Source organism: Gobio gobio (genome assembly GCF_949357685.1).
Source record: "Gobio gobio genome assembly, chromosome: 1".
Lineage (NCBI taxonomy): Eukaryota > Metazoa > Chordata > Actinopteri > Cypriniformes > Gobionidae > Gobio > Gobio gobio.
In genome coordinates this window covers 85,300,833-85,570,079 of record NC_137097.1, presented here as the reverse complement: position 1 = coordinate 85,570,079, position 269,247 = coordinate 85,300,833, and the positions used below count along the sequence as shown (strand labels likewise).

General features: G+C 40.6%; 4 protein-coding genes and 1 pseudogene across 7 annotated transcripts; 2 read left to right on the top strand and 3 right to left on the bottom strand.

The window, feature by feature from the left end:
• Positions 1–24,996: 24,996 nt before the first annotated feature.
• LOC307132110 (uncharacterized protein) lies at positions 24,997–57,598 on the bottom strand. 2 transcript variants are annotated; one of them, XM_079826260.1, is made up of 4 exons: positions 57,497–57,556; positions 51,602–51,744; positions 47,934–48,171; positions 25,000–28,339 (listed from the first exon to the last, which is right to left on the bottom strand). In XM_079826260.1, the coding sequence occupies exons 3-4, from the start codon at positions 47,965–47,967 to the stop codon at positions 26,370–26,372; spliced, it is 2,004 nt and encodes a 667-aa protein (XP_079682386.1). In that variant the 5' UTR covers positions 47,968–48,171; positions 51,602–51,744; positions 57,497–57,556; the 3' UTR covers positions 25,000–26,369. The 2 variants fall into 2 exon arrangements, with proteins under 2 accessions (XP_079682385.1, XP_079682386.1); XM_079826259.1 differs by lacking the exon at positions 51,602–51,744 and having other exon boundaries at positions 24,997–28,339; positions 57,497–57,598.
• A 3,134-nt stretch (positions 57,599–60,732) lies between these two features.
• LOC307123596 (uncharacterized protein) lies at positions 60,733–118,337 on the top strand (the record flags this gene model as incomplete). Its single annotated transcript, XM_079812171.1, has 7 exons — positions 60,733–60,822; positions 101,367–102,494; positions 113,800–114,195; positions 117,464–117,584; positions 117,688–117,782; positions 117,872–117,970; positions 118,054–118,337. Exons 3-7 carry the CDS (start codon positions 114,189–114,191, stop codon positions 118,335–118,337), a joined length of 606 nt encoding a protein of 201 aa, XP_079668297.1. The 5' UTR covers positions 60,733–60,822; positions 101,367–102,494; positions 113,800–114,188.
• A 6,684-nt stretch (positions 118,338–125,021) lies between these two features.
• LOC307132280 (uncharacterized protein) lies at positions 125,022–151,756 on the bottom strand. Of its 2 annotated transcripts, XM_079826483.1 has the most exons (3): positions 151,655–151,752; positions 129,170–129,293; positions 125,022–126,463 (listed from the first exon to the last, which is right to left on the bottom strand). In XM_079826483.1, exon 3 carries the CDS (start codon positions 126,267–126,269, stop codon positions 125,250–125,252), a length of 1,020 nt encoding a protein of 339 aa, XP_079682609.1. In that variant the 5' UTR covers positions 126,270–126,463; positions 129,170–129,293; positions 151,655–151,752; the 3' UTR covers positions 125,022–125,249. The 2 variants fall into 2 exon arrangements, with proteins under 2 accessions (XP_079682609.1, XP_079682608.1); XM_079826482.1 differs by lacking the exon at positions 129,170–129,293 and having other exon boundaries at positions 151,655–151,756.
• On the top strand, positions 131,211–168,624 carry LOC307123591 (tryptase-like; annotated as a pseudogene). The gene is made up of 4 exons: positions 131,211–131,288; positions 165,429–165,696; positions 167,996–168,144; positions 168,421–168,624. The product of its transcript is annotated as a tryptase-like (transcript).
• A 29,197-nt stretch (positions 168,625–197,821) lies between these two features.
• Positions 197,822–210,148, bottom strand: LOC307132269 (uncharacterized protein). Its single transcript, XM_079826456.1, has 3 exons — positions 209,726–210,148; positions 205,106–205,622; positions 197,822–199,539 (listed from the first exon to the last, which is right to left on the bottom strand). The coding sequence occupies exons 2-3, from the start codon at positions 205,137–205,139 to the stop codon at positions 198,305–198,307; spliced, it is 1,269 nt and encodes a 422-aa protein (XP_079682582.1). The 5' UTR covers positions 205,140–205,622; positions 209,726–210,148; the 3' UTR covers positions 197,822–198,304.
• Positions 210,149–269,247: the final 59,099 nt, after the last annotated feature.

Sequence of the window (269,247 nt, the reverse complement as noted above, 5' to 3'; positions counted from 1 at the left end):
CTGCTGCCTCCACCCAGCCGCCGGCACAGTCGCCTCAGTCTGCTCCACGCCGAGGACGCCCTCCTAAGGCTCCCGCCCCTCCCACCCGGTCCAAGCAGCAGCCTTCACTCGGGCCGGGTCGCGGAGGAAGCCGTAGGAAGGCGTCCAAGTCCCCTCAGGCCGCCCCGCGCCCCGCTAAACGCCAGGCCAAGCGGCGCTCCTGAGACGGACAGCTCAGGGATGGGAAATTCTTTCGAGGAGATGGTAACAGGACCACTCCTTCCCCCGGTGGAGGGCCGGGGGAGAATCCTTTGTTCAGCTGCTGGCCCCCGGGTCAGCAGCACCCTATGTTGGTCAAAGAAAGAATTATCACTCCCATCCCTGAGCCCCCAGAGTCCGGTGATGACGGTGCGCGCCACACACGGGTCCCGCCACTCGCATCCCACTCTGTCGCCAGCCTCCTGGCAGAGCAGACCCCAGTGGAACGTGCGTCCTTCCCTGGTCTCCTCTGTCAGGACGCAGCTGTCAACCGTGCCCCCGCACCGGGACGCCCCACAGCCTCCCATGTCCGGGCCGGTGACGCTGCATCGCTGCAAGCCCACACCGGGTACGTCTGTACACCGTATGACCCCGCTGGTGCAGTTTCTGGATGTCTGGCTTCAGCTTCCAGGGCTGTCCCGCTGGGTCGAGCGGACCGTCAGGCGCGGCTACGCGATTCAGTTCGCGCAGGTTCCTCCCTGCTTCCGGGGAGTCCGTTCCACTATGATCGGGGCCAACGCCCCCGTCATGCGAGCGGAGATTGCCACCCTACTGGCGAAGGGTGCGATCGAACCTGTCCCTCCAGCCGAGATGAATTACGGGTTTTACAGCCCGTACTTCATTGTACCCAAAAAGACCGGTGGGCTACGGCCAATCCTGGACCTGCGCGTCTTGAACCGTTACCTTCACCGGTTTCCGTTCAAGATGTTGACAGCGAAACGCCTTTTCGAATGCGTTCGTCCACACGATTGGTTTGCAGCGATCGACCTGAAGGACGCCTACTTCCATGTCTCCATTTTGCCTCGACACAGACCGTTCCTACGGTTTGCTTTCGAGGGGCGGGCATATCAGTACGCGGTTCTACCATTCGGGCTATCTCTGTCCTCTCGCGTCTTTACGAAGATTGCCGAGGCAGCCCTTGCGCCCCTTCGGCAGCACGGGGTCCGCATCCTGAACTACCTCGACGACTGGCTCATACTAGGTCCCTCTCGAGAGCAGGTTTGCGGACACAGAGATCTAGTGCTCCATCACCTAGCCCGTCTGGGCCTTCGGGTCAACTGGGCGAAGAGCAAACTTTGCCCCGCGCAGAGGATCTCTTTTCTCGGTATGGATATCGACTCGGTCGCCATGTGCGCGCAGCTTTCGAGCGAGAGCGCGCAGTCTCTGCTGACTTCCCTTCGATACTCGAGGGCAAGAGTGCGGTTCCACTGAAATGGTTTCAGAGGCTCCTGGGGCATATGGCATCTGCAGCCGCGGTAACGCCGCTCGGATTGCTTCATATGAGACCGCTTCAGCACTGGCTACGCGATCGAGTCCCGAGATGGGCATGGCGGTCTGGCACGCTCCGGGTCCCAGTGACCCGGGCCTGCTTACAGACACTCACCCCGTGATCGAACCTCAGTTTTCTACGGACCGGAGTGTCCTTAGAACGAGCTTCCCGGCATGTTGTTGTGACAACAGATGCATCATCCACGGGCTGGGGTGCCATATGCAATGGACAAGCAGCCGCGGGCTCCTGGACAGGACCCCAGCGCCTTCTGCATGTCAATTGCCTCGAGTTACTGGCTGTACGGTTCGCCCTGCACCGCTTCCGAGCGTTGCTGAAGGGTCAATATGTGCTAGTCAGGACAGACAACACGGCCGTAGTAGCGTACATCAACCACCAGGGCGGTCTACGCTCCCACCGTATGTCTCAACTCGCCCGCCATCTCGTTTTGTGGAGTCAGAAGCGCCTGAGGTCCCTTCGTGCTGTCCACATCCCTGGAGACCTGAACTGTGCAGCCGACGAGCTCTCACGGTTTCAGCCTCTCCCCGGAGAGTGGAGACTCCACCCCCAGACGATCCAGCTGATATGGGAACGGTTCGGCGACGCACAGGTAGATCTGTTTGCCTCCCAGGACTCTTCCCATTGCTCCCTGTATTATTCCCTGTCCGAGGGCACCCTCGGCACGGATGCACTGGCGCACAGCTGGCCGTCAGGGCTACGCAAGTATGCGTTTCCCCCAGTGAGCCTTCTTGCACGGGTACTGTGCAAGATCAGGGAGGACAAAGAGCAGGTCGTGTTGGTCGCCCCGCTTTGGCACGGCCAGACCTGGTTCCCAGAACTCTTACTCCTTGCGACAGCCCCTCCCTGGCCTATTCCTCTGAGACCGGACCTCCTTACTCAGAGACGGGGCACCTTTTGGCACCCGCGTCCAGCGTTCTGGAAGCTCCACGTGTGGCTTCTGGACGGGACACGGTAGGTTTGAGTAGCCTTCCACCTGCGGTGGTCGCTACCATCACTTCCGCTAGAGCTGAGTCTACACGACGTCTCTATGCGTTGAAGTGGAACCTCTTCGTCACATGGTGCTCTTCCCGCCAAGAAGACCCCTGGAAATGCCCGATCGGGTCCGTGCTATCGTTTCTCCAGGAGGGGGTGGAGCGAAGGCTGTCTCCCTCCACCCTTAAAGTGTACGTGGCCGCAATATCTGCCTACCACGATCTCCTGGGAGACAAAAAGGTAAGTCAGCACGACCTGATCATCAGGTTCCTGAGGGGGGCGAGGAGACTGAATCCTCCTCGCTCTCCTCTCGTTCCCTCTTGGGACCTCTCAGTAGTCTTAAGTGCTCTGCAGAGGCCTCCCTTTGAGCCTTTGCGGTCGGCCGAGATTAAGTTCTTGTCTATGAAGACGGCTCTGCTGACCGCATTGGCCTCGCTTAAGAGGGTCGGGGACCTGCAAGCATTTTCGGTTGACGAAGCGTGCCTTGAGTTCGGGTCGGCTAACTCTCACGTGATCCTGAGACCCCGGCCCGGATATGTGCCCAAGGTTCCTACCACTCCGTTCCGAGATCAGGTGGTGAACCTGCAAGCGCTGCCTTTGGAGGAGGCAGACCCAGCTTTGGCATTGCTCTGTCCAGTACGCGCTCTCCGCGCCTACGTAGACATGACGCAGTGTTTCAGGACCTCAGACCAGCTCTTTGTCTGTTATGGTGGAGAGCGGAAGGGAAGCGCTCTCTCAAAGCAGAGGTTGTCTCACTGGATAGTGGACACCATTGTTTTGGCATACCAGCAGCAAGGCAGACCATGTCCCCTTGGTGTGAGGGCACACTCCACCCGGAGTGTGGCCTCCTCTTGGGCTCTAGCGCATGGCGCCTCGCTAACAGACATCTGCAGAGCTGCAGGCTGGGCGACACCCAACACATTCGCCAGATTCTACAATCTCCGAGTGGAGCCAGTGTCCGACTTTGTACTCGCCCCTACGGGTGGCCGGTAATGGGCCAGGCTCAGGTGTCTTCGCTTGCTCGCCATTCCACTCCCAGGACTGGATACGTGCGATATTTTCCTCAGGTGAGCTCCCCGAGAGCCCTGAGCTCCTCCAGCACTGCTTATGCCGACATCAGTTCAGTCTGCCCTTTCGAGCCCAGACCCTCATGTCCGGCCAGGTGCTCCGTGTGCATGGTTCCCCTCCGGCGACCCCCACACGAGTATTCCCACCGTAAGCCTCCGCAGTGAGCAGGTGTCTTTCCCTTGGCAAGTCCCTGCCACCCCTAGGGTTAAAAATCCACCTTCGGCTGGTACTCTAGTGATCTTCCATATGCAGCCCTCAGCGGGTCATATGTGTATTCTCTAAGTCCTCCCTACGGTAGGCATTTTGGCATTCCCTCACTGGGATATGCTTCCCAGTGTACCTTGGTATTCCTGTGATAAGTGGGAGTCCTACGGCCTTTACTGGCGGGTCTCACACTTACGCAGGGCACTTATCCCCCATTCGTTAGTCACTAACGTACGTCGTAGTGACTGAACGAAAGGGAACGTCTCGGTTACGTATGTAACCCTCGTTCCCTGAGGAGGGAACGGAGACGTACGTTTCCTTGGCCACGTCAGCTGTGCTGCCTGGAACGCAGAGTTCAGTCTTGGCTCCTGCAGCAGTAACATAATGCGATGTTGCCAGCGTACTTCCTGATATACCCACGAGGTGGGGCGGAGTTACGCATGCAAATTCCGCATGCCCATGGCATTGGCACTGCCATTGGGCGCTGTTGAATACGAAGAAGATGATTGGCTTCTAAGCGAAACCCCCATTCGTTAGTCACTAACGTACGTCTCCGTTCCCTCCTCAGGGAACGAGGGTTACATACGTAACCGAGACGTTGAGAATACGGACGACACCAGTGCGAGAAGCCGGCATTTTCTCAGCGTCCTCGGATGGAGTGAAAGACGGTTAAAGGTAAGTAAAGACAAAAAAATTCAATTGTTTTTGTATAAGAGTATTTTGAGATTTATTTGAAGGCGGAAAAAGTCCGAAAAGAGCTTTAAATGGAAGTATTTGCGGTTTTCGCCTCTTTTATTTAACTTAAGAGATACTTTTAATATAGGCCTAGTGGGTTTTTATGTCTTATTTATATGTTTTTTGAAGTCTGTTAATAGAGGGCTATCAACAGATTCACATTTTAATTCATTATCTATCTTTGCGATCAACTCGAATGTAAAGAATACTTTCACTTAAGGAAATGAAACGGCAATATGTAATAAGGTTGAATTATGTTGGTTCTGTTGAAGCGATAATTGTTAAAATGAATGTTTTGTATGTAATATTTCAGACTTGATGAGCTTTGCGTGTTCATCTTGCCCGCGCCGAGAGTTCACTGGCAACTGCTGCGCGAGGAGGCGCGCAGTCACGCACGCGATCAGAGGGAAATACGGTTTACGGTAAGTAGCCTAAAGTTTAAAAATTTTGCGTCGTTATCAGTTGTTTTTGAAACCATGTTTGCTTTTTTGTAGATGTGACGTTACCAAGTCAGAGACCTTTGAGTGCTTCATTCTTTTGAGTTTTGGAGTTTAGTTTTTAGAAAATAAATGTTTCTGTTACATTTACATTTACATTTATGCATTTAGCAGACGCTTTTATCCAAAGCGACTTACAACTTGGGGGAACATGAAGCGATTGGTCATGAAGAGTCGAGAAGCGCAATAAGAGCCTGAAATCCTGAGAGCGTGTACATTGCTCAGTGTAGCACAGGCTAGAGTAGGGAGGGAAGAAGGAAGAGAAAGAGGAAAGGAAAGTTTTTTTTATTTTTTATTTTTATGAGGTTAAGTGCTCGCGGAAGAGCTGAGTTTTAAGTTGATTTTTGAATGATGTCAATGATTCTGCGTTTCGGATGGTGTTGGGAAGATCGTTCCACCAGCTGAGAACGTTGAATGAGAATGTTCTGGAAAGGGATTTTTTCCCCCTCTGTGATGGTATGTTCTGTTGTCTCATCCCAGTTTACTTCAAATTTGTATGCAACAACAGTATGACTTCTTGTTCACATTTTATTTAAATCATTGCAGAACTCAAACCAACTATGGAGAAGTGGTCATCCTTCTTGGTCTTCCTTTCTTAAAGGGATAGTTCACACAAATAAAATTGTTGTCATTCACTCACCCTCATGTCTTTCCAAACCCAAAGATTTGTCCATGTTGGGAACAAAAATTGAATCAGGACTGATGGCAGGAATGTTTGGGGTGTGTCCTTATTTCCTATACAACATTTGCATTGTATTGTTCAGAGTGTCTCCTCCCCTGCTGTATAATCTTTCCCCCTGAAATATAGATAAATTACAGTGTTCTGTACTGTTAAGCCAGACTTGATGACCTCAGCCGATGAACAGCACGGTTCTCAATAAACGAGTAACGTCTGCTTTAAACCTATCCAAGTCTCCTGGTCTCTACTTCAAGGAACAAAAGAAGTTCACAACACCAACTGGGGACTGGAATAATGTGTTTGTAATAGGCTTGCTACAATAGTCGGTGTTGCTGGTGTTACCGGTGTTCAGACTCAACACTGGTTACATCACTTGCCCACCGTGGCACCGTCCCACCGTCGTTTTGATTTTTTTATAGCAATAAAACAATTTAGTTCAGTTAGAGAACAGACAATACAAATAAAAACTGAACGTGTCTGCTTAATAAAGCATGATCTGACCGTGAGTCTCAGCAGGAGTCATTTATCAGATGATCGCGGAAGATTTGGTTTCAAAGTGAAACGTAAGGGAGTTTGTCATTTGTTTTGCTATTGTGTTTTTCATTAAAAATAATAGGCCAATAAACCCATTATTAGGCTAATAAAGCCATTATCATAACCCATAATTTTTGCCGCGCGCACCCTCACGCTCGTGCGGACGCGTCGAGTATAAACAAGGGTTTACGGACTATACGAACTATAATTCATTCATGGCGTGCGTCTCAAACATAGACCATCAGTGCCCTGACTACTGAACTAGGGAGTTGATTGAGACGCACCCACGGCCTCACAGAGCGCTCATTTACAGACGAGATGTCATTCACGGTGTGTGCGCACTGGAACATTTTCAGTTGCCCGAGCGGTCGTGTGCATGTTACTTTCGGTTAGATAGAATTAGTGATTTAAAAGCCCCCGCCGGTGATACCGGTATTACCGGTGTTGTCATGCGTCGATTGGCTCTTACATGTGTCTACTGAATTTCATACAAAGTTTTCGAGCATGTTTAGGCCCTCAAAAATGTGATTCATTTCAGGGAAGAATTATAATGGGCAGAGAAAATACAATCGAGTCTTCACACCATCTGTGCTCGGGCCCTAATAATAAAATGCATCAAGAATAATACGCCACAGCAAACAAGTGTGTCTTCAGTGGTATTTTAAAAACATACACAGAGTCAGCGTCCCTAACATGTGAAGGCAAGCTATCACAAAGTCTTGACGCTGCCACTGCTAATGCACAATCCCCTTTCTGGCTTAACTTGGTCCTTGGATTTTAGTTCATTTTTGAGTTTTTGCTCTCAATGTTCTTTCTGACTGATACTCCACTAGCAGATCCAATGAATAATAAAAAGGGATTTTTTTCTTTAAAGGGATAGTTCACCCAAAAAATGTAAGTACTCTCCTCATTTACTCAAGCGGTTGTTCCAAACCTGTGTGAATTTCTTTCTTCTGCTGAACACAAAGGATGATAATTTATGCATTTGGCAGACACTTTTATCCAAAGCGACAATCCCCCTGAAGCAACACGGAGTAAAGTGCCTTGCTCAAGGACACACTGGTGGTGACCGTTGGGATCAAACCAGCAACCTTCTGCATATCAGTTCAGTGGTTTAACCCACTGGACCACCATCTCACATATTTTGAAGAATATCTGCAGCTATTGATTACCATAGCATTTCTTCTGCACTATGGTTACAACTGTATTTATAGTACTAAACAATGTCTTAAGATTATTAGTGTTTCTTTTTCTACTTGGAGGCAAAGTCCTCATATTTTTTATATATATCAAATGTTAATTTATGTCCATTACACTTAATAAACATTGCATAAAAGAGACTAAATACAGTTCAATTTTGTATTTTTACACTATGTAATGTTATATTCATTAAAACCAAGTATGCATTTCATCAAGTTCATATTTTTACATTTATTACAAAATAATAATTAAAGGCAGTACCAATTTAAACAATATATTGTTGGGGAGAACATTTCAGGACCCAGGGACCAGATATGTTTGAAAGAAGACCAGGAGTCCAGATGTTCAATCAAATAGAGAGAATTTACTGAAGAATAGTTTGCAGTTTCATCGGTAGAGCCAGCGACAAAGTCTCTCGAGGAGGCCAGACTCGACCTTACATAACATTTGATTACATCATTGCCAACAGGTGGACTACTTCTGATTGGCTAAGAACACATAGGGGGTGCGTTCCATTCGACAGGGTCCCTACGCACTGTTCACTGCTCCCTACTCCCTGAGCAGTGTATATCAGTTAAAGTGGACTTCGCTGACAATAATCACTCATTTGGAACGCCTGCAACGTCATCAAAGAAAGGCAAAGACGGGGTCGCGCAGATTATGATAAAACATAAATTAATATTGTAATTTACTTTACTTTCAAATTCAAACCCATATAATAAGTTTATATTTACAAAACACAGTATGCATCTAAAAATATAATCAAAACATTAGTTTTATTAGTTTACAAATAAGTTGTATTGACTATGAACACATTTGAAGCTGCACCTGTCATTCAATATGAAAATACATTTTGATTTGGTTGACTATGTGTAAATGTATTCTTAATCAATGGTCTTTGTAGCAGAGGTGGACAAAGTACACAACTCCATTACTCGAGTGAAAGTAAAAGTACTACTGGTCAAATAATACTCAGTTACAAGTGAAAGTTGTTAAAAACAATTTTTACTTAAGTAAAAGTACAGAATTACTTGCTTTTAAAAGTACTTAAGTATCAAAAGTAAAATTCCTTTTTTATGTCAATGCATTATTTTATTATTGTTGTATAAATGGACGCTATGCCATGGTGGTTTAAGCCAGTGATGCTCCATCCGACATGCTAGCATACGACTACCTTGAACTAATTTAAATACTTAAAAGTTACAAAGTTTTTTACAAAGCTGCTGTCACTTTAAGGCAGAATTCACAAATCCTACACACTGATACACATCCGATATTCCCCCAACTGTTTACGTTCACTTAAGACATAATCAACTTTGTTTACGTGAATACTTTCCAAAATGAAAATTGACATTTTGTGTGTATTGGTCTGTTTAAGAGCGAAAAAACACAAAAGAAAGCTCTATTCAGTACTCGTGCTCTGGCATCTCAGAGGCACAAAAAAACAGACTGAACTGAGCTCTTTCATCATGCTTTTTCAGATTCATCCATATGTCTGCGCTTCTCTTTCTCCCAGACATTTACATTTTGCAAAAATAAATAAATAAATTTAAATAAGAAAAAAAATCATCCACTGACTTGCAAAGCTGCTACAGAAACGATTTTTGACTTTGAGGATCTTGATAGAAATGTAGTGGAGTAAAAAGTACGATATTTGTCTTTCAAATGTAGTGAAGTTAAAGTGAAAGTTTCCCTAAAAAATAATACTTCAGTAAAGTACAGATACTCAAAAGTGTACTTAAGTACAGTACTCAAGTAAATGTCCTTCGTTACTATCCACCTCTGCTTTGTATTTGTCTCATCTTGTGCACTTTCTTTCTCAAGTGCAGCTACATAGTAAACATTCCTGAGGTAAATAAAGTAAAATATATATTTTTAAAAAATGACAGCCTTCAGCTGCTTCTCAACACTTTTAATTTGTTTACATATTCATAAAATATAATATGTGAATGTAACAGTTATTGCCATAACCATTCATAAATACTCGAGTTTGTATCCGTTGTTAAGTCTGACGTCATGCGGCAGCTTCCGGGTCCAAACGCTCTCTCACACGACAAGAAAAACAACAAATGGTGCTAATATACACACACAATGTGGTGTAATACTACAAAGAAAATTATAATCATAACCTTTATCTCCATACCAAAATTCCAGATGGCCAGACAGTGATTCATCTTTTATGAATCGTTAAAATATTAATGTCTGCGACGCTGTGAGCACAGAGACTGTTGTGTAGACTGCAATGTTAACTTTTTAAAATGTTTGATGTTTAATATGTATAAATAGCGCTCATAAACGGCCGTTGATGGCATTCTCAAGTGAAACGAGTTGAGGCTTGGACCCAGAAATGGCGTTCCTTACATCACGACTTAACAAGCGGATAATAACTATGAATATTCAAATAAACTCCTCCATTGCAGAGCTGTTTAAAAACTCTTTCAATGGCTCTGCTCCATCGTTAGTTCAGACAGGTGATGCGACGCCAACGCACAATGACAGTAGGGTGTTTTTCACTCTCCACTTCCTGTGAAGTGATGTATCGATGTTCCCTTCTTCCATGGGCGTCGGAAGCAAAAAAAATGTGGGTGGGTCCTCAGAAATTTTTTACTGGAGTAGATGCCAATTACATTAAGTACAAATATACCGCTTTACTTGGTAAACGTATAGATCGGAAAGACAAAATTACGTAAATCGCCATATCATTGAGAGTGACAGTAGTGTAGGGGTAAGATGCACGGCATCTAGTTTTGACACAAATCGACCCGCGGTTCGAGTCCGGCTTTCGAAATCAATCTTCTCCGTTTTCCCATCACATATCAAATCGGAAAGGCATTTATTTTCAATACAAATTAAGAAAATATTAGAAAAGTGGAAATAAAGCGTCTAATATGTGTTTAATAATAAGTCTTTATCGATTAGGGGTAGGTAAACAGACGTGCTGAATGTTAGAGACGATAAAAGTGAGTGGGTCCAATATGATCGTAAAAAGTGGGTGGGTCTTGTCCCACCCACATACAATGGTTCCGACGCCCATGCCTTCTTCCATGCGCCCTTCGAACTGAACATGTTCGCTCCCTTTGGATTGGAATCTCACTTGAGATAGCGGAATACCCAATGGGAATACCCTGTGAAGTCCACTTCGCAGTCCACTTATGGTCGAATCGAACGCACCCATAGTCTAAGCAATTTCCCACACATGAATAGATAGGAGAGCATGTCACCATTAGTCAAAACAGTCTTCGCACAATTCCTAGATTTAGACCGGTGTGACCTCGGGGGTTGTGGAAAGGCGTCTTCGGGTCTGAACTGTCCCATAACTCCAATACCAGACCGGCACAGAATTGCAGCTTCTTCAAGGTTTAAGAGCAATAATTATCAAGAGGACAGACTACCAAAACATGCTGATAATACATGTCCTCCCCGGGAAGGAGTACAAATAATATTCACTTTATGCCCTAGAGCAGGGGTCTCCAATCTTGGTCCTGGAGGGACCAGCACTGTCCTGCTGAGTTTAGCTCCAAGCCCAAATAAACACACCTGACCCAGCTAAACAGTGTCTTACAAGGCATTACCTGTTCATAATAAAACACACCTGACCCAGCTAAACAGTGTCTTACAAGGCATTACCTGTTCAAATAAAACACACCTGACCAAGCTAAACAGTGTCTTACAAGGCATTACCTGTTCAAATAAACACACCTGACCCATCTAAACAGTGTCTTTTCAAGGCATTACCTGTTCAAATAAAACACACCTGACCCAGCTAAACAGTGTCTTACAAGGCATTACCTGTTCAAATGAACACACCTGACCAAGCTAAACAGTGTCTTACAAGGCATTACCTGTTCAAATAAACACACCTGACCCAGCTAAACAGTGTCTTACAAGGCATTACCTGTTCAAATGAACACACCTGACCAAGCTAAACAGTGTCTTACAAGGCATTACCTGTTCAAATAAACACACCTGACCCAGCTAAACAGTGTCTTACAAGGCATTACCTGCTCAAATAAACACACCTGACCCAGCTAAACAGTGTCTTACAAGGCATTACCTGCTCAAATAAACACACCTGACCCAGCTAAACAGTGTCTTACAAGGCATTACCTGTTCAAATAAACACACCTGACCCAGCTAAACAGTGTCTTACAAGGCATTACCTGTTCAAATAAACACACCTGACCCAGCTAAACAGTGTCTTACAAGGCATTACCTGCTCAAATAAACACACCTGACCCAGCTAAACAGTGTCTTACAAGGCATTACCTGCTCAAATAAACACACCTGACCCAGCTAAACAGTGTCTTACAAGGCATTACCTGCTCAAATAAACACACCTGACCCAGCTAAACAGTGTCTTACAAGGCATTACCTGTTCAAATAAACACACCTGACCCATCTAAACTGTTGCTGCGTTCGAAACCGCATACGTCCCTACTATATAGTATGTAAAAAGCAGTAGGCGAGCAAATAGTATGTCCAAATACTCAGTATTCATAAAAGAGTAGGCGAGAATTACCGGGCGGATGAACTAATTCTCGCGAGATTCGGACGTGCGTGTACTTAAATTGCGTCCGAATATGCCTACATACCTAATATATAGTAGGAGAAAACAGTACGAGAATGGAGTAGTATGTCCGAAACCTCAGTATTTATAAAACAGTGTAGGCAAGAAATCCCCGGATGGCCTACTGCGTCCGCCCAGATTCTGAAGTGTGCATCCGATGGACACTTTAATATCCCATGAGGCCATGGGGAATCATCATTTACGAACATGTCGGAGGACGGAGACGCAGCTGTTTTCAAGTGTAAGTACAACAAACTGAACCGCTGTTAATTGTATTTAAATTTCACATATTTAACAACCGATGAGGAAACTGTTGGTTTTAAGACATTAATATATATTAAATATTGATATATTAAAGATATTAAATAGCTGTAAAACATTTAATTTTCATATAGTTAACGCACCAGTCGTGCTTCATTAAGCACACATACTTCTGAAGATTTGTTAATCATCGTTTTCTTGAAAGCATTACTTTAACTGTGTACAAGAACCTGATAAACGTTTGTTTAAAGAAAAGGTGTGAATGCACTCTTAACCATATGCAATATAGACGTTTCCTAAATGTGCGTTTAACATTTGACAGGGGACATTTTCAATAAGTATTGCAGATGACATCACAGCATGAAATAGACATCTGATCAGAGTGATGTGTGTGTGTGTGTGTGTGTGTGTGTGTGTGTGTGTGTGTGTGTGTGTGTGTGTGTGTGTTTGTGCTATAATGTAGAGTTCCCTGTTGTCATCACTGCTTACTTTACATGAACGTCAGTAATGTTAATAAATCTACATAAAGTAACTAAACATAAGTTATCTTTTTTATTTGTCCATTAGTACTGTTGATGAATTGAGGAACATTAACACATCAGCAACTACCTCAACATTTAAATGTAGTATTGAGCACATAAACTTTTATGCTTTTATCAAGGTGTTGTTTAAGATCCAGGTAAGATGAATGTTGTCTGATGTACAGGGCCAGAAGAGCACGTGTGTGTTTATCTGGTGGAGACTGGAGAGAGGGTGATGAAGGAAGGCTGTCATCAAAGGCTTTAAGTATACTACAGAAATGAATAAAACATCAATTTAAATCTTAAGTTGTATTTTATTTTAATTTCAAACAGAGTTATTTCAGCACTTTTCTGATTCTTGATGTCTGTGCATTTGCTACAGAGCTTCTGTGGTTGAGCCTTGCTCAAGGAAACCTTCTGCTTATCAGTTAATCGTTTAGCCCACTACACCACAAAAGTCATAAAGCTACAATACAAATAGCATATAATTGTAAAAATATTACATTAAATATGGCAAGAAATGGGATGCTGACAACATGAATTGTAAAGCGTTTTCAGTAGTCATGCTGATGGAGAGCAGACACACGGATGTTTGGAGCAGACATCAGCAGTCAGATTGTCCCACACATGTTCTCCACTCTTGCTTCAAGGTTGTGGGGTTCAGAAGGGACAGGAGGGACATGATGGATGGCTGGACAGGCGAAGGTGTTCACGGTGGTCAACTGCTTCATCAATATAAAGCCACAGAACTGGCACAGCTGTGTTGAGATGGCAGCAGATGTGGGGTTCACCGCCTGTAAATGTGTGATGGTTTGTTAGAACAATACGTTTGAATAAAGCTTTGTTTCATGGTGACTTATTCATTTGTGATGTTTACTTTTATTAATTATTTTACTCATTAATTCATGTTTCCTCTTGTTGTCAGTAAATTAAATATTGTATTAACTCATGCATTTATTCATTGCTTGACTGAAAATTGGTATTCACATCGGGTGCATTTGTCTAGTGTATATTCATGCATCGCTATGTCATATGACAACAAGTTGCATTTTGCTTGTTTTACTAAAACTATAATTTTCAGTAAAAAGTATTAAGAAAAAGTAATATAATTAAGTATTGGTCAGCATTTGTCATTATTATTGTAAGTGTTTTAGTGGGCTAGCAATGCATTTCATTCTGGGGTAATCTTAATTTTTAATAGTGATACTTATATTTTTGGAGTATAAAATCATCAGTTTTCTCCAAAGGTGAGATCTTCGAGCAGCTGAAAGAGGTCCTCGTTGCAGACTCTGAGGGAAACCACACAGGTCGGGCTGTGGAGTTATTGATGCTATGAGCTCTCACTGCACCTGTCACTCATATCTTTTATTTTATAATTACATGGTCGTATCTTTAACAATCATAATGATAAAACAAATATCATGGGTTTGCATACATTATATACAAAGAACAAAACAATAACAAGGTTAGATATCTTTGAATAATTCATCTTAATGCAATAAAATTTTTATTTCATAAGCTTGAGGGATGAAACAGGAGTTAAATTTAACAAGAAAAAGGAAAATATAAAGGAGATTTAGGCCAATTTTGCTTGTGGATGAAATTTTTTTGCATATAAAATAAAGAAATTAACAACATATTCAAGAGATCACGATTTTGGGTTTTGGTAAGGATAAAACTGGGTCAGATTAGAAGGGTTAATATCACAAAATAAATGGGCAGCTGTTTATTCAACAAGACCACAAAATTAGCAAGTTTAATCAATATTAAGATATTTATAGATCGATTAATTAAACCTGTCACTCGTCTTTCAAGTCGTTGCGCTTGATATAACGTTGTAGGTCACATGATAACGTCAACATGGCGCATAGAGTGCGGATCGCATTCATACTTAACGAGATCAGGCAATATAGTACCTACTCTTTTAGAGCTTGTTAAGTAAGTACTTATTGAAAATGAGTACCTACTCAAGAGAGTATGCGGTTTTGAACGCAGCCAGTGTCTTTTCAAGGCATTACCTGTTCAAATAAAACACACCTGACCCAGCTAAACAGTGTCTTACAAGGCATTATCGTGCATCCCTAGTCACTTTTATTATTATTTGCTTTGTTTTATTTTTTTTGTAATAGTGATTATTTTGTCATCTTTTTTAAAAAAATTTTTAACTTTTTTTGCCTCCTCGGAGGAAACACCCCGGATCACTCGTGTGGCTTCTCTCTGCTGTGGATCCTCTCGTGTGTTTTCAGACTTCCTGACTGACTGAATCTCTTGTCACAGTGTGAACACTTGTAAGGTTTTTCTCCAGTGTGAATCCTCTGGTGTATTTTTAAATGGCTCGCTGTAATAAAAGTCTTCTCACACTCAAAGCACATGGACTCTCTCACACCAGTGTGTATTTTCTCATGTCTATGTAAATATTGCAGCAATGAAAGACTCTTTCCACACACAGAACATGAATGTGGCTTCTCCTTCGAATGAACTCTCAGGTGTGTCTTCAGGGTTGATGGACAAAGAAACGTTTTTTCACACTGATCACACTTGAATGGCTTCTCTCCAGTGTGAACTCTCATATGGACATCAAGATGTTGTTTGGTTGAGAAACTCTTTCCACACTGAGTGCAGGTTGTAGATTTATTGGCTCTTGTTTTCTTTATAAATGTCTTTTTAGTCTTTGAGTGACTCAAAAGGTTTTTCTCCAGGTTTGACATGTTCCTCCTCCACTTCACTCAGTTCTTCACTCTCCTCGCTCTCTTCCATCACGTCTGAAATGAGAGAAATAATTCATTTAATTTTTAGTACATCAAAATTTACATTTTTGTGAAAGGACATACAGTGAAAGACAAAATTATTAGCCCCCTATGAAATGTTTCATTATGTTTCATATAGTGCTTTTTAACGGAGAAATGTTTTCTTTCAACACAGCATTTCTAAACATAATAGTTTATTTAGGACACTTAAAGGGTTAGCTACCCAAAAATGAAAATTCTGTCATTAACTACACATCATGTCGTTTGACACCCGTAGGACCTCCGTTCATCTTCAGAACACAAATAAAGATATTTTTGTTGAAATCCGAAGGCTCAGTGAGACCTCCATTGGCACAATGTAATTTGCACTCACAAGACCCTTAAAAGGTACTAAAGGCGTCGTTACAAAGTCCATCCAAAGTCCATAAATACACTCTTTATCTTCCTGTTGCCAGGCAGACGTTTCCTCTTTTACAGTTTCGCTGTGCTAGGCGTTTTCCTGTTATTCAGTTTCAGCGAAACTAAGCAGAACTTAATGTTCTCTGAAGCTTACTAAATAAGGCATTGGTTAAACTCCATATTTGCTAAAGCATGCATTAAAATTTCCATCACTTTGTTAATTTTTAAACAACCAAAGATACTTAAATATTAGTTATAAGCAGCATATTAAATAGCATGTTAAAGAAATAGATATAACCCTGAATATATGAATACCAACTCAATCAATGTTTATGCTCTCGCACTGCAGCGATTATTGCACGTGGTGTTAACTGCGCATGCGTCTCACTTGTGTGACTAACATTCCCTGAGACACAGTTTCAAATCTACACAATATAATATAAGTGCACATCAAATACTTCACCGATAAAGAACACAGGAAGATTATATGGCATTAAGACACACTCAACGTCATTCATTAATTTCTTATTCAATCTTACCATTTGTCTGATAACCTTTATCATCTGTTTTCCTCTCCAGATCAATCATCCACTGTGAGGATAACTGTACACAAACCTGTATTTTACCGAAGACATGCACCAATATAATATTTTTTATTTTTATTAGTCACCCAGGTTTTGGCAATGCATGTAAAAATAAATCAGTAGGCCTATAATGATATGACATTGAGGTACCCAAAATAATTCGATATATTGAGGCATTCACTGCTGTGTCAGGCCTTAAAATGAATTGAGATAAATCTGTATTGTTTCCCCTTAAAGACTGCTCCTCAGAAATAGAAAACATGTTAAACACAAATTAACATATCTAGGTGTAATATTTTCTAAAAATGAAAAACAGAGGAGTCAATTAAACTTTGAACCAATTATTGAGAAAACAAAAAGAAATGTAATTTGTAGTTAATGAGGGATATATCAATAATTGGGAGGGTATTACTGTCAAAGGCGGAAGGTAGGGTAAACGTACCTATTAAGCTCACCAAAATCTACATTGAGACATTTTAGTGCACAGGGTATTGGTTTGAGTACAAGAAGTTATGTTAAAATAAAAGATGAATCTCTCACACAATAATATTTAATTTTATTTTAAATGACAAAAGGATTCAAATTAAGATATACATCATTAAATGCAAAAAGTCGGGCTGTGCTTAAAGGATTAGTTCACTTTTAAATAAACTTTTGCTGAAAATTTACTCACCCCCATGTCATCCAAGATGTCCATGTCTTTCTTTCTGCAGTCGAAAAGAAATTAAGATTTTTGATGAAAACATTCCAGGGTTTTTCTCCATATAATGGACTTCAATGTGCTCCAAACGGTTCAAGGTCCAAATGACAGTTTCAGTGCAGCTTCAAAGGGCTTTAACCAATACCAAACGATACCAGACGATAAATAAGGTCTTATCTAGCGAAACGATCAGTTTCTGCGAGAAACCGAGCAGTATTAATGCTATTATTTTAGCTCTTATCAGACGAACGTGATCATCTCTGAGCTCCGCCATAACTTCCACTATGTGAGGTCAAAATACGAGCGTGGTCATAGACATAACGATCGTAGATGCCTCATTCTACTGATCCGTGCAGGCGCTAATGAGGCATCTAAGTATACATCTATGACCACGCTCGTATTTTGACCTCACTCAGCAGAAATTATGGTGGAGCTCAGAGACGATCACGTTTGTCTGATAAGAGGTAACATAATAGCATAAATACTGCTGGGTTTCTCACAGAAGCTGATGGTTTGGCTAGATAAGACCCTTATTCATCGTCTGCTGTCGTTTAAAGCTGCACTGAAACTGTCATTTGGACCTTGAACCGTTTGGAGCCCATTGAAGTCCATTATATGGAGAAATATCCTGGAATGTTTTCATCCAAAACCTTCATTTCTTTTCGACTGTAGAAAGAAAGACATGGACATCTTGGATGACATGGGGGCGAGTAAACTATCAGCAAAAGTTTATTTAAAAGTGAACTAATCCTTTAATGGGTACATGTTTGTACCCTTCACACCCCTGTTCCCATTAAGCTCACAACATGTTTTTTGGGGAAAAGTCTTGTTTATTTTAAACAACATTTTTCAAGAATAATTTTACAAAGATTAACTTGAAGTGACAGCCATCAGTTAATATTTAAAGGGGTCATAAATCGAGAAATCAACTTTCCCTTGAGCTTTTGATATAAGCTCATGGTAATATAAGAATATCCTGTAAGTTTTAGATCTCAAAACTTCCTTGTTAGTAAAAAAAAAAAAAAAAAGCTTTTATAGACAGCAGACGCTCAATCTCAGAATATGCCACACCGTGACGTCATCGTGTGGCGAAACACCACCTCAACAGAAGAATATCTTCATCACTGCCTTTTTATCTCTGCCCGCCAATTTGTGCATGTAACATAGGCCTAGTGTTAAACCATCATGCTACAAAGCAATAAACATGCCATTGAGGATTACAATTATTGTGCAGTGCCTGGACTCAACAGTAATGCAACATGTAATTAATTGTGTTAAAATGCCTGATCTGAAATGTAATGATTCATGAGGTCAGATTTTCTTTGTCTTTAGCCCCGTATCCACCGGAATTACCTGGAACAATTTGTACCAGGAACTTTTTTTACAGGAACTTTTTTCCACCCAGACCTGCTACTGTCTGCGTTTCCACTGCACTCGTAAAGCTAGATTTAAAATAAGACAACGTATGTTATTATCAGCTATTACAGACATTGACCGTGAGATGGCTGAGACAACGCGTACCATCGGACAGAAAGAGCAAGACTGATATTTACTGAACGCAGAACGAACCTCGCAAGACTTTTAAAAATAATCTGTTATTTAACAGTGATTAAATTCTATGAGGCCAAAATCAGGGTATAGGAAAAATGCCTTTTATTTATGAATTATGACAATTGTAAAATGTAAAAAGCATTCTAACATTATAAGTGCACCCCAGGAAACATAAAACAATAATAAAAAAAAAAATTTGACCCCTTTAAAGGTGCCCTAGAATGAAAAATTTAATTAACCTTGCCATAGTTAAATAACAGGAGTTCAGTGCATGTAAATCACATACAGTGAGTCTCAAACACCATTGCCTCCTCCTTCATATGTAAATCTTGTTTGTGAAAAACACCACGGAAAAATAGGCAAATCTCAACATAACACCAACAGTGATGCAATCGTCGGGATCATTAATATGTACGCCCCCCAACATTTGCATATGCCAGCATATGTTCACAGTCAGGCGAAACTGCGCAGCCGAATCATCTCAAAATCAAATCAAATCAAATCAAATCAAATCAAATCAAATCAAATCACTTTATTTGTCACTCTACCATATGCACAAGTGCAACAGCAGGTGAAATTCTTGGTGCAGTTCCGAGCAACATAGCAGTCATGACATGACATGTACAACATTTAAAGCAGCATCAGATTACACATCTGATGCGCACACAATTACTCACATAACAGTATACACTACAATAAACAATAAATAATTTACACAATGTGAGTGTAGTTCTCACAGCTTTAACAATATACACATACTTACAATATACATATACTTTAAACAATATACACTAAAACATACATTAAACAGTATACATTAAGCTATAGTAATAATAATATACAATGTACAGTGTGTATATTATTCACAGTAGAGATCCAATGTACAATAGGTGCTATATGATAGATAAATGTGTATATAATGTGTGTGTATCTACAGTGGGTTGTGCTGAGTGATATTTTGTCCAGTGTGTGTTATGATCCTGATGGGTCAAGAGTTAAGGAGTCTAATTGCTTGTGGGAAGAAGCTGTTCTGGAGTCGGCTGGTGCGTGTTCTGATGCTGCGGTACCGCCTGTTTGATGGCAGCAGTGAGAGCAGCCCATGGCTCGGGTGGCTAGAGTCTCTGATGATCCTCTGAGCTCTCTTCACACACCGCCTGGCATAAATGTCCTGGAGGGAGGGAAGCTCACCTCCGATGATGCAGCTGGCCGTGCGCACTACCCTTTGCAGGGCTTTGCGGCTGCGGGCGGTACTGTTGCCGTACCAGGTGGTGATGCAGCCAGTCAGCAGGCTTTCTATGGTGCTGGTGTAGAAGCGTGTGAGGATGTGGCGGCTCATTCCAAACCTCCTCAGTCGTCGCAGGAAGAAAAGGCGCTGATGAGCCTTCTTCACAACGGCCTCGGTGTGGACGGACCATGACAGTTCCTCTGTGATGTGGACACCGAGGAACTTGAAGCTGCTGACTCTCTCCACCAGAGCTCCATTGATGGTGATGGGGCGGTGTTCGCTCTCATTCCTCCTGAAGTCGACCACCAGCTCCTTGGTCTTGCTGACGTTGAGGGAGAGGTTGTGCTCCTGACACCATCGTGTCAGAGTGTGCACCTCCTCTCTGTAGGCCGTTTCATCATTGTCAGTGATGAGACCTACCACCGTCGTATCGTCAGCAAACTTGATGATGGTGTTGGAGCTGTGGGTTGCCACACAGTCATGTGTACAAGGAGTACAGGAGTGGGCTGAGAACACAGCCCTGAGGGGCTCCAGTGTTGAGAGTCAGTGATGAGGAGATGTTATTGCCCATTCTGACCACCTGGCGTCTGTTTGACAGGAAGTCCAGGATCCAGCTGCATAACAGGCTGTTTAAGCCTAGAGCCCGGAGTTTCATGTCAAGTATGGAGGGCACAATGGTGTTGAATGCTGAGCTGTAGTCTACAAACAGCATTCTCACATATGTGTTCCTCTTTTCCAGGTGGGAGAGAGCAGTGTGTATGGTGGATGAAATGGCATCATCAGTGGAGCGTTTTTTGCGGTATGCAAACTGCAGTGGGTCCAGTGAGGGGGGGGGGGAGAACAGAGCAGATGTGGTTTCTGATTATTCTCTCAAAGCATTTGCTGATGATGGGGGTCAGAGCAACAGGACGCCAGTCGTTTAAGCAGAGTGTCTTTGATTGCTTCGGTACAGGAACAATGGTGGACGTTTTGAAGCATGTGGGGACCACAGACAGGGAGAGGGACAGGTTAAAAATGTCCGTAAAAACTCCAGCCAGTTGGTGCGCACACGCTCTGATGACGCGGCCCGGAATGCCGTCTGGACCCGCGGCTTTACGGACGTTCACCCACCGGAAGGATCGGGTTACATCCGCTACAGTTACAGAGAGTGCACCAACCTCTGCATCTTCAGCCACAAGCTCTCTCTCCGCGAGGGCGGTGTTAGTTCCCTCGAAGCGAGCATAGAAGGTGTTCAGCTCGTCCGGGAGAGAGGCAGCGGTGTTCATGGTGGAGTTTGTGTTCCCTTTATAGTCTGTGATGGTGTTAATTCCCCGCCACATGCTTCTGAAGTCGGTGGTGTTGAACTGTCCTTCAATCTCAGTGTTTGTAAGCAGCGTGTCGTCGTTGAAGAATTTAAAGTCCGCTTTTCGGTGTGCGATTGCCGAACCAATGTCCAAAAGTGTCTGTCTGTCGTACGTAGTAAGGCAGACAACATCCAAGACAAAAAAAACAAAAACTGTAAACAGAACAAACATATAACTACAATGATTCATCGGAGCTCGCAACGTAGCAGCCATCCTCGGCGCCATCTTGAGCAGATATGCGGTACTTCCACTTCTGTATTTGTACCCGCAACGCGGGGCAGTGCGTGGAATGCGTGAAGTAGATTGGTCTCTGAAACAGATCCCAATTCGTCGGTCAGTTCCGATGTACGTCGAACGTGACCGACTGAAAGGGAACAGTTAGTTCATGCGTTCATGACCTCAAGGCTAGATTATTGTAATGCTCTGCTCTACTTGCCCTGCTCGCTTAATAAACAAACTCCAGCTGGTCCAAAACACAGCTGCTCCAGTTCTTACTAGAACCAGGAAGTATGACCATTTTAGCCCAGTTCTGTCAGCACTGCACTGGCTGCCTATTAAACATTGCATACATTTTAAAATCTTGCTTATTACTTACAAAGCACTAAATGGTTTATCTCCAATACTTGAGCGAGCTCTTAACACATTATACTCCATCACGTCTACTGCGCTCTCTAAACTCTGGCCAGTTGTTAATACCCAGAATATCAAAATCAACTGCAGGCGGTCGATCCTTTTCCTATTTAGCATCTAAACTCTGAAACAGTCTTCCTAACATTGTTCGGGAAGCAGACACACTCTGTCAGTTTAAATCTAGACGAAAAACACGTCTTTATGGCATACACATTTTTCAATGAAATGATTGTTAGGCTGCATTAACTAGGTCAGCCGGAACCGAGAACATTTCCCATAACACCTGATGTACTCGTTACATCATCAGAAGAATGGCATCTACGCTAATGATAGTCTCTCTGTTTATCCCAAGGTTTACTGCAGTCAGCCGGATCTGGGCCGTAGAATTTAATAATTCTTAAATCGATATTTCATCCTCAATAAACCCGTCTCCGGCGTGTTGCCTCTGATCTTTTGAATAGTCTGATCTATTATGACCTCTGACCTGTAAAGTTGCCAGAATAATAATCATACGCTGCTTGTTGATTGGCCAGAGGAGAACTGGCACCTCGACTGAGCCTGGTTTCTCCCAAGGTTTATTTTTCTCCATTAGGTCACCTGATGGGGTTTTGGTTTCCTTGCCACTGTTGCCTCTGGCTTGGCGTGCTCAGTTGGGGACACTAACTTTTTCAAAAATTTTCAACTAAATATCCAAATAAATCTAATTATTAAACTAAATTAACCATATAAACAAAATTACTGATCTAATTACTGATCTAAAGCCCACACTGTCACTGTATCATAATTGAAAAGAATGGATGACATCCCCGTTTTCTCCGGAATGGCTATACAGCTTAATAAAATTATGTTGCATTTTTTTCCTGTTTAACACTGTAAAGCTGCTTTGAAACAATCTGCGTTGTTAAAAGCGCAATATAAATAAAGTTGACTTGACTTGGCATGAGCTTAATACAGTCCCTCCAGAAAAACGCGATTATGCGATCGCGTGATTTAACGCATAATCAGCCAAAGTCCGCATATTCATGCAGGGGCCGCATTTTTTCAAATATGCCGCACTTTCGCCGCATAAATTGCCTATTTCCGCGTGCAAAATATGCGGGGCTATCATGATTTCATAATCCCCGCATTTTCGTTGCAAAAAAAGTCATATATATTAGCAGAAAGTTGAAAAAATTTCATTTACTTCACACAAGAGCCGCCATTTCCGCCTATTGCCATGGGAACGTTTTGAAGTGACGTGATTACCCGACGCGAACGTCATCGAAAAGCTTCAAACCCCGTGGAGAAACCATGGATACCGGTGAAACCATGATGAAGCACAAACTCCCATTGGCCAACAAAAATAACAGCAAAAGAGCAAAGCAGTTTCCCTGTGTGCTGACTGATTTCAAAACACAGCATCATGAAGCTTTGAAGCGTTATGAATCAATGAGTCGATTCAGCGGTTTGAAGCGTTATGAATCAATGAGTTGATTCAGCGGTTTGAAGCGTTATGAATCAATGAGTCGATTCAGCGGGTTGGATCGCCAAAGTCACGTATTTCAGCAGTTTGACACGCGATCCGAATCATGAATCGACTCGATGATTCATAGCATCATGATGCTGTGTTTTGAAATCAGTCATCACTATATAAGTCGTTATTTAGTTTTTTTTGCACACAATAACTATTATCGTCGCTTCATAAAGTTATTGTAGAACCACTGTAGTGAGATGGACTTTGTAACGACGTCTTTACGTAGTAGGCTACCTTTTATGGGTCTTGAGAGTGTACATTGTGCCAATGGAGGCCTTTCTGAGCCATCGGAATTCAACTAAAATATCTTAATTTGTGTCCAACAACATAAAGGGACGTTATTAATGACAGAATTTTCATTTTTAGGTGAACTAACCCTTTAAGAGATTTTTCAGAAGTTGTAGCATATTCCTTTTGTAAAGCTACAGAACTTGATTGACTAAATGTTTTGTAAATTTGAGCCATTATTAAGGTCTTCAATAAAACAAGATGAGAACTTAAATATTCCAGCACTTTCTGTGATGTAGTGCTTTTTTTCTCTTTCTCATCAAACCGCAGTTTTTGCAAGTTCCCGCAATTTTATCGCATAAAATTGCATAAATATCCCGCATTTTTCATCGCATTTTTTAAGAAAACGTGCCGCATAATCAAGGATTTTTGCCCGCAACAATCACAAAAAAAAGCCGAATTTTTCTGGAAGGACTGTTAATAGGTACGGTTACCCTATATCTAGATCTGTATATACATCTTTATCATTAGATGTGCCTCCTAAGGTGATTAAGGAGTTGGATAAGATACTTTATGACTTTTTATGGAGAAAAAAAGCCACATTATTTAAAAAAAAGAGGTAATATATAATACGTATGTGTAATGCGTTACTCTTCAGAGAGCTATCAATATAAACGCCCAAGTTTTTAACACATTCTTTAAAGGGATAGTTCATCCAAAAAATGAAAATGCTATCCTCATTCACTCAAGCAGTTGTCCCAAACCTGTATGAATTTCTTTGTTCTGCTGAACACAAAGGATGATATTTGGAAGAATATCTGTAACCAAGCAGATTTCTGCAGCCATTGATTACCATAGTATTTCTCCTTTCTTTGTTCACGTCCATCAGGTCTAAAAGAAACATTAAATCATGAGAGATTTCAAATGAGAGACATCTCAAAGTCAAGATCACTAAAAGGACTGTTGAACTCATCAATCCCATCAAATCTGCTCAATTATGATCTACTTTAATGTCATGAAGATGATTTGTGTTATAAATCACTAGTTTGGTAAATCTGGTGAGCATCAGCATGTTCTTCAGTCTCATGATGTTTCATTCTGCAGGTTCTGGATCACTGGCGTTCTCTCTGTCCTCTCCTTCCAGATGCTTTCTGATAGTTCTGCCCAAAACAAACAGACGTGATGTGAGATCATCCAACAAAACGTCCGGTGCTCATCATGGCTGTTAAGACACTAATGAATGAATGAATGATGCGTTTATATAGTGTTGTGGAAATAATTCTATTCGAAAAATGAGGAGGGAGGAGACAAATGCAAACCTTTGAAAAGTCAAAGTATCAAAATGTTTTTATTTCTTGCAAGAAATTGTCAGTTCACATACAGAGAATGTCTGTCATGAGAAGAGCCAGGTTAGTTCCCCTTGGCATCATTATATACCCCTAACACATCCTGGGTCGGCTGCATCCAGTCTTGTTTACCTTAAAAGGAAACATCTTTGTTCAAGACCCCTTGTCTAACATAAATTCTAACTAGACAGCACAATACCCATGTCTGCAAAAGTTCCTGTTTTTAAGCTCCTTCATTTTCACACATTCTGCCTATCGCTAATTTGATCGAAGCTGCGCACATACTTTTCACACTTGAAGTACAATAGGTCACTTTGACATTTTGTTGTACACAGTTTCTTTGCTACTGAGTTTTCTATCACCCAGAACTTTTTGTTCCCGCAAGCTTGTCCTAACTTATGCATTTCTAAAAGCTTGGTTACATATCTTTAATAATGATTATATTTCTTTAAATGCTTCATGAGTACAAATACATGTTCAATGTTAACAAGTGATACACATCTAGGAGTAAAAGATTCACATCTATAAGTAAAAACACATCTAAGTAAAATGAACACTTCTAATAGTAAAAACACATCTAAGAGTCAAAAACAAATGTAAAATTTCCTTCACAATAGCGCTTTACTATGTTCTACTGTACACCCCGAGGTCTGTCCTCACCCACCACTGATGACACCAGCCACAGTGATACAGCACCAGTGCGCTTCATCAAGTTTGTATTTTTACATTTATTCCAAAAATTTTACATTTATTCCCGGAGTCAAGATGTTCAATCAAATGGAGAGAATTTACTGAGGAATAGTTTGCAGTTTCATCGGTAGAGCCAGCGACAGAGTCTCTCGAGGAGGCCAGACTCGACCTTACACAACATTTGATTACATCATTGCCAACAGGTGGACTACTTCTGATTGGCTAAGAACACGTATAGTCTAATCCATTTCCCACACATGAATAGATAGGAGGGCATGTCGCCGATGTCGCTAAACAGTGTCTTACAAGGCATTACCTGTTCAAATAAACACACCTGACCCAGCTAAACAGTGTCTTACAAAGCATAACCTGTTCAAATAAACACATCATATCCAGTCATAAGCGATTATATCCAATCATAACTGATCATATTTAATCATAAGCTAAGCAATCGTATCCAATCAAAAGCAATCATATCCAATCCCAAGCGATCATATCCAATCATAGCGTGATGGAGGCACTGCCTCCTCTCACAGGACTTCACGCATTAGGGAATCTGCTTTAAGTCAATGGTGAGAGAGGAGGCGCATCTCCTTCTGTAACTTCACCTGCCGGTGTTGCCTCCCTTGCCTCAGAGGAAACGTCCCGGATCACTCGTGCGGCTTCTCTCTGGTGTGGATCCTCTCGTGTGTTTTCAGACTTTCTGACTGACTGAATCTCTTGTCACAATGTGAACACTTGTAAGGTTTTTCTCCAGTGTGGATCCTCTCATGTGTTTTCAGATGTCCTGACCGATTGAATCTCTTGTCACAGTGTGAACACTTGTAAGGTTTTTCTCCGGTGTGAATCCTCTCATGTGATTTCAGATCTGTTAACTGATTGAATCTCTTGGCACAATGTGAACACTTGTAAGGTTTCTCTCCAGTGTGGATCCTCTCGTGTGTTTTCAGATGTCCTGACCGATTGAATCTCTTGTCACAGTGTGAACACTTGTAAGGTTTCTCTCCAGTGTGGATCCTCTCGTGTAATTTTAGAGTTGTTGACACACTGAATCTCTTGTCACAGTGTGAACACATGTAAGGTTTTTCTCCAGTGTGGATCCTCTGGTGTAGTTTTAAATTGCCTGCTGTAGTAAAAGTCTTCTCACACTCAAAGCACACAAAGTACTCTCTCACACCAGTGTGTATTTTCTGATGTCTATGTAAATATTGCAGCAGTGAAAAACTCTTTCCACACACAGAACATGAATGTGGCTTCTCCTTCGTATGAAGGGTCAGGTGTGTATTCAGGTTTGATGACAAAAGAAATGTTTTTCCACACTGATCACACTTGAACGGCTTTTCTCCTGTGTGGCTCCTCATGTGTTTCTTAAGGTTTGATGATACCGTGAAACTCTTCCCGCACTGATCACATGAGAATGGCTTCTCTCCCGTGTGAATTTTCATGTGTTGTGTAAGATGTGTTTTCCGGATGAAGCTCTTCCCACACTGTTCACATGAGAACGGCTTCTCTCCGGTGTGGATACTCATGTGATGCTCAAAACTTTTTTTGTTCGAGAATCTCTTTTTACATTGATCACACATGAATGGCTTCTCTCCAGTGTGGATTCTCATGTGTTCTTTAAGGCTTGCTGATCGCAAGAAACTCTTCCCACACTGATCACATGCGTACGGCTTCTCTCCAGTGTGGATTCTCATGTGTTCTTTAAGGCTTGCTGATCGCAAGAAACTCTTTCCACAGTGATCACATGTGTGTGGTTTCTCTCCAGTGTGGATCCTCATGTGCCACCTAAGATGTGATTTGAGTGTGAAAATCTTTCTGCACTGATCACATGTGAACATATCTCCCGTGTGGATTCTCATGTTTGAGAATCTCTTTTCATATTGATCACATGTAAACATCTCTCCGGTGTGGATTCTCATGTGTTCTTTAAGGTTTGATGATCGTGTGAAACTCTTCCCACACTGATCACATGAGAACGGCTTCTCTCCAGTGTGGATCCTCATGTGTTCTTTAAGGCTTGATGATTGTGTGAAACTCTTTCTGCACTGATCACACGAGTACGGCTTCTCTCCAGTGTGGATTCTCATGTGTTCTTTAAGGCTTGATGAAACCGTGAAACTCTTCCAACATTGATCGCATGCATACGGTTTCTCTCCTGTGTGGATCCTCATGTGTTCTTTAAGGATTGATGATTGTGTGAAACTCTTTCCGCACTGATCACATGAGTACGGCTTCTCTCCTGTATGAACTCTCATGTGAATCTGAAGACTTGTCTTTTGTGGGAAACTCTTTCCACACTGATCACACGAGTACGGCTTCTCTCCTGTATGAACTCTCATGTGACGCTCAAGACCACCTTTCCTTGAGAAACTCTTCCCGCACTGATCACAAGAGTACGGCTTCTCTCCGGTGTGAATTCTCATGTGGCGCTCAAGATGTTGTTTGATTGAGAAACTCTTTCCACACTGAGTGCAGGTGAAAGATTTCTTGGCTCTTGTTTTCTTTATAAATGTCTCTTTAGTCTTTGAGCGACTCAAAGGTTTTTCTCCAGGTTTGACATGATGTTCCTCCTCCACTTCACTCAGTTCTTCACTCTCCTCGCTCTCTTCCATCACGTCTGAAATTAGATAATTAATTTAACTTTTAGTACATCAAAATTGAAATTTTTGTGAAAGGACATACAGTGAAAGACAAAATTATTAGTTTCATTATTTTAAAAATAATTCCCAACAATAGTTCTCCACAAGTTTTAGGCATGTCTCCTGAATCGCAGCCCATTCCCCCTTAGCAATTCTCTCAAGCGCCTCCAGATTTGTTGATATCCTGGCAAGTATTCACTTTGCTTGTTTGGAGGTAGTTTTTCACTAGAAGTGAGGTTATCATGCTGGAAGACAAAACATTGACCCAAACCAAATTTTGTTGCACATTGCCTGAGGTTGTCTTTCAAAATCTTCTCGGGGTCTTCCTTTTTCATGATTCCTTCAACCCTGATCAGATTCCCACTGAAACATCCCCACATCATTATGCTTCCACCACGAACAGTGTTTGGTTTGAGTCAAGTCACCTTTATTTATATAGCGCTTTTTACAATGCCGATTGTTCCAACGCAGTGTACAGCCGCTCTAGAGAAAAGGGTGATGTCATCAGCTTATTTAAATTATCATGTAGTGACAATGTGGGCAGATCAGTAATTTAGTTGAAAATGTAGTGTCCCCAACTGAGCAAGCCAAAGGAGACAGTGGCAAGGAACCAAAACTCCATCAGGGGCATAATGGAGAAAAATAAACCTTGGGAGAAACCAGGCTCAGTCGGGGTGCCAGTTCTCCTCTGGCCAATAACATTACAGGTCAGTAGTCATATTAGATCGGAATATTCAAAGATTGGAGTCATCACGCCGGAGACGGGTTTATTGAGGATGCCATGTTGATGAGGCAATTATTAGATAGAAATATTCAAAAGATCGGAATCATCACGCCGAGGACGGGTTTATTGAGGATGCCGTATCAATGAGGCAATTATTAGATAGGAATATTCGAAAGATCGGAGATCGGATGTCTCTTTGAGACATCAATCCCAAACATGACTAAATCTTTCACTAGTGTCTTGGCAGTTGTTCTCGGGTCCTTTGAAACCTTTCCCATTCGTTTTCTTTCCAAAGTTTTTTAAATCTTCCTGTCTCTGTCATGATTTGATAAACATGTACATCCTTCTCCTCCTTTGTGAGCATTAACAATTCTTTTTCTGAAGTCTAACCTAATTTCTTTTGTCTTTGCCACAATGACAGTACATATTATTATACTAGTTGTTTTTGCAAGATACTAATCCTCAAATTTACAGGTTGGTCATTCCTCTGATTATTTTCCGGAAACAAGATCTCACCTAAATGATTTAAGTATAACAAGAAAAGTGACAGATAAAACTGAAATGTTTATGGACGATCTTTTAGTTCACCAGGCACCTCCGGAAAGCAGAGAAGAAAGAGAAAAAAAGTAAGAACGCAGCACGCAAAGCATTACCCTACGAGTGGAGGACTGATCCGGAGGGGAAAACAGATTATTCCGGTCATCAGACAAATGGAAAAGAGGAGCAAGAAATGAATGCATGATGTTAGAAATGTTATGTTAGTCAATTTGGAAGGTTCATCTTACAAGAGAAGTTTACGTTTCTTGAAATATAGTATAATTCAAACTTGGCTTGCAACAAAGTTTATATTTTAAGATGTGAGTGTAAGAATGGATTTCACCTGAGAATGAACTCAAGTGATCTAAGGTGCAATAAGACAATAAAACTTCACTCATCTGAATAGGAGATCGACAAGAGAAAACAAGACCCCACCCGGCCCAATGTTATCTCCCCTCCCTGCTGAGTCCTGACCCCTTTCACCCTCTCTTTTCTAAGGGCCCATACAATCATGCAAATCTTACAGATACTACAAGCTGTTTCTTAGTGGTCAAAATAAATATGTTTGGTGCGATTGGTAGAGAGGTTTCATTCCCACATCAGTAGAACAGGTCCGACACAACAACAACAAACAATGCTTGTTCTCCTGGGGCCCGTTCTTCGTACCTCGCGTTCTTGTGTTCCCTGAAGAGGGCAGATGCATCGATACTCGAAACCATGATCAGCAATGTATGGAGAGAGAATTGTGTCTTTATTACATGCGATAAAATAAATGATCCGAGAGAAAAAAAACAGTTTGAGGGAAAAAGTTATCACAATGATAGCAAAAAAGCATTTAATGAGAGAAAAAAAAATATTTGAGAGAAAAGGTTTTCATACCAATAGCAAAAAATAATAATATTTGAGACAAAAAAAAAAGTTTTGAGAGAAAGTATTTTCTCATAGAACATAAAAAAATATACATTTGAAATTTAAAAAATTATTTCTGAGAAAAACAATCTCTCAAAATACTTTGAAAAAAACTCTCAAATATATATATTTTTTGCTATCAGTGTGAAAACATTTTCTCAAAAAAAAAAAAGTGTTTCTCTCGAAACGCCTTTCTTTGCTCTCGATGCAATTTCTTGCTCTCGTGTCAGATTTTGCTTTCACTGTGAGAATTGTGTCATGGGCGGGGCCACGTTCCTATTGGCCAGTCGGGTGAGCATCGTCTTGTCTTGGGAGTGGAACTGAATCATTACACCATTGTTCGGTTCACCTCAGTGTTGCCAAGTCCGCGGTTTTCCCGCGGAATTGGGCTACTTCAACACTATTGCCGCGGGCTGTTTTTCATGTCCGCGGGTTGAAGCGACTCCAATTATATGATATTTAGCCCCGGGAATGCCAATTTTAGCAGGCAACCATGCCACATATTTAACCCCCCAAATGCGATTTTTACTGGAGATGCCCCCCTGAAACGAGATTGGGCTTGTTTTGGGCTAGTTTTGAGTAGCAATTGGGCGGGTTTTGTTGTGAAAACCTGGCAACCCTGGTTCACCTGCATGATACCGCCTCTGCCTTATGGCTAGTTTAGTTGAGCACGGACACTCCAATGTTTGGATCAGATGAACAAGTTCAGCATCACTGAAGATTAAACATTAAAAAATGGCACTCATATTCAGGAATGAGTGTGTATTATATTATTTGCTTGCTAATCGCTAGTAAAGCTAACCAGCCATCATGCTAGGTAAACTTGCAAACTCACCTGGTTTATATACTATTTTTAAATCAAATGCCAAATGAATGTTTTGATTTAGATAGTTTCACGCCTTATTTAGTGAGTAGTGAGCTGGTTTCTACCTTTGCACTTGCTAGCCTCAAAGCACCTGAAGAGTAACTGTTTGTTCATCATATACAACCTCCGGTACAACTATCAACTAACGTTAGTATGCATGGAAGGTGGCAACCCTATAGCTATCATCATCTATAGCAAATGCATCATTCTGGTGCACTCTGAGAGTAACATTAAGAGGTTAAATTTATGCTGCTATATTTATAGCATATATTTCACATATGCATAGCCTTCATGTCAACTTATCTGTATTTCCTCCATTTAAATTGCATAGTCTAAGGCAAAGATTTTAGAGCGTAAGTTATATTGCTCTATACTAAAATATTTATTATATTTTGCCAATATCTCGTTTTAGACAATATCCTCATTACTGTACGTACAGTACACTAACTCACAGTAACTCACCAAAAAATACAGTAACTCACCAAAAGGGTTTTTTCGTGTTCCAAAGGTTGTAGTACATTCCTACTGACCAGACTGACTTACTACAGGTGACATTATGCCAATATCGCCCTTACTGTACGTACAGTACACTAATATTTATAGAAAAACAAATACAGTAACTCACCAAAAGGGTTTTTCGTGTTCCAAAGGTTGTAGTACATTCCTACTGGCCAGACTGACTTACTACAGGTGACATTATGCCAATATCGCCCTTACTGTACATATAGTACACTAATATTTATAGAAAAACAATTACAGTAACTCACTAAAAAAATGTTTTCGTGTTCCAAAGGTTGTAGTACATTCCTACTGGCCAGAATTACTTACTACAGGTGACATTATGCCAATATGGCCCTTACTGTACGTACAGTACACTAATATTTATAGAAAAACAATTACAGTAACTCACTAAAAAAATGTTTTCGTGTTCCAAAGGTTGTAGTACATTCCTACTGGCCAGACTGACTTACTACAGGTGACATGATGCCAATATCGCCCTTACTGTACTTACAGTACACTAATATTTATAGAAAAAAATACAGTAACTCACCAAAAGTGTTTTTTCGTGTTCCAAAGGTTGTAGTACATTCCTACTGGCCAGACTGACTTACTACAGGTGACAAGATGCTAATATCGCCCTTACTGTACGTACAGTACACTAATATTTATAGAAAAAAATACAGTAACTCACCAAAAGTGTTTTTTCGTGTTCCAAAGGTTGTAGTACATTCCTACTGACCAGACTGACTTACTACAGGTGACATTATGCCAATATCGCCCTTACTGTACGTACAGTACACTAATATTTATAGAAAAACAAATACAGTAACTCACCAAAAGGGTTTTTCGTGTTCCAAAGGTTGTAGTACATTCCTACTGGCCAGACTGACTTACTACAGGTGACATTATGCCAATATCACCCTTACTGTACGTACAGTACACTAATATTTATAGAAAAACATGACTGTAATTCACCAAAAGGGTTTTTTCGTGTTCCAAAGGTTGTAGTACATTCCTACTGGCCAGACTGACTTACTACAGGTGAAATTATGCCAATATCACCCTTACTGTACGTACAGTACACTAATATTTATAGAAAAACAATTACAGTAACTCACTAAAAAAATGTTTTCGTGTTCCAAAGGTTGTAGTACATTCCTACTGGCCAGACTGAATTACTACAGGTGACATGATGCTAATATCGCCCTTACTGTACGTACAGTACACTAATATTTATAGAAAAAAATACAGTAACTCACCAAAAGTGTTTTTTCGTGTTCCAAAGGTTGTAGTACATTCCTACTGGCCAGACTGACTTACTACAGGTGACATTATGCCAATATCACCCTTACTGTACTTACAGTACACTAATATTTATAGAAAAACAATTACAGTAATTCACCAAAAGGGTTTTTTCGTGTTCCAAAGGTTGTAGTACATTCCTACTGGCCAGACTGACTTACTACAGGTGAAATGATGCCAATATCACCCTTACTGTACGTACAGTACACTAATATTTATAGAAAAAAAATTACAGTAACTCACTAAAAAAATGTTTTCGTGTTCCAAAGGTTGTAGTACATTCCTACTGGCCAGACTGACTTACTACAGGTGACATGATGCCAATATCGCCCTTACTGTACGTACAGTACACTAATATTTATAGAAAAACAATTACAGTAACTCACTAAAAAAATGTTTTCGTGTTCCAAAGGTTGTAGTACATTCCTACTGGCCAGACTGACTTACTACAGGTGACATGATGCCAATATCGCCCTTACTGTACGTACAGTACACTAATATTTATAGAAAAAAATACAGTAACTCACCAAAAGTGTTTTTTCGTGTTCCAAAGGTTGTAGTACATTCCTACTGGCCAGACTGACTTACTACAGGTGACATTATGCCAATATCACCCTTACTGTACTTACAGTACACTAATATTTATAGAAAAACAATTACAGTAACTCACTAAAAAAATGTTTTCGTGTTCCAAAGGTTGTAGTACATTCCTACTGGCCAGACTGACTTACTACAGGTGAAATTATGCCAATATCGCCCTTACTGTACGTACAGTACACTAATATTTATAGAAAACAAATACAGTAACTCACCAAAAGGGTTTTTTCGTGTTCCAAAGGTTGTAGTACATTCCTACTGGCCAGACTGACTTACTACAGGTGACATTATGCCAATATCACCCTTACTGTACGTACAGTACACTAATATTTATAGAAAAACAAATACAGTAACTCACCAAAAGGGTTTTTTCGTGTTCCAAAGGTTGTAGTACATTCCTACTGGCCAGACTGACTTACTACAGGTGACATTATGCCAATATCACTCTTACTGTACGTACAGTACACTAATATTTACACTAATTGTCTCAAGATGGCGCCGAGGATGGCTGCTACGTCGCGAGCTCCGCTGAAACATTGTAGTTTTTTGTTTGTTCTGTTTATAGTTCTTATGTTTTTCGTCTTGGATGTTGTCTGCCTTACTAAGTACGACAGACAGACACTTTTGGACATTGGTTCGGCAATCGCACACCGAAAACCGGACTTTAAATTCTTCAGTGACGACACGCTGCTTACAAACACAGCAGCGGAACCCTTTGTCTGGACGGCCCGACCACGCAAACGCGGCCGGAGAAGGGGATGTAGAGCCGGCGTACTTATCAGAGTAAGACGCCGCGCAAACCGACCCCCGCTTCCCAGTATTTTACTGGCTAATGTTCAGTCTCTGGACAATAAACTCTGCGAGCTGAGAGCACGGATCTCTTTCCAGCGAGACACGAGGGACTGCTGCATTATCTGCCTTACAGAAACCTGGATGTCCGCTGAGATTCCAGATTCGGCCATCGAAACCACGGGGTTCTCCGTGCACCGTATGGACAGAGAAAAAGATCTCTCAGGGAAAAGCAAAGGCGGGGGTGTATGTTTTATGATCAACCGATCCTGGTGTGATCAGAGGAACGTACATTCTATCAAGTCTTTCTGTTCTCCTGATCTGGAATTTCTCATGCTTCTGTGCCGACCATTCTGGCTACCGAGGGAATTCACCGCGGTCATCTTCACAGCTGTGTATATTCCCCCGCAAGCCGACACAGACCGGGCACTAAAGGAACTGTATAGGACAGTGAGTGAGCAGGAAACCGCGCATCCTGAGGCTGCGTTTATTGTGACCGGAGACTTTAACAAAGCCAACTTCAAGCGCATCGCACCCAAATACCACCAACATGTTAGCTTCAACACGCGAGGGAACCGTGTTTTAGACCACTGTTACTTCCCCTTCAAGGATGGATACAAATCACTCCCACGCCCACCATTCGGCAAATCAGATCACGCGTCCATCCTCCTTTTGCCCGCATATAGGCAAAGACTCAAACAGGAAGCACCCGCCCTCAGAACCATCCAGTGCTGGTCGGACCAATCAGATTCTATGCTACAAGATTGTTTTGATCACGCGGACTGGGAGATGTTCCGGTCGGCCTCTGATGACGACATCGAGGTTTACGCTGATAGCGTAACGTGTTTCATCAGGAAGTGCGTAGATGACGTTGTTCCGACCAAAACAATTTGGCTGTACCCAAACCAGAAGCCGTGGCTAAATGGGGATGTTCGCGCGGCACTCAATGCGCGGACCTTTACTTTTAACTCCGGTAATGCGGAGGAGCATAAACAAGCAAGTTATGCCCTCCGGAAAACCATCAGAGCAGCAAAACGGCAGTACAGGGACAAGATTGAAGGACAGTTCAACACCACCGACTCCAGAAGCATGTGGAGGGGAATTAACACCATCACGGACTATAAAGGGAACACAAACTCCACCGTGAACACCGCTGCCTCTCTCCCGGACGAGCTCAACACCTTCTATGCTCGCTTTGAGGGAACTAACACCGCCCTCGCGGAGAGAGAGCTCGTGGCTGAAGATGCAGAGGTTAGTGCACTCTCCGTATCTGTCGCGGATGTAACCCGATCCTTCCGGCGGGTGAACGTCCGTAAAGCTGCGGGTCCAGACGGCATTCCCGGCCGTGTGATCAGAGCGTGCGCGCACCAACTGGCTGGAGTTTTCACGGACATTTTTAACCTGTCCCTCTCCCTGTCTGTGGTCCCCACATGCTTCAAAACGTCCACTATTGTGCCTGTACCTAAGCAGTCAAAAACCACCTGCTTAAACGACTGGCGTCCTGTTGCTCTGACCCCCATCATCAGTAAATGCTTTGAGAGACTAGTCAGAAACCACATCTGCTCTGTTCTCCCCCCCTCACTGGACCCACTGCAGTTTGCATACCGCACAAACCGCTCCACTGATGATGCCATTTCATCTACAATACACACTGCTCTCTCCCACCTGGAAAAGAGGAACACATATGTGAGAATGCTGTTTGTGGACTACAGCTCAGCATTCAACACCATTGTGCCCTCCATACTTGACATGAAACTCCGGGCTCTAGGCTTAAACAGCCTGTTATGCAGCTGGATCCTGGACTTCCTGTCAAACAGACATCAGGTGGTCAGAATGGGCAGTAACATCTCCTCATCACTGACCCTCAACACTGGAGCCCCTCAGGGTTGTGTTCTCAGCCCACTCCTGTACTCCTTGTACACACATGACTGTGTGGCAACCCACAGCTCCAACACCATCATCAAGTTTGCTGACGATACGACGGTGGTAGGTCTTATCACCGACAATGATGAAACGGCCTACAGAGAGGAGGTGCACACTCTGACACGGTGGTGTCAGGAGCACAACCTCTCCCTCAACGTCAGCAAGACCAAGGAGCTGGTGGTCGACTTCAGGAGGAACGAGAGAGAACACCGCCCCATCACCATCGATGGAGCACCGGTGGAGAGAGTCAGCAGCTTCAAGTTCCTCGGTGTCCACATCACAGAGGAACTCTCATGGTCCGTCCACTCCGAGGCCGTTGTGAAGAAGGCTCATCAGCGCCTTTTCTTCCTGCGACGGCTGAGGAGGTTTGGAATGAACTGCCACATCCTCACACGCTTCTACACCTGCACCATCGAGAGCCTGCTGACTGGCTGCATCACCACCTGGTACGGCAACAGTACCGCCCGCAGCCGCAAAGCCCTGCAAAGGGTAGTGCGCACGGCCAGCTGCATCATCGGAGGTGAGCTTCCCTCCCTCCAGGACATTTACGCCAGGCGGTGTGTGAAGAGAGCTCAGAGGATCATCAGAGACTCTAGCCACCCGAACCATGGGCTGCTCTCACTGCTGCCATCAGGCAGACGGTACCGCAGCATCAGAACACGCACCAGCCGACTCCAGAACAGCTTCTTCCCACAAGCAATCAGACTACTTAACTCCTGATCCATCAGGATCATAACACACACTGGACAGAATATCACTCCGCACAACCCACTGTAGATACACACACATTATATACACATTTATGTATCATTTATTATTTATCATTTATCATATAGCACCTATTGTACATAATTGGATCTCTACTGTGAATAATAATGTATACTGTACATTGTATATTATTATTATTATTATAGCGTAATGTATACTGTTTAATGTATGTTTAGTGTATATTGTTTAAAGTATATGTATATTGTAAGTATGTGTATATTGGTTAAAGCTGTGAGAACTACACTCACATTGTGTAAATTATTTATTGTTTATTGTAGTGTATACTGTGCTGTGAGTAATTGTGGGCGCATCAGATGTGCAATCTGATGCTGCTTTAAATGTTGTACATGTCATGTCATGACTACTATGTTGCTCGGAACTGCACCAAGAATTTCACCTGCTGTTGCACTTGTGCATATGGCTGTGTGACAATAAAGTGATTTGATTTTGATTTGATTTGATTTGATATTTATAGAGAAAAAATCCCACGAAAATAACATTCCTACTAGCCAGACTACAAGTGCAAGTTGATTGTCCCTACATAACAAACCAAAATAATTGTTGTAATTGTAACATAAAATGTTTTTGGATTTGAACACTGCTGTTTTATTATCTGTTCAATTGTTCATGGAATACCACTTGGATTAGATATAACAGTTGTATTTCAGGGATTATTCCTTGTTAATAGACTTAAATCGCAATATCACCTCTTCATTATTTTCTTGTTGTGGAACCTCCCTGATGAAAACTGAGTTGAATTTAAGATGTCGTTATCATCATCAACCCCTTTTACTTATTGCATTGTCTTTTAATGTATTTATTTATTTTATTGATGTGACTAAAGAAATGTTCCAATAAAGTAAATTTCTCTGTATGTGTTGACCTTTTGATAAACAAAAAAACACCATTCTGTATGAATTACACAACTGTTTTCTCATGGACAAGAAGAAACACAAACTGGTATTTTCATCTTTGAGGTAACATTTGGTAGGTGTAACAATGTGTTTTGGTTTTGTTTTCTGTAAATCACTGTTGGTGAGTTCTCAAGTCTATTTATTGTCAAGTCTGTTACAAGTCAAGTCATCAAATGTCAAGTCATTTGTTTTGTATCAGTTAATGTTCTGTTCACTTTGGATTTGTAAATAAACCTGCACTTGGGTTAATCACATCAAGCTAGTCATTAGTGGATCTCCGTTACAGTAGGGGTTAAAGGACCACACACACAAACTGTAAAAAAAAAAAATCCAAATTTTAGATTAATACAAAGAAAGAGGTTTAATCAACACAAACAGAAAATATTGTTTGATTACATTTGATAACATCTAAACAATATTAATTATATACTTTGGTTTCTCATAAGAACAATGTTGTAGTAACATCATGAAAATGTTGGTATCTAAATTTAAAAGAATGTTCTGCAGAACAAATGATAAAAGTTCATAAAAACGTTATATTGAAACTTATACCATTACCAACTATATATGAGTAATGTAAAGGTTTTATGTAAAAGTAGTCTTTGTAATTACAGTTTTATTTTGTCTTTGGAATAAAAATATTTGTTTACTTGGGTATTTCCTTTCTTTTTTCTTTTTTTGGGGTCGGATTTATTTTTGATGGCTTTTAATTTGAACTAAACAGTGCGTCCGCGTTGCTTTCGCGATCGTCTCATTTGAGTATATATATAATTTTTCCAGCAATGCTTATTTTTGACATTCTGCATTCTTCTGTCTTATCTTCAGCGAACTGGTGAGTAAAACAACAATTGCTAATCGTGACAGTCGACTGTCAACAGCATTATGCATAAACTAGTGAATCTAGAATTTAGCAAAATAGAATTTATGGGGCCACTCCTATAAATAGGCCTTTATGTCAGCGTCAGACTATATAATGATTAAATTAATAGAAATGTTGTCATCGGGGTCTGAGGATGATGCAAGCGAAGTTTAGTTAGGCTCTGCTGCCCAGGTAAAAAAAAAAAAAGACCATATGAAATAAATGCAGTACGGTTTCAGTACTTGGAACCCTCAATATAGTTAATTTTTGTTTAGATGAGTATGTATTTGTTGAAATTTAACATTAAGAATTATCGACTAAAAACAAGTATTTGGTATAAGCTGTTATAGATCCTAAATAATTGATTTATTAACTTAAGACTGTCACATACATATTGCATATAACAGCATTTGTGCATTTTAAACCTTCAACTTCAATATACGTTCATGTTTTTTACCGTTTTGTCATTTTTATTGTAATATTTGAACTGTCTATTCAATAACTTTGTAGAATATGACTCGTGGTAGGAAAAAAAGGCAACAAAGGACCTGTGGGAGTTAGCAGGTGGGTTCAGTGGTGTTGTGAAAGAGTTCTCAAGGGTGAATGTTGGACATACCATACCATATAATTCAGATATCTGGACCAATCTGTCGCTGTCCATTTTTGGAAACAACAACAAAGAAAACAGACATTGGTTGTGGGTTGTTTGGCATGACAACCGCAGGGGAATTAGAAACCAAGTGCTCCTAACAAGGAAGCTGAATAAAAGCCATCCTCCAGATCCTGGGTCTGATACTCAAGGGGAGCTCCTTGGTGAACCTTTGTGTAAATACTTAACACACAGTAATAGTGAAGATGATGTTGATGGTGCTTCATGGAAGAGTGCTGATGACATTGAAAACCCATCGGTACAAGAGAATCAAAGCAGTCAGCAAAGAGAGTGGCAATACTTCAATACAATTGACTGAAATGGTGACAGATTTTGCTGAAAGAACTGATAGTGAACATGAGTTGCTTACAGTTGAAGATTTTGATGATTTTGACTCGGTTTTGGAATCAGAAAATGTGGAAAAGGACAATCAATCCCAGAGAAAGCCAAAGAAGCTTCGAAAGGTTCAAGATTCAAGATTCAAGAGTTTTATTTGTCACATACACAGTTATATACACAATATACAACTGGCAGTGAAATGTAAACAGGTCCGCTCCATGGACAGTGCAAATAACAGTTACAAGAAATTAAAATAGAAATAGAATAAAATTAGAATAAAAAGTATTAACATAAGTAGAATTATAAATAAATCAAGTAAAAGATAAAAATAGGAAATAAGATAAAAATAAAAATATAAAAATATAAAAAATATAAAAAATATAAAAAATAAGTGGATATGATAAGTGAGATAAACTGTAGACTTAGAAATAAGTGGTTAACATAAATATATATATATGTATATATAAAGAAGTATAATGTGCAAGGTTTATTACAGGTTGTTACGCAGTAACAATAGGAAGTAAAGTGCAGTGCAATGGCAGTTCTTGTCTTGTCCAAAAACCTTTAATATTTCAATTGACAAAAAGAAATGGAGAGCAATAAAACCAAGAACAGGTGAACCCTAACTGTGTACTTGCCTTCAAGTATCAACATGTCCGATTGATGCACAGCAGAAAAAGGAATTGTGCCTTTGTAAATATTCGTGCAATTTGCACATTTCCAACGTGCAAAGCTCAGTACACCTTTCTAATGAAGAGAAGACCCACAATCATGCAGAGAACAGTTTTCATGACTGTTTATCGCCGTGGACAAATCTGCCATTTGAAAGAACAGACTCGAAAACGTCAGGCATCCAATGTCCGTAGAGGAAAAAAAAAAAAATCGCAAAAGTCATCCATAAAGGAGTGAGCCAAGTGTACTACAGTAAGCTCAGGAAGACCCCTGTGAAAGAAATTATAGCTGGAAATTTAACACGGTCTCTTAACAGAGACATCTTAAAAGTAATTTCCTCTGAAGAAAAAAAGCATCGCTACATGACAATGTCTTTTTAGAAATGCATCTTACGCAACGAATTATGAAGGAATGTGATACCAACTACCGACATTTGCCAGGTTACATTCAGAACTTCCAGGTGGATCCTTTCAGCTGTCACATGTACACTGGGAATTTCAATCCTAGCGACACATATGAGGAAAAAGTCACCAGTAACCCTATATTTGGATGCCACTGGAAGTGTAGTATCTAAAATACAAGAACAGAAAAAAAGAGTTCTGTACTATGCCCTCATTTTGGCTGGTCAAGGCCATGGCACACCACCTTTGCCCGTTGCTGAAATGCTGTCCAATGACCACACAGTGCCGTCTGTTTCTTACTGGCTGATGAAGTTTGTGCACGACCTGTCAAAGTTCACTACACTGACAATCAGGTATGTAGAAACAGACTATAGTTGGGCACTAATTCAAGCTATTCTACATTCAACAAAGACAGTGTTCTGTCATATCTTGACAGATGTTTTGATGTTTGCCAGGGGAAGGACAATGTGATGGACACCATAAGCTTCACTATCATACACCTTTGTTCAGCCCATGTGCTTAAAGGCCCGGGTATACTTCGGCCGTATAAGTATATATACTCACGGCCGCACACCCCGTCCGCGCGCAGCCCAAATTTCGAGACCGCGCGGATGGTCCGCGTGCAACAGCGCATGCGCCAGCAGTACAGTCTGGTAGAGCATAGGGAAAAAATGTACTGCGCATGCGTCGAACGCGATCATCCGCGCGCATCCGTTGTGTAGTATACTTTGAAAGACGCGCGGACAGGGCTGCGCGCGTGACGCGTCCGGGCGCGGTAAGTGAAGTATACCCGGGCCTTAAGGCTGTGGCCCAGGCCATTTGCAGGCATGTGACAGACAAGGGGCACAGGGAGTTTGTCATTTTTGTGTTCGCAAGATTGCAAAATAGCCAGAGTCTAGATGAAGCAATTGAGATATTTCGGGCTCTTTGCATTGTCCTTCATTCAAGAACAACCACTGCTTCTGTAAAAGAGTGTTAATGCACTTCAAGGACTCATTCAGTGCTTCATCCTGGACATGGACATGTCTGAAAACCGAGTACAGATGAACACTGTGGATGCTAAGGATGAGCAGTCCAGAACAATTGTGGGAAGGTCTCATTTCTCAGCTGTGTTCCGAAGAGCATTTGATGAGGCAACCACCCCAGTCACTGAAGAGGAAGAGTTTCCAGAAGAAAACCTGTACTACAGTCCAAGGATCATTCAAACACTTTTTAACACACACATGGCCATCTTTCCCATGTGGAGTGACCTAAAAAGACATCAGCGGAAGATGGAGGACAAAGACAAGAGAACAAGACACGAGAAACAAACTGCCATGTTGAAGGATGGTTTTCCATCGTCAAACAACACATTCTGATGAAGGCACGCAGACTGCGACCGGGCAACTTTGTCCGTAAAATGTACACTTCTCTGCAAGGAAGGTACATAATGCAACATGGCTTTCCTCAAAAACTACAAAAAAACCCTTGAATTTAAAGGACATTAGTTCCGCAGAGGAATCATGGGCCAAAAAAGAGGAACAGACTGGTTCTTCTAAGCTGGGACAGTCCAAGTTTTATTCTGTCCCACCACTGATACCAGGGCCAAAAAAAAACAGCCAAGGAAGGCCTTAAGTCATGGCACGACTGCAGTAGATCAAGCAAGTGAAAAGGAATTCAAAGTGTCAAGCACTGATATCTCCACCATTGCAGTCACAGAAACGGATACAAAAGAGAAACCTACAACTTCAAAGCTTGGAGAGGCTACATCTTCTCCTAATAAACAGCAGCCAGAGAAGCCTAAAAAGCATGACAATGGCAATTCACCAAATGGAAGTGGAACAAAATTCAAAACGCCCAGCATTGAGAAGGTAGATTCAGGGCCGGCCCGTGGCATAGGCAGAATAGGCAAATGCTAGGGGCGCCAGTCATCTATAGGGGCGCCAAAATTTATTACTGATACTATTTTATTCATATTAATTTGAAATATTACCAAATAAAGCGCAAAAAAACTTAACTAAGTCCCCGCATCTTCCCGGTCCGCCTCATCAATCTCCCCCGCTGAGCTACTTGAAGTGCGTCAGAAATATAACGCGCGATCAGTTTAACTTATGGAATTTGTTGTGTCGCGCCGCCTCTCGCCGCATCTGATACAGACAGGATTGCTTTCATTGTTTAGGGCGCTTGGCCGCTCGCGCCAGGTTTAGACACGGTTAAAGTTGCCTGATTATTTATGACGGATTGCCGAATTGTAGTGTCAAAAAAGACAGAAGCCCTCTGATGCAGGCAAGATAAGGGATACACTGCAAAAAATTATATTCTTACTTAGTGTGTTTGTCTTGTTTCTAGTCTAAATATCAAAAAATTCTTAAATCAAGATGCATTTACTAGATAAGTAAAATTATATTTTGTCTTAAAACAAGCTAAATTATCTGCCAATGGGGTGAGAAAAATAATTTTGTTTCTGATTTAAAGTTTTTTTTCTTGTTTCTATCCCAAACAGAAATAAGATAATTCTTCTCACCCCATTTGACAGATAATTTTGCTTGTTTTAAGCAAAAACTCACTTCATTTGGATTTTTCACCCCAGAAAACAAGGAAAAATATGTCATTTTACTAGTAAATATATCTTGATTTAAGAATTTTTTGATATTTGGACTGGAAACAAGAAAACAAAATACTAAATAAGAAGAGCATTTTTTGCAGTGTAAAGACAGAGGTAGGCTAATGAATGAACAGTTTATCTAAATGCATAGTAGTAAAATACTAATGTTCGCTAATTAATTCCAGTTTTATATATGCAAGCAGCCGTTCTGGGCTCTCCAGAGGCCACAGACAGTGTGGTTTTATAAAAATAAAAAAATTATGTAATATCACTTTTTTAGTAGCCTAATGTTTTTATTCTGCCATTGTGCAGTTTTAAGGGGACATATGGCAATTTTAAAATGTATTTGCCCAAATTAGTAATGATATTTATTTAAAATGGCAACATTTTATGTAAATTTCACATTAAATATCTAAATTTCTCAGTTTAATTCATGGTGAAAACATGAATGTGCTTAGTTTAGTGGAAGATTGCTGCCATCTACTGGAAAACAAACACTTTTGCTAGTTCTCAATAGTTTGTGCATGAATGCCAGATGCACTCTTGCTATTTTAGCTGTAATGTGGCGTAGGTGCTATTTTTGTATAGTTTAACTATCATCAGCCTTTAAATGTTTTTTAATAATAATAATGTCATGAACATAATGATGGGGTAGAATGGACTGGACATCATATAAAACAACAATAAAATAAATTTAAAAAACATCAATGCATTACAAAAATAAAACAGTACCAGTGTTTCCACAACTGAGACTGATAACATGTAGTGCTAAACCTTGATACAAGGGGCACCAAGTAAAATCTTGCCTAGGGCAGCAAATTGGTCAGGGCCAACCCTGGGTAGATTTGTCCACCCTGACCACCGTAAGAGCTACTGGACCTGATACTTACACTCATAAGGGCAAGGATGCTGCAGCTACTTTGGAGACAACACTACTACATGTACAAGAGGAAGTATGTAAAATTCACAATACATATATTTATAATATTAGTCTTAAATTGTACATTACAGTATTGTAAAAAATGTATATAAAATTGTCTTGACTTTGTAAATACAGCCAGAAGAACTATGGGAAAAGAGTGGCTGTGAAGTGGTTATTGCTGTCAAAAAAAATGCAAACAGATGTCTCTTAGACACAAAGACTTACTTACATTGAAGCCTCACAATCTTTTGAATGGAGAGGTTAGTACAACTTTTCCTGTTCTTAAACGATTAATGATTTATTTTCAAATTGACCGATTTTCAGTACTGAACCTAGAAAAATGAAACTGTTTAATGTTTTCCAGACAATAGAATACTATATTCATGCCTATATGAATAAAAGTGCAAGCACAAAAAGAATGTACATACTAAACCACTACACCGTAGGTGTAATAATGTTTGGAAAAATACCCCAAATTACACGACAAAGCTTGAGGAAAGTAAGTAAAGTTCCACAGCATAAAACATAACCAATGCAATTTTAATTACAATAGGTGATATTGAAGAATGGACTCACAGATCTGCCATAATACTACAACACATTTTGAAGTAATAATTAGAATGTATGTTGTCCAGTAGTGTGATTACAGTTAGTGTTATGTTTCTTTATGGTAAAGTATTTGTAGTAATGATAAGAGTATTCTGCACGTTATGTATGTTACTACAGCCAGTTAATCTGCAAATGTATAACACAGCATGTTTTATATTAAGTGTAATAGTTTCAATTTCTTAACTTCGAAAATTATGATGGTGCAGTGGGATTTGTCAATGTACATGAAAATCACTGGAAGCTTGTGGCAAGCAAAACTATTTATAAATTAAACATTTGACTCATTCCATAGATTTAGTATTGTTAATTAAATGCATTCATTATTGCTATGTGTAAAACTGTACAGGAGGTTGTATGATGAACTAGGGCTGGGCGATATATTGGAGGACATTGTTATTTTCATCTCGTCAGTAAAGCCGGTTCCTTGATTAGTAGTAAATCGCCATCACCTGCTTTCAGATGGAGCGGCATTTACTACCATAAGTTCACTGACAAGCTGAGCCATATCGCATTAATTAACGCAGGCGATACGTCTGTGATCATGAAGGGGAAATTGCCCCGGTTGTCAGTGAACTAACGTTACGAAACTAGTGAAAACTTCACTTCCAGTGAAACTATCTAAATCAAAACATTCATTTGGCATTTGATTTAAAAATAGTATATAAACCATGTGAGTTTGCAAGTTTACCTAGCATGATGGCTGGTTAGCTTTACTAGCGATTAGCAAGCAAATAATATAATACACACTCATTCCTGAATATGAGTGCCATTTTTTAACGTTTAATCTTCAGTGATGCTGAACTTGTTCATCTGACCCAAACATTGGAGTGTCCGTGCTCAACTAAACTAGCCATAAGGCGGAGGCGGTATCATGCAGGTGAACCGAACAATGGTGTAATGATTCAGTTCGACTCCCAAGACAAGACGATGCTCACCCGACTGGCCAATAGGAACGTGGCCCCGCCCATGACACAATTCTCACAGTGAAAGCAAAATCTGACACGAGAGCAAGAAATTGCATCGAGAGCAAAGAAAGGCGTTTCGAGAGAAACACTTTTTTTTTTAGAGAAAATGTTTTCACACTGATAGCAAAAAAATATATATTTGAGAGTTTTTTTCAAAGTATTTTGAGAGAGATTGTTTTTCTCAGAAATAATTTCTAAAATTTCAAATGTATATTTTTTTATGTTCTATGAGAAAATACTTTCTCTCAAAACTTTTTTTTAGTCTCAAATATTATTATTTTTTGCTATTGGTATGAAAACTTTTCCCTCAAACTTTTTTTCTTCTCTCGGATCATTTATTTTATCGCATGTAATAAAGACACAATTCTCTCTCCATACAATGCAGCGATTGGCTGGAGTCAAGACAGCAACGTAATGACATCATATAATTAAAAAAGCCACCTGGCAAAAACTTGGCAAATTACACACAAACCCCACGAATATCTGGACCTTTATAAGGAAACAGCCAAACGACCAAACCAACATACAAGTTATAATAGATCAATGATAAATGTTTTTTTTAACATGATTACCAATTATTTATATTCACGATTTTATACAGTATTTGTAACGTGACAGTATTAAAGTTTCTTAAGGGTCAAGATCAAATTCTCTGCATCAAGCCATCCCATAATATCCGTCATCACTTAAATTAATGCACGGCTCAGATTAACTGTACAACATGTGTGTAAACCTCCAATAAAATTATAAAGTAATTATTCCATCACAAATAAATCACTCAATCAAGCGGCTGTGGCTATAGTATTATACACAACATTATAATATTATATACATTCTCATATACATATACAATTTAAAATGTGTATATTATTATTATTTAAAGTGATTATTATTGCCCCTGGTTCAGGAATGAACTCTTGTAATAAAGTAGCAGTGGCTGGGACAGATTTTAAGTATCACCTCAAGATGCGATCTAATCCTGTTTACATGAAATAAGCCGCTCGAGCAGGTTTAAGCTCACGGACCTGTTGCTATGACAGCAAGTCCAGGATGAGCGTCGAAGAACCAAACAATCCAAGATCATGCCAAATCGTCAACAATCAAATCCAGCTAACTGAGTTACCGGGGTACGAAGAACGGGCCCCAGGTGGGGGAGATGCTCATAAAGATCTGTTGGTAAACATTTGCTGTCATCCCCCCAAAGATAGGCGTGACCATTTGGGCATGAGAAAAGTTAAACCAAAAGCTGCATAAATATTTGGGTCCTAAATGTGTATTGTTCTTCTGTTCTGGTTGAGTATTTAAATGGAATTGGAACACCACTCAAGGAAGCATCTGTAATCAGAACTTCCCACCCTGTTGCTGAGTGTCTCTATTGCCAACAATTTTTACCATTATACTACTTTATAAACCCTTAAACCATTATAATACTAGCATTATCTGTGTCCTACATGTTCCACTCAACCCTGTGACTTCTGACGCGAGTTTCATCCTTTAAAAAAAGAGCATTTCTTAAAACTTTGACACACAGGAAGTGACATCATCTGGACCCTTCCTACAGCATGATGGGAGGACAAGAAAATAATCTCAATCCATGGTCTCAGTTTTGAGACAAACTGTACAGTGTTGACCGCATTCATCAACCCTGTTACCAAAGTTACTGTGAGAAGAATAATCTCTAGAACTATGAGTAACTTCTATAAGAGAAACTTTATCATGAATGAATGAAGAATAAACACCAACCTCTTTGTTCTTCAGGATCTTCAGTGTGTTTCATTCTGCAGGTTCTGGATCACTCGTGTTCTCACTGTCCTCTTTAATAAACTGATTTCAGCTCTTCCTGATGATGCGCTGATGCTCGTCTTCTGATGGGAATATTCCAGCATTTATTGATGAACTGATATGGGAGGAGCTTCACTAGTGATGTCACTGCAGTGGGAGGAGCATCACTGATGATTTGACTGATGTGGGAGGAGCTTCACTGAAGAAAAAATGTGTCAGTTACTGAGTTTGTTATATACTAATTGAAACATCTAAGAATTTGTGTACTTTTTGTTTTGTAATTTGTTTTTATATACTTCTGTTATTGTTCTTGTCATGGCAAATTTTCTCTGAAAAAAGTATCTCTGAATAAGAGACATTTTTGTACATTTACTAAATGGTTTATTCTTTTGCAAAAGAAGAGTCAACAGTCACACAGCCATCATCAGTGTCTCCAGACTAAACTCTCAGTCCCTTCTTCTTCCCTCTCTAAGCTCAATGTCAGCATTCGGATTCTTCTGTAGTTTTCCACACATGGTCAACGTTTGAAGCTCATACACAAATAACACCATATATACAAAACACATACTCTCGCTCTTCCAATGAAATGAGCTTTAAGTGTGACTTTACAGGAGCTTTGAAGACATCATCATAATAAATGAGGAACTATTGAGATGAAATAAAGAGTCTTTTCAGCAGCTCTGTTAATATTGATGAGCCTCAGACTATCAACACTCATTCAACAAGACATTCAGGATCATCAGCAGATCATCTCACTTTATTCAGACTGTTTGCTCTTACAAACACATTATTCCACTCAGGATATATGACAGAAGGCTATTAAACTGCTCTACTGAGAGACAATGCTGTTATTTATGGCTAATACATCAGTAATGTAAAGAAGGCCACCCTCTCAAATGGACTCTTCCAAACTCCCCCACCTCTGCTGGTGATTTGGACTGCTCCAGAGAACCAGAGATCAGAGAGTGAGGATGCAGAGATGTGCTTGTTTTTTTTTTTTACATATTTTTATTATTATTTTATATTTTATACAAATTTTACATTTAGATGTGTTTTTACTATTAGAAGTGTTCATTTTACTTAGATGTGTTTTTACTTATAGATGTGAATTTTACTTAGATGTGAATCTTTTATAGATGTGAATCTTTTACTTCTAGAGGTGTTTACTTCTTCATGCTGTCCCGACAGCGCAAACCGGACCACATCGCACTCAAGTCCCCACGCGACAGCGCTCCGTGCACAGGTGCAGCCGTGGCGTTGACCATTCTAGCCTGCGCCTGTTGAAGCGCATCGGACCATCGGCTAACGACGAGCTAACCCTCCAGATGGCCTTGATACACGTGCGGTCCCTGGCAAGCAAAACTTTCATGCTCAACAACTTCTTTATCTCCCGGGAGCTTGACTTTATGTTTCTGTGTGAGACCTGGGTCTCCACCGGCGAAAATACGCCATTCTCTGAACTCCTTCCACCGGACTGTAGCTTTTTAAATCCCCCCCGAGCGACTGGGAGAGGCGGAGGCGTCGCCTCTGTTTACAAGTCGTGGTTTCACTATCGGCAGATTCAGCACGCTGGTTTTGCTAGCTTTGAGCTGCAACTGTTTGAAATTATTCAGCCTTGCACCGTTTTGTGTGCAGTGGTGTATCGCCCTCCTAAATTCAACAGAGAATTTATCCATGACTTTGCTGAATTTTTGTCTGGGCTTATGGTTAAATATGATCACATATTAATAAGTGGTGATTTTAATGTCCATGTTTGTCGTGAGTCACAGCCTCTGACTCTGGACTTTCTGAACCTCCTTGACTCATTCAGTCTTAAGCAATCTGTCGCTGGCCCAACGCACGAAAAGGGTCACACACTAGATCTCGTGTTATCCTATGGTGTTTCTGTCTCTGTGAATGAAATCTGTGCTATGTCTTTCTCCGATCACTCCCCTATTCTGTTCACTGTGTCAGTCCCATCCTCAGGTAGTACCCCCAGTGTCCCCAAGCGGGTCTCGCGCATGCTCACTTCCTCGACTGCTGGGCAATTTTCAGCCGCTTTCAATGTCTCCCCTTTGTGTAGGCTGTCACTGAGCTTTAGCAATGATTATACTGCTGATGAGCTTCTTTCTATGTTCTCATCAGCTTGCACTGGCATTCTGGATTCTGTTGCCCCTTTCAAGGCCAAACGTACAAAAGCACAATCAACACCATGGTTTAACGACACAACACGTGACCTCAGACGTGCCTGTAGGCGGGCGGAGCGCAAGTGGCAGAAGAACCGCCTCCACGTGTCCCTCCAAATCCTCCGAAGTTGCTTGGTGGAATACCACCGAGCGGTTAAAACCGCCAAATCACAGTATATTTCCACACTGGACTCCAGAAATAGTCACAAACCCCAGGTTCTCTTCAATACACAAAATTCTCTCATAAATCCCCGTAATGAATCACATGTTGTGCCCTCACCCGCCCTCTGTGAAAGCTTTCAAAAATTCTTTATTGTAAAGATTGCAGCGCTCAGGCCTTCTGATACCTCCACCACCCCACTCCCCATCCCTCACCCCCTCCCCCAGCCAGCTGTCCTCATGCAGTTTGAGCCCATTACCCTATCCTCCCTTTCTGATGCAGTCGGACATCTGCAGCCCTCCAACTGCCCCTCCGACTGTCTGCCCTCCCGTTTACTCAAGGATGCTATAGTTCTTGACACGGTTGCCCCTGCTCTTCTACGGCTTATTAACGCCATCCTGTCCTCTGGGTGCGTCCCGGATGCCTTCAAGCATGCCGTGGTGCAGCCACTACTAAAGAAGCCAAACCTTGACCCCTCTATCCTGTCTAATTTCAGGCCTATCTCCAAACTACCCTTTCTGTCTAAAATCCTTGAGCGAGAAGTTTACGTTCAGCTCCACTCGTTTTTATCTCATAACAACTTCTACGAGAAATTCCAGTCCGGCTTTGGAACAGCACACAGCACTGAGACAGCTCTCCTGAGAGTACTTAATGACCTGCTCCTAGCCATTGACGCAGGTAGCCCTGTGATCCTAGTGCTTTTAGATCTCACAGCAGCCTTTGACTCGGTGGATCACAGGATTCTGCTGTCTCGGCTTGAGCATCTCGTAGGCATCAAAGGCACAGCCCTGAAGTTTTTCCAGTCCTAACTGGCTGACAGGAGCTTCTCGGTCCAGTTGGGAGATTCCACATCTTCTGTTGCCCCCCTCATCTGTGGGGTCCCTCAAGGCTCTATACTAGGTCCCATCCTATTTTTGTTGTACATTTTACCCCTGGGGGAAATTATGGCCAAACACAGCATCTCCTTCCACTTATATGCCGACGACGTCCAGCTGTATCTCCCCATTAAGTCTGATGGACAGGCTGCACTCCATCCGTTGCTTGACTGTCTGTCTGACATCAAGGCATGGATGGGTGCAAACTTCCTCAACCTCAACGAGAGTAAGACCGAATTAATTATTTTCGGCAAAACTTCCCCGGCCTTCTCCACTGATGCCCTGGGTCCTCTTGCCTCTAACTTCAGGCCCTCTGTCAGAAATCTTGGGGTGATCTTTGACAGCGCCTTCAAGTTCGAGTAGCAGGTCAGTGCAGTAGTCAGGAAAAGCTTTTTCCTCCTGAGAACCATAGCTAAGACCAAAGCCTACCTGTCCCAGAGTGATCTAGAGAGAGTCATCCATGCATTCATAACCTCTCAACTGGACTATTGCAACGCTCTATACACTGGCATTGACCGTTCCCAGCTCCGCCGCCTGCAGTTGGTTCAGAACTCAGCCGCTCGGCTCCTCACCTGTACAAAAATTTTTTTTGGATTTTCTTGACCAAGATGGCGGCGCGAGTAGATCGCGAGGCTCTGGTTCTCTCCAGATTCTGCAATTTTGCGGTATTTTTCCTGTTCTTCTCGGGTCTGTTCGCACAGAACAGTTGTGCCTTTACATCGTACACCCGCGCTGAGCTTTTGGATATTGGTTTGCGAATTTCCGACAGTTTTATGGACAATCTACAACTCCTTCCTGAGATCGCTAAGACACCGGTGACTCTGCACTCTACCCGGCCGGGCGGAAGTGCACGCAGACGGCGGCGTGATCGTAAACAAAGGCGGGGGAGACGTGGAGGAACGCGTGCTAAGCTAACGCTTACTCCTCATCGGCTCTCTTTACCCAGCATTTTCCTTGCCAATGTACGGTCGCTAGTGAACAAAATGGAGGAGATTCGACTCAGCATCACACACAGTAAGAAACTTTTGAACTGTAACGTCCTAATATTCACGGAAACCTGGTTAAACAGCGGAATACCGGACACCGCTATCGAGCTAGCGGGACGCCACACACTCCGGGCGGATAGAACATTAGATGGCTCCGGGAAGAGCAGAGGGGGCGGATTGTGCATTTATATTAACAAAGCTTGGTGCACAAACTCTGCTATTGTTGGGAGTCATTGTTCAGCTAACCTGGAGTTTCTCATGGTTAAATGTAGACCGTTTTATCTACCCCGGGAGTTCACCTCCACCATTATCACAGCAGCCTATATTCCACCCGATGCTGATGCCAAGCTTGCCATGAAAGAACTTCACGCAGCCATCAGTAAACAACAGACTGATCACCCGGAAGCTGCGTTTATTGTTGCAGGTGACTTTAATCACTCAAACTTAAAGTCAGTGCTACCCAAGTTTCACCAGCATGTTTCCTGCCACACCAGAGGAAACAAAACCTTAGACCATGTCTACACAAACATGGCCGGAGCTTACGTTGCGACACCCCTCCCCCACCTGGGACAGTCAGACCACCTCTCTTTGTTTCTCAGACCCAAATATTCACCCCTCATCAACCGCGTGAAGCCATCAATAAAAACCATCAAGGTGTGGCCTTCGGGGGTTGATTCCACACTCCAGGAAAGGTTTCTAAACAGACTGGAGTATGTTTGCTTCTCAAGCCACCAGTGGCGCTCACACGGACATTGACTCCTACACCTCCTCAGTATTGGATCATATCAATACCACCATCGACAGTGTTACAACCCAGAAACAGATCACCACATACCCAAATCAGAAGCCTTGGATGAACAGGGAAGTACGACTCCTGTTGAAGTCACGCAACACTGCCTTCAGATCAGGAGATGCACAAGCCTACAGCGCATCCAGGGCAAACCTGAAGAGGGGCATCAAAAAGGCCAAGCACTGCTACAAGCTTAAGATTGAGGGTCACTTTTCCAACTCTGACCCTCGACGCATGTGGCAGGGCATCCAGGCCATCAGTGACTACAAACCCCCCCACTCCACCCCCGCAGCCACTGATGTCAACTTCCTGAATGAGCTAAATTACTTTTATGCTCGTTTTGAAAGAGACAACAGAGAAACTGCCACCAAGCTCAAACCCTCAGCTGACCACCCACCAATCACACTCTCCTCCACAGATGTCTGCAAGGCACTGAGCCGGATCAGCGCGCACAAGGCTGCTGGACCAGACAACATCCCTGGACGTGTGCTCAGGGCATGTGCGGAGCAGCTCGCTGGGGTTTTTACAGACATTTTCAACCTGTCTCTCGCCCAAGCAGCTGTACCATCATGCTTTAAACGCACTTCCATTGTGCCAGTGCCGAAACACTCCAGCCCGAGGTGCCCTAATGACTACCGCCCTGTAGCACTCACACCCATCGTCATGAAGTGCTTTGAGCGGCTGGTCCTGGAACACCTAAAAGACTCTATACCATCCACATTGGACTCACACCAGTTTGCCTACCGCAGCAATAGGAGCACAGAGGATGCCGTTTCCATGGCACTGCACTCTGTGCTCACCCATCTGGACAGTAAAAACACTTATGCACGCATGCTGTTTGTTGACTTCAGCTCAGCATTCAACACTGTCATCCCATCCAAGTTAATTGCCAAACTTGGAGACCTGGGCATCAACACTTCAATGTGTAACTGGATTTTGGACTTCCTAACTGACAGACCCCAGAATGTTCGATCAGGATCCACCTGCTCCACATCCATCACTCTTAACACTGGTGTACCACAGGGCTGTGTGCTAAGTCCGTTTCTCTACTCCCTCTTCACCTCCGACTGCAAGCCTGTGTATGGAACTAATTCCATCGTCAAGTTTGCGGACGACACTACGGTGATTGGTCTCATCAGCAACAACGATGAGACTGCCTACAGGGAGGAGATCCAGCACCTGGCCACATGGTGCGCTGATAATAACCTGCTCCTCAACACCACCAAAACGAAGGAGCTCATCGTGGACTTCAGGAAGGAGTCAAGAGGCACACACGACACCATCCACATCAATGGAATGGCTGTTGAGCGTGTCTCCAGTTTCAAGTTCCTGGGGACCCACATCTCGGCGGACATGTCGTGGACGACCAACACCTCCAGCCTGGTCAAGAAGGCTCACCAGCGCCTCTTCTTCCTGAGGACACTGAGGAAGAATCAGCTCTCCTCGGCTATCCTGGTGAACTTCTACCGCTGCGCAATAGAAAGCATCCTGACCAACTGTGTGGCAGTGTGGTATGGGAGCTGCTCTGTTGCGGAGCGCAAGGCACTGCAGCGGGTGGTGAAAACTGCCCAGCGCATCACAGGAACTCCACTGCCTGCCATCGAACACATCCAGAGGAAACGCTGTCTGCATCGAGCTCGCAGCATCCTCAAGGACTCCTCTCACCCAGCCCACAGACTGTTTTCTCTCCTGCCCTCCGGCAGGCGTTTCAGGATCCACCGGACCAGGACCAGCAGACTTAAGAACAGTTTTTTCCCCAGAGCTGTCTCTTTACTGAACTCAAACCCCCGTTGATCCACTTCCCTCATAAACTGCGAACTCTCCTACCTCACATCTGCCTTCACTTTGTTATTTGCACTACCGACTGTTTATTACAGTAACAACTGTTTACTTATGCATTCTGCACCACCATACCGTAACTGGATTATGCTCATCTGCACTGCCGACTGTATTTACAGTAACAATGTTTACATTTGCATTTTGCACCGTACTTCTAACTGGAATATGCAACCACTTTTCACTGCACTTTTACACTTTCTTTCGGATAGCTCTGTCCATAATTTATTGTACTAACTTAATCCACTGCTATATTCCTCATATTAGCCTAACATATTATTGTATACCTCTAACTGTAAAATTCTGTTCAAGTAATAACCGTCTGTATATTTATTCATAGTACATAGTCACCTGTAAATTCTGTTTATAGTAATAGCCATCTGTATATTATATTCATAGTACATATTCACCTGTAAATTCTGTTTATAGTAATAGCCATCTGTATATTATATTCATAGTACATATTCACCTGTAAATTCTGTTTATAGTAATAGCCATCTGTATATTATATTCTAGTACATATTCACCTGTAAATTCTGTTTATAGTAATAGCCATCTGTATATTTATTCACTGTATATATTCATCTGTAAATTCAGTTCTACTTATAGTAATAACCATCTCTCTACTTATACATATTTATATATATTCAGAACATTTTTATGTCCTGCACTTACGCAACCATTGTATATCCTGCACTTGCTGCTATTGCACTTCTGGTTAGACCTAAACTGCATTTCGTTGCCTTGTACTTGTGTAATGACAATAAAGTTGAATCTAATCTAATCTAATCTAAAAGCGAGAACATATCACCCCAGTCCTCGCTTCGCTCCACTGGCTCCCCATCCGATACCGCATTGATTTTAAACTGCTTCTGACTGTCTACAAATCCCTCCATGGTCTGGCCCCCACGTACCTATCTGATCTTCTCCACCACCACATTCCCTCTAGAGCACTACGGTCAGCTGACCAACTGCTGTTGGAAGTGCCCAAGTCCAGGCTAAAAACCAAGGTAGACAGAGCCTTTGCAGTAGCAGCCCCAGACTCTGGAACTGCCTCCCCCTCCACATCCGTGCAGCCCACTCTCTAAATATTTTTAAGTCTCTTTTAAAGACCCACCTTTTTTCTCTTGCCTTTGATTAGTGTCTCCTTTTTACGTGCCAGCGCATTGTGCACTCTGGCCACCCTTTCAAATGTTCTTTTGTACATTATTTTAATTCCTGCAGTTATTGTTTTGTTGCCCTTTTTGATTTATCTATTGTCTTTTTAGTTATTATTATTATTATTTCTCCTTTGACTTCCTTTGCCTATTGCACTTATCACTTTATTGTGAAGCACTTTGGTGTGGCTCAGCCGTCTGTAAATGTGCTATAGAAATAAAATTTGACTTGTCTTGACTTGTATCATTTGTTAACATTGAACATTTAACATTGAACATGTATTTGTACTCATGAAGCATTTAAAGAAATATAATCATATAATCATTGTTAAAGAATATGTAACCAAGCTTTTAGAAATGCATAAGTTAGAGCAAGCTTGCAGGAACAAATTGTTCTGAGTGATAGAAAACTCAGTAGCAAGGAAACTGTGTAGTGCAAAAGGTCAGAAATGACATATTGTACTTTAAGTGTGACAAGTATGTGCGCAGCTCCGATCAGAATAGCAATAGGCAGAATGTGTGAAAATGATGTAGCTTAAAAACAGGAACTTTTGCAGAAGTGGATATTGTGCTGTCTAGTGAGAATTTATGTTAGACAAGGGGGTCTTGAATAAAGATGTTTCCTTTAAAGGTAAACAAGACTGGATGCAGCCGACTCAGGATGTGTGAAGGGTATATAATGATGCCAAGGGGAACTAACTTTGCTCTTCTCATGACAGACATTCTCTGTATGTGAACTGCCAATTTCTTGCAAGAAATAAAACCATTTTTGATACTTTGACTTTTCAAAGGTTTGCATTTGTGTCCTCCCTCCTCATTTTTCGAATAGAATTATTTCCACAACATTTATCACTGTCATTATGTGCACTGTGGAGCTTCTGTCACTACAACAAATTCCTAGTATGCGTAAACATACCTGGCAATAAAGCTCATTCTGATTAATCACGACACATTCCTTTGCATAAATACACTCTGTATCTGCCTGTTGCCAGGCAGACGTTTCCTCTTTTACAGTTTCGCTGTGCTAGGCGTTTTCCTGTTATTCAGTTTCAGCGAAACTAAGCAGAACTTAATGTTCTCTGAAGCTTACTTAATAAGGCATTGGTTAAACTCCATATTTGCTAATGCATGCATTAAAATACAAATTTCCATCACTTTGTTAATTTTTAAACAACCAAAGATACTTAAATATTAGTTATAAGCAGCATATTAAATAGCATGTTAAAGAAATAGATATAACCCTGAATATATGAATATAAACTCAATCAATGTTTATGCTCTCGCACTGCAGCGATTATTGTGCGTGGGGTTAACTGCGCATGCGTCTCACTTGTGAGACTAACATTCCCTGAGACACAGTTTCAGATCTACACAATATAATATAAGTGCACATCAAATACTTCCCCGATAAAGAGCACAGGAAGATTATATGGCATTAAGACAATGTATTTAGGCGACAAGATATTGTGCAAACAGAGTTATTAATGTAAACATTCAGACGCTCCTTAATGTCTCTTAGCAATATAGTAATCACTAATGAAGAGAAGATACTTACACACAATCCACAAAGTCTGTCCCTTCTGACTACTTTAACTGTTAATAACTAAACACAAGCACATCTCTGCATCCTCACTCTCTGATCTCTGGTTCTCAGTCCAAATCACCAGCAGAGGTGGGGGAGTTTGGAAGAGTCCATTTGAGAGGGTGGCCTTCTTTACATTACTGATGTTTTAGCCATAAATAACAGCATTGTCACTCAGTAGAGCAGTTTAATAGCCTTCTGTCATATATCCTGAGTGGAATAATGTGTTTGTAAGAGCAAACAGTCAGAATAAAGTGAGATGATCTGCTGATGATCCTGATTGTCTTGTTGAATGAGTGTTGATAGTCTGAGGCTCATCAATATTAACAGAGCTGCTGAAAAGACTCTTTATTTCATCTCAATAGTTCCTGTTTTCACCTCATTTATTTACATTTACATTTAGTCATTTAGCAGACGCTTTTATCCAAAGCGACTTACAAATGAGAGCAATAGAAGCAGCTAGAACAGTCAAGGGCAGGGTTCCCCAAACTACTCTGAACCAGAGTCCTGCACGGGCGGGTACCCGACGGGTGATCTGCGAATATTGCTGAAACGGGTGAAAAAAACATCCTAACTGTGTCGGATACGGGTGCGGGTCAGACAAGGGACAAACACCGGTCTAAACACGGGTTTCGTGCAAACGAATATATTTATAAAAATATTTGCATGTATATTGTAGATGTGTTCCTAAAAAAAGTATGCATATTTTTAGGAACACATCTACAAAAATGTGCCTTGCCTGTATTTCAAGTTGATAAAATAATTTCAAATCCATATTAGTTTATTTGTGGCCGTGCGGCGCGCGCGTGCCCTCCTAGGAGATTCACAACCGCGCGCGATCTGCCTGCACTGCAGTCGTCGAGATGATCCTGAGGAGTTGAAAAAAAGATAGCCGCAAATGTGGAACTTCATCGCTGAGGAAGCACGCCGATAACTGTGGTAACAAACCAAGCACACGCAGTTCTAGCGAACAGTATTTTTCAATAGGGGACAGAACTGAAGGTGCTCGTAGAGATGATAAGGACACATAACCATGTTTGACAGCTCTGAAGTTGTCCTTGTGTTAATGGTCGTGTAATAACTTCTGTATGCTGGCAATAAACATTTTTGAAAGATTTTAAATCTATTCATCAAACTAAAAATCTAATGTTTAGCATAACATGACTCTGCTGCTGGAATTAAGTGTGAAGGAAATTTTACATTTGTTTTTGACTCTTAGATGTGTTTTTACTATTAGAAGTGTTCATTTTACTTAGATGTGTTTTTACTGTTTTACAACAAAATGTTCTGGGTGATAGAAAACTCAGTGGCAAAGAAACTGTGTACAACAAAATGTCAAAGTGACCTATTGTACTTCAAGTGTGAAAAGTATGTGCGCAGCTTCGATCAAATTAGCGATAGGCAGAATGTGTGAAAATGAAGTTGCTTAAAAACAGGAACTTCTGCAGACATGGGTATTGTGCTGTCTAGTTAGAATTTATGTTAGACAAGGGGTCTTGAACAAAGATGTTTCCTTTTAAGGCAAACAAGACTGGATGCAGCCGACCCAGGATGTGTGAAGGGTATATAATGATGCCAAGGGGAACTAACCTGGCTCTTCTCATGACAGACATTCTCTGTATGTGAACTGCCAATTTCTTGCAAGAAATAAAAACATTTTGATACTTTGACTTTTAAAAGGTTTGCATTTGTCTCCTCCCTCCTCATTTTTCGAATAGAATTATTTCCACAACAACCGTCTTGTTTAATCTTAAAGTTTTGGTGGTCAGACTCGGCTCACAGAGATGATAGCAAATAAATAATGCGGACGTCAGCGGCCACCGAACGAGCAATCGTTATTATAGTTCAAAAAGGCAAACAGTCAAAGTTATTATGCGAGTTAACTCAAGTCGAAATGCAAATCTGCAAAGACGCATTTGTCATCCGTCACGTGACATAAAGTGGACTTTTAAAGCTGAAATGATGAGTGAATTAAGCTTGCTTGGAATAACAAGAGAGGAATAACATGGTTGTAACGCATCACAATCAAGTAACGTTACAAGGAATGGAGACGACGGCTATGGTAAGACAAAAAGTTGTTTCGAACTTGTTTATTGACTTGTTAATATCAGTTTATTGAGGAATAGATAATCGGGTCCAGTCGGGTCTGTGTCTTCGCGCCGGGTTCGGGTCCAGCTTTTAAATAATAGACGGGTCCGGGTCGGTTCCGGGTACTACATTTTTGGCATTTCTCGGATCTGCACAGGTCCGGGTCCAGCTTTTGAAATAATAGACGGGTCCAGGTCGGTTCCGTTTAGCACATTACGGGTCTCTTCGGGTTCGGGTATGAATTTTTGGACCCGTGAAGACCTCTAATGTGGACCTGTTATTCCACCAGCTATGCAATCCCTGTATGTGTGTTTGAATCTTCCCTCAGTAAACTACGTTTGAGATACTCCTCTGCCTCTCCTTGTCTTCCTGCCTGAGCCAAACCGTAACAGTATTAAAGTTTTTCAGTCAAGAGCAGGGAGTGATTTTTCTCTTTGTCTTTTGTTGTTTTAGTAACATTAAAGGGATAGTTCACTACATCGATTACTCATGCTCAAGCTGTTTTAACCCTGAATAAAGTTCTTTCTTCTGTTGGATGTAAAATATATTTTGAAGAATGTTGGAAACCAAACAGTTGCTGGTCCCCATTGTAGGAAATAATATGGATATCAATGAACTGTCTGGTATTCAACCGTCTGTGTTCAACAGAAGAAATGAATACAGGTTTGGAATAACATTAGAGAGAGTAAGTAATTCAATTATTTTAGAGGTGAACAAAAATAAATATACAACTCAGTCTGTTGACAGCAATGAAATGAGCTTTAAGTGTGATTTTACAGGAGATGTGAAGACATCATCATAATAAATGAGGAACTATTGAGATGAAATAAAGAGTCTTTTCAGCAGCTCTGTTAATATTGATGAGCCTCAGACTATCAACACTCATTCAACAAGACATTCAGGATCATCAGCAGATCATCTCACTTTATTCTGACTGTTTGCTCTTACAAACACATTATTCCAGTCAGGATATATGACAAAAGACTATTAAACTGCTCTACTGAAAGACAATGCTGTTATTTATGGATAAAACATCAGTAATGTAAAGAAGGCCACCCTCACAAATGGACTCTTCCAAACTCCCCCACCTCTGCTGGTGATTTGGACTGCTCCAGAGAACCAGAGATCAGAGAGTGAGGATGCAGAGATGTGCTTGTGTTTAGTTATGAACAGTTAAAGTAGTCAGAAGGGACAGACTTTGTGGATTGTGTGTAAGTATCTTCTCTTCATTAGTGATTACTATATTGCTAAGAGACATTAAGGAGCGTCTGAATGTTTACATTAATAACTCGGTTTGCACATTATCTTGTTGCCTAAATACATTGTCTTAATGTCATATAATCCTCCTGTGTTCTTTATCGGTGAAGTATTTGATGTGCACTTATATTATATTGTGTAGATCTGAAACTGTGTCTCAGGGAATGTTAGTCACACAAGTGAGACGTTGATTGAGTTTGTATTCATATATTCAGGGTTATATCTATTTCTTTAACATGCTTGATAAGTTTTATAAGTTTTCCCTGCTGAAAAATTCAGCTTAAACCAGCCTAAGGCTTCTGGCTGGACTCCCCTCTTGTGCGATCCAAACACTTCGAATGATCCAGAATGCAGCGGCACGTCTTGTCTTCAACGAGCCCAAAAGGACCCACGTCACACCACTCTTCATCTCTCTGCACTGGCTACCACTCGCTGCTCGCATCAAGTTTAAGTCGCTGACGCTTGCCTACAGAGCCACCACACGCTCAGCTCCTGCATACTTTGACTCGATTCTACGTCGCCACACCCCCACCAGAAGCCTTCGTTCAGCTAAGGAGCGAAGGCTTGTGGTACCATCACAGAGAGGCAAAAAATCCCTCTCCAGAACATTTTCATTCAACGTTCCCAGCTGGTGGAACGATCTGCCCACCGCCATCCGAAATGCGGATTCATTGACAACATTCAAAAGTCAACTAAAAACTCATCTCTTCCGTGAGCACTTAACCTCCTAAAAAAAAAAAAAAAAAAAAAAAAAATCCTTTCCTCTTTTCCTCCTCTTTCCCTCCCTACTCTAACCTGTGCTACACTGAGAAATGTACACGGACCAAGTATTTCAGGCACTTGTTGCGCTCACTCGACTCTCCACGACCAATCGCTTATTGTTCCCCCAAGTTGTAAGTCGCTTTGGATAAAAGCGTCTGCTAAATGCATAAATGTAAATGTAAATGTAAGGTGGTCAGGCTGGTTTTGGCTGGTCTCCCAGCCTGGTCATAGCTGGTTTATCAGACTGGTTTTAGAGGGGGTTTGAATTTTTTTTAGCTGGTCAGGCTGGTCTTAGCTGGTCAAACTGGTCTTAGCTGGATATTGTTGGTCTTAGCTGGTCAGGCTGGTCTTAGCTGGTCAAACTGGTCTTAGCTGGTTTTAGCTGGTCTTAGCTGGTTTTAGCGGGTAATTGTTGGTCTTTGATGGTTTTAGCTGGTTTTAGCGGGTAATTGTTGGTCTTTGATGGTTTTAGCTGGTCTTCGCTGATTTTAGCTGGTCAGGCTGGTCTTAGCTGGTCAAACTGGTCTTAGCTGGATATTGTTGGTCTTAGCTGGTCAAACTGGTCTTAGCTGGATATTGTTGGTCTTAGCTGGTCAAACTGGTCTTAGCTGGATATTGTTGGTCTTAGCTGGTTTTAGTTGGTCAAACTGGTCTTAGCGGGTAATTGCTGGTTTTAGCTGGTCAGGCTGGTCTTAGCTGGTAATTGTTGGTCTTTGATGGTTTTAGCTGGTCTTCGCTGATTTTAGCTGGTCAGGTTGGTCTTAGCTGGTCAAACTGGTCTTAGCTGGATATTGTTGGTCTTAGCTGGTCAAACTGGTCTTAGCTGGATATTGTTGGTCTTAGCTGGTCAAACTGGTCTTATCGGGTAATTGCTGGTTTTAGCTGGTCAGGCTGGTCTTAGCTGGTAATTGTTGGTCTTTGATGGTTTTAGCTGGTCTTCGCTGATTTTAGCTGGTCAGGCTGGTCTCAGCTGGTCAGGCTGGTCTTAGCTGGTAATTGTTGGTCTTTGATGGTTTTAGCTGGTCTTCGCTGGTCTTAGCTGGTCAGGCTGGTCTTAGCTGGTCAGGCTGGTCTTAGCGGGTAATTGTTGTTCTTTGATGGTTTTAGCTGGTCTTCGCTGATTTTAGCTGGCCAGGCTGGTCTTAGCTGGTCAAACTGGTCTTAGCTGGATATTGTTGGTCTTAGCTGGTCAAACTGGTCTTAGCTGGATATTGTTGGTCCTTAGCTGGTCAAACTGGTCTTAGCTGGATATTGTTGGTCTTAGCTGGTCAAACTGGTCTTAGCTGGATATTGTTGGTCTTAGCTGGTTTTAGCTGGTCAAATTGGTCTTAGCGGGTAATTGCTGGTTTTAGCTGGTCAGGCTGGTCTTAGCTGGTAATTGTTGGTCTTTGATGGTTTTAGCTGGTCTTCGCTGATTTAAGCTGGTCAGGTTGGTCTTAGCTGGTCAAACTGGTCTTAGCTGGATATTGTTGGTCTTAGCTGGTCAAACTGGTCTTAGCTGGATATTGTTGGTCTTAGCAGGTCAAACTGGTCTTAGCGGGTAATTGCTGGTTTTAGCTGGTCAGGCTGGTCTTAGCTGGTAATTGTTGGTCTTTGATGGTTTTAGCTGGTCTTCGCTGATTTTAGCTGGTCAGGCTGGTCTCAGCTGGTCAGGCTGGTCTTAGCTGGTAATTGTTGGTCTTTGATGGTTTTAGCTGGTCTTCGCTGATTTTAGCTGGTCAGGCTGGTCTCAGCTGGTCAGGCTGGTCTTAGCTGGTAATTGTTGGTCTTTGATGGTTTTAGCTGGTCTTCGCTGGTCTTAGCTGGTCAGGCTGGTCTTAGCTGGTCAAACTGGTCTTAGCGTGTAATTGCTGGTTTTAGCTGGTCAGGCTGGTCTTAGCTGGTAATTGTTGGTCTTTGATGGTTTTAGCTGGTCTTCGCTGGTTTTAGCTGGTCAGGCTGGTCTCAGCTGGTCAAACTGGTCTTAGCGGGTAATTGCTGGTTTTAGCTGGTCAGGCTGGTCTTAGCTGGTAATTGTTGGTCTTTGATGGTTTTAGCTGGTCTTCGCTGATTTTAGCTGGTCAGGCTGGTCTCAGCTGGTCAGGCTGGTCTTAGCTGGTAATTGTTGGTCTTTGATGGTTTTAGCTGGTCTTCGCTGGTTTTAGCTGGTCAGGCTGGCTGACTGTCCCTATTTTTTCTGCCACTGGGTGTTTAGATAATGTATATCTGTATATGGACCATGTAATCTGATTAATTTGTAATTAGGTAAAATGTTCATCAGCTAAATTAGGCTGGGAGACCAGCTTAAACCAGCTAAGCCAGGCTGGAAGACCTGCTTGACCAGATAAGCCAGGGTGGGAGACCAGCTAAAAGCAGCTGGCCACCAACTTGTCCAGACTGGAAGACCAACTTAACCAGCTAAGTCAGGCTGGGAGACCAGTTTAGCCAGGCTGCTAAAATCAGCTACTTCCAGCTTAAACCAGCTAAGACCAGTCAACCAGCTTAGGCTGGTTTTAGCTGGATTTTTCAGCAGGGTTAAGAAGAGACTGATGATGCGTTCACGCGTCATGCACGACGCTTAATTCACGCAAATCGTGCCGCAGAATGTCTATTCGCGTCTCTGCATTGACTTAAATCAACTCAAAACAATGGCATTTTCGGAAATTAGGAAAGTTGATGCTGACAACCGATTTTTCCGAGATGAATGGGTGGAATTTTTTTTCCATTCATTCTTTCTGCATCCTGTACGAGCTGCGTCTCACATTTGCTCTGATTCCGTTGCGGTTGTCAAAAGTGGAAACATTAAATAAAATGTTTACGCTTTATTTTTGCCTTTATTTTTTAAACACTGTTTGTGTTTATGAATGATATTGCTAATGACATTTTACCAGTGCAATTTGAAGCACAGAAGAGAGCAGTGTTCAATATTAGATACATTCAGTTAAGTAGAGACATGTGAATAAACATAAAATGTGTTATGAGATTTCTGATTTTCTGATCCGGGGGGGTTTGCGTTCATTGACTGTTATTATTTATCTCAGTTCAGCAGGAAAGAGCACTTTAGTTGCTAGTAATGTTGAAATGAAGTTCAGATTTAGAGATGAAGGCATTTTTAGTTCATCATATTTTTGTCAGGCATGGTTACTGGTTGAATTGAGATATTTTGTACCAAAGCAACTTAAAGGACAGAACAACAACAAAAGGAGATCAGTTTTGTGAAGGATGATCTATGTTTGCTTTAACAATATGAACAGACATGTTTTGTCCATATGAGAACATATATTTTGTTCAATTAAGAACAAATGCTATCTACACTAATTTCTTTAGTCTGACAATAAACATAAATGATTGTTTTTAGGCATATAATTGTCCGGACCTCGGCTACGACGAGGGTTCATTTACTGGACCTCAAGCAATTTTAGTTGAAGACCCCTGTCCTACAGAATCCTTCAATGCAAAGAATAGGAACACAGAGACCCCACTCCCATTCTATCCTACACAACCTTCTTCCATATATAGCAGTGGTTTCTGTCGTGTTGGGTTCTTATTATTTTGAAATAAAGACGCAGCAGCATATGGTTACATGGCTTAACACTCCTTTATTGACTCGCGAACCCCCTGCTAGGAAGCTCCCTACTGCCCCCTAGCACCCAGGCATGTAACATTATTATAGATCACACCACATCTCCCTTTCTGAAAAGCAATAAACTGTGACCTACATCTTTTACCCGTTACATCAAACTCTTAATCTCACATTTATAACTGAAATATCAGGTCTATGACATTTCAATACAGAGCCTATTTAACTCTTTCCTTTCCCGCTAACTCACATAGAAACCAGCTTAAACTCCAGAATGAACTCTTCTAGGTCTCTTTAGGCTCGATATGAACACACCGCAGTCTCCATAAACCTTTAACACCCCACAGGATTTAACTTCCCATTAAGGGCAGGAACGCGGCGAGGCACTTTCAAAGACACAGGCTTGGCGTCTGGTCTGAGCTTAATTGTGTACTGCTGCTGTACTAAACCTAACCCGCCGCACAGTTTTGGATATTGTTGTTTTACAGAGTCTAAGTCGATGCTCTCTACTCTGGCTACCAGTCTGAGGCTAACTGAGGCGGGTCTACTCAGCAGAGCTGTGTTCAGGAGTTCCACAAAATAAATGTCCTCTGTGGTGCGTTTATCACCACATTTCAGAATTTCTCTGGCTACACCCACTACAGAGAGAGGAACACGGCCTGGCCCAAACAGCGCTTTGTTGCTTGGAGTGAGATTGCATGCGGTGCCACTGCATATCTGTCTATACACCTGCTCTGGTATGACCGAAACGTCCGCCCCTGTATCAATCTTGAATCTCACCTTAGCACGCCTCACTTGTAAATCTACAGTCCATGCATCATCTCCTGCATCAACAGTTCCCAGAAATATGTCATCGTCTTCAGTGACAGCACTCACACTTTTGGTAGACTTGCATACTTTGCCATAATGTCCTCTCTTACCGCAGTTGTGGCAGTCTGCATTCTTTGCTGGGCACTGGAATTTAGCATGTGACTTTCCACATTTAGGGCATGACCTATGCTCTGCTCCTGACTGTGCTTGGTGCTTGTCTTTGTACTGTTTTGCTGGTTGACTTTTATTTTTCCAGATTTGCTGTTTTGCTTTCCTAGTGTGCACTGCATCGACTGTAGTTTTAATAGCATGTGCAGCATCTCCTCTCAGATCAGTTTGTTGCCGTTTGATGTCCTCAGCTTGTCGGACCATATTAATGGCTTTTGCCAGATCCAGCCTGCTCTCCATCTGCATTTTCTGTGAAAGCCCAGTGTCTCTAATGTCAACTACGATCCTGTCTCTCAACAGTTCATCACGCAGTGCCCCATATTCGCAATCTTCCGCCAGTGCATATAACGCAGTTATGAACGAGTCTGCAGATTCGGACGGCCCCTGAGCTCGCTGGTTAAACTTAGCTCTTTGGTAGATCACATTTTTCTTCGGGACGAAAAAGTTTGTGAAGCCGTCTCTGACGGAGCTGTATATCAATTTCTCTTCCGCGGTTAATGTTAGCCCTTTTAACACATCTGCCTCGTCCCCCATGCAATATATCAGCGTGTTCACCTGATTAGCATCTGATGACTTATCCAGATCGCTAGCCACTCTGAAGCGCTCAAACCGTCTTATCCACTTTTCCCAGTCTTGTGGCTTTGAAAAGTCGAAGGATTCCGGTGGATTTATTGAGAACGTTGTAGATGCTTTAGCAGGAAGCTGTGGAGGATCGTTCGGTTCAACTTGCTGTCCTCGTTGTGCGTGCGACATGCTTGCTAAACTTTCATGAGCTTCTCCTCTTACTGTTTTTTTCCTTTTTTTTTAACTTCCGCCCTCTTCTCATATAATGTCCCCTATCCTTTCGCTCTGTGTAGCACCACTTCTGACACCATGTCGTGTTGGGTTCTTATTATTTTGAAATAAAGACGCAGCAGCATATGGTTACATGGCTTAACACTCCTTTATTGACTCGCGAACCCCCTGCTAGGAAGCTCCCTACTGCCCCCTAGCACCCAGGCATGTAACATTATTATAGATCACACCACAGTTTCCGGTTCCATATATAAAAACCATATGTGAGCCGAGAGTGTAACTTCAACTAGAGAGAGAGAGAGAAGGACCCTCTGCTCAATCCATTTTATGCTGAGATTTATATAAGAACTCATCAATGCTATTTAATATGCTGCTTATAACAAATATTTAAGTACTGCTTTATCATAAAAAACTCAGTCATTGAATTGTTTCTGATTGTTTATAGATGTGTGATTGTTTATAGATGTGTGATTGTTTATAGATGTGTGATTGTTTATAGATCTGTGATTTTATTAAAGATCTGTGATTGTTTATAGATCTGTGCTTGTTTATAGATGTGTGATTGTTTATAGATCTGTGATTGTTTATAGATGTGTGGTTGTTTATAGATCTGTGATTGTTTATAGATGTGTGATTGTTTATAGATCTGCGGTTGTTTATAGATGTGTGATTGTTTATAGATCTGTGGTTGTTTATAGATCTGTGGTTGTTTATAGATCTGTGGTTGTTTATAGATGTGTGATTGTTTATAGATGTGTGATTGTTTATAGATCTGTGATTGTTTATAGATCTGTGATTGTTTATAGATCTGTGATTGTTTATAGATGTGTGGTTGTTTATAGATCTGCGGTTGTTTATAGATCTGTGGTTGTTTATAGATCTGTGGTTGTTTATAGATGTGTGATTGTTTATAGATCTGTGGTTGTTTATAGATCTGTGGTTGTTTATAGATCTGTGGTTGTTTATAGATGTGTGATTGTTTATAGATGTGTGATTGTTTATAGATCTGTGGTTGTTTATAGATGTGTGATTGTTTATAGATGTGTGATTGTTTATAGATCTGTGATTGTTTATAGATGTGTGGTTGTTTATAGATCTGCGGTTGTTTATAGATCTGTGGTTGTTTATAGATGTGTGATTGTTTATAGATCTGTGATTGTTTATAGATGTGTGATTGTTTATAGATCTGTGATTGTTTATAGATGTGTGGTTGTTTATAGATGTGTGATTGTTTATAGATCTGTGCTTGTTTATAGATGTGTGATTGTTTATAGATCTGTGATTGTTTATAGATGTGTGGTTGTTTATAGATCTGTGATTGTTTATAGATCTGTGGTTGTTTATAGATGTGTGATTGTTTATAGATGTGTGATTGTTTATAGATCTGTGGTTGTTTATAGATCTGTGGTTGTTTATAGATGTGTGATTGTTTATAGATGTGTGATTGTTTATAGATCTGTGGTTGTTTATAGATGTGTGATTGTTTATAGATGTGTGATTGTTTATAGATCTGTGGTTGTTTATAGATCTGTGGTTGTTTATAGATGTGTGATTGTTTATAGATGTGTGATTGTTTATAGATCTGTGGTTGTTTATAGATCTGTGGTTGTTTATAGATCTGTGATTGTTTATAGATCTGTGGTTGTTTATAGATGTGTGATTGTTTATAGATCTGTGCTTGTTTATAGATGTGTGATTGTTTATAGATCTGTGATTGTTTATAGATGTGTGATTGTTTATAGATCTGTGATTGTTTATAGATCTGCGGTTGTTTATAGATCTGTGGTTGTTTATAGATCTGTGGTTGTTTATAGATGTGTGATTGTTTATAGATCTGTGCTTGTTTATAGATGTGTGATTGTTTATAGATCTGTGATTGTTTATAGATCTGTGGTTGTTTATAGATCTGTGTTTTTATTAAAGATCTGTGATTGTTTATAGATGTGTGGTTGTTTATAGATGTGTGATTGTTTATAGATCTGTGATTGTTTATAGATCTGTGGTTGTTTATAGATCTGTGTTTTTATTAAAGATCTGTGATTGTTTATAGATCTGTGATTGTTTATAGATGTGTGGTTGTTTATAGATGTGTGATTGTTTATAGATCTGCGGTTGTTTATAGATCTGTGCTTGTTTATAGATGTGTGATTGTTTATAGATCTGTGCTTGTTTATAGATGTGTGATTGTTTATAGATCTGTGATTGTTTATAGATGTGTGGTTGTTTATAGATCTGCGGTTGTTTATAGATCTGTGGTTGTTTATAGATCTGTGGTTGTTTATAGATGTGTGATTGTTTATAGATGTGTGATTGTTTATAGATCTGTGGTTGTTTATAGATCTGTGATTGTTTATAGATGTGTGATTGTTTATAGATCTGTGCTTGTTTATAGATGTGTGATTGTTTATAGATGTGTGATTGTTTATAGATGTGTGGTTGTTTATAGATCTGTGGTTGTTTATAGATCTGTGGTTGTTTATAGATCTGTGGTTGTTTATAGATGTGTGATTGTTTATAGATGTGTGATTGTTTATAGATGTGTGATTGTTTATGTGTGATTGTTTATAGATGTGTGATTGTTTATAGATCTGTGGTTGTTTATAGATCTGTGATTGTTTATAGATGTGTGATTGTTTATAGATCTGTGCTTGTTTATAGATGTGTGATTGTTTATAGATGTGTGATTGTTTATAGATCTGTGGTTGTTTATAGATGTGTGATTGTTTATAGATGTGTGGTTGTTTATAGATCTGCGGTTGTTTATAGATCTGTGATTGTTTATAGATCTGTGGTTGTTTATAGATGTGTGATTGTTTATAGATCTGTGCTTGTTTATAGATGTGTGATTGTTTATAGATCTGTGATTGTTTATAGATGTGTGATTGTTTATAGATGTGTGGTTGTTTATAGATCTGCGGTTGTTTATAGATCTGTGATTGTTTATAGATCTGTGGTTGTTTATAGATGTGTGATTGTTTATAGATCTGTGCTTGTTTATAGATGTGTGGTTGTTTATAGATCTGTGGTTGTTTATAGATGTGTGATTGTTTATAGATCTGTGCTTGTTTATAGATGTGTGATTGTTTATAGATCTGTGATTGTTTATAGATCTGTGATTGTTTATAGATCTGTGATTGTTTATAGATGTGTGATTGTTTATAGATCTGTGATTGTTTATAGATCTGTGATTGTTTATAGATGTGTGATTGCAACATCTAAACGACCAAACCAGCATAAAAGTTATAATAGATCAATGATAAATGTTTTTTTTTTTAACATGATTACCAATTATTCATATTCAAGATTTTATACAGTATTTGTACACCCTTTACATTTTTATTTAATTGTTGTAATTACATTTTTAATTCAATTTGAAGCAGATTTGTAACGTGACAGTATTAAAGTTTCTTAAGCTGGTGCATTAGTACAAACACATTTTGATTATGCAGCAGCTTTTTGGTATAGTGGCTCTACCAAACGAGTGAAAATTAAATTACAGACTGCTCAGAACAAAATGTGTAGAATTATTTTAGGCCTTCATCCACTAATGCATTTAAATATTAATCATTTTAAGGAAATAGGGTTGTTAAAAGAGGGTAATTTTTCTTAAGCTGATGATGGTGTATAAAATATTGCAGAGAAATGTTCCTAAGTATTTGTGTGATTACTATGTTTTCATAAGAGATGTTCATTGTTTTTCTACAAGGTCAAGGATTAACAATATATATGTGTGTCGGTATAGGGGTATAAATGGGAAAAATTCGTTTTTATATTCCAGTGCAGTTGCTTGGAATAAATTGCCTGATTGCTTAAAACAAATTCAAGAAGAAGGTCCTTTTAGAAGTGAAGTCAAAAAATGTCTTTTTAATGATGTTTGAGGTATTATATGTGTATGTGATTGTGTGTTGTGTTGATCTCATTCCCATTATGAACTGCTCGTCTATCTTGAACTCTGAGGACCACAATGGAAATAAGCCTATGGCTTTTTTGTGTATTTTATCCTCGACAATTTTGTTTTTTATATGTATGAAATGGTCTTTTGGGCCTGATTGTACTTATTTTAAAATGTAATTGTTAAATAAATCAAATCAAATCAAATCAAATCAAAAAGTCAAGATCAAATTCTCTGCATCTCCTGCGCTGCATCAAGCCATCCCATAATATCCGTCATCACTTAAATTAATGCATGGCTCAGATTAACTGTACAACATGTGTGCAAACCTCCAATAAAATTGGTGACTTTAATCACTCAAACTTAAAGTCAGTGCTACCCAAGTTTCCCCAGCATGTTTCCTGCCACACCAGAGGAAACAAAACCTTGGACCATTGTAGAACCGCATGAATTCGCTCCAAGGATCGGCAGCGAACCGCGGTGAAGGCCGCACGCGTTCAGTGTTTCAGCTGGAAGAATGGATTTGATTATAATATTCTTTATCTGACTCCATTTATCATAGTTGTCGCATTTAGAAGAGAATCCCAACCGGTTGTTTGGTCATCTGTATTTGATAGTCAATCATACATTTAATCGTTCCGTTTTAACCCTTTGTTACAATTATAACGTTCCACATTGGAGATAGTTAATAATTACAGATTAATTCAGAAAGGATCAAAATGTAACAATTTATTAACAATCAAGTAAATGTAAAATGTCAATTACATCATAGACATAAATCTCTTCTAAAAGGAAAACACAAATACTGGTTATGGTTACACTTAAAATAGTTTCAAATAAATGTAAAACATAAACCCTTAATTATGCTCTGTAGGCCTCTGCCTAGAATGTTACCTGTGAGAGAGATAGAGAAAGAGAGAGAGAGAGAGAGAGAGAGAGAGAGAGAGAGAGAGAGAAAGAAAGAGGGAGAGAGCTAAAGAACAGCTCTCTCCAGAGAAAGCAGAGAATCCAAAGAGAGAGCCCTCTCAAGAGAAGGCAGAGAATTAAAAGAGAGCGAGCTACAGAATGCAATCCTTCTTTTATCCTCTTCCTGATGTCACCAAATTCAAAACTTACTCTTGTAAAACTGACCAATCAGACCAACCCGTGAGACATTTGAAAATAACCAATCAGACAAAACTTCCCCCATTGTATCAAAGGTGCGAAAACCTGTTGGCCAGCCGGCCAATCATTCTTTTGTCTTTCTAACTCAACCTGGCCCTTCTGATGGCGTTAAGGGGGAAGGGGTTGAGTCAATTTCAATATCTTGATCACGACGATGGCAGTTAACAGCAAAGCAGAGGATTTTGTTCCATTTCAAATATCTTTGATTATTTTCCACCTTACAGTTCCCCGTTTGGCACCATTGGCCACAACCATTGAGTCCAAAGGTGGCATTGTCCACAAAGATATGCTTTCTGTTGTGTGTAGATGTTATTCTTCAGACTTCTCGTCCAGACTTGTTGCAAAAGCAGCTGATCAGTTTTCAGCCTTTGTTGTCCTTGTAGCCCTGCATGAGAACTTCATCATTGATATGCAAAAACGTCCATTGAAAACTTCACACCTCAAGAACAGTCGCTCTTTTGAGGCAGGACACAGGAGCGAACTTTTGCTGCAGGTATTCTGTGGTTAAAAGATAATTTAGCACAACAAAGAACAAAAGCATACATGGTATTTTTCAGTGGTCAGAAGTCTGATGTGGTCATATCAAAATGGTCTCCGGCAATAAGCCCTTAAATCGAAATACTTAATAAAGTGGTCAAGGTTTGAGAATAAAAGAAGATTCCACAAGCTCGTACATTGTTTCTCGGAACATTGAAATAAAATGCATTATAACAAAACAAATCATTGTTGATTTTAAGTCCCCCTTTTCATGAGGAGTATTAGCAAAATATTCAGTGTAACCAAGACTCGGAAATCAAACTCAAAGTTCATCTAACTTTCCACTATTTTGGTGGTAGTGGAATTTGAGCATTTTGGTCTGAATTTCTCGAAGGAAATGTAGCAAAAGTCAGTGCAATTGATACATTAAAAAAGATGGTACTCATCAATAAACCATAAAAGAAAAACAACAAATCAATCACATTTATGAAAGCATACATATATATATAATAACCACTGTGTTTGTTCAGGAATCTTCCAATGTAATTAATGTAGATCTAAATATGATTAGTCATACAATAATGGGTATTCCTGGTAAGTGTGTGTGTGTGTGTGTGTGTGTGTGTGTGTGTGTGTGTGTGTGTGTGTGTGTGTGTGTGTGTGATCTGTTAGTGTGAAAAGATGAACAATAGATCTTTAGTGAAGTAACACTTTTAGACTCTATGTCATCTTTGTCGTTTATGATGTGTAGTGCTCAGCCTGAATAGATTTGGTCTATTCCAGGTGATGTTGTCGTGAGTGTAGGGTGTGTTCTGTGTTAATGTTTTGGAGATGGGTGGAATCTAATCAATATCAATCTGTGTTGCATAATTTAATTCCAGTTTTTTCACTGGGAGGTCATGTAGACATATTGTGAGGTGTGATTGACCCCATCAAATATATATAAAGATATTCGCACCCATCTCTCACATCTCCAGTTTTGAGATGCAGGGGGGAGGAGGGCCTTTTGGCCGTCCGTCCTCCAAGGAATTGCAATTGTCATCCTGAGATAGAAACAAATTACAAATTTAAAGAGAAACAAATTTAGAGAGAAACACAGTTAATTGCTGCTGTTGTTTCTGTGTATTAACACTTAAGACTGTTCTGGCAGTCGAGCCTTCACAATCTGAGACTTCATTACAGTCATTTTGAGTGAAGGATGAATTGGTTATGAATTGGTTTTCTATTATCTGTGCCACATTTAACACATTTAACAGCACAATTCCCCTCCTTTTTGGCACTGGGAATTGAACCAATGAAAAGTATTATAACTTGCTCAAATTAGAAATAGCAAAGGTCAGAGTTATTGAGTCCTGTTGCGATGAAGACATTTTCATGGTTAATGCAATTGTAATTCACACTGTAGCCAGATGGCAATTCTATGTTCCTGTTTATGGTTTACTGCAGCTAAATGGGAAATAGCAGAGCTTGCATTATAGGAGACAAACAAATTCAACATTGACACATGCAACTTGAAATTGCTGTACAATTCCAGTATTAAAGTTATTCCAATTTACACAAGATACATGGCCTAGAATGCGCAGCATCTACGACCTTTATCCTAAGTGTTTCATCACTTACAGTAAAGCAATCATGTGTTTTAAAGAATAAACTTGACTAGTCTATGTGTATCTTGTAACACAAACAACTATTATGTGTAATCAATGCGCACAATGTGTTATACAATTACAAATTTGAAAATACAAACAGGATCATTGCAATCTGGATGTTTTATTATTAAACTCCTTGCTAAGAGGCTGCTAGCCCGCTGGCAAGTGAAGTTAATAGCTGAAGGCCTTGCATGAACACTGCAGTTAGCTCACTGAGAGTTTTACCTGCAAATGAGCGCTTTTCTTTGCCTTTAAAAAGTAATTTCCTATTTTTCTGAAAATACGGCGGAGGTCGCCCGTTACCCAGTGACCAGCATTTTCCATCGACATGTCCGATTTTCTGACAGGATCTGCAAAACCTGTTCTTTTTGCCATTGGGTTGTCTGCTACCTTCTCCTGGAGTTTCAGTATATTCATGACTCTCGGATGCTTGCAAATCATCCTGCATCCCCTTAAGAGCTAAAATAGACACACTTTCTTGTGCATTTTCTGAACTAAATGCTTCAGATTCATTAGAGCAAGTCACCTCATCTACGAAGTGAACATGTTTTTTAATCCCATTGCTGTTAAGCATTATGGGAGTCATGCACTTTTCAGCATTTAGCTTAGATTTCCATCTATTTTCTATTCTTGAGCCCCAGTCTACTATGGATTGGAATGTGTTTTTAACTGGATCGACGCCATTTGACAAAGCCCGTTGGATTGGGATGCCAGCATTATTTTTCACAAGTTGTAATAACGCGTCATGGTCTCGATCTGCATTTTCTAATCCTGAGTGTTCTCTGTAAGTTACCCATAACCGCTCGGCGTATGTCTCAAATGTTTCATCACTCGCCTGTTGGATTTCTAGTATTTTGCTCCAATCTGCGTGTGTCGGTCCCCTCATTTCTAATAATGCCTGTTTTAGTCGTTCATATATGGCTTCGTCTGTTTCGTTGCGGACTCGTTCGATTATGTTGCCAGATTTCATGCCTTCGGTTAGTTTTGGTCTGAGCTCTTCAGGGAGAGTGAGAAGTGCTATTTGCCACACGTCTCTAACTTCTAGCTTATACACCGTAGCCTGTAGCATCAATGTTTCCCAGTAGGGTTGAAACGGCCCTTTTCTTGGCATTACTCCAACGACTTGTTTGTGTCTAGAACATTCTTCGCAGGTTAACGGACGGCTGATCGTTGTGGTTTCGTCGTTCGCATTAGTCATAGTTTTAAGCACGGCGACCTTAACAGATTTCTTCGCTGTGTCGTTAGCTTTTGTGCGAGTCTTTATCAGGCTTCGTTGTTTTGGATGTTCAGGCATTAACACAGGAGCTCGGTTACGAGTTTCTCTCTGTGTCCTGTATCCTAACGCAGCATCATTATCATCATTATCATTTGGCTTTGCTGGTTCAGAAATTTCATCCAGTGCTGCTTGTTTTACTGCGGCCACTGGAAATCGTCTCGGGTTACGTATGTAACCATGGTTCCCTGAGAGGGAACGAGACGCTGCGTCAAGCGCTGCGGGAACGCCCCTGCGTTTGCGTCATGAAGCACTCGTAAAATCAGTCCAATGGCGTGACAGGACGTCATAGGCGGGTGACGTCAGCGACCAGGAAACTATAAAGCACCCCTGAACCAAACAATGTCAGCTTCTGAAAAAGTCGAACAAGTCGGTCACGGGCATGCCGGGAGTATGGCAAAGCGACGCAGCGTCTCGTTCCCTCTCAGGGAACCATGGTTACATACGTAACCCGAGACGTTCCCTTTCAAGGGAACTCGCGCTGCGTCAAGCGCTGCGGGAACTCAATACCCACGTCGCCATAATTCTCAAGTGCCCGTACATGTGAAGTCGTAGCGCACATTTAAGCTATAAGCACCCGAGAACCTGGAGTAGAAGCTACATCTAGGTTGTAAAACCTCACAAAAGTGTGCGGAGAGGACCACCCTGCCGCATCACAGACCTCCTGCAGGGAGACTCCTGACAGAAGAGCCAAAGAGGCAGCCATACTCCGAGTAGAATGGGCTCGGACCTTTAGTGGTGAAGGTTGGCCGGCCGACTCATATGCGAGTGAAATAGCCTCGACTATCCACTTGCTTAGCGTTTGCTTAGATGCGGGTTTCCCCTTATTTGGAGACCCGAAACAGACGAACAGTTGCTCAGATTTTCGCCACAGGGCAGCTCTGTGGACATAAGCATCTAGTGCCCTCACTGGGCAGAGCAGATTTAATTTCTCCTGGTCTGAATTCTGAAAGGGAGGCGGAGAGAAGGCCTGCAGCATGATAGGACCTGCCACGTTCGTGGGAACTTTGGGGACATATCCTTCTTTTGGAAACAAGAATACTTTCACCATCCCTGGCGCAAACTCAAGACAGGAAGGGGCAACAGACAATGCTTGCAAATCCCCTACTCTCTTTAGAGAAGAAATAGCCAAGAGAAATACAGTTTTTAGTGATAGAAATTTCTCTGGCACCTCCTCGATCGGCTCAAAGGGGGCCAATGCTAGACCTTCTAGCACCAAGGCCAGATCCCAGGTCGGCACCCTCGAGCGTGCCGCAGGCCTAAGCCTCAGAGTACCACGAAGGAAGCGAGTAACCCATGGGTGTCTCCCCACCGATGCACTATCCAGATGAACGTGATAGGCAGATATTGCCGACACATAAACCTTCAAGGTGGAAGGGGATAAACCCGAAGAGAACTTCTCTTGTAGGAAATCCAGCACTGAGTTGACTTGGCAGTTAACTGGATTTAGAGAATGGTTGGAACACCATGCAACAAAGACTCTCCATTTAAGGGCATACAGCCTCCTCGTAGAAGGAGCTCTGGAGTGCAACATGGTCTCCACTACCTCGGCAGAGAGACCTGAGTCTGTGAACTGATCCCCCTCAGGGGCCAGGCCCACAGTTTCCATAACTCCGGCCTCGGGTGCAGAATCGACCCCGACGCCTGGGAGAGAAGGTCCCTCCTGATGGGAATCTCCCACGGGGAACCCTCTAGAAGGGACACAATGCCCGAAAGCCATACTCGGCCCGGCCAGAACGGGGCTATTAGCAACAGACGAACCCCGTCCCGGCGTACTCTCTCCAGGACTCCTGGTAGCAACGCCAGAGGGGGAAAGGCGTACAGACGCAGCCTCGGCCACGTCTGCACCATGGCATCCAACCCCAGAGGGGCTGGATGTGTGAGGGAATAAAATAGGGGACAGTGCGTTGTCTCCTGAGACGCAAACAAATCCACCTGAGCCTGACCGAAGTGGTTCCATAGGAGCTCCACCACCTCTGGGTGGAGTCTCCAGTTCCCTGGCACCACTCCCTGCCTCGACAGGGAGTCTGCCGTCGTGTTCAGATACCCCGGAATGTACACTGCTCGTAACGATAACAGTTTGCCCTGGGTCCAAACTAAGACTCGATGAGCCAACTTCCACAGCCGGCGCGAGCGTAGCCCCCCCTGGCGATTTATATAGGAGACCACCGATGTGTTGTCCGAGCGAACCAACACATGATGGCCCCTCAGGTCTGGGAGAAAGTGCCTGAGCGCCAGGAACACGGCCATCAGCTCCAACTGGTTTATATGCCAGGAGAGCTGATGGTCGCTCCACAAACCTTGAGCTGGGCGGCCACTCATGGTCGCCCCCCAGCCGGTGAGAGATGCATCCGTCGTTAGCGTTAAGCGACGACAAGGAGCCCCCAGCACCGGACCCTGGGACAAGAACCAAGGATCTTTCCACATGACTAAGGCACGTAGGCATCGCCGCGTGACCTTGATCATGCGAAACGGATTTCCCCTCGGGGAGAATCCCTTGGTCTTGAGCCACCACTGTAAGGGTCTCATGTACAGCAGGCCAAAAGGTATTACGTTGGACGCTGCTGCCATCAAACCCAGCAGTCTCTGGAACTGCCTTACAGTGACTGACTGGCCTAGCTTCATCCTGGTTACTGAGTGTAGGATCGAATTCACCCTGGCGGGCGCCAGGCGCGCCCTCATGGTGCTCGTGTCCCAAACTACGCCGAGAAAAGTAGTACTCAGTTGTGGAGATAGCACACTTTTCTTTGCGTTTAACCTCAACCCCAACGCCTTCATATGAGCGAGCACAGCATCTCGATGCTGAGCCGCTAGCTGTTCCGACTCTGCTAAGATTAGCCAGTCGTCGATGTAGTTCAGCACGCGAATGCCCTGGAGTCTCAGCGGAGCCAAAGCTGCATCCACGCATTTTGTGAAGGTGCGGGGTGATAGTGCTAGGCCGAATGGAAGAACCCGATATTGGAATGCTTCGCCCCCGAAAGCAAACCTGAGGAACTTCCTGTGTTGAGGAAGGATGGAGACATGGAAGTACGCGTCTTTCAGGTCTATTGTGACACACCAGTCCCTGGACCTGAACTGACACACGATCTGTTTTAGCGTAAGCATCTTGAATCTTAGCTTCTTTACCGCCCGATTTAACTGGCGCAGATCCAGAATAGGACGCAGTCCTCCATCCTTCTTCGGAACTACGAAGTACCGGCTGTAAAACCCCGACTCTCTGCTGTGGGGAGGAACCCTTTCTATAGCCTCTTTCCGCAGAAGAGTCTGTACTTCTTGTTCCATTACCAGAGCCTGCTCGGAGTTTACTACCGTGGGTAGTACCCCGTTGAATTTGGGTGGGTGTGACCCGAATTGTATTCTGTACCCTTTTTCTATAGTACGCAGGACCCACTCTGAGATATTCGGCAGAAGTTTCCACGCTGCCAGAAAATCTACTAAGGGAACCAGCCCCTCGGGGCTGGCCTCTGGATTTTGTTGTGCGGGCAGTTTGGTGTCCTGAAACGGCGCGCCGGCAGGAAGCAACCAAACTGACCCACTTTGAGCCCTCCATGGAGGGAGCGAGCATCCCCGCGCCGCTACGTTTCCGGGCGGACGTGGAGATATGCGCTCGCCGAGAACCGCTGCGCCCTGAAGCACCAGAGGTGGCAGGGTTGGCAGAACGGCCCCCTGATGGCACCGAGAGGATACGGGTGCCTCGGCACACCGCTTCCCCTTGGAGGGGACTGCCATCAGAAGCCTGACACCCTTGGCGTCAGGACTTCTTCGCCGAGGCCTTCCTAGAGATAAGGACGGTCCTCAGATCCGCTCTACCTCGGGAAGACCTCGGCTGAGAGCGCTGCCCCGGCCCCCAGTCTCTCTGTGGGGGAGCGCGGGTAGCAACACTCTCTTTTTGTTGCGCTCTATATGAGGAGGACGTACTCGGCTGGGTCTGCTCCCGCCCAGCAGCCCCAGAGACATGAGACTTTCTAGGGAGAAACTTCTGAAACGCCGCCGCCTGCTTTTTTGATTCTTGGAACCTCTCGACGACCGCATTAACTGAGTCGCCGAAGAGGCCAGCAGGGGAGATAGGAGAATCTAACAGAAATTTTTTATCCTTCTCTGTGATATCAGATAAATTCAACCACAAATGTCTCTCCGTGGCCACCAGGGCTGCCATAGAACGGCCGATGGATTTGGCCGTCTCCTTGGTAGCCCGAAGAGACAAATCTGCAGCTCTCCTAATCTCTGCGATCGTTTCTCTCCCCACTTCTACACATTCGTCATCGATGTCTTTCAGCAGGTCAGCCTGGTATGCTTGAAGCACCGCCATAGTGTGTAAACAGGCGGCCGCCTGACCTGCTGCCGAGTATGCCCTACCCACTAAAGCCGACGTTGTTCTGACCGGCTTAGTGGGCAGCTGCGGGGCTTTTAGCGATGATGCAGACCCGGGAGAGAGATAGCTCGCGAGCGTCTCTTCTACCCGAGGCATCGCCGCATAACCGTGCTTTTTCAACCCCACAATGTTGGAATATGACGCAGTTGTAGGGTTAAATGGACGAAAAGATGCTGGTTTAATCCATGATCTCGACACCTCGGTGTGGAGATCAGGAAAAAACGGCAAGCCCCGCCTTGGAGGTTGCGATGTAGATGGCAGAAAGCGTTCGTCTAATTTACTCGGCTGACGAACCACCTGCGTCTCGGCTGGCCAGTCTATTTGCAGCCTGGCAACAGCGCGAGTCACAACCTCCAACAGCTCCTCATTAGCGTGTGAATGAGGCGGCGAAACCTCATCTAAATAATCCAGGCTCACCACATCCAACTCCTCAGAGCTGGAATGATGCTGAGCCTGCGCTTCAGCGCGAGCAGAAGAAACCGCAGCGCGTGCTTCTAACTCGGCAGCTGAAGCGTCAGATCTAGCGGGTAAAGGCAGAGATAGGGGATCACCCGTCTCTAACCCCTCCGCTAGATCCCTTTGCGATCCCCAGGACATAAGCCTTCGCTGTGCCTCAGCAACAGCGGGACCTGCACCCTGGGGAACGCGAGCCGAAGCGCCCTCCTCAAAGAGCGCTCGGCGGGATCGGAGAGTTCTCATGGGGAGCTTTTCACAGTGCTCACAGTCAGCTCTCTCGAGAGCTGACTGTGCATGCTCCGATCCCAGACATACAACACACAGCAGATGTGTATCCCCACCCGTGATGTAACGAGGGCAGGGAGAAGCACACTGTCTGAATTGTTGTAGATTCGCCATTATTTTTCTTTTAGAGAGACACACACACACTTTGATATATATATTGGACAAACGATTTCACATGGAGCGCTTGTGAAGACACAGAAGCTGACATTGTTTGGTTCAGGGGTGCTTTATAGTTTCCTGGTCGCTGACGTCACCCGCCTATGACGTCCTGTCACGCCATTGGACTGATTTTACGAGTGCTTCATGACGCAAACGCAGGGGCGTTCCCGCAGCGCTTGACGCAGCGCGAGTTCCCTTGAAAGGGAACCTGCATTATCACAACAATCTTCGAGAGCAGATATGTAATTATTGCCGGTTTGAAGTTTTCTTTGTAACTGATCAATTTTTGTTGCCATATTTTCACGCTGCCTAGCCCACTCAAGTTGCTCGTATGAGACTGATTCGACTTTTGATCTTAACTTTTGTAATTCGTCGGATCGCAATCTTTCAATTTCTTTGATATTTGCTATCGTTCGTTCGTTCTCGACCATTGTCTTGAGATCGTTACGACGAAGCAAATAAACAATTGCAGCGGGGATTTTCTTGTATTTTGATTCAGATTTGAGCTGTGCGCCCTTAGCAGAATACCAGGATATAATTTCGGTGTTACTCCATTTCAGGTTCAATCCTTTATCGCTTAATCGAACGAGGAGATCTTGTAATTGTACGCCTAAAATTGCCATAATTTCCTCATCTACACTGCTGCTGTTATTTCCCTGAAAAGTCATGTTTCACGTCTAATTCTTACACAATATCGGATTTCTACGGTTCCGATCTATAGTGGGCATACCGACCCGTTCTAGAAATGTGTCTATATGTGTGAGTTGCAAATAAAACTTTCCCTCAACAATTCTAAAAGGTAAAGAAGGTTTACTTACTCATTCTGGTCGGAGGGTCCGCTTTAATCCATTCACAAGATCAACAGAACAGCTGAAAAAAGAGAAGCTCAAATCTCTTGTTGATTTTAAATCCAATACTTCGCTGAAAACACGTTGCTCGTCTGAGTCGCAACATCACGTATTCGGGGTCACCAACTGTAAAACCGCACGAATTCGCTCCAAGGATCGGCAGCGAACCGCGGTGAAGGCCGCACGCGTTCAGTGTTTCAGCTGGAAGAATGGATTTGATTATAATATTCTTTATCTGACTCCATTTATCATAGTTGTCGCATTTAGAAGAGAATCCCAACCGGTTGTTTGGTCATCTGTATTTGATAGTCAATCATACATTTAATCGTTCCGTTTTAACCCTTTGTTACAATTATAACGTTCCACATTGGAGATAGTTAATAATTACAGATTAATTCAGAAAGGATCAAAATGTAACAATTTATTAACAATCAAGTAAATGTAAAATGTCAATTACATCATAGACATAAATCTCTTCTAAAAGGAAAACACAAATACTGGTTATGGTTACACTTAAAATAGTTTCAAATAAATGTAAAACATAAACCCTTAAAGGGGCTATATGCAACTTTTTCCCCAAAATAAACGTAACAATAGCCTTTTTATTTTACCATTTATGACTCAAACATCTCCTGATGAGCATACTGACACCTTGTCCGCTCACAGTGGGTGCACCTATAAGCCTGTATCCTATTTTTCCTATTTTCTGGCGGGTCGTCTTTTCCCGCGCTGTCTGCGGATGTGACGTCACCACCGCTGCGAGAGCGAGCAGAAAATGAGAGCAGTTCTATTTTTTGGCCACAGGTGTCAGTCGCGAGTTTAAATTTCAGAAAAACGCATATAGCCCCTTTAATTATGCTCTGTAGGCCTCTGCCTAGAATGTTACCTGTGAGAGAGATAGAGAAAGAGAGAGAGAGAGAGAGAGAGAGAGAGAGAGAGAGAGAGAGAGAGAGAGAGAGAAGAAAGAGGGAGAGAGCTAAAGAACAGCTCTCTCCAGAGAAAGCAGAGAATCCAAAGAGAGAGCCCTCTCAAGAGAAGGCAGAGAATTAAAAGAGAGCGAGCTACAGAATGCAATCCTTCTTTTATCCTCTTCCTGATGTCACCAAATTCAAAACTTACTCTTGTAAAACTGACCAATCAGACCAACCCGTGAGACATTTGAAAATAACCAATCAGACAAAACTTCCCCCATTGTATCAAAGGTGCGAAAACCTGTTGGCCAGCCGGCCAATCATTCTTTTGTCTTTCTAACTCAACCTGGCCCTTCTGATGGCGTTAAGGGGGAAGGGGTTGAGTCAATTTCAATATCTTGATCACGACGATGGCAGTTAACAGCAAAGCAGAGGATTTTGTTCCATTTCAAATATCTTTGATTATTTTCCACCTTACACCATGTTTACACAAACATGGCTGGAGCTTACGTTGCAACACCCCTCCCCCACATGGGACAGTCAGACCACCTCTCTTTGTTCCTCAGCCCCAAATATGCACCCCTCATCAACCGTGTGAAGCCATCAGTGAAGACCATCAAGGTGTGGCCTGCGGGGGCAGATTCCACACTCCAGGAAAGGTTTCTAAACACAGACTGGAGTATGTTTGCTTCTCAAGCCACCAGTGGCGCTCACACGGACATTGACTCATACACCTCCTCTGTATTGGACCATATCAATACCACCATTGACAGTGTTACAACCCAGAAACAGATCACCACATACCCAAATCAGAAGCGTTGGATGAACAGGGAAGTGCGACTCTTGCTGAAGTCACGCAATACTGCCTTCAGATCAGGAGATGCACAAGCCTACAGCACATCCAGAGCAAACCTGAAGAGGGGCATCAAAAAGGCCAAGCACTGCTACAAGCTAAAGATAGAAGGACACTTTTCCAACTTTGACCCTCGACGCATGTGGCAGGGCATTCAGGCCATCAGTGATTATAAACCCACCCACTCCACCCCCGCAGCCACTGATGTCAACTTCCTGAACGAGCTAAATTACTTTTATGCTCGTTTTGAAAGAGACAACAGAGAAACTGCCACCAAGCTCAAACCCTCAGCTGACCACCCACCAATCACACTCTCCTCCACAGATGTCTGCAAGGCACTGAGCCGGATCAGCGCACACAAGGCTGCTGGACCAGACAACATCCCTGGTCGTGAGTAGAATATCCTACACACAGTGTCAGAAAAGATGATTTATGGCTTTATTTATGACCATAGTTATGTCCAAGTGTCACTCAAACTGACAGTTCAGTGGCTGTCAATGGATGTATTTATTGGTGTATTTATGAGGGGTTGTCACCATGATTGGCAGGTCACGAGTGTCAATCAGATATAGGGTCGGTTGGATTTATAGTGAGATATATGGGTATATTTATGGCTGGGTATATATCTCCCCCCAGATTGGCGTTTTTACAACATTTTTGTTGAACCCTAGCTCTTTGGCTCCTTTCAGTCTGTTGGAAACTCTTTGTGATTGTGTTTCCCTTGATTGTTGGGGGGTGAAAGTCACACAAGCAAGTTTTTAACTTTATGTTGACATCTCAGCAGGATCAGCAGTGTTTGATAGGGTATATGTTAATTGTGTCAAGACATACAGGACTACCATTACCCCTATGCAGCACTGGCTATATCCATTAAAATAACATGTATGGGCATGATCTATATAGATCAACTGTGTGTGTATTGCCACCACATTAGTACCTGAACTATAGGTTAATGTTAGTGTTTAAGACAAAGAATCAGAAATAATCATCAAGCCAAAGAGTCCTCATTAGCGACATACCCATCCTATTTTCTTCTCAACAATGTTGAAAACTTTCTAAAACATCTGAATCTGTGTTTCCAGACACAATGATAGGATCTATGTTAAAAATACAAAAATAATTAAAAACATTTATTTAACTCAAAATGAAGGTGTTTGTGAGTCAATCTGGTGGGGGAAGAGATCATCCTTAATGTGTGAATGGATTTACGAGAGTTGCTTTGTCTAGATGTTTAACGAAGTTTAAAGACATTTTATCAAAACCTATCTGTTGATTCTGGGATCTTATTTGGATTTAGTGCACATAGTTTTGTCTTTATTTTTGTTATTTAAGAATTTTTGTTTTTAAAGAAATGTTTTAGCTTTTAATCCAACCATACGCTGTGTGTGCCACAAAAGCAAAGCATGTTGTTTATTTTCTTTTAATAAAACTTGACTTTGACTATTTTTATTCTTTAAATTCTTATAAAAAAGTCTGGTGACATGTATTTTTTCTTCAGGAGTGATAAGTAAAGACAAGTAAAAACTCTTTGGATGTGTTTTTGGCAAACACATCATTTTCACTTAGAAAGCGTTTTAATGTTTGGACTGAACCTTTTTCTTTTGACAAACCTATATTTCATATGCTTTACCTGAGGTGTTTAACAACCACAAGGGATACATGTTGATCTCTTTGTTTCAGGTAGTGCAAACATGTGATGTTCAAGAAAGCTAATCTTGGTTTAATCTTTGTGAGGCCAGAACACAAAATTTAGTGTTGGGTGATCCAGACAAAGGTTCACTAAAAGTTAATGAGTTTGTTTGCCCATATAATTTTAAGATATTGGGTTTAACCTATTTGGCTTGCTGACCACTGATGAGGGGGCTCGATGAAACAGTTTCAACTCGAGCTCTGATATACCCCCACAGTGACTAAATATAGGATGTGATTATGTAGGGCAAGGTACCTAAGATGTCTGTTGATTGGAAGATTAGATGGACTTGCTCTTCCCTAAATTACGTTTAGGAACTTTACAAAATATTCTGGAAGTCATTTTCACTCCGTGAGTATGCTTCAACATGTAAATATACAATATATTGCATATTATGGTTTCATGTTGCTTTAAAGTTTTTGTTTGTTTGTTTGTTTTTTACTAACATCCAGCAGAAAATGAAAGAGATGAGCTTAAGATGTTTCAACTATTACCATCCTCTTTGACCCCAAATAAACAGGTAATGGGATGTTTTATCAAAGCGACAAAATACACAGTTAGATGTTTTTTCTTGGTATGTGTGTGTGTGTGTGTGTGTGTGTGTGTGTGTGTGTGTGTGTGTGTGTGTGTGTGTGTGTGTGTGTGTGTGTGTGTGTGTTTAGAAGTAGTAGTAGTAGTAGTAGTAGTAGTAGTAGTAGTAGTAGTAGTAGTGGTGGTAAAAATCTTTGTGTGCATTTTTATATTTTATATTTTTTCAGGGGTTATGTCACACCGCTGTTATTCAAAGTTCCACACTCTTGGCTATGGATAACTTTCAAAATAATCTTTATACAGGAATCATGTGTCCAAAATACCTTTCATTTTAAATTCAAAAGACCAAGAATGACCTTACTAAGAAAAGACAACATGCATTGAAAAGTATAATTTATAATGAATACAAAAAATACATTTGTGAGAAATTGTGAAAGTTTGTAAATTGGTTTTGTAAGTTATGTTTTTATATCTTACATTGGAAAGTGTGTGTGATGAACACAGACCTTTGTGTGCAATTTGTAAGTTTGTTACAAGTTTGTAAATGTGTTTTTACATTTTACTTGTATTCTTCTATTACACTATTACTAGATTTAGTCATCTTGTTCAGATAGCACATTTTCATGTTTCTTCTTCTGTTCGGCTGTTTCGTTTTAGGTGAAGACGCCTCTTTGGATGTTGTCAACAAAACATGATCAAATCAGAGTAAGATCATAATTCTCACATTGGAAAGTGTGTGTGTGTGTGTGTGTGTGTGTGTGTGTGTGAACACAGACCTTTCATTTACGAAAAGTTTTTTTGTCTAAACATTCTCTTTTGACAAACCAACATTTCAAATGATTTTCCTAAGGTGTTTAACATTTGCAGAATCATTTCTTTCAACACCCCCCCGCTTGACATTAAATATTATAGTGTGTTTTCAGCTATTATCACCATCTTCTTTAAATCAAAAAAGCTACTACATGTGCTAAAATATTTGAACATGTGTTGCTCTTCTATTAGAACTATGCCACACTGTTGTAATGCAAACACATTAAGAAACTATAAAGATGTAAAGGCTGGATAAATTAATAACATCATCTTTATACCAGTATTCATTTTGCACAAAAGTAAATTCAAGAGGTCAATTTATTAGGAATGTGTGTAAGGCATATAGGAAAAGAGTCATTTAGCTATAAAGAATACAGAAATCCTTTCTTCTGATCTTTTGTAAAAGTTTATGGAGATTTTGTAAATAAATTTTTTCCACTAGTCGATGACGCTGTTTACATTTTTGTAACATTTGTGCAGTTTGTAAAGACTACTCTCATGAAAACATGAACAAATACAGCATAGAGAGAATAGGTGACAGTCCTTCTACATGACACTGTTTAAGACTAAACAAATTATTTTTATTTGAGGTCATCTTTCTGGGTAGTCTGAAACATCGACATGATAATGAGTCTTGCTGTTTTCTACCTCTACAACTATTACACTTTAAACTATTGCACTAAAATCTGTAAATTTCATGGCACAGTCACAGATAGTTATTTTGTGTATTTCTCTAAAAAAAAAAGTTAAGTAAATGTAATACAGTTAAGTAGTAATTTAAGTGAAAGGTGAGATGATTCTTGTTTTTTTTTTATTTGTTCACACCAATAGTTTGACAGCAGTGATTTCGGTGTCTGTCTTATAGATCTGATGCAGAAAACAGACGTTGTGTCTCAATATTTTGTTATACCAAATGTTTTAACATACTGTAAATATGTAGTAATAAATAGTTAGTTCAATAGTTCTGTTGCATTTGCTAGCTGAGATAATTTACAGTTATATGTGAAACAAAATCAGTCACTTCAGAGTTAGATTCTAATTTATATTGAACATTTGTTATTGTACCGCACGTTTAACAGTGTTAGTGCTCTTGGCCCTCATCAAGGTTTACATAAGTCACAAGGTCTTTCTTAGTGGTCATCTGACTCTGAAACAGCCAAAATATTAGCATGTAACCGTATGGAGACATTTTTTGTTTTTATGCGTTCTTTTATTTTGTTTGCATTTCTCCTGAAACACACTGTTTTGAAATTGTGTGTGTGTGTGTGTGTGTGTGTGTGTGTCTGTTTTCCTTACACTTTGCAAAACAACAACAGTGTTTCGTAGAATCTGCTGTAATGTAAGGAAACTTTGTTATTGTCTTCTCTTTGTTCATATACGACAGTGTTCCTGTGAATTTGTTTGCTTTAATAAAATTATGGTTTTAAACCATCCTCGTCACTGGAGACATGTACATTATATTATTATACTATCCTAGTTTTTGAATAGCGTTGAAATAGATTTGTGGGGTGGTATGTGGATATTAAAAGCAGCAAGGAACTAGGTAATATTTTATCAGCAACCCTCACAATCTATGGTGTAAAACAAAATACAGTGCACACCGATTTACCAACAAATTACTTTATCACTTTTGTTTAAAGAAAAGGGTTGCTTTTCTGAATTATCTCAACAACTGTGGTGTTTTATGACTAGCCTACTGAAGCTGTCACATTCTTGGGGCATCCCATTCTTGGATGTTTCGCACCTACTGGCCCTACCTCATGAATTTGGTATTTAAAAAAGGTTTAGGATACAGTAATTAAAACACAGAAGGCATTCTACAACACTAACGTTTAAAATTGCTACTCCCAATGGTAATGTATTGAGTTTTTGCTTCTGTTTTTGTGTTACTTGACACTATCCGTGTTCCTTGCTATATGTTTACAATTTTTTGTCATTTTTTCTTTACAGTGATTGGATCCAATTTCCCACATCTTTAAGAGTATGTATGTTACTGTCATAATAATAGTTTATTCAGATTGTTGAAAATTGTTTAAAAGTGTTTGTATATTTTTGAAAAAAAGAATAAAAAAACTAAAACAAAACAGTCCAATTATTATCGATGTGTTATACGCAATACATTGCGTTTTAATTTTACTTGAGACAATTTAATATGATGATGTCACTAATGGAACATCTTAAAATTTCCTTTGGTAAAAGTTAACTTAAAGGCTGCACAAAAAGAAATGCCATCCTATCTACTTTCTAAATGCATGTTATGATTCCGAACAATCCACCATGTGCATAGGATTTTTATTTGTTTTTGACCTCGTAATATTTAATCAAAATATCAAAACTGGTTAAAATGATAAACTTCTCTCTGGTGACATATGTAGGACTTTTACATGTGGCGATTTCTGTTAGATCGCGACTTAACAGTTGTTGTTTTTTTTTTTCAATTTCTAACAATTGCCTCAATGCCTTTTGTCCAAACTGTTGTCATATCTTCAAAACTCTAAACAATTACCACAACATCCATCTGTTGTGACCATACCATTAACACAATTCATGTTGTATTCACGCAATATGCAGTCAGTTAATACAATTTTAAAATGCTTACATTTTTCTTTTCATACAAGCTTACCCAATACCAAAATAAATAGATTTTTCTGGTCATATCTACTGGTAAATGCTTATTTATATATGGGTAAACATATATCTATTGGTAAAATGCTTGTTAGCAGTTATAAAAAAACAAAAATGTTTCATTTTACATAGTTATTTATGACTCCCTGACAACAATCGTAAACCCAAGGTAACCCCAACCCCCCCAACCCCTGTCCTGATAAACTCTACAAACAATGCTCTGTTATCACAAGCAATCTGGGTTTCCTAACTAAGCAAAGGGATCTAGCTCTACTAGCCAACCTGATTAGACGACTGCATCAGAACAGACGGCTGTACTGCAACATCTCATAGCTCAAAAGTTGAAGGAATATTGTTCCACGCTTCTTCGACTCGCACTTTTGGGGATCTGACTCAAACACCCAAACTTCACAGCGTTAACGCCTGGTCTGGACAATAGTGCTGCAAGAACTCACTCACAGGAGATTCCAGGGACTATTCGAATCTTTCAGCATCAAATAGGGGACACAGTTTATACCGTGCACGAAGTTGAGTTCTGAAGAGACGTCTTCAAGACTGTGGATTTCTTGAATGGCTACGCAGAAGCTGAGCGACTGCCCACTGGGTTCTGATGATGCTGTGCGAAAGCAGGTGTGCGAATGCACCATGGGCAATGAATGTTGTGTAAAAGCTGTGTTAGGCGGTATGTTTAAAGATCATTTTAGAGGCCAGATGGTTGACTTGATGCATAAGATCATCAATGCAGCATGTGATTCAAATAATGATTGTGCAGGGGATACCAAACGTGTAACAAATCTAAAAAAAGAAATGGATGTCGTAAGAGGCCTGACAAATTCATGGCCTGATGTTACAAGCTTGTTTACTAATAACAAAGAGCCTCTCTGTGTAATCCTCAGAAAAGTTATTGATGCGTTGGGTGATTGTAGCGACGAGTTAGGAGTTACTGAGATGCTTTGTATGTATACATTTGTGACAGATCTATGTGTGTCACTGGTGTCAGAAATGAGAAAACTGACACTGATGAAATGATTAGAACTCTGGTCAGCTATACCCTAGAACAAAACATGATAGTCTGCAGAGATTTTCTTTTCTGGCTAGACCACCTGTAATGTCCTTATTGTTGTTATAATGTGTGTATCTAATGCCATTTTTTATATTTTTCTTCACTACTTCAATGTATGAATGTATGTTCAACAATATATTGTTGACATAAAAGGCTGAATCACTTAACATGTTTTTTGTGATCATGTCTGAGCTCAAAAAAAAGTACAAATTGCACCTCTTAGACGTGAGGGAAATTGGATCCAATCACAGTTAAAAACAAATTTAAACGTATAGAAAGGAACACGGATAATGAAAGAAGCAAGAACTCAATACATTATCTTTTGGAGTACCCATTTTAACGCTAGAGTTGTAGAATGTCATTTTAATTACTGTATCATAAACCTTTCTAATCAGGTATTGGTTGGCCAGTAGAGCTAGATCCCTTTGCTTAGTTAGGAAACCCAGATTGCTTGTGATAACAGAGCACTGTTTGTAGAGTTTATCAGGACAGGGGTTGGGGGGGTTGGGGTTACCTTGGGTTTACGATTGTTGTCAGGGAGTCATAAATAACTATGTAAAATGAAACATTTTTGTTTTTTTATAACTGCTAACAAGCATTTTACCAATAGATATATGTTTACCCATATATAAATAAGCATTTACCAGTAGATATGACCAGAAAAATCTATTTATTTTGGTATTGGGTAAGCTTGTATGAAAAGAAAAATGTAAGCATTTTAAAATTGTATTAACTGACTGCATATTGCGTGAATACAACATGAATTGTGTTAATGGTATGGTCACAACAGATGGATGTTGTGGTAATTGTTTAGAGTTTTGAAGATATGACAACAGTTTGGACAAAAGGCATTGAGGCAAATGTTAGAAATTGAAAAAAAAAAAAACAACAACTGTTAAGTCGCGATCTAACAGAAATCGCCACATGTAAAAGTCCTACATATGTCACCAGAGAGAAGTTTATCATTTTAACCAGTTTTGATATTTTGATTAAATATTACGAGGTCAAAAACAAATAAAAATCCTATGCACATGGTGGATTGTTCGGAATCATAACATGCATTTAGAAAGTAGATAGGATGGCATTTCTTTTTGTGCAGCCTTTAAGTTAACTTTTACCAAAGGAAATTTTAAGATGTTCCATTAGTGACATCATCATATTAAATTGTCTCAAGTAAAATTAAAACGCAATGTATTGCGTATAACACATCGATAATAATTGGACTGTTTTGTTTTAGTTTTTTTATTCTTTTTTTCAAAAATATACAAACACTTTTAAACAATTTTCAACAATCTGAATAAACTATTATTATGACAGTAACATACATACTCTTAAAGATGTGGGAAATTGGATCCAATCACTGTAAAGAAAAAATGACAAAAAATTGTAAACATATAGCAAGGAACACGGATAGTGTCAAGTAACACAAAAACAGAAGCAAAAACTCAATACATTACCATTGGGAGTAGCAATTTTAAACGTTAGTGTTGTAGAATGCCTTCTGTGTTTTAATTACTGTATCCTAAACCTTTTTTAAATACCAAATTCATGAGGTAGGGCCAGTAGGTGCGAAACATCCAAGAATGGGATGCCCCAAGAATGTGACAGCTTCAGTAGGCTAGTCATAAAACACCACAGTTGTTGAGATAATTCAGAAAAGCAACCCTTTTCTTTAAACAAAAGTGATAAAGTAATTTGTTGGTAAATCGGTGTGCACTGTATTTTGTTTTACACCATAGATTGTGAGGGTTGCTGATAAAATATTACCTAGTTCCTTGCTGCTTTTAATATCCACATACCACCCCACAAATCTATTTCAACGCTATTCAAAAACTAGGATAGTATAATAATATAATGTACATGTCTCCAGTGACGAGGATGGTTTAAAACCATAATTTTATTAAAGCAAACAAATTCACAGGAACACTGTCGTATATGAACAAAGAGAAGACAATAACAAAGTTTCCTTACATTACAGCAGATTCTACGAAACACTGTTGTTGTTTTGCAAAGTGTAAGGAAAACAGACACACACACACACACACACACACACACACACACACACAATTTCAAAACAGTGTGTTTCAGGAGAAATGCAAACAAAATAAAAGAACGCATAAAAACAAAAAATGTCTCCATACGGTTACATGCTAATATTTTGGCTGTTTCAGAGTCAGATGACCACTAAGAAAGACCTTGTGACTTATGTAAACCTTGATGAGGGCCAAGAGCACTAACACTGTTAAACGTGCGGTACAATAACAAATGTTCAATATAAATTAGAATCTAACTCTGAAGTGACTGATTTTGTTTCACATATAACTGTAAATTATCTCAGCTAGCAAATGCAACAGAACTATTGAACTAACTATTTATTACTACATATTTACAGTATGTTAAAACATTTGGTATAACAAAATATTGAGACACAACGTCTGTTTTCTGCATCAGATCTATAAGACAGACACCGAAATCACTGCTGTCAAACTATTGGTGTGAACAAATAAAAAAAAAACAAGAATCATCTCACCTTTCACTTAAATTACTACTTAACTGTATTACATTTACTTAACTTTTTTTTTTAGAGAAATACACAAAATAACTATCTGTGACTGTGCCATGAAATTTACAGATTTTAGTGCAATAGTTTAAAGTGTAATAGTTGTAGAGGTAGAAAACAGCAAGACTCATTATCATGTCGATGTTTCAGACTACCCAGAAAGATGACCTCAAATAAAAATAATTTGTTTAGTCTTAAACAGTGTCATGTAGAAGGACTGTCACCTATTCTCTCTATGCTGTATTTGTTCATGTTTTCATGAGAGTAGTCTTTACAAACTGCACAAATGTTACAAAAATGTAAACAGCGTCATCGACTAGTGGAAAAAATTTATTTACAAAATCTCCATAAACTTTTACAAAAGATCAGAAGAAAGGATTTCTGTATTCTTTATAGCTAAATGACTCTTTTCCTATATGCCTTACACACATTCCTAATAAATTGACCTCTTGAATTTACTTTTGTGCAAAATGAATACTGGTATAAAGATGATGTTATTAATTTATCCAGCCTTTACATCTTTATAGTTTCTTAATGTGTTTGCATTACAACAGTGTGGCATAGTTCTAATAGAAGAGCAACACATGTTCAAATATTTTAGCACATGTAGTAGCTTTTTTGATTTAAAGAAGATGGTGATAATAGCTGAAAACACACTATAATATTTAATGTCAAGCGGGGGGGTGTTGAAAGAAATGATTCTGCAAATGTTAAACACCTTAGGAAAATCATTTGAAATGTTGGTTTGTCAAAAGAGAATGTTTAGACAAAAAAACTTTTCGTAAATGAAAGGTCTGTGTTCACACACACACACACACACACACACACACACACACACACACACACACACACACACACACACACACACACACACACACACACACACACACACACTTTCCAATGTGAGAATTATGATCTTACTCTGATTTGATCATGTTTTGTTGACAACATCCAAAGAGGCGTCTTCACCTAAAACGAAACAGCCGAACAGAAGAAGAAACATGAAAATGTGCTATCTGAACAAGATGACTAAATCTAGTAATAGTGTAATAGAAGAATACAAGTAAAATGTAAAAACACATTTACAAACTTGTAACAAACTTACAAATTGCACACAAAGGTCTGTGTTCATCACACACACTTTCCAATGTAAGATATAAAAACATAACTTACAAAACCAATTTACAAACTTTCACAATTTCTCACAAATGTATTTTTTGTATTCATTATAAATTATACTTTTCAATGCATGTTGTCTTTTCTTAGTAAGGTCATTCTTGGTCTTTTGAATTTAAAATGAAAGGTATTTTGGACACATGATTCCTGTATAAAGATTATTTTGAAAGTTATCCATAGCCAAGAGTGTGGAACTTTGAATAACAGCGGTGTGACATAACCCCTGAAAAAATATAAAATATAAAAATGCACACAAAGATTTTTACCACCACTACTACTACTACTACTACTACTACTACTACTACTACTACTACTTCTAAACACACACACACACACACACACACACACACACACACACACACACACACACACACACACACACACACACACACACACACACACACACACACACACACACATACCAAGAAAAAACATCTAACTGTGTATTTTGTCGCTTTGATAAAACATCCCATTACCTGTTTATTTGGGGTCAAAGAGGATGGTAATAGTTGAAACATCTTAAGCTCATCTCTTTCATTTTCTGCTGGATGTTAGTAAAAAACAAACAAACAAACAAAAACTTTAAAGCAACATGAAACCATAATATGCAATATATTGTATATTTACATGTTGAAGCATACTCACGGAGTGAAAATGACTTCCAGAATATTTTGTAAAGTTCCTAAACGTAATTTAGGGAAGAGCAAGTCCATCTAATCTTCCAATCAACAGACATCTTAGGTACCTTGCCCTACATAATCACATCCTATATTTAGTCACTGTGGGGGTATATCAGAGCTCGAGTTGAAACTGTTTCATCGAGCCCCCTCATCAGTGGTCAGCAAGCCAAATAGGTTAAACCCAATATCTTAAAATTATATGGGCAAACAAACTCATTAACTTTTAGTGAACCTTTGTCTGGATCACCCAACACTAAATTTTGTGTTCTGGCCTCACAAAGATTAAACCAAGATTAGCTTTCTTGAACATCACATGTTTGCACTACCTGAAACAAAGAGATCAACATGTATCCCTTGTGGTTGTTAAACACCTCAGGTAAAGCATATGAAATATAGGTTTGTCAAAAGAAAAAGGTTCAGTCCAAACATTAAAACGCTTTCTAAGTGAAAATGATGTGTTTGCCAAAAACACATCCAAAGAGTTTTTACTTGTCTTTACTTATCACTCCTGAAGAAAAAATACATGTCACCAGACTTTTTTATAAGAATTTAAAGAATAAAAATAGTCAAAGTCAAGTTTTATTAAAAGAAAATAAACAACATGCTTTGCTTTTGTGGCACACACAGCGTATGGTTGGATTAAAAGCTAAAACATTTCTTTAAAAACAAAAATTCTTAAATAACAAAAATAAAGACAAAACTATGTGCACTAAATCCAAATAAGATCCCAGAATCAACAGATAGGTTTTGATAAAATGTCTTTAAACTTCGTTAAACATCTAGACAAAGCAACTCTCGTAAATCCATTCACACATTAAGGATGATCTCTTCCCCCACCAGATTGACTCACAAACACCTTCATTTTGAGTTAAATAAATGTTTTTAATTATTTTTGTATTTTTAACATAGATCCTATCATTGTGTCTGGAAACACAGATTCAGATGTTTTAGAAAGTTTTCAACATTGTTGAGAAGAAAATAGGATGGGTATGTCGCTAATGAGGACTCTTTGGCTTGATGATTATTTCTGATTCTTTGTCTTAAACACTAACATTAACCTATAGTTCAGGTACTAATGTGGTGGCAATACACACACAGTTGATCTATATAGATCATGCCCATACATGTTATTTTAATGGATATAGCCAGTGCTGCATAGGGGTAATGGTAGTCCTGTATGTCTTGACACAATTAACATATACCCTATCAAACACTGCTGATCCTGCTGAGATGTCAACATAAAGTTAAAAACTTGCTTGTGTGACTTTCACCCCCCAACAATCAAAGGAAACACAATCACAAAGAGTTTCCAACAGACTGAAAGGAGCCAAAGAGCTAGGGTTCAACAAAAATGTTGTAAAAACGCCAATCTGGGGGGAGATATATACCCAGCCATAAATATACCCATATATCTCACTATAAATCCAACCGACCCTATATCTGATTGACACTCGTGACCTGCCAATCATGGTGACAACCCCTCATAAATACACCAATAAATACATCCATTGACAGCCACTGAACTGTCAGTTTGAGTGACACTTGGACATAACTATGGTCATAAATAAAGCCATAAATCATCTTTTCTGACACTGTGTGTAGGATATTCTACTGTCGTGTTCTCAGGGCATGTGCGGAGCAGCTCGCTGGGGTTTTTACAGACATTTTCAACCTGTCTCTTGCCCAAGCAGCTGTACCAACATGCTTTATACGCATTTCCATTGTGCCAGTGCCGAAACACTCCAGCCCGAGGTGCCCTAATGACTACCGCCCTGTAGCACTCACACCCATCGTCATGAAGTGCTTTGAGCGGCTGGTCCTGGAACACCTAAAAGACTCTCTACCATCCACATTGGACTCACACCAGTTTGCCAATCGTAGCAATAGGAGCACAGAGGATGCAGTTTCCATGGCACTGCACTCTGTGCTCACCCATCTGGACCATAAAAACACGTATGCACGCATGCTGTTTGTTGACTTCAGCTCAGCATTCAACACTGTCATCCCAACCAAGTTAATAGCCAAACTTGGAGACCTGGGCATCAACACCTCAATGTGTAACTGGATTTTGGACTTCCTAACTGACAGACCCCAGAATGTTCGATCAGGATCCACCTGCTCCACATCCATCACACTCAACACTGGTGTACCACAGGGCTGTGTGCTAAGCCCGTTTCTCTACTCCCTCTTCACCTCCAACTGCAAGCCTGTGTATGGATCTAATTCCATCGTCAAGTTTGCAGACGACACTACGGTGATTGGTCTCATCAGCAACAACGATGAGACTGTCTACAGGAAAGAGATCCAGCACCTGGCCACATGGTGCGCTGATAATAACCTGCTCCTCAACACCACCAAAACGAAGGAGCTCATCGTGGACTTCAGGAAAGAGTCAAGAGGCACACACGACAACATCCACATCAATGGAATGGCTGTTGAGCGTGTCTCCAGTTTCAAGTTCCTGTGGATCCACATCTCGGCGGACATGTCGTGGACGACCAACACCTCCAGCCTGGTCAAGAAGGCTCACCAGCGCCTCTTCATCCTGAGGACACTGAGGAAGAATCAGCTCTCCTCGGCTATCCTGGTGAACTTCTATCGCTGTGCAATAGAAAGCATCCTGACCAACTGTGTGGCAGTATGGTATGGGAGCTGCTCTGTTGCGGAGCGCAAGGCACTGCAGCGGATGGTGAAAACTGCCCAGCGCATCACAGGAACTCCACTACCAGCCATCGAGCACATCCAGAGGAAACGCTGTCTGCATCGAGCTCGCAGCATCCTCAAGGACTCCTCTCACCCAGCCCACAGACTGTTTTCTCTCCTGCCCTCCGGCAGGCGTTTCAGGATCCTCCGGACCAGAACCAGTAGACTTAAAAACAGTTTTTTCCCCAGAGCTGTCTCTTTACTGAACTCAAACCCCCGTTGATCCACTTCCCTCATAAACTGCTAACTCTCCTACCTCACATCTGCCTTCACTTTGTTATTTGCACTACCGACTGTTTATTACAGTAACAACTGTTTACTTATGCATTCTGCACCACCATATCTTAACTGGATTATGCTCATTTGCACTGCCGACTGTATTTATAGTACCAAATGTTTACATTTTCATTTTGCACCGTACTTCTAACTGCAATATGCAACCAATTTCCACTGCACATTCCACTTTTTTTTTCCGGATAGCTCTGTCCATAAATTATTGCACTACCTTAATCCACTGCTATTCCTCATCTTAGCCTAACATATTATTGTATACCTCTATCTGTAAAATTCTGTTTATAGTAATAGCCATCTGTATATTATTTTCATAGTACATATTCACCTGTAAATTCTGTTTATAGTAATAGCCATCTGTATATTTATTCACTGTACATATTCACCTGTAAATTCAGTTCTGTTTATAGTAATAACCATCTCTCTATTTATACATATTTATTTATATTCAGTACATATCCATGTCCTGCACTTACGCAACCACTGTATATATCCTGCACTTGCTGCTATTGCACTTCTGGTTAGACCTAAACTGCATTTCGTTGCCTTGTACTTGTACTTGTGTAATGACAATAAAGTTGAATCTAATCTAATCTAATCTAATCTAAACAGGAAAATAATGCAACAGAATTTGATTCGGCCGTACAGCCGCTCCGGAGAAAATGGTGATGTCATCAGCTCATTCCAATTATCATAGTGACAGATCAGTAATTTAGTTTATATAATTATTTTAGTTTACTAATTAGATTCATTTGGATATTTAGTTGAAAATTTAGATTGAAAATGTAGTGTCCCCAACTGAGCAAGCCAAGCCAGAGGCGACAGTGGCAAGGAAACCAAAACCCCATCAGGGGCATAATGGAGAAAAATAAACCTTGGGAGAAACCAGGCTCAGTCGGGGTGCCAGTTCTCCTCTGGCCAAAGCATGGCAAAGGCAGGAAGATTTCAAAAACTTTGGAAAGAAAATTGATTGGAGAGATTTCTAAAGACTTAAGAACAAATGCCAAGAGACTAGTGAAAGATTTAGCCAAGTTTGGGATTGATGTCTCAAGAAGACGGTCATTAGAGCTCTGCACAGGGATGGACAGCAAGGTTGCTGACCAAGAAAAACTCCACATCTGAAGAAACTGGAGAAAAATGATGCATACAGGAAACCTGTCCTTTGGTCAGATGAGACAAAACTAGAGCTCTTTGGCCATAGAGATGTTGCCTATGTTTAGAGAAAGAAGGGATTCATTGAAGCAGGAAGAGACAGCGGTGAGACAGAGACAGTGGAGACAGCGGTGTGAAATAAAGGTAAAATATAAGAAAAATATGGCGTTTAAAAAAAAAGAAGTATTAAGACATGTTATACTGCGCCCCATTAACACAACCAAGCCTAGAAAAAAACCATGGAACCACCCCTTTAAACAAACAATATAATCCTTATTCTCTGTGAATAAATATGACTTATTAAACAAAGTTATTGAAAAAAATGATTGCACAACCACCAAACAGGTGGCAATGTGCACTTAGTAGGTTATGTAAATCGCCTTTAAACAAAAGTAGAAGAGGAAGAGGAAGTAGATTGGCATACTATTTCTTATCATCTGTTTCAATGGTGAATCACCGATTCGTTGCTCTGTTGAGCACAAAGAGCACAAGATCACATACAGAAAGGCTGTAAGAACTGCTAGATCAGCTTATTTCTAAACTCTCTTAGTCGGTACTAGGCTATTAAAAGAGATGCTACCAGAGGTCATAGATCCTCTTCTTAATATAATTAATTCATCTTTGTCATTAGGATATGTACCGAAAACTTTTTAATTGGCTATTATTAAACCACTTATTAAAAAAACGCAACTTGATCCTACAGAATTCAATCATAGACCAATCTCAAATCTACCCTTTCTGTCAAAAATACTTGAAAAGGCAGTGTCCTCACAATTATGTTCCTTTTTAGAAAGAAATGGTATCTGTGAGGATTTCCAGTCAGGATTTAGAGCGTATCATAGTACTGAGACTGCTCTCATCAGAGTTACAAATGATTTACTCTTATCATCCGATCGTGGCTGTATCTCTCTATTAGTGTTACTCGATCTTAGCGCTGCATTTGATACCAACGACCACAACATTCTTTTGAATAGACTCGAAAATTATGTAGGTATTAGTGGAATTGCTTTATCATGGTTTAAATCATATCTATGTGACCGTTATCAGTTTGTAGCAGTAAATGAAGAGATGTCACACCGATAACAAGTTCAGTATGGAGTACCACAAGGCTCAGTGCTAGGACCGCTACTCTTCACCCTGTACATGCTACCACTGGGAGATATTATTAGGAAGCATGGCATTAGTTTTCATTGTTATGCTGACGATACTCAGCTCTATATTTCTTCACGCCCTGAAGAAACTTACCAATTCACAAGATTAACGGAATGCATAGCTGATATAAAACATTGGATGACCGGTAATTTCCTGCAACTCAATTCAGAAAAAAATGATTTTTTAATTATTGGACAAAAAAGCTCCACAAGTAGTAACCTAGAATACTGTCTAACACTTGATGGCTGCTCTGTCAAGTCTTCGTGGTCAGTGAGGAACCTGGGTGTGGCTCTTTGATACCAATCTTTCGTTTGAAAGCCATGTTTCTAGCATCTGTAAAACTGCATTCTACCATCTTAAAAATATATCTAAATTACGGCACATGGAACAGTCTTCCTAGCATTGTTCGGGAAGCAGACACACTCTGTCAGTTTAAATCTAGACTAAAAACACATCTCTTTTCTGTGGCATACACATAAAACACTTGCTCAATGAAATGATTGTTAGGCTGCATTAACTAGGTCAGCCGGAACTGGGAACACTTCCCATAACACCTGATGTACTCGTTACATCATCAGAAGAATGGCATCTACGCTAATGATAGTCTCTCTGTTTTATCCCGAGGTTTACTGCAGTCAGCCAGTATCCAGATCAGATGGTGGACCTGTGCCCAGAGAAGACCAACACAGGACCCTGAAGTGTCCGCAGAGACCGTGTCAATTAGCCTCCCCCTGCAACTTCCTCATCGACACGGCATCTCAATAAACCCGTCTCCAGCGTGTTGACTCCGATTGTTCGAATATTACAATTAAATAATACTTAAATCGATATGTCATCTGCAATAAACCCGTCTCCAGCGTGTTGCCTCCGATCATTCGAATATTGCACTTTAATAATTATTTAATAAACATCATCCTCAATAAACCCGTCTCCAGCGTGTTGCCTCCGGTCCTTCAAATATTCCAATCTATTATGACCTCTGACCGGTAAATCGGCCAGAATAATGATTATTATAATACGCTGTTTTTTTCTGTGCTCAGTTGGGGACACTATATTTTTCAAATAAACATTGAAATAAATCTAATTAATAAACTAAATTAACCATATAAACTAAATGACTGATCTAATTATTGATCTAAAGCCTGCACTGTCACCGTATGGAAATTGAAATGAACTGATGACATCAAATGGCTATACAGCTGAATAAAATTATGCTGCATTATTCTCCTGTTTAACACTGTAAAGCTGCTTTGAAACAATCTACATTGTTAAAAGCGCTATATAAATAAAGTAGACTTGACTTGACTTGAGGATGTCTTGTCTGTTCATGGTTAACATACTCTGAGTTGGCTGAACTTACTCTTGGACGCATTTTTGAAACCAGCATACCTCGAGTAAGCAAGGTTTGGGTTAATCAACCGAGAGTTTAAGGTATATATGTTGATATGTTAACCATGCTTTCTGGAATATGGAATGCTTTTTGCTCTGTTAAACAGCACTATATGAAACATAATGAAACCTTTCATAGGGGCTAATAATTTTGTCTTTCACTGTATATCCTTTCACAAAAAATAGAATTTTACTAAAAGTTTTTTGTATTAAAAGTTAAATAAATTATTTATCTCATTTCAGACGTGATGGAAGAGAGCAAGGAGAGTGAAGAACTGAGTGAAGTGGAGGAGGAACATCATGTCAAACCTGGAGAAAACCCTTTGAGTCGCTCAAACACTAAAAAGACATTTATTAAGAAAACAAGAGGCAAGAAATATTTCACCTGCACTCAGTGTGGAAAGAGTTTCTCAACCAAACAAAATCTTGAGCGCCACATGAGAGTTCACACTGGAGAGAAGCCGCTCACATGTGATCAGTGTGGGAAGAGATTTACAAAATCAAACCACCTTAATATTCACATGAGGATCCACACCGGAGAAAAACCTTTCAAGTGTGATCAGTGTGGAAAAATGTTTCATTGTCCATCAAACCTGAAGACACACCTGACCCTTCATACGAAGGAGAAGCCACATTCATGTTCTGTGTGTGGAAAGAGTTTCTCACTGATGCAATATTTACATAAACATGAGAAAATACACACTGGTGTGAGAGATTACATGTGCTTTGAGTGTGAGAAGACTTTTACTACAGCAGGAAGTTTAAAACTACACCAGAGCATCCACACTGGAGAAAAACCTTACAAGTGTTCACAATGTGACAAGAGATTCAGTCAGTCAGGAAATCTGAAAACACACGAGAGGATCCACACTGGAGAAAAACCTTACAAGTGTTCACACTGTGACAAGAGATTCAGTCAGTCAGGACACATGAAAACACACGAGAGGAACCACAGCAGAGAGAAGCCGCACGAGTGATCTGGGGAGTTTCCTCTGAGGAGGCAAGGGAGGCAGTACCTCCTCAAAACAAAACAAAAAACTGGATGACAAAATAATCAATATTACAGTAATAAAACAAAGCAAATATTCATGAATTTGACAATTAAAAGAGTAAAAGTCAGTTTTTTATAAAGTAATACTGTCCAACAGCGACACCCGCAGGTGAAGTTACAGAAGGAGATGCGCCTCCTCTCTCACCATTGACATAAAGCAGATTCCCTAATGCGTGAAGTCCTGTGATTTGTTGATATGATTCGATATGATCGTTATAATTGAATATGAAGTTTCGTGCAATTAATCCCGCTTCTTGTTTTCGTGTGGATTCACAGATTGGCCTGAAGATAATGATGGCGATAATGGGAAGACTAATTAAGTAAGTAAACAACTCTGCCACTTATAGACCGCTTTGTCACGTCAAAATCAAACTTGAAATGACCTGAAAGCCACCCGTGGGGTTTTTAGTGAGCACACAGCTTGGGGAATTGAAAGGTCGTGTCTGTGAACAGAGTAGCCTACATGTACAAGATTGACGATGACTGCTGAAAATAGATTAACTATTAAAAAAGAAATTAGTTCACAAATAATATAGTGAAGGGTTGGGTCAGAAACCCTTGTCTCTTCAACATATCTTCAGTGATAATCGTTTTAATATCATAATAATTTGTATATTCAATAAGTGACTCAAATATACTTTTAGTCATATGTTCCCTTTCGAAAGGGAACTCGCGCTGCGTCAGCTGACGCTACGGGGAACGCCTCCAGCGTGACAGGTGAGATCCTGGTCCCAGGCAGGCGGGAGGCGTTATGGTCCGAGGACCGGAGACGGGGCCCGAGGGCCAGCATCGCCTCTTGTGCACCCCCACAGTCGAGGGTGAGGCACAGAGAGGTGGATTCCCGGGAGAAGTAGGAGCTGTGTATCACAAAACGCAGTCAGCGTTCATATGGATCTCCTCCCTGAGGGCGAGCTGAGAATTACATTGACCCTCACTCTTCTGCTCCACCTTCTTTAGGGCTCGGGTTGAGCTGAACATCGCAACCTTCTGTATGCCGGTTTTGGTCGGATGCTCCCCTGAGGCCAGAGCATTGCCAATGGCTGACGCCCTCGCATGAATGGCAGGCCGCTGTATGAAAAAGTAAGGCGGCCGCCCCGAAGCAGGTGACGTAAGTTGTACTCCCCTCGTTTTAGAGGGTTTTAAAGCATTTGTTCGCTGAGTGCACTGCTATTGGCAATGTGATTAGGTTCATGTCTGTAGACACTGCCCGTGAGACTGCGCAGTGGCGGAGGCCCTCTGGAGCTCTGGGAGGGAGCCAGTCCCAGGTGTGTGTGTGGGGGGGGGGCTTTAACGTGGACGCTTGGTTAGCTCATTTACGTACTATCAGGTTGTAGGCCCCCACTAGGCCTTCCTGAGGAGGTTCCGGTTCCAGTCACTGTGTCAAGCTAGCTGGACCATTAACAGGTCTCACTACCAGGTGGTAGGCCTCGCCAGGCCTCCCTGGGCGAGCCCAGGAGTCGGGACGCTCGGACAGCTAGCATGGTCTGCTATCAGGTGGCAGGCTTCCCCAAGCCTCCCTGAAGGAACAAGTCCTGATGGCTATCAGGTGGTAGGCCTCACTAGGCCTCCCTGTCAGAGCGAGTCCCATCCTCCAGCTACCTCAAGGGCCAGCTCGACTGCTATTGGGTAGTAGGCTTCATTAGGCCTCCCTGAGGGCAAGGGCTGCTGTTTGGACGCGCGAGCAGTCAGCACAGGTTACCAGGTGGAGGCCCCTTCCGGCCTCCCTGGGGAACGAGTTCCCTAGGCGGGAACACACAACTGGCCTTACGCTGACAGCTAGTGGTCACCTGCTATCAGGCTCCGGTTTCTAGCCGGTTGCAAGACCTAAAGGTGGTGGTACCCTAGCATGACGAGACGACGCTGCTGCTATGCGGTCCCTGCAGGAAGGGACTTTCATAGATCGCCTACAGCATGGTTACCTACCAGGCAGCCCCTTTAAGCTCCCCTCTCTTAGAGGGTCGTCTGTGAGCCTAAGCTGCCTGGACCTGATTAGGTGGTTGTAGGCCCCAAGTGAGGCCTCCCAATGAGATCAGCTTGTAGGCCAGTCTGGCCTCCTGAGTGTTTCTATTTGATAATAGCTCAGTAGATCCTAGGATCGAGCAAATTACTCCCCTCGCTGGCAAGGGTTGAAAGCGCTATGCTGAGTATTACTCTCCAGGATGCCCGTCTCTGAGATTAGGTCTGAGGAGGACACTGCCAGTTTACAGTACCTTGGGTTGGATGCCTCTCCAGGAGGCGAGTGTCCAGAGGCTCTGTTCTCAAACAGACAAGGATGGCCCGGCCGAAGTGCCCTTCAGAAAGGCACCAAGCTAGGCCTCCCTGGTGGCGTTAGTAGCTGGCTGGGGTGCCTTAGGGTATATCGTTCCCCGTAGTGTCAGCTGACGCAGCGCAAGTTCCCTTTCGAAAGGGAACATCTCGGTAACGTATGTAACCTTTGTTCCCTGAGAACAGGGAACGAGACGCTGCGTCTCATTGCCATGCCTCGGGGCCTGCCTGCCAACAGTCCCTTCAGACGAAGAAGCGGTGTCATGTTGGCAAGGTGCCCTTATATACTTCCTGGTCGCACCTTGATGACATCATAGGCTGTCGCCGGTCAATAGGATTGTCGTGATTCGATAGTAGTTCAGACACCTGTCACGCTGGAGGCGTTCCCCGTAGCGTCAGCTGACGCAGCGTCTCGTTCCCTGTTCTCAGGGAACAAAGGTTACATACGTAACCGAGACGTTTTCTGTGAAGTGTTTAATCAACTTTTTCAGGCACATTCTGAATTTGGTATTTGGGTATTTTGAGTCCCTCAACATGTCACCCATAGATCTGTTCCTAGTTGACCTTAAGGTTACAGGGGTCAACCCGTCCGTGACGTCACCTGGTTTACAGAATTGCACCTCTTTCATGTGTGTTCCTCTAGAGCAGGGGTCTCCAATCTCGGTCCTGGAGGGCCACTGTCCTGCAGAGTTTAGCTCCAACCAGTGGCGTAGCGTCTGGGCATGCAGGGTGTAAATGGGCCCGGGCCAATAGGGGGCCCGCCTATGGGGAACTTTTAAATAAAATGAGGGAATACATTTTTAATTTGTGGCCACAATAAACATACATTTGTATTCATGTCATGTGTAGTAATTTCTTGTTTCTCCATGTCTAATTTCTCTGTCATTTCTTGTGTGCGTTTATTATTTTTTGCATCCTGCGACTGCAGTAGAACTACTCTGTCATTTTTATATATGAAGCTGCATCGCTGCGGCAAATAAAAAAGAAAAGAAAACGCAGTGTGATTTTCATTTTTTCAATCAGTTGCCGATTTGTTCAGAGTGGTGCAGCCACACATGCAACTGAGGAGAAGAAAGCAATATACGAAAGGGAACAGAGATTAGTGGAGAGATATAACAAAGACTTGTCTCCAGCCCTTCCACAACAATTGATCGCATTCCATGCAGCCTTTCAAAGACACATCTCTGGGATGAAAACAGTTCAAGATCTGGCCAGTTTTTTATTGTTGAGAACAACTCTATCACATGATCTATTCAGTGACATGCACCGTTTTTATTCTGTCTTACCATGCCTGTTACTGTTGCTTCAGCAGAGTTTTAAAGGTCCCATGGCATAAAATTTTCATTTTATGAGGTTTTTCAACATTAATATGAGTTCCCCGAGCCTGAATATTGTCCCCAAGTAGCTAGAAATTTCGATCGGTGTAAACTGAGTTCTGACTATTTTTCTCTGCCTTTGAGAAAATGACAGCTCAGACGAGCCGATCTGAAATCTCTCCATGTTATGACGTCATTACTATGAACGGTACCTCCCTTTCCTCTGCTTTGCCCGTCCAGAGAATTTGGCACGCCCATGTGAGTATGCCCTCGAGAGATCATGGCAGCTCAGTGTTGATGTAAATGAAAACAGAAGTCTTTTTCCAGTTCCTTCTGATCTGTGATCAGTGATTTCTGATGTGTAGCTAATTATTCAAGTTCACACAGAACGGTGCTGTGCAGACCGATCACTGTATGACAACGAGTCCGGCGAGAGCATATGACTCCTTGGGTCCGTTCTTCGTACCTCGTTTAATACATCTGAGATGATTTGACAGATCCCAGATCTTTTAATCGTGATAACTGATGTCTAACTGATGTCTGGCTAATGTGGTTCTTCAAACGAATTTGCGGATTGGATTTAAATATCTGGATTAAATGATCTAAGATCACTGCGCGTTCTTGTGTTCCCTGAAGAGGGCAGATGCATCGATACTCGAAACCATGATCAGCAATGCAGCGATTGGCTGACGTCAAGACAGCAACGTAATGACATCATATAATTAAAAAAGCCACCTGGCAAAAAACTTGGCAAATTACACAAAAAAACCCACGAATATCTGGACCTTTATAAGGAAACAGCTAAACGACCAAACCAACATAAAAGTTATAATAGATCAATGATAAATGTTTTTTTTTTTAACATGATTACCAATTATTTATATTCACGATTTTATACAGTATTTGTACACCCTTTACATTTTTATTTAATTGTTGTAATTACATTTTTAATTCAATTTGAAGCAGATTTGTAACGTGACAGTATTAAAGTTTCTTAAGGGTCAAGATCAAATTCTCTGCATCTCCTGCGCTGCATCAAGCCATCCCATAATATCCGTCATCACTTAAATTAATGCACGGTTCAGATTAACTGTAGAACATGTGTGCAAACCTCCAATAAAATGATAAAGTAATTATTCCATCACAAATAAATCGCTCAATCAAGTGGCTGTGGCTATAGTATTATACACAAATGTCAAGTTTTGTGTTTTCTGATTGACCACAGCTCTGCCCAAACTTGAAAACTGCTTTATCTCTGATGAACGCAAAGGACAACTCAAATCTGTTCACTTTATGATTTTTTATTTTCTTAAAGGTGATTTGATAGATTTGGGATGAAACAGAATAGGTTGATAACCTTTAAGATACACAAACAAAACATGAATTAGTTACAAATAAATCTCAATAACACTTTCTCAAAGTAACAATACAAAAATGGTACTGAATCCTCAAACCAAACAAAGTAATTTAGATCTCTAAACCTAGGATCTCTAATAGTTAATAATTAAACAATACACATGATCCCATAATTAAATGTATAATAATTAAAAAATACACATGCTAATGTTACTTCTGTTAAGTTCTACATTCACATAATAAAGTCTGCACTATTTAATTTAAATTACACGTTACAACCAAGTCATATACTATATACAAAAAGTCATATACTGTAGAAGCATGAACTCAACACATTCAAACACATTCAATCCTACCAGTTGCGTCTTTGGATGATCAGGAGCTGTGGTCACAGTATCTTTCTTCGGGAACAGGTGAGAGAGCCAACAGAGCTGTTACCAAACATTAATGCCATGCCCTCCCTGTGGGTGCGCAGGTAAATATGGTCCCAAGAGCACCTCCTAGAAGTTGGTTCCACCAACTCTGGTTGCATGGTTTCCCCCTGCAGTTTGGGAGTGCCCAGTACAACTTGTCCATGAATTGACACAACAACAACATTATAATATTATATTCATTCTCAAATACATATACAATTTAAAAATTTTATATTATTATTATTATTATTTAAAATGATTATTATTGCCCCTGGTTCAGTAATGAACTCTTGTAATAAAGTAGAAGTGGCTGAGACAGATTTTAAGTATCACCTCAAGATGCGATCTAATCCTGTTTACATGAAATAAGCCGCTCGAGCAGGTTTAAGCTTACGGACCTGTTGCTATGACAGCAAGTCAAGAATGAGCGTCGAAGAACCAAACAATCCAAGATCATGCCAAATCGTCAACAATCAAATCCAGCTAACTGAGTTAGCGAGGTACGAAGAACGGGCCCCTTATGCTTTTGATTCTCTCATGCGGTGTTTTGATGTGTGTGTTTCCCGCTCCCTCGCTAGCGTTGGCGTTGCTGAGAGATGAGACCTATACAGTGACACATGGCTCTGTGGCGGCTCGTTAGCCCGTGGAAAAGCAAACCGGTTCTTATAAGGCTTGTCAGTTGAACCAACTAAGAACTAGAACCCGGTTCATTCTAGTGGAAAAGGGGTATCAGTCCGTCTCTCTGGCAGACTCGTAGACCTTGCTAAACCACGCCCCCTCCGCCACAAGATCTAATTTCAAATGCAGAGATGTCAGCCAATCACAACAGTGGGCGTTTTACTGAAGTCTCACAGCAGACACGCCCCTTGAAACGGAGCATTCAGCCAGAGGGCAAACATCAGTATAGAAAAAATGCCTTTTATTTCTAAATTATGACATTTTATGATGTAAAAATCATACTAACAATATAAGTACACCTCAAGATGCATTATAAAATAAAATAAAAATCAATTCCATGGGACCTTTAATAACATCTTTTCTCGTAATAACGAGATGTTATTGATGATATTTTCTAATGGACATGTCATAGTGATACAAAATATGCCTTTATGTGCATATTTATTTAGAACGTTTAGTTAATTACCGTTCTCCTGGGGGGTTTTAGTCACTGCATAGGTATAGGGAGAGAAGTGCGTTTAACAGAATATATATATAATGAAGACAACGTTTTGAGTGGAGTGCATGCAAATGAATCCCTTCCGTCCACGGCCTTTGTTATTGTGAGTGTACACAAACAAAAGTAGACAGTTTATAATTATGTCTTGAACGTATCTGTATGGCTAAAATTTTGAGATCGGGCTGAACAATGAGCAAGATTTCCTGAGGCACTACAATAAGATACTAATTCATTAATATAATGAAATATTTTAAGTTAAATGCACAATGTAAGACAAGAGGCTAACAATGTCAAGATTAGTATTTGTGTAGTCTGCCTGACATGGTATTTTCACAGATTAACACATCACGTCTCTGACATAGGCTACAGTATTTAAAATAGCATATATGCTGTAGTTAATTATATTCTCAATTTAATTTGCAGAGTAATCCCTGCACAGTTTTTAGGTTAACTATAGAAGAGACTAGGATTAGTGTGTGACACTCACAAGACTCGCAACTGGTGGCTCTCCATTGTGATGACGGTCACCCAACAATATATTGTTCAAATTGGTACTGCCTTTAGTTATTATTTTGTAATAAATGTAAAAATATGAACTTGATGAAATGCATACTTGGTTTTAATGAATAGAACATTACATAGTGTAAAAATACAAAATAGAACTGTATTTGGTCTCTTTTATGTAATGTTTATTAAGTGTAACGGACATGAATTAAAGGTCCCGTTTTTCGTGTTTTTTTGAAGCTTTGATTGTGTTTACAGTGTGCAATATAACATGTGTTCATGTTTCGGGTGTAAAAAAACAGTATTTTTCACACAATTTACTCATCTGTATACCGCTGTTTTCACTGTCCTAAAAACAGCTGATGAGTTCCTGTTCTATGAAGTCCCTCCTTCAGAAATACGTAACGAGTTCTGATTGTGCCAGCGGTTCCTGTGTTGTGATTGGACAGCAGCTTAGCGCACGTTGTACGGTTCCTGTGTTGTGATTGGACAGCAGCTTAGCGCACGTTTCCCGGTTCCTGTGTTGTGATTTGACCGCAGCTTAGCGCACGTTGCACGGAAAGGTCACGCCTCTTAACGGGAGATGTATGCGCTCAATGATCTCTACAGCGTCCCTGGGAAAGCCAAACAAAGGTGATTTGACTCCGGGATGAAAATAACAGCGTCTCGATGACATGGCGACAAACACACTCAAATGCAACACTTCCTCTTCTCCACGCAACACTTCCTCTTCTCCACGCAACACTTCCTCTTCTCCACGTGGGAGAGCAACAAGACCACGCCCCCTTTTTTGCGTATTCTTGTGGGCGGAGGTTAGTCAACAAACTGTTCAACTGACGTCATTAAAGAAGGAAGTAGAGGGATGTAGTCCAATCCGGCCGTTCGCTGTAGGCTTTGAAAGGGAACTTCTGTTAAATAAAATATCTCCCTTGGCATTGAACTTTGAGCTTTATAATTTTACAGGTATTATTTATGCTCTAACAGCAACATTACACACTAACTAAAGTTGGAACAGTGGGATCACGAAGAACGGGACCTTTAACATCTGATGCATATAAAAAATGTGAGGACTTTGCCTCCTCATTTTAAAACACCACTGGTGTGATCGGTGTGGAAAAAGTTTTGCTATTAAAAGTCACCTGAAGAAACACATGAGGATCCATGCACAGTCTGAAATCACGATAAGTAGTTGATCTTTATGTGCTAAGCCGTTGGTCAGGGAAAGAAAACGGCTGCCGTTGGAAGAGGTGTTGGTGAAGGTGGATCAGGACTCACACAGACCACAGGGTGAGCAGCGCCCCCTGCTGGCTTCACTAACACCTCTTCCAGCAGGAGCCCAGTTCCCTTTCAAAAGGGAACTCGCGCTGTGTCAGCTGACGCTACGGGGAATGCCTCCAACGTGACAGGTGTCTGAACTAGAAAAGCAAATGCAACAAATGCATGATGGCGCCGATGTGTGTGGCCTGCCGTCTGCCTGTTGTGTCTGCCTGTTTGTTTCTTTTAATGTGTTTTATGTTAGTTGTTTTACAAAAATGTTTCATCACTTTTAACATATGATCGTCATACGCTGCTCGACATTAAACACATAACTGAAGAGCTACTCCATGATGTCAAGTGTGGTGCACAGTTTGCTTCTCCTTTGGTGACTGTACCTGACTGTCTGCGCCACCTGCCTTGTCCCTTGCTGGGTAGGAAGCGCCGCAAAAGACGGGGAAGGCGCAGAGGTTTTGCGGTCAAGTTGAGGCTTCTATTGCTGTCTAAATCGGACTTCCCGCTTCGCACTGGCCTTCGAGCGTATGCATCAGGTTGTGGCCGCTTCTTTGTGGGGCGTTTGCTGGAACCACTGCACGCTTGGAATACACCGATCGTAGGCAATCCGACGGATCAACTTCCAAAAATTCGCCCACCCCATCTGCGCCGAGGCGGTGTTTGCTTCAGTCATCTCCATTCATTATACCAATTACCACAGCGGGCTACGGAGTCATGGCAGATCAGGATGTCTTTAATTAACGCCAGGTCAGTTGTAAACAAGACTACTATTCTTAATGACTTTTTTACTTCTCGCAGTCTAGACTTTCTGTTCATCACGGAAACTTGGCTTACTCCAGGAGATTTGAGCCCGTTTTGTGAACTGGTACCACCTGACTGTACATTTTTAAACTCTGCTCGTACTGTGGGTCGAGGGGAGGACTGGCTTGTATTTTTAATCAGAACTATTGCTGTCGGATGGTAGTGACTGATGTTTATTCTAGTTTTGAATTTCTGTTATTTGTATTGGAATTGGATAATCCAGTGGCAATTTCAGTCATCTATCGACCACCTAAACCACACAAAGATTTTATTAATGAATTTTCTGACTTTTTAGGAGGAACAATCCCCAATTTTGATAGACTTTTAATCCTTGGGGATTTTAACATACATGTATGTTGTCCAGATAACGCTTTAGCCAAAGAATTTTTGAGCCTTATGGACTCATTTGATCTGGTACAGCATGTGAATGTTCCCACTCATAATCATGGTCATACTCTAACCAGTTCAATACTGTCTCCACTAATATTTTAAACTCTTTGGCTCCTTTAAAAGCCAAAAAACATAAATCAAAGGCTGAGCCCTGGCTCAATGATGACACTCGCACACTTCGTCAGGGCTGCAGGAGGGCCGAAAGAAGGTGGAAAAAGGATAAGCTGCAAGTCTCATATGAAATATTGAGGGTCAGTCTGAAACGATATCAGAAAGGGGTGAAAACAGCAAAGGACAAATATTTTTCAGACCTTATTGAAAAGAACTGTCAAAATCCAAGAGCACTTTTTGCCACTATAAATGCTGCCATTAACCCCTCTGCCGAACTTTTCCCCTGCGAGTCTCTGGAGATGTGTGACAAATTTCTTATTTTTTTTTGGACAAGATAAGAGGTATTAGGTCAAATATCCCCTCTTCTTCTTTTTCATTTTCTTCAAATGATTTTCTATACCATCATCTTCCACCAACACTCTGAGTCAATTTGAACCTGTAACGCTGCCTGATTTGCACAATATTTTAGACCAGCTCAAACCTTCTGGATCCCCCCTTGACACTCTTCCCCCACGTTTTTTTAAACACATTTTTGAGGTGATTGGACCTACTGTTCTAAAGATTATGAACGGCTGCCTTGAAACGGCTAAGGTACCAGATGACATGAAGCATGCAATTGTTCGTCCACTTCTCAAAAAAAACAAATTTAGATCCGACAGTTGTGTCAAATTTTAGGCCAGTCTCAAATCTCACTTTTATGTCGAAAATTTTAGAGAAAATAGTGTTTCACCAACTACAGAGATTTCTGAATGAACACCAGATTTTTGAGGTGTTCCAATCAGGTTTCAGGAAATACCACTCCACAGAAACCGCTCTGGTAAAAGTTTTAAATGATGTGTTACTGACTATTGACTCTGGCAAGTCCACGGTGTTAGTGCTGTTAGATTTTAGTGTGGCGTTTGACACGATTGACCACTCTGTTCTCATCTCACGTTTGGAGCACTGGGTGGGCATTCGGGGAAATGCCCTTAAATGGTTTCTTAAATCGTATTTGATTGGTAGAAGATTCTCTGTTAGGATTGGTGAATCTACTTCCAATGCGGCTCCTCTCATGTGTGGTGTCCCTCAAGGTTCTATTCTTGCTCCGGTTTTATTCTCTTTGTAAATGCTCCCCCTGGGGGCGATTTTTAGGAAATATGGCATCTCCTTTCATTGCTACGCAGACGATACCCAAATCTATCTGCCCCTGGGAACAAATAACGTTGGTTTGGATACCCTGTTGGCTTGTCTAGCAGAAGTAAAGGCCTGGATGTCCCTGAATTTTCTTCACCTCAACGAAGGCAAAACAGAGATTAGAGTTTTTAAATCCTCAGAAGCTGCTAGCTCCCCTAGTGCTAATTTTGGTTATTTGTCTTCATGTGTGAAACCAATAGAAAAAAGTCTGGGCGTGTTTTTTGATAGTGCTCTTAAATTTGACAAACAGGTTAATACCATTGTCAAAACCAGCTTTTTTCATCTTCGAGTACTTTATAAAGTAAAATCATTTATTTCGTTTAAGGATTTTGAACGGGTGATTCATGCTTTTTTTTCCACAAGGCTGGACTACTGTAATTCCCTCTATATGGGTATCAATCAAGCATCTTTGAACCGTCTGCAGATGGTACAAAATGCAGCTGCCCGGCTCCTTACCGATGTTCGTAAACGTGAGCACATTACTCCAGTTCTGAAATCCCTGCATTGGCTCCCCATTCATTATAGAATTTATTTTAAAGTTTTACCGCTGGTTTTTAAATCATTGAATGGATCAGCTCCGGTATATATGTCAGATTTACTATCCATTCAAAATTCTGGAAGGTCCCTTAGGTCAACCAACCAGAGACTGTTAAATGTTCCCCGGTCTAGGCTGAAACTGAGAGGAGACCGTGCCTTTGCCATTGCTGCACAAAAACTTTGGAATAGTTTTACCTGTCTCTATTTGGTCATCGGTACTTCCATCGTCCGACATGTCCACGCTACCTCAGGTAAAGGCAAGGTAATCACTCACTGCTTTCCTGGTGCTCGTGTTCTCGATGTCGCTGCGCAGGTTCCCGAGATCCTGAACGGTGACGAGCGCATCGGAGCTGTCGTGCTGCACGCGGGAACGAACGACACCAGGCTGCGGCAGACGGAGGTTCTGAAGAGGGACTACAGGAGCCTGATCGAGACGGTGCGCAGAACATCGCCTGAAGCAACGATCATCGTGTCTGGACCGCTTCCCACGTACCGACTAGGACATGAAAAGTTCAGTAGATCATTTGCTCTAAATGAATGGTTAATGTCATGGTGTAATGAACAGAAGCTGCTCTTTGTAAATAATTGGAATCTGTTTTGGGAGCGACCTAGGCTCTTCCGTCCTGATGGCCTTCACCCCAGCAGAATCGGAGCGGCTCTTCTGTCGGACAACATCTCCAGAGCGTTGCACACCGCCATCATATGACTAGTAAGTCAAAGTCCAAATCACAGTATTTGCTGTCCTAACTTAATTGACATAAGTACCAATGTAGAACATTATATAGAAACTGTGTCTGAACATAACTGTGTAGAACATTATATAGAAACTGTGTCTATTCCTCGTTTAGTGAGGTCAAACATTAAATCTACTGTAGGATCTAGGAAAAATCTAATTGTGATTAAACCAGAAAATCTCAATATTAGTGAACAAAAACAATTTCTAAAACTAGGTCTTCTAAACATTAGATCGCTCACACCTAAGGCGGTTATTGTAAATGAAATGGTCACAGATAATAGTTTCGATGTACTTTGCCTTACTGAAACCTGGCTTAAGCCAAATGATTATTTCGGTCTAAATGAGTCTACTCCGCCAGGATACTGTTATAAGCATGAGCCCCGTCTGATTGGTCGTGGCGGGGGTGTTGCAACAATCTATAGAGATATTCTTAATGTTACTCAGAAAACAGGTCACAGGTTTAATTCGTTTGAAGTACTAGTGCTAAATGTTACGCTCTTAAATGTAAGAAAGAAATCCGTATTATCTCTAGCCTTGGCTACTGTGTATAGACCTCCAGGGCCCTATGCTGATTTCTTAAAAGAGTTTGCAGACTTTCTCTCAGATCTATTGGTCAACGTCGATAAAGCATTAATTGTTGGAGATTTTAACATACACGTAGATAACACAAATGATGCATTAGGGGCTGCATTTACAGATCTATTAAACTCCTTTGGGGTTAAGCAAAACGTCACTGGTCCCACTCATCGTCTTAATCACACACTAGATTTAATTATATCACATGGAACCAACCCAACCGACATAGATATTATACCGCAAAGTGATGATGTCACTGACCATTACATGGTAACTTGCATACTGCGTACTGCTGAAATCTGTCATGTTGCGCCACGTTATCGTCCAGGCAGAACAATCCTTCCAACCACCATAGATAGATTCTCAAATAGCTTACCTGATCTGGCTCAGCTGCTCAGTGAACCCAAACAAACAGATGAACTAGAGGAAATGGCTAGCAGTATGAGCACGATTTTATCTAGCACATTAGAAATTGTTGCACCAATTAGATTAAAAAAGCACTGCATGAAAAGTGGGATTTTCGTCAGTATGTGACACTGTAGATTGCCGTGAAACTTTAGGTTTACGACTGTGCACAGCAATTTGCAGGCAACACCGAAAACTGCCGTAAATTGTCGGAAATTGTCGTGGGCCTTGCTTGGCAGTTGTCCCCCCATGACCCCCCCTCCCCTTAATTCTAGGGGAGGCTTTATCATGTAAATGAACATGCTGTGAGCTACACAAATGCAAATCAGAGTAGCAGCAGGGGGAGTTTTATCTAGGTTCTGAATTTTTTTGACTAAAACAAGTTTAAAGTTTAAGTTAAAATGTTAACTTAAATTTAAGTTAAATGTACTCGTTTTAGTACACATTACTAAATTTTTAGGGCAACCAGTTTGCTCCAATTTTTTAAGTAGATTCAACTTGTCCGGGCTCACAGTGTAGATGAATTACTCTGTATGTCATTAGCAATAACCAATGTTATGTAAAAAAAAATAAAAAAATACAGGACAGCAGTTTATGTCTTCAACCTTTAGAGAGGTTATGTGATGCAACAAGACAATGAACCAAAGCACACAAATAAATCAAGTAAAGCATACAGTTTACATACCAACATTAATTTTTCCACCCTGCACTGTGAATGATTTTTTAAATGGCTATTAATCATAAATGTGAAAAGTACAAGTTTGTTTGTTTATAGTTAAGTCAGATTGTGTTTTTCTGTAATTGTCATTTAAATTGAGCTCACACCACATTTTATGAATTATCAATGCAGATTTTCAAGAGGTGGTTTCCTGGACAGGGTTTAAATTATGCCAAAAGTAGGCCTTAATCTATTTAATCGTGAGTTAAAAAATTGTTGCCTGGAACAAAGATTAAGCACAGATTACTAACACCTGGACTATGAGTCCTGAACTAAAATAAACTGGATTCATTTAAAGTTTTATCTAATTGCTTACACACAATTTCTGAAAATATGGCTCCATTTCTTGTAACTCTACACACAAAACATCAGACATCTCTTGCAAAAGCAACACTTTGTGCAAAACTATTTTAACTATTTCCAAAAATGTTGTTTTTGCATATATCTAACTACACAATGCACAACTGAGGAATTTACAGTTGAACTGAAATCAACTGAACTGAATCAACACTGAAGTCACTTGAGCTGAATATTGACACTATATTGGCTTGTTAGAGCCGGTTTACAGCAGAATTTGTTTTGAACTTGTTACTGAAGCTGCTATGAAACAATATATTTTGTTGTATGCATATTCTTTCTTTCTCAAACCTTAGTTTTGATTTCTAAGTGATCAATTTATGTATAAGTGTTTTCACACATGATCATTGGCTGTATGGGTCCTCAGTAAATGAATGTGGCATTTAAATGGCAAAAGTTATTCTTGTCTCTATGACTTATGGCTTCCTAAAGACACGTTTATGGGTAAATAAAATATTAATAATATAAATAAAATGAATATCAAAACATATTTTAAATATAATGAAGTCATTTTATTATAGCACTCATCAGATGTTCCTGGAAACAAAACAGAGACAGAACAGTATAAACAAACTATACAACAAACTAAACACCAAATTACAAAAACATTATTATGTGAAAGTGAATAAAGTTGTGTGTTTTCAGTTATAAGTATGTGCTGTGTAAATTAGCCTATACTTTTAGAAATTATATATAGCCTAACTTTAAAAAACAAACAATAACCCATATAGATAAATTATAATAATTGTATAATATTAAGCATTTACTTAATATACATTGTAACATTAGGCTACTTTACTCTAGCACAGTAGTCAGTTAAGCAATTAATTAATATCTTATATTAATATGTATGTAGCCTAGGCTACATCTAAAGGTAAGTCTGCTTAAAAAAAAAAATATTACACTTCGACATGTACAGAATGTGCGCGTTAAGAAACACGTTCAAATGTTTTTCTTAACATGTTAAAACTGTGCGTGAAGCGGAAAACAGGGCGTGTTGAAGGTTGAAACGATCATAAGTCACGCGTTTCGTATAAAGAGATTTGGCCCCAGGCGCGTTCCATATCAGAGCCCTAGTCCAATGAGGTGCGAGGTCGAGGTCATGGCCATGACGCGTAGAAGACGAGCTTTAAACTTTTTTTAATGTTTTTTGCTGCTTTCCTTTTTCGTGATCAACAATGACAGGACACCGTCTTCAACTCAATCTCTGCATGGACGCGACGAACTTTTTGGACTCATTTTCAGGAGGCTGTCTTCGTCTTCATAACTCTGAGGCAAACTGCAGCCGCTATGAACCACAGCATGGGTATGTAACGTTACGATTTAAAGAATATGCTTTTATTCAGCTGTATAAGGAAATGGATGCGTTAATAGATCCGAGCTTAAAACTGCACATTTTGTTTTCACAGACTATCCTCGCCTCATAACGAAGCCGTGAGCTCTTATCTGCTTGGAGAGATTTCCGCGAGTCCAGATTTAACCGCTGATCATGACGAAATTGTGTGTAAGTAACTTCTAATGTGTTTCTCATTCCTTGTTTAATTTTACCGTGACTGTTTTTATTAATACCAGTCTCATGTAATTGTTTTCCAGCTGCCTGTAAGACGTATTATGAATCGACACGCCGGAGCTTCAGATACAAACAACCTGAAACTGCGAAGTTTAGCTCGGAGTCGATCAAGAAGAAAAAGGGTACGATTTATTATATTAGATCCGTTTTTTGTCAATGTGAGTATTTTTCAGGTTGCTTATTGTCTTTATGGATTGTATTACAGTTGCTGGAAGCAAGAGTGTGCTGGATGAGGTGGACGTTTGGAAGTGCGCGACCATTGAACTCATGTTTGACGAGGAAGACGGCTTTGTTGACGGGGTGTCTGGATGGATTGTGCGGCCACCGCGCTCTCGCAGCCTGGAGCACGCCGAACTTTACATTACGAGACATTACTGCTGCACTGTACATAGTTGTGTGTTTAACAATAAAGCTCTTTCTTTGAGTAAACCGCTGTGTTTTATAAATGAAGCCCTTTCTTTGAATGAACAGCTGTATGCTTATAAATGAAGCCCCTTGTTTGAATAAACGGCACGGTCCGTATAATTTTCCCATATATTCCTTGATGGTATGAATACTTCATAGCACAATAACATTAATATGAAACAAATTATTACAACATAAGTTATATATTTATTATTATTATTATTGGGGTTTACATTTATAATGAGCCAGGGGGACCAATAATGATTGGTTTGCAGTGATCTGCCAACCAATCACGAGGGATTTTTCTTTTTTAAATGTAGTGGCTTCAGCCAATAGTGAGTGAGTAAATTCAAGTCTGGCCGTTTACTCTCTGGTTTCGCTGCTATTCATATGCAAATTAGAGGCGTCGCACCTCCGCGCGGTCTCTCAGCGGGGGGGGGGGGCTCTCCACCTACGTCATGGTTCGTTTACGACAATTTGTGGCACAGACGAACGCGACGTTCGCTGCCTCTAAATTGTCGAAAACTGCCGAAAATTAGGGAGATTTCCAGGAGTATACAGGCGTTTATGGGGTCGAAAATCCCACTTTTCATGCAGTGAAGGTTAGAGAGAAAACAAAAGCACCATGGTACAACAGTGCTACACATGTTATCAAGAGAGAAACTCGTAACTTAGAGCGTAAATGGAAACAAACAAATTTAGAGGTCTTTAGAATCGCGTGGAAAGATAGTATGTCACGTTATAAAAAGGCCCTAAAAGCAGCCAGGGCTGAGCATCTCCGCAAAATAATAGAAAATAATCAAAATAACCCAAGGTTTTTATTTAACACCGTGGCTAGACTAACAAATAAACAAACATCGCCTGAACAAAATATTCCGTTACAGTTTAGTAGTAATGATTTTATGAATTTCTTCACTGAGAAAATAGAAAGCATCAGAAACAAAATTGTAAATGTACAATCTTTAATGATGTCTTATGATTCAACCGCAACTATCGCCCGTCAAGAACTACTACACCGCTTTACAACTATAGGACAGGAAGAGCTAAATAAACTTATCATTGCATCTAAACCAACAACATGTTTATTAGATCCAATACCCACTAAACTACTGAAAGAGTTGTTACCTGTAGTGGAAGAGCCTCTTCTCAATATTATTAACTCATCTTTATCTTTAGGTCATGTTCCAAGAATATTCAAGTTGGCAGTCATAAAACCTCTCATTAAGAAGCCACAATTAGATCATAACAACCTAGCAAATTACAGACCAATTTCAAATCTTCCATTTATGTCTAAAATACTAGAAAAGGTTGTGTCCGCTCAATTGTGCGCTTTCTTGCAAGAAAATGATATCTATGAAAAATTTCAATCAGGATTCAGGCCGCATCATAGCACAGAAACTGCACTCGTTAAAATCACAAATGATTTACTTCTAGCTTCTGACCAAGGCTGTATCTCAATACTAGTTCTACTCGATCTCAGTGCTGCGTTTGATACTATAGATCATAAAATACTATTAGATCGACTTCAAAATTATACTGGTGTTCAGGGACAGGCATTAAACTGGTTTAGATCGTACTTATCAGACCGCTACCATTTTGTCTGTCTAAATGGGGAAAAATCAAAGATGACGTCAGTAGACTATGGGGTGCCGCAAGGATCCGTGCTAGGCCCTTTGCTATTCTCTATATATATGCTGCCACTTGGTAATATTATAAGAAAACATGGAATTAATTTCCACTGTTATGCTGATGACACTCAATTATATATTTCATCACGACCGGATGAAAACGCTAAATTATCTAAACTGACAGCGTGTGTTGAAGATATTAAATACTGGATGACGTGTAATTTTCTGCTATTAAATTCAGATAAAACGGAGGTGTTACTTATTGGTCCAAAAAACTGCCCACAAAACCTCTCGCAATACAATTTTACCTTGGAAGGATGTCCTGTCACTTTATCCACTACAGTAAAAGACCTGGGTGTTATATTAGACCGTAACCTGACATTCGAAAATCATATTTCATATGTTACAAGAACGGCATTTTTCCATCTTAGAAACATTGCTAAGCTACGTAACATGCTATCTATTTCTGATGCAGAAAAGTTAGTTCATGCATTCATGACCTCGAGATTAGATTACTGTAATGCTTTATTAGCTGGTTGTCCTGCATCCTCAATAAACAAACTACAGTTAGTCCAAAACGCGGCTGCTAGAGTTCTTACTAGGTCAAGAAAATATGATCATATAACACCAATTTTATCATCTCTACACTGGTTACCTGTGAAGTTCCGTATCAATTACAAAGTATTGCTACTAACCTATAAAGCCCTAAATGGTTTAGCTCCAGTGTATCTAACGGATCTTCTATCGCCCTACAATCCATCGCGCTCTTTAAGATCACTAAACTCGAGGCTTCTGGTCATTCCTAGGATATCTAAGTCCACTAAAGGAGGGAGGGCTTTTTCACATTTAGCTCCTAAACTCTGGAATAGTCTTCCTGATATTGTTCGAGGTTCAAACTCGCTGTCCCAGTTTAAAACTAGATTAAAGACGCATCTCTTTAGCCAAGCATTCACATTATAAATATCTTTTTATACTACAGTTAAATCGGATCAAAAGCATTAATATAATATTCTGAACAGCAGCTACGCTAATCATTTCCCATCTGCTTTTCTGTTGTTATCTCGGGACACTAGTCCCGAGGTAAATAGTTCATCAGCTCCAGTTTGTATCCAGCCTCTCATGGAGACTTCAGATGCCCCGACACCTGTGATGAGACGACTCCACGCCTGTGAAGAGACGACTCAACGCCAGCGTTGTTATGGCCTAAATTAATACACGATTGATTAACTTTTTCGAACATTATTCTTTAACATTGTCTTTCTAACATTTTTACTGTACATCTATGAAATGCACTTTCTGTAAAGCTGCTTTGAAACAATGTGTATTGTGAAAAGCGCTATACAAATAAATTTGAATTGAATTGAATTGAATTGAATTGAATTTGAACTGCCTCTACATTGCACGAGTTTAAAGCAAAACTCAAAACTTATTTTTTTTCTCTGGCTTGTAATTGTAGATGATTTGTGCTGTGTCTGGTCTGTTTTGTGTCCTAATGTATGTTTTAGCCTACATGGTGCTATATTTTACTGATATTTGATATAATGTACAGCACCTTGGTCAACAATTGTTGTTTTTAATGGTGCTATATAAATAAAGCTGAGTTGAGTTGAGAGTTACTATTGAATCACGGCAATCCTATTGACCGGCGACAGCCTATGATGTCATCAAGATGCGACCAGGAAGTATATAAGGGCGCCTTGCCAACATGACACCGCTTCTTCGTCTTCAGGGACTGTTTTGTCTGAATGCTTCGAGTTCAGGTAATTCAGATTCATGTATTTCTGCTGGGGATCAAGAGCATTCAGCTCTTGTGGAGCTGTTTGTTTGTTTGTGTATGTGAGCGTTTGTCAATCCGAGATTGCTCCATTCTCGTCGGATTCTCTTCCTGAGGGAAGAGGGTTTGGCATCCGAGATTGATGAGGCGGTCCCGCTCAGGCTGAGGCTGAGCGCAGACGCGTGTCACGGGATTCTTGGATAGAGCTCGCTGAGGCAGCTCACGAGACTTATCTGCAAGTGCTCTGGGGATGGCAGTGAGAAGGGAGATTAATCTTCTCTGCCATCCCGACTGTGTATGCTGAGCCTTTGAATGTATATAAAACGCGCTGCAGGTGGGCTGCGGCTGCCATGTTGGTGCATTAGAGGAGAGATCGCTCGTGTTAGGTAAGCGATTGGTTTCTCCCCGTCCATAAATCATCGGCTCAGTTGGGATCTCAATCAGGGGATGTTTTTCTGATGTGGTGCACCAGCCGGATCGCTGAGGTGCATTCGGCAGCGTCTGAGGACCTGCATACCACTGAGATCCGGGTCCCTGGCAGACGGGAGGCGTCATAGTCCAAGGACCGAAGACGGGGCCCAAGGGCCAGCATCGCCTCTCGGGCGCCCCCTCAGTCGAGGGTGGGGCGCACAGAGGCGGACTCCCGGGGGAAGTAGGACACAATCGCAGTCGAAAAAAAATAAAATAAAGCGTTGATGATGGGTCTCCTTCTTGAAGTAAGAATTGCATTGACCCTCACTCCTCTACTTCATCTTCTCCCCAGGCGCTTCTTACATCCGGCCTGGGGTGGGCCCGTGATGATGATATTCTAGGCCCCGCCTGGCTGGTCTGTGAGAGCGCCCCCTCAGGATGGTGGTCGTATACTAGCTTGATGGCTGGTTGTTTCAGAATTGAAGCGCCGGAGGAGCGAGTGGTGAGTCCCCCTTGAGAAGGGTGAAACATTACTTACTATGTTTTTCAGGACCCTCTTCCGCTCTCCTGAGAGGGTTTGGGGGATTATGGAACATCGTTGGGCATCACAGGGCCTGCAGCTCCCCGTGAGTAAGCTAAGAACGATCGTTTTTGAAACATTACATGTTTGTGTTTGAAGGCCTCACTTTAGCTAGTGGAGAATAGCTGCCTCTCCGTGTTATCTCTCCCACTAATGTGGGTAGCTGAATTTGCGCTCTTGCCCGTGGGCTTGTTGTGTGCTGGGGCGAGCTGTGTTTTTCCTAGCTTAAAGTGTGAAGTAGCCGACGACCGGGTATGCAATTTTGCATGAGCTGTAGTGAGATCTGCGCCCAGCCTTGCGGGGCTGTGGGAATGGGTTTTTCGGGGCCTCGTTGTGTTTATTTAAGGGGTGATAATATTTCCTTCCCGAGCGCTGAGTAGATCTAGTGCAGGCTTAGCGCCGCACCTCTTGGCCTAGGCTTCGCTAAGGATGGGGGGGTGTTTCCTTTAAAGGCAGATATTGTCGCCCCGGTCCTGTCTTTTAAGTATAAGAACAGCAGAATGTTTCAGTGAAAACAAACCTTAACAAAGTTCTGTGTGAACTTGAATAATTAGCTACACATCAGAAATCACTGATCACAGATCAGAAGGAACTGAAAAAAGACTTCTGTTTTCATTTACATCAACACTGAGCTGCCATGATCTCTCGAGGGCATACTCACATGGGCGTGCCAAATTCTCTGGACGGGCAAAGCATAGGAAAGGGAGGTACCGTTCATGGTAATGACGTCATAACATGGAGAGATTTCAGATCGGCTCGTCTGAGCTGTCATTTTCTCAAAGGCAGAGAAAAATAGTCAGAACTCAGTTTACACCGATCTAAAGTTCTAGCCACTTGGGGACAATATTCAGGCTCGGGGAACTCATATTAATGTTGAAAAACCTCATAAAATTAAAATTTAATGCCATGGGACCTTTAAAACTCTGCTGAAGCAACAGTAACATGGTAAGACAGAATAAAAACGGTGCATGTCACTGAATAGATCATGTGATAGAGTTGTTCTCAACAATAAAAAAACTGGCCAGATCTTGAACTGTTTTCATCCCAGAGATGTGTCTTTGAAAGGCTGCATGGAATGCGATCAATTGTTGTGGAAGGGCTGGAGACAAGTCTTTGTTATATCTCTCCACTAATCTCTGTTCCCTTTCGTATATTGCTTTCTTCTCCTCAGTTGCATGTGTGGCTGCACCACTCTGAACAAATCGGCAACTGATTGAAAAAATGAAAATCACACTGCGTTTTCTTTTCTTTTTTATTTGCCGCAGCGATGTAGCTTGATATATAAAAATGACAGAGTAGTTCTACTGCAGTCGCAGGATGCAAAAAATAATAAACGCACACAAGAAATGACAGAGAAATTAGACACGGAGAAACAAGAAATTACTACACATGACATGACACATATATGTTTATTGTGGCCACAAATTAAAAATTAATTCCCTCGTTTTAATTAAAAGTTCCCCATAGGCATGCCCCCTATTGGCCCGGGCCCATTTACACCCTGCATGCCCAGACATTAAGCCACTGGTTGGAGCTAAACTCTGCAGGACAGTGGCCCTCCAGGACCGAGATTGGAGACCCCTGCTCTAGAGGAATACACATGAAAGTAATTCTGTAAACCAGGTGACGTCACGGACGGGTTGACCCCTGTAACCTTAAGGTCAACTAGGAACAGATATATGGGTGACATGTTGAGGAACTCAAAATACCCAAATACCAAATTCAGAATGTGCCTGAAAAAGTTGATTAAACACTTCACAGAAAACATATGACTAAAAGTATATTTTGAGTCACTTATTGAATATAGAAATTATTATGATATTAAAACGATTATCACTGAAGATATGTTGAAGAGACAAGGGTTTCTGACCCAACCCTTCACTATATTATTTGTGAACTAATTTCTTTTTTAATAGTTAATCTATTTTCAGCAGTCATCGTCAATCTTGTACATGTAGGCTACTCTGTTCAGAGACACGACGATGTACCTTTCATTTCCCCAAGCTGTGTGCTCACTAAAAACCCCACGGGTGGCTTTCAGGTCATTTCAAGTTTGATTTTGACGTGACAAAGCGGTCTATAAGTGGCAGAGTTGTTTACTTTAATTAGTCTTCCCATTATCACCATCATTATCTTCAGGCCAATCTGTGAACGCACACAAAGTCAATGGCGAGAGAGGAGGCACGTCTCCTTCTGTAACTTCACCTGCAGGTGTCGCTGTTGGGCAGTATTACTTTATAAAAAACAAGTGACTTTTACTCTTTTAATCGTCAAATTCATGAATATTTGCTTTGTTTTATTACTGTAATATTGATTATTTTGTCATCAAGTTTTTTGTTTTGTTTTGAGGAGGCACTGCCTCCCTTGCCTCCTCAGAGGAAACTCCCCAGATCACTCGTGCGGCTTCTCTCTGCTGTGGTTCCTCTCGTGTCTTTTCAGACTTCTTAACTGACTGAATCTCTTGTCACAGTGTGAACACTTGTAAGGTTTTTCTCCAGTGTGGATCCTCTCGTGTGTTTTCAGATTTCCTGACTGTCTGTATCTCTTGTCACAGTGTGAACACTTGTAAGGTTTTTCTCCAGTGTGGATCCTCTCGTGTGTTTTCAGATGTCCTGACCGACTGTATCTCTTGTCACAGTGTGAACACTTGTAAGGTTTTTAGAACATGAATGTGGCTTCTCCTTCGTATGAAGGGTCAGGTGTGTCTTCAGGTTTGATTGACAATTAAACGTTTTTCCACACTGATCACACTTGAAAGGTTTTTCTCCGGTGTGGATCCTCATGTGAATATTAAGGTGCTCTGATTTTGTAAATCTCTTCCCACACTGATCACATGCGAGCGGCTTCTCTCCAGTGTGGATCCTCATGTGAATCTCTAGACTATCTTTCCTTGAGAAACTCTTCCCACACTGATCACATGAGAACGGCTTCTCTCCGGAGTGGATCCTCATGTGTGCTTTAAGGGTTGCTGACTGTGTGTATCTCTTCTCACACTGATCACATGAGAACGGCTTCTCTCCGGAGTGGATCCTCATGTGTGCTTTAAGGCTTGATGAAACCGTGAAACTCTTCCCACACTGATCACATGAGAACGGCTTCTCTCCGGAGTGGATACTCATGTGTGCTTTAAGGCTTGATGAAACCGTGAAACTCTTCCAACATTGATCACATGCGTATGGCTTCTCTCCGGTGTGGATCCTCATGTGTTTTTTAAGGCTTGATGAAACCGTGAAACTCTTCCAACATTGGTCACATGCGTATGGCTTCTCTCCGGTGTGGATCTTCATGTGTTCTTTAAGGTGTGATGAAACAGTGAAACTCTTTCCGCACTGATCACATGAGTACGGTTTCTCTCCAGTGTGGATCCTCATGTGGCTTTTAAAGCTTGATGAAAGAGTGAATCTCTTCCCGCACTGATCACATGAGTACGGCTTCTCTCTGGTGTGAATCCTCATGTGTACTTTAAGGCTTGATGAAACAGTGAAACTCTTCCTGCACTGATCACATGAGTACGGCTTCTCTCCCGTGTGAATCCTCATGTGCCGCTCTAGATGGCCTTTCCTTGAGAAACTCTTTCCGCACTGATCACATGAGTACGGCTTCTCTCCAGTGTGAACTCTCATATGGACATCAAGATGTTGTTTGATTGAGAAACTCTTTCCACACTGAGTGCAGGTGAAATACTACTTGCCTCTTGTTTTCTTAATAAATGTGTTTTTAGTCTTTGAGCGACTCAGAGGTTTTTCTACAGGTTTGACATGATGTTCCTCCTCCACTTCACTCAGTTCTTCACTCTCCTTGCTCTCTTCCATCACGTCTGAAATTAGATATATAATTAATTTAACTTTTAATACAAAAAACTTTTAGTAAAATTCTAATTTTTGTGAAAGGACATACAGTGAAAGACAAAATTATTAGCCCCTATGAAAGGTTTCATTATGTTTCATATAGTGCTGTTTAACAGAGCAAAGATTTCTTTCAACACAGCATTTCTAAACATAATAGTTTATTTAGGAAACTTGGAGGTTTTGTAATACAAATGGAAACAAAATTATAACAAAGAATAAAAAGTCTACAGTGTATAATTATTGGCTAATAATTACTCTAATGCTAATATTCAATAGTGTTTCCCTTTTGCTTGATAACAGCTTTTAGTCATTTGTTGTAGTTCTCAACAAGTTTCAGGCATATCTCCTGAGTTGCAGCCCATTCCTCCTTAGCAATTCTCCCTAGCTCCTCCAGATTTGTTGATCTCCTGACATGGACTCTGGTCTTCAGTGTGCCCCACAGATTTTCTATTGGATTCAAGTCTGGGCTTCTTGCAGGCCAGTCAAGGACTCACTTTGCTTGTTTGGAGGCAGTTCTTCACAAGGGGGGGTTATTCCAGAAAGCATGGTTAACATATCACCATATATACCTTAAAGGTCCCATGGCATGGCATTTTTCTATTATTTTATAATGTTTCCTGAGGTGTACTTATATTGTTAGTATGACTTTTACATCATAAAATGTCATAATTTAGAAATAAAAGGCATTTTTTCAATACTGCTGTTTGCCCTGTGGCTGAATGCCCTGCTTCAAGAGGCGTGTCTGCTGTGAGACTTCAGTAAAAACACCCACTGTTGTGATTGGCTGACATCTAGAACGATTCAGTCCGATTTGGTGAACTGATTCGGTTCACTAAAAAGAACAGGTTCAAAAGAAAGATCGTTCGCGAACCGGACATCACTAACGTACCAGAGACGGAGCTCAGCGATCGCTAACAAAGTTATTTATAGTAACAACTGAGTTATGAGAGCGCTGTCAGTCAGCGCGAGTTAATTGTGTTTGTATCTGAGAGTTCTGAATAAACACGAGTCCCAGTCACACCGAGTCCGTCTTCATCATTATTACCAACTTTGTAACACATGCAAAGTACCATTACAGCTGTCGAGATGAACGAGTTAAAAGTAAGTGTTGATACTAGCATTATTTTTAAAATAAAATAAAAGCGTCAGTGACGCGCGTTGAGTACACAGCGCAAACAAAGACACAACAGCAGTAATCGAATGTAATCCAGTTTATTGTGGGGCTAGGCTGGCTCGCCCGAATATGCTCACGCTTAACTTACCCCCCTTCTGCTTAATCTCACGCCGCGTTTGGTGCCTCCGCTGTGGGCCAGATGCAGTACTGGGGGTCGGGGATGTTGAAGGCCAACGGCCAGTGCAGCCCGAGCTTCGGCGTGTGTGAGGCCGATGTTGAGCAGAAACTCATGACTGGATGCACATTTTAGAACCGGTAGACGCGACGAGGACGTACAAAAACACTGACTCACAAGATAGAAAACACGAAAACACCGTTCTGTCGGGAGAGAGAGAAGCCGCAGTGTGCACGAATAATAAATAATTAGCTACACATCAGAAATTACTGATCACAGATCAGAAGGAACTGAAAAAAGACTTCTGTTTTCATTTGTACATCCAAACACTGAGAAACTGCCAGCGTTCACTCGTTCACAAGGAATGATCTCTCGAGCGTTTGCATGGGCGTGCCAGATTCTCTGGGCGGAGGAAAGGCAGGTAACCGTTCCTGCTTGGACGTCAAAACAGGAGATTTCAGGATTGGCTCGTCTGGCCTGTCATTTTCTCAAAGGCAGTGAGAGACAGCCAGAACTCGGGTTTACACCGATCAACATTTCTATCCACTTGGGGACAATATTCAGGCTAGGGGAACTCATATTAATGTTGAAAAACCTCATAAAATGAACATTTCATGCCATGGGACCTTTAAACTCTCGGTTGATTAACCCAAACCTTGCTTACTCGAGGTATGCTGGTTTCAAAAATGCGTCCAAGAGTAAGTTCAGCCAACTCAGAGTATGTTAACCATGAACAGACAAGACATCCTCAACAGAGCAACGAATCGATGATTCACCATGGAAACAGACGCTAAGAAAAAGTATGCCAATCTACTTCCTCTTCTACTTAGTTCTGCAACAGCTCTCTCTCTTTCGTAATGACTGTGACGTGGCCTCGCCCACTTTGTTGCGTGTTAGCGGGGGCAGTGTTTATGCTAATAGCAAGGGTTTATGATGTCACCAACCCGGGAAGAAGCTTGTTGTAGTCCAAACCGGACTTTTTTTTATAGACAATAAACTGCCATAACTTTAAAAGACAATATCTCCGTTTGCATTGAACTTTTAGCGCTGTAACTTTGCAGATACTGTTTATGCTCAAGCAGCAACATTACACACTAACTAAAGTTAAAAAAGTGAAATCGCATGCAACCACCCCTTTAATACTAATTAATTTAATGCAGATCCATGTGTGAGATGACAATAAAATAAATAATAAATATTTGAAATGAATTAACATTTAAACATTATCTTGTTATAATATTGTATATTATAATTGTATTTAATATTGTATATTATAACTGTAACTATATAACACGTTTAGTTATATTAATTTAACTATATTAATTATAATACACACATCTGAATACCTCTTAAGCAAACTAACCCTGGAACATGAGGTCTACTAACCAGAAGTTTGGTTGTTCTATCCCCGGTTCCACCTGACCAAGTGTCGAGGTGTCCATGAGGAAGACACCTAACCCCAGCTGCTCCGGACGAGCTGGATGGAGCCTTGCATGTCTGACACCGCTGTCTGTTTTTGAATGAGAGAATGGGTGCATGTAAAGCGCTTTAGTGGCCATGGGGCTATTGAAAGTGCTTTATAAATGCAGTCGATTTACCTTTTATTTTCAGAGAGAGAGCTGCTATGGCTACTTGTATACCCTGAAAGTTACCTCTGTTTCTGAACCGAAAGCTGAGGTTATCCGCTTACTCTTAAACATACCCGGGTATACCACATAACCTGCTTTCTTGAATACCCCCCAGAAGTGAGGTTATCATGCTGGAAGACAATACATTGACTCAAACCAAGTTTTGTTGCACATTGCATGTTGCACACAGGTTGTCTTTTAAAAACTTCTCCTAGTCTTCCTTTTTCATGATTCCTTCGGCCCTGATGAGATTCCCACTGAAACATCCCCACATCATTATGCTTCCACCACAAACAGTGTTCTTAGGGTTGAGCGCCTCTCCCTTCTTTCTCTAAACATAGGCAACATCTCTATGGCCAAAGAGCTCTAGTTTTGTCTCATCTGACCAAAGGACAGGTTTCCTGTATGCATCATTTTTCTCCAGTTTCTTCAGATGTGGAGTTTTTCTTGGTCAGCAACCTTGCTGTCCATCCCTGTGCAGGGCTCTAGTGACCGTCTTCTTGAGACATCAATCCCAAACTTGGCTAAATCGTTCACTAGTCTCTTGGCATTTGTTCTTAAGTCTTTAGAAATCTCTCCCATTAGTTTTCTTTCCAAAGTTTTTGAAATCTTCCTGCCTTTGCCATGCTTTGGCCAGAGGAGAACTGCCCCCCCGACTGAGCCTGGTTTCTCCCAAGGTTTATTTTTCTCCATTATGCCCCTGATGGGGTTTTGGTTTCCTTGCCACTGTCGCCTCTGGCTTGGCTTGCTCAGTTGGGGACACTACATTTTCAATCTAAATTTTCAACTAAATATCCAAATGAATCTAATTAGTAAACTAAAATAATTATATAAACTAAATTACTGATCTGCCACATTGTCACTGTATGTTTATTGGAATGAGCTGATGACATAACCGTTTTCTCCAGAGCGGCTGTACGGCCGAATCAAATTCTGTTGCATTATTTTCCTGTTTAACACTGTGAAGCTGCTCTGAAACGATCTGCATTGTAAAAAGAGCTTTATAAATAAAGTTGACTTGACTTTGATAAACATGTACATCCTTCTCTTACTTTGTGAGCATTAAAAAATATTTTTTTGAAGTCTAAACTAATTTGTTTTGTCTTTGCCAAGATGACAGTACATAGTATTATACTAATTGTTCTGCAAGAGATCCCGAGATCCATAAAACGTCTGTTCGGTAACTGAGGAGCGGGTCCCCGGTGACGCGGATGACCCGCCCCTGACCACACCCAGTCCACGCCCACATCCCAAGGACCGGTTATTCGCCTGATTCGCCTGAAGACAGAGCCTAAAGAATTACCCTCTGAGTGGAGGACTGATCTGGAGAGGAAAACCGATCATTCCAGTCATCGGATAAATGGAAAAGTTCAAACAAGAAATGAATGCATGATGTTAGAAATGTTATGATGAAAAAAAGTCAATTAGAAATGTTCAACTTGCAAGAGAAGTTTAAATTTCTTGAAATATATATATAGCTTTAATAAGTATTACTAATTTACTAACTTACACATTTCTAATCGTGAAACTGTTAAAAAGGGGAAGTTCAAGCTGATTGTCGGCTGTGATAAGAGTTGTGGTTTTGTCCCTGCAAATCAAGATAAAAGAAATGTGTGTGTGTGCTTGCTGCAAAAGTTATAATAACCTTAGACATACATATTATGATAGCTGTAGTCCAAGGCAAATAGTTTGTAAGGCGTTATTATATTGTGATGACAGTCATAGCCTCTTAAAAAGGATAGAGATAACTTTATTTTGTTGCAGTTTAGATATTAATATTATCAACCTGCCCAGTGCACATGACCTCGAGGTTGAGCTGGTTTAAGGACACCGCTGACCCTAAAGCAACTCCTACTCATGACATCTTTAACCTTCAGGTGAGAAGCTGTGTATGATTATTATAGGCTATGGGGATCTGTAGGATGTTTTAGGATGTTACAGCGGTATAAAAATACAACACAAACCTTAAAACCGTTAAAACTACTTCAACCTTTCTGCTAGGCTTTGGTCTGGACAAACTTACAGTTTCTAGTTAGCATTTGTTATGTTCAATTTATGTTTTATAAAATAACATAAATGCACATAGTGTGACATCATATCCTGACCGTTGCAGTGTCCAGAGAAACTGCTGAGAGCAAAACATGCTGGACGTTGAGTGACCGTGGCTTTAACTACTGTAGTTTTAAATCATCCATTATAATACTAGCATTATCTGTGTCCTACATGTTCCACTCAACCCTGTGACTTCTGACATGAGTTTCCTCCTTTAAAAAAAGAGCATTTCTTAAAACTGTGACACACAGGAAGTGACATCATCTGGACCCTTCCTACAGCATGATACCCTTTCTCCATTGTCTTAGTTTTGACACAAACTGTACAGTGTTCGCATTCATCAACCCTGTTACCAAAGTTACTGAGAGAAGAATAATCTCTAGAACTATTGTTCTGAAGAACAATAAATAATGAAACTATAGATACATTTTGTTTCCCTCTATCAGAACAACTGAATACAACCTCCCTAAGTTTACATGTCTTTAATTCAATAAGTGTTAAAGACATCTTAATATATCAATTCATAGTTATTTAGCAGTAGTGGTTGATGATTAGTGTGTTTGTATTACTTGTAAAAACTGCTGTTCTCTTGTGTTTTCTGGTTGGGAGTAACTGAACGGCTACAGGATGTTCTATTAGAACATCACGTCTCACACCAGTCTGTACTCCAAGACTCAACCACACATCTATTAACAATCCCACATCTATAAACAACCACACATCTATTAACAATCCCACATCTATAAACAACCACACATCTATAAACAATCACACATCTATAAACAATCACACATCTATAAACAATCACACATCTATAAACAATCACAGATCTATAAACAATCACACATCTATAAACAATCACACATCTATAAACAATCACAGATCTATAAACAACCACAGATCTATAAACAATCAGAGATCTATAAACAATCACAGATCTATAAACAATCACACATCTATAAACAATCAGAGATCTATAAACAACCACAGATCTATAAACAATCACACATCTATAAACAACCACACATCTATAAACAATCACACATCTATAAACAATCACACATCTATAAACAATCACAGATCTATAAACAATCACACATCTATAAACAATCACACATCTATAAACAATCACACATCTATAAACAATCACACATCTATAAACAACCACAGATCTATAAACAATCAGAGATCTATAAACAATCACAGATCTATAAACAATCACACATCTATAAACAATCACAGATCTATAAACAACCACAGATCTATAAACAATCACACATCTATAAACAATCACAGATCTATAAACAATCACAGATCTATAAACAATCACACATCTATAAAAAATCACAGATCTATAAACAACCACAGATCTATAAACAATCACAGATCTATAAACAATCACAGATCTATAAACAATCACAGATCTATAAACAACCACAGATCTATAAACAATCACACATCTATAAACAATCACAGATCTATAAACAATCACAGATCTATAAACAATCACAGATCTATAAACAATCACAGATCTATAAACAATCACACATCTATAAACAATCACACATCTATAAACAATCACACATCTATAAACAATCACAGATCTATAAACAACCACAGATCTATAAACAATCAGAGATCTATAAACAATCACAGATCTATAAACAATCACACATCTATAAACAATCACAGATCTATAAACAATCACACATCTATAAACAATCACAGATCTATAAACAATCACAGATCTATAAACAATCACACATCTATAAACAATCACAGATCTATAAACAACCGCAGATCTATAAACAATCACAGATCTATAAACAATCACAGATCTATAAACAATCACACATCTATAAACAATCACAGATCTATAAACAACCACAGATCTATAAACAACCACAGATCTACAAACAATCACAGATCTATAAACAATCACAGATCTATAAACAATCACACATCTATAAACAATCACACATCTATAAACAATCACAGATCTATAAACAATCACACATCTATAAACAACCGCAGATCTATAAACAATCACAGATCTATAAACAATCACAGATCTATAAACAATCACACATCTATAAACAATCACAGATCTATAAACAACCACAGATCTATAAACAACCACAGATCTACAAAAAATCACACATCTATAAACAATCACACATCTATAAACAATCACACATCTATAAACAACCACAGATCTATAAACAATCACAGATCTATAAACAATCACACATCTATAAACAACCACAGATCTATAAACAATCACAGATCTATAAACAATCACACATCTATAAACAATCACACATCTATAAACAATCACACATCTATAAACAACCACAGATCTATAAACAATCACAGATCTATAAACAATCACACATCTATAAACAATCACACATCTATAAACAATCACAGATCTATAAACAATCACACATCTATAAACAATCACACATCTATAAACAATCACACATCTATAAACAACCACAGATCTATAAACAACCACACATCTATAAACAATCACACATCTATAAACAATCACACATCTATAAACAATCACACATCTATAAACAACCACAGATCTATAAACAACCACACATCTATTATTCACATTGAATAAACGAGCAGACACTGATTAGCTACTTGCTATAACTTTATTTATAACACACAGTAAACAAATCCTTAACAAAAAAAACCTTTGCAATGAACATGCTTTGTTTTAAATAAATCACACAGTAAAATAGTCCTTTAAAACAAGTAGGCTACTTAAATTCTAAATACAGGAAACAATTTTAACATTTTACATTCCTAATCTTTTTCCAAGTTTCGTGACAGGAACACCAACATGTTCACTTTACTAGGTTTCAGTGACGATCTGACAGGGGTAGCTATGTTTCCCGCAGTGCTGAAAACTCGCTCTGATGCTGTGCTTGTAGCACAAATACACATGTATTTCCGTGCCAATTTTGCCAAGAGCGGATAGCGCGTTTCATTGTCTCTCCACCATGCTAGTGGATTAGCCGTAGAGTCAATTTGTTGTTCTTGGAGATAGCGGGTTAACTCCGTGTCAGCGCGCGCTCTGATCGGCAAAGGGGCAGAGATTTGAGATCTCCGTTTATTGAGGAGATCTCCAAGATTTCTCTTCTTGGTGGGGGGTGGTGCACAGACCTCTCCCGAATCATCTGCAGCAGTAGCAGCCTCCGAAGCACCACTAACTCCGCCTCCGTTTCCCTCGTCAGCTGATACAATTTCCTCCCGGAGTGCATCTCTTGTCTCCTCCAATCCACCCCCCCATTGCCTCTGTATCTTGGGTCAAGGAAAGATGACTTTGCCAAAAGCTCCTGAATGGCTGGGGCACTGTATTTGTCCTCCAGTACGCTGGACATTTTGCGTTTTATATTTTGTGTCAGATCCGTTTCATTGGGGTTTGGTTTTAAAAGATCGCATGTCAACAGTTGCAGGACAGGCTTTACTGAAGAAACTGTTACATAACGTTCCCCAGAGAGAATGTCGGTGAATTCAGCGACAGGTTTTAGAGATTCTTGAAGCGATGTTAAAACATCTTTATCTTGCCATTTAAGAATCAGATGCTGGTGTTTTCTATCTGAGACCAGGACGCGTGCGATCGCTTGCTCTTGTTCCAAAATTCTCTCTACCATTTTCTGTTTTGTTCCCCACCGTGTCGGACAATCCTGTGAAATAAAATATAGTTGATTATTGGAAGAGGACGTAATAGAAACAAATAAAACGAGTACCATGCTATAGCCTATATGGCTGCCTTTATTAATTTAATAATAAAAAACTAATACTAAATTAAATTTAAAACTAATAGAATAAACTAAATTTAAAACTAATAGAATATTATAATGAAAATCTAATGAGTAAAAAGTCTAGTCTATATTATAACCTTATCTGCAAGACCCATATCAGCATTGCTTAAAATTACTGTTAAATTAGCATGCATATTAATAGAACAGTATAATATAGAGTTAACTATATCGGCTAAAACAATTCTTACCAGAATAAGGCTGTGCTGTGGGATTTGAAGTTCTGTTTGTGCCTTTATCAGCTCTTTCTTTTTCTTCCAGCTCTGAGAAAAAGCGCTCACTAGGGACCGACATAGACCTAGAGCTCGGCCGGTTCGGGCAGCTTCACTGTTTACACCGTTGGTAACAGCCAGATGCAAATTATGTCCAAAACAATTTAGCCACGGCCATCCTAATTGCCTTACTGCAGCAACAATGTTCGCTCCATTATCGGTAGTGATACACGACAGCTTCTTTTCATCCAGACCCCAGTCGTGCAACCCTAACTGCAGGCATTCGGACAAGTGTTCCGCTGTGTGGCTTTCAGGCGTGTAGCTTGTTTCCAAACACTTGGATTTCAGTGACCAGTCTTTTGCGAGGTAGTGAACGGTCAGGCTCATATATGGGGTCATATTCACGCTTGACCACATATCTGTCGTCAGCGCAAAATTACTGATTTCCTGGAGTTCTCTTTGCACGTCATCCTTTACCTTATTATACAAGGCCGGAACAGCTGTTTGTGAGAAGTACTTTCTCCCAGGCAACTCGTACTGTTTGTCGAAAGTATTCAACATTTCTTTAAATGAACTTTTTTCCACTGTCCGGAAGGTTACCATTCCTAATACCAAATATTGAGTCACATTATCTGTTAGTACTCTCCATTTGTCGCTGTCTTTTTTATATTTCGTCGCCTTGGAAAATGCCTCGGCCATATTCAACTGCCTCTGGCCAGATGTGGATGGTTGAGCGGCAGCAGAAGCAGTGCTTAATCCAAGGGCCGCGTAGGCCGCGGGGTGGTTAATCTTCAGATGGTTACGGAGATTGGTGCATTTGTAACAAATACAGTTTTTCCGCATATTTTGCACACAGGCTCATCAAGATTTTCTGGTTTTCCGTTGCCATCTGGTTTAAACCCGAAATGTGCCCATATAGGCGATGTAACATTTTGTTTCGCAACGAGATCCATCGGTTTTAGCTACCTTTCTTCACGAAGTTTTAATTTAAGCCGGAACATGTTCCGTCACCTCCGACGTTGGATCTGGAACCTTTTTATTGGATCCGTCACCTCCTGTCACTATGGTGAATTAATCCCTTAAATAATTTTTTTAAAATTAATATTTGTGTAGTGTTCAATGTTGTTATCGATAGAGATAGCCTACGCAGATGGGGTATTATTTCATCCGCAACCGCATAACAAAACTCATCCGCACCAACGTTTTTTGACCACATTTCAAAGCCGCACCCGCCTAGAAAGGATGTAGCAAAGATATTTAAAGATATTTATGAGGCATAGGCATAGTTTCATTCATTTACGATGAGATGCGCTCTAGTTCACAATGCAATGCAAGTGAACGCGGCGCGCCGGTTATTATATTGTCTGCTATATTTGATATTTGCTTTTTATTTATTAAATACATGCAATTGGTTGATGAAACATTTATTAAAATTAAGATAAAGTTTGTACAAAACGAAATTCGCTTTAAAAAATTCGTTTTCTACAAAGAAAAACTTAATGAAGTGGTAAAAATCATGTCTGACGATTTACAAAACAAAACTTCATTAAGTGGTAAAAACCATGTCTCCCTATATATTGCGCAACTTATGATCCTATCAAAAAATTTTTTTTTTTTTTTTGTAAAAAATATTTTAATAACACGGTTTTGGCGGTTATAGAGTTCTAATGACGGTGTTTAACTATAACCGTCGGTCTCACGGTTATATACTAACCGTCACACCCCTAGACAGGGCTGGTAGATATCAGATAGTGCAGGGAATTTATATGAGTAATATTATTAATCTGGTTAACATTTATGCCCCAAATGAGGATAATCCAGCATTTTTTGAAAATCTATTCTTATTGATTGCCTCGCTACCTGGAACAGTGACAGTAGCAGGTGATTTTAATTGCACTCTTGACCCGGTGCTTGACCGCTCTTCAGGACAGGACAGTTCTCACTCTCAAAGTAGAAAGAAGATCCAACAAGCTATGAAAGATCTTAATCTATGCGACCCTTGGAGAACATTAAATCCTTTAAAAAGGGAATATTCATGTTTCTCTTCTTTGTCTAAAACCTCTTCTCGTATAGATTATTTCTTAATTCCTATTTCTTTATTGCCAAGTATAGAAAGTTGTATGTACGACAGTGCGGTTCTGTCAGATCATTCCCCCATCTCATTATTTTATATAGACTCTCAAACAACTAAAAGTTCCCCTAGATGGCGCTTGCAGCCTAGATGGTTGCAGAATTCTGAATTTATTAAATTTGTTGGTGAACAAATAGACTTATATTTTACAATAAACACAGATCAAACTTCAGCAGCTATTAGATGGGAAGCCTTTAAGGCATTTATTAGAGGCCAAATGATTAGTTATACTAGTTCCAAATCTAATAAAGATAAACAAAAGCTGCTGGAGTTAGATGCTGAAATCAGAGATTTAGAGAAAATAATAAACATAGATAAGTCAGTACGAATTAAGCAAAAGTTACTATCTTTAAAAGCTCAATATGAGGAACTTTCCACACTAAAAGCTGAAAATAGTATATTAAGATTGAAGCAAACTTTTTATGATCAGGGTGAGAAACCCAGTAAACTGCTGGCCTGGCAACTTAAAAAATTAAAATCAGAAAGAGCTATTAATGAAATTAGGAACGGGAGGGGAGAAATTACGTCAGATCCGGTTGAGATTAACGGTACATTTGTATTGTTTTATAAAGCTCTTTATCAAACCGAATTTCCTATGAGTGTCTCTACTCAAACTACATTTTTAGATGGGTTGGATATTCCCTCTATTTCCGAACAGATGAAGCTAGAGCTAGATAGCGTATTGGAGTTGGAAGAGGTCTCTAATGCTATTCTTAAAATGAGGGGTGGTAAAGCGGCGGGTCCGGATGGGCTCCCGATTGACATTTATAAAGAATTTAAAGATAAATTAATAGGTCCGTTGCTGGATATGTATGTAGAGGCTTTTCAACGAGGATGTCTCCCTCCCTCTTTGAGAAGTGCTCTGATCACTCTTATTTTGAAGCCAGGAAAGTCACCGGTAGAATGCGGCTCATATAGGTCAATTTCACTTTTGAATACGGATGCAAAAATTATTGCGAAAGCCTTGGGAATGAGACTTGAGAAGGTCTTGCCTCAGCTGGTACATTCAGACCAGAATGGCTTTGTTAAGAATCGTCAAGGGTTCCATAATGTTAGGAGGGTACTTAATTTGATACATGCCGGGGATGGCGCCCCTGATACGGCCATCTTGTCGCTCGATGCCGAAAAGGCATTCGACAGACTGGGATGGCCGTATTTGATGGAGGTGCTTGCGCGGTTTGGCTTGGGGGATAACTTTCGTAGGTGGATGGAAATTCTATTAGTTGATTCTAATGCAGAGGTACTCACTAACAACTTTATCTCACAACCATTTAAATTAACTCGTGGTTCTAGACAAGGCTCACCACTTTCGCCTTTACTCTTTGTATTATCCATGGAACCACTAGCAATAGCAATTAGATCACACCCTGTAATTCGTGGTATTCATACAGATGTTTTAGAACACTGTATTGCCTTATATGCTGATGATACCATTGTATTTTTATCAGAGCTTGAAAAATCAATACCTTCCCTTCTAAAGCTTATGGGCCTGTTTGCTAATTTTTCTGGTTTTAGAGTTAATAAAGATAAATCCTCAATTATGTTTCTTAATGAACAAGAAAGAATGAATCCAAAAGTAGTACACCCCTTTGTTAATGCTGTTAATGGTTTTGATTACCTAGGAATTAAAATAACCCCCAAAATAAGTTCCCTTAGTTCAGCTCATTATGAACCTTTATTGATGAAGGTGTCTGAAGAGACGACTAGATGGATGACACTGCCCCTGTCTTTAATGGGAAGAATAAATGTGATTAAGATGAACATATTACCTAGATTTTTATATGTCTTTCAGTCGTTACCACTTGCCCCTCCTCCTGCCTTTTTTCCAAAAGTTAGTAAGCTTCTTTCTAATTTTGTCTGGAGTAACAGAAAGCCAAGACTTCGACTTACCCTTTTATACCTGCCTTATGACAGAGGAGGGCTACAATTACCAAATCTATTGTGGTACTATTGGGCTGCTCAAATGAGGGCCGCAATGTTTTGGTTCTCCAGAGACTCGAATATACCTTGGTTACAGGTTGAAACATTGGCCGCAAAAGGCTTGACACTTGACAGCTTTTTACATTCAGCACCCCTTAAAGAACTAAAAAAAAAAAACAGATAACCCATTTGTGAAAAATACCATAATGATCAGGTACGAAGTTCATAAATTTCTTGGTGAGGCCCCATTGCTGTCTTGCTTTTCTCCTATTTGGGGTAATGAATATTTCAGCCCAGCTAAAAATGATATGGGGTTTAAACTATGGTTAAATAAGGGTATTGTTAGAATAAAAGATCTATATGAAGACAATATTTTAATGGCACTTGACAATCTAGTGTCAAAGTTTCATATACCCCGGAAACATTTTTTTAAATATTTGCAGCTTAGAAGTTTTATTTTTTCAAAACTAAATAATTCCGTACAACTTCCTTCATTATCCACGTTGGAAACCTTTTCCACACAAGACTGTTTCAGTAAAGGGCAAATTACTCAATTATATAATATACTTGTACAGAACCATAAAGAAAGCTCTGAAAATAAAAGACAGGCATGGATGCAGGACTTAAATAAGGACATTCCTTTAGATGAGTGGGGTACAATATGTTTAAAAGCACAAACACAAACAATAAACACTCGGTTGAGACTTTTACAATATAATTGGATAATGAGGACCTATATTACACCTGTGAGATTAAATAAATTTAACCCTAGTATTCCTGATTTATGTTTTAAGTGTCATAAGCTCCAAGGTACATTTTTTCACTGTGTGTGGGAATGTGAGGAGATGCAAAAGTTTTGGAGTAAGATAACTCAGTATGTGTCTCAATTTTAGAGCCCGACCGATATATCGGCGGGCCGATATTATCGGCCGATATTAGGCTTTTTCCAAACTATCGGTATCGGCATTTATGATGGCCGATAAATGAATATTTTTAAAAAAAAATAAAAAAAACCGGACGAAACACCGCTCAAACCCTACACCGTGCCGGCTGGCAACACCACCAGCTGATCCAGCAGAGTCACGCTGAGCTTTAGCGCTGTGAGCGTTGCATTCACAACACAGATCATCCGCGAAGTGCATGTAAGTTGGCAACGAGCCATACATTGCTTGAATTGAATAAGAACATCCCCATCAGTTCTCTTAACTCAAATAACATGACAATTTGTAACTGCCAAGTCCAGTTTTGCTGTTACATGTAAGCCAAGAGAGCTGGTAATTACACTAGGTTACAGTTGACTGACTAAGTTTAACTCGGACAATGTGACTGAATAAGATGTATTTCTTTAATAGTCTGACAGTTTGACAGCATGAGACATATCATCTCTCCCCTGCCCGTTATTTTGAAAAAGTATACATATTTCTAAATTATAACTTATCATAGACGCTAACCACAAAGCTAGCTAATGCCATGGCTATCAGTGGGAGACCGCTAACATTAATGCGCCTTGGAAATCACAACAAACTTATTCTGCCTAAATAAAGTAATGATTACTGTATTTATAACTAGTATATTTGTAGTTCCAGTCCCTGCATTGTAAATCATAAGTTAGGCTCGTGAAGAGTGAACGAAAGTGCGTGACTTCGTTCAGACGCAGCATTAACAAGTCAAATAATGGATTTACTGCATCATCATAAGTAGTAGATTTTAGAAGGCAGGCAGCAAATGATGATTGAAAATGGTTTGTTGTAGCTTGATGGATAGAATTAAAAGAGTGCATGTAAAGGGATAAGCAAGTTGACATTGTAATTATAAGGTGGCTCATATTTATACTGTATATAGTTTATGTTTTGCTGTTGTTGTTATTTATCAGAACTTCTAGAACTTAACTGAATATTTTTTTCCAGTCTTGCTCAAAGTTATATTTATAAAGCTTACCACATCTATTAATACTGGTAACTTAGATTTTTTGTTTTTGTTATTGTGTTTTCGTCCAAACGACTTTAAGTTTCATATCTTAAGTTTGTATTTTTATACATTTTATTTATCAGAACTTTAATATATTTTTATGTTCCTCTGTTCTGTTGTGACAATAAAACAAGTTTATTTTTAAACTGCATTATCATGTTATTTTAGAGAGGCTGAGGGATCATGAATAACTACTTATAACTAATGTATAAGGGAAATCTGTTTAAGTGTTTTTTACGCGTTTCTGTTATTTTATTTATTTATTTTTAATATATATCGGCTGATATATCGGAATATCGGATTTTTAAGTGACCAAATATTTGTATCGGTATCGGCCTTAAAAATCCTTTATCGGTCGGGCTCTACTCAATTTACTACTACTTCTGTTCCTTTAAGCCCTGTAATATGTATATTGGGTATCTATGTGGACAATTGCTCTTTGCCCGTCAGAGAAAGAAAACTGGTGGACTTGTGCCTTTTACAAGCAAGACGTTCATTTGCGCTCTTTGTTGGAAGAATGCGAACTGTCCTTCCCTTGGACTTTGGTTGAAAAATTTGATATCCAGTTTGGCCCTTGAGAAGCTTACATACATAATAAAGGGGAAGTCTTCTGAATTTTATGATATCTGGGAGATGTTTATTGAATTTGTTAAAGAAGGAGATATTGAAGAGGCTATAGATGTGTGAACTTATTGTATATACATAAAGTGCTTAATAAGAATGTACGATATAAAGCGGTTTATATGTAAGGGAATTTTATATATGTATATCTTTGTTTTTTTTTGTTGTTTTTTTTGTTTTTTTTTGTTTTTTTTTGTTTTTTTTATATATATACCTGCCAGGACTTTGGGGAGGGGAAGGGATTTAAGTTAGGTTTGTTAGTACTTAAGTGTGTTTTGTCTGTTTGTGAAATGTGTAAAATTCAAATAAAAATATGTTAAACAAAAAATGTAATTACAACAATTAAATAAAAATGTAAAGGGTGTACAAATACTGTATAAAATTGTGAATATAAATAATTGGTAATCATGTTAAAAAAAAAAAACATTTATCATTGATCTATTATAACTTTTATGTTGGTTTGGTCGTTTAGGTGTTGCAATCACACATCTATAAACAATTACAGATCTATAAACAATCACAGATCTATAAACAACCACAGATCTATAAACAATCACACATCTATAAACAACCACACATCTATAAACAACCACACATCTATAAACAATCACAGATCTATAACAACCACACATCTATAAACAATCACACATCTATAAACAACCACAGATCTATAAACAACCACACATCTATAAACAACCACAGATCTATAACAACCACACATCTATAAACAATCAGAGATCTATAAACAACCACAGATCTATAAACAATCACACATCTATAAACAATCACACATCTATAAACAATCAAACATCTATAAACAACCACACATCTATAAACAACCACAGATCTATAACAACCACACATCTATAAACAATCACACATCTATAAACAATCACACATCTATAAACAATCATACATCTATAAACAATCAGAGATCTATAAACAACCACAGATCTATAAACAATCACACATCTATAAACAATCACACATCTATAAACAACCACACATCTACAAACAATCATACATCTATAAACAATCAGAGATCTATAAACAACCACAGATCTATAAACAATCACACATCTATAAACAACCACACATCTATAAACAATCACACATCTATAAACAATCACACATCTATAAACAACCACACATCTATAAACAACCACAGATCTATAACAACCACACATCTATAAACAATCAGAGATCTATAAACAACCACAGATCTATAAACAATCACACATCTATAAACAACCACACATCTATAAACAATCACACATCTATAAACAATCACACATCTATAAACAACCACAGATCTATAACAACCACACATCTATAAACAATCACACATCTATAAACAATCACACATCTATAAACAATCACACATCTATAAACAATAACAGATCTATAAACAACCACAGATCTATAAACAATCACAGATCTATAAACAACCACACATCTATAAACAATCACACATCTATAAACAATCACAGATCTATAAACAACCACAGATCTATAAACAATCACACATCTATAAACAACCACACATCTATAAACAATCACACATCTATAAACAATCACACATCTATAAACAACCACACATCTATAAACAACCACAGATCTATAACAACCACACATCTATAAACAATCAGAGATCTATAAACAACCACAGATCTATAAACAATCACACATCTATAAACAACCACACATCTATAAACAATCACACATCTATAAACAATCACACATCTATAAACAATCACACATCTATAAACAACCACAGATCTATAACAACCACACATCTATAAACAATCACACATCTATAAACAATCACACATCTATAAACAACCACACATCTATAAACAACCACACATCTATAACAACCACACATCTATAAACAACCACAGATCTATAAACAATCACACATCTATAAACAACCACACATCTATAAACAATCACACATCTATAAACAATCACACATCTATAAACAACCACAGATCTATAAACAACCACAGATCTATAAACAACCACACATCTATAAACAATCACACATCTATAAACAATCACACATCTATAAACAATCACAGATCTATAAACAATCAGAATATATTCAATGACTGAGTTTTTTATGATAAAGCAGTACTTAAATATTAGTTATAAGCAGCATTTTAAATAGCATTGATGAGTTCTTATATAAATCTCAGCATAAAATGGATTGAGCAGAGGGTCCTTTTCTCTCTCTCTCTCTCTCTCTCTCTCTCTCTCTCTCTCTCTCTCTCTCTTTCTCTCTCTATCTCTCTCTCTCTCTCTCTCTCTCTCTCTCTCTCTCTCTCTCTCTCTCTCTCTCTCTCTCTCTAGTTGAAGTTACACTCTCGGCTCACATATGGTTTTCATATATGGAACCGGAAACGATACTCGGTTACTTAACGTAACCTCGGTTCTCTCTAGAAGAGGGAACGAGTATTGCGTAAGTTCCTTACGCTACGGGAAAGTATTCTTTCTTCGAGATTTCTGAAAAACCCAAAATTATCCTTAATTTTGTAACATTGTCAACGCAGTGCGGCAGCCTGGCAGACCATAGCAGGCTATTCCAGCGTGCTATTGGCTGCTCTGCTGGCAACTGCAGCAGCCTATCGGTGAGCCCGCGTGACGTGGCGACCAATGAGGGCGCTTCGCGCCCACCTGGCTTCATTTGCCTACAGGTGGGGCGTGGCCACGTGTATATAAGCAGGGCTCACGGGCTGCATATTCGGTTTTCTTAGTTCTGAAGCGTAAAAGCCAGCGGGGCGCACGGCAAGGAACGCAATACTCGTTCCCTCTTCTAGAGAGAACCGAGGTTACGTTAAGTAACCGAGTATCGTTCTCTTACGAGAGGTTCTCTCGTATTGCGTAAGTTCCTTACGCTACGGGAACATATTGTCAACGCCGTGCGCGCCTCGCATACAGCATATGTATCCCAGGGAACCGGGGACCATAACACTGCTCGGGCAGGGTGGCCGGTAAAGAAAAAACGGGCCACCACATATACAGACACTTCATTCGAACTGACGGGTGGTTTACGACGGGTGGTTACAACACCCTGTCCCATGAATGAGGGAACGGCACCTGCCGGTCTCCTTCAAATTCACCACACCTTGTCTCATGAATGAGGGAGCGGCAACGCCGGTCGCCTTCAAATTCACAATATCTTGTTATATGAGTGAGGTAACGGCACCGCCGGTCACCTTCAAACTCACAACAGCTCGTCTCGTAAATGAGGGAACGGCACCGCCGGTCTCCTTCAAATTCACATGAGCCTAGTACCGAACTTACTACCAGTATGTGAGCTATGTCTGCGCAGAATCACTGGGCAGAACCAACGGCCCTATTGAACTGATAACACTTTCGCCTGTAAGGCAGGAACTTCCAGATTGTAAAATCTCACGAACGTAGACGGGGAGGCCCAGCCTGCCGCCATACAGATATCGTGGATGGAAATCCCTCTGGCCCAAGCCCACGAAGAGGCCATGCCTCTGGTGGAGTGTGCTCTGACACCTAGCGGGCACTGCAGGTGTTTGGAAGCGTATGCAGTTGCAATCGCGTCCACTATCCACCTGGACAGGGTCTGTTTCGAGGAGGCGAGACCTTTAGTGCGCCCACCAAACGAAACAAATAGCTGCTCAGAACGCCTGAAGGCGGCGGAGCGTGTGACATAAACCCTCAATGCCCTGACAGGGCAGAGGAAATTGCCACCGTCCCCCTCATCGGATGCTGGCAGAGCCGAGAGGGAGATAATCTGCGCCCTGAAGGGAGTGCCGATCGCTTTGGGGACATAACCATGCCTCGGTCTGAGAATGACCTTAGAGTCATTAGGACCGAACTCCATACACGTCGGGCTCACTGAGAGCGCGTGTAGATCCCCCACGCGTTTCACTGAAGCCAGAGCTATCAGAAACGTGGTTTTCAGCGAAAGGAACCTTGGTTCCACAGTCTCGAGCGGTTCAAAGGGATGAGCCTTCAGGGCCTCTAGGACCAAGGCCAGATCCCATATAGGAACCGACGGGGGCCGCGGGGGATTCATCCGTCTGGCTCCTCTGAGGAAACGGACGATGAGCTCGTTCCTTCCTAGCGTGCTACCTAGCGTCGTCTGAGCGAACGCTGCTATAGCCGCCACATACACTTTGAGCGTGGAAGGGGACCTGCCCAATTCCAAAAGCTCTTGGAGGAAGGAGAGCACCCGCTGGACCCCACATTGCTGTGGGTCCAATCCCTTGGAAACACACCACTCAGTGAACACCGACCACTTAGAACTATATAACCGCCTCGTCGAGGGGGCTCTAGAGTGTGAAATCGTGTTCATAACCCCTTCGGGCAGGTCAACGGGTATCCGTTGGTCACCCATACATGCAGAGACCATCGCTCTGGATGGGGATGCCAAACTGAGCCTCCTGCTTGAGAGAGAAGGTCTGCTCTCAGCGGAACTGGCCAGGGGGGTGAGTGCGACAGCTTCACCAGCTCTGGGTACCAAATCTGGTTCTCCCAGCGCGGTGCTATAAGGAGCACCGGACGGCGCGTTTCCCTGATTTTCGCTATGACCTGGGGCAATAGGGAGATCGGCGGGAAAGCATACAGCGGGAGGCTGGGCCAAGTTTGGGACAGCGCATCCTCGCTTTTGGACAGAAACGTCGGGCAGCGGGCGTTCTCTTTTGTTGCAAAGAGGTCGAGCTCCGCTCTGCCGAACAGGCGCCATACCAGCTGGACTGTCTGGGGGTGCAGGGACCATTCTCCTGGGAGAATGAGGCCCCTGGTCAGCTTGTCCGGGCCCACATTGAGGTGGCCCGGCACGTGCGCAGCTCTCAACGAGCGCAGCGAGCTGTGTGCCCACACGAGCAGGCGTTCTGTCAGATTGCCCAGACCTCTGGACCTGACACCGCCCTGCCGGTTCACGTAGGACACCACTGTGGTGTTGTCCGACCGGACTAACACATGGTGTCCTCGTATAAGCGGGAGAAACTGCTTGAGCGCGTTCTCTACCGCTATCATCTCCAAACAGTTTATGTGTAGGAGTTTTTCCTCGCTCGACCAAAGGCCCGAGGCTGATCTGCCCTCGAAAACGGCGCCCCAACCCGTGGTGGAGGCGTCCGTCGAGATGACCTTGCGGTGTGAGATGGCTCCCATCGTCACTCCCCTCTGGTACCAGTCGGCTACTAACCAGGGCTCTAGGGCTGACACGCAGCCCTGAGTCACTCTGATCCTGAAGCCACCGGACGCCCAGGCCCTGTGAGGCACTCGGGCGTTTAACCAGCATTGCAGCGGGCGCATGCGCATTAAGCCCAGCTGGAGCACAGCTGCAGCTGAGGCCATACGTCCCAGCATCCTCTGAAACAGCTTGAGAGGTGCGATTTTGCCTGGCCGAAAGTACGCAGCCATGCGCCGAACTTGGCGCGCGCGATGGGGTGACAGGCGGGCTGACATTGCCACAGTGTCCAGATTCAAACCCAGAAATGAGGTTGATTGCGTGGGCACTAATGAGCTCTTGGTCCAATTGACCGTGAGCCCTAGGCTGTCCAGATGGCTGAGCAGCATTGCCCTGTGGGCGAGGAGCTCGGCCTCCGACTGCGCCAGGATGAGCCAATCGTCCAGATAGTTCAATACTCGCATCCCTCGATTTCTCAGAGGAGCGAGGGCCGCGTCCATGCACTTCGTAAATGTACGGGGTGCTAGTGACAGGCCGAACGGAAGGACGGTGTATTGATAAGCCTGGCCGTCGAAGGCGAATCGTAAGAATGGCCTGTGACGCGGCGTTATCTTGATTTGAAAATATGCATCTTTCAAATCTAGGGAGATTAGCCAGTCTCTCGGGCGAATATGCGCGAGGATCTGCTTGGTCGTGAGCATCTTGAACGATCTTTTCATAAGAGCTTTGTTCAGACGCCTCAGATCCAGAATCGGTCTGAGCGACCCATCCCTTTTTGGCACGAGAAAATACCGGCTGTAAAAGCCTGACTCGCTCATAGAGTGGGGAACCGGTTCTATAGCCCCTTTGCACAGCAGCGTGGCTATTTCTGCTCGAAGTAGATGTGCTACTTCCTCGCTCACTCTCGTCTCTGTACGCGCACAGAAGCGCGGAGGGCGGCGAGCGAACTGCAGAGTGTAGCCGTGCTTCACTGTTTTCAGCACCCATTCTGATACACCTGGAATGGCTTCCCACGCTCTCGCGTGCGCCACACGGGATAGAACGGCCTCCGGGCTCGAAACGCCGCGCTTCGCGGGTTTGACGGCCCGTATAGGAGGGGCGGGCGCAGTGCGCGCGCTCTCTGTGCTGTGGGCCAGCCGATCGCTCGCGATGGCTGGCCGCCCTACACACTGCATCTCTGCCGCTTCGAGCGGGGAGTGGCTTGTGTGCGGCCCTACACTCATCGCTCCGGCCACCCTGGGCGGAAAATAAATGGTGTGTGGCGTGGCGCGTGGCGCCTGAGGCATAATGTTCGCGAAAATGTGTGAGCGCGTTTGAGCGGGCACAACTCTTACGCGTGGAACATGACCGGTTAAGAGTGGCTGTGTGACAGCGCGTGTGGTGGTTAGTCGTGGACGCAAACAAGCGGACACGTGATCTAACTCTAGCACTCGAGCGGCCGGTGGCCGCTTTATGTGAGTGGGGGACACAGGGTTTATAGTGCTTGTGTGCAGGGGTGAACACAGAAAAGTGGGCACATTTACTGCATTTGAAACACATACGGCGCGAGCCGTGCGACCAGAAATAATGCAACTTTTGTGATTTCTCTGGTTCGCCGTAAAAACGGCGGTTATTGACAGGCGAGAAGGCATTTTTGCCGGCTCGTTGGCTGCGTGAAATCCATCTGCAGCAGCCACAGTGGTGGGGGCTGACAGGAAAAAGAGTTTTGACGGTGGTCCGGCCGCGGCGGGACTTAACCGTCGTTTCTCGCCTCTTGCTAGGAGGACTTTGGAGGCTCGGGCTTCAGCGTGATCCTAGGCCGGGGGCCCCGAGGTGGAGGCGGCTTACCACGGCTGGAAGAGCGCGATCTGGGGCGGCCGCTCGGTCTTCTCTGAGACGAAGGGGGCCGCGCTGGGTGCTGCGCGGAGCTCGTTGCTGGCTGGTCACGAGGACGGCGAGCAGCGGAGCTATTGCTAGCGCCGGGGCGTCGAGGCAGGAAAAGGTTCATGGCCTGCGTCGTTTTCTGCACTTCGGAGAAACGGTCGACGATCCCCTTGACCGCTGGTCCGAAAAGCCCAGACGGAGAGAGCGGGGCGTTTAGGAAGGCCGCGCGCTCTGTTTCTCGCATGTCCGCGAGCGTGAGCCAGAGGTGGCGCTCAGCTACCGTGAGGGAGGCCATAGAGCGTCCGAGGGCCTGTGCTGCGGTCTTGGTGGCGCGAAGGGAGAGATCCGTCGCGCTTCGCAAATCCGTGATTAACTCAGCGTCACAGCATTTCTCGTCCATGTCGCGGAGGAGATTAGCTTGGAGGATTTGCAGCACGGCCATAGAGTGCAGAGCGGACGCAGCTTGACCGGAGGCAGCGAAAGCGCGGCCGATCAGCGATGACGTCACTCTGCAGGCCTTAGACGGGAGGGCAGCCTTTGAGCGCCAACCAGAAGGCGGGCAAAGGTGCGCTGCGACCGCCTCTTCCACCGGAGGGATAGCGTTGTAGCCTTTCTCGGCCGCGCCGTCAACTTGTGAGAGCGTCGAAGAAGCCTGAGACGAGACCCTCGCGGAGAATGGCGCATTCCAGGACTTTGCGAGCTCCTCGTGAAGCTCCGGCAAAAAGGGTGCAGTCCTGGAGGTGGGCGCACGGCGGCGACTGTTTAGGAAGCATCCGTCAAGTCGGTTCGGCGCTGCCACCTTGGGCGGGGCCCATTCGAGGCCTAGCTGCTCGACAGCCCGGGTGAGAAGGCGCAAGAGTTCGGCGTCCTCACCCGCTCGAGAGCGTCCGGAGCCCCGGACTGAAGAGGACGCGGAAGACCAGTCCTCGCTGTCGGAAGCCATGATGGAGCAGCTGTCGGCGCGTTCCGCGGCCGCATCCGCCTCATCCCCGGAGGCGGCAACAGAAATGGCGGCCTGGGGTGGGGGCGGGGAAGGCGAGAGTGAAGCGGGCGGGAAAGGTTCCGGCGAGCTTCTCTCTGCGAGCTCCGGAGTCCGCTGCGAGCGGCGCTTCTTCTTGCGCGGCGTGGCAGGGACTGGAGGGATATCATCTTCGAACAGGACGAGTCGAGCCCGCAGGGTCGACATCGTCAGTTCTTCGCACTCTTGGCATCCGCCAGCGTGGAGTGCGGCGGCGGCGTGATCACGGCCCAGGCAGAGAGCGCAGATCACATGGCGGTCCCCGGAGCTGAGCTGCGCGTGACACGAGCCGCAGGTGGAACGAGACATTTGTATCAACGCTCGGCTCTTTTTGTGAAAAGTGTGACGCAGCGGCGACAACACTTTGAGCGTAAAAGGATATGGGGCTGCCGGATAGCAGAGCAGGCACGGAAGGCTGAAGGTGGCGCGATGCTGCCGGCTTCCTCAGGCGCTGTCCTCTGCTTGCTTGTCTGCGCGGTCACGGCGGCGGGTTCCAGATCCAGCGATGCGAAGGGCTTCGCTGAAGAAAAGAAAATCGAATATGCAGCCCGTGAGCCCTGCTTATATACACGTGGCCACGCCCCACCTGTAGGCAAATGAAGCCAGGTGGGCGCGAAGCGCCCTCATTGGTCGCCACGTCACGCGGGCTCACCGATAGGCTGCTGCAGTTGCCAGCAGAGCAGCCAATAGCACGCTGGAATAGCCTGCTATGGTCTGCCAGGCTGCCGCACTGCGTTGACAATGTTACAAAATTAAGGATAATTTTGGGTTTTTCAGAAATCTCGAAGAAAGAATACTTTCCCGTAGCGTAAGGAACTTACGCAATACGAGAGAACCTCTCGTAAGAGAACCACTGCTATATATGGAAGAAGGTTGTGTAGGATAGAATGGGAGTGGGGTCTCTGTGTTCCTATTCTTTGCATTGAAGGATTCTGTAGGAGCTCAAGGCAAGTCTGGAGGATTGAACAGATGAAACCCAGATGTGGCCTTGTTTTCTATATGTATCACATGCCTAGACCATGAGCTATATGATGCAATCTTTCTCTCATTAGTTAAATGCATAATCCGCCTCTTTTACTCTGATTTTCTGCAATAAACAAAGATTTTATTATCCAAATACACTGGATTGGGAAGGGCACACAATGGGAAATAAAACTTATCAAGCATGTTAAAGAAATAGATATAACCCTGAATATATGAATACAAACTCAATCAACGTCTCACTTGTGAGACTAACATTCCCTGAGACACAGTTTCAAATCTACACAATATAATATAAGTGCACATCAAATACTTCCCCGATAAAGAACACAGGAAGATTATATGGCATTAAGACAATGCATTTATGCGACAAGATAATGTGCAAACCGAGTTATTAATGTAAACATTCAGACGCTCCTTAATGTCTCTTAGCAATATTGTAATCACTAATGAAGAGAAGATACTTACACACAATCCACAAAGTCTGTCCCTTCTGACTACTTTAACTGTTAATAACTAAACACAAGCACATCTCTGCATCCTCACTCTCTGATATCTGGTTCTCTGAGGGAAGTTTAGGAGCAGTCCAAATCACCAGCAGAGGTGGGGGAGTTTGGAAGAGTCCATTTGAGAGGGTGGCCTTCTTTACATTACTGATGTTTTATCCATAAATAACAGCATTGTCTCTCAGTAGAGCAGTTTAATAGTCTTTTGTCATATATCCTGAGTGGAATAATGTGTTTGTAAGAGCAAACAGTCAGAATAAAGTGAGATGATCTGCTGATGATCCTGAATGTCTTGTTGAATGAGTGTTGATAGTCTGAGACTCATCAATATTAACAGAGCTGCTGAAAAGACTCTTTATTTCATCTCAATAGTTCCCGTTTTCACCTCATTTATTATGATTATGTCTTTACATCTCCTGTAAATTCACACTTAAAGCTCATTTCATTGCTGTCAACAGACTGAGTTGTATATTTATTTTTGTTCACCTCTAAAATTATTGAATTACTTACTCTCTCTAATGTTATTCCAAACCTGTATTCATTTCTTCTCTTGAACACAGACGGTTGAATACCAGACAGTTCATTGATATCCATATTATTTCCTACAATGGGGACCAGCAACTGTTTGGTTTCCAACATTCTTCAAAATATATTTTACGTCCAACAGAAGAAAGAACTTTATTCAGTGTTAAAACAGCTTGAGCGTGAGTAATCTATGTTGTGAACTATCCCTTTAATGTTACTAAAACAACAAAAGACAAAGAGAAAAATCACTCCCTGCTCTTGACTGAAAAACTTTAATACTGTTACGGTTTGGCTCAGGCAGGAAGACAAGGAGAGGCAGAGGAGTATCTCAAACGTAGTTTACTGAGGGAAGATTCAAACACACATACAGGGATTGCATAGCTGGTGGAATAACAGGTCCACATTAGAGGTCTTCACGAGTCCAAAAATTCATACCCGAACCCGAAGAGACCCGTAATGTGCTAAACGGAACCGACCTGGACCCGTCTATTATTTCAAAAGCTGGACCCGGACCTGTGCAGATCCGAGAAATGCCAAAAATGTAGTACCTGGAACCGACCCGGACCCGTCTATTATTTAAAAGCTGGAACCGAACCCGGCGAGAAGACACAGACCCGATTGTCACATATTCCTCAATAAACTGATATTAACAAGTCAATAAACAAGTTGCGAAACAACTTTTTGTCTTACCATAGCCGTCGTCTCCATTCCTTGTAACGTTACTTGATTGCGATGCATTAATCCTTGCCCAAAAGTTAAATCCATGTTATTCCTCTCTTGTTATTCCAAGCAAGCTTAATTCACTCATCATTTCAGCTTTAAAAGTCCACTTTATGTCACGTGACGGATGACAAATGCGTCTTTGCAGATTTGCATTTCGACTTGAGTTAACTCGCATAATAACTTTGACTGTTTGCCTTTTTGAACTATAATAACGATTGCTCGTTCGGTGGCCGCTGACGTCCGCATTATTTATTTGCTATCATCTCTGTGAGCCGAGTCTGACCACCAAAACTTTAAGATTAAACAAGACGGTTCATTCATATTATTATTAATAATCAGTCACTGGAAGCTCGGGTTACCATAGAAACATGACACGCGCTTGAGACTGCACATGCGCATTGGCTGGAGAAACCTGAAATATGAGCTTTTTTACGCGATTTGAGCATCATAGAAAACATTTGTGACAGTTCACCTGAGATTGTGTTGCTGATTTGAAATATATTATTTAAATATAAGTTCAAATCAAACTTCAACAGTGTGTCACACGTAGGCTAATACACTTGACAGCACTTACTTTCTCATGTTTGTCCACAATATGCATGAAGGATGCCCAGACAGAAGAGCTGCCCGTGGGTTTAACTTCTTTATATTCTTTGTTTTTTAGCTTTTTTCGCACATCACTCATGAAGGTATCCATTATTATTACTGTGCGCTTGCAATGGCTGAGAGAGCGAGCGAGCGAGCGAGAGAGAGAGAGAGAGAGAGAGAGAGAGAGAGCGAGAGAGAGAGAGAGAGAGAGAGAGAGTGTGAGGCGAGAGAGAGAGAGAGATCACTCGGGTTTTTCTTCTTTCTTTTTTTTAAACCTTATTTCCCGCCTTACACTTTTCTTATCCTAATTTTATAAGTTGCAAGTTACAAAAAACACACAAGCAGTGCTGACTGACTCTGATCATGGGCAGGTGTTCTCCGAGTCTGGATCAACTCGGGTATTAGACACAAATGTTAAACAGACCCGGGACCCGAAGTAATAGATTAGGACCCGGCCCGGACCCGGCTGATCATTTAAAATATAGACCCAAACCTGTACGGCTCCCGGGTCCACGGGTCTCTGGGGCTCTGTGAAGACCTCTGGTCCACATAACGGGGGGGGTCCACATAACGGGGGGGGGGGGGGGGGGGGGGGGGGGTCCACATAACGGGGGGGGGGGGGTCCACATAACGGGGGGGTCCACATAACGAGGGGGTCCACATAACGGGGGGGGGGTCCACATAACGGGGGGGTCCACATAACGAGGGGGGTCCACATAAGGGGGGGCTCACATAACGGGGGGGTCCACATAAGGGGGGGCTCACATAACGGGGGGGTCCACATAACGGGGGGGTCCACATAACGGGGGGGTCCACATAACGGGGGGTCCACATAACGGGGGGGTCCACATAACGGGGGGGGGGGGGTCCACATAACGGGGGGGGGGGGGGGTCCACATAACGGGGGGGGGTCCACATAACGGTGACCGGACAAAGACAGAGTGAACAAGAGGAACTTATAAAAAAGCACAGATGACTGAAATAACGAGGGGCACAGGTGACACAGATGATAATGAACTACACACAGCTGAACAGAACTAGATTAACGAGGGTAACCAAGGAAACAGAGAAAGTGGCGGGAAAGAGAACAAAGGAACATGACAACGAAATAAAACACGACCAAAACAGACTGGACACGTGACAAATACAGCAGCTTTAGTAAGAATCAAAGTATATTTTATAGTGAAGTCTGTTTTAATTGTACATTTATTCATTCAATTTCATACTTAAATGCTCTGAGCTGCCAGTGTAGATTTACATATTATACTATACACTAGTGATGGGCAGACCGAGGCTTCGTGAAGCACTGAAGCAGTTGAAGCAAATGTGTCATATTGTTTCGAAGCTTCGAATCAATCCGACACCCGTCTCTACGGCGCCATCTAGTGGTCATTTCCATGTGTTGATCTGAAATACCTTGACAATGATCCATGTAAAAAAAATTGTTTTTAACATCTGTCTGACAAGTACATGATCTTGGTTTTGTAACCTGTAGCCTCGTCATTGTAAAGAACTATATATATATTTGTTTGTTATACAAAATGAACATTAATAAAATAAATAAAGCCACAATGTGTCACATTTGTCACAAAACATTTTTATTCAAAAATATGAATTGCTCTGCTGTTGAAGGACTCAGCTGACTTCTTTTTTTACATATAATTTCTCCAGCCTTTGAAAAAATCCTCTCACAAGGGACACTTGTTGCTGGCATGCACAAATATTTTTGGATGATGTAAATACATGGATGATGTATTGTTGCAGAAGGCTAGCTGCCTATCACAATACACACATCTCACTTTATTTGGTGCTTCCAAATGGAAATGCTCCCACACCACAGATGTACGGCATCTCTTGCGTGCAGCCTCCATTTTTATATATTCAATTAATATATCTATCTATATATCACCTGAATCTATATCTATATAATTCTATATATCTAACTTATGCTGTGCTATCTATCTGTCACTATCTAACTTAGCCTATATGAATGTGTCACTATATCTATACTATATGTCACTGTCTATACCTATCAGTCAATATATCTAATTTAAATCTAGCCTAAATATAACTAACCAAAGCGCACTATAAATCTCACTGCTATCACAAAATCACTCTCCTCTCACAAAAACCCACGAGGTGAAGATGGATTTACTTCACTTTTAAACTGTGGTGAATTAGGTTTATACCTGATGTGTGACTGTGTGGTTTGTTCCCGCCCCCTTTAATCAACGCAGTTTCGACAGGCGCCACCTGATGAAACACTTTGAAGCTTCATTTAGCCATAGTCACGTGACATGGGTGTTTCGAATCACAGTTCGGAGCAGTGTTTCGAAACATCTGCGCTTCGGGATCTCGGCAAAGCCCCGAAACGTCTGTTTCGCGTCTGCCATCCCTACTATACACTAGGAATGTGTTCAAGGGTTTTTGGTTTAAGTTTAAGTAAGGTTTTTTAAGTAAAATATTTATATATTTTTTTATTTTCTCCTTAAACTCTTTCTGTTCCTGTCGCCTAAGATTAGAATAGCAAAAAAAAAACGAATGTGACTAGCCATCAGAACCGAACCGAACACCGTGGTTAAAAAACTGAGGTATGTATTGAACCGGACTAACTGTATTGTTGCATCCCTAATATACTATATATTGTCCCATGTCTGTCCTGTCTCATTGAGCACATGTGGTGTTTTGTTATTTTGGGCTAATTGCTTGTGTGTTTGTCTGATCCCTCCCCTTGTTATCTGATTAGTGTTTGATTTCTCCCACCTGCCCTTTATAAGTTCCTTTTGTGTCTTTGTGAGATCGTTGTCTTGTCTACGCTCCCCTGGTTTCCTGTGATTGTCACCATTTGGTATGTTTAAGTTATATTGTTATTTGGTTTGTGTTTTGCCCCCATTGTGGGTTTTGTTTTGTGTTTGGTTTTTTTCGTAAATAAATCAGTTCCCTCTGCACATGAGTCCTCACCTCAGTCTTCTTTAAGTTTTGCGTGACATATATACACCACTTCCATCCCCCTTACTTTTGAAAAGATTGCTATGCCTCTGCACCCAGCACAACCAGTGGAAGAAGTCATCGCTATCTAGGGATGGAGAAATGAAGCAGTGAGGCTTTCCCCTGACTGTTCTGGGAAAAGATTCGAAGCTTCAAGATTGTTGAGAACAGCGCAATCTGGTGCTTATTTAAAATAAAGCAGGCAGAAGCCTGTGGAAGAAGCTCTGTCAGATGAAGCAATATGGAGTCAGAATAGACTCATTAATAATTCACGCAAAAAACACGATGCACACATGCATAGCTGATTTCACATGCATGAAACCAAATTCACGTGCACAAAAAACAATTCACGTGCGCAAAATAAAATTATATATTCATAAAATACATTTCACAAATGCAAAACACAATTCGTAGATTTACAACTGTGCACAAAAACTTTTGAATGTTTAAAATGTACACGTTCATCCTGTAATGCGAATGTGCAAATCGTCATTCACGTGTGTGAATTGCCTTGGATGTGTGTGTGTGTTTTTGAGACTTTCCTGGCAGCGCAATCCTCCCTACACAGAGGAGTCGTACTCTTTAGCCAATCAGATTTAAGCTCATCAATCGGCCAATCATAACCGTGTGAGGGCGGGCCCACCTGAATGTTACGTCATCAGCGTTCGACCACAGTTAGAGATCATGGCTAAGCAGCAGAGGTATGTATGTGCAGTTTGATCGGTTCATTTCTGTGTTTACTGAAACTAAGGACTTAGAGATCAGTTGAAGTGATAGTTTATTCAATATTAACAGATGTAAGCAATTGCTGTGGTGATCAGATGTCCCATATGAAGAGGAAATGATGCTTGTTTTGTTGTATTTTAGCTGCAGGTACAGAGACAGACATCTCTCTCAGTTACAATCACACAAATGATTGTAAAACAATAATCTGTGTGGCCAATAGCTCCCATTTAGTACTGGCCTCATCAAGATATTTTTTCACTAAGTACAATTTTTTTTATGAGCACTCATTGTTTAGTGATGAAGATATTTTGTCATTTGTGCAACAGTATACAGTGTTAAATTATTACACACTTATTGTTCCTTTGTATTTTTCAGGATTACACACCTTTGGCGTGACATCTGGATAGCAGTCACAAACATCTAAATTCATGTTTCCTTATTCTCTTTTATACTTTGTATTAATGTCTTAATCTATTCAGTACACATGTACTTTCATGTTCTGTGCTGTATTGTAATTTTTAATGTCACAGGACAATGTTGTGAAGCATTAATTTTACTTTGCCTGGCAAAAAAAGCAGTTTTTATGCTGATCAGACAAAGATGCAATTAACATCATACTACTAAGATTACTCAGTAAACTATATTAAATGATATTACCATCACTTCATCTCCTGCTTCCTGCTCTTCCTCTGTCTGTACCTCTTGCACTACGTGCTGACTGCTTTAAATATCAAACCAAAATCTGATGTGTTCTGGCAGAGAAAGGGCTAGTGGCGGCTAGATTGAACACATTTCATTTGTTAACTTTTTACCTGATGTATTGCACTTAAATGTATCATTTGGAGATAAACATTTATCTACTTTAAAAGAAAAGAAGACACTGACTGGAACACTACCAACATCCCTGACCAGCCATGCAATGACATTGTGCTTCCAGTGCCCTGTGACTGAAGAACTAGCCCAGCTTCAAACTGTTAATCAGCCAATCTCACAACTACAGAATATATTTAGATATGTTAATGTTATATATATATATTTTATTTCTCTGTACTACATGTTGTGCTTCTTCATCATTTACTCATCCTCAAGTTGTTCCAAACCTGTACTGAGTTTTGTTTGTTCTGCTGAACACAAAGGAAGTTATTTAGAAGAATGTAACAAAGCAAATCTCTGCAGCCATTGACTAACATAGTATTTTTCTCCCTACTATGTTAGTCAATGGCTGCAGAGATGTGCTTTGTTACAAACATTCTTACAAATATCTTCCTTTGTGTTCAGCAGAACAAACAAAACTCAACCTATATACTTCATATAGGTTTGGAGCAACTTGAGGGTGAGTAAATGAATAAAAAAAAAACTGTTTTGGGTGAACTCTCTTTAATCATGGCCAAGTCATTTCATATAGGTTTTATTCCCAAAGGATTCAGAAACTTTCAAACTAATAAACCGTATACATCAACTGTAGCAAATATCTTTGAATCTTTTAATTCTGTCATAAAACAAGAACATTTAATAATGCATAGCAGGGCTTTATTCCTTGAGTGTGTACATTAATACAGTAACAATGCATGACTTTCAGCCTCTTGTTGAAACAACAGTCAAAACGAAGGGATGCAACGACTGTTTTGAAAGAATTACAGTAGGAATGCTAAGGTCAAGGTACTGGTCTCTGCAACTTCATACATCATCTGTCTTGGAAATCTGAAACAATAAAACTGCATATATGTGCAGCTTAAAGTTAAAACAAAACATAGATTAAATATAAAAGGTCTCCAATGTATGCACTTCATTACATAAATTATTATCATCAGTTGAATGTGTGGTGGACATGACATGCAGGTACAAACACACTGTTGTGACTGCACTTTCCTAATTAAATAATAGTTAAATAAAAGACCACGTGAAAAATATCTATGTATCTAATTCGTCTATTTATATACACTATCTCTCATCATTCAAACCATTGTTATGCTTTCTATGGAGTTTATGAATCTAAAAATCCTACATTTGTATGGTGTGCATATGCGTAATTCTTTATGAAGTAAACATAAGAATCCATCAATACTACTAAATGTTTATTTTCACACAGAGATCAGTTGAAGTGATAGTTTCTTAACTGCTAAGTCCTTAGTTTCAGTAAACACAGAAATGAACCGATCAAACTGCACATACATACCTCTGCTGCTTAGCCATGATCTCTAACTGTGGTCGAACGCTGATGACGTAACATTCAGGTGGGCCCGCCCTCACGCGGTTATGATTGGCCGATTGATGAGCTTAAATCTGATTGGCTAAAGAGTACGACTCCTCTGTGTAGGGAGGATTGCGCTGCCAGGAAAGTCTCAAAAACACACACACACATCCAAGGCAATTCACACACGTGAATGACGATTTGCACATTCGCATTACAGGATGAACGTGTACATTTTAAACATTCAAAAGTTTTTGTGCACAGTTGTAAATCTACGAATTGTGTTTTGCATTTGTGAAATGTATTTTATGAATATATAATTTTATTTTGCGCACGTGAATTGTTTTTTGTGCACGTGAATTTGGTTTCATGCATGTGAAATCAGCTATGCATGTGTGCATCGTGTTTTTTGCGTGAATTATTAATGAGTCTATTCTGACTCCATAAAGCAACCACAACACACTCCCATCGTTTCAATGTTATGTGTACAAATAAAAGCCTTACACGTTTGTGTTTAATTTGTCCATTAAATAAATTAAGTTATCATTAAAGTGTGACAGTAAAATATAATGAGTTTATATGATTCAATAAGATCTAATATAGTATTAACTAATATCTCTCTCGCTGTGTAGGAATGACAGAAAAGCAATAAAGCTTTTAAGTATTTTTATCAAGGAAAAAAAACTGTTTCACAGTGTCGGAGTCTATTTCTCATCTTTTAGACAGCAGAAAAGCATACATACATTGGAAGCTTTAAACTCAAAATATGTCTTTTTTTTTGCCTGTTGCCATTGCTCCAAATACAAAGCATTCACCAAACACCAACCCTATCCCCTAATCCCACCCTAACCCCAAATACTAACACCAAATTACCTAGAAAACAAAACAACAAAAGTGCAAATATTTTACCAAAATAAAAAGACACAACAACAAAAAATAGTCCTCACAAAATGTAAATGTCCTCACAAACCCATCAACCAGACGGACTGAGCCAACAAGGACTCTGGGGTTTAAACCTTCTGACACGCAAAGCGAAACGCGCACATGATTGGACAGAAAGTGAGGCTTCATTTGTCATCGATCCCGTGACTCTGGGAAACCAATACACACCAGTGATGCTCGGGTCAATGTATAAACAACCCGTCTACTTTATCCAGTCTAATCGAAGTGTGCGTCTCTCCCCCGACTTTCCCAACAAAAATCCCGCCTCCTCTCAGAAAATACATAAAACTGACTTTACTGAGCTATATGCGTTTAAAAGTAGCTTATTAAAATGGTCCAATGGCATTGCTCAGTTCAACGTGTTGGGAAATCGGGCATTTTGTCCCGCGTCAGCATTTATTCAAAAGTTAATAACGCTCAACATTCAAACGGTAAATAAGGATTTATTGACGACCCGACCGACCGCGACCCGAATATCATTAAAAATATTTTTGGATGACTCGTAACCGCGGGTAACCGTGGGTGACCGCAGGCACCCGCTCATTTTGGATCAACCCGCGCATCACTGATACACACCACGATACGGAGCTTCACTAGAAATGGTCTTGCATGCGCGATATGTGCATCGAAGCTTCAGTGTCATACGTAACATCACTCCCGCCATCGGACTGCTTACTCAACCACATTGAACGTAAATATCACTTAACCAAACCTCTTTCCAGAAACCTTGGCATTGTTGTATATTATCAGTACATGGTTTTCTGATTTAAATTAGAGGTTGAAGGAATTGAAAATAATCAAAGATATTTGAAATCCAACAAAGAAATTTGCTTTACTGTTGTCACCCCCCCCCCCCCCCCCCCCAAGGGCCATCTGGAAGACAATAGAGAGGCCTGCAGGCCCCATGGGTGCAGACACACCTTTACAGTCTGATTGGTCATTTTGAAAGAATACATTTGGTTTCAGTCACATGGTCAAGGAATAGATAAAAGAAGATTGGAACTGTTGCTCTCTCTCTCTCTCTCTCTCTCTCTCTTTCTCTCTCTCTCTCTCTCTCTCTCTCTCTCTCTTTCTCTCTCTCTTTCTCTCTCCCTCAGGTAACATTTTATTCATGCCGTGTATGATTGATGCTATAAGTTTATCATCTCATACATCCTTTTTGAAGCTATTTTAAGTGTAACCATAACATGATTTTGTCATTAAATCCTTTCTATTACGAATACTGTGCTAACTAGTTTTGATTTGGTATTGACTTTGAAGTGCTCCCTATTGCAATACAATATAGTCACATTATAGCAACGCTCTCCCACATATTTTGCTATTGTAACTGCACTTATTTCTGTCGTTGGTATGAGTTGCAGTGGGTGGAAATAGAAGAGAAATGTACAGTTTTCTTCCATCTTTCTGATAACGTTTCTTTAGTCTTCTGGCAACCCTGCAGATTGAACCATCTACAGGAGTCCACTCTTACAAGGTAATTTAACTGATGCGATACGTTAATAACAAATTTCATTTATTTGTTTGATGCATAATAAGGTTCTTCACCTTAGTTTCAGAGAAATAACAGTTTATCTTTCCAGAAGATAACGCAACTCTTCCATAGCCACACTCAACTTAACCACATGTGCATCTTATGCACTCGATTTCTTTACCGTTCATTTAGTAGTGGTGTTAGTTATGCTTGTTTATCTTTTGTTAATAAAATCTATTTTATTACAATTGTGTCTTCCTTGTGCTGATAATACAGAAGAGGCTCTACAGATTACACATCTCCCCAATCTTTCAGATAAATCAGCTGACCAACTCTCCCCACTTTACATTCAATTTAAATGATTGAACGGCCTCCTGTTTGGAGTGTTCTCATACAGACACGGTAAAAGACCTTGACTAGTGTCCCAAACTAAGGGACAATCAATCAATCAATCAATCAATTTTTATTCATATAAGGGACAGAGGGGGAAGGTGGTCATCTGATGTACTCATAACCACACCTTTGATCCAAAAATCACAACATCAGCGGTGACACAAGTACCAATCACTCAGCGTCCTTGGATGGACGAAAGTAAAATTACTACAATGATTTACATATTATAATTAACTATTACATTGTTACAAGTTTTTGCTGTTCACTCACATACATATTTAGTTAAATATGCAATTGTGCTGATTTAGATTTTGAACATATGAACTTTGGCTTAGACTGCAAATGTACTAGTTTGAGTCTGGGTTACAAGTTTAAGAGTTTTAAAGGGTCATAATGAAGTCAATTTCAGTTTCACTTATAGCTCTGAATAAGGACATTTGGCTATGGAAATTTGCAATGGAAATTTGGCTATGGAAATTTGCTTGGAAGAGCCAGGATATTTTTTATGTAACTCTGATTGTGTTTGTCTGAAAGAACAATGTCATACACACCTAGGATGACTTGAGGGGGAGTAAATCATGAGCTAATTTTTATTTTTGGGTGAACCCTTTAAGCCGATGTTGCTATAATTTTTATTTTATTTTTTACACATTATTGCAATAAAGCAGTGAATACAAAAACACATGAACAGAGATAGGATAACATAAGGATCAACGGTGAGTTTGCAGAACCTAAGTGCAGTTTAATTTAAAACGTGAACCAAATAAGAAAACAGACATGGCTCGACTTAAGTATGACCAAAACTCACTGACAGTAGGTCACATACAACAATACCAGACACAGACGAACAAACATGAGGGCTTAAATAAACAGACTACTAATGAATAGACAAGACACGCCTGTGAACATGATGACTAAACTGTAAAATAAGACATGAAACAAAACTAAACATTACAGATAGCAGGAAAAAACATTGACCACTGTATTTGATTCATGTTTCATGATACGTGTGATTTCAACGAATGATGGTTTGGAGTTTTTTTCTGAGTTGTCATTGCTTTCTGCAGATATTTCTTCAAAGGTGGTGGGAACGAAATCGACTCTAGCCAAAAGTGGTTACACCCACATCGTCTAAAGAGTCCTATTGATCTCTGAATCTTTTCTGAAGAGGTGGGGCAGAAAACTCTTGATAAATGAGGTGCTTTACATTGCATTATACGGCTGTCAGTCGAGGAAACGGCAGTCAGATCACAGAGCAGAACAGAAGGATGAAGTTTAACACGGCTCTGAGTGTTGCCGGAACCATACTTCTCTACGCAGCAGGTGAGATCTTACACAAAGTCCATAACATGACCAAATTACACATTCATTTAATAATGTTTGTTTCAGCTGTTTAATAACTGACAAGCCGTTTAATTCCTGAGAACCTTTTAAAACACCCTTAAAATTACTTACTTAGCAATTTACATGGTATCTTATGATCTTTGGATCTGAAGACTTATGGTTAAATGCCTAAAATTCAGCATCTGTGTGAAATTCATGTGTTTTTATGGATGGATGCCAAGAATCAGGATGCAGTTCAAGTTTAGTTCAGAACAGGTGGTGACTTTGAAGAAGCTAAACGATAAATTGATTTGTTTAATTTAATTTAGTTACTACATAAATCTCATCCTATTATGTTACTTATGTAGATTTTATGACTTTAATCATTTTCTAAAATGTGGAAAATAATAATATATAATAATAAATAATTAATTTCTTTTAATGCTGTAACATACTTGTGCAAACTACTCAAACAATGTTTGTTATAATTATTAATTATTATTAAAATGTTATATTCAGTAACTCTCAATCAATAGACTTTTTGGGGTTTGGGTCATCCATCCATTCTCCAAATGCAAGCGTTTAAACGGAGAGCGGGGTGAGGGGGTGTTAATGATGTTACGCAGGTGGTGGAGTAATAACTGACTTTAATGAATTTGAGATTTAATTCATTGCTAGATATTTTGCTGTAAATTATGGACATTGTGTCTGAGGAGTAATTCTCTTTTTTTCTCCATTATTTTGCTTTATTTCCAGATTCAATCATAAGCTCGTTCTTACTAGGGCACATATGTACATGCGCACTGTTCAAAAAGGTGCTTTAAATCTCTTGACAAACTAAAAGACATACATTTCATTTATTCAAAATAAAATATATGTTTGTACTGAATGTCAGCTTTCTTATTTTGCTCAAGGTAAGGATTTATTAAGTCCAAATGTCATGCAAACAAGAAACTCTACTTCTAACCACAGGCCGACCCATATGAAAAAAACCTGTATGGTTCATATACAGCGACCATATATGTTCCTTACTTAAATCAGCCAGAATTATCTTATGTGTTTCATGTAAGTCCAATATATGTCATACACAAAATCAGACCGTGTATGGCTACTTTCATACTAAAAAGCACACATAAAACTTGTAGGGGATTTTTGCGTCATGTATGAATACTGTAAAAATCTTATACGAGTTTTACAAGTCAACAGTATGCAATAGTGTATGGTATTAGTAGAAAATACCTGATATTCATGTACAAATCATATAAAGTTCTTATACTGAATCATATGCTAGTCAAATTAAAATCATATAGGAATTATTTTACATTTTGTGTCATTTATTTATATGTATTTCATACAGATTTCAATAGGGATAATATACATATAAACTACATATAATTATCATATATGATTTCAGTCAATATTACAATATCTCTGCATATACTAACCATATATGATTTCAGTCAATGACACAAATTTGTGATGGAAACACTTTTATTTCAACACAAAATGAAACTCAAATTATACTCCACATAAGTAATTTACAATTCCAACTTGATAGCAAACTTAACTTTGCTTAGGAAAAAAACAACACAAAGAAACAACAACAAAATACATTGAGCACACTGTCATGGCCATCACTCAAAGAGAATTAAAGGATTAGTTCACCCCAAAATGAACATTTTCAGATTATTTAATCACCCCCATTTCATCCAAGATGTCCATGTCTGTCTTTCTTCAGTCAAAAAGAAAATACGTTTCTTGAAGAAATCATTCCAGGATTGTTCATCATATAATGGTTTTCAATTGCAACCAAAACGCTGAAAGTCCAGACTTGTTGTGAAGCCTTCTAACATGCTCTGCTTGTAGTCAGGGAAAGGCGTGGTAAAGGCTCCTTGTGGTAGTGATGTACTAGCAACAAACCCTTATGAGACATCCAGGTCAGCGAGTCAAATCATCACCCATCCGGACTTTAACTATAATAATGGTGCTGATAATGACATAGCACTGGTCCAGCTCTCCTCTTCCGTGTCTTTCTCTGAGTACATTACGCCGGTCTGTCTGGCGGCGGCTGGTAGTGAGTTTCCTGTGGGTACTCTGAGCTGGGTCACTGGATGGGGCAGGCTACAATCTGAAGGTGAGTGAACAGACAATACTGTAAACCTCAATGTTTCACCTAGAAATGGATTTTAACCCCTTACTAGACACCCGCAATTTTTTCATAAATGACATACCCAAGAATATAAAGGTTGCAGCTCATTAGTCATTCTGTATAGACACATAACCAACATATATTTAGAAAGCCAACACTTCAAAGTCTACAGTTCAAGACTGTTATTAATATGGAGATACTATATAAGCTCCAACATAAACAGTAAAACTATTAAGAGATGGTGGTCTTGTGCAGTGGTTCTCAACCTTTTTTCAGTGATGTACCCCCTGTGAAATATTTTTTCAGCCAAGTACCCCCTAACCAACGCAAAGCATTTTTGGTTCGAAAAAAAAAAAAGACTTAAAACAGAGCACTGTGCCATCAGTGTCTGATTTATTAAACTTTGGAACAGATAAACACATACAAAATTCAAACATTTGAAAAAAAATAAACTATTTAGAACATTTTAAATGATAATAATCCATGACTAAATTTATTGCAAATATTTCTCATCACTAAAATGTAGTGATTCAAACTAATGTAGTGAAAACAGTGACCATATTTCTGAAATGGAAACCGGGGACATTTCCTATTTGAGTGGTCAAAATATCACTCAAATCTCATTTGTTATTATATTTGAATTAAAAAACAGGGACAATACATTTTTGAATGTTTTTGTTGTTGTTGTTGTGGAGTCCTATTATATTAGTTTAAGTATTATGATTTAGTTTGATTATTAGGAATTTTGGTCTGGCTTAACAGTTAATGGTAAGCTAACCATTGTAAATAAGCAGTTCAAAACAATATTGTAACATGACTTAACAAAAACACATTACAAAAATAAAACATAAATATGATAAATAAAACTATTCAACAAATATTGTAACATTTTATAATTGTATTTAAGTTTATACTACATAAATTACTTTTTTTACTTCAAAAGTTTTACGTTTAGGCCTATGCTTGAAAATAATTCTTACTGTCCTTAATTGGTCTTGTTATTTAGCATTTTAGGATTATTTTAAGCAGAAAGTATTTGTATTCTGCACATGTATTGGTTGCAAGTGTAATTGTTTGTGGTTAGGGTTAGGGTTTTTATATTTAAGTTACAGTTCAGATGTGTGGTAATCACTGTGTTGTGACTGCGGAACTTTTGGGGACAAAACAATCCTGCACCTTGTTGAGGCTCTGTTATAAAGCACATACAATATTACTTTAAATTAAAAACCAACAGTTAGTATGTTACTACCTTGAAAGCGAAAACGAGCATTCTTTTGATATTTGACGATAATGGCGCTCTGTCTGCTCTCGACTCGGTACGTTCTTCATGAAGTAGGCTAGTAGCGGCACACGCAACCAAGTAGAGTCAGCGTAGCAGCTGTACGTTGGTTGGGCGCTTTTTTCCAATATATCTGCGGGTTGTTTGGAACAAGCTGTAAAACGGGGACATTTCCCGGGACAACTCCAGTCGGGGACAGAACATTAAAAACCAGGACTGTCCCCGGGAAACTGGGACGTCTGGTCACCCTATCGTTGATCCAAGTGATTGACAGATGATGCCAGGTGGCATATGACAGGTTGGTATGGGGGAGACTCTGGGTTTTTAGGATAATGAAATTGAATAGCCTACTGAATATAAGATTAATTTTGTGAACTAATACTTATATTTTCCTGAAATATTTATTAGATAATTATTTTTAAAGGATTTTTGCATGGATGCTACTTTTTAAATATATGTAGGCTATATTTTAAAATCTCACGTACCCCCTGGAGTGCCTTCACGTACCCCCAGGGGTACACATACCCCCATTTCAGAACCACTGGTCTAGTGGGTTAAACCACTGAACTAATACACCGTATGGGTTCGGTCCCAGCGGTCGCCACCAGTGTGTCCTTGAGCAAGGCTCTTTACTCCATATTGCTCCAGGGGGATTGTCCCTGCAAATAATTAATTTAATAAAACCATGTGTCATTATTAGCCTTTATTCTGGCATTATGGCTTGCCCATCAACACCACTTTCACCTTTAATTTGCCTGTTACCTGAAGTCTATCTAAAAGAAAAGGAAAAAAGGCATATTCTTAGACCCTTATGTGAATTCTTGTAACACAATAAGAAATGAATGCCACGGTAACCAAGTTTGGTCAAATATCTAAACTGGAGTATTTAATCTTTCTAACTATACTCAGTTTGTCCAGGTCAAGTAATAGTGTGCAGTGAATGTTGAAAAACAGTGGGCGATCTATGAACATAAAGGGGTTAAAGCCATCAAATGTGTCTCACAGGCCAGCTTCCTGATGTACTGCAGGAGGTGATGATACAGATTGTGAGTGACAGTGACTGTGATAATGCTTATAAATGGGTCAACAAAAGCATCACAAGCAATATGATTTGTGCTGGATTGTTAAATCAGGGAGGAAACGGTACATGTAAGGTAAGAGACCAGTTGTTCATTTTAACCCCTTCTAACCCAAAAACTTGGTTGGTCACCTGAGAACTTTACACTGCCAACCTAGTTGCTCAGTTAAGCCCAGTTTTTGCAGCACTGATCATGAACACTAGTCCAGGACTGCTCTTTCATACTACACCTGTGTCTGGCCGCTTAGAATAGCCTTAAAAGTTAGTCATCTAATATTTTTCTGCAAGAAAATTGTTCTATTGTTCACTGTATATTGTCAAAGGTATAAATGCTGAATGTTTGTCAATTCAGGGAGACTCTGGAGGTCCAATGGTCATTAGGAAAGGCTCCCTGTGAATTCAATCTGGCATTGTGAGTTTTGGTGAAGGATGTGCTAAAGCCGCATATCCTACCGTGTTCACACGAGTTTCTCAGTACCAGGACTGGATCAAGTCTTACAGCGGTGTATATTCCCCCCCAAGCCGACACAGACCGGGCACTAAAGGAACTGTATAGGTCAGTGAGTGAGCAGGAAACCGCGCATCCTGAGGCTGCGTTTATTGTGATCGGAGACTTTAACAAAGCCAACTTCAAGCGCATCGCACCCAAATACCACCAACATGTTAGCATCAACACGCGAGGGAACCGTGTTTTAGACCACTGCTACTCCCCCTTCAAGGAGGGTTACAAGTCCCTCCCTCGCCCACCATTCGGCAAATCAGATCACGCGTCCATTCTACTTTTGCCCGCTTACAGGCAGAGACTAAAACAGGAAGCACCCGCCCTCAGAACCATCCAGTGCTGGTCAGACCAATCAGATTCTATGCTACAAGACTGTTTTGATCACGCGGACTGGGAGATGTTCCGGTCGGCCTCTGATGACGACATCGAGGTCTACGCTGATAGCGTAACGTGTTTCATCAGGAAGTGCGTAGATGACGTTGTTCCGACCAAAACAATTCGGCTGTACCCAAACCAGAAGCCGTGGATAAATGGGGATGTTCGCGCGGCACTTAATGCGCGGTCCCTCACCTTTAACTCCGGTAATGCGGAGGAGCATAAACAAGCAAGTTATGCCCTCCGGAAAACCATCAGAGCAGCAAAACGCCAGTACAGGGACAAGATTGAAGGACAGTTCAACACCACCGACTCCAGAAGCATGTGGAGGGGAATTAACATCATCACAGACTATAAAGGGAACTCAAACTCCACCGCGAACACCGCTGCCTCTCTCCCGGACGAGCTCAACACCTTTTATGCTCGCTTTGAGGGAACTAACACCGCCCTCGCGGAGAGAGAGCTCGCGGCTGAAGATACAGAGGTTGGTGCAATCTCCGTAACTGTAGCGGATGTAACCCAATCCTTCCGGCGGGTGAACGTCCGTAAAGCTGCGGGTCCAGACGGGATTCCCGGCCGCGTCATCAGAGCGTGCGCGCACCAACTGGCTGGAGTTTTCACGGACATTTTTAACCTGTCCCTCTCCCTGTCTGTGGTCCCCACATGCTTTAAAACGTCCACTATTGTTCCTGTACCTAAGCAGTCAAAAACCACCTGCTTAAACGACTGGCGTCCTGTTGCTCTGACCCCCATCATCAGCAAATGCTTTGAGAAACTAGTCAGAAACCACATCTGCTCTGTTCTCCCCCCCTCACTGGACCCACTGCAGTTTGCATACCGCACAAACCGCTCCACTGATGATGCCATTTCATCAACAATTCACACTGCTCTCTCCCACCTGGAAAAGAGGAACACATATGTGAGAATGCTGTTTGTAGACTACAGCTCAGCATTCAACACCATTGTGCCCTCCATACTTGACATTAAACTCCGGGCTCTCGGCTTAAACAGCCTGTTATGCAGCTGGATCCTGGACTTCCTGTCAAACAGACGCCAGGTGGTCAGAATGGGCAGTAACATCTCCTCACCACTGACTCTCAACACTGGAGCCCCTCAGGGCTGTGTTCTCAGCCCACTCCTGTACTCCTTGTACACACATGACTGTGTGGCAACCCACAGCTCCAACACCATCATCAAGTTTGCTGACGATACGACGGTGGTAGGTCTCATCACTGACAATCATGAAACGGCCTACAGAGAGGAGGTGCACACTCTGACACGGTGGTGTCAGGAGCACAACCTCTCCCTCAACGTCAGCAAGACCAAGGAGCTGGTGGTCGACTTCAGGAGGAACGAGAGAGAACACCGCCCCATCACCATCGATGGAGCACCGGTGGAGAGAGTCAGCAGCTTCAAGTTCCTCGGTGTCCACATCACAGAGGAACTCTCATGGTCCGTCCACTCCGAGGCCGTTGTGAAGAAGGCTCATCAGCGCCTCTTCTTTCTGCGACGGCTGAGGAGGTTTGGAATGAGCCGCCACATCCTCACACGGTTCTACAGCAGCACCATCGAGAGCCTGCTGACTGGCTGCATCACCACCTGGTACGGCAACAGTACCGCCCGCAGCCGCAAAGCCCTGCAAAGGGTAGTGCGCACGGCCAGCTGCATCATCGGAGGTGAGCTTCCCTCCCTCCAGGACATTTACGCCAGGCGGTGTGTGAAGAGAGCTCAGAGGATCATCAGAGACTCTAGCCACCCGAGCCATGGGCTGCTCTCACTGCTGCCATCAGGCAGACGGTACCGCAGCATCAGAACACGCACCAGCCGACTCCAGAACAGCTTCTTCCCACAAACAATCAGACTCCTTAACTCCTGATCCATCAGGATCATAACACACACTGACAGAATATCACTCAGCACAACCCACTGTAGATACACACACATTATATACACATTTATTTATCATTTATTATTTATTATTTATCATATAGCACCTATTGTACATCGGATCTCTACTGTGAATAATAATGGATACTGTACATTGTATATTATTATTATTATAGCTTAATGTATACTGTTTAATGTATGTTTAGTGTATATTGTTTAAAGTATATGTATATTGTAAGTATGTGTATATTGGTTAAAGCTGTGAGAACTACACTCACATTGTGTAAATTATTTATTGTTTATTGTAGTGTTTACTGTTTACTGTGCTGTGAGTAATTGTGGGCGCATCAGATGTGTAATCTGATGCTGCTTTAAATGTTGTACATGTCATGTCATGACTGCTATGTTGCTCGGAACTGCACCAAGAATTTCACCTGCTGTTGCACTTGTGTACATGGCTGTGTGACAATAAAGTGATTTGATTGATTTGACATGGGCAGCAACCCACCAGTATTTGTTGCATTCAATGTAAGGATCGGTTTTGCTGATAAGACAAAAGCTGAGCTCTAACCCCCAGCAATAGAACAATAAAAGTCACTAATCTTGAAAGAAGATCTCACAGAAAGACTGTGGGACACCACCCTGCCCAAAACCTTCTCCCCCTCTCCCTGCTCCCTTCCCCGTGTTTCAAGTCACAGAATGCAGATATACTACAGATGATGTATTTTGTGAATCTATTGGTTTTTACCTTTTCATGTCTGATGTCTTTTTAAAGGTCTCAGTGCGATGGGTAAAATGGTCTCAGTTTCACTGCAGTGAAAATTAGAAAGATTGAGAACTAATGAGAATTCTGTTCTCTACCTTTTGTGTGGTCTCTTCAAAGATATCTGATCCTCTCCCCCAAAACCAGGTGTGTTTGTGTTGCAAATGATTACACCTCTTTTGTTCTGGCCGACAGTATATAAGAAAGGATAACAGAGCTGCCATTTGGGAAACATTCTGTAGTCAGAACCCCCATCATGTCTGACACAGTACACACAGTGTGTGTGAGTGTACTTACACACATTGTGTGTACTGTGTCAGACATGAAGACTCTTTGAAATTATTTGCGATTGTATTTATGTTTTCACGCTGATCAGTTGTGTAACATGGATTCTTGTTTAATTATTTTCTTGTCTGGCCAAAATAAATGTTAATCTTGATTTATCTTGTATTATTCTGAAATCATTATTCTAGTATGGATCAATGTGGACTCCTTTATTACCGCAAAATCTTGTGTTACGATAGATCACACCGAGGACGGCACGACTGAAGCATGTGCGCAGTGCGCAATATTTATGACTATCACTGTATTAGAAGTTGCAGCTTGTGTGGATATTACTAAAATTACACTTTTTGTTGAGTGAGCATAAGCAACCACTTAAAGATAAAATATTCACCCTGAAATCCTCTGACGAATATCAGAAGTAACCGATTTGTGTTTGTGAACGCGTGGTCGCGGCGCCTCTGTTTCTGTCTGATATCGGGTCCCTTGATGAACGAATATTTGAGAATAAGAGATACTAAGAAAAATCAACTATCTAAATTAAATCACAACTAATCTTAACCCTCAGCCCGACGGCATCGTCCGCGACGTCACTCGGCACCTCCGATAAATATTTATATTATTCAATGAAAGTTTTATCGATTTTCTTACCGTTTTTTCCAGGAGAAAGCTAACAAGCTAGCCATCACGGGGGTGTCTTTGGTATCTTTGTAGCCTTTACAGAAGGTTTTCTATCCAGCCTGGAACATGAGCATCTTTTTGGAGTTGTTCAGCAATAAATCAAAATGCTTACATCCAAGATTTATCCACTTGATGTCCATAATTTATACATTTTCCGTAATTTTTGCCGCTAGCTCGATGCTAGCTGCCATTTTGGATATCCCATGACGCTTTGCCCGAGGGTTTGACCAATGACAAGCTGATCCGTCTCCACGTTGGTGTGCGTCATTACGCATGAACCACAGCTCTGTTATTGTGGATAGAGAAAGATGCACGGCCAGCAGTGTTGAGGAGAGAGAGACGCGCGCGGCAGTTTTGAGTTTTGTGGAGAAAGTTTGAGGAAAAAGTTTGAGGATAAAGCTGATACCAGCAAGAAGGCCTCCTATGGTAGAAGGCAATGTGTGAACTGCAAACAGACAAGGCAGGTCAAACAGGCCACCCCCTGGAAATGCAAAGCCTGTGATGTGGCCCTCTGTGTGATTCCTGATAGGAACTGTTTTGAGGCTTGGCACCTGTAAATAATCAAAATCCAAAGACGCCTGGACTTTTTTTGGAAAAATGTATATAGCTTTGGTTCTGTACAAGTTCTCATGTTTATTCCTGAGTTCCAGGACTCCAAAGACTTGGACAAACTGTTTTCCAGAGAAAAATTGCTTGGCTTTTATTTATTTGTGTGTGTTTTCAATAAATATTTGAGTGATTCAATTTCCGTTTTATGTTTTCATTTGTCTTTATGGTCCCATAACTTATTTTACATTCAGGTGACATCAATGCAACACAAATATACTGACAGTGCAGCTTGTCTTGAAAAAAAAAGAGGTGTGTCAATTGTCTGTGCACAACAGGGTTGATGTTTTACAAGCTTTTTTAGTAAATAATACCAGGCGGAAAATTAATTGTAAAAATACCCTTAGGTCTCTGAGGGTTAAGATCAGCTGATAAACTCTAAACACACTTAATGGAGTTAGGGTTAGGGTTAAAATTGGAGTCAGATCAAATTATTCATGGAGTCAGATTTAAAATTAGATATCATAAATTAAGCAAATTTAACAGAAATGCTGAAAAAGCTTACACACAGAAGTCCTTCGACCAAGCCGTTAGATTCCGCTTTTTTTGGGCTAACGGATGGAGTTTACAAAGTGGTGACCCCGACGTGATCTCCCGGTGGCGAGTGTCTTTTCAGCGAAATTTTAGGATTGCCACAAGCAAGAGGTTTGATCTCTTCTCTTTCTTCATCTGTTATGGTAAGTACATTTTTATTTGCCTTTTTAGAAATGTTGGGAATATAAAATACTGAATACTGTATAAATCCGATGGGGCGTGAAAATTAGACAACCATATTGAAAGCAACAGCATAGAGTAGAAGTGATATCCCTTGCTTTAAGATTCTCCTTGTTTGCCTGCGCAGCAAGAGAGGACATTTTATTTCGGTACTCAAAAGAGGGTTGTAAATTAAAACCTCAATTCTGAGGAAAAATGTCAAGTTACATTTGTTTATTTGCTTTGCTGCAACAACGCAACAAAGGAAAAGAACAAATGGTCACATTAACTGGTGAATTAAATCTTGTGATTAGATTAGCTAAAACATATCAACGAAAATATCTCACTGCAATTCTTTGTGTGTAAAATGTGAAGGTGGACAAAACTGGTTCAGGACTGTCACAATTATAAATGTCTTATAAAATATAGCGTTTTACTATAGTCTTTAGACCTTGCAATCGCTGCTCTTTTGTGTTTATTAGTGTCTCAAAAGAGACTGACAAAACCAAAAGTAATCTTTTGGCTCTCCATCAGACCTGTGTTTGTCCAACCTTCCTTTTCATATGCAAATACATTCTCTGAAGAATGCAAATGATAACTTTTCAGCCCAAAACTAGAAAATTGTGCCCAATTCTATATTGTGTAGTCACAAAAAAATCTTTAAATTGAGCAATGATTTGAGCCGTGCTCTCAGTGTTCACAGTTTATTGAACGTCCACAGCAACTGGTTTCCAGTTTGGTCTTGTTGGTGTGCACACAATGCACATGCCAGCACAGCAGAAACTGCAGGGCCAATCTAAAATATCAGTGAGATGATAAATTATTCTGGACAAATGACTCAGCAGAGACCCTCTTGAGACCAGCAATTTTTTTTTTTTTTAATTCATACTATTTTAATATAATATGATTTATATTATGATTATAATGTAAATTATATTATAATGGCCAGGAATGGCTTTTAATCTCATCATGATTCAGCATTGTTTAGAAGATGTTGAAGAAGTATAAGAAGGATTAGAAGGTAGAAAGATGAGATGTGCAAGTAGGGACAAGACGGCAAGAGCCCTTCCAGTGTTGAAATTATGTGAAGGAGAATATAGATGGTTAAGGAAAGAACTGAGTGTTAAGAAAGAAAACTGAAATGAAAAACCTAAAGAGAAAGAATTTCTTTACCTTCTATTTTTGCAAGAATTTAAATGAGAGAAAATTACAATGCCCAGTTAAATGATTAACCTGATTACTGTAACTTGAATAGGCTGAATTCAGTCAGGGCCGTATAATTTACATTTAATTGATCTGCAACCCAGTGAGAAAGGGGAGGTGCAAGTTTTCCATTGTAATACAACCACAAACTAAGTGGCGCAAGTTTTAGCAAACTCCTATCTGGTAGCATCAGATTACATGGGACCTGATTGGGGAAGTGATTTTACTGGAAATGTAATGAAAGTTGTGTGTTATGGTAAGCTCAGGCATAACCTCCACAGGGTTTACAGCCACAGAGATCCAAATGGTAAAGTTTTTGAATGGCACCGTAAATACCAAATGATAACAAACAGCACAGCACCACACCGGTGACCTGATGCGCTAAACACAGTTCTGGCTTGTGTAAACAGCATCATTTAAAGAGATTCCCCCAGGGGAGCTGGGGGTGATAATGATCACAATACAGCAGATTGTGTAAACGCAACTGCAAGTAGAAGCTTAAGGTGCAACATGGCTGACTGCATTTACACACCAGCAGCCAGATCTGACCATTATAAATCAGCTAATTTGACCTTTTTCTTTACAGAAACATGATCATGATAATGATCCACGTCTTTGTAAACTAAAACAAATTTTCTCATAATGGCATAACACCTTAACAGGTCAAAAGCCATCTACAACCGCTGTTGGTAAGATAGCACCATCTATCTTAGTGACATTTGGGTAAAGGTTCAATATTAGACTGTATTTCTCTCTGTGGTTTGTTTTCCTTTCAGGCTAATGGCTGCCACCCTTCAGACCCAGATCCCACAAGGGACTAAATTGGAACTAAATTATACAACACAGATTATGGTAGGATAGACTCTACCCATCTCCTAAACACAACACACACACCCTTAATTCTACCATCGCACAACATATTTTCCTGGCATAGATCAGAGGAATATCCAGGCAAAAATTATTCACATAATGCAAATCTATCAAACATTATTCGTCTTCATACATACAGGACAAGTACAATTTTCTTCATAATTCCTTTTCAGTTATTTTGAAGAATTTTACGGCTTACAGCCATGTCGACTTCCTGTATGTAAACAATAGAAGATGCATAAAACATGTGCATGGCTTTGTCACACATTAATTGATCAGTGAATTGATGGACACAATGTTTATTATGTACAGTCCTTAGCATTGTTGCAAACTGGAAGGGCCCCTAGTTTCCAACATATGACTAATGACAATAAAAATATATCTAAAGAGTTAGATCTGGGATGCAAGCATTTCTATAAATTTATTAAACAATTCTCAGTCAGACCTGCATCATTGAGTTTGACTTGGCCTGTACATCAAATGCACAGAAGATGAGTGCAAAAGTGGTACTAGAGATTTTAAATCTCTCTTTCTGTAAATCTCATTCTCTAAGTAATCTGATTGAAACATCAGCATTCGGTAATGATTTGCATACAGACTATTTTATAATGGCAATTATTCAATTGTGTATTTCCTTGTTTAATTATGTGATATCATTTAATTATATATTTACCAGCAATATACACTTTTATATACTTATAATTATATTGACGTTTTGATACCCTTCCTTTAATTCATCCAGACCATGTTTAAATTCCACTTCCATATCACTAGTGGTATTGAAGAATCTGGCGATCAAATGAGACCTGCCCACTAAATATATGACACTGAGAAATGAGACCGTATTTACCACTCACACTTCTGACATGCACTGCATGAAAAGTGAGATTTTCAACCCCGTAAACGCCTGTATACTCCCGGAAATCTCCCTAATTTTCGGCAGTTTTCGACAATTTACAGGCAGCGAACTTCGCGTTCGTCTGTGCCACAAATTGTCGTAAACGAACCATGACGTAGGTGGAGAGCCCCCCGCTGAGAGACCGCGCGGAGGTGCGACGCCTCTAATTAGCATATGAATAGCAGCGAAACCAGAGAGTCAACGGCCAGACTTGAATTTACTCACTCACGATTGGCTGAAGCCACTACATTTAAAAAAGAAAAATCCAGGCAGATCACAGATCACTGCAAACCAATCATAATTGGTCCCCCTGGCTCATTATAAATGTAAACCCTAATAATATTAATAAATATATAATTTATGTTGTAATAATTTGTTTTATATTAATGTTATTGTGCTATGAAGTATTCATACCATCAAGGAATATATGGGAAAATTATACGGACCGTGCCATTTATTCAAAGAAAGAGCATTTATAAGCATACAGCTGTTCATTCAAAGAAAGGGCTTCATTTATAAAACACAGCTGTTTATTCAAAGAAAGAGCTTTATTGTTAAACACACAACTATGTACAGTGCAGCAGTAATGTAATGTAAAGTTCGGCGTGCTCCAGGCTGTGCAATCCATCCAGACACCCCGTCAACAATGCGTCTTCCTCGTCAAACATGGAGTTCAATGGTCGCGGACTTCCAAATGTCCACCTCATCCAGCACACTCTCGCTTCCAGCAACTGTAATACAATCCATAAAGACAATAAGCAACCTAAAAAATACTCACATTGACAAAAAACGGTTCTAATATAATAAATCTTACCCTTTTTCTTCCTGATAGACTCCGAGTTAAACTTCGCAGTTTCCGCCTGCTATGTAAGTTCAGATTGTTTGAATCTGAAGCTCCGGCGTGTCGATTCATAATACGTCTTACAGGCAGCTGGAAAACAATTACATGAGACTGGTATTAATAAAAACAGTCACGGTAAAATTAAACTAGGAATGAGAAACACATTAGAAGTTACTTACACACAATTTCGTCGTGATCAGCGGTTAAATCTGGACTCGCGGAAATCTCTCCAAGCAGATAAGAGCTCACGGCTTCGTTATGAGGCGAGGATAGTCTGTGTAAACAAAATGTGCAGTTTTAAGCTCGGATCTATTAACGCACCCATTTCCTTATACAGCTGAATAAAAGCATATTCTTTAAATCGTAACGTTACATTACCCATGCTCTGGTTCATAGCGCCTGCAGTTTGCCTCAGAGTTGTGAAGACGAAGACAGCCTCCTGAAAATTAGTCGAAAAAGTTGGTCGCGTCCAGGAGTTGAAGACGGCGTCCTGTCATTGTTGATCACGAAAAGGAAAGCAGCAAAAAAAAAAGGTTTAAAGCTCGTCTTCTACGCGTCATGGCCATGACCTCGACCTCACACGTCATTGGACAAGGGCTCTACTATGGAACGCGCCCGGGGCCAAATCTCTTTATACGAAACGCGTGACTTATGACTGTTTCAACACGCACTGTTTGTCCGCGTCAATGCAGCAATTTTTTACGTGTTTCTTTTGTATGTGTAGACACGCACATTCTGGTCGTGTAACAGGCATACACACACATTCGACGCACAGTTTTAACATGTTAAGAAGACACATTTGAACGTGTTTCTTAACGCGCACATTCTGTACATGTCGAAGTGTAATTTTTTTTTTTTTTTTAAAGCAGACTTACCTTTAGACGTAGCCTAGGCTACATACATATTAATATAAGATATTAATTAATTGCTTAACTGACTACTGTGCTAGAGTAAAGTAGCCTAATGTTACAATGTATATTAAGTAAATGCTTAATATTATACAAATTTATCTATATGGGTTATTGTTTGTTTTTTAAAGTTAGGCTATATATAATTTCTAAAAGTATATATAGGCTAATTTACACAGCACATATTTATAACTGAAAACACACACACACACAACTTTATTCACTTTCACATAATAATGTTTTTGTAATTTGGTGTTTAGTTTGTTTATACTGTTCTGTCTCTGTTTTGTTTCCAGGAACATCTGATGAGTGCTATAATAAAATGACTTGATTATATTTAAAATATGTTTTGATATACATTTTATTTATATTATTCATATTTTATTTACCCATAAACGTGTCTTTATGAAGCCATAAGTTATAGAGACAAGAATAACTTTTGCCATTTAAATGCCACATTAATTTACTGAGGACCCATACAGCCAATGATCATGTGTGAAAACACTTATACATAAATTGATCACTTAGAAATCAAAACTAAGGTTTGAGAAAGAAAGAATATGCATACAACAAAATATATTGTTTCATAGCAGCTTCAGTAACAAGTTCAAAACTAATTCTGCTGTAAACCGGCTCTAACAAGCCAATATAGTGTCAATATTCAGCTCAAGTGACTTCAGTGTTGATTCAGTTCAGCTGATTTCAGTTCAACTGATTTCAGTTCAACTGATTTCAGTTCAACTGTAAATTCCTCAGTTGTGCATATTTGTGTGTAGTTAGATATATGCAAAAACAACATTTTTGGAAGAGTTAAAATAGTTTTGCACAAAGTGTTGCTTTTGCAAGCGATGTCTGATGTTTAGCATGTTGTGTGTTTTGTGTGTAGAGTTACAAGAAATGGAGCCATATTTTCAGAAATTGTGTGTAAGCAATTAGAAAAAACTGTAAATAAATCCAGTTTATTTTAGTTCAGGACTCATAGTCCAGGTGTTAGTAATCTGTGCTTAATCTTTGTTCCAGGCAACAATTTTTTAACTCACGATTAACTAGATTAAGGCCTACTCTTGGCATAATTTAAACCCTGTCCAGGAAACCACCTCTTGAAAATCTGCATTGATAATTCATAAAATGTGGTGTGAGCTCAATTTAAATGACAATTACAGAAAAACACAATCTGACTTAACTATAAACACACAAACTTGTACTTTTCACATTTATGATTAATAGCCATTTAAAAAATCATTCACAGTGCAGGGTGGAAAAATTAATTTTGGTATGTAAACTGTATGCTTTACTTGATTTATTTGTGTGCTTTGGTTCATTGTCTTGTTGCATCACATAACCTCTCTAAAGGTTGAAGACATGAACTGCTGTCCTGTATATATTTTTTTTTACATAACATTGGTTATTGCTAATGACATACAGAGTAATTAATCTACACTGTGAGCCCGGACAAGTTGAATCTACTTAAAAAATTGGAGCAAACTGGTTGCCCTAAAAATTTAGTAATGTGAACTAAAACGAGTACATTTAACTTAAATTTAAGTTAACATTTTAACTTAAACTTTAAACTTGTTTTAGTTAAAAAAATTCAGAACCTAGATAAAACTCCCCCTGCTGCTACTCTGATTTGCATTTGTGTAGCTCAGAGCATGTTCATTTACATGATAAAGCCTCCCCTAGAATTAAGGGGAGGGGGGGTCATGGGGGGACAACTGCCAAGCAAGGCCCACGTCAATTTCCGACAATTTACGGCAGTTTTCGGAGTTGCCTGCAAATTGCCGTGCACAGTCGTAAACCTGAAGTTTCACGGCAATCTACAGTGCCACATACTGACGAAAATCCCAATTTTCATGCAGTGATGAGTTTATCATGTGTTGTTATTTTTATGATCTCAAATCAAATCGAATCAAATCACTTTATTGTCACTCTACCATATGCACAAGTGCAACAGTAGGTGAAATTCTTAGGTGCGGCTGGTGCGTGTTCTGATGCTGCGGTACCGTCTGCCTGATGGCAGCAGTGAGAGCAGCCCATGGTTCGGGTGGCTAGAGTCTCTGATGATCCTCTGAGCTCTCTTCACACACCGCCTGCCGTAAATGTCCTGGAGGGAAGGAAGCTCACCTCCGATGATGCAGCTGGCCGTGCGCACTACCCTTTGCAGGGCTTTGCGGTTGCGGGCGGTACTGTTGCCGTACCAGGTGGTGATGCAGCCAGTCAGCAGGCTCTCTATGGTGCTGCTGTAGAAGCGTGTGAGGATGTGGCGGTTCATTCCAAACCTCCTCAGCCGTCGCAGGAAGAAAAGGCGCTGATGAGCCTTCTTCACAACGGCCTCAGTATGGACGGACCATGAGAGTTCCTCTGTGATGTGGACACAGAGGAACTTGAAGCTGCTGACTCTCTCCACCGGTGCTCCATCGATGGTGATGGGGCGGTGTTCTCTCTCGTTCCTCCTGAAGTCGACCACCAGCTCCTTGGTCTTGCTGACGTTGAGGGAGAGGTTGTGCTCCTGACACCACCGTGTCAGAGTGTGCACCTCCTCTCTGTAGGCCGTTTCATGATTGTCAGTGATAAGACCTACCACCGTCGTATCGTCAGCAAACTTGATGATGGTGTTGGAGCTGTGGGTTGCCACACAGTCATGTGTGTACAAGGAGTACAGGAGTGTGCTGAGAACACAGCCCTGAGGGGCTCCAGTGTTGAGAGTCAGTGGTGAGGAGATGTTACTGCCCATTCTGACCACCTGGCGTCTGTTTGACAGGAAGTCCAGGATCCAGCTGCATAACAAGCTGTTTAAGCCTAGAGCCCGGAGTTTCCCGTCAAGTATGGAGGGCACAATGGGGTTGAATGCTGAGCTGTAGTCTACAAACAGCATTCTCACATATGTGATCCTCTTTTCCAGGTGGGAGAGAGCAGTGTGAATGGTGGATGAAATGGCATCATCAGTGGAGCGTTTTTTGCGGTATGCAAACTGCAGTTGGTCCAGTGAGGGGGGGAGAACAGAACAGATATGGTTTCTGACTAGTCTCTCAAAGCATTTACTGATGATGGGGGTCAGAGCAACAGGACGCCAGTCGTTTAAGCTGGTGGTTTTTGATTGCTTAGGTACAGGAACAATGGTGGACGTTTTGAAGCATGTGGGGACCACAGACAGGGAGAGGGACAGGTTAAAGGTGTCCGTGAAAACTCCAGCCAGTTGGTGCGTGCACGCTCTGATGACGCGGCCGGGAATCCCGTCTGGACCCGCGGCTTTACGGATGTTCACCCGCCGGAAGGATCGGGTTACATCCGCTAAAGATACTGAGAGTGAACTAACCTCTGTATCTTCAGCCACGAGCTCTCTCTCCGCGAGGGCGGTGTTAGTTCCCTAAAAGCGAGCATAGAAGGTGTTGAGCTCGTCCGGGAGAGAGGCAGCGGTGTTCACGGTGGAGTTTGTGTTTGTGATCTTGTGTTTATCCAACATCTCTCTTTTCCCATCTCACAATAAACACACATTCATCAGTGTTCAATTATTGCATGGTTAATCAGAAGTTGTTCAGGTGTCTCACACACAATTCAGCAAACCAAACCTTCTGCTTGAAGGTGACCAAGGATTTCTCAAAGGGTCAGCTACGTATAGATAAGCATCCTGGGGAGGACACAGATGTTTCCTCAAAGTGTAAAGACACTTTCCACTGACACTTTCTGCTTATGCTGACTAACATAAAAGACTTGGGACAGCAAGTCATTCTGCAGACTGAAAACCATCACAATCAAGGGCAGGTGGAAGCAAACCTGACTGTGGGACTGTGCCACTGAGGTGTATTTCTGCAGTGTTTTCATCTTCATGTCCAGTCTGTCTTAATGTTTTTTCAGGTGACTACTTGATTCCTGCACCCATTGACAAGTGCTGTTAACTCAAGGATCAGTCAAGTCAAGTCAACTTTATCTATGTAGCTCTTTTTACAATGCAGATTGTTTCAAAGCAGCTTCACAGTGTTAAACAGGAAAATAATGCAACAGAAGTTGATTTGGCCGTACAGCCGCTCCGGAGAAAACGGTGATGTCATCAGCTCATTCCAATTATCATACAGTGACAATGTGGCAGATTAGTAACTTAGTTTATATAGTTAATTTAGTTTACTAATTAGATTCATTTGGATATTTAGTTGAAAATGTACTGTCCTCAACTGAGCAAGCCATGAGCCAAAGGCAACAAGGGCAACAGTGGCAAGGAAACCAAAACCCCATCAGGAGCATAATGGAGAAAAATAAACCTTGGGAGAAACCAGACTCAGTCGGGGTGCCAGTTCAACTCTGGCCAATTAACAAACAGCGTATTATTATTATTATTATTATTATTATTATTATTTTGGTGACTTTACAGGTCGGAAGTCATATTAGATCGGAATATTCAAAAGATTGTGGCAACTCACCGAAGACTTTTTTTTGAGGATGACGTATCAATTTAACAATTATTAAAGTGCAATATTCAAACAATTGGAGTCATCACGCCGGAGACGGGTTTATTGAGTATGCAGTGTCGATGAGGCAATTTCAGGGGGAGTCTAATTGACACGTCTCTGCAGACACTTCAGAGTCATGCGTTGGTCATGTCTGGGCGCAGGTCCACCATCTGATCTGGATACGGCCCAGATCAGGCTTACTGCAGTAAACCTTGGGATAAAACAGAGAGACTATCATTAGCGTAGATGCCATTCTTCTGATGATGTAACGAGTACATCAGGTGTTATGGGAAGTGTTCCCGGTTCCGGCTGACCTAGTTAATGCAGAAGCTAGTAAGCTAGTAAGAACTCGAGCTGCTGCGTTTTGGACCAGCTGGAGTTTATTTATTAAGCGAGCAGGGCAACCACCCAGTAGAGCATTACAATAATCTAACCTTGAGGTCATGAACACGAGAACTAACTGTTCAGCATTTTGCATTGAGAGCATGTGCCGTAATTTAGATATATTTTTAAGATGGTAGAATGCAGTTTTACAGATGCTAGAAACGTGGCTTTCAAACGAAAGATTGGTATCAAAGAGCACACCCAGGTTCCTCACTGACGAGGACTTGACAGAGCAGCCATCAAGTTTTAGACAGTATTCTAGGACTACTTGTGGAGCTTTTGTGTCCGATAATTAAAAATGCATTGTACTTTATTAAGTAGTTTAAAAACAGTGTACTTTTACTTTTACTTGAGTACATTTTAAGTGCTGTATCGGTACTTTTACTGCGCTATTTTCCCTAAACCTGTCATCGCTACATTATGTAAATTTTTTCCTGTCAACGTGATTGGCTAAGACAAATAATCAGTCCAGTCTCCATGCGTCACGCGTGTGACTCTCGAGGCACACACGCTTTATGAAAGGGGGTTATTGCTGGTTACTGTATGATGACTGAAATCGTGAAATTGCCAACAATTGACGGCAGAATATTACATTTTCAACAAGGTGCTGAAAGCATTCTTTAGAAATGTTGACCCATAAGCATCTTGCAGTTGATGGAGATTTGTGGGATGCACATCCAGGGCATGGAGCTCCCGTTCCACCACATCCCAAAGATGCTCTATTGGGTTGAGATCTGGTGACTGTGGGGGCCATTTTAGTCCAGTGAACTCATTGTCATGTTCAAGAAACCAATTTGAAATGATTGGAGCTTTGTGACATGGGGCATTATCCTGCTGGAAGTAGCCATCAGAGGATGGGCACATGCTGGTCATAAAGGGATGGACATGGTCAGAAACAATGCTCAGGCAGGCCGTGGCATTTAAACATTTTACATTTATGGGATTTTATCCAAAGCGACTTACAACTTGCGGGTACACAAAGCGATTGGTCATGAAGAGTCGAAGCACAACAAGTGCCTGAAATACTGAGACCGTGTACATTGCTCAGTGTAGCACAGGCTAGAGTAGGGAGGGAAAAAGAAGGAGAAAGAGGAAAGGAATTACATTTTTTTTTTTAAAGGTTTAGTCAAGTCAAGTCAAGTCAAGTCAACTTTATTTATATAGTGCTTTTAACAATGTAGATTGTTTCACAGCAGCTTTACAGTGTTAAACAGGAAAATAATGCAGCATAATTTTATTAAGCTGTATAGCCATTTGATGTCATCAGTTCATTTCAATTTCCATACGGTGACAGTGTGGGCTTTAGATCAATAATTAGATCAGTAATTTAGTTTATATGGTTAATTTAGTTTATTAATTAGATTTATTTTGATGTTTAGTTGAAAAATATAGTTTAGGTGAAGTAGTCACGGAAGAGCTGAGTTTTTAGTTGACTTTTGAATGATGTCAATGATTCTGCGTTTCGGATGCCGTTGGGAAAATCGTTCCACCAGCTGGGAACGTTGAATGCAAATGTTCTGGAAAGGGATTTTTTCCCCCTCTGTGATGGTACCACAAGCCATCGTTCCTTTGCTGAGCAAAGGCTTCTGGTGGGGGTGTGGATTTGTAGAATGGAGTCAAAGTATGCAGGAGCTGAGCGCGTGGTGGCTCTATAGGCAAGCGTCAGCGCCTTAAAGTTGATGCAAGCAGCGAGTGGTAGCCAGTGCAGGGAGAAGAAGAGAGGCGTGACGTGGGTCCTTTTGGGCTCGTTGAAGACAAGACGTGCTGCTGCATTCTGGATCATTCGAAGTGTTTGGATTGCACAAGAGGGAAGTTCAGCCAGAAGCGCATTGCAGTAGTCAAGTCTAGAAATAACCAGGGCCTGAACAAGAAGCTGTGTTGCATGCTCTATTAGGAACGGTCTAATCTTCCTGATGTTGTGGAGCGCAAACCTGCATGAGCGAGAAATGTGTTCTCTGAAATACAACTGATCATCAAATGTTACTCCAAGATTTCTGACTGACTTTGATGGGGAAATCAAGGATGTAACTAACTGGATGGTGAAGTCATGTTGTATGGTGGGACTGGCGGGGAAGATGAGAAACTCAGTCTTTGCCGGGTTGAGCTGCAGGTGATGTTTTCTCATCCATGCAGAGATGTCAGCCAGACAGCTGGAGATTCGTGCAGCTACTGTGGGGTCGTCTGGGTGAAATGAAAGGTAGAGCTGAGTGTCATCAGCATAGCAGTGGTATGAGAAGCCATGTGCCTGAATGATGGGTCCCAATGAAGTAGTGTAGATATAGAAGAGGAGAGGACCAAGCACTGAGCCCTGGGGAACCCCAGTGGTCAGTTGATGTGCTTGGGATTCCTCTCCTCTCCAGGCAACCTTGAAAGACCTACCTGTGAGATAGGACTCAAACCAAAGGAGTGGAGTCCCTGTGATGCCCAGTGATGAGAGGGTGGACAGAAGAATCTGATGATTGACTGTGTCAAAGGCCGCAGATAGATCGAGCAGGACGAGGACTGATGATTTGGAGTCAGCTTTAGCTATCCGCAGGGCTTTAGTGACCGACAGTAGTGCAGTCTCCGTGGAGTGGCCCCTTTTGAAACCTGATTGGTTGATGTCCAGCTGATTATTCTGTGATAGGAAGGATGAAACCTGGTTGAAAACAACTCGTTCAAAAGTTTTTGCTATGAATGGTAGGAGAGAAACCATGTGAGATGGTGGTCCAGTGGGTTAAACCATGGAACTGATATGCAGAAGGTTGCTGGTTCGATCCCAGCGGTCACCACCAGTGTGTCCTTGAGCAAGGCACTTTACTCCATGTTGCTCCAGGGCATAATAAGGGCACTGTAAGTCGCTTTGGATAAAAGCGTCTGCCAAATGTAAAAAATGGAAAATGGAAAATGGAGAAACAGGTCTGTAGTTATCTATGAGTGATGAGTTTAATGTGGGTTTCTTAAGCAGTGGAGTTACCCGAGCTTGCTTGAATGTGGTAGGGAAGATGCCGGTGCAGAGAGATGTGTTGATGATGTGTGTGAGTGAAGGAGATGTGAGGGAATGGGATCAAGAGGACAGGTGGTAGGATGGCTGGAGAGGAGAAGTTTAGATACTTCTGTCTGTGAGTGTAGAAAATGAAGAGAGAGGATGTTTGGTTGTGGCTGAACTAAAATCCACAGTGCGCGGGGGTGAGAACTGACTGCTGATAGTTGTTGTTTTGTTTGTGAAGAATTGTGCAAAACCTCCGGAGATAGGGAGGTGGTGGGGGAGGGCAGAGGAGAGAGTTAAATGTTCTGAACAGTGTGCGTGTGTTCTGAACAAAGAGTTTGAGATGTTGTTGATCTTGTTTTGGAAATAAGAAGATTTAGCTGCATGTACTTCATCTGAGAAGGATGAGAGCAGGGACTGATACTTACCTAGATCAGATGGGTGGTTAGATTTAGGCCATTTTCTCTCTGCTGCCCTGAGTATCATCCGGTGTTCACAAATAACATCAGATAACCAGGGGTTAGAGGGAGTAGCTCGTGCTGGCCTAAACGAAAGAGGGCAAATACTGTCTAGACAAAAAGTTAAAGTGGAGCATAAAGTGTCAGTTGAGCATAAAGTGTCAGTTGCAGTGTTGACATCCATAGAGGAGAATTGTGTGGATGAGGGAAGGGAGGATGAGACAGCAGAGGAGAGATGAGAAGGAGAAAGTGAGCGCAGGTTTCGCCTGAAAGTAACTGGTGGAGGAACTGGTGGTGCGTGAGTAGTGAGTTGAAGATTGAATGTGATGAAGAAATGATCTGAGATGTGTAAAGGTTTGACCAAAATGTTGTCTGTAGAGCAGTTGCGTGTGTATATGAGGTCCAGATGGTTACCAGATTTGTGGGTATGTGAAGTGATGAGGCGTTTGAGATCGAATGATGCTAGGATGGAGTGGAAATCTGAAGCATAAGATTTGTCCAGCTGAATGTTGAAGTCGCCAAGGACTATGAGTGGGCTGCAATCCCTTGGAAATGAGGACAGCAGAACGTCTAGCTCATGAACAAAGGAGGTCAATGGACCGGGGGGGGGGGGGTAAATGACTACAATATGGAGTTTAACGGGAGTCGTAAGCGTAATAGCGTGGTATTCAAATGTGTTGTTATTGCAAAGAGATGTGTGAGTAGAATATTTCCAGTTGTTATGAATGAGAAGACCAGTGCCACCACCCCTCCCAGTCTGGCGTGGGGTGTGGGAGAAAGAGAAGTTATTAGAAAGAGCAGCGGGTGTTGCTGAGTCTTCTAGGCGGACCCAAGTCTCAGTCAAGGCCAAGATTTTGAGAGCGGATTACATTTACATTTACATTTAGTCATTTAGCAGACGCTTTTATCCAAAGCGACTTACAAATGAGAGCAATAGAAGCAACTAGAACGGTCAAGGGCTACAGTATGCAAGTGCTGTAACAAGTCTCAGTTAATCTAACACAGAACACACGACAATTTTTTTTTTTTTTTTTTTTTTAAATAAATTAGACAGACAGAAAATGAATCGAATGGAATGTTAAGTGCTATTCTTGATTGGTTAGGTGCTGCTGGAAAAGACGTGTCTTTAGCCGTTTTTTGAAAATGGCTACAGACTCGGCGGCTCGAATTGAGATAGGCAGGTCATTCCACCAGGTGGGGGCAGTCCAGGAAAAGGTCCGTGAGAGTGATTTCATGCCTCTTTGGTATGGCACTACAAGGCGTTGTTCACTGGCAGACCGTAAGCTCCTGGAGGGTGTGTAAGTCTGAACAAGCGAGATTAGGTATATTGGTGCAGAGCCAGTGGTTGCTTTGAAGGCGAGCACCAGTGACTTGAATTTGATGCGAGCAGCTATTGGCAGCCAGTGGAGACTGATGAAGAGAGGCGTGACGTGCGCTCTCTTCGGCTCGTTAAAGACCACCCTTGCCGCTGCATTCTGGATCAGTTGCAAGGGTTTGATAGTGCATGCCGGAAGGCCCGCTAGAAGAGCATTACAGTAGTCCAGTGGCAGTAGTCGGATTAAGTGGCAAAGGCTGGAATTAAGTCAGCTTTATTGACCGCTGACTGACTGTTCCATAGGCCCACAGAAAAAGAGGGAGGAGCATTAGCGGAGGAAGGAACAGGACGTAGATTAGCAATGTTACGGTGTCGTGTAGGCCTGTGTGTAATAGTGGGCCGTGGTTGAGAGATAATGGGAATGGACTGTACACACATGATTAGAGAGGAAAGGAAGGTGAAAGAGGACAAGAGATGGAGATAGCTCAGTGCCTTACCGGAGTCCTTGCCTCGGAGGAGTCGCGCAGAGGAAGAGTCGAATACAGATGTCTTTTCCCGCGTCGGTCTGATGCGGGCTGAACACTTCTGCTGACGCTTCCGCGCCAGCTATGGAACGCTCAATAAATAAATACTATTCACTGCTTGAGTGAGCTCAGCTGGGAGCTCGGCAGGCTCTGATAATTATAAATGCCCGTGAATGGCTTCAAATCAATACCAATCTCTGCCTGAATAGGGCAACTTACTTAAGTGCAAAAGGCTCGTTCAGTAATAACGAACTTGAATATTATTCAAATGCAATTTACTATGACAGGATAAATTACAGACAGACAGAATAAAATGCAATACCAATAGGAGAATCAACACTGTTCTAGCAAGTACTACTTTAAGCCGTGCAACAGAACTGCAGAATAAGTTCAAACACTTACATGCGCTCGCCAAACTGCTCCACACGCCGTTCGCTTCCCCGATACCCAATTGGCACTAAGGGGCCTAAAGTGTGCCAAGAAAACATCCCCCACACCATTACACCACCACCAGCAGCCTGCACAGTGGTAACAAGGCATGATGTATCCATGTTCTCATTCTGTTTACGCCAAATTCTGACTCTACCATCTGAATGTCTCAACAGAAATCCAGACTCATCAGACCAGGCAACATTTTTCCAGTCTTCAACTGTCCAATTTTGGTGAGCTGGTGCAAATTGTAGCCTCTTTTTCCTATTTGTAGTGGAGATGAGTGGTACCCGGTGGGGTCTTCTGCTGTTGTAGCCCATCCGCCTCAATATTGTGCGTGTTGTGGCTTCACAAATGCTTTGCTGCATACCTCGGTTGTAACGAGTGTTTATTTCAGTCAAAGTTGCTCTTCTATCAGCTTGAATCAGTCGGCCCATTCTCCTCTGACCTCTAGCATCAACAAGGCATTTTGGCCCACAGGACTGCCGCATACTGGATGTGTTTCCCTTTTCACACCATTCTTTGTAAACCCTAGAAATGGTTGTGCGTTCAGGAGATTGTCTTGACTAGCATTGTACAATTTGTACATATGTACAACGCTTTGCAACCTTTTTTAATTAACTGCAAGAAAACCTCTACAGAATGGTTGTCATAAATGTTACCAGATTATTGGTTGCTTTCTCAAATATTACATGGCTGTATTTTTAGTGCTAGCAGTCAAAAATAAAGCTTGGAGAAATATTGAAATACTGTTGATGATCTCTTGTTTTTTTGTTCTTACTGAGAATCATCCATAAAAGAGTAAGCTACATTTTTGATTTGCAGGGTATATAATGTGGAATAACATTCACAGCATAATACTCACTACTCACTACTCTTGAGTACTTTTAAAAGGGCTACTTTTTTTTTTTACTTTGAGTAGTATTAGGACAGGTACTTTTACTCTACTTGCACTACATTTTTTGACAAGTAACAGTATTTTTACTTGAGGATGCTTTTACAGTACTCATTCCACCACTGTTTTATAGTCTTTTGTCATATATCCTGAGTGGAATAATGTGTTTGTAAGAGCAAACAGTCAGAATAAAGTGAGATGATCTGCTGATGATCCTGAATGTCTTGTTGAATGAGTGTTGATAGTCTGAGGCTCATCAATATTAACAGAGCTGCTGAAAAGACTCTTTATTTCATCTCAATAGTTCCTGTTTTCACCTCATTTATTATGATGATGTCTTCACATCTCCTGTAAATTCACACTTAAAGCTCATTTCATTGCTGTCAACAGACCGAGGTTTTTTCATCTATATTGATTTTTTTGTCTAGTCTAGTCTAGTCTAGTCCTTACCATTATTTATACTTGGAAGACCTTACATTACATAATTTCATTTTCCAAATGAAGGTTTTTAGTTGTATTCTTCATTCATTCATGATAAAGTTTCTCTTATAGAAGTTACTCATAGTTCTAGAGATAATTCTTCTCTCAGTAACTTTGGTAACAGGGTTGATGAATGCGGTCAACACTGTACAGTTTGTGTCAAAACTGAGACAATGGTTTGAGATTATTTTCTTGTCCTCCCATCATGCTGTAGGAAGGGTCCAGATGATGTCATTTCCTGTGTGTCACAGTTTTAAGAAATGCTCTTTTTTATGAGAAGTCCTCCCCTTGATGGTGGTGGGTGCAGAAGGTCCCACTTCCTGTCCGGTGTCTGACAGTTGTCTTGGCATCTTATCTGATGTCACTGAACATTTGTTTATGTTCATTCACCAAGGGTCCAATGCCAGTGTGGCACATCTTCTTCCACACCGGTAGTTAGAGAGGGACCTTGCCATAAACTGGTCTCTGGAATGCCATCCTAACTGATGTTCTGCCAGCAGGTGGCGCTACGACTAACTGAATATTGGCATGTAGATGTCTTTAGATGACTGCTGTATTTTTTTAGGTAGGTCTAACAGTATTCAGGGAAGAAACTGAATAAAAAAGCAATCAATTTTAAAATAACATTGGATAATCTTCATTGTAAAAAACAATATATATACATATTAATCCATTAAAGTTACACAAGTTAAAGGGTTAGTTCACCCAAAATTGAAAATAAAGTCAGTAATTACTCACCCTCATGTTGTTCCAACCATGTAAGACTTTCGTTCATCTTTGGAACATAATTTAGTATATTTTTGATGAAATCTGAGAGCTGTCTCACTCCTCCATAGGCTTTCAGAGGGACTGAAACTTGATGGCCCAGAATAGTAAGTAAAAACGTAATTTAAGGAGTCCAAATGACTACAGTGGCTCTGTATTAAGTCTATCATGCGACGAAAATACTTTTTGAGCGGAAAAACAACAAAAATAACGACTTTATCCCACTATTATTGTTGTTCAATTTGAGCCTCTGACGCCACGACGCATGCGCGAAAACGGCGTTCTTCTTCTACTACTACTGATCTCAGTTTTCGCGCATGCGTCGTGGCGTCAGAGGCTCAAATTGAACAACAATTATAGTCGTTATTTTTGTTGTTTTTCCGCTCAAAAAGTATTTTCGTCGCATGATAGACTTAATACAGAGCCACTGTAGTCATTTGGACTCCTTAAATGACGTTTTTACTTACTATTCTGGGCCATCAAGTTTCAGTCCCTCTGAAAGCCTATGGAGGAGTGAGACAGCTCTCAGATTTCATCAAAAATATACTAAATTATGTTCCGAAGATGAACGAAGGTCTTACATGGTTGGAACAACATGAGGGTGAGTAATTACTGACTTTATTTTCGATTTTGGGTGAACTAACCCTTTAATGAGTCAAGAGCAGTAAGTGATCGTTTGTCTTCTTGTAGTTTGAATAATAAATAAATGCTGTCCCTTTAAGACCTGACACATGCGTGGAATCAAAACACTGTTCATGTTACTCATTCTTCTGAACTGTTTACTACTGTATTTACGTTAATAATCTCCCAGATGGGCATTGCGACATTTTTTGTGTTTTTGACCATTGATTCAAGATTCAAGATTCAAGATTCAAGATTCAAGATTCATTCAAGATTCAAGATTCAAGATTCAAGAGTTTTATTTGTCACATACACAGTTATATACACAATATACAACTGGCAGTGAAATGTAAACAGGTCCGCTCCATGGACAGTGCAAATAACAGTTACAAGAAATTAAAATAGAAATAGAATAAAATTAGAATAAAAAGTATTAACATAAGTAGAATTATAAATAAATCAAGTAAAAGATAAAAATAGGAAATAAGATAAAAATAAAAATATAAAAATAAAAATATAAAAATATAAAAAAAATAAGTGGATATGATAAGTGAGATAAACTGTAGACTTAGAAATAAGTGGTTAACATAAATATATATATATGTATATATAAAGAAGTATAATGTGCAAGGTTTATTACAGGTTGTTACGCAGTAACAATAGGAAAGTAAAGTGCAGTGCAATGGCAGTATGTGGATGTTAATGTTTAAACTGGATGTTTATGCGTGTGCGGGGTGAAGTGAAGTCACGTGACTTTGAGCTCATTGTTGCACTTGTATGTCAGAGGCAGCTTTATTAAGGTATGTATGTGTGCGCTTCAGATGTGAGTGCGAAATCTGCAGGAATGAGTAGAATTATGTGCAATCCTGTGTGAAATTCAGACCGGTCACACCAAGATCAACACTAACACGCTGTCATAAGGAAAAATCCAGGAGAACGCGGCGACGCGTTCGGCGTGTTCAGAGGGTTAACTGGACTGAATTTGCGGGTAGTTAATGTTACAGTTACAGTGCTGTAACCTTGGCTATGTTCACTGCATATTCCACAAATGAACGTGCCATAACGGACATGCTAACATTATCACATCAAGTACTCTCAGTCACTAATGCGAATTCCTAGCAAGCAGTTAATAACGTAACCAAATAGGCGCTAACATTAGGCTACTTCAGTTAGCTTGAAAAGTCTATGATTTACCTTTCATGTGACTTGAAAGAGCAGTCTCGCCCATTGTGAAAAGCTGCACATCTTTTGTCAGACTTTACAAGAAGCAACTCATGGGGTTTGTCCCCGGCCCGTTTAATCCAAAATGCGTATTTGCATCTTCCAGCCAACGCTCAGAAACGACAACATGGGGACGGAGTCACACATGGAAATAGACTGGCAGATCGCGAGCAGAGCAAGTTTCATTTTAGGCTCTCTAACATTTTATTTCTCCATTTAATAAACAAACTATTCAGTCAGATAGGTATTTGTTGTGAAAGAAACACAGTTACAATTTCAAGCATTTTCAAGCATTTTATCCAAAATTCAAGCACTTTCCAAACCTTGCACTGCATGAAAAGTGAGATTTTCGACCCCGTAAACGCCTGTATACTCCCGGAAATCTCCCTAATTTTCGGCAGTTTTCGACAATTTAGAGGCAGCGAACGTCGCGTTTGTCTGTGCCACAAATTGTCGTAAACGAACCATGACGTAGGTGGAGAGCCCCCCGCTGAGAGACCGCGCGGAGGTGCGACGCCTCTAATTAGCATATGAATAGCAGCGAAACCAGAGAGTCAACGGCCAGACTTGAATTTACTCCCTCACTATTGGCTGAAGCCACTACATTTAAAAAAGAAAAATCCCTCGTGATTGGTTGGCAGATCACTGCAAACCAATCATTATTGGTCCCCCTGGCTCATTATAAATGTAAACCCCAATAATATTAATAAATATATAATTTATGTTGTAATAATTTGTTTTATATTAATGTTATTGTGCTATGAAGTATTCATACCATCAAGGAATATATGGGAAAATTATACGGACCGAGCCGTTTATTCAAAGAAAGAGCATTTATAAGCATACAGCTGTTCATTCAAAGAAAGGGCTTCATTTATAAAACACAGCTGTTTATTCAAAGAAAGAGCTTTATTGTTAAACACACAACTATGTACAGTGCAGCAGTAAAGTAATGTAAAGTTCGGCGTGCTCCAGGCTGCGAGAGCGCGTGGCTGCACAATCCATCCAGACACCCCGTCAACAAAGCGTCTTCCTCGTCAAACATGAGTTCAATGGTCGCGGACTTCCAAATGTCCTCCTCATCCAGCACACTCTCACTTCCAGCAACTGTAATACAATCCATAAAGACAATAAGCAACCTGAAAAATACTCACATTGACAAAAAACGGATCTAATATAATAAATCTTACCCTTTTTCTTCTTGATCGACTCCGAGCTAAACTTCGCAGTTTCCGCCTGCTATGTAAATTCAGGTTGTTTGTTTCTGAAGCTGCGGCGTGTCGATTCATAATTCGTCTTACAGGCAGCTGGAAAACAATTACATGAGACTGGTATTAATAAAAACAGTCACGGTAAAATTAAACTAGGAATGAGAAACACATTAGAAGTTACTTACACACAATTTCGTCGTGATCAGCGCACTCTTGGAAATCGCTCCAAGCAGAATCGCTCTCACGGCTTCGTTATGAGGCGAGGATAGTCTGTGTAAACAATATGTGCAGTTTTAAGCTCGGATCTATTAACGCACCCATTTCCTTATACAGTTGAATAAAAGCATATTCTTTAAATCGTAACGTTACATTACCCATGCTCTGGTTCATAGCGCCTGCAGTTGTGAAGACGAAGACAGCCTCCTGAAAATTAGTCGAAAAAGTTGGTCGCGTCCAGGAGTTGAAGACGGCGTCCTGTCATTGTTGATCACGAAAAAGGAAAGCAGCAAAAAAAATAGGTTTAAAGCTCGTCTTCTACGCGTCATGGCCATGACCTCGACCTCACACGTCATTGGACAAGGGCTCTACTATGGAACGCGCCCGGGGCCAAATCTCTTTATACGAAACGCGTGACTTATGACTGGCACTGTTTGTCCGCGTCAACGCAGCAATTTTTTACGTGTTTCTTTGTATGTGTAGACACGCACATTCTGGTCGTGTAACAGGCATACACACACAGTCGACGCACAGTTTTAACATGTTAAGAAGACACATTTGAACGTGTTTCTTAACGCGCACATTCTGTACATGTCGAAGTGTAATATATATATATTTTTTAAAGCAGACTTACCTTTAGATGTAGCCTAGGCTACATACATATTAATATAAGATATTAATTAATTGCTTAACTGACTACTGTGCTAGAGTAAAGTAGCCTAATGTTACAATGTATATTAAGTAAATGCTTAATATTATACAATTATTATAATTTATCTATATGGGTTATTGTTTGTTTTTTAAAGTTAGGCTATATATAATTTCTAAAAGTATATATAGGCTAATTTACACAGCACATATTTATAACTGAAAACACACACACACACACACACAACTTTATTCACTTTCACATAATAATGTTTTTGTAATTTGGTGTTTAGTTTGTTTATACTGTTCTGTCTCTGTTTTGTTTCCAGGAACATCTGATGAGTGCTATAATAAAATGACTTCATTATATTTAAAATATGTTTTGATATACATTTTATTTATATTATTAATATTTTATTTACCCATAAACGTGTCTTTAGGAAGCCATAAGTTATAGAGACAAGAATAACTTTTGCCATTTAAATGCCACATTAATTTACTGAGGACCCATACAGCCAATGATCATGTGTGAAAACACTTATACATAAATTGATCACTTAGAAATCAAAACTAAGGTTTGAGAAAGAAAGAATATGCATTCAACAAAATATATTGTTTCATAGCAGCTTCAGTAACAAGTTCAAAACAAATTCTGCTGTAAACCGGCTCTAACAAGCCAATATAGTGTCAATATTCAGCTCAAGTGACTTCAGTGTTGATTCAGTTCAGCTGATTTCAGTTCAGCTGATTTCAGTTCAACTGTAAATTCCTCAGTTGTGCATATTTGTGTGTAGTTAGATATATGCAAAAACAACATTTTTGGAAGAGTTAAAATAGTTTTGCACAAAGTGTTGCTTTTGCAAGCGATGTCTGATGTTTAGCATGTTGTGTGTTTTGTGTGTAGAGTTACAAGAAATGGAGCCATATTTTCAGAAATTGTGTGTAAGCAATTAGAAAAAACTGTAAATGAATCCAGTTTATTTTAGTTCAGGACTCATAGTCCAGGTGTTAGTAATCTGTGCTTAATCTTTGTTCCAGGCAACAATTTTTTAACTCACGATTAAATAGATTAAGGCCTACTCTTGGCATAATTTAAACCCTGTCCAGGAAACCACCTCTTGAAAATCTGCATTGATAATTCATAAAATGTGGTGTGAGCTCAATTTAAATGACAATTACAGAAAAACACAATCTGACTTAACTATAAACACACAAACTTGTACTTTTCACATTTATGATTAATAGCCATTTAAAAAATCATTCACAGTGCAGGGTGGAAAAATTAATTTTGGTATGTAAACTGTATGCTTTACTTGATTTATTTGTGTGCTTTGGTTCATTGTCTTGTTGCATCACATAACCTCTCTAAAGGTTGAAGACATGAACTGCTGTCCTGTATATATATTTTTTTACATAACATTGGTTATTGCTAATGACATACAGAGTAATTAATCTACACTGTGAGCCCGGACAAGTTGAATCTACTTAAAAAATTGGAGCAAACTGGTTGCCCTAAAAATGTAGTAATGTGAACTAAAACGAGTACATTTAACTTAAATTTAAGTTAACATTTTAACTTAAACTTTAAACTTGTTTTAGTTAAAAAAATTCAGAACCTAGATAAAACTCCCCCTGCTGCTACTCTGATTTGCATTTGTGTAGCTCACAGCATCTTCATTTACATGATAAAGCCTCCCCTAGAATTAAGGGGAGGGGGGGTCATGGGGGGACAACTGCCAAGCAAGGCCCACGTCAATTTCCGACAATTTACGGCAGTTTTCGGTGTTGCCTGCAAATTGCTGTGCATAGTCGTAAACCTGAAGTTCCACGGCAATCTACAGTGCCACATACTGACGAAAATCCCACTTTTCATGCAGTGTTGAAAACACAACATCAAAATTCAAGCACTTTCAAGGATTTCAAGAACCCGTACGAACCCTGATTTGATTACATCATTGCTAACAGGTGGACTACTTCTGATTGGCTAAGAACACATATAGTCTAAGCAATTTCCCACACATGAATAGATAGGAGATCATGTCACCCTTAGTCAAAACAGTCGTGGCATAATTCCTAGATTTAGACCGGTGGTGACCTCGGGGGTCGTGGAAAGGCGTCTTCGGTTTTGAACTGTCCCATAATTCCAATACCAGACCAGCACAGAACATCCTCCACACACACAAAATCACTAGGGAATCACAGCAATAACTATCAACAGGACAGACTACCAAAACATGCTGATAATACATTCCCTCCTCTGGAAGGAGTACAAATAATATTCACTTTATTCCCTAGAGCAGGGGTCTCCAATCTCGGTCCTGGAGTTTAGCTCCAACCCCAAATAAACACACCTGACCCAGCTAAACAGTGTCTTACAAGGCATTAGCAGTTCAATTGGGGTGTTTAATTGGGGTTGGAGCTAAACTCTGCAGGACAGTGGCCCTCCAGGACCGAGATTGGAGACCCCTGCTCTAGAGGAATACACATGAAAGAGGTGCAATTCTGTAAACCAGGTGAAGTCACGGACGGTTTGACCCCTGTAACCTTAAGGTCAACTAGGAACAGATATATGGGTGACATGTTGAGGGACTCAAAATACCCAAATACCAAATTCAGAATGTGCCTGAAAAAGTTGATTAAACACTTCACAGCAAACACATGACTAAAATTATATTTGAGTCATTTATTGAATATGGAAATGATTATATAAAAACGATTATCACTGATTATAAATTGAAGAGGTCTCTTACCCAACCCTTCGGTATATTATTTCTGAACTTGAATTATCACACAAAACAATCACATCCAATCATAACCGATCATATCCAAACATAACTGATCATACCCAAACATAACTGATCATATCCAATCATAGACGATCATATCCAATCATAGCGTGAGGGAGGCCCTGCCTCTGCTTTAAGTCAATGGCGAGAGAGGAGGCGCATCTCCTTCTGTAACTTCACCTGCGGGTGTCGCTGTTGGACAGTATTACTTTATAAAAACCAGCGACTTTTACTCTTGTAAACGTCAATTTTATTAATATTTGTTTTGTATTATTTTTGTAATATTGATTATTTGGTCATCCAGTTTTTTTGTTTTGAGGAGGTACTGCCTCCTTTGCCTCCTCAGAGGAAACGTCCCGGATCACTCGTGCGGCTTCTCTCTGCTGTGGTTCCTCTCGTGTCTTTTCAGATTTCCTGACTGACTGAATCTCTTGTCACAGTGTGAACACTTGTAAGGTTTTTCTCCAGTGTGGATCCTCTCGTGTCTTTTCAGATGTCCTGACCGACTGTATCTCTTGTCACAGTGTGAACACTTGTAAGGTTTTTCTCCAGTGTGGATGCTCTGGTGTAGTTTTAAACTTCCTGCTGTAGTAAAAGTCTTCTCACACTCAAAGCACAGGTAATCTCTCACACCAGTGTGCATTTTCTCATGTATATGTAAACTTTGCAGCAGTGAGAAACTCTTTCCACACACAGAACATGAATGTGGCTTCTCCTTCGTATGAACTGTCAGGTGTGTCTTCAGGTTTGATGGACAATTAAACGTTTTTTCACACTGATCACACTTGAACGGCTTCTCTCCAGTGTGGATCCTCATGTGTTCTTTAAGGCTTGATGATCGCGAGAAACTCTTCCAACACTGATCGCATGCGTACGGCTTCTCTCCAGTATGAACTCTCATGTGACGCTCAAGACCACATTTACTTGAGAAGCTCTTCCCACACTGATCACATGTGAACGGCTTCTCTCCGCTGTGAATCCTCATGTGAACATCAAGATGTTGTTTGGTTGAGAAGCTCTTCCCACACTGATCACATGTGAACGGCTTCTCTCCGCTGTGAATCCTCATGTGAACATCAAGATGGTATTTGGTTGTGAAACTCGTTCCACACTGATCACATAAGTATGGCTTCTCTCCAGTGTGAACTCTCATGTGAACATAAAGACGTTGTTTGGTTAAGAAACTCTTTCCACACTGATCACATTCGAACGGCTTCTCTCCAGTGTGAACTCTCATGTGGCGCTCAAGATGTTTGGTTGAGAAACTCTTTCCACACTGATCACATTCGAATGGCTTCTCTCCAGTGTGAACTCTCATGTGGCGCTCAAGACGTTGTTTGGTTGAGAAACTCTTTCCACACTGATCACATTCGAACGGCTTCTCTCCAGTGTGAACTCTCATGTGGCGCTCAAGATGTTGTTTGGTTGAGAAACTCTTTCCACACTGAGTGCAGGTTTTAGATTTCTTGGCTCTTGTTTTCTTTATAAATGTCTTTTTAGTCTTTGAGCGACTCAAAGGTTTTTCTCCAGGTTTAACATAATGTTCCTCCTCCACTTCACTCAGTTCTTCACTCTCCTTGCTCTCTTCCATCACGTCTGAAATGAGATAAATAATTAAATTGAACTTTTAGTACATCAAAATTAGTACAACATTTTTTGTGAAAGGACATACAGTGAAAGACTAAATTATTAGCCCCCTATGAAAGGTTTTCCCATAGATTTTCTATTGGATTCAAGTCTGGACTTTGTGGAGGCCAGTCAAGGACTCACTTTGCTTGTTTGGAGGTAGTTCTTCACCAGAAGTCAGGTTATCATGCTGGAAGACAAAACATTGACCCAAACCAAGAATATTTTATCGGAATATTTGAAAGATTGGAGTCATCACACCGGAGACGGGTTTATTGAGGATGCCGTGTTGATGAGGCAATTATTAGATATGAATATTCAAAGATTGGAGTCATCACACGGGAGACGGGTTTATTGAGGATGCCGTGTTGATGAGGCAATTAGATAGGAATATTCAAAGATTGGAGTCATCACGCCAGAGACGGGTTTATTGAGGATGCCGTGTTGATGAGGCAATTATTAGATATGAATATTCAAAGATTGGAGTCATCACACCGGAGACGGGTTTATTGAGGATGCCGTGTTGATGAGGCAATTATTAGATATGAATATTCAAAGATTGGAGTCATCACACGGGAGACGGGTTTATTGAGGATGCCGTGTTGATGAGGCAATTATTAGATATGAATATTCAAAGATTGGAGTCATCACACGGGAGACGGGTTTATTGAGGATGCCGTGTTGATGAGGCAATTATTAGATAGGAATATTCAAAGATTGGAGTCATCACACCGGAGACGGGTTTATTGAGGATGCCGTGTTGATGAGGCAATTATTAGATATGAATATTCAAAGATTGGAGTCATCACACGGGAGACGGGTTTATTGAGGATGCCGTGTTGATGAGGCAATTATTAGATAGGAATATTCAAAGATTGGAGTCATCACACCGGAGACGGGTTTATTGAGGATGCCGTGTTGATGAGGCAATTATTAGATATGAATATTCAAAGATTGGAGTCATCACACGGGAGACGGGTTTATTGAGGATGCCGTGTTGATGAGGCAATTATTAGATAGGAATATTCAAAGATTGGAGTCATCACGCCAGAGACGGGTTTATTGAGGATGCCGTGTTGATGAGGCAATTATTAGATAGGAATATTCGAAAGATTGGAGTCATCACGCCAGAGACGGGTTTATTGAGGATGACGTGTCGATGAGGCAACTATTAGATAGGAATATTCAAAAGATCACAGTTGGCTCTAGTGACCATCTTCTTGACCATGTTCAATCCCAAACTTGGCAAAATCATTCACTAGAATCTTGGTAATTGTTCTTGTGTCTTTAGAAATCTCTCACTGTCTCTTCCAAGATTTGATACCATGCACATCCTTTTCCTCCTTTGTGAGCATTAAGAATTCTTTTTCTGAAGTCTAAACTAATTTTTTTGTCTTTTCAATGATGACAGTACATATTAGTATACTAGTTGTTTTTGCAAGATACTAATCCTCAAATTTACATGTTGGCCATTCCTCCGATGATTTCCCGTAAAACAAGATCTCTCCTAAATGATTTATGTATAACAAGAAAAGTGACAGATAAAACTGAAATGTGTTTGGGAAGCAGGAAAAATGGACATTTAGGTTCTGTTTGGGAGGGGATGCATTTAATTACAGGTCAGGATAGTAGGAAAATAAATAATAGAATTAGCTTGAACGGTTTTAGTTCAGATGCAGCTTTATCACAGGATTTTAATCATTTTTATATGAGATTTGACACGCACGATTTTAAATTAGAAATTGAGAATTTAAAAAATAAGTGTAGGATAAACAGAGATAATGTGTGTGTCTCTTTTGATGTGGGAGATGTGATAACAGTTTTTAAACAATGTAAAATCAGGAAGGCATCGGGGACTGATAATATAGGGGGTCGTTTACTTAAGGAATGTGCGGAGCAGTTAGGACCAATATTTTATGATATTTTTGCCTGGTCCCTAAAAATACAAAAAGTATCTGCACGGTGGAAGCAGTTATGGCGAGCAGCGAGGCCGAGGGACCGTGAGAGCGGGACGAGGCGGCGCTCATCAGGGTGGATGGGTGCCAGCTGCGCGTCGCCATTTTATTTTGTGTTCATTTGTTTTTGTATGTCGGCCGTGAGGGGCTGCCGCCGCCATTTTATTTTGTGTTTGTATTAAACGTGTTGAATGTTCCCCGGTTCCCGCCTCCTTCTTCCCATACGAACAAACTTTATTACAGCAGTCTACTCTGATTCCGTTGCCAAAAAAGCAGAATGCACAGTTATTCGATGATTTTAGAACTGTGGCGCTTACATCCTTAGTGATGAAATGTTTAGAAAAATTGGTTAAGAGAGAAATTATGCACAAGACTGAGAGTTCTCTAGACCCTCTTCAATTTGCGTACAGAAACAAGCGAGGCGTAGAGGATGCTGTGGCAACTCACTTACATTTTTCATCTGCCTTCAATAGCATTCAGCCACATATTTTAATTGACAAACTCATTGAAGAATTTGGGTTGGATTTTTATTTGGTAGGTTGGATTTTAGAGTTCCTTGTGCAGAGAACACAGAGAGTCAAAGTAAATGACTGTTATTCTGAATGGCTGGTGTCATCGACTGGGTCACCTCAAGGGTGTGTCCGCTCTCCTTTATTATTTATTTTGTACATGAATGCGTGCAAGAGTAGTTTTGGTAACAGGCACATATTAAAATTTGCTGACGACTCTGTAATCGTTAGCTTATTGAGTGAGGAGGATTCTACGCATGGTCCGGTGGTTGAGGATTTTACGGTTTGGTGTCAGAATGCTTTTCTAAAACTTAACGTTCTGAAAACTAAAGAGAGGACTATTGATTATAGATTGAGGGGGAAATCAATTGATGATAAGTAAATAAGTATTAATGGAGCGGGGATCCAGAGTGTTGAACAGTACAAGTATTTGGGTACTGTATTAGATTGTAAATTGACGTTTTCCGCAAATACTGATGTTCTGTGTAAGAAGGGGCAGCAAAGATTGTATTGCTTACGGAAACTGATAACATTGATGTGCATGTTTTATAGATCCTATATTGAGTCGTTTTTATCCTTTTCATTGTTGTGCTGGTTCAACTCTCTGAATGCTAAAAATAAAAACCGTATTGAGAGGATGGTAAATCAGGGAAACAAAATAACAGGGAGGAAGCAGATGACTATGGCTCAGTTATACCATAGACAGGCTTTGGGTAAAGCCGAAAACATTTTGTTAGATGATTCTCACCCCTTGTATTCTGAGTTTCATCTTCTCCCGTCTGGTAGCCAGTATAGAACTCCGCTTAGTAAAACAAATCAGTTTAAAAATGTATTTGTCCCCTCAGCTGTAAAGTTTTTAAATTCTAGGTAAATGTATTTATTGGGTATCTTTTTTCTCCTATTTTCGTGTATGTGTGTGTGACACTGTTTTATGTGTATGCTTGTTTGCTGCAACCAAATTGCCTTTGGGAAATGAGTAAAGACTGAACTGAACTGAACAAGAATTAACCTCTGAGTGGAAAACAGATAATTCCAGTCATTAGACAAATGAAATGTTATTTTGGAAAGTCAATTAGAAATGTTCAACTTGCAAGAGAAGGTTGAATTTCTTGAAATATAGTATAATTCAAACTTGCCTTGCAACAAAGTTTATATTTTAAGATGTGAGTTTAATTGCTTATTTTCTTATCTAGCTTTAATAAGTATTACTGCTTGCACATTTCTAATCGTGAAACCGTTAAAAAGGGGAAGTTCAAGCTGATTGTCGGCTGTGATAAGAGTTGTGGTTTTGTCCCTGCAAATCAAGATAAAAGAAATGTGTGTGTGTGCTTGCTGCAAAAGTTATAATAACCTTGGACATACATATTATGATAGCTGTAGTCCAAGGCAAATAGTTTATAAGGAGTTATTATATTGTGAGGACAGTCATAGCCTCTTAAAGGGTAACGTCAGTGATTTAGCTTTAAGCTTTGTATTTAAACTGGGTCATTTATGTAGAAGAAATGTGAAATTATTTTTGAATTTGGTGCCTTCTAGACTGAGAAAAGACAGAAAATGTATTTTTGTCTCATGTGGATGAAAGACAACACCTCCCAGAATGCACTTGCTTCGCTGCCCTACGAGGCCACTCCGTACACCGTCGTTTTGATCTTCATAGTATTAGTAATACATTAATTTTGTTCAGTTAGAGAATAAACACTACAATTAAAAACTGAACGTGTCTTTTCAATAAAGTGTGAGTGAGCCGAACGAAAGTCATGGCAAAGATGCAGCAGTGTCAGATCTCATTCCTCACGAAGAGCTGAGCAGAGCTGAGGGAACGTTAAGCGCCAGTCTGGCACGTTTCTGATCGCATATTGAAGCTAAACTATCACAGGAATTAATTGAAAAGTTGAAACACTCACTTTACTCTGTACAGCTCCATCTAGTGGCTGTAGTCTTTAGCCTCTGGCCAAAAAATCCTCCGATGACGCAAAAGGACGATATTTGGGTCATCTGAGGATTTTTTCTAGAAATAAAATGCATAATTCTCTTGTCTTAGGGGTATATGAGGGGGGAAAGTACCATAATTCAAATATGCTATGGAGTTTCTACTGATACAAAGCCTAATGCTAAATCACTGAAGTTACCCTTTAAGGCCCCAGGATATGTCCAAGTATAAAAAGATTTGTACAGGGTTTTTCGGGGCAGCTCTTCGGATGAAGACTTACACATAGTTTTGTTATTTTTGTAAAATTTTCATATTATTCTGAAACGTATTGTTGGAGTAAAAGCCATTCTGTGGCGATTGGAGAACACTCAACAGTGATTTTTCCTAGAGATAACTTTATTTTGTTGCAGTTTAGATATTAATATTAGCATCCTGCCCAGTGCACATGACCTCGAGATTGAGCTGGTTTAAGGACACCGCTGACCCTAAAGCAACTCCTACTCATGACATCTTTAACCTTCAGGTGAGAAGCTGTGTATGATTATTATAGGCTATGGGGATGTGTAGGATGTTTTAGGATGTTACAGCGGTATAAAAATACAACACAAACCTTAAAACCGTTAAAACTACTTCAACCTTTCTGCTAGGCTTTGGTCTGGACAAACTTATTATCTAGTTAGCATTTGTTATGTTCAATTTATGTTTTATAAAATGTTTCATAAATGCACATAGTGTGACATCATATCCTGACCGTTGCAGTGTCCAGAGAAACTGCTGAGAGCAAAACATGCTGGACGTTGAGTGACCGTGGCTTTAACTACTGTAGTTTTAAATCATCCATTATAACACTAGCATTATCTGTGTCCTACATGTTCCACTCAACCCTGTGACTTCTGACATGAGTTTCATCCTTTAAAAAAAGAGCATTTCTTAAAACTGTCACACACAGGAAGTGACATCATCTGGACCCTTCCTACAGCATGATACCCTTTCTCCATTGTCTTAGTTTTGAGACAAACTGTACAGTGTTCGCATTCATCAACCCTGTTACCAAAGTTACTGAGAGAAGAATAATCTCTATAACTATGAGTAACTTCTATAAGAGAAACTTTATCATGAATGAATGAAGAATAAACACCAACCTCTTTGTTCTTCAGGATCTTCAGTGTGTTTCATTCTGCAGGTTCTGGATCACTCGTGTTCTCACTGTCCTCTTTAATAAACTGATTTCAGCTCTTCCTGATGCGCTGATGCTCGTCTTCTGATGGGAATATTCCAGCATTTATTGATTAACTTTTGTGGGAGGAGCTTCACTGATAATGTGCTTGATGTGGGAGGAGCTTCACTGATAATGTGCTTGATGTGGGAGGAGCTTCACTGATGATGTGATTGCTGTGGGAGGAGCTTCACTGATGATGTGATTGCTCTGGGAGGAGCTTCACTGATGATGTGATTAATGTGGGAGGAGCTTCACTGATGATGTGATTGCTGTGGGAGGAGCTTCACTGATGATGTGATTGATGTGGGAGGAGCTTCACTGATGATGTGATTGATGTGGGAGGAGCTTCACTGATGATGTGATTGATGTGGGAGGAGCTTCACTGATGATGTGATTGATGTGGGATGAGCTTCACTGATGATGTAATGATTCAGCTACCACTAAATAAGAGACATTTTTGTAGATTTACTAAATGGTTTATTCTTTTGCAAAAGAAGAGTCAACAGTCACACAGCCATCATCAATGTCTCCAGACTAAACTCTCAGTCCCTTCTTCTTCCCTCTCTAAGCTCAATGTCAGCATTCGGATTCTTCTGTAGTTTTCCACACATGTTGCCTGATCAATTATGACGGATGGCCGAATTGTAGTGTCAAAAAAGACAGAAGCCCTCTGATGCAGGCAAGATAAGGGAAACACTGCACAAATGCTCTTCTTATTTAGTATTTCTGTCTTGTTTCTAGTCTAAATATCAAAAAATTCTTAAACCAAGATGCATTTACTAGATAAGTAAATTATATTTTTTCTTAAGTGAGTTTATGCTTAAAACAAGCCAAATTATCTGCCAATGGGGTGAGAAAAATAATCTTGTTTCTGATTGAAATCTTGTTTCTTGTTTCTCACCCCATTTGACAGATAATTGTGCTAGTTTTAAGCTAAAACTCACTTCATTTAGATTTTTTTCCCCGGGAAACAAGGAAAAAATGATCTAATGTCATTTTACTAGTAAATACATCTTGATTTAGGAATTGTTTTGATGTTTGGACTGGACACAAGAAAAAATGACTTAATAAGAAGAGCATTTTCTGCAGTGTAAAGACAGAGGTAAAGTGGTGTAATGAATGAACAGTTGATTTAATTGCATAGTAGTAAAATACTAATGTACGCTAATTAATTCCAGTTTTACTTTAAACTATATGCCAGCAGCTGTTCTGGGTTCTCCAGTGGATTTTGTCAAAAAGAATCATATCTGTTTTTTTAAACGCATGTAATATCACTTTTTTAATAGCCTAATGTTTTTACTCTATAGTTGTGCAGTTTTAAGGGGACATATGGACATTTTAAAATGTATTTGCCGAAATTAGTAATGATATTTATATACAGGTTTATTTAAAATAGCAACATTTTATGTAAATTTCACATTAAATATCTATATTTCTCAGTTTAATTCATGGTGAAAACATGAATGTGCATATTAGTGGAAGTTTGCTGCATCTACTGGAAAACAAACACTTTTGCTAGTTCTCAATAGTTTGTGCATGAATGCAGATGCAATCACTTGTTATTTGTGTTTAGGCTGTAATGTGGCATAGGTGCTATTTTTGTATAGTTTAACTATCATCAGCCTTTTAAAAAAATTAAATAATATCATGAACATAATGACGGGGTAGAATGGACTGGACATCATATAAAACAATAAAAATTAAAAAACATCAATGCATTAAAAAAATAAAACAGTACCAGTGTTTCCGCAACTTAGACTGAAAACATGTAGTGCTAAATCTGATACAAGGGCCACCAAGTAAAATCTTGCCTAGGGCAGCAAATTGGTCAGGGCCGGCCCTGTGACTGGAATAATGTGTTTGTAAGAGCAAACAGTCAGAATAAAGTGAGATGATCTGCTGATGATCCTGAATGTCTTGTTGAATGAGTGTTGATAGTCTGAGGCTCATCAATATTAACAGAGCTGCTGAAAAGACTCTTTATTTCATCTCAATAGTTCCTGTTTTCACCTCATTTATTATGATGATGTCTTCACATCTCCTGTAAATTCACACTTAACACTCATTTCATTCACTCTAAAAACCGCAATTAATAAAATGTTGAAAAAAAACATATTCACCTAATTTTCTTGTGCTTAGTTAAGAAGACATATTATATTAAGTCAGCAGAAATATATTTGAAAAATATTGAGTTAATGGATATTTTCAAATCCAATTAACATTAGGATTGCAAATGTTGACTGGACTAAAAAACTCAAATCCAGTCAATATTTTATAAAATATTAAGGTCAACGCAATATTTTACACACAATATCTACGGTATGGATTTTGTTTGTGCTGTTGAACACATTGGCTGTTAGAAACATTTGATAATATATCAAAACAACATCTGTGAAATTAGATGTATTTTCAATGTTTTGTTTATGATGGTATCTGCATTATGATGAGAATATGGATCCTTCATCACTTTATACATATTACATATTTTATATAAATATATAGTTCGTTAACATATGTAGTTAATTGTTGAATTAAATCTGCCTAATTTTAATGAATAAATACGTAAAAGAGCTCATTTGATTTCGCGGAAGGATCTGTATTGATTGTTTGACTTTGCGGAAGGATTGTTACAGGTCGAAGGACTTTGCGCAGTTCGCGGGTTTCACCAGGAGAAGACAGCACAGAGCAGCAATTCTGAGGGTGCAAGTTCATGCGTCAGGTAAGTGGTAATAATTCAATAGCAGGCAAAATGTGTCGATAAAAGTGTACAACATTTTTCATGTTATTTGTGTGGATATTTAACGTTAGAAGCGTTTTGTAAGTTATATATCCAAGGGAAATGGGGATGGTCTACGTCAAGCTACGGAATAAATGCTCATATAAAACTAACGTTAACGTTAATTATTTTAGTTAAAAATGTACAAAGTTGAACATATTCGATGTTTTCGTATTTATCAGCATTTTAGAAGTTATGTCCAATGTCAATGAGAGCGAACGTTATTTACGTTACGTTAACGTGGTCTTTAACCGTGTAAGTAATGTTGTGAGATCTGGTATTTATCTCAGGTCCTGATTAACCCTAATGTGGCGTTCACACCGGACGCGATTCGCGCGAATAATTGAACATTTTGAGTTTACTCGCTTCATTCGCGCGTGAAATTCGATTGTGACAACTACACAACAGACGCGAATTCGCGTCATGGGAGGGGCTTCTGCCCTATATGAGCCTATATGAGTCTATATGAATCTATATGATCCTATATGAGTCTATATGAGCCTATATGAGCCTATATGAGTCTATATGAGCCTATATGAGCCTAAATGAGCCTATATGAGCCTATATGAGCCTATATGAGTCTATATGAGCCTATATGAGTCTATATGAGCCTATATGAGCCTATATTAGCCTATATGAGTCTATATGAGTCTATATGAGCCTATATGAGCCTATATGAGTCTATATGAGCCTATATGAGCCCTATATGACCCTATATGAGCCTAGATGAGCCTATATGAGTCTATATGAGTCTATATGAGCCTATATGAGCCTATATGAGCCTATATGAGTCTATATGAGCCTATATGAGCCCTATATGACCCTATATGAGCCTATATGAGCCTATATGAGTCTATGAGTCTATATGAGTCTATATGAGCCTATATGAGCCTATATGAGCCCTATATGACCCTATATGAGCCTATATGATATGAGTCTATATGAGCCTATATGAGCCTATATGAGCCAGCTCGTCTCGGTCACTTGACATCTTTTTTGTAAAAAATACTACTATTAATGTGTGACAAAACGTAGTTTAAAAACTTTTTCAGGCGATAATATAGTTGTTTAAAGCTCAAATCTGTGGTTAATTTATAAAAAGAGCCTATTTGAGCATTTTATCTGGCGTTTTCGGAGTTGTGAGATCCAGGCGATCAGTGGCATTCCGCGCTCGTTTACCCGGCGAGACCCGCCTTTCCTCGGCTAGTCCTCCTCACATTTGCCGCTGCTCTGGCTCTTTTTTTCTGCTCCAGTCTCGTTGTGAAATGGCTGACATAGATTTTGTTGAGAGGGTAACTCACTTTCTTCCAAGCAAGATCCTTTTTATTCCTGTTCCTGTTCCTGTTCATTTTTGTTGGGATTTCTGTCTCCGCTTGTAAATGCGTCACTACTAGAGCAAGCTCGTGATTGGTTAACGTAGCGCGAAATATCCGCCAAAGTTCCGATTTTTCAACTTGAGCGATTCAATTGCGCCGCCTCATGTGCGCGAATCGCGCCGCAGAATGCCATTTCGCGTGTCTGCATTGACTTAACATGTAAACATGTAAATCACTTGCGCAAATCACGTCCTGTGTGAACGCAGCATTAGAATACAATAATAATAACTGCAACTAAGTAGTCTTGTGCTGTCAGGTCAGAATTAGGTCTAAACCTTCACTGCCGTGTTTAATTTATACAAGTAATCTAGGTGTATGACCCCATTACCCTTTATTGAACAATACAAAATCAATAATCAGTCAATAACCACTTGAATGAATTCATGCTTACCCTCCAGCAGATTCTCTCATGGATGGTTGTTGGCCTTGTAAGATGTACTAGAATGCTCTTTCTATTCTTTTAGAACTGTCCTCATAAGCTGAAGTAAAAACTGAACAGTATTTTGTCTTTATAAAATAAAAATGTATTTAAACAAAAGATAAAAAAAATACTGGTTACACAATGATTAATATTTGTTACAGATTATAATACTTCAGTTTATCCAATCTCACCAGGGCCGTCCTGTATGAGTGGACCAATACACAGGCTAATACCTTGTATGCAGTTCAAAGCAATAGATGTAAAAAAATAACTTGTTCTCATCCGAGCAATTCAAGTTAAAATAATACAGCAGAGCAATTTGAGCAAATACTCGTAGAGAACTTATTTCTCCACAAGGATGCACTTATCAAACAAATCAAATGATGCACAACCAAGAAACAAAAGACGGGTATTTATACAGAATCGTTTACATTCGTCTCAATGCAGTTTCTTTGGGTTTTTCCAGAGGAACTGAAACTGCTGACCGGCTGTCAGTTGTCTTGTGTCACCCCGACAGAGGATGCTGGTTTCTTCATTCTTTGCCATATTTGGATTAGGGTCTTGTCTCATGTGTGTGCGTGTGTATGTATCTGGAAGTGTATTTGTAAGTTCACAATACCTTTCAATATTTATATAAGAATCCTCTCTTACAGTAATAAAACTTAATTTAGTGTTAAACTATAAAACAATAATGTGTTTTAGATTTAATCTCAGCATGTTTTTGTGTTACAGCCTTTCTCATTATAGGCCAAGGGCATTAGAGCTGCAAGCAGATTTACTGAAACATGTCAAATGCGCTCGTTTTCAAGCGGGATGAATTCTGAACAGCGTAAGAGAAAGAAAGCCATTTCGCATGGGGGTTCTCAAACAGGTCTTAGGTGATACTCAGAATTCTTTACTCTTTTCATTAAAGTGCCAGATGAAGGGTTGTGAGACACTTTTTATTTTAAGTAAATAACTGTGACCCCAAAAAACGATTGGACCCCGACCACAAAATTCCTAATTTCCCATTTCTTAGTAATTTTACACGCATATAAGGTACATTATTTTTAAACAATTATGTATATATATGTTACAATATATATATAGGGTAAAAATAATTGTTTCAAACTTTCAACTTTAGTCACACATGCAAGTAAATTATTAATATTGATAATATGTTTAAACATATTATACACTTCTAATATGTTTGGTAACACTAGCATTAGTTAACCAACAATGAATGAACAATACTTCTACAGGATTTACTCATGATAGTTCATGTTAATCTCAACATTTTCAGATCCAGAGTTGTGTGTGTTAGCATTAGGTAATGCACTGTGAATGGACTGTTAATAAACACAAACATTTTATTACTAACATTAACAAAGGTTATTGCTCTGTTTGTGTGTGTCTTCTATTGCCTAGCAAAATAATATAACTTGTTGATGAAAATAATATGAGAACAATAAAAGTGCTTGTTAATAATAACGCTTCTGTGTTTTTGAAAAAAAAGTTTAATATTACAGTAATAGTAAAATCTTTAATATAAGTCTGTTTCAAATAACGTTGCTGTTTGAGAGCGTGCACTGAAGCTGATCACCGGTACAATGAAGCGCTGTGGGTTATTAATGAATGAACAATTATAAAATGAAGAGCTTAGAAGGTTAATTAACAACCAAACGCATCATATATGAGAACTATCAGATATTTATACAAAATAAATACATTCAAACTTTTTTTTGCACAAATTCACGCACAGGTGAACTAAGTTACACAGTCAGAAGGCCTATAACTCCTGTCATCCCTGTTTGAGAGCACTCGCTGAAACTGAAGATGATCACCGGTACAATGAAGCGCTGCGGGTTAACTCAACCAAACGCATCCTATATGAGATTATACAGGTGCTGGTCATATAATTAGAATATCATCAAAAAGTTGATTTATTCACTAATTCCATTCAAAAAGTGAAACTTGTATATTATATTAATTCATTACGAAGGGAAGGAAAAGATGTGGTAGAAAAAAAGTGTACAAGCAATAGGGATAACCGCACTCTAGAGAGAATTGTGAAACAAAACCCATTCAAAAATGTGGGGGAGATTAACAAAGAGTGGACTGGAGCTAGAGTTAGTGCTTTAAGAACCACTGCGCACAAACGTATGCAAGACATGGGTTTCAGCTGTCACACTCTTGAACAACAGAAGCGTCAAAAGCGTCTCGTCTAGACAAAAAAGACTGGACTGCTGCTGAGTGCTCCAAAGTTATGTTCTCTGATGAAAGTAAATTTTGCATTTCCTTTGGAAATCAGGTCCCAGAGTCTGGAGGAAGAGAAGAGAGGCACACAATCCACGTTGCTAAAGGTCCAGTGTAAAGTTTCCACAGTCAGTGATGGTTTGGGGTGCCATGTCATCCGCTGGTGTTGGTCCGCTGTGTTTCTGAGGTCCAAGGTCAAAGCAGCCGTATACCAGGAAGTTTTAGAGCACTTCAAGCTTCCTGCTGCTGACCAACTTTATGGAGATGCAGATTTCATTTTCCAACAGAACTTGCACACAGTGCCAAAGCAACCAGTACCTGGTTTAAGGACCATGGTATCCCGGTTCTTAATTGGCCAGCAAACTCGGCTGACCTTAACTCCATAGAAAATCTTTGGGGTATTGTGAAGAGGAAGATGCGATACACCAGACCCAACAATGCAGAAGAGCTGAAGGCCACTATCAGAGTAACCTGGGCTCTCATAACACCTGAGCAGAGCCACAGACTGATGGACTCATGCCACACCGCATCGCTGCAGTAATTCAGGCAAAACCAGCCCCAACTAAGTATTGAGTGCTGGACATGCTCATACTTTTCAGTTGGCCAAGATTTCTAAAAATCCTTTCTTTGTATTGGTCTTTAGTAATATTCAAATTTTCTGAGATACTGAATTTTGGATTTTCCTTAGTTGTCTGTTATAATCATCAAAATTAAAAGAAATAAACATTTTAAATATATCAGTCTGTATGTAATATAATATACAAGTTTCACTTTTTCACTTTTTTTTGTTGTTGATGATATTCAAATTATTCTAGGTTATTCCGAGATAAAAGACAGAAAAACATTTTAACTATAATGTGAGTCTAATTTTAAACAGATTTAAATAATTAAATAATAATTAGGACATTATTGTCCTATTAAATTAAATATGCATTTATTCTTATTAAGACATTTGAAAAAAACTTTGATTACATTTAAGTGGAAAATAAAACGGGTGTTGTGGAAAAAGATGGGGAGAAATGAGGCTACAAAATCACAGGAATAAACACCACAAACCTTAAGAGACATCTCAGTGTTTTTATTGTGTGTGTGTGTGTGTGTGTGTGTGTCCTTCTAACATGTTTGGTTGGTAAAATAAATATGTTGTAACTTCAAATCAGAGTGTCTTACAAGTCTTGAATGGATGTATAATATAAGAAGATAACCTTGTTTGAAATGGGTTTGGCTAAAAGAAGATTTTGGTTTTATACTACTAAAGTACTTATACTCTATTGACTGGGTTAAATAGAATTGATTTATTAAAAAGAGACTAAAATACAATTTTCATTTACTAAAACTAACCTAAAATAGTCATGGATAATTCTGACTAAAATAAGACTAAAATGCTCAGACTTTTAGTCGACTAAAATTTGACTAGACTAAGAGTATGAACGTGACTAAAACTAATAAAAAATAAAATGACAGCTTGACACATAGACTAAAATTAAAATTAAAACAGGCCACCAAAAACAACACAAATTATATTCAATCATAGGCGATCATATCCAATCATAAGCGATCATATCAAATCATAAACAATCATATCCAATCATAAACAATCATATCCAATAATAAGTCTATCAATGGTGAGAGAGGAGGCGCATCTCCTTCTGTAACTTCACCTGCGGGTGTCGCTGTTGGACAGTATTCCTTTATAAAAAACAGTGACTTTTACTCTTTTAATCGTCAATTTTATTAATATCTGTTTTTTTTTTTTGGAGGAGGCACTGCCTCCCTTGCCTCCTCGGAGGAGGAAACGCCCCGGATCACTCCTGCGGCTTCTCTCTGCTGTGGATCCTCTCATGTGTTTTCAGATATGATGACCGACTGAATCTCTTGTCACAGTGTGAACACTTGTAAGGTTTCTCTCCAGTGTGGATCCACTCATGTGTTCTCAGATGTCCTGACCGACTGAATCTCTTGTCACAGTGTGAACACTTGTAAGGATTTTCTCCAGTGTGGATCCTCTCGTGTGTTTTCAGATGTCCTGACCTACCGAATCTCTTGTCACATTGTGAACACTTGTAAGGTTTTTCTCCAGTGTGGATCCTCTGGTGTCGTTTTAAACTGCCTACTGTAGTAAAAGTCTTCTCACACTCAAAGCACATGTAATCTCTCACACCAGTGTGTATTTTCCGATGTCTTGTTAAAGTTTGCATCAGTGTGAAACTCTTTCCACACACAGAACATAAATGTGGCTTCTCCTTCGAATGAACTGTCAGGTGTGTCTTCATGTTTGATAACCCAATAAATGTTTTTCCACACTGATCACATGAGTACGGCTTCTCTCCGGTGTGGATCCTCATGTGAACATTAAGCTTTGCTGACTGTGTGAAACCCTTCCCACACTGATCACACTTGAATGGCTTCTCTCCAGTGTGGATTTTCATGTGTAGTTTAAGGTGAGTTGATCGTGTAAAACTCTTCCCACACTGATCACATGAGTACGGCTTCTCTCCGGTGTGAATCGTCATGTGAACATTAAGATTTGTTGACTGTGTGAAACCCTTCCCACACTGATCACACTTGAATGGCTTCTCTCCGGTGTGGATCTTCATGTGTCCTTTAAGTCTTATTGATCGTGAGAAACTCTTCCCACACTGACCACATGCGTACGGCTTCTCTCCGGTGTGGCTCCTCATGTGTCCCTTAAGGCTTATTGATCGTGAGAAACTCTTCCCACACTGATCACACTTGAATGGCTTCTCTCCGGTGTGGATCTTCATGTGTTCTTTAAGACTTGATGATCGTGAGAAACGCTTCCTACATTGATCACATGAGTACGGCTTCTCTCCGGTGTGGATCCTCATGTGTCCTTTAAGGATTGATGATTGTGTGAAACTCTTTCCGCACTGATCACATGAGTACGGCTTCTCTCCAGTGTGGATCTTCATATGTTCTTTAAGGATTGATGATTGTGTGAAACTCTTTCCACACTGATCACATGAGTACGGCTTCTCTCCGGTGTGGATCCTCATGTGCCGCTTAAGATTACGTTTCCTTAAGAAACTCTTTCCACACTGAGTGCAGGTTGTAGACTTCTTGGCTCTTGTTTTCTTTATAAATGTCTTTTTAGTCTTTGAGCGACTCAAAGGTTTTTCTCCAGGTTTGAGATGTTCCTCCTCCACTTCATTCAGTTCTTCACTCTCCTCGCTCTCTTCCATCATGTCTGAAATGAGATAAATAATTCAACTTTTAATACAAAACTTGTAGTAAAATATTTGTGAAAGGACATACAGTGAAAAGACAAATTTATTATCCCCCTATGAAATGTTTCGTCATGATACTTACACGTGTTTTTAATGATAATGCAATTTTAAACGACATTACTAACCATCAGTACATTTTATCGTGGTTTATCGGGGAACCAGTAATTGTTCCATCCCTTTGAGATTCCCACTGAAACATCCCCACATCATTATGCTTCCACCACGAGCAGTGTCCTTTGGGTTGAGTCAAGTCAAGTCACTTTTATTTAGCGCTTTTTACTGAAAGATTCTGAATTCTACCGCCTGAATTCTGATATAATTATATATCATACTTAAATTCATAATCAAATCCTTAATCAATATTTATTCAATTCAATTCAAATTTATTTGTATAGCGCTTTTCACAATACACATTGTTTCAAAGCAGCTTTACAGAAAGTGCATTTCATAAATGAACAGTATAAAAAATGTTAGAAAGACAATGTTAAAGAATAATGTTCGAAAAAGTTAATCAGTCGTGTATTAATTTAGGCCATAACAACGCTGGCGTTGAGTCGTCTCTTCACAGGCGTGGAGTCGTCTCATCACAGGTGCTGGGGCATCCGAAGTCTTCATGAGAGGCTGGATACAAACTGGAGCTGACGAACTATTTACCTCGGGACTAGTGTCCCGAGATAACAACAGAAAAGCAGATGGGAAATAATTAGCGTAGCTGCTGTTCAGAATATTATATTAATGCTGTTGTTCCCATTTAACTGTAGTATAAAAGGTAATTATAATGGTAATGCTTGGCTAAAGAGATGTGTCTTTAATCTAGTTTTAAACTGGGACAGCGAGTCTGAACCTCGGACAATATCAGGAAGACTATTCCAGAGTTTAGGAGCCAAATGTGAAAAAGCCCTCCCTCCTTTAGTGGACTTGGATATCCTAGGAATGACCAGAAGCCTAGAGTTTAGTGCCCTTAAAGAGCGCGATGGGTTGTAGGGCGATAGAAGATCCGTTAGATACACTGGAGCTAAACCATTTAGGGCTTTATAGGTCAGTAGCAATACTTTGTAATTGATACGGAACTTAATAGGTAACCAGTGTAGAGATGATAAAATTGGTGTTATATGATCATATTTTCTTGACCTAGTAAGAACTCTAGCAGCTGCGTTTTGGACTAACTGTAGTTTGTTTATTGAGGATGCAGGACAACCAGCTAATAAAGCATTACAGTAATCTAATCTCGAGGTCATGAATGCATGAACTAACTTTTCTGCATCCGGAATAGATAGCATGTTACGTAGCTTAGCAATGTTTCTAAGGTGGAAAAATGCCGTTCTTGCAACATATGAAATATGATTTTCGAATGTCAGGTTGCGGTCTAGTATAACACCTAGGTCTTTTACTGTAGTGGATAAAGTGACAGGACATCCTTCCAAGGTAAAGTTGTATTGTGCGAGGTTTTGTGGGCAGTTTTTTGGACCAATAAGTAATATCTCCGTTTTATCGGAATGTAATAGCAGAAAATTACACGTCATCCAGTATTTAATATCTTCAACACACGCTGTCAGTTTAGATAATTTAGCGTTTTCGTCCGGTCGTGATGAAATATATAATTGAGTGTCATCAGCATAACAGTGGAAATTAATTCCATGTTTTCTTATAATATTACCAAGCGGTAGCATATATATTGAGAATAGCAGAGGGCCTAATACGGATCCTTGCGGCACCCCATAGTCTACTGACATCATCCTGGATTTTTCCCCATTTAGACAGACAAAATGGTAGCGGTCTGATAAGTACGATCTAAACCAGTTTAATGCCTGTCCCTGAACACCAGTATAATTTTGAAGTCGATCTATGAGTATTTTATGATCTATAGTATCGAACGCAGCACTAAGATCGAGTAGAACTAGTTTTGAGATACAGCCTTGGTCAGAAGCTAGAAGTAAATCATTTGTGATTTTAACGAGCGCAGTTTCTGTGCTATGATGCGGCCTGAATCCTGATTGAAATTTTTCATAGATATCATTTTCTTGCAAGAAAGAGCACAATTGAGCGGACACAACTTTTTCTAGTATTTTAGACATAAATGGAAGATTTGAAATTGGTCAGTAATTTGCTAGGTTATTATGATCTAATTGTGGCTTCTTAATGAGAGGTTTTATGACTGCCAGCTTGAATATTCTTGGAACATGACCTAAAGATAAAGACGAGTTAATAATATTGAGAAGAGGCTCTTCCAATACAGGTAACAATTCTTTGAGTAGTTTAGTGGGTATTGGATCTAATAAACATGTTGTTGGTTTAGATGCAATGATAAGTTTATTTAGCTCTTCCTGTCCTATAGTTGTAAAGCAGTGTAGTAGTTCTTGAGGGGCGATAGTAGCGGTTGAATCATAAGACATCATTAAAGATTGTACATTTACAATTTTATTTCTGATGTTTTCTATTTTCTCAGTGAAGAAATTCATAAAATCATTACTACTAAACTGTAACGGAATATTTTGCTCAGGCGATGCTTGTTTATTTGTTAGTCTAGCCACGGTGTTAAATAAAAACCTTGGGTTATTTTGATTATTTTCTATTAGTTTGCGGAGATGCTCAGCCCTGGCTGCTTTAAGGGCCTTTTTATAGCGTGACATACAATCTCTCCACGCGATTCTAAAGACCTCTAAATTAGTTTGTTTCCATTTACGCTCTAAGTTACGAGTTTCTCTCTTGATAACATGTATAGCACTGTTGTACCATGGTGCTTTAGTTTTCTCTCTAACCTTTTTTAATCTAATTGGTGCAGCAATTTCTAATGTGCTAGATAAAATGTTGCTCATACTGCTAGTCATTTCCTCTAGTTCATCTTTTTGTTTGGGTTCACTGAGCAGCTGAGACAGATCAGGTAAGCTATTTGAGAATCTATCTATAGTGGTTGGAATGATTGTTCTGCCTGGTCGATAACGTGGCGCAACATGACAGATTTCAGCAGTACGCAGTATGCAAGTTACCATGTAATGGTCAGTGACATCATCACTTTGCGGTATAATATCTATATCGGTTGGGTTGGTTCCATGTGATATAATTAAATCTAGTGTGTGATTAAGACGATGAGTGGGACCAGTGACGTTTTGCTTGATCCCAAAGGAGTTTAATAGATCTGTAAACGCAGCCCCTAATGCATCATTTGTGTTATCTACGTGTATGTTAAAATCTCCAACAATTAATGCTTTATCGACGTTGACCAATATATCTGAGAGAAAGTCTGCAAACTCTTTTAAGTAGGGCTGTAATCTCCCAGTCGATTAGTCGATTATTAGTCGATATGTTCTGGCTCGACCAAAATTCTGATTGGTCGATTTTTTGCCGCGTTCATTTCGTTAGTTTTACCGCGTTCATTTCATCAGTTTTGGCGCGCCGCGTTCATTTCATCAGTTTTGCCGCGCCGCGTTCATTTCATCAGGTGGAGAGCACTAATTGCTAATGGGGGTGTTTTCAGAGCACCCCTGTTTCACAGGTAACTGTCTGTCTTCAGAACACCCCCTTGTTTCCACTTCTTTTGGATTAGCCCAACCCGCTGGTGAAGAGAAGTCTCTCGCTGGTCCTTTGTTTTTCATTCCCCGCTGGCTCAAACGCACGCCCATAGCGGTAAACTTGAGGAACGCCCATCAACATACACATGAGGGGAAGCGTCACAACACCACGCTTCAGTTGTGCTGCAAAAGTGGATCTGTACTGTCGGTTTTTCCGCGTTCATTTCATCAGGTGGAAAGCACTAACTGCTAATGGGGGTGTTTTCAGAGCAGCCCTGTTTCACAGGTAACAGTCTGTCTTCAGTACACCCCCTTGTTTCCACTTGGATTAGCCCAACCCGCTAGAGAAGAGAGACAGATTGAAGAAGGCTATATATTATTTATTTAATTGGGAGAGCGTTTTTTCTGCTCTTGATCTGGCTTGTTTAATAAATATTAATTTTTTATTAAAGTGGACGTGCCTTTTGTGTTTAAGAGTAAAAGCTTTAAGTTAATAATAGTCTGTTCGTGTCTCAGCCGCGAAGCTGAGCTGATCCTATGTTCGAGCTGCACAGAGCGGCTGAAATGATAGTGTCTGTCAGTTAGTATAATACATATGACAAAAACAATTGTCTAAATTATGTTGCATATTCCTCAAAAGTTCTTGTGATGATATCACTAGTTGACAACGGAAATCAGAGGCTATGATGGTGCTCGTGATGCAACGCTATCAGAGCCGACAGACTCATTTCAGTGCAAAATAATCAGGTCAAAAACGATTTAATATACTGCAAATAGTCTACTAGTGTTTATGTTTATTTATAATTCATTTAGGCAGACAACATGGCTACCAAGTACTGTGCACAGTGTGCAGCTAATTAATTTACCGTTTTTTTTCCTAACGTCATTTTTAGTCGATTTTTAGTCGAAAATTTCAGGACCTCAGTCGACCAAGATTTTCTTTGGTTGATTACAGCCCTACTTTTAAGAAATCAGCATAGGGCCCTGGAGGTCTATACACAGTAGCCAAGGCTAGAGATAATACGGATTTCTTTCTTACATCTAAGAGCGTAACATTTAGCACTAGTACTTCAAACGAATTAAACCTGTGACCTGTTTTCTGAGTAACATTAAGAATATCTCTATAGATTGTTGCAACACCGCCGCCACGACCAATCAGACGGGGCTCATGCTTATAACAGTATCCTGGCGGAGTAGACTCATTTAGACCGAAATGATCATTTGGCTTAAGCCAGGTTTCAGTAAGGCAAAGGACATCGAAACTATTATCTTTGATTTATCTTTCTACATTATTATAATGATTTTAATGATTCTTTCAAGTTATGATTTTGATTAATCAATAGGACCGATTAATGTTTTTCAGTTCATGTTATATTTTATGTCATTTCCTATTTCCTTTCACTGAAACCTTGAAGCCATAATATTTTTTCTTTTATTACTTTTATGACTTGAATAGTCAGGGATGACCAATTTGTGTACCTCTTTCTATACTTTTTTAAAGAGATTAATTGAATTCTGTGTTGGCTATAGTGTTCATCTGATTTATGTGACCAAAAGGGCTTTGACGGGGAAAAGAGTTTACAGGAGGGTTGAAGGAAGCTCCTCAACAGGTGTTCGCCTTCTGCTGTTGTCTGACCCTTGGGGGTTCCCCCCAGTTCAAAGAATGGCACCTCTTTACCTGATATATTTTGTTAGAGAACAAAATCATGTGTGTGTGTACTTTTTTTTTCTCTCTCTCTCTCTCTCTCTCTCTCTCTCTCTCTCTCTCTCTCTCTCTGGGGAGAGATTGTTGTATCTATGTTTTGGTATAATGTGTTCTTTTGATAAAGTTCAGGCCCCAATGACATGGACGAAAAGCTGCGATGCTCTAGTGCTTGTGGGTGTGTGCGCTACATATTTTACCCAGGTCTGCAGGAGCTATCATCAATCATCCCGGCTAAACGACGCCACTCTCACGTATGTGTGACCAATGTTTAGGCCTTTATGTTTCTTTAGCCAGGAGTAGGGAGTAGCCCTTTTGTCTGTGAGAAATTGTATGTACGAGAGGCTGGTAGAGAGAGCGCGGTCTACAAACTCCTTGTGAGACTTGAAGCAGGCTTCTCTTTAATTAAATTTCTCTTTAATTAATTTAACTCCTGACTCTTGGTCTTCATTTTTCACTACTGGTCCTGGGTCTTAAACTGTTACCCCAACATTACAATGCCGATTGTATCAAAGCAGCTTCACAGTGTTAAACAGGAAAATACTGCAACAGAATTTGATTCGGCTGTACAGCCGCTCTGGAGAAAACGGTGATGTCATCAGCTCATTTCCATTATAATATTAAATAATTAATGTATAATAAATATAATGAATCCTTATTATAACTAAAGAGGTGATTTTCTCTGTCTTTTGTTGTTTGATTAATTATTAAGAGCACAAATGGAAGCAGGTTAATGGACTGCTGTCACTTTAAGACCGAATGCTGACCGAAAATGACAATAGATATTAGTCACCTTTCAGTCGGTCACGTTCGACGTACGTCGGAACTGACCGACGAATTGACATTCACATTCTGTGAGTGAGATCCCGCCCCTATGGGCGGGTTGATAACATGCGGGACTAGCTCCTTCTACTGGCTCTAGTCTATAGTATCAGGCCAAAAAATCCTCCGATGATGCAAATATCGTCAGGATTTTTTCCAGAAATAAAATGCATAATTCTCTCGTCTCAGGGGGATAAAGTACCATAATTGGAATATACTACTGGGTTTCTACTGATACAAAGCTCAATGCTAAATTGCTGAAATAACCCTTTAACCATGGGCGTCGGAACCATTGTATGTGTGCGGGACAAGACCCACCCACTTTTTACGATCAATGATATTGGACCCACTCACTTTTATCATCTCTAACATTCAGCACATGTCTGTTTCCCTACCCCTAATCGATAAACACTTATTATTAAACACGTTAGATGCTTTATTTCCACTTTTCTTCATTTTTATTGAAAATAAATGCCTTTCCGATCTAATGTGTGATGGGAAAAGAGAGAAGATTGAGGTCGGCGAAAGCCGGACTCGAACCGAGGTTGATTTATGTCAAAACTAGATGCCGTGCGTCTTACCCCTACACGACTGCCACTCTCAATTGTATGTCGATTTCCGTAATTTTGTCTTTCCAAACTATACATTTAGCAAGCAAAGCAGTTTGTACTTTATGAGGACCCACCCACATTTTTTTTTGCTTCCGACGCCCATGCCTTTAACCATAGGAACTGTAATAGTAAAACGCCCTAAAAGAGAGAGTAAGGGCCCGAACGCGTTTTTGTAGCGAGAGGCGCCTTTTTTGAATAGATTTCTGTTGCAGAGAGCGTTATGCGCACTGCTTATGCCCCGGCGCCTCGCGATTTAGAAGGAGCGCTCTGAGCGCATGAAGTTGAAAAAAAATCAACTCTGAGCGGTAAAGCGCTCAATGTCATCGCGTTTTTTTCTATTCTCAAATCGAATGAATGGAGAGGCGGGTCTTCCGTTGTGGCGACCGTTACTTTGATTAGACTGACAGGATGGCTGATTCGGGGGTTTCCTAGCAACACAAAAAAAAATTGGTGAATGAAATAAGGTCAACCAAATAAGTCAGTGCAGTGTGCCTCGCGTTTTCAAACCTGAAAAACGCGTTCTGTGTGATCGGGGCCTAATACTATTTCAAATGTAAAGACGTTATCCAATCACAGCAGTGGGAGTCTCACAGCAGACACGCCCCTTAAAAACAGAGCGTTCAGAGCAGAGGCTAAAATCATGGTAAAAAATGCCTTTATGACCATTTTTGATGTAAAAAGCATTCTAACATTATAAGTGCACCCCAGGAAACATCATAAAACAACGCAGTTCATGACCCCTTTAAAAGCAGCATTTCTTAAAACTGTGACACACAGGAAGTGACATTATCTGGACCCTTTCTACAGCATGATACCCTTTCTCCATTGTCTTAGTTTTGACACAAACTGTACAGTGTTCGCATTCATCAACCCTGTTACCAAAGTTACTGTGAGAAGAATAATCTCTAGAACTGTGAGTAACTTCTATAAGAGAAACTTTATCATGAATGAATGAAGAATAAACACCAACCTCTTTGTTCTTCAGGATCTTCAGTGTGTTTCATTCTGCAGGTTCTGGATCACTCATATTCTCACTGTCTCACTTTGCAGATTTCAGCTCTTCCTGATGATGCGACTGATGTGGGAGGAGCTTCACTGATGATGCGACTGATGTGGGAGGAGCTTCACTGATGATGCTGAGATTCACACAGAGATTGGTAGATCTATTAGTGAAATCTGTTGACTTTATCAATCTGTTTGTCATTATATGCCAACGGTGACCGTTCAATAAACAGCACAATAAACACAACCAGTTTTTGTCTCATGTCTGTATCTCCAGAAGTATTAAAGATATCTAAATATCCTTTTAGATTCTGATTCTTAAACTTTCCTTTTGGAAAGATTTTTCATTTTAAAGTCCCTTGATGGTTCAATCCCAGAGATATGGAGATTTTAATATTAGTAAATTGTATTTTTAGTGGTCAAAAACCAAATGTAAGTCATTCTGCATACAGCTTATACCTTTGTTCATTTAAAAGGGGAAATTAGTATCATGAATCGCTACATCCCTAATCAATGTAGTTATCATTAAAGCAAAACATATTTAAATTCATAGTTATTTAGCAGTAGTGGTTGATTCATAGTTATTTAGCAGTAGTGGTTGATGGTTAGTGTGTTTGTATTACTTGTAAAAACTGCTGTTCTCTTGTGTTTTCTGGTTGGGAGTAACTGAACGGCTACAGGATGTCCTATTAGAACATCACGTCTCACACCAGTCTGTACTCCAAGACTCAATAAACACACATGTACTCTTTTACGATGAAGTCATGCTGTTGTAACAGCTGCAGTATGTGGTTTTGCATTGTCCTTCTGAAATACACAAGGCCTTCCCTGAAATAGACGTCATCTGGAGGGGAGCATATGTTGCTCTAAAACCTTTATATACCTTTTAGCATTCACAGTGCCTTCCAAAACATGCAAGCTGCCCATACTGTATGCACTTATGCCCCCCCATACCATCAGAGATGCTGGCTTTTGAACTGAACGCTGATAACACGCTGGAAGGTCTCCCTCCTCTTTAGCCCGGAGGACATGGCGTCCATGATTTCCAACAAGTCAAATTTGGACTCGTCTGACCATAGAACACTTTTCCACTTTGAAACAGTCCATTTTAAATGAGCCTTAACCCACAGGACACTAGGGGTGTGAACCTACACTAGTCTCACGGTTCGGTTCGATTACGATTATCATGCCATCGATTCGGTTCAATTCGATATCACGATGCACTGCATCCTCATACAATTTTGTCAGTCAGTTATATGAACTGAACCTTTAATTTGACCTGCTCAAAGAAAACACACTTCTTGAATGCATCAAACAAAACTTAAGTCTGGGCACAGAAGACAACAGGAGCATTTAGAACAAATAGACAAATACTAAAAGCCACTTCAGGAGATGGTCTGGGCCGCATTACAGTCAAAACTAAAGTCTAAATACATCTGGTTGTTGAAACCACATATGTAAATTTTACTCCTCACAACAATGCTTTAAAAATTAACTTGCGAGCGTGTTGTGGGCTATATGACACAGCCAGATATGACGGCGCAACTGAAGCACGCATCCCGCAGACGAGCAGCTTCGCATCTCTTCATCAAGGAAATGCACACATTTACCGAAAGTAAAGTCATAGTTACTCAACATACAGTCATATTCATTAAAAGTAAAGAAACTGAATGATTTGACCAGTTCTGTTGCCGCGCGCTCCTATGCCGTCTTCAAAGACCGGCTCAATGATGACCAATATAAAATGCAGCTCATATCTGTTGTTTTCAGTGACGTGAACTCCAATAAATCTGCATATAGTGCGGGAATTAATGATTGGATTTATATCCGTTTTGCGGAGATACATTTATGTGCCCAAGTGTAAATGAAACTCACTTATGTGATCAAATGTAAATGAATTGGTTTTGATAAATCAGAGAGCTTTGATTTACACACAGCACGTGTGTTCTCCAGGTCGTGCTTACCAGATTGTTCATAAAAGCCGAAATGTGCCCAGATGTCTGCTTTTAAAGTAGTTGCAGCATCTTAATTACTCTCACTCGCGTCTCGCCTCCCTCTGTCTCTGTGTGCTACCGCGGCAACGCACGTGCATGACAAATGACTGCAGAAAAGAATCTGTTCATTAGAATCGGTTAGGGCTGTCCGGTCCCTGTATGACCGAAGCAGGAGTTTGGTCCGCATTGCCGGCAGTAAGTCAGACTTGTTCCCGGTGCATGTTGGACTCCGGCAGGGCTGCCCTTTGTCGCCGGTTCTGTTCATAATCTTTATGGACAGAATTTCTAGGCGCAGCCAAGGGCCGGAGGGTGTCAGGTTTGGGGACCACACGATTTCGTCTCTGCTCTTTGCGGATGACGTTGTCGTGTTGGCCACTTCTAACCAGGAGCTTCAGCATGCACTGGGACGGTTTGCAGCCGAGTGTGAAGCGGCTGGGATGAGAATCAGCACCTCCAAATCCGAGGCCATGGTCCTCAGTCGGAAAAGGGTGGCTTGCCCACTTCAGGTTGGTGGAGAGTTCCTGCCTCAAGTGGAGGAGTTCAAGTATCTAGGGGTCTTGTTCACGAGTGAGGGGAGGATGGAACGGGAGATTGACAGACGGATCGGTGCAGCTTCTGCAGTAATGCGGTCGATTTACCATCTGTCGTGGAGAAGAAAGAGCTAAGCCGTAAGGCGAAGCTCTCGATTTACCGGTCAATCTACGTTCCTACTCTCATCTATGGTCATGAGCTTTGGGTCATGACCGAAAGGACAAGATCCCGGATACAGGCGGCCGAAATGAGCTTTCTCCGCAGGGTGGCTGGGTGCTCCCTTAGAGATAGGGTGAGAAGCTCAGTCACTCGGGAGGAACTCGGAGTAGAGCCGCTGCTCCTCCACATCGAGAGGGGACAGCTGAGGTGGCTTGGGCATCTGTTCCGGATGCCTCCTGAACGCCTTCCCGGGAAGGTGTTTCGGGCATGCCCAACCGAGAGGAGGCCCCGGGGAAGACCAAGGTCCCGCTGGAGGGACTATGTTTCCCGGCTGGCCTGGGCACGCCTTGGTGTCCCCCCGGAAGAGCTAGAGGAAGTGTCTAGGGAGAGGGAAGTCTGGGCATCTCTGCTTAGACTGCTGCCCCCGCGACCCGGCCCCGGATAAAGCGGAAGAAGATGGATGGATGGATGGAGAATCGGTTATGGTCTATTACTGAACCGGTACCGAATCGTTCTCGTCTGCATCGCAATGCATCGATGAAACGATTAATTTCGGCACCCCTACAGGACACAACTGTGCTTCTGGACTATGTTTACATATGGCTTCCTTTTTGCATGATAGAGCTTTAGTTGGCATCTGCAGATGTTGCGGCAGAGTGTGTTTAAAGACAGTGGTTTCTGGAAGTATTCCTGGGCCCCTGTAATGTCATTGCCATCTTTACTTCTGAGAGACTCTATAAACAATCACAGATCTATAAACAATTCCAGATCTATAAACAACCACAGATCTATAAACAACCGCAGATCTATAAACAACCACAGATCTATAAACAACCACACATCTATAAACAATCACAGATCTATAAACAATTCCAGATCTATAAACAACCGCAGATCTATAAACAACCACACATCTATAAACAACCACAGATCTATAAACAACCACACATCTATAAACAATCACAGATCTATAAACAACCACACATCTACAAACAATCACAGATCTATAAACAATCACAGATCTATAAACAACCACAGATCTATAAACAACCACACATCTATAAACAATCACAGATCTATAAACAATCACAGATCTATAAACAACCACAAATCTATAAACAATCACACATCTATAAACAATCACAGATCTATAAACAACCACAGATCTATATACAATCACAGATCTATAAACAATCACAGATCTATAAACACCCACAGATCTATAAACAATCACACATCTATAAACAACCACAGATCTATATACAATCACAGATCTATAAACAATCACAGATCTATAAACACCCACAGATCTATAAACAATCACACATCTATAAACAATCACAGATCTATAAACAACCACAGATCTATATACAATCACACATCTATAAACAATCACAGATCTATAAACAACCACAGATCTATAAACAATCACACATCTATAAACAATCACAGATCTATAAACAACCACAGATCTATAAACAATCACACATCTATAAACAATCACAGATCTATAAACACCCACAGATCTATAAACAATCACACATCTATAAACAACCACAGATCTATATACAATCACAGATCTATAAACACCCACAGATCTATAAACAATCACACATCTATAAACAATCACAGATCTATAAACAACCACAGATCTATATACAATCACAGATCTATAAACAATCACAGATCTATAAACACCCACAGATCTATAAACAATCACACATCTATAAACAACCGCAGATCTATAAACAATCACACATCTATAAACAACCGCAGATCTATATACAATCACAGATCTATAAACCATGGGCGTAGATTACACGGGGGACGGGGGGGACGTGTCCCCCGCACCTTTAATAAAACGTAAATTCGTCCCCCGCACTTTACTGAGTCTCACCGGTCCAAGTCGACCCGCTCCGTGGGGGATTCGAACCGGCGTCTAGTCGTACCGCTCTTACTGGCCTACGTCTGTTACACGGGCAAGTTTGTTTACGTAGAAGCCAATGTGAATAAATCATGACCTGTCATTTTATTCGTATCCAAAAACAAGGCGCTCTGAACACCATGGAGTGCTAACACTCTCGTGCAACACTCCAATTCATACTCGAAGCCGGAGGGCGCCCTCTCACAGAAAGTCCAAAACGGATTCGTAGAAGTAATCACGTTCCAAAGGCATTCACAGCACTGAACCAGCAGCTAAATAAAGAGAATTATGACTGATGAAACGCGACGACAAACACATGATTTCGACATTATATGGTTCATGTGTGTTTTTCAAGCCATCTCAAGGTATTTATTGACAATAAAGTATATGAATAATGCAGTGCTAACTGACATCCTTTTTAATGTTTAGTATCTTCTGCTCACCAAGGCTGCATATATTATAAAAAACAGCTGTTTACTATGTAACTGAGCTAGTAAAAGTGTAATTTATTCCTGTGATCAAAGCTGAATTTTCAGCATCATTACACCAGTCTTCAGTGTCATATGATCCTTCAGAAATCATTCTAATATGAGGATTTGCTGCTCAAGAAACATTTATGATTATTATAAATGTTGAAAACAGTTGTGCTGCTTAAAAATGTTGTGGAAACCATGATGCATTTTATTTTTCAGGATTCTTTGATGAATAGAAAGTTAAATTAACTGCATTTATTTGCATTAAATAAAGCACTTATTAAATATAAATCTTTATTTATATTATAAATATCACTTGTGATCAATTTAATGGATTTTTAATTAATAAAAGTATGAATTTCTCTCTTTTTTAATCTTACCACAAAAGTTTGAATACTATCATGGTTTCCACAAAAATTAAGCAGCAGTGTTTTCAGCAGTGAATTAAGTAAGCAACTTTTCATCGTTGATAATAATCATAAATGTTTCTTGAGCAGCAAATCAGCATATTAGAATGATTTCTGAAGGATCATGTGACACTGAAGACTGGAGTAATGATGACTGGAGACAGATTCCTGTGAATGAATCACAGGAATAAATTACTTAATTTATTTATATATTCACATAGATAACAGCTGCTTTAAATTGGCATAATATTTCACTGTATTTTTTTTTACTGCATTTTTTCTTAAATAAATGCAGCCTTGGTGAGCAGAAGTCTTCTTTCAAAAACATTGAACAATTGTAATTTTTTAACTACACTGCCTTGTTCAGTGATATTTTTTAACATTGCATAAAATTCATGGGTACTTAAAGGGTTAGTTCACCCAAAAAATGAAAATTCTGTCATTAATTACTCACCCTCATGTCGTTCGACACCCGTCAGACCTCCGTTCATCTTCAGAACACAAATGAAGATATTTTTGTTGAAAGCTGATGGCTCAGAAAGGCCTCCATTGGCAATCAGTAAATTTACACTCACAAGACCCATAAAAGGCACTTAAAACGTCGTTACAAAGTCCATCTCACCACAGTGACTCTACAATAATTGTATGAAGCTACGACAATAGTTTTTGTGCGCAAAAAAATCATGAAATGCACACTTTAACCCCATTTTGAGAACTACGCCGAGACCTAAAGCACGATCAATGTAGAATTCAACAGCTTAGACATGCGCGTCTTCTTCTGCTTGTAAACAAATCGCTTCTGGGTCATGTGTCCGAACGCCGGATCTGCGTCATATTCTCGCACATGCATCGTGGAGGCACACACGGAAGACAAGAACAAGTTGGATAAAGGCGTTATTTAGATTTTTTTTTGCGCACAAAAACTATTGTCATCGCATCGTAAAATTATTGTAGAGCCACTGTGGTGAGATGGACTTTGTAACGATGTTTTAAGTGCCTTTTATGGGTCTTGGGAGTGTAAATGTACTGAATGCCAATGAAGGCCTATCTGAAGCCTTTCTCAGCCATCAGCTTTCAACAAAAATATCTTCATTTGTGTTCCGAAGATGAACAGAGGTCTTACGGGTGTCGAACGACATGAGGGTGAGTAATTAATGACAGAATTTTCATTTTTGGGTGAACTAACCCTTTAATACACAAGTGTTTGTAGTGCATAAACCAATCATAAAATTGGCATAAAATATAGGGGAAAATATTATACATATTAGTGGTTATTGTTCAGCAGTGTATTTGATATCTTACTGAATTAAAAGCAATAGATCAATTAAATCTGTCAATTAGACAGAGGTCAGAAAAAAACAGGTATTATACCTGACATTTCTGTCCCCCTCACTTATGAAAAGACGGCTACACCCCTGCTATAAACAATCACAGATCTATAAACACCCACAGATCTATAAACACCCACAGATCTATAAACAATCACACATCTATAAACAACCGCAGATCTATAAACAACCACACATCTATAAACAACCAAAGATCTATAAACAACCACACATCTATAAACAATCACAGATCTATAAACAATCACAGATCTATAAACAATCACAGATCTATAAACAACCACACATCTATAAACAATCACAGATCTATAAACAATCACAGATCTATAAACAACCACAAATCTATAAACAATCACACATCTATAAACAATCACAGATCTATAAACAACCACAGATCTATAAACAACCACAGATCTATAAACAATCACAGATCTATAAACAACCACAAATCTATAAACAACCACAAATCTATAAACAATCACACATCTATAAACAACCACAGATCTATAAACAACCACAGATCTATAAACAATCACAGATCTATAAACACCCACAGATCTATAAACACCCACAGATCTATAAACAACCATAGATCTAGACATGTGCCGGTAAACGGTAATACGATATACCGCAATAATGAACATGCACAATATTGTTATCGTGGCCACTTCAAAATACTGTAAATAACTATTTCTTACGAATTATTCAGATTTTTAGAATGCATTTTAAGAATACTTTACCCATCAACCGTTTAAAATGAACAACACGTCAAAGAGGAACATGCACTGATGTAAACAAAACACAACGTGCATGAGCACATGGCAGAACGAGTGAAGGATATGCCCTGAATGAAACGCACATTTACTCTCTGACAGCAGAGGGCGCTGACAGAACCGCAGCCGTTTCTCCGGTAATCCTGGTAAACAAAACAGTTCCCTTTCGAGGGAACTCTCACTGCGTCGGAACGACACTTTGGGGATACTCCCTAAGCACTAGCGAATCTGAAGTCCGTATAACCACTAAACCAATCTGATTGGCGTGCGTGATGACGTCATCGTGACGGCGTACCCGGAAGAATAAAGCGGGAGCCGGCGCACTGAAACGGCAGTTATTGCTCTTCAGCATAGCGCTCTCTGTTGAAATTGTCTGTCTATTTACTGTTGTTTGTCACAGTTGCAAAAGTGTGTGAATGAAAAGAAAGAATGGAAAAGAATGTGAGAGAGTTTAAGCAGTGTGTGCATCTGTGTCCCTGCTTTATTCGGGCTCAGATGCACACCTGCTTTGTGTGCAGTGTCTGGGTGTTGAGCATGCTCGGGCAGTTCTCGAGGGAACTGCCTGTCAGAGGAAAAGCTGCTCACACTCAGACTGCTCCACTCTCGGCTGGCCGTGTTCGATGAGGCCGGCCAGCTTTGTGAGCCCCAGGGTTCTGGACCCGCGATCGCTGAGGCGTCTCGGTGTCACAGACCATGGGGTTCACAGAAGGACTTGTCAGCGGGATCTGGGACTGCTGCGGCACTTTCCCAATCCTTGTCTGACAGTTCTAAAGATCTTCCTCCCCGTGTGGAAGCCCGCGCTGCGGCTTCTTCCCCCGGGGTTGAGGATCTGATGCTTATTCTCTCCGGTTCCGAGGAGCCGGATGAGTGGTGCATCAGGGCAGGTGGAGTAGCAGGAAGTGTTTCATCGCTTCATCCACTCGCCCAAGAGGAGCTAATTGAGGTTTTTGACTCGTGCGGTGGCCAAATTGAAGATCAATGGGCCACAGGAAGTGCCTGAAATTCAGCCACCTAGTAGGCTGGACGACCGGTTTCTTTCTCGCCGGGTCCAAACACCTCGCCGGGGTTTACCTTTCTTCCCGGACCTACACATCGAGGTGTGTAGGTCGTGGAGGAAGCCCTATTCCTCGCGTATTCCTCCAGTATTGGATTATTCCAATGTTCTGGGGGCGCGCGAGGCGGGCTAGGGGACGATGCCTCGGGTGGAAGAGGCTCTCACGAGTTATCTTTGCCCCGATTCTGTGTCGTCCCTTAAAACCCCGGAGCTGCCCACCAAACCCTGTCGGGACACCTCATCGTTGGTGGGAGAAGCTTATATGGCAGCTGGGCGGGCTGGTAGTTCCCTGCACACATTATCTGTCTTGCAGGCCTACCAGGCTGACCTCTTGAAAGAGCTCAATGAGGGCGACGGTCCCTCTTCGGAGGATGTGCTGGAGCTACGGAGGGCTGCAGATTTGTCTCTCCGCATCACCAGGGAGATGGCCCGTGCTATCGGCCGGGCCATGGCCTCCGTGGTGATGGTGGAGAGGCATCTCTGGCTGAATCTATCGGGGATGAGGGAGAAGGATAAGTCCTTCCTCCTAGACTCCCCGATTTCGCCTTCTGGTCTATTTGGTGACGCGGTTGAGACCGTTGTCGCCGGGTACCAGGAGGCGAAGATGCAGTCAGCGGCCTTCCGTCAGTGCCTCCCTCGCCACTCAGAGCCTGGGAAAGCGGCCCCTAAGGGGCAGCCTCAGCCGTCTACCAGCTCCTCGCACCGGCAGGTGCAGAAGGAGAGCGTCGCCTCTAGAGCCCCTCCTCCAGGAGCCTGGCAACAGAGGTGGCGTTCTCACCAGCAGTCCCAGCAGCGGTCTTTCGATCCTGGAGGCGATCTGAGGAACGTACTCCAGGGAGGGAGGCTGCTGGGAAGAAGTCCTAGCTTCGGCTGGACTTCCAAGAGCGGTCCCCCCCGCATGGGAGCAACCGAGGTTGCTTCCTCTGCGGCGCTCCGGGGAAATCGAGGTAATCCCGCCGTCTATGACGCTTCGGGCCCCATCGATTTCCTGCGAACGCATGCTGCTCCAGCCGCCTCCGGAAGGACTTGAGGCTGGGCAGCTAACGCGTCCGCACATAGAGAATCGTTCCCAACCACTTCCTGCCGGTCATCCGCTTCAGGGGGTTGGGGACGACGCTCGTGTAACACCCGAGGCCAGCCTTGAGAGGCTGGTTCCCTGAGTAGAGTATCTCGGCGCATGAAAATGCCTTCCGAATATTTCTACATGGGTCCTGCGTACTGTAGACAAAGAGCAGGGTCGGGTAAGGGAACTGGTAAAATCCTTGCTGGCGAAGGAAGCCTTAGAGAGGGAGTCCGGGTTCTACAGCCGGTACTTTATAGTTCTCGGAAGGGAAGGAGAGTGGCGTCCGGTAGACCTGAGGTATTTGAATCGGTCTCTGAGGAGGCTCGGTTTCAAAATGCTCATGGTCTCCATCATCGTGAGTTAGATCCAGTTCGAGGACTGGTTCGTCACGATAGATCTGAGGGACGCATACTTCTATATCTTCATCCTTCCATGTCACAGGAAGTTCTTGAGGTTCGCTTTCGGGGGCGAGGCGTACCAATATCGAATGCTTCCCTTCGGTCTAGCTCTTCACCCACGCACATTCACAAGGTGCATGGATGCAGCTCTGGCTCTATTAAGACTCCAGGGCATCCGTGTGCTGAATTTTCTCGATGACTGGCTCATATTGGCCCAGTCGTACGGGATGGCAGTTCGGCATTGAGGTGTCGCTCTGGCCCGTATAAAGTGCTTGGGGCTGAGACTCAACACAGCAGGTGTGTTGACGCCGTCCCGGAGGACTACGGTTCTAGGGATCGTATGGGACTCGATGACGATGCGGGCACAATTGTCTCCCACGCGAGTCGAGACCATACTGGCGATGGTCTCAGAAATTAGACTAGGCCACAGCATCACTGTAGAGCACTTTCAGGAAGTGCTGGGGCTCAGGGCAGCAGCGTCCAACGGGATACCCTTTGGCCTGCTGTACATGAGACCTCTACAGTGGTGGCTGGAAACCAAGGGGTTTCCCCCAGAGGGAATCTTTTCCGTATGATCAGGGTAACGCGCAGATGCCTTCGTTCCCTAGTCACATGGAAGAAACCTTGGTTTCTGTCCCAGGGGCCAGTGTTTGAGCGTCCTGTTGCCGGGAATCCACTTCAACAGACGCCTTCCTCACTGGCTGGGAAGCGGTCATGGACGGCCGCTTTGGGGGGAAGTCCTAGCTTTGGCTGGACTTCCGAGAGCGGTTCCCCCCGTAGAGGGGCAACCAAGGTTGCTTCCTCTGCGGCGCTCCGGGGAAATCGAGGTAATCCCACCGTCTATGACGCTTCGGGCCCCATCGATTTCCCGCGAACGCATGCTGCTCCAGCCGCCTCCGGAGGGACTTGCGGCTGGGCGGCTAACGCGTCCGCACATAGAGAATCGTTCCCAACCATTCCTGCCGGTCATCCGCTTCAGGGGGTTGGGGAGGAGGCTCGTGTAACACCCGAGGCCAGCCTTGAGAGGCTGGTTCCCTCAGTAGATTATCTCGGCGCATGGAATGCCTTCCGAATATTTCTACATGGGTCCTGCGTACTGTAGAAGAGCAGACATCCTGTCGAGGCAGGGGCTGAGGCCCGGGGAGTAGCGACTCCACCCAGGGGTGGTGGCGTCTCGAGGGACGTCCCACTGTCCACTGTGGTGTTCCATCTCGCATCCAGCCCCACTGGGGTTGGATGCCATGGTTCAGACGTGGCCGAGGCTGCATCTGTATGCTTTTCCCCCGATTGCTCTGCTCCCGGGAGTCCTGGACAGAGTCCGCCAACAGGGGGTCAGCCTACTTTTAGTAGCACCCCGTTGGCCGACGCGAGTTTGGTTCTCGGATATCATAGCTTTGCTGGCAGGTCCTCCATGGCAGATTCCTCTGAGGAGGGATCTCCTATCTCAGGCAGGGGGCACTATATTTCACCCCCGGCCGGAGGTTTGGAACCTTTGGGTCTGGCCCTTGAGGGGGTCAGGTACCTAGATATTGGCCTGTCGGCAGAGGTGATAGAGACCTTACTCAGTTCTAGGGCTCCATATTTCAGGAGACTGTACAGCCCCAAGTGGTGAGCCACTTGGAGCAGGGAGCGTGAGGTGGTCCCAGTTAACTGGCCGGTGGCTTCAGTGCTGGAGTTCCTCCGAGATCGCTTCTCTGCGGGTCCAACCCCGTCCACACTCAGGGTGTCCGTGGCTGCCATAAGGCTTTCCACACTCCTTTGGGTGATGGGCTTGGGTAGACACCATCTGGTTGTACAGTTCCCCTGTGGGGTTCGGTGGATGCGGCCTGTGGCTCGTTCCAGAGCTCCAAACCTGGGATCTGGCAGTGGTTCTCGAAGGCTGGCTGAGGCCCCCTTCGGACCATTGGAGTCGGATGAACCAGGGAACTTAGGATTGGTCAGTTCCCTGGTTCTTCAGGCATTACATCCCCCGCCTCACGTGACGGCGGAGTAAGATACCTTCACTGTGGAGCACTTTTGAGTGCTGGGGCTCAGTACAGCAGCGTCCAAGGTGAGACCTTTTGACCTGCTGCACGTGAGACCTTGACAGTGGTGGTTGGAAACCAAGAGGTTTCCCCCAGAGGGAATATCTTTCGTATGATCAGGGTAACACGCATATGCCTTCGTTCCCTAGTTATATGGAAGAAACCTTGGTTTCTGTCCCAGGGGTCAGTGTTGGGAGCGTCCTGTTGCCGGGAAACCGTTTCAACAGACGTCTCCCTCATTGGCTGGGGCGCCGAAGGCGCTTGGGTTTCCCTAGTCCTAGTTGTGCCCGGTCTCCGGCTTCACACTAGGGCAGGCACGACCCTCGGTAGGTCCCAAGGGTCAGTGTTGGAGCGTCCTGTTGCCGGGAAACCCTTTCAACAGACATCTCCCTCATTGGCTGGGGCGCCGAAGGCGCTTGGGTTTCCCTAGTCCTAGTTGTGCCCGGTCTCCGGCTTCACACTAGGGCAGGCACTACCCTCGGTAAGGGTCCCAAGGGCCAGTGTTGGGAGCGTCCTGTTGCCGGGAAACCGTTTCAACAGATGCCTCCCTTCATCGGCTGGGGCACGGAAGGTAAAGGAGTGGAGAAGTTCTCCCTACGGTGCTGGCGCTAGGGTACTCAAGTCCTAGTTGTGCCCAGTCTCCGGTTTCACACTAGGGCAGGCGCTACCCTCGGTGTGGGCTAGTGGGTACTCGTTCCCCAAAGTGTCGTTCCGACGCAGTGAGAGTTCCCTCGAAAGGGAACGGCTCGGGTTACGTCTGTAACCCTTGTTCCCTAAGAAGGGAACGAGCACTGCGTCGCGTCACCACACCTCGGCACGCCTGGAGCGCATGCTTCAGAGCAATAGCTGCCGTTTCAGTGCGCCGGCTCCTGCTTTATACTTCCGGGTACGCCGTCACGATGACGTCATCACGCACGCCAATCAGATTGGTTTAGTGGCTATACGGACTTCAGATTCGCTAGTGCTTAGGGAGTATCCCCAAAGTGTCGTTCCGACGCAGTGCTCGTTCCCTTCTCAGGGAACAATGGTTACAGACGTAACCCGAGCCGTTTTCTGTATTCGCTACGGTGATCATCACATATTCAAATACTTAATACTTAAAGACTTAAGGCTATTCATTTTCAAACTTAAACATTTTATATTTTAATCTGGACTAAATTACATGCCCTAGATATTGTTTGAATATGTTCTGATTGTTATTCAGGCACACACTTTACAATAAGGCTCCATTATTTAACATTAGTTCATTCATTAACAAACTGACAATGATAAAACGTCTATTAATCTTAGTTAAATGAAAATTTCAGCATTTATTAACACATTATTAACATCAAAAGTTGTAACTGTATTATTTAATGGAACAGTTGCTTTTTTAACTAACATTATCAAAGAATAATAACTGTAAAAATGTAGTTATTCGCTCTTTGTTGATGTTAATGCATTAACTAATGAGACCTTATTGTAAAGTGTTTCCTATTGTTCTTTATAATTCTCTTACATTTAAAACTTATCTGTTTTAAATATTTGTTTACTTTATACATTTTTGTGTATTGCTTTATTGCATTTCAATGTTTGGTTCTTCTTGTTATAATAAAGTTATTAAACCTGTTATGGTATGACAACACTTTTTTTGCAACAAATGTCAAAATCGTGATAATACCGTATACCGTGATAAAAGCTTCAGCAATTAATCGAATATTTGATACCAGCACATGTATACGTAGATCTATAAAAAAAACACAGATCTATAAACAACCACAGTGACTAACTAAATTTTTAATACATTTTTCAACTAAATATCCAAATAAATCTATATCGAATATCGAAAAGATATTGTGCAAACCGAGTTATTAATGTAAATATTCAGATGCTCCTTAATGTCTCTTAGCAATATAGTAATCACTAATGAAGAGAAGATACTTACACACAATCCACAAAGTCTGTCCCTTCTGACTACTTTAACTGTTCATAACTAAACACAAGCACATCTCTGCATCCTCACTCTCTGATCTCTGGTTCTCTGGAGCAGTCCAAATCACCAGCAGAGGTGGGGGAGTTTGGAAGAGTCCATTTGAGAGGGTGGCCTTCTTTACATTACTGATGTTTTAGCCATAAATAACAGCATTGTCTCTCAGTAGAGCAGTTTAATAGCCTTCTGTCATATATCCTGACTGGAATAATGTGTTTGTAAGAGCAAACAGTCAGAATAAAGTGAGATGATCTGCTGATGATCCTGAATGTCTTGTTGAATGAGTGTTGATAGTCTGAGGCTCATCAATATTAACAGAGCTGCTGAAAAGACTCTTTATTTCATCTCAATAGTTCCTCATTTATTATGATGATGTCTTCACATCTCATGTAAATTCACACTTAAAGCTCATTTCATTGGTGTCAACAGACCAAGTTTTTTTCATGTACATTTATTTTTTGTCTTTCAACTGTAGTCCTTACCATTATTTATACTTGGAAGAATTTACATTACATAGTGCTGGGAATCGATTAAAAAAATGAACTAATTAATGACAACTTTTTCTGTTTTTTCTGTTCTTAAGTTTTTTATATTTTTGGAGTTTTTAATATTTTTATATTGTATTAATTTCAGTTACTCTCCAATGTAGAAACAATTTAAAGACAGTATATTTTAAATACATTTACATTTAGACATTTAGTCATTTAGCAGACGCTTTTATCCAAAGCGACTTACAAATGAGAGCAATAGAAGCAGCTAGAACAGTCAAGGGCAACAGTATGTAACAGTACGTAAGTGCTGTAACAAGTATCAGTTAATCTAGCACAGAACACATAGGACAGAAGGTTTTTTTTTTTTTTTTTTTTTTTAAGACAGACAGACAGACAGACATACAGAAAATGAATAGAATGTTAAGTGCTAATCTTGATTGATCAGGTGCAGCTGGAAGAGATGTGTCTTTAGCTGTTTTTTGAAAATGGCTACAGACTCGGCTGCTCGAATTGAGATAGGCAGGTCATTCCACAGGGTAGGAACGGTCCAGGAAAAGGTCCGTGAGAGTGATTTCATGCCTCTTTGGGATGGCACCACAAGGCGTCATTCACTGGCAGAACGTAAGCTCCTGGAGGGTGTGTAAGTCTGCACAAGCGAGTTTAGGTATATTGGTGCAGAGCCAGTGGTTGCTTTGAAGGCGAGCACCAGTGTCTTGAATTTGATGCGAATAAATATGTGTTGTAACGGCGTCTTTTTATGAATGAAGGCCAGTATCACTGATGTCTCTATGAAACATTAATGACATTACATTACAGTATCACTGAAATCTACCCATTTCAACGTTTATTAGGCTTTGAAAAACTACTTTTAATTTAAGTGAACTTAAAACAATCTTTACATAACCCCATTATAATAAATGTTACCCATGGCCTTCCCTGTAAGACACATACAGAAATTTAAAAGTTATCAAACACCTTTCTTAAAGGGATAGTACACCCAAAAATGAAGATTCTCACACTCAAGTTGTTCCAAACCTGTATGATTCTCTTTGCTGCTGAACACAAAATAAGATATTTAGAAGAATGAGCAGATAGAGCAACCATTGACTATCATAGTAGGGGAAAACACTATGGTAGTCAATGGTTGCTCTATCTGCTTGGTTACAAACATTGTGCTAAATATCTTCTTTTGTGTTCAGCAGAACAAAGAAACTCACACAGGCTTGGAACAACTTAAGGGGGAGTAAATGATGACAGAATCTTCATTTTTGGGTGTACTATCCCTTTAACTGCATAAATAATAAATTAAATATAGATCAATCATCATTAAAGCTACACTTTCCTCTGTTCCCGTTGTTCTATGATGAACATTAAAGGTGCCATAGAATGATTTGAAACAACATTTTAAATTGTTCTCTGGTATCTACATAGAGGGTATATGCCTTATTTAAGGTCAATAATTGTCCAGATAAGGTTTTACAGGTCCATTTACAACTCTAGAAATCTTCCTCAGGAGGAAAGGGTCTGTTTTTGCCTTATTTGGAAGGGTCATGAATATTAATGCAGAGTTCTGCTCTGATTGGCTGTTTCACTGTGGCTCAATGATAGCTGACCGTCATGATGATGGAGAGATTAGGCATTCAACCTTATATGTTTGAGGAAAAAAGTAAACCAATATTTTTTTTCCATCCATAATCAGAGCTAATATGTTGATTTAATTACAAATCTATATATTATATATTTTAAAGTATTACACAATTCACCAACGCCCGTTTGTCATGTTTATACACCAACCAATCGTGATCTGGCAAAGCAAGTTCAAATTCCATTGGGCGATGTGAAGTGGAGCGCTCATTTCTGTTCTTATTCATAAATCGGTTGAAAATGACATGGACAGACGAACGAACGTTTGTGGAAAGATTGCATCACTGACTAAATGGATTTTAACTGACAGCAAACAAATCCCTGCACAAAACCAGCAGCAGCAAAAGTCGCATTAATGGTAAGAGTTAAATTCACTTGTATTTATGTATATTGATACATCGTTTACTATTTCATGAAACTATTAAAGTTAACAAAACCCAAGTGCCACGAGTACCTACAGGCCTATTATGTGAAGTGTAGGCTGGCGAAATACGTGAAAGGACTTTATTACTTTATAAGCTTCCACTTCCTGATCTCATACAGTGCAGACGTGCCTTCTATCTGCTCCCCGCTCTGCTTTAGTGCTGATCTTTTGTCTTTTTTTCTGACCCCCTGCTTGCTGGACTCCTGAAAATACTGAAATGGGATTAATTAACTGGTCTCTCAGCGCGATTGACAAGATTTTGGAGGGTAGGAAGGGTGCACCGAGAGAACCCACCTGCCCAGACGGGACCTTCGCTGCGGGCTACACGCGGGACGCCTGGAACAGCTGGCAAGTCATGTGCCTGGAAGTCCTGTCCATGGAGGATGTGGAGGATTTATTCATAATTGGCATTTTGATAGCGGGGTTCCTATTTTTCGGCCTTATGTGGCGTTCACACCGGACGCGATTTGCGCGAAGGTGGACGCTTGAATATTTTGAGTTTACTCGCTTCATTCGTGCGTGAAATTGGCGTGTGATAACTACAAAACAGATGCGAATTCGCGTCATGGGAGGGGCTTCTGCACCTATTTGAGCCTATATGGTCACTTGACGTCTTTTTTGTAAAAAATACTACTATTAATGTGTAACAAAATGTAGTTTAAAGACTTTTTCAGGTGATAATATAGTTGTTTAAAGCTCAAATCTGTGGTTAATTTATAAAAAGAGTGCCTATTTGAGCATTTTATCTGGCGTTTTCGGAGTTGTGAGATCCAGGCGATCAGTGTCATTACGCGCTCGTTTACCCGGCGAGACCCGCCTTTCCTCGGCTAGTCCTTCTCACATTGGCCACTGGCTCTGGCTCTTTTTTCTGCTCCAGTCTCGTTGTGAAATGGCTGACATAGATTTTGTTGAGAGGGTAACTCACTTTCTTCCAAGCAAGATCTTTTTTATTCCTGTTCCTGTAGTGATAGGATGATGTATCATACAGCTCCGGGTATCCACATACGGCCGCGATTATCTTGTTGTTCGGATTTCTGCCTCCGCTTGTAAATGCGTCACTACTAGAGCAAGCTCGTGATTGGTTAACGCGGCGCGAAATATCCGCCAAAGTTCCGATTTTTTTTTTCAACCTCAATCACGCCAATCGCGCAAATCTCGCCCCTCCCTCGTGCAGTATAATTGGTTGACACCGCGTGATTGACAGGAACAGACGAACGATGCTGATCAGACAGTTGAAACTAATGTGGTCTAACAGCGCTCGTCAATGTCAAAATGATTGAGATGGCCAATCAAATTAAAGTAGGCGGGGTTTACGTTCTCTTTTGGCTCTTCACACACAGACGAGTGCGTCAATCTATCGCTTAATGCCGTTGCTGAGAGAGACTCTATTCTTTCCGGACAAAATGCAAAGTGTTCATGGTCTTATTATATAATAATTGATGAGCATCTTTGATTTTAATGAAGAAAAACTATATGAGAGCGGATTAGAATCTGGAACCTTTGACACGGTTGACAAAATTTCTACCACCAGACCACAGGAGAATTCAATAGTCTTTCGCGGATCTATGTGTGTATTCACTCACTCATGCAAAGAATATCGGAACTAATAATATATTTGACGCAAATTAATGCAAATATTGTTTACACATAGTCCCAAAAAGATTATTTCCCAACTAGAATTAGACCTAGAATTTCGCTCACTGTTCTGTTTGACCTGTTACGGCCTTGCTGTGAATTAGTCTATTATTTAAAACAAAATTAAAATCATTAATTATTTAATATTGCATGATTTAATTTCTATAGGCTATATTTAGTTCAAATTCAGAGGAACAGTTCATGTTCAGAAGAAACATTCATGTTGAAGAACTGTTAATAATAAAGATTGAGAAGATTGGATCTGTTGTGCTACTTTTTTTTCGAATACTTGATGCGGCCCAGCCTGACCCAGAGTCTACCTCCAGCGGCCCCCAGGTAAAATGAGTTTGAGACCCCTGTATTAGATCAGAGAGTGACACAGATTGAGGAACTGTATCGTAACATCTCAGGCCGGACTGTGGAGACGCAGGGAAGAGTGGGCTCCATCGGGGGTCAGGCTAGTGAACTGCTACGCAGTATGTCTGGTCTGATCATGAAATTGGATGAAATGTTGAAGTCAATTCACGAACTGGACGCTCGCCACTGACGCTGAGGATCAGAACGGATTGATTGATTATGGTCAGGAAAATGACCGAAGATCAGCTAAATGGATTAAGATATTGACCCCCTCCTTCCCTCACATCATCGGCTACCCTCTATCTCTCTCGGTGGGGAGGTCAGCTTGACAGCTGGGTCCTGCTATCTTGCTCTCGTTCCCTGTGCACTGCCATATCTCCCTTCAAGGACAAGCCACAGAACTGAACTCGAAAACATCTTAAGTTATGGCTAACATTCACATTCACACAACACAAGCTCACACAACACAGGACTCTTCAGACTCTTACTCGCATCATACATACAGTGAGGAAAATAAGTATTTGAACACCTGCTATTTTGCAAATTCTCCCACTTGGAAATCATGGAGGGGTCTGAAATTGTCATCGTAGGTGCATGTCCACTGTGAGAGACATAATCTAAAAAACAAAATCCAGAAATCACAATATATGATTTTTTAACTATTTATTTGTATGATACAGCTGCAAATAAGTATTTGAACACCTGTCTATCAGCTAGAATTCTGCCCCTCAAAGACCTGTTAGTCTGCCTTTAAAATGTCCACCTCCACTCCATTTATTATCCTAAATTAGATGCTCCTGTTTGAGGTCGTTAGCTGCATAAAGACACCTGTCCACCCCATACAATCAGTAAGAATCAAACTACTAACATGGCCAAGACCAAAGAGCTGTCCAAAGACACTAGAGACAAAATTGTACACCTCCACAAGGCTGGAAAGGGCTACGGGGAAATTGCCAAGCAGCTTGTTGAAAAAAGGTCCACTGTTGGAGCAATCATTAGAAAATGGAAGAAGCTAAACATGACTGTCAATCTCCCTCGGACTGGGGCTCCATGCAAGATCTCACCTCGTGGGGTCTCAATGATCCTAAGAAAGGTGAGAAATCAGCCCAGAACTACACGGGAGGAGCTGGTCAATGACCTGAAAAGAGCTGGGACCACCGTTTCCAAGGTTACTGTTGGTAATACACTAAGACGTCATGGTTTGAAATCATGCATGGCACGGAAGGTTCCTCTGCTTAAACCAGCACATGTCAAGGCCCGTCTTAAGTTTGCCAATGACCATTTGGATGATCCAGAGGAGTCATGGGAGAAAGTCATGTGGTCAGATGAGACCAAAATAGACCTTTTTGGTCATAATTCCACTAAACGTGTTTGGAGGAAGAAGAATGATGAGTACCATCCCAAGAACACCATCCCTACTGTGAAGCATGAGGGGGGGGGGGGGGGTAGCATCATGCTTTGGGGGTGTTTTTCTGCACATGGGACAGGGCGACTGCACTGTATTAAGGAGAGGATGACCGGGGCCATGTATTGCCAGATTTTGGGGAACAACCTCCTTCCCTCAGTTAGAGCATTGAAGATGGGTCGAGGCTGGGTCTTCCAACATGACAATGACCCGAAGCACACAGCCAGGATAACCAAGGAGTGGCTCTGTAAGAAGCATATCAAGGTTCTGGCGTGGCCTAGCCAGTCTCCAGACCTAAACCCAATAGAGAAATATCTTCAGTATTACTCAGAAGTCTAGTTTCAAATATAATTCCTTCGAAGTTTTGGTGCTTTATGTAACGCTATGTAGTGTACATGACAAAACCCGTTCAACATTGGTGTTAGCTACTGTATACAGGCCACCAGGGCATAATACAGACTTTATCAAAGAATTTGCTGACTTTCTATCAGAATTAGTACTGGCCGTAGATAAAGTACTAATTGTTGGTGATTTTAATATCCATGTAGACAACGAAAAAGACGTATTGGGATTAGCATTTAAAGATACACTAAACTCTATTGGAGTTAGGCAACACGTGTCAGGACCCACTCATCGCCATAATCATACTTTAGACCTAATATTGTCATATGGAATAAATGTTGATACCGTTGAAATTCTGCAGCAGAGCGATGACATCTCAGATCATTACTTAGCATCTTGTATACTTAATTTAGCTAAGGTTGCAAAGCCGCCCCCTCGCTTCAAAAATGGTAGGACAATCACTGCCGCTACTAAAGATTGCTTTTTGAATAATCTCCCTCATCAGTATCATCTCCTCAGCATCCCAGATAGCATAGAAGAACTCGATGTTGCAACAGAAACTATTGACTCTCTCTTTTCCAGTACTTTAGACACAGTTGCTCCTCTGCACTTGAAGAAGATTAAAGAAAATAGTCCAACGCCGTGGTACAACGAGCACACCCGGGCCCTAAAAACAGCAGCCAGAAAAATGGAGCGCAGCTGGAAGAAAACAAAACTAGAGGTTTTTCGTAATTCGTGGAAAGAGCACATGATCACATACAGAAAGGCCGTAAGAACTGCTAGATCTGCTTATTTCTCAACTCTCTTGGAAGAAAACAAACACAACCCAAGGTATTTATTTGATACAGTGGCTAAATTAACCAAAAATAAAGCTTCAACTTCTGATGATCGTAAACAGCACAGCTGTAATGACTTTATGAACTTCTTCACATGTAAGATTGATAATATTAGGAAGAAAATTTTAACCATGCAGCCGTCTACTACAGTATCACATCAGACAGAGCATTGTAGTGTCACTGAGGAAAAATTACAATCATTCACTGCTATAGGAGAAGAAGAATTGGCTAAACTCGTTAAATCATCAAAACCAACAACATGTATGCTTGACCCTGTACCGACTAGGCTATTAAAAGAGATGCTACCAGAGGTCATAGATCCTCTTCTTAATATCATTAATTCATCTTTGTCATTAGGATATGTACCGAAAACTTTTAAGTTGGCTATTATTAAACCACTTATTAAAAAACCGCAACTTGATCCTACAGAATTAGTCAATTATAGACCAATCTCAAATCTACCCTTTCTGTCAAAAATACTTGAAAAGGCAGTGTCTTCACAATTATGTTCCTTTTTAGAAAGAAATGGCATCTGTGAGGATTTCCAGTCAGAATTTAGACCGTATCATAGCACTGAGACTGCTCTCATCAGAGTTACAAATGATTTACTCTTATCATCCGATCGTGGCTGTATCTCTCTATTAGTGTTACTCGATCTTAGCGCTGCATTCGATACTATTGACCACAATATTCTTTTGAATAGACTCGAAAATGATGTAGGTATTAGTGGAATTGCCTTGTCATGGTTTAAATCATACCTATGTGACCGCTATCAGTTTGTAGCAGTAAATGAAGAGATGTCACACCGATCACAAGTTCAGTATGGAGTACCGCAAGGCTCAGTGCTAGGACCGCTGCTCTTCACCCTGTACATGCTACCACTGGGAGATATTATTAGGAAGCATGGCGTTAGTTTTCATTGTTATGCTGACGATACTCAGCTCTATATTTCTTCACGCCCTGAAGAAACGTACCAATTCACAAGATTAACGGAATGCATAGCTGATATAAAACATTGGATGACCGGTAATTTCCTGCAACTCAATTCAGAAAAAACTGAATTTTTAATTATTGGACAAAAAAGCTCCACAAGTAGTAACCTAGAATACTGTCTAACACTTGATGGCTGTTCTGTCAAGTCCTCGTCGTCAGTGAGGAACGTGGGTGTGCTCTTTGATACCAATCTTTCGTTTGAAAGCCACGTTTCGAGCATCTGTAAAACTGCATTCTACCATCTTAAAAATATATCTAAATTACGGCACATGCTGTCAATGCAAAATGCTGAACAGTTAGTTCATGCGTTCATGACCTCAAGGCTAGATTATTGTAATGCTCTACTGGGTGGTTGCCCTGTTCGCTTAATAAATAAACTCCAGCTGGTCCAAAACGCAGCAGCTCGAGTTCTTACTAGAACCAGGAAGTATGACCATATTAGCCCAGTTCTGTCAACATTGCACTGGCTACCTATTAAACATCGCATACATTTTAAAATCTTGCTTATTACTTACAAAGCACTAAATGGTTTAGCTCCCAAATATTTGAGCGAGCTCTTAACATATTATACTCCATCACGTCTACTGCGCTCTCTAAACTCTGGCCAGTTGATCATACCGAGAATATCCAAATCAACTGCAGGCGGTCGATCCTTTTCCTATTTAGCTCCTAAACTCTGGAACAGTCTTCCTAACACTGTTCGGGAAGCAGACACACTCTGTCAGTTTAAATCTAGACTAAAAACACATCTCTTTACTGTGGCATACACATAAAACACTTTTTCTTTGAAATTATTGTTAGGCTGCATTAACTAGGTCAGCCGGAACCGGGAACACTTCCCATAACACCTGATGTACTCGTTACATCATCAGAAGAATGGCATCTACGCTAATGATAGTTTCTCTGTTTTATCTCGAGGTTTACTGCAGTCAGCCGGATCCGGGCCATATCCTGATCAGATGATGGACCTGCGCCCAGAGAAGACCAACCAGGACCCCGAAGTGTATGCAGAGACCGTGTCAATTAGCCTCCCCCTGCAACTGCCTCATCGACACGGCATCTTAATAAACCCGTCTTCAGCGTGTTGACTCCGATTGTTCGAATATTACAATTAAATAATACTTAAATCGATATGTCATCCACAATAAACCCGTCTCCAGCGTGTTGCCTCCGGTCCTTCGAATATTCCAATCTATTATGACCTCTGACCTGTAAAGTTGCCAGAATAATAATAATAATAATAATAATTCGCTGTTTGTTAATTGGCCAGAGGAGAACTGGCACCCCGACTGAGCCTGGTTTCTCCCAAGGTTTATTTTCCTCCATTCTGCTCCTGATGGGGTTTTGGTTTCCTTGCCACTGTTGCCTCTGGCTTGGCGTGCTCAGTTGGGGACACTAAAAATTTTTAACTGAACATCGAAATAAATCTAATTAATAAACTAAATTAACCATATCAACTAAATTACTGATCTAATTATTGATCTAAAGCCCACACTGTCACCGTATGGAAATTTAAACTGATGACATCAAATGACTATACAGCTTAATAAAAATATGCTGCATTATCCCAGATAGCAAAAAATATCGGCACGGCTTCTTTTTGCCGCCGGCCCTAAGCTGTCGGCTATAGGTGCGTCCCGCTGGCGGTGATGAAACGTTTGCCGCCGAATACGTCACTCCCATTTCTTGCGAGATGCCGCGGCCGACTAGCCGACGGGCCGCCTGCTTCATTTTCTCTGGCGGTTGCCTCCGCCTAATGGACCGCGGCCGGCTGGCGGCAAGCCGCTTTGAAATACAAGGATTTCTACTTTCAAATTCGACCAGCCACGTTGGCTATGTTTGGCTTGTTGGGAAATAGAGTGGAACTGACAGCATTTTAACTAGTTCTCACATTTGAAGCGATTATAAAATCATAATAGCCTATATGTGAATTATATCAAATATTAGTTTTTTTTGCTCCAAAGCCATTAGGGTTTATAACAGATTCTTGATTCCATGATAAGGTTAGGTTTAGGAAATTACATTTAAATTTTCACTTGATTATTTGCATGTCGAGTGTGTTTAAACAGTGTTGGTCAATTTGAGCCATAATGGATGTAATACTTTTTTCTTTTCTTTTTTTAGCATAATAGGAGGGTTAAGCAAGTTTGAACGTTCATTTTAGGATATTGAACACTTTTATTTTTGTATTGTCCTTTTTCTATTTCTTTTTGGACTGACTTTAAAATAGATATGACAAAAAATTAGAACTTAGAACTTCATGACATTTTACTTTGTTTTCAAAACCCATATTTTTCTGAAAAACAAAAATATATTATTAATTATTTAGGAAAAATTCTACATTCATAAGACAAGAATAACTCAAAAGAAGCCCTCTAATATTACCTCTTATAAAGCTGATTTTTACAATATACTTTGAAACCCTCTCAAACATGAGGTCCCAAAACAAAAAGCTTACAAAAACAGAAACCTGAAAGCTTTTCAATTTCATGTGACTGCCTTAATATTATAAAGTATTTTCTATCTCAGAATTCTTATTTTTATTATTTATTTAATATACAGTGTTACATTTGTTGTTATTCTTTGTTCTACATATTCGGAACTGTACCACAATGCTTTATTATTTTTATTTTTCTCTCATTGTACTTTTTGTATTGTACTTGTCTATAAATATACTAATTTAAATAAAAATAAAATAAAACCAAACAGAGAAGTATACCTCCACCGGCCGAGAGGGGCAGTATACCTAAAAAAGACGGAAGACAAACCGGTAAAACATATGAAACAGATTTACCAACAGCGGCCGGCATTCACTAAATTCCAGGGGTTTCATTACCGCGACGTAAAATGGGCGTGTCTCGATGTGTGGGGGAGACGCCCCCTTTCCAAAAAAGAAAAAAAAAAACGAGGTCACCGATCATGCGCAGAATACTGTTTTTTTTGCGCGGGCATTTCCAATCTCAAAATCAAGATCAGCTGCGATGGATAATGAATAAAACCGTCACACCTGCGATGGACAATGAAATACAAAACAGTCATACAGGTACCTATTTTTGGTTTATTATCTCAGAGTTAAACGATTTTCTAAGACAAATAAGCAACCAAAAATGTAAAACGTGCAGTGACGTTAGTAACGTTAGCCTAATTACGTTTTATTGTATGTAGTAGTGAGTGTCTTTACGAAAATTAACCTTGGTTTTACTACAAATAATACCAAAAACCACGTTTTTTTCCATTGTTACCACAAAATAATCATGGCCTTACTAAACTAACCATAGTTTTACCATAGTATCTATCTGTAGTAAAACTGGTAACGTAAACGTAATCAGTCTAATCAGCCAAAAAAATCATGGTTACTAACGTTACACTTTTACTATAGTATAACCATGTTTGATTAACGTTACTGACCTGATCTTAATTTATTAACTGATGTTTATTTTGAAAATGTTTTTATATTTGCATCTTACCAGTTATATCGAGTGAATGTAAAGTAGACTACTGAACCTCATTAATATACTTTGTTTCCATCAGACTGGCTCCCATCAACTTTTAAAACATGTACCTCAACAGAACAGTACATCACAGGAATTGTTTCGTCAGAAGAAGAGCTGAAGCATCTCCTGGAAAGCCACAAGCGTGCATCTGGCACATCTTACACTGTTTGGTAATTTAACAGTCCATATATTTACTGCATGTTTTTTCTCCTTCTGAGAAATATTTCTATGCCTGTTTCTGTATTACAATTGCCATGATATAGGGAATTTGTCTAGTTTCAGACCGATTCACTACAGAAAACACATTAACACAAATACAGTATAGCTCTGTATATAAAATGTATTGTAAGATTATAGGAGGTAGCAAAGGGTAACACTTTACAATAATGTCTCATTTGATAACATTAGTTAAAGCATTAACTAACATGAACGAACAGCAAGCAATACATTTGTTAAAGTATTTATTACGCTGTGCTTGTCCTATAATTTATAATCCATTTTTAATTTCAATTGTCTTAATTTTCCTCATAAAAGGTCTGATGACAGTCACAAAAAGCAGAAAGTGACACCACGATGTCTATGGCAAGTGGAAGACTATTCAGAACACGTCCCACTCTCTGTGAAAAGAAGGGTGATATATTCCTGTCAGCATGGAAAGAACTACAAGAAGACACCCGCAACAGATGATTTGGTATGTATCTGTACACATTTTGTTCACCACACTTGCAGGGCCACTTTGTCACAGTTCAGTGATTTTCAAGCCCTTTATTAGTGGAATTATAAAAAGGTTAGTTAACCCAAAAATGACAATTGTCATTGATTACTCTGTAAGACTTTTGTTCACCTTAGGAACACAAAGTAATATTTTATTAATTAATCTGAGCGATTTCTGTCCCTTCATTGACTGCTACGTAATTACCACTTTCAAGCTGCAGGAAGGTAGTAAAGAAGACCTCATTAAGGTAATCCATATGACTCCAGTGGTTTGACCTGAATTGTAATTTCTTTTTTCGCTAAATTTTTCTAAATTTTTCCAATAAATATCCAAATAAATCTAATTATTAAACTAAATTAACCATATAAACTAAATTACTGATCTAAAGCCCACACTGTCACTGTATGATAATTGAAATGAACTGATGACATCACCGTTTTCTCCAGAATGGCTATACAGCAGCTATATAAAATTATGCTGCATTATTTTCCTGTTTAACACTGTAAAGCTGCTTTGAAACAATCTGCATTGTTAAAAGCGCTATATAAATAAAGTTGACTTGGCTTGACTTTTGGGCATTGATTTTGATTGAGAGTTTTTTTTACACAAAATATTAATCTCTAACAAGTGTTCACAGGCATGTGTTGTGATCTTGTACACGCATGTTGGAGATTAATATTCTGTAAATAAAGTGCTCGTGTTGCTTCATAAAATTGAGGTTAAACTACTGGAGTCACATGGTTTACTTTAATGATGTCTTTGAACATGGTAGTTGTGTGGACTGTAAATGAATGGACAGGAATATCTCAGATTTCATTAAAAATATATATTTTTTTGTTTCTGAAGATGAGTCTTATGGGTTTGGTTTGGAATGATATGAGGGTGAGTAAATAATGTTGTAAATAAAACTTATATAATGTACCCTTTTTTTGTAAATTTAAGAAATCCATACATCTGCATGGTTTATGTGTCTACATAACTAATCTACCATTTAAGCATAACTGTCAATCAAATGTTTTTTTTTTTTGTTTTTTTTTATGCTGGGAAACAGGGTTTCTGCATTCATTCTGCAGAATGAGAAGCATGTTCACTTTACAAAATTATATATGCCACATGAAAATGTTTGTTCACTCACAAATACTAGTGCCTGGTCCTAAAATGTTTTATTTCTTTCATTCTGCAGCATACTGAACATGAATACACAAGAAGAAAAAGGTTCCATATTCAAAACAGCAAGAAAGTGGATTGCCCAGCAAAACTTTATGTCCGATATGTAGTAAGGCAAGTATTGCATTAGGGCTTTTAAAATTAAGTGAATTAAAAGGCAATTTCTCTTCTTTAAAATAGTTTTCTTAATACCGGTATGTAGTAGTATTTTGAATACAAATATCTGCTAGTTAATGAAGCTTTAAAACACTGGGAACAGTTGGTCTCATTCACTAATGTGTATACAATTCATATTTATACGCACATTTGAACTTCTCACGAAAACTTTATTCACCTAATTCACAACACATGTGTATGCCCATGAGTTTATTAAACTCATTCTAATGTGGAATATTTTAAATGAACGACCAAATGCCCGAGATTAGTAATTTACATTTCTCATCTGAGATCCTCGAGCAATGCCAAGAGTGCCATCCTCACAAGTTCAAACGCAATAAACACCTTTTATATAGACATTACAGGCCTCTGATTAGCCTGCTGTACATATGTCTATCTGCGTCATTATGCAGAGCTACCTCACAGCTTTAGCTGTAACGCATCTTTTCTTACTTATTTCATCTTAACATGGCCACCAAGAGTTTTTTTTATTTTTTGGGTCCTAAATTTTAGAATGAAAGTTATTGATGAATGATTTGTTTAGGAAAACGTTCTTACGTAGATTTCATACACAAATCTGTGCATACACATGCTTGGTAAATGAGACCAAGAGGTTATCAACTGTTTTTTGCTTAGTGCCCCGGTTTTTTCTTGTGACATCGTGCTGATGAATCAACCTTACTACAGGTTTGTAACTACAGTGTTTCTTTTTGACTATAAAAACAGACACACAATTGAGAATCACTGCTTTAAAGTTTATATGATTTGTTTCTCTTTGTGTAAAATCAATTTAATTAGTGATGAAAATATGGTGGCAGATGTGATTTGCTTTTGCAATTCTCGGTCAACGTATGAAATGCATATTTCTTGTGTTGTCTCATAAGGTTAGTACAACATATTGAATATTGTTTGAATGGGTATCATTAAACAATGTGTTTTTTCACAGATACGACCAGTTTGCTGTGACTAAAACAAGTTCTAGAACTGAAAAACAAGCGGCAATTAAGGGTGTTCTGGAGTCATTAAAAGAGAACACCACCGTCACTTCAGAAATTATCCATGTGAAAATACCTTTGGCAGAAGCACACCAAAACCACAACACTTCACAAAACTGTCATTTCTCAAATAACATCCATCACATGGTGCGTGACAAAATAAAGGAATATGTGTCACTTGGAATAACCTCTGTGCCTTTCTTAAAGAAGGTTCTGAAAACCTTTGTCCAGAAAGAGCTTTCAGAGATGGGAAGCATTGTACCACATCCACAAGACCCATCGTACTACCCTTCAAGCCATGTTATCCAAAACCATGTGCATCACGCCTTAGTTTCTGGAAACTATTCTGGCTTTGATCAACTGCAGGTAGAAAAAAAGATTGATGAATGGAAATTAACAGATCCAAGTGCCAATTTCTTTTTCCGGAAATGTACAGAGAACAACATCGATCAGACAGTTGTAAGGTTTGAAGCGAAGACAGAAGAACAAGGATTTCCAGACTCCGATTTAGAGGATAACGACACACAGGAGATGACGTCATCACAAGAAACTTTATTGTTTATTCATCAGAATGTACAACAACAGGAGTTACTTAAGCGTTATGGAGACATGGTCCTTCTTGATGCTACTTATAGAACCACCAAATATGCCTTGCCCTTGTTTCTTCTTGTTGTTCGGACAAATGTTGGATACAAACCTATCGCTCAGTTTATCTGTGAAAATGAGACGACTGCTGCAATAACCGAAGCCCTTAACATCTTGAAACAGTGGAATCAGCAATGGGAGCCGAAATACTTCATGCTTGATTACTCACAACAAGAATACCAAGCTTTGGAATATGTCTTTCCAAATTCTCAGAAGTATCTCTGCTCATTCCACCGTGAGCAAGCTTGGATACGATGGACAAGACAAGGTATGGATGAAATAAACTTGTATTTGTAATGTTTAATATATTGCACTGCATTTAAAACATAGTCCTATATGACCAGAATATGACCAGAAAGGTTTGATTCATGATGGAAATTAAATTATAATTTTTACATTGGTTGCTATTTTTTTTACGCATTGTAGTTAGCAGTACACCAGTAGAGACTTAAACAGATAGTTCACCCAAAAATGAAAATTGAAAATTGTCACGTTGTTCCAGTTTCTTTGTTCTGCTGAACACAAAAAAAAAAAAAAAGAAGATATTTTGAAGAATGTTTGTAACCAACCAAGATAGAGCAACCATTGACTACCATAGTGGGGGGGGGGGATTTTAATTCATAAATTAAATGACAGAATTTTCATTTTTGGGTGAACTATACCTTTAAGTACTTTCAGTAAACTATCGCAGTTTATTTATGTTTTAGAAATTACAAAATTACCATAGGCCATTGCCCTTTTTGGACCCATTTTATCCTATTCAGTTGATTTATACAGTTGAAACACACACTATTTGGCCCAGAGTATGTGGATACACCCAACTAAATAACAGGTTTGGCTATTCCAGTAATTTCTGTGTGCAGAAATCTCTTTTCAAACGCAACAGTTTGTGAAGGATACTTTTGTATTCCAACATGACAGTACACCTGTTGCAGTGTTTTTTTTTTGTTTTTTTTTTGGAATAGCCAAGCCTGTTTATTTAAAGGTGTCCAAGTACTTTTGCATTTCATTTTATTCATGTTTTTAGTTCTAAATAAGAAAATACAACCAAGTTGAATCTCTTTCCAAAATGACTTTTTAATCTCCCCTGTACTCTCCCTAACAGCCAAGAACAAGTTATCCCTCTCAGAGCAAAATGAACTACTTGACCACCTTCGTGACATAGCTAGCGCCCCAAGTCAATCATCTTGTGATAGGGAGGTTGAAAGACTGAAGGAGAGCAAAGTTTACAAATCCCTTGAAGTCAGAAATTATGTTGATAGAAGGTGGCTATGTGTTCGGGAGGTGAGGTACTGCACTGGACATGTTCTGTGTTCCACATTTCATGTTCAATTGTTGTACACTTAGACAGGTAGAAGGTGAAACAGACAAGCATTTAGAGCACTTCCACTCACTTTGCGCTTGATGTTTAGCCTAGTTGTGTTCCATTCTTTATGCAGAACCTACTAGTATGAAGGTGATGTTTTTTTTTTTTTTTTTTCAGAGATGGTGTAGAGCCTATGCACCGCATGGATTCTCTGTTGCAGTTACCACCAACAATGGAGTTGAGGCACTCAATAAATCATTGAAGAGCTTCTACCTCAAATTTTCTGGCACAGGAAGTCTTTCATCTCTGCTTGAAACTCTAGTATGCGAGTTTGTTCCAGAGCAGTTGCGATCATACAGTAGACTCAACTTCATCTACAGTAGTGAATGCAAGACTTACAATCCAGCTGTTCCAGCATTCCTGAAAGACAGACCCAGAAGTTTTGTCAGACATTGCTTGAACAGTATCAAGGCATCTTCCTGCTATTCCAAAGAACATGTAAAAGTGCTTGGAAAGGAATCTTTTAAGGTCAAGAGTGAGACAACGTCTGCATGGTACAAAGTAGAACTTGGTGACTCTGAAAGATACCCATCATGCAAATGTTGCCTCTTCAAAACAACATTCTTACCATGCAAGCATTTCTTTGCCATTTTTAGGCACACTGACAAAACATGGATTGACCTTAGCCCAGCGTACCGTCAAAGCCCATATATAACTCTGGATTTCAATGTTGCTTTGACACAAGATCCCCAGAACAATGAAAACGGCATTCAAGATGACCTCTTCTCTGATGTTTTTGATAGTCCTGTACCATGCATGGGGACGCAGACACACAGTAGTGAGTCACAGTCATCAGGTGTAGCAGTCAATCAGCGGCATCTACGTGAACAGCTCAAGACTTTGCATGACATTTCATATATTTGCACTGATAAAGAGGCTATCAAGAATGCTTCCAGAGTTGTTCATGGTCTTTGTGAGAACCTGAAATCCTGTTTACCCAAGGATGATGGGCTGGTTCTCCAGCAGCAAGAACCTGTCAAGCAAAACCTTCGAGCTTTACCAAGTCGCTTGAAGAAAGTCAAACAAAAAACATCCAGGAAACGGAAAATTGTGGCAACAGATGCAAATGAAGGTATGTTAGACTTTAAAAAAAAATCATATACAATGTTTAAGTGTTATTCTTTAAAAAGGAATGATCTATATTAAAAAGGAAACTTCATCCTTTACACCCCCTCATGTCGTTCCAAACTTGGATATGGTACACGTGTGAACAAACCTCAATGATTTATATTAACCAAGTCAATTAATCTACCATATTTGAGGCACTCTACGTGTGTGTTGATCAGTAGTTATGTGAATAAAATTAACAAAATTAAATCAGTTCATCCTTTAAAGTTTGATTGTCTCTTCTGTCATTTTGAATGTACTTTTTGAAGCTTGAAAATTGTCATTTACATAGACTTTCAATGGATGGACAAAAATTATGAGAGAATATTTTGAATATTGTCTTAATTTGTATTCCAAAGATTAAGAATGGATGGACATGGTGAGTAAAGGATGGCAGAATTTTCATGTTTGTGTAAACTATCCCTTTTAAAGTAATCTTATTTTTCTGTTAAACATTTTGTGAGCAGTTAATCTTCTCTCATACAGTACCTGGTGCTGGCAACAGTTTATGGTTTATTGTTTAAAATGCATTTGTGTGTTATATTTCTAATTTCATTATCAGAGGATGCAAATCTCCATAAAAAGTCAAAAACAAACATCCAAGAATCCCAGAGGGCCGAAGACACCGAGATGGACAAAAACTCCATTCAGGTAATATATACTACTTTATCCTACTGTGCTGTTATTATTTAAAATCTCTTGAAATTTACCATGTTGTTTTGTGCATTTGTCTTCACATAAAAAAGACATGTGGTGTGGATGTCTCCAGAAAAGAAATGACAGAAGCAACCTCAATAACACACGGTGACGGATCTCATTTGTTCCATAGTGAGCACTTGCCCAGGCTGACAGAGGTGAATTTACATGTTGAATTTACAAATAAAGGCTGTCCACAGATCAACATTATTTTAGCTTGTTTATTAATAGTTTTTTTGTTCTGTATATGTGTAGGAAATGTCATCAGAGGTGAAGGATAGGCTGGCTCTACAAAACCCAAACCTGGTGATCAGCACAGCCTTCAAACTGTGTATTACACAGAGTGACTTGGCCACTCTGAAGGAGAGTTGCTGGCTTAATGACAAGGTAAGAGTTTTTTTAATTTTATTTTTTACCATTTACTTTTATTAAAGGGTTAGTTCACCTAAAAATAAACAATACCCCATGATTTACTCACCCTCAATCCATCCTAGGTGTATATGGCATTCTGCTTTCTGACGAATACAATATACAAGATATATTAATGTCCTGGCTCTTCCAAGCTTTATAATGGCAGTTAATAGAGGACATGATTTTGAAGTCCAAAAAGTACATCCATCCACCATAAAAATTATCGATTTACGGCGAATTAGTAACCCCTGACATGAAGCATTGAAGAACAGAGAAGTTGGAAGCACAGAGGATAGAGCAAAACAAAACTAAAAGTCTAAAACCAGAATTTTTAAAGAGAAGGATATAAGAGAAGTGGAGCTTGCGTTTGTTGCCCAGCCTTATTTGTTTGTACCGCGAATATTTTTAAAATATTGTCCACATATTACAATAGTTTTTCACCCAGCGATAGAGAGTGATGGGGATCATCCAAAACACTTTTTTTTTGTATGTGAACAACAGTTGAATGATTTCAGCAAATAAGCAGTTAAATTTGATACAATTTTTGATAAAATTGCTGACACTGAATGAAAATTTGAAAAAGATTAAGATATTTATTTTCAAAATGTTGGATGTGTGTGTGAAAAACAAAAAAAGTGTTTTGGCCGATCCCCAGGTGATACCCAGCACTCTCGATCGCTGGGTGACAAACTATTGTAATATGCGGACAACATTTTAAAAATAACGTGTATATATATCGCCTACATTTTCCTCTGCAGACCGGGAACACCCCACAAGAGCTGCAGTTTTGGAGATGCTCTGACCCGTCACAATCTGGCCCTTGTCAAACTCACTCAAATCCTTACGCTTGCCCATTTTTCCTGCTTCTAACACATCAACTCTGAGGACAAAATGTCCACTTGCTGCCTAATATATCCCACCCACTAACAGGAGCCATGATGAAGAGATCATCAGTGTTATCCACTTCACCCATAATGTTATGCCTGATCGGTGTATGTTGTTGATACAGAAAATGCTGGTTTGATTGAGGGAGCCAATGACATGCATTGCATAATTTTTCCTCTTCTCTTTTCAAGGTTATGAACTTCTATTTGTCCTTGCTGATGAAGAGAAACAGTGATCAGCTGGGAAGTCTTAAAGTCTTCTCTTTCAGCACTTTCTTCTACTCAAAGCTTCACAGTGGTGATGGACATTTTGCAGGCCATGCAGCAGTGAAGAATTGGACAAAAACTGTGGATCTCTTCCTGTATGATCTTATTTTTGTTCCTTTGCACCTATGCATGCACTGGGCTTTGGCTGTAAGTAATTTATGATTTATGATGCCTTTTAAAATTTTCTGTTTTAATATATACATGTGTTTTAGAAAAGCGTAAAACACTATGCTTTTCTGTTCGTCTTTAAATTGTTGTCTATATTGCTCCTTACCACCAGGTAATTGATTTTAAATCCCAGACGATACAGTGCTATGACTCAATGGGTCAGAGACATGATGATATCTGTCACATGTTGTTGTGAGTGCCTCCTTATTTTTGCCATTATTTAGTGGTTTGATCGTTCATCATCTTTGAATATCTGGATGCACATCTTCTGTTTTATTTAACAGAAAGTACCTCACAGAGGAGTACAAGGTCAAGAAAAGCTGCATCTTGGAGGCGTCCAGGTGGACCATCGGCCGGATGAGAACTAATGTATGACATCATTATAAAGAATTGTATGGATTTTCTCGGGGGGGTGGGGGGGGGGGGGGGGGGTGTTGGTTAAGACTAAATGTTCTGCTTAATTTTGTCAAGGCAATTCCTAGTGAAAAAAAACAGGTGAATGGCAGTGACTGTGGTGTTTTTGCCTGTAAATATGCAGACTTCCTTTCTCAAGGAAAGCCACTCACTTTCAGACAGGTTCATGATCAAGCTAGAGTATTACTGTTCACACCATTTTCAAATATTTTTATTATGCTCTTGATTCATCTGTCTCGTTTTCTTTGTAGAGTGACATTCCACTCTTCAGAAAAGTGATGGTTTGGGAGATTGTACATGAGAAGATCTTGTAAGACCTGAATCAACCAGTTCTTCAAACATCAAGCATCATATTCATGTCATGTTTTTCTGTGTAAGTAACTGAATATGGCATTATGGAAAAGTTAGTTTTTTTTTACAGACAAGAAGTGAAATTAATAAAAACTGATTAATAAAAACTGAGGTTTAACGACAGATTTGTCTTGTGTGATCTGACATGATTGAATGTGAAGTCTGTGGTTAAGTTTAAGTGAAGTTATTCCATAGCTGAATGGTATAATTTAATCAGGACAGGTATCTGACGTTACTACAGTATGAATGTGATATGACATGAAACACCTGTGATCGGGACAGGTATCTGAAGTTACAGTATGAATGTGATATGACACCAAACACCAGTGATCGGGACAGGTATCTGACGTTACTACAGTATGAATGTGATATGACACAAAACACCAGTGATCGGGACAGGTATCTGACGTTACTACAGTATGAATGTGATATGACACAAAACACCTGTGATCGGGACAGGTATCTGACGTTACAACAGTATGAATGTGATATGACACGAAACACCAGTGATCGGGACAGGTATCTGACGTTACTACAGTATGAATGTGATATGACATGAAACACCAGTGATCGGGACAGGTATCTGACGTTACTACAGTATGAATGTGATATGACACAAAACACCTGTGATCGGGACAGGTATCTGAAGTTACTACAGTATGAATGTGATATGACACGAAACACCAGTGATCGGGACAGGTATCTGACGTTACTACAGTATGAATGTGATATGACACAAAACACCTGTGATCGGGACAGGTATCTGACGTTACTACAGTATGAATGTGATATGACATGAAACACCAGTGATCGGGACAGGTATCTGACGTTACTACAGTATGAATGTGATATGACACAAAACACCTGTGATCGGGACAGGTATCTGAAGTTACTACAGTATGAATGTGATATGACACAAAACACCTGTGATCGGGACAGGTATCTGAAGTTACTACAGTATGAATGTGATATGACACAAAACACCTGTGATCGGGACAGGTATCTGAAGTTACTACAGTATGAATGTGATATGACACAAAACACCTGTGATCGGGACAGGTATCTGAAGTTACTACAGTATGAATGTGATATGACATGAAACACCAGTGATCGGGACAGGTATCTGACGTTACTACAGTATGAATGTGATATGACACAAAACACCTGTGATCGGGACAGGTATCTGACGTTACTACAGTATGAATGTAATCTGACATGAAACACCTGTGATCGGGACAGGTATCTGACGTTACTACAGTATGAATGTGATATGACATGAAACACCTGTGATCGGGACAGGTATCTGAAGTTACAGTATGAATGTGATATGACACGAAACACCTGTGATCGGGACAGGTATCTGACGTTACTACAGTATGAATGTGATATGACATGAAACACCAGTGATCGGGACAGGTATCTGAAGTTACTACAGTATGAATGTGATATGACATGAAACACCTGTGATCAAGACAGGTATCTGACGTTACTACAGTATGAATGTGATATGACATGAAACACCAGTGATCGGGACAGGTATCTGAAGTTACTACAGTATGAATGTGATATGACATGAAACACCTGTGATCGGGACAGGTATCTGACGTTACTACAGTATGAATGTGATATGACATGAAACACCTGTGATCAAGACAGGTATCTGACGTTACTACAGTATGAATGTGATATGACACGAAACACCAGTGATCGGGACAGGTATCTGACGTTACTACAGTATGAATGTGATATGACACGAAACACCAGTGATCGGGACAGGTATCTGACGTTACTACAGTATGAATGTGATATGACATGAAACACCAGTGATCGGGACAGGTATCTGACGTTACTACAGTATGAATGTGATATGACACAAAACACCTGTGATCGGGACAGGTATCTGACGTTACTACAGTATGAATGTGATATGACATGAAACACCAGTGATCGGGACAGGTATCTGAAGTTACTACAGTATGAATGTGATATGACACGAAACACCAGTGATCGGGACAGGTATCTGACGTTACTACAGTATGAATGTGATATGACATGAAACACCAGTGATCGGGACAGGTATCTGACGTTACTACAGTATGAATGTGATATGACACAAAACACCTGTGATCGGGACAGGTATCTGACGTTACTACAGTATGAATGTGATATGACACGAAACACCAGTGATCGGGACAGGTATCTGAAGTTACTACAGTATGAATGTAATCTGACATGAAACACCAGTGATCGGGACAGGTATCTGACGTTACTACAGTATGAATGTGATATGACACGAAACACCAGTGATCGGGACAGGTATCTGACGTTACTACAGTATGAATGTGATATGACATGAAACACCTGTGATCAAGACAGGTATCTGACGTTACTACAGTATGAATGTGATATGACACGAAACACCAGTGATCGGGACAGGTATCTGACGTTACTACAGTATGAATGTGATATGACATGAAACACCAGTGATCGGGACAGGTATCTGACGTTACTACAGTATGAATGTGATATGACACGAAACACCAGTGATCGGGACAGGTATCTGACGTTACTACAGTATGAATGTGATATGACATGAAACACCTGTGATCGGGACAGGTATCTGACGTTACTACAGTATGAATGTGATATGACACAAAACACCTGTGATCGGGACAGGTATCTGACGTTACTACAGTATGAATGTGATATGACATGAAACACCAGTGATCGGGACAGGTATCTGAAGTTACTACAGTATGAATGTGATATGACACGAAACACCAGTGATCGGGACAGGTATCTGACGTTACTACAGTATGAATGTGATATGACATGAAACACCAGTGATCGGGACAGGTATCTGACGTTACTACAGTATGAATGTGATATGACACAAAACACCTGTGATCGGGACAGGTATCTGACGTTACTACAGTATGAATGTGATATGACACGAAACACCAGTGATCGGGACAGGTATCTGAAGTTACTACAGTATGAATGTAATCTGACATGAAACACCTGTGATCGGGACAGGTATCTGACGTTACTACAGTATGAATGTGATATGACATGAAACACCTGTGATCGGGACAGGTATCTGAAGTTACTACAGTATGAATGTGATATGACACAAAACACCTGTGATCGGGACAGGTATCTGAAGTTACTACAGTATGAATGTGATATGACATGAAACACCAGTGATCGGGACAGGTATCTGACGTTACTACAGTATGAATGTGATATGACTCAAAACACCTGTGATCGGGACAGGTATCTGAAGTTACTACAGTATGAATGTGATATGACACAAAACACCTGTGATCGGGACAGGTATCTGACGTTACTACAGTATGAATGTAATCTGACATGAAACACCTGTGATCGGGACAGGTATCTGAAGTTACTACAGTATGAATGTGATATGACACAAAACACCTGTGATCGGGACAGGTATCTGACGTTACTACAGTATGAATGTGATATGACATGAAACACCTGTGATCAGGACAGGTATCTGACGTTACTACAGTATGAATGTGATATGACATGAAACACCTGTGATCAGGACAGGTATCTGACGTTACTACAGTATGAATGTAATCTGACATGAAACACCTGTGATCGGGACAGGTATCTGAAGTTACTACAGTATGAATGTGATATGACACAAAACACCTGTGATCGGGACAGGTATCTGACGTTACTACAGTATGAATGTGATATGACATGAAACACCTGTGATCGGGACAGGTATCTGACGTTACTACAGTATGAATGTGATATGACATGAAACACCTGTGATCGGGACAGGTATCTGACGTTACTACAGTATGAATGTGATATGACACGAAACACCTGTGATCGGGACAGGTATCTGACGTTACTACAGTATGAATGTGATATGACACAAAACACCTGTGATCGGGACAGGTATCTGAAGTTACTACAGTATGAATGTGATATGACACAAAACACCTGTGATCGGGACAGGTATCTGAAGTTACTACAGTATGAATGTGATATGACACAAAACACCTGTGATCGGGACAGGTATCTGACGTTACTACAGTATGAATGTAATCTGACATGAAACACCTGTGATCGGGACAGGTATCTGAAGTTACTACAGTATGAATGTGATATGACATGAAACACCTGTGATCGGGACAGGTATCTGAAGTTACTACAGTATGAATGTGATATGACACGAAACACCAGTGATCGGGACAGGTATCTGACGTTACTACAGTATGAATGTGATATGACACAAAACACCTGTGATCGGGACAGGTATCTGACGTTACTACAGTATGAATGTGATATGACATGAAACACCTGTGATCGGGACAGGTATCTGAAGTTACTACAGTATGAATGTAATCTGACATGAAACACCTGTGATCGGGACAGGTATCTGACGTTACTACAGTATGAATGTAATCTGACATGAAACACCTGTGATCGGGACAGGTATCTGACGTTACTACAGTATGAATGTGATATGACACGAAACACCTGTGATCGGGACAGGTATCTGAAGTTACAGTATGAATGTGATATGACATGAAACACCAGTGATCGGGACAGGTATCTGAAGTTACTACAGTATGAATGTGATATGACATGAAACACCTGTGATCGGGACAGGTATCTGAAGTTACTACAGTATGAATGTGATATGACACAAAACACCTGTGATCGGGACAGGTATCTGACGTTACTACAGTATGAATGTGATATGACACGAAACACCAGTGATCGGGACAGGTATCTGAAGTTACTACAGTATGAATGTGATATGACACAAAACACCAGTGATCGGGACAGGTATCTGACGTTACTACAGTATGAATGTGATATGACACGAAACACCAGTGATCGGGACAGGTATCTGAAGTTACTACAGTATGAATGTGATATGACACGAAACACCTGTGATCGGGACAGGTATCTGACGTTACTACAGTATGAATGTGATATGACATGAAACACCAGTGATCGGGACAGGTATCTGACGTTACTACAGTATGAATGTGATATGACACGAAACACCTGTGATCGGGACAGGTATCTGACGTTACTACAGTATGAATGTGATATGACATGAAACACCAGTGATCGGGACAGGTATCTGACGTTACTACAGTATGAATGTGATATGACACGAAACACCAGTGATCGGGACAGGTATCTGACGTTACTACAGTATGAATGTGATATGACATGAAACACCTGTGATCGGGACAGGTATCTGACGTTACTACAGTATGAATGTGATATGACACGAAACACCTGTGATCGGGACAGGTATCTGACGTTACTACAGTATGAATGTGATATGACATGAAACACCAGTGATCGGGACAGGTATCTGACGTTACTACAGTATGAATGTGATATGACACAAAACACCTGTGATCGGGACAGGTATCTGACGTTACTACAGTATGAATGTGATATGACACAAAACACCTGTGATCGGGACAGGTATCTGACGTTACTACAGTATGAATGTGATATGACACGAAACACCTGTGATCGGGACAGGTATCTGAAGTTACTACAGTATGAATGTGATATGACACAAAACACCTGTGATCGGGACAGGTATCTGACGTTACTACAGTATGAATGTGATATGACATGAAACACCTGTGATCGGGACAGGTATCTGAAGTTACTACAGTATGAATGTAATCTGACATGAAACACCTGTGATCAGGACAGGTATCTGACGTTACTACAGTATGAATGTGATATGACACAAAACACCTGTGATCGGGACAGGTATCTGACGTTACTACAGTATGAATGTGATATGACATGAAACACCTGTGATCGGGACAGGTATCTGACGTTACTACAGTATGAATGTGATATGACATGAAACACCTGTGATCGGGACAGGTATCTGACGTTACTACAGTATGAATGTAATCTGACATGAAACACCTGTGATCGGGACAGGTATCTGACGTTACTACAGTATGAATGTGATATGACACGAAACACCAGTGATCGGGACAGGTATCTGAAGTTACAGTATGAATGTGATATGACATGAAACACCAGTGATCGGGACAGGTATCTGAAGTTACTACAGTATGAATGTGATATGGCACAAAACACCTGTGATCGGGACAGGTATCTGAAGTTACTACAGTATGAATGTGATATGACACGAAACACCAGTGATCGGGACAGGTATCTGACGTTACTACAGTATGAATGTGATATGACATGAAACACCAGTGATCGGGACAGGTATCTGACGTTACTACAGTATGAATGTGATATGACACAAAACACCTGTGATCGGGACAGGTATCTGAAGTTACTACAGTATGAATGTGATATGACACAAAACACCTGTGATCGGGACAGGTATCTGAAGTTACTACAGTATGAATGTGATATGACATGAAACACCAGTGATCGGGACAGGTATCTGACGTTACTACAGTATGAATGTGATATGACACAAAACACCTGTGATCGGGACAGGTATCTGAAGTTACTACAGTATGAATGTGATATGACACAAAACACCTGTGATCGGGACAGGTATCTGAAGTTACTACAGTATGAATGTGATATGACACAAAACACCTGTGATCGGGACAGGTATCTGACGTTACTACAGTATGAATGTGATATGACACAAAACACCTGTTATCGGGACAGGTATCTGAAGTTACTACAGTATGAATGTGATATGACACAAAACACCTGTGATCGGGACAGGTATCTGAAGTTACTACAGTATGAATGTGATATGACATGAAACACCAGTGATCGGGACAGGTATCTGACGTTACTACAGTATGAATGTGATATGACACAAAACACCTGTGATCGGGACAGGTATCTGACGTTACTACAGTATGAATGTAATCTGACATGAAACACCTGTGATCGGGACAGGTATCTGACGCTACTACAGTATGAATGTAATCTGACATGAAACACCTGTGATCGGGACAGGTATCTGACGTTACTACAGTATGAATGTGATATGACATGAAACACCTGTGATCGGGACAGGTATCTGAAGTTACTACAGTATGAATGTGATATGACACGAAACACCAGTGATCGGGACAGGTATCTGACGTTACTACAGTATGAATGTGATATGACATGAAACACCAGTGATCGGGACAGGTATCTGACGTTACTACAGTATGAATGTGATATGACACAAAACACCTGTGATCGGGACAGGTATCTGAAGTTACTACAGTATGAATGTGATATGACACAAAACACCTGTGATCGGGACAGGTATCTGACGTTACTACAGTATGAATGTAATCTGACATGAAACACCTGTGATCGGGACAGGTATCTGACGTTACTACAGTATGAATGTGATATGACATGAAACACCTGTGATCGGGACAGGTATCTGACGTTACTACAGTATGAATGTGATATGACATGAAACACCTGTGATCGGGACAGGTATCTGACGTTACTACAGTATGAATGTGATATGACATGAAACACCTGTGATCGGGACAGGTATCTGACGTTACTACAGTATGAATGTGATATGACATGAAACACCTGTGATCGGGACAGGTATCTGACGTTACTACAGTATGAATGTGATATGACACGAAACACCAGTGATCGGGACAGGTATCTGACGTTACTACAGTATGAATGTGATATGACATGAAACACCTGTGATCGGGACAGGTATCTGACGTTACTACAGTATGAATGTGATATGACATGAAACACCTGTGATCGGGACAGGTATCTGACGTTACTACAGTATGAATGTAATCTGACATGAAACACCAGTGATCGGGACAGGTATCTGACGTTACTACAGTATGAATGTGATATGACACAAAACACCTGTGATCGGGACAGGTATCTGACGTTACTACAGTATGAATGTGATATGACATGAAACACCAGTGATCGGGACAGGTATCTGACGTTACTACAGTATGAATGTGATATGACATGAAACACCAGTGATCGGGACAGGTATCTGACGTTACTACAGTATGAATGTGATATGACACGAAACACCAGTGATCGGGACAGGTATCTGAAGTTACTACAGTATGAATGTGATATGACACGAAACACCAGTGATCGGGACAGGTATCTGACGTTACTACAGTATGAATGTGATATGACACAAAACACCTGTGATCGGGACAGGTATCTGACGTTACTACAGTATGAATGTGATATGACATGAAACACCTGTGATCAGGACAGGTATCTGACGTTACTACAGTATGAATGTGATATGACACAAAACACCTGTGATCAGGACAGGTATCTGACGTTACTACAGTATGAATGTGATATGACACAAAACACCTGTGATCGGGACAGGTATCTGAAGTTACTACAGTATGAATGTGATATGACACAAAACACCTGTGATCGGGACAGGTATCTGAAGTTACTACAGTATGAATGTGATATGACACAAAACACCTGTGATCGGGACAGGTATCTGACGTTACTACAGTATGAATGTGATATGACATGAAACACCAGTGATCGGGACAGGTATCTGACGTTACTACAGTATGAATGTGATATGACATGAAACACCAGTGATCGGGACAGGTATCTGACGTTACTACAGTATGAATGTGATATGACATGAAACACCAGTGATCGGGACAGGTATCTGACGTTACTACAGTATGAATGTGATATGACATGAAACACCAGTGATCGGGACAGGTATCTGACGTTACTACAGTATGAATGTGATATGACACAAAACACCTGTGATCGGGACAGGTATCTGAAGTTACTACAGTATGAATGTGATATGACATGAAACACCAGTGATCGGGACAGGTATCTGACGTTACTACAGTATGAATGTGATATGACATGAAACACCTGTGATCGGGACAGGTATCTGACGTTACTACAGTATGAATGTGATATGACACGAAACACCAGTGATCGGGACAGGTATCTGACGTTACTACAGTATGAATGTGATATGACATGAAACACCAGTGATCGGGACAGGTATCTGAAGTTACTACAGTATGAATGTGATATGACACGAAACACCAGTGATCGGGACAGGTATCTGAAGTTACAGTATGAATGTGATATGACATGAAACACCAGTGATCGGGACAGGTATCTGAAGTTACTACAGTATGAATGTGATATGACATGAAACACCTGTGATCGGGACAGGTATCTGAAGTTACTACAGTATGAATGTGATATGACATGAAACACCTGTGATCGGGACAGGTATCTGAAGTTACTACAGTATGAATGTGATATGACATGAAACACCAGTGATCGGGACAGGTATCTGACGTTACTACAGTATGAATGTGATATGACACAAAACACCTGTGATCGGGACAGGTATCTGACGTTACTACAGTATGAATGTAATCTGACATGAAACACCTGTGATCGGGACAGGTATCTGACGTTACTACAGTATGAATGTGATATGACATGAAACACCTGTGATCGGGACAGGTATCTGACGTTACTACAGTATGAATGTGATATGACACGAAACACCTGTGATCGGGACAGGTATCTGAAGTTACTACAGTATGAATGTGATATGACATGAAACACCAGTGATCGGGACAGGTATCTGACGTTACTACAGTATGAATGTGATATGACATGAAACACCTGTGATCGGGACAGGTATCTGAAGTTACTACAGTATGAATGTGATATGACATGAAACACCTGTGATCGGGACAGGTATCTGAAGTTACTACAGTATGAATGTGATATGACACAAAACACCTGTGATCGGGACAGGTATCTGACGTTACTACAGTATGAATGTAATCTGACATGAAACACCAGTGATCGGGACAGGTATCTGAAGTTACTACAGTATGAATGTGATATGACACAAAACACCTGTGATCGGGACAGGTATCTGAAGTTACTACAGTATGAATGTGATATGACATGAAACACCTGTGATCGGGACAGGTATCTGACGTTACTACAGTATGAATGTGATATGACATGAAACACCTGTGATCGGGACAGGTATCTGACGTTACTACAGTATGAATGTGATATGACATGAAACACCAGTGATCGGGACAGGTATCTGACGTTACTACAGTATGAATGTAATCTGACATGAAACACCTGTGATCGGGACAGGTATCTGAAGTTACTACAGTATGAATGTGATATGACACAAAACACCTGTGATCGGGACAGGTATCTGAAGTTACTACAGTATGAATGTGATATGACATGAAACACCAGTGATCGGGACAGGTATCTGACGTTACTACAGTATGAATGTGATATGACATGAAACACCTGTGATCGGGACAGGTATCTGACGTTACTACAGTATGAATGTGATATGACACGAAACACCAGTGATCGGGACAGGTATCTGACGTTACTACAGTATGAATGTGATATGACATGAAACACCAGTGATCGGGACAGGTATCTGAAGTTACTACAGTATGAATGTGATATGACACGAAACACCAGTGATCGGGACAGGTATCTGAAGTTACAGTATGAATGTGATATGACATGAAACACCTGTGATCGGGACAGGTATCTGAAGTTACTACAGTATGAATGTGATATGACACGAAACACCTGTGATCGGGACAGGTATCTGAAGTTACTACAGTATGAATGTGATATGACATGAAACACCTGTGATCGGGACAGGTATCTGAAGTTACTACAGTATGAATGTGATATGACATGAAACACCTGTGATCGGGACAGGTATCTGAAGTTACTACAGTATGAATGTGATATGACATGAAACACCAGTGATCGGGACAGGTATCTGACGTTACTACAGTATGAATGTGATATGACACAAAACACCTGTGATCGGGACAGGTATCTGACGTTACTACAGTATGAATGTAATCTGACATGAAACACCTGTGATCGGGACAGGTATCTGACGTTACTACAGTATGAATGTGATATGACATGAAACACCTGTGATCGGGACAGGTATCTAACGTTACTACAGTATGAATGTGATGTGACACGAAACACCTGTGATCGGGACAGGTATCTGAAGTTACTACAGTATGAATGTGATATGACATGAAACACCAGTGATCGGGACAGGTATCTGACGTTACTACAGTATGAATGTGATATGACATGAAACACCTGTGATCGGGACAGGTATCTGAAGTTACTACAGTATGAATGTGATATGACATGAAACACCTGTGATCGGGACAGGTATCTGAAGTTACTACAGTATGAATGTAATCTGACATGAA

Excerpts from the sequence above, each read along its gene's own strand:
- LOC307132280 (XM_079826482.1), bottom strand. The coding sequence starts at position 126,269 with ATGAGAGTTCACACTGGAGAGAAGCCGTACTCATGTGATCAGTGCGGA.
- LOC307132269 (XM_079826456.1), bottom strand. The coding sequence starts at position 205,139 with ATGAAACACACTGAAGATCCTGAAGAACAAAGAG. Across the intron at positions 199,540-205,105 it reads AGATCCTGAAGAACAAAGAG|ACGTGATGGAAGAGAGCAAG; the intron begins GTTGGTGTTTAT and ends ATCTCATTTCAG.
- LOC307132110 (XM_079826259.1), bottom strand. The coding sequence starts at position 47,967 with ATGAAACACACTGAAGATCCTGAAGAACAAAGAG. Across the intron at positions 28,340-47,933 it reads AGATCCTGAAGAACAAAGAG|ACGTGATGGAAGAGAGCGAG; the intron begins GTTGGTGTTTAT and ends ATCTAATTTCAG.